The sequence below is a fragment of the Nerophis lumbriciformis genome, linkage group LG15 (genome assembly GCF_033978685.3).
Source record: "Nerophis lumbriciformis linkage group LG15, RoL_Nlum_v2.1, whole genome shotgun sequence".
NCBI classification, from domain to species: Eukaryota; Metazoa; Chordata; class Actinopteri; order Syngnathiformes; family Syngnathidae; genus Nerophis; species Nerophis lumbriciformis.
This window is the reverse complement of record NC_084562.2, coordinates 32851265-33139622: the sequence shown is the minus strand read 5'-3', so window position 1 is coordinate 33139622 and position 288358 is coordinate 32851265. Positions and strand designations below refer to the sequence as shown.

General features: G+C 42.0%; 2 protein-coding genes across 7 annotated transcripts in view; one reads left to right on the top strand and one right to left on the bottom strand.

The window, feature by feature from the left end:
* The window catches only part of adamtsl5 (ADAMTS like 5), a 201009-nt gene extending 128649 nt beyond the window's left edge, over window positions 1-72360 (top strand). For 3 of the 4 annotated variants that reach the window (XM_061975081.2, XM_061975077.2, XM_061975082.2), the window contains 7 exons: window positions 8462-8585; window positions 33749-33835; window positions 34368-34531; window positions 41997-42204; window positions 58227-58337; window positions 71585-71656; window positions 71748-72360. In XM_061975081.2, coding sequence (XP_061831065.1) covers window positions 8462-8585; window positions 33749-33835; window positions 34368-34531; window positions 41997-42204; window positions 58227-58337; window positions 71585-71656; window positions 71748-72085 — 1104 coding nt within the window. In that variant the 3' untranslated portion in view covers window positions 72086-72360. The remainder of the gene's footprint in view (window positions 1-8461; window positions 8586-33748; window positions 33836-34367; window positions 34532-41996; window positions 42205-58226; window positions 58338-71584; window positions 71657-71747) is intronic. The other variant, XM_061975078.2, reaches the window with a different exon arrangement.
* Window positions 72361-106770: 34410 nt separating this feature from the next.
* serinc4 (serine incorporator 4) lies at window positions 106771-274500 on the bottom strand. Of its 3 annotated transcripts, none has more exons than XM_061975084.1 (11): window positions 274326-274500; window positions 208126-208293; window positions 196626-196804; window positions 172819-172898; window positions 172526-172619; window positions 158799-159010; window positions 145182-145277; window positions 119734-119860; window positions 118611-118723; window positions 115582-115738; window positions 106771-107508 (listed from the first exon to the last, which is right to left on the bottom strand). In XM_061975084.1, the coding sequence occupies exons 1-11, from the start codon at window positions 274350-274352 to the stop codon at window positions 107301-107303; spliced, it is 1461 nt and encodes a 486-aa protein (XP_061831068.1). In that variant the 5' UTR covers window positions 274353-274500; the 3' UTR covers window positions 106771-107300. The 3 variants fall into 3 exon arrangements, with proteins under 3 accessions (XP_061831068.1, XP_061831067.1, XP_061831069.1); XM_061975083.1 differs by lacking the exon at window positions 274326-274500 and adding an exon at window positions 240803-241365; XM_061975085.1 differs by lacking the exons at window positions 145182-145277; window positions 274326-274500 and adding an exon at window positions 240803-241366.
* Window positions 274501-288358: the final 13858 nt, after the last annotated feature.

Genomic DNA, 288358 nt, shown 5'->3' with positions numbered 1-288358 from the left:
TCAGTTGGCCAACATTTCTAAAAATCCCTTTTTGTATTAGCCTTAAGTAATATTCTAATTTTGTGACACACGGAATTTTGGATTTTCATTTGTTGCCACTTCAAATCATCAAAATTAAATGAAATAAACATTTGAATGCATCAGTCTGTGTGCAATGAATAAATATAATGTACAAGTTACACCTTTTGAATGCAATTACTGAAATAAATCAAGTTTTTCAAAATATTCTAATTTACTGGCTTTTACCTGTAATTGTACAATCTGCAGGGGCAAAAACAGTGTTTGCAGCTAGGAATCCAGCAAAGGGTGCCCTCTCATAAAAATCACTCAACATTTTCCAGCATGAAGATGTTTTCAAAAGATGGAATGTTGTGTAATTATGTCAGTACTAGGGTTGTAACAATGAATGGTCTTAATGATAACTGTTTGCCTTTGAGACACTTGTGATTAAGGGCTATATAAATAAACCTTGATTGATTGATTGTTTTCAATTTTAGTTATCGAAAATATGTTTTCAAAAGATGGCATGTTGTGTAACTGCACATTACGTCAGTATTGGGGTTGTAACGATGAACGGTATAAATGGTAACTGTTTTCAATTTTAATTATCGAAAAACCGTGATAAACTCAAGGCTTGACTGTCGCCAGCTAGTTAGCTTAAATGTAAACACTAAAACAAGAGAAATTAACGTATTTCTCTTAGAGACAACATAACCCAATATAACTTATATAAACACATTAATATTCGATTGTACCTACCATCTGTGCTCTTTTAAACCAGGATGATTGTTCTCTAGGAATACAAGACGGAGGTATTGTTATGGTGTGTTCAAGGACGGCTGAACAGAGTAGGACGCCACAATGCCTGCCAGAAATAATACATTATTATAATATATTTTGTTTGTTAAGCACTTTTTATTTCAACAAGTCTTAAAGTGCTACAGTACAAACCAGTATTTACAGGGCAACTGCACTTTTTTGGAATTTTGCCTATTGTTCACAATCATTATGAAAGACATGACGGCGGATATATATTTTTTGATGCATTCATAATGCATCGTAAATAAAAGTACGCTTACACTGCAGCCAATAAGAGGTCCTCTATTCCGCCCATAAAAACCCAGTAAATAACAATCCAAAAACTCAATTTACATTTTGTGACTTGAATATGAACCTAGTATTAGTGATATTGGTATTATAAGCGCAAACGCAGACAATCTATTTATAGCGGTGCCATGATCATAAGCTTGTGTGCCCGTGTTGCAGATATTGACTGGTCCGCTATTTTCTCACTTCTCTTGAAAGTTAATTCTAGATTATATATCATGCCTGCGATGAGGTGGCAACTTGTCCAGGGTGTACACCGCCTTCTGCCCGATTGTAGCTAAGATAGGCTCCAGCGCCCCCGCGACCCCAAAGGGAATAAGCGGTAGAAAATGGATGGATGGATATATATCATGCCTCTCATCTAGATTAATAGAAGGATGAGGATGTATTACACTTAGTTTGTCAACTTTGGCATCCAATTTTTTTATTTGATTTATTTATCTATTTGTCCTGTCCAGCCACTCAGGCAAATCATATTGTTGATATAGATGACCATATCTGCTGTACAGATGTACTTTACAAAAGGGAAGCGTGGGATGTTTCTCTTTGACTTTATTAAATGGATTTATGGAGCAGTAGGGGATAGAAAGAAGAAGAAAAAAGGAAGACAGAGAGGGAAATTGCGGGGACAAGAAGAGGATAAGACAAAGAGAAAAACAACAACAACAACAAAAAACAGAACAACAGCTTCCAATTCATTGCAGACCTGCTTTTTGGTGGTTCTCGGTTGACTCTTGATCATCCTGATCAATTTTCTCTCAGCAGCAGGTGATAGCTTGCGTTTTCTTCCTGATTGTGGCAGTGACAAAACTGTGACATGCACTTTATACTTACGAACAAATGTCTGCACTAGAGATGCGCGGATAGGCAATTTATTTCATCCGCAACCGCGTCAGAAAGTCGTCAACCATCCGCCATCCACCCGATGTAACGTTTGATCAGAACTGCACCCGCCCGCCATCCGCCCGTTGTTATATATCTAATATTAATTAAAAAAAAAAAAAAAAGGGTGAAAACTACGCGAATTGCACCTTGTGCAGACAAGATTTTTCGATCGGACACGGAGGAATTAGCGATGTAAAAGACCACGTTGGGACAAAAAAACACAAGTCTAATGCCGTTGCTAGCGATACAAGTGGAAAACTTTCAACGTTTTTCGTCGCCCAAACAGATTCTTTGGATGTGATAAATGCCGAAGTTTTATTTACGGAGGCAATAATTGAGCATGGACTTCCAATCGCACTGGCTGATCACATGGGACAGTTACATGTTTGTAATGCAACCTTTAAAAATCATTACGCGGTGATCGCGATCCCAAAAATAAACTTTTCTTGCATGATAATGTCCAGAAAAATTTGCTTTATATTACTATAGAGTCCTTTTAACGAATGAGTTTGATGGTTTATCACAAACCTTAAATGAAATTCCATGGCCACCGTCCTGCTCTCTATATCAACCAGGGTGAGCCCCACCCCTTTCGTGAGTGCACTGCGAAAGCGGACGAGGCGGGGTGTCGGTGCGGTGGGCGCGGTAGTGACCCTGGATGTGCGTCGGGCCCTTCTCGCGGATCGCCTCAGCTACGGCTCCCGGTGGGGCCCTCTCGGGGGAAGGGGCCTCGGTCCCGGACCCCGGCGAGGCGTCCCTTCTCCGCTCCGTAAAAGTGTCCATCTCTTTTCTTTTTTTTTCTTCTGTTATGGCATATGCAGCAGGTGCCTGCTCGTTTTTCGTATGTGGGTAACAACATTTAACTATGTATATATATTTCCCAATTGGTTTAACTGCCACCCGCAAAAAAAATAAAAAAATAAAAAAAATATCTAATTAATCCGCCCGACCCGACCCGCGAGCGGATAAAATCTTATTGTTTTTAATTTCATCCGCCCGATCCGCGGATAATCCGCGGACTCCGCGGTTGTGTCCGCAAACCGCGCATCTCTAGTCTGCACAGTTGCTTTTGGGACCTTAAGCTGCTTTGAAATGGCTCCAAGTGACTTTCCTGATTTATTCAAGTCAATGATTAGTTTTTTCAGATGTGTGCTGAGTTCCTTTGACTTTCCCATTGTCGCGTTTGTAACAAAGTCTAATGACTGCATCACACGAGCCCTATTTAAACGGGCTCAGAGAAGTCAACGGGTGTCGTCAATCATAATCACTCACATGAAGATAAGAGACCATGCCATGAAGCTAATTTGATTTGATTGTAACTTTTCTACATCACCAAACTTGATAATGTATGTTGCTGTATGTATACGTTTGACCCAGCAGATTTGGTCACATGTTCAGTAGACCCATAATAAATTCATAAAAGAAAATAATGTTTTTTGTGACAAACAAGTATGTGCTCCAATCACTCTATCACAAAAAATAAGAGTTGTAGAAATGATTGGAAACTCAAGACAGCCATGACATTATGTCCTTCACAAGTGTATGTAAACTTTTGACCACGACTGTACATATGCACATATACATATACATATACACACACATGCATACATACTCATATACAGTACATACATGGTACATACATACACATGTATATTTATGTATGGATACAGCCCTCGACAAGGCCGCACCTAAACGATGACACAACATTGGGCGCGAAGGACAGCGCGGCAGAGCGCGAGGGCTTGCCCGGGTAGACATCTGACAAACCAACTAACAGGACAACAAACGAGAATGAAGCCAGCATGTCCGTATGCTGCTAAAACCCCCAAAATTGCCCCCCCCATCGGACCCAGCAGCCACGGGCGCACACACCACAAACAAACGGCAGCAGAAACAACGGCTGCAATACCCAGTTTAGACCCATTCAGAGCGAGAACAACATGAAAAGACCTTGGTTTGCGCTTGGTTTCACCCCTCTTTTCTTCGCGGTGATTATGAGTTATTCTTCATCTAAATAGGAAGATATGAACATCCTAGTAGTCGGCATCCTAACGACAGCAGACATTGTACAGTAAGTGATGTTTTGTTATGTTTGTTGGCTCTTATGAATAAAAAACTATCAATAACTTAGTTGGAAAAAAAAGCGACCGTTGTGATACTTTTTTTAAATTAATGCTTAAAATTATCAAAATATGTAAATATTAAATGTAATTTTAAATGCGCCATTGACTACATTACATATATATTCTTATATAACTTCTTGCAACTCAACGCCAAGAAAACGGAAATGCTGATTATTGGTCCTGCTAAACACCGACATTTATTTAATAATACCACCTTAACATTTGACAACCAAACAATTACACAAGGCGAATCAGTAAAGAATCTGGGTATTATCTTCCACCCAACTCTCTCGTTTGAATCACACATTAAGAGTGTTACTAAAACGGCCTTCTTTCATCTCCGTAATATCGCTAAAATTCGTTCTATTTTATCCACTAGCGACGCTGAGATCATTATTCATGCGTTCGTTACGTCTCGTCTCGACTACTGTAACGTATTATTTTCGGGTCTCCCTATGTCTAGCATTAAAAAATTACAGTTGGTACAAAATGCGGCTGCTAGACTTTTGACAAGAACAAGAAAGTTTGATCATATTACGCCTATACTGGCTCACCTGCACTGGCTTCCTGTGCACTTAAGATGTGACTTTAAGGTTTTACTACTTACGTATAAAATACTACACGGTCTAGCTCCGTCCTATCTTGTCGATTGCATTGTACCATATGTCCCGGCAAGAAATCTGCGTTCAAAGAACTCCGGCTTATTAGTGATTCCCAGAGCCCAAAAAAAGTCTGCGGGCTATAGAGCGTTTTCTATTCGGGCTCCAGTACTATGGAATGCCCTCCCGGTAACAATTAGAGATGCTACCTCAGTAGAAGCATTTAAGTCCCATCTTAAAACTCATTTGTATACTCTAGCCTTTAAATAGCCCCCCTGTTGGACCAGTTGATCTGCCGTTTCTTTTCTTTTCTCCTCTGCTCCCCTTTTCCTTGAGGGGGGGGGGGGCACAGGTCCGGTGGCCATGGATGAAGTGCTGGCTGTCCAGAGTCGGGACCCGGGGTGGACCGCTCGCCTGTGCATCGGCTGGGAACATCTCTGCGCTGCTGACCCGTCTCCGCTCGGGATGGTGTCCTGCTGGCCCCACTATGGACTGGACTCTTACTATTATGTTGGATCCACTATGGACTGGACTCTCACAATATTATGTCAGACCCACTCGACATCCATTGCTTTCGGTCTCCCCTAGAGGGGGGGGGGGTTACCCACATATGCGGTCCTCTCCAAGGTTTCTCATAGTCATTCACATCGACGTCCCACTGGGGTGAGTTTTTCCTTGCCCGTATGTGGGCTTTGTACCGAGGATGTCGTTGTGGCTTGTGCAGCCCTTTGAGACACTTGTGATTTAGGGCTATATAAATAAAGATTGATTGATTGATTGATTGATTGAAAGAGACTAACAACTGTATAACAGATTCCTAAAACTACTTGAGCACTGTCATACAGAGACTCCTTTGACTTGCTTTTTGGCAGTAGGTCCTTAAAACAGTAGAATGCTTGTGTTGTATAGAGAGGGATATTTATTTCCCAAATTTAGTAACACTGACAAAATAAGTAGACAAAAATTACATGTCCACTGCAGAGCAGGCTGGTTCTCAAGAATACACCAAAAAAAGAATACTAGTGAAGTCTGACCCCCTGGTTGTTAGCTTTCTGGACATTTGGCCCTAGGGATGGGAATGGAAAACCAATTATTGTTCAGAACCGGTTCCCAGTATATCAATTCCTTTGACTTTGAGTCGGTTGCCATTTTTTCAAACGATTCCATTAACGATTCTTGCGGATGGGGATGTTGTCATTACGCAACGTGCGTAGTGACGTCAGACAGCAACGTAGCGGCGCCCGGGGAGAAAAATTGCTCCAAAGTTTGCGGACATTTTACAGGAAAGGATTGCAACATTACTACTTGTAATAATTCCAAGGTTGCCCTGTCATCAAGAAGACGACATATGCTGAAACATTTGAACACGCAGCATGTAATAACTATAAATTAATGTCACATTTTCCCAGAATACAGATACAAGGTACTAATACCGCCTATTGCTTGTATTCCGTCATGTGACTTCTTCCCTAAAGTGAAAAACAGTGGTAGTCAACCAAGCCAATGCGATGGAATCTATCACTACATGTTATCAAAAAATGATGTGTTGAGTGATCTGAAAGACTATCCGGCGATGGAATTCCTAGACATATCGAACTATCTGGTGCTCTAGACGTAATTCTACAAGACAAAACAGAAGCATGGAGGTCTACAATTTCTTTGTGTGTGGCTGGGTCAAGGAAATTGCTGTCAAAACTCTCCCGGATAAATATGCATTGTTTTAGCTCTTGTAAGGATGCATTTCACGATTCAACTTTGCATCTACTGCCATGTTTGTTGCCTTGTTATTATGCCGAGTATGCGTGTTTTTCTCCATCGTTATCAAAATATAACTATAGATGTCAACATGGTGTATGTGCCGAAAACCTCATGCATGATTGTTGCCTTTGGTAAAAGCTTAACTCTTTTAGGTTTTGCTGACATTTGCTTTCTTTTATATTTAGACTCGCCAAGTTGGTGTGCACTTGTAGAAAAAATGTGTTCTAAGAAATACAAACAATATATTAAGATAATACTTAAATCAATCAATCAATCAATCAATCTTTATTTTTATAGCCCTAAATCACAAGTGTCTCAAAGGGCTGCACAAGCCACAACGACATCCTCGGTACAAAGCCCACATACGGGCAAGGAAAAACTCACCCCAGTGGGACGTCGATGTGAATGACTATGAGAAACCTTGGAAAGGACCGCATATGTGGGTAACCCCCCCCCCCCCCCTCTAGGGGAGACCGAAAGCAATGGATGTCGAGTGGGTCTGACATAATATTGTGAGAGTCCAGTCCATAGTGGATCCAACATAATAGTAAGAGTCCAGTCCATAGTGGATCCAACATAATAGTAAGAGTCCAGTCCATAGTGGGGCCAGCAGGACACCATCCCGAGCGGAGACGGGTCAGCAGCGTAGAGATGTTCCCAGCCGATGCACAGGCGAGCGGTCCACCCCGGGTCCCGACTCTGGACAGCCAGCACTTCATCCATGGCCACCGGACCTGTGCCCCCCCCCCCCCCCCCCCCCCCCTCAAGGAAAAGGGGAGCAGAGGAGAAAAGAAAAGAAACGGCAGATCAACTGGTCTAACAGGGGGGCTATTTAAAGGCTAGAGTATACAAATGAGTTTTAAGATGGGACTTAAATGCTTCTACTGAGGTAGCATCTCTAATTGTTACCGGGAGGGCATTCCATAGTACTGGAGCCCGAATAGAAAACGCTCTATAGCCCGCAGACTTTTTTTGGGCTCTGGGAATCACTAATAAGCCGGAGTTCTTTGAACGCAGATTTCTTGCCGGGACATATGGTACAATGCAATCGACAAGATAGGACGGAGCTAGACCGTGTAGTATTTTATACGTAAGTAGTAAAACCTTAAAGTCACATCTTAAGTGCACAGGAAGCCAGTGCAGGTGAGCCAGTATAGGCGTAATATGATCAAACTTTCTTGTTCTTGTCAAAAGTCTAGCAGCCGCATTTTGTACCAACTGTAATTTTTTAATGCTAGACATAGGGAGACCCGAAAATAATACGTTACAGTAGTCGAGACGAGACGTAACGAACGCATGAATAATGATCTCAGCGTCGCTAGTGGATAAAATAGAACGAATTTTAGCGATATAACGGAGATGAAAGAAGGCCGTTTTAGTAACACTCTTAATGTGTGACTCAAAGGAGAGAGTTGGGTGGAAGATAATACCCAGATTCTTTACTGATTCGCCTTGTGTAATTGTTTGGTTGTCAAATGTTAAGGTGGTATTATTAAATAAATGTCGGTGTTTAGCAGGACCGATAATGAGCATTTCCGTTTTCTTGGCGTTGAGTTGCAAGAAGTTAGCGGACATCCATTGTTTAATTTCATTAAAATGGGAAACAATAAACGTTAAACGTATATCACCAACTTTTAACGAAGTGATCACTGCAAACTTGTGCAGTCTTTCCTTCCTTGCATTGGAGCGCGTGCCACTTTTTTCGTCATCGTTTCGTAAAATAGCCATAGGTCTTTTAATGAGTAAGTCCATTATTTGTGGTTTTAGGCCTTTGTGGGGGGTCTGGGAATGTAACGTTGAGCAAATAAAAAGCATTCATTTAAGGGTGTTTAGATTATTTAATATGTTAAGAATATCAAAGGTGCCCCCCCCCCCACAACCTTTCATTTTTCTATATGCGGCCCTCAATGGAAAAGTTTGGACACCTCTGATTTAAGCACCACTATTGTAAAGTACAATAAACAGTTGTTTGAATTATGCATCACTCAGAAGCCTGGCTGTGACTCCATCTTGGGTTCCAAGCAGCAGGAAGACGCCTGCATGGTCTGTGGAGGGAAAAACACCACCTGCCTTCATCACAGGAGTGTTTACCAGAGCAACGGCCTGGAGGCAGGTAGGATACACACACACACACACACACAATAATCAGCGTATAATCACCATGAGGAATCACTTTCAGACCTACTTGATTTCAGGATAATTCCAGGCTATCCACTCGTTTTTTGATAATGAATGTTCTTTCATGAGGGTTTTGTTGCCAAACAAAAGCAGTCGTCCTCCCCCACTCCCGATACATAAATTAAAGTAACAACATGGGGTTGAAAATTACAGTTGTTATACACTCAGAGAGAATGTGAGTGTATGTAGAGTTCAAAGTCGAGGTACTTTAACAGAACCCCATACTTTGAAACACATATTTTTCCATGTGCCTTTCATCCAAGTCTAAAAAAATGCATTTTTTTAAAACTTTGGCCAGAGTGAACATTTACAGTGTTTGTGTACAGACGGGTAAAACTGAGCTGTTTGGTTTGTGTCAAAAGAAATATATGACAGTATATGTATCAACGGTTTGGTGGCTGCAGGATTAGGTCTCTGCTTTTTGCACATGATGTGGTCCTGATGGCTTCATCTGGCCGGGATCTTCAGCTCTCACTGGATCGTTTCGCAGCTGAGTGTGAAGCGACTGGGATGAGAATCAGCACCTCCAAGTCCGAGTCCATGGTTCTCGCCCGGAAAAGGGTGGAGTGCCATCTCCGGGTTGGGGAGGAGACCCTGCCCCAAGTGGAGAAGTTCAAGTACCTAGGAGTCTTGTTCACGAGTGAGGGAAGAGTGGATCGTGAGATCGACAGGCGGATCGGTGCGGCGTCTTCAGTAATGCGGACGCTGTATCGATCCGTTGTGGTGAAGAAGGAGCTGAGCCGGAAGGCAAAGCTCTCAATTTACCGGTCGATCTACGTTCCCATCCTCACCTATGGTCATGAGCTTTGGGTTATGACCGAAAGGACAAGATCACGGGTACAAGCGTCCGAAATGAATTTCCTCCGCCGGGTGGCGGGGCTCTCCCTTAGAGATAGGGTGAGAAGCTCTGTCATCCGGGGGGAGCTCAAAGTAAAGCCGCTGCTCCTCCACATCGAGAGGAGCCAGATGAGGTGTTTCGGGCATCTGGTCAGGATGCCACCCTAACGCCTCCCTCGGGAGGTGTTTAGGGCACGTCCGACCGGTAGGAGGTCACAGGGAAGACCCAGGACACGTTGGGAAGACTATGTCTCCCGGCTGGCCTGGGAACGCCTCAGGATCCCCCGGGAAGAGCTGGACGAAGTGGCTGGGGAGAGGGAAGTCTGGGCTTCCCTACTTAGGCTGCTGCTCCTGCGACCCAAACTCAGATAAGCGGAAGAAGATGGATGGATGGATGGATATATGTATTAACAACAGATCACAAATTATAACAAGCATGGGCGTTTAAAAAATTGGGCGATTAAAAAAGCATTCAGTAGAGGCAGAGGTGGTACGACGCGTAACCAAGTCAGCTGTGGCTAAAAAATGCGCGGGTGTTGGACGTATATTTGTTTTCAACTCCACACTGGTGTGAGCGCAGATTTTTGCTAACACCTTAGTTGGGAAAATGTGTGTTTGCTTCAGATTTCGAAAAAAACGTTTCCAATAGGAAATAATGGGGATACAATGTTAATATTGTTGACTAATAATTGTTATCTACTAGAGATGCGCGGTTTGCGGACACAACCGCGGAGTCCGCCGATTATCCGCGGTTCGGGCGGTTGAAATAAAAAAAAATTAGATTTTATCCGCGGGTCGGGTCGGGCGGTTGAAATAAAAAAAAAATTAGATTTTAAATAGATTCAGGCGGGTGGCAGTTAAACCAATTGGGAAATATATATACATAGTTAAATGTTGTTACCCACATACGAAAAACGAGCAGGCACCTGCTGCATATGCCACAACAGAAGAAAAAAAAAGAAAAAGAGATGGACACTTTTACGGAGCGGAGAAGGGACGCCTCGCCGGGGTCCGGGACCGAGGCCCCTTCCCCCGAGAGGGCCCCACCGGGAGCCGTAGCTGAGGTGATCCGCGAGAAGGGCCCGACGCACGTCCAGGGTCACCACCGCGCCCACCGCACGACACCCCGCCTCGTCCGCCTTCGCCGCAGCCGGCGTCACGCGCAGCAGGTAAGCAGCTTACCTGCCCGCCACCCCCGTGGCCGTGGGATCGTAACAGGGGTCAATCCGCGCGCTCCGCCCGCGCAGCTTACCTGCCCGCCACCCCCGTGGCCGGGGGCTCGTAACAGGGGTCACTCCGCGCGCTCCGCCGGCGCAGCTTACCTGCCCGCCACCCCCGTTGCCGGGGGCTCGTAACAGGGGTCACTCCGCGCGCAGTGCGCTCACGAAAGGGGTGGGGCAAGCAGAACTGGCGCTGCGGGATGAACCGAACGCCGGGTTAAGGCGCCCGATGCCGACGCTCATCAGACCCCAGAAAAGGTGTTGGTTGATATAGACAGCAGGACGGTGGCCATGGAAGTTGGAACCCGCTAAGGAGTGTGTAACAACCCACCTGCCGAATCAACTAGCCCTGAAAATGGATGACGCTGGAGCGTCGGGCCCATACCCGGCCGTCGCCGGCAGCGAGAGCCGCGAGGGCGAGGCCGCGACGAGTAGGATGGGCGCCGCGGTGCGCACCTCCACGCGGCTCCCAGATGATTGCTGCATTGGATCAGTCGCCTTTCTTTAACAGGCAAAAGCTTTATAACCTCACTAATGCCTTGCATCGTCTATATTAGATATATAACAACGGGCGGGTGCGGTGTTGATTAAATGTTAATTCGGGTGGATGCGGATGGTTGACAACTTTTGTCATGCGGTTGCGGATGAAATAATTGCCTATCCGCGCATCTCTATTATCTACCTATTTTCCCCTGATGAAAATAAGACAATAACAAATCAAAACAAAATGCATACATACTAAGACAAATAACAAACTTAACTGATATTTTTGTCGACGAATAAAAACGAGACAAAAATGTTGACAGACACAAAATCTCATCATATTTAGTTTTGTCTTGTCCATGGGTGGGACAAGTTGTGAGTATGTCCAACCACAGCTATTTAAAAGTGCCCATATGAAAGTTAGTTACAATGGAGAGCCAGTCAGATGCTTTTCCTTGTGAGATGAGGAAGTTGAATTTCTTCCCACCAAAACAATAATGTAAGAATTGAACATATTCCACATAGTAATATGTGTACACCTGGGAGAAAGAGGAGAGGACGCATTTTATTTTTGACGCTATATGAGGCCATCAGCAGGCGAGTCAACGAGACATCTACACAACTGTAAGTTAAAGCAATGTGTCGTTGCTGCTTCCGGCCTGGTCTCCTGCGTTCAGAAACAAATTATAATGAAGGCATGCATCATAACTGTTTGTTAACACACATACAGGTAAAAGCCAGTAAATTAGAATATTTTGAAAAACTTGATTTATTTCAGTAATTGCATTCAAAAGGTGTAACTTGTACATTATATTTATTCATTGCACACAGACTGATGCATTCAAATGTTTATTTCATTTAATTTTGATGATTTGAAGTGGCAACAAATGAAAATCCAAAATTCCGTGTGTCACAAAAGTAGAATATTACTTAAGGCTAATACAAAAAAGGGATTTTTAGAAATGTTGGCCAACTGAAAAGTATGAAAATGAAAAATATGAGCATGTACAATACTCAATACTTGGTTGGAGCTCCTTTTGCCTCAATTACTGCGTTAATGCGGCGTGGCATGGAGTCGATGAGTTTCTGGCACTGCTCAGGTGTTATGAGAGCCCAGGTTGCTCTGATAGTGGCCTTCAACTCTTCTGCGTTTTTGGGTCTGGCATTCTGCATCTTCCTTTTCACAATACCCCACAGATTTTCTATGGGGCTAAGGTCAGGGGAGTTGGCGGGCCAATTTAGAACAGAAATACCATGGTCCGTAAACCAGGCACGGGTAGATTTTGCGCTGTGTGCAGGCGCCAAGTCCTGTTGGAACTTGAAATCTCCATCTCCATAGAGCAGGTCAGCAGCAGGAAGCATGAAGTGCTCTAAAACTTGCTGGTAGACGGCTGCGTTGACCCTTGATCTCAGGAAACAGAGTGGACCGACACCAGCAGATGACATGGCACCCCAAACCATCACCCAACCATGCAAATTTTGCATTTCCTTTGGAAATAGAGGTCCCAGAGTCTGGAGGAAGACAGGAGAGGCACAGGATCCACGTTGCCTGAAGTCTAGTGTAAAGTTTCCACCATCAGTGATGGTTTGGGGTGCCATGTCATCTGCTGGTGTCGGTCCACTCTGTTTCCTGAGATCCAGGGTCAACGTAGCCGTCTACCAGCAAGTTTTAGAGCACTTCATGCTTCCTGCTGCTGACCTGCTTTATGGAGATGGAGATTTCAAGTTCCAACAGGACTTGGCGCCTGCACACAGCGCAAAATCTACCCGTGCCTGGTTTACAGACCATGGTATTTCTGTTCTAAATTGGCCCACCAACTCCCCTGACCTTAGCCCCATAGAAAATCTGTGGGGTATTGTGAAAAGGAAGATGCAGAATGCCAGACCCAAAAACGCAGAAGAGTTGAAGGCCACTATCAGAGCAACCTGGGCTCTCATAACACCTGAGCAGTGCCAGAAACTCATCGACTCCATGCCACGCCGCATTAACGCAGTAATTGAGGCAAAAGGAGCTCCAACCAAGTATTGAGTATTGTACATGCTCATATTTTTCATTTTCATACTTTTCAGTTGGCCAACATTTCTAAAAATCCCTTTTTTGTATTAGCCTTAAGTAATATTCTAATTTTGTGACACACGGAATTTTGGATTTTCATTTGTTGCCACTTCAAATCATCAAAATTAAATGAAATAAACATTTGAATGCATCAGTCTGTGTGCAATGAATAAATATAATGTACAAGTTACACCTTTTGAATGCAATTACTGAAATAAATCAAGTTTTTCAAAATATTCTAATTTACTGGCTTTTACCTGTACATAGCACCTTTGTCAGCGACGTTGCATAAAAACCAAAAAAAGAGCCTAAAAGAAAAATTAGTCCGTTTGCCTGCGTATCGTTCTGAGGAAGCAAGCGTCCAAACAAAGAACCCCACATGTTGGTGTTATTAAAACCGCACTTGTGTTAGTCTGCTCTTTTCTTGTGTAAGTGTGTTATTAATTTGTTAGCCTGTTGTCCCCGACAAGTCACTGCGGTGATGGTAAAAGTGATGAAATGCTCAATTATACATTACATTCATAATTTATATGTATTTTACATTGTTTTATGCATGTAAAACTACAATTATTCGCTATAAAATGTGTTTTGTGTTAATATTTTTTGGTGTCTGGAACGGATTAATTGCATTCACATAAAAAAAAAATTTTATGCTTTTTTTCATTTTTTGTCAGAGCTTTTGGAACAGATTAATAATGACAACCAAGGTACGGCTCTAACTAACTAACTAACTAACTAACACAGAAAAGAACCAGCTATCTGTATCAGTGATTTTTAACCCAAGATACGTTCGTGATTTTAGCCAAGATTGACTAATACATTGTTGTTTTTGTACAGAGTTGCTGTTTAACATTGCATCCGAAAAGTATTCCCAGCACTTCACTTTTTCCACATTTTTCCACTTTCCACAAATGTGCCGAAAAGACTCTCAGACCGTGAGAAACAAAATTCTCTGGGCTGATAAGACACAGATTGAACTCTTTGGTGTGAATGCCAGGCGTCATGTTTGGAGGAAACCAGCCACCGCTCATCAGCAGGCCAATACCATCCCTGCAGTGAAGCATGGTGGTGGCAGCATCATGCTGTGGGAATGTTTTTAAGCAACAGGAACTGGTAGACGAGTCAGGATAGAGGGAAATATGAATGCAGCAATGCACAGAGGCACCCTGGATGAAACCCAATACTTCTCATCCAACCTGATAGAGCTTTAGAAAGAGGAATGGACAAAACTTACCAAAGATAGGTGTGCCAAGCATGTGACATTGTATTCAAAAAGACTTGAGGCTGTAATTGCTGCCAAAGGTGCATCAATAGAGAATTAGGCAAAGGCTGTGAGTGTGAATACTTACAGGTAAAAGCCAGTAAATTAGAATATTTTGAAAAACTTGATTTATTTCAGTAATTGTATTCAAAAGGTGTAACTTGTACATTATATTTATTCATTGCACACAGACTGATGCATTCAAATGTTTATTTCATTTAATTTTGATGATTTGAAGTGGCAACAAATGAAAATCCAAAATTCCGTGTGTCACAAAATTAGAATATTACTTAAGGCTAATACAAAAAAGGGATTTTTAGAAATGTTGGCCAACTGAAAAGTATGAAAATGAAAAATATGAGCATGTACAATACTCAATACTTGTTTGGAGCTCCTTTTGCCTCAATTACTGCGTTAATGCGGCGTGGCATGGAGTCGATGAGTTTCTGGCACTGCTCAGGTGTTATGAGAGCCCAGGTTGCTCTGATAGTGGCCTTCAACTCTTCTGCGTTTTTGGGTCTGGCATTCTGCATCTTCCTTTTCACAATACCCCACAGATTTTCTATGGGGCTAAGGTCAGGGGAGTTGGCGGGCCAATTTAGAACAGAAATACCCTGGTCCGTAAACCAGGCACGGGTAGATTTTGCGCTGTGTGCAGGCGCCAAGTCCTGTTGGAACTTGAAATCTCCATCTCCATAGAGCAGGTCAGCAGCAGGAAGCATGAAGTGCTCTAAAACTTGCTGGTAGACGGCTGCGTTGACCCTGGATCTCAGGAAACAGAGTGGACCGACACCAGCAGATGACATGGCACCCCAAACCATCACCCAACCATGCAAATTTTGCATTTCCTTTGGAAATCGAGGTCCCAGAGTCTGGAGGAAGACAGGAGAGGCACAGGATCCACGTTGCCTGAAGTCTAGTGTAAAGTTTCCACCATCAGTGATGGTTTGGGGTGCCATGTCATCTGCTGGTGTCGGTCCACTCTGTTTCCTGAGATCCAGGGTCAACGCAGCCGTCTACCAGCAAGTTTTAGAGCACTTCATGCTTCCTGCTGCTGACCTGCTCTATGGAGATGGAGATTTCAAGTTCCAACAGGACTTGGCGCCTGCACACAGCGCAAAATCTACCCGTGCCTGGTTTACGGACCATGGTATTTCTGTTCTAAATTGGCCCGCCAACTCCCCTGACCTTAGCCCCATAGAAAATCTGTGGGGTATTGTGAAAAGGAAGATGCAGAATGCCAGAGCCAAAAACGCAGAAGAGTTGAAGGCCACTATCAGAGCAACCTGGGCTCTCATAACACCTGAGCAGTGCCAGAAACTCATCGACTCCATGCCACGCCGCATTAACGCAGTAATTGAGGCAAAAGGAGCTCCAACCAAGTATTGAGTATTGTACATGCTCATATTTTTCATTTTCATACTTTTCAGTTGGCCAACATTTCTAAAAATCCCTTTTTTGTATTAGCCTTAAGTAATATTCTAATTTTGTGACACACGGAATTTTGGATTTTCATTTGTTGCCACTTCAAATCATCAAAATTAAATGAAATAAACATTTGAATGCATCAGTCTGTGTGCAATGAATAAATATAATGTACAAGTTACACCTTTTGAATACAATTACTGAAATAAATCAAGTTTTTCAAAATATTCTAATTTACTGGCTTTTACCTGTATGTACATGTGATGTTTTAGTTTTTTATTTGTAATACATTTGCAAAAAAAACAACAACTTTACATTGTCATTATGGGGTATTGTCTGTAGAATTTTGAGGACAAAAATTTATTTATTCCATTTTTCAATAAGGCTGTATTACAACAAAATGTGGAAAAAGTGACACGCTGTGAACACTTTTTGGATGCACTGTACTTCACAGCAACTTCACAAGTGTGGCGTGCAACATGGTGCAAGCAGCCAGCACTGGGATGCTGGCCATAATGGGCCAATGTGAGCAAGGACAACACAAGCTGATAATGTCTGCTTTGTTTGGAGGACTCCAAAGTTCAGTGAGGTGTTCTCTCCTCTTACAAACGGATAGAGAATTGATGGAGACCGATCGTTCCTACAAGGTCGAACGATTTAGAGTTCATCGGCGCATGTCTGTAGTTCGGACATTGAGCATATTGTCTCCCAAAAATTGGTAAGTAGGAGCAACCAAAGCAAAAGGCTTTTCACAGTATGTCATGGATGTGACTCAAAAGGCAGAGCTTTTCACTCCGGAACAGCAGGGGAACCATAGACCTACCCCTGCCTTTTTGTTGGGACTCGGCAGTGAAACTTTGCCCTGGAATCAAATAATTTATAAGGAGTTCCTTAAGTCCTCTTAGTTGCGCATCATTGTGTGTCATAAAACCAGAATGTCAGAAAGTAGGTTTGTGTATTTATGAATGTTGTAAATAAGGTTCCCAACAGCGGAAAACACTCCAAACATATATATGATCCAAAACCAAAAAAACACAAACACAATAAAACACATGCAACTGAAACGTTCTGCAAGCACATACAGGTAAAAGCCAGTAAATTAGAATATTTTGAAAAACTTGATTTATTTCAGTAATTGCATTCAAAAGGTGTAACTTGTACATTATATTTATTCATTGCACACAGACTGATGCATTCAAATGTTTATTTCATTTAATTTTGATGATTTGAAGTGGCAACAAATGAAAATCCAAAATTCCGTGTGTCACAAAATTAGAATATTACTTAAGGCTAATACAAAAAAGGGATTTTTAGAAATGTTGGCCAACTGAAAAGTATGAAAATGAAAAATATGAGCATGTACAATACTCAATACTTGGTTGGAGCTCCTTTTGTCTCAATTACTGCGTTAATGCGGCGTGGCATGGAGTCGATCAGTTTCTGGCACTGCTCAGGTGTTATGAGAGCCCAGGTTGCTCTGATAGTGGCCTTCAACTCTTCTGCGTTTTTGGGTCTGGCATTCTGCATCTTCCTTTTCACAATACCCCACAGATTTTCTATGGGGCTAAGGTCAGGGGAGTTGGCGGGCCAATTTAGAACAGAAATACCATGGTCCGTAAACCAGGCACCCCAAACCATCACCCAACCATGCAAATTTTGCATTTCCTTTGGAAATCGAGGTCCCAGAGTCTGGAGGAAGACAGGAGAGGCACAGGATCCACGTTGCCTGAAGTCTAGTGTAAAGTTTCCACCATCAGTGATGGTTTGGGGTGCCATGTCATCTGCTGGTGTCGGTCCACTCTGTTTCCTGAGATCCAGGGTCAACGCAGCCGTCTACCAGCAAGTTTTAGAGCACTTCATGCTTCCTGCTGCTGACCTGCTCTATGGAGATGGAGATTTCAAGTTCCAACAGGACTTGGCGCCTGCACACAGCGCAAAATCTACCCGTGCCTGGTTTACAGACCAGGGTATTTCTGTTCTAAATTGGCCCGCCAACTCCCCTGACCTTAGCCCCATAGAAAATCTGTGGGGTATTGTGAAAAGGAAGATGCAGAATGCCAGACCCAAAAACGCAGAAGAGTTGAAGGCCACTATCAGAGCAACCTGGGCTCTCATAACACCTGAGCAGTGCCAGAAACTCATCGACTCCATGCCACGCCGCATTAACGCAGTAATTGTGGCAAAAGGAGCTCCAACCAAGTATTGAGTATTGTACATGCTCATATTTTTCATTTTCATACTTTTCAGTTGGCCAACATTTCTAAAAATCCCTTTTTTGTATTAGCCTTAAGTAATATTCTAATTTTGTGACACACGGAATTTTGGATTTTCATTTGCTGCCACTTCAAATCATCAAAATTAAATGAAATAAACATTTGAATGCATCAGTCTGTGTGCAATGAATAAATATAATGTACAAGTTACACCTTTTGAATGCAATTACTGAAATAAATCTAGTTTTTCAAAATATTCTAATTTACTGGCTTTTACCTGTAAACGCAGGAGAATCAAAAACAAATGCAGAAGAAATATGCTGCAAATATCGACAATACCCAAAAGTGCTGCAAGTTATAATAATAATTCACCCCTATACAATATCCTACCCTAATACCCTACTGTGCAATATTACCCTTCGAGTGCAATACGTTCGACACTGATTGTTATTTATTACTCCGGTACTCTTGTCTTGTTCTGTATATTGTACAGTATTTTGTATTTCTATAGTGTTTTGTATATTGTACATGATTGCTTATTATTTTTATTGGATAGTAGTCTGTTTATTTCAATTGTTAGTTTTTTCTTTATTACCTGTTGTGTAATTTAATTTATTTTTACCCCATATTTGTTCCCACTACCGCACCTTAAGTTGGAGTCGTTAAAGGCCTACTGAAATGCGATTTTCTTATTTAAACGGGGATAGCAGGTCCATTCTATGTGTCATACTTGATCATTTCGCGATATTGCAATATTTTTGCTGAAAGGATTTAGTAGAGAACATCGACGATAAAGTTCACAACTTTTGGTCGCTGATAAAAAAGCCTTGCCTGTACCGGAAGTAGCAGACGATATGCGCGTGACGTCACAGGTTGTGGAGCTCCTTACATCTGCACATTGTTTACAATCATGGCCACCAGCAGCGAGAGCGATTCGGACCGAGAAAGCGACGATTTCCCCATTAATTTGAGCGAGGATGAAAGATTTGTGGATGAGGAAAGTGAGAGTGAAGGACTAGAGGGCAGTGGGAGCGATTCAGATAGGGAAGATGCTGTGAGAGGCGGGTGGGACCTGATATTCAGCTGGGAATGACTAAAACAGTAAATAAACACAAGACATATATATACTCTATTAGCCGCAACACAACCAGGCTTATATTTAATATGCCACAAATTAATCCCGCATAACAAACACCTCGCCCCTCCCGTCCATATAACCCGCCAATACAACTCAAACACCTGCACAACACACTCAATCCCACAGCCCAAAGTACCGTTCACCTCCCCAAAGTTCATACAGCACATATATTTCCACAAAGTCCCCAAAGTTACGTATGTGACATGCACATAGCGGCACGCACGTACGGGCAAGCGATGAAATGTTTGGAAGCCGCAGCTGCATGCGTACTCACGGTACCGCGTCTGTGTATCCAACTCAAAGTCCTCCTGGTAAGAGTCTCTGTTGTCCCAGTTCTCCACAGGCCAATGGTAAAGCTTGACTGTCATCTTTCGGGAATGTAAACAATGAAACACCGGCTGTGTTATCCGGCACACCAGTCAGGGGGTGCATTCTACGGCGGGGGTGCGTTGTCCGGCACAACACCTGCTGCAATACACCGCTTCCCACCTACAGCTTTCTTCTTTGCTGTCTCCATTGTTCATTGAACAAATTGCAAAAGATTCACCAACACAGATGTCCAGAATACTGTAGAATTTTGCGATGAAAACAGACGACTTAATAGCTGGCCACCATGCTGTCCCAAAATGTCCTCTACAATCCGTGACGTCATGCGCAGGCGTCATCATACCGAGACGTTTTCAGCAGGATATTTCGCGCAAAATTTAAAATTGCACTTTAGTATTGCCATGTGTTGCAATGTTAAGATTTCATCATTGATATATAAACTATCAGACTGCGTGGTCGGTAGTAGTGGGTTTCAGTAGGCCTTTAATCTCGTTATATGCAAATATAATGACAATAAAGTCCATTCTATTCTATTCTAAGTTCAAGGAAGAAAGCCAACCTACCAGACCTTAGGGATATCCATCATACCTGTCAACCTTCTTGTTTATGAGAGCAGCTCCTCTATCGCAAATACTGCAGATCTCAAACAAAGTGGATGTGTGACACAAAATTTAGTTTCCATGTCAGATCGACACGCTGCTTCAGAGTGGGGCTGAATTTTCCCCCAGGGATCAATATGGTATCTATCTATTTATCTAAAGGGGTCATATTGTATGGCCTTGTGGTTAGAATGTCCGCCCTGAAACTGGGAGGTCATGAGTTCAAACCCCGGCTGAATCATACCAAAGACCACAAAAAATGGGACCCATTGCCTCCCTGCTGGGCACTCAGCATCAAGGGTTGGAATTGGGCGTTAAATCACCAAATGATTCCCGAGTGCGGTGCACGGTGCTGCTCACTGCTCCCCTCACCTTCCAGGGGGTGAACATGGGGATGGGTCAAATGCAGAAGACACATTTCACCACACCTAGTGTGTGGGTGACAATCATTGGAACTTTAACTTTATTATGATTTTTTTTTGTTCTACATTTAAAACATCTTCTTGTGGTCTACATAACATTTATTGTTATGTTTTACAGACCAGACCATCTTCACACCGCTTTCTGACCTTCAGTACGCGCCGTTTTGTGGGCGGGTCTTATTAACATGCCTCCACTTCAAATGCGTCTTCCCCACCTCTACTTGGTTGTAGTTTGAGAACTTTATGCTACTACCGTATTTTCCGCACCATTAGCCGCACCTAAAAACCACAAATTTACTCAAAAGCTGACAGTGCGGCTTTTAACCCGGTGCGCTTTATATATGGATAAATATTAAGATTCATTTTCATAAAGTTTCGGTCTCGTAACTACGGTAAACAGCCGCCATCTTTTTTCCCGGTAGAACAGGAAGCGCTTCTTCTTCTACGCAAGCAACCGCCAAGGTAAGCACCCGCCCCCATAGAACAGGAAGCGCTTCTTCTTCTACTGTAAGCAACCACCCGCCCGCGTAGAAGAAGAAAAAGAGCGCGGATATTACCGTACGTTTCATTTCCTGTTTACATCTGTAAAGACCACAAAATGGCTCCTACTAAGCGACAAGGATCCGGTTCATGAAAAGACGCAATCTCTCCATCCTCACACGGATTACTATTTCACAGCAACTGATATTCCTGTGAACCGCACTGTGGATACAACGGGAGCACGTACGGTGAATATTCGCACCACAGGGAATGAGAATTCGTCCTTCACTGTGGTTCTAGCTTGCCATGCTAATGGCCTGAAACTTCCACCCATGGTGATATTCAAAAGGAAGACCTTGCCAAAAGAGACCTTTCCAGCCGGCGTCATCATAAAAGCTAACTCGAAGGGATGGATGGATGAAGAAAAGATGAGCGAGTGGTTAAGGGAAGTTTACGCGAAGAGGCCGGGTGGCTTTTTTCACGCAGCTCCGTCCATGTTGATATACGACTCCATGCGCGCCCACATCCCAGATGGTGTCAAAAAACAAGTGAAGCACACAAATACAACACTCGCCGTCATTCCGGGTGGATTAACCAAAGAACTCCAACCGCTGGATATTGGTGTCAACAGGGCATTCAAATCACGACTGCGAACGGCGTGGGAACAATGGATGACCGAAGGCGAACACACCTTCACTAAGACAGGCAGACAGCGCCGGACGACATACGCCAACATTTGCCAGTGGATCGTAAATGCCTGGGCAGATATTTCGGTCACAACTGTGGTCCGAGCTTTCCGGAAGGCAGGATTCACGGAACTGCTGAACAGTGACACTGACTCCGATGACTTCGACGAGACGGAACCGGCCATTTTGGATCCCACATTTGCCCAACTTTTCAATTCGGACACCGAAGACGAAGAATTCGAAGGATTTACGAATGAAGAATAACTTCAGAAGGTGAGCGCTATGTTTATTTTGTGTGTTGTGACATTAACGTTCGAGCAACATTATGTTGCTATTGCTCTGCACTATTTTGAATTTTACTATGTTTGTGATTGCACATTTGCGTACATTTTGGGACAGAGTTGTTAGAACGCTGGTTTTTAATATATTATTAAAGTTTGACTGACCTATCTGACTGTTTTTTTGACATTCCCTTTAGCGCAGCGTAGGCGCGGCTTATAGTCCGGGGCGGCTTATAGGTGGACAAAGTTTTGAAATATGCCATTCATTGAAGGTGCGGCTAATAATCCGGTGCGCCTTATAGTGCGGAAAATACGGTATGTTTTAGAAATGGCAGCAGCAGAGGATGCTTGTGCATGTACGAGCCAGTCTGCGCCACAACAAGAGAATAGCAAAAAAATAATGGTTTATTGGCTACAGCGCGGACTACAACGGCAGATGCGCGCAAGGCGCTCTGATTACAGTTCTACCATATTTGGATAATCCGCTGACATCACACACGGCAAAAACGTCACAAAAGGAGCAAATTCCAAACAGCCCATTGAGCGGAAGTTGGAAGAAAGGCAAGTTTATTTTATAAATATCTTTGCAATGGCTCCCCGGTTTGATTTATGCAGATCCCAAATACACTCTAGCAGGCACCAATAGGTAAGAAACATTGTTTTTGCATAATAGGGCCCCTTTAAACAAAGAGGAGATGCGCTCACCAACAAAAACACTCAAGCCTCCATCTGCAGCTGCAAGCAGAAAGCTAGTAATCCTTGCATTCAGGAATTACGTCAGCTTTCCGGTTAGATGCTCAAATAGATGTTATAATACGTTTATATAAAATACCTATACACAAGTTTTGAAACCACCATGCACTGAGACCGCAGAAAGTCAACCGCAAAGTGGCGAGCGAACACTGTACAAAGGGTCCTCGTTAAGCTTGCTGAACGCCATTTACGTGGGTTAGATTAGATAGTTCAGTGGATTGTGATGCTGCCTCGTGTTGCAAGGCACATGAGATTAAGTCCTGGTTAGGGATTCTACTACATTTTTAAAAATTAGTGGTGATAAAAAATCCCGTATTTTTCGCTATTTTCCGTATTTTGAACTGTCTATATTGAATCAGAATCAAAATCAGAATTGTTTTTATTGCCATTGTTTTAAAACGGCAATGTTCCCTCTAATTTTCCATATGCGTGAGCAAACGCAAAAACTCCTTGAGCATTCAGTGGAGCACATGTGAGCGACGTCACACTGTGGCCACACCAGCAGCACACCTGTCCCAAACCTGACTAAATAACAAGTTAAATGTTTGATTATTATAATCAAATGACAGCAGTCATTTCCATGGGATTATTTTGTAATACAAGTGTTTTGGCCCTCTTACAATGACAGTAACACAACATATTGTTTTTCATGAGCTGTGTACTAGTATTGTATGTCTAGGTGGGGGTCCTGCTTTGGAAATAATTTGTACCCCTTTCCGATATTGCATTTAGTTCCCACTAAAACATTCACATGTTGCACAATGAGATGTAAACATGGGATCATGTGTACATTCATGTCACTGTCTGTTTATAAAATATATCTTTATTAGTGTTTCTTTAAGATAATATTATTTCATGGTTAATATTTATAAATTAAGAAAAAAAACATTTTATTTTTCACTAAAGAAGGGTTCGGTGAATGCGCATATGAAACTGGTGGGGTTCGGTACGTCCAACAAGGTTAAGAACCAGAGGTGTGGACTCGAGTCACATGACTTGGACTCGAGTCAGACTCGAGTCATGAATTTGATGACTTTAGACTCGACTTGACAAAATGTAAAAAGACTTGCAACTCGACTTAGACTTTAACATCAATGACTTGTGACTTCACTTGGACTTGAGCCTTTTGAATTGACATGACTTGACATGACTTGCTACTTTCCCCAAAACCCAAAGATGAAAAAGTTATTCGGGAGCGCTCCGTATTTTTCATTGTGTACTTGTCTATCAGCGTTGCGTGTGTCAGCTGGTGTGGTCTCAGTACAACAGCCAATCAAATTAGATCTACTTTGTTTTCATCACACAGCATTCATCCAATCAAATTGCAGGACAACCAACGAAGAAGACATGTCCAAACCACACGCCAGTGAACAAAAAATGATACCTAAAATAATTTTGTTTGGGTATAAAAATTACGAGGTGGTCAACACAAAACGGTTTGCAGTATGCAACACATGCGGTTCCAAAATTACTGATGGAAAGGCAACAACTTCCAACTTCGTCCGGCATTTGAAGTTGCACAAAGAACGGTAAGTTTTGAATGTAAGATAACGTTTATTGGCTAAGTAACGTGACTTTTATTTGCTGTGTAGTTAAATCAGTGAGGCTGTAAACTCACTGCTAACGTTATAACGTTATTGCAAACACGGGAATCTGTTGCAGTTCACTACCTTATTCATACTTTTTGTTCAGTGATTAATTTAAGCAGGGTTACGTTAGTCAATATATCACACGTAACGTTAGACGGCGGTCAGCAGCACCGCGTATTTTAGCCACCTAAAAAAAGACAAAAATAGTCAAATAAAGGTCAGTTAAAATGTATACTATATTATGAATATGTGTACCGTTTTAGCTAGCTTTCTGACATACTGTTGGTTGTTTACCTCAGTGGTCCCCAACCACCGGGCCGCGGCCCGGTACTGGTCCGTGGATCGATTGGTATCGGGCCGCACAAGAAAAAAATTTTTTAATCTTTTTTTAATTAAATCAACATAAAAAACACAAGATACACTTACAAGTAGTGCACCAACCCAAAACAACTCTCTCCCCCCTTTTGTTCTGGGCATTGAACATGAAGACTCTTCCTTCACTGTTCCGAGTGGCCATGAGAGTCTTGGCAGTGCCTGCCTCCAGTGCTCCAGTGGAGCGAGTTTTCAGCCATGGTGGCATCATACTACGCCCCCATCGTGCACAAATGACTGACAGACTCTTGGCTAATTTGGTCTTTTGCAAATGCAATGCAGCATAGGGCCCTGACATATAAAAAGTACAACTTTTTTGTTATGTTCACGTATATGTCATGTTTTTTCAATGTTAACACTTTTGTACAAATAAGTACATTTGCACTTTGTTTGTTCTGTAAAGGAATGAGTTAATGTTTAAAATGACTGGTTAATAGTGCTATTATAAAGTGCAATGTCAGCACAATTTTCTTTCCTGCAATTTAAAATGCACTTGTTTTAATAAATAAATACAGCGTTTGAAAAGCATACACAATCTGTGTTAATATATTAGTCTGTGGTTAAAAGGACTTGAAAGGACTCGAAACTCAAAATGCAGGACTTAGGACTTGACTTCAGACTTTCCAGTCTTGACTTTGGACTTGACTCGGGGCTTGCCTGTCTTGACTCGGGACTTGACTCGGACTTGAGGGCAAAGACTTGAGACTTACTTGTGACTTGCAAAACAATGACTTGGTCCCACCTCTGTTAAGAACCACTGGTTTAATAACTTACCTGAATTTGGCGTTTTTCCTACTGGGGGCGTCAGGGTCGGTCAGGGCCAAAGTGTAAAGCTTACTGGGGTCGCATGATGCTCGTTCCTTTTCTCTCTGTCTTTTGCGTTTTCCCGCAATAATGTGCCAATCCCCTGTCCCATCTTCAGTCTTCGTACAATTCCAACAGCTTTCAAATGACTTTTCTGCTGAATGTGACGCTTGAGGTACCGGTAACTTCCATTCAGTCCACATTTTTCCCTCGGAAAACTAATTTGCTACTTTAGCTTCGCGGCATGTTTTGCAGAGTAGACCCTTCTCACTCGAAAAAGAAAAAATCTCACCCAGTTTCACCGCTTGTTCTTCTATTTGAACATACTCCGACAGCCATTCCATCTTAAAAGAACCGCATTTCTTTTTTACAATGGCTTGGTCGCTGCCCGTTCGTTTCGCCATGATAAGGGGTTAGCATTTGCGTCTCGTAACTCGGCTGCACTGTTGTTAGCTAGCTAACCTGCACGGCGCGAATGGGCGGGGTTCATATGCAAGCACTGTCAAATTGTTAATGCTATTGTCAATTTCAATAGTGTCAATGCTATGATTGGCTGTGTAGCGTAAGTGAACCGAATCGTATCATTGGCTGGACACCTGTCACTCACTGAGTTACGTTGCAAAATGGTACAGAAAACCAAAATTATTATTATTATTAGGGCCCGCAATGGCCCATTGCAAAAGGACTCCCGAAGGGACATAAGGACCTATTGTTTTTCTAAGGTTTTATTATTAGGGACCGCAATGTCCCTTTGGGACAGAGGACCCTATTGTATTTCGTGCGTTTTATTATTATTATTATTCCGCCGCCTCTTTGAGCTGTAATTTGACCCCCTTAACATGCTTCAAAACTCACCATATTTGACACACACATCAGGACTGGCAAAAATTGCGATCCAATAAAAAAAAAACCAAACCCCAAAACTCAAAATTGCGCTCTAGCGCCCCCTAGGAAAAAACACAGACAAAACTGCTCCTAGGAAGAAAACTCACACAAAACTGCCTGTAACTTCCAGTAGAATGCCTTAGAGACATGAAACAAAACCCTCTATGTAGGTCTCACTTAGACCTACATTTCATATATTGACAACCCCCCTCAAAAATCAAAAAGAAGTTTGCAATTCCCCCTTCAAAACAAAGGTTTTGTAAAAACTGGTCACCTTTTTTCAAACATTATCTCCTCTGAGCGCGTTTGTCGTGTCGGCTTCAAACTAGCACAGGAGAGAGACTGAACCCTTCTGATTAAAAGTTGACCAAAGAGTTTTAATTACTGCTCCGGTTTGGATTTTATGTGCCGTCAAAGTCGGTCCCGTCCATCGCTGCTTGCAGCTTTAATTATTATTATTCTTTATTCTTTCTTTATTCTTCCGCCGCCTCTTTGAGCACTAATTTGACCCACTTAACATGCTTCAAAACTCACCATATTTGACCCACACATCAGGACCTGCGAAAATTGCCTTTTAATAAAAAAACCAAACCCCAAAACTCAAAATTGCGCTCTAGCGCCCCCTAGGAAGAAAACAAAACTAGACTGCCTGTAACTCCCACTACAAAGGTCGGAGAGACATGAAACAAAAACCTGTATGTAGGTCTGACTTACATCTACCTTTCATAATCGTACATTGTCGGGCTAAAACCTACAGGAAGTTGGCAATTCCCCCTTCAAGACAAAAAAGTACTAAAAAAAGTCACTTTTGCCTCTTTGAGCTGTAATTTGACCCCCTTAACATGCTTCAAAACTCACCGAACTGAACACACACATCAGGACTGGCTAAAACTGTGATCTAATAAAAAAAACCTAACCTCAAATCTAAAAATTGTGCTCTACAGCAATTTTTGAATAAAACTGATAAAAAAAAATTACAAAACTGCCTGTTACTCCCACTGGGAAGGAAACAAATACCTCTATGTAGGTCTCACTTAGACCTACATTTCATAAATTGACAACCCCCAACAAAAATCAACAGGAAGTTTGCTATTCCCCCTTCAACACAACATTTTTGTAAAAACCCGTCCCCTTTCTTCAAACATTATCTCCTCTGAGCGCGTTTGTTGTTTCGCCTTCAAACTAACACAGGAGAGAGATTGAACCCTTCTGATTAAAAGTTGGTGAAAGAGTTGTGATACCTGCTCCGGTTTTGATTTTATGACCCTTCAAAGACCCGCTGCACTGATGCTCCTGCGGTGCTGTTTTTTTAAGATGGCTGCTCAAAAGCAGGAAGCACCAACGTGCCCACACAATGCAGACAAGGTAGGTACACTAGACAAAAGTCTTGGGACACTTCAGACTACAAGTAGACAAAAGTATTGGGACACTTAGGACTAGTTATTATTATTCTTCCGCAGCTTTGCGCACTACTTTGACCCCCTTAACATGCTTCAAAACTCACCAAATTTGACGCACACATAAAAAAACTCGAACAAAACTCTTTGGTAAAAATACCAAACCCCAAAACTCAAAATTGCGCTCTAGCGCCCCCTACCAAGTAAACTTGTTCTAACTCCCCGTACGAATGTCGCAGAGACATGAAACAAAAACCTCTATGTAGGTCTCACTTAGACTTAAATTGTATTAATTTATTTTCTCGGCCAAAAATCTACAGGAAGTTTGCTATTCCCCCTTCAACACTAAATTTTAGTAAAATCAGTCACTTTTGTCTCTTTCAGCTGTAATTTGACCCCCTTAACATGCTTCAAAACTCACCAAACTGAACGCACACATCAGGACTGGCAAAAACTGTGATCTAATGAAAAAACCTAACCCCAAATTCAACAATTGCGCTCTACAGAATTTTTTGAATAAAACGGAGAAAAAACTGCTCCTCGGAAGAAAACAATTACAAAACTGCCTGTAACTCCCACTGGGAAGGTCGGAGAGACATGAAACAAAAACCTCTCCGTAGGTCTCACTTAGACCTACATTTCATAAATTGACAACCCCCAGCAAAAATCAACAGGAAGTTTGCTATTCCCCCTTCAAAACAACATTTTTGTAAAAAACCGTCACCTTTCTTCAAACATTATCTCCTCTGAGCGCGTTTGTTGTTTCGGCTTCAAACTAACACAGGAGAGAGATTGAACCCTTCTGATTAAAAGAGGTGAAAGAGTTGTGATACCTGCTCCGGTTTTGATTTTATGACCCTTCAAAGACCCGCTGCACTGATGCTCCTGCGGTGCTGTTTTTTTAAGATGGCTGCTCAAAAGCAGGAAGCACCAACGTGCCCACACAATGCAGACAAGGTAGGTACACTAGACAAAAGTCTTGGGACACTTCAGACTACAAGTAGACAAAAGTATTGGGACACTTAGGACTAGCACCTGCCAAATACGCGGGCCCGACCAACGCTGCTTGCAGCTTTAATTATTATTGGTTTAATTGATTAGATAAGATTAGGACTAATATTAGATATTAATGAATATGTTTATGTTGAATTTTATTTTATGCGCTGCATGGATTTTCTTTTGCGCTGAGAATGTGCGAGCAGTGCGCGATTGCTCAAGCGCGCAGCTTAGAGGGAACATTGGAGAACGGGTTCACAAACTAGGAATGTTACTTGGTGCAATCGTGCAACATAAAACTCATATAACACAGAATAGAATAACATGTACTGTGTCTGTAAAGAAATTAGTGGAAGGATTCCCAGAAGAAAGTTGATGGAATAAAAATTAATGTTTTTCTTTATGTCTTTCTAAACACTTGTTTATATAATCTTTTAAAATATTATGTCTTTAAAGCAGGTATCCCTGCTAGCCTGGTTAACATTCTGGTAGCCAGGAAAGCTTCTGTTTTGTTCCACATATGAAAATATTTGCATTTGAAAATAGAGGAGATTTTTCAGAAAAAATAAAATAATGAAAAGAAATATTTTCCAGTCCAGGGGGAAAACCTGACCGCAAACTGCAGTGCAACTGTGTTAATTTACCTGTGTGTTTTTTTTTTTTTTAAACATGACTTTAATGGGTAGAGGTTTCCCGAGTGTTCCTGAGCATTTGTTTGATGGTTGTGTGCAGAGAAAAGTTATGTCTTTTCAGAATAAAAATAAAAATAATTAAGCAAAAACTTTCTACAATGACATTGATTACCTACATGTATGAGATAAAGAAGTTTGTGGTTAAAAGCTTAGACAGGTAGACTGCTCTCTTTGCTCAGACATTGAAAAATCCTCAAGGAAGTGATAAGCAGTGTTGGGTTAGTTACTGAAAAGCAGTAACTAGTTACAGTTACTAGTTACTTCATTTCAAAAGTAACTCAGTTACTAACTCAGTTACTTACACCAAAAAGTAATGCGTTACTGTGAAAAGTAACTATTTAGTTACTTCTTTTTTCCTTCTTTTTTAAAGCTCCAATTAATGCCCTTTTAGCCTTCATTTCAGTACTGTTATTGCACTGGAGAATAATACAATCTGTTGATCAACTTGACATGCATTTGCATCACTCAACTCTGCTAAGCCATGTGGTCTACATACAACACACAAAGGCCAATGTGTTTCTGGCCAGAACAAATTGACAAAACTATTTTAAATAGCTGCAACATAACATACATAAGTAACAAACAGCATAATAACAGCATAGATGTAAACCAAGAAAGGCACACACTACATACACAAAGTCTAACCAGGCATTTTCTTCCTCAAGTAATTCTTATACAAAATCATGTCTGAAACCCAGAACACTCTACACATTTCCCCAGTTTTAGTTTAGAGATAAGGAAAGATTGGCCTGGCCCACTAGGATCCCTCTTTATGTTTGTGAACTTTATAGTCTATACATTTAGAGTGATGTGATAATCAAACACTCTAGAAGTCTAGAATGAAAGAGTATATAAGAGAATTGACAGCAACGTTCCCTCTCAGGAGCGCGCATGTGCAATTGCGCACTGCTCAAGCGTCCTCTGCGCACGGCAAATCTATGCCATGCACAAAATCAAATAAAAAAATAAGCGCATAACAATTTTCGACACGACACGGACACGACAGAGAAAACCGTTTTCGTCATCATTGTTCAAATATTGTAACGTCTGTCGAGACGCTTTGAGGACATGAATTCCATCCAACACTTTACTGAGCAAAACTCTTTACTGTCGGCCATAAACACATCACCAAAACATTAGTAAAAAAAATGATATCTAGCAAAACTGGTCATTTTCTGCAGTACAAACCAGACCAAAAGCAACTTTGTTATATCAACAGCAGCCGCTCGCTCTCTCACGTGCGCCAACACTTGCACATATGGCACTTAGCCAGTGATGCGTTTACAGCCACACAAAAAGTCGGACAACTCCAACACCACACATAAAGTGTCATTCCAGGTTGTTACACTATGATTTACCAATCAAATGTGTGCTTATTCTAGTGTCATTTATTAGGAATCTTAATTTATAAATATTAATCATTAAATGCTGTTAGTATATTAAATAAATACTAATAAAAATATATTTTTTACAAACAGGAAGTTGCAGGAATGTACACATGATCCCCTGCTTACATCTCATTGTGCAACATGTGAATGTTTTAATGGGAACTAAATGCAATGTCTGAAAGGGGTACAAATTATTTCCAAAGCAGGACCTCCACCCAGACAAACAATACAAGTACACAGTTCATGAAAAACAATATTTTTTGTTATTGTCATTATAAGTGGGCCTAAACACTTATATTAGAAATGGAAATGACTGCTGTCATTTGATTATAATAATAAGAGAATGTTGTCTGTCTATCTGTGTTGGCCCTGTGATGAGGTGGGGACTTGTCCAGGGTGTACCCTGCCTTCCGCCCGAATGCAGCTGAGATAGGCTCCAGCGACCCCGAAAGGGACAAGCGGTAGAAAATGGATGGATGGATGGAGATGTAAGTTGTTATTTAGTGAGGTTTGGGACAAGTGTGCTGCTGGTGTAGCCACAGTGTGCACGTCTAAAGTTGCTCACATGGACTCCACTCAATGCTCAGGGACTTTTTGCGTTTGCTCACACATGAACAATTAGAGGGAACATTGATTGACAGAGTGTGTACCTTCAGCGGTGAATGGTGGTGGTGGTGGAGGTGAAGTGGCATCAGAGTCTCTGTCTCTCTTTACTAGCTTCGTCGAAGCATGTTGCTATGTAGCTTGTTTCAGCAGATTTGAATTGCTGTTTTAGGCAGTAGATGGCATCTTTGATCCAAAGCACAATTTACATTTAACTAAAATGTTATTTTCTTTGTGCTCGACAAAAGAAAAGTAGTGAAAATATCTCCATGTTAGCAAACTCGACTTCTGGCTCCGCCATGATCAGACACGCCCCCCCCCCCCCCCCCTCGCTCCCCACACTCACACTCCGACACACCCACACAGAGCGCATGTCTCTCTCTCTTCTCCGGCTTGTGACACAAGAAGAATCAGAATGACACAGCAGCCCTCCGATAAAACACACTTTATACTACATAAAAAGTAACGTAAAATAACGCAGTAACGCATCATGTAGTAACGGTAACGGAGTTACTGAATATAAAAAAATAACGCGTTAGATTACTAGTTACCGCCGAAACTAACGGCGTTACAGTAACGCGTTACTTTGTAACGCGTTAGTCCCAACACTGGTGATAAGTAAGTTGGATGCTCTGGTCTTGTTATTTCTGTTCATTACACGTTAATAACTTAAAAACCATAAAACGTTAATAACTTAAAAAACGTTAAAAACTTCAAAAACGTTAATAACTTAAAACGTTAATAACTTAAAAACCGTAACAGTACAAACAAATTGAACAAGTCCGGGGCTATTTTGACGTAGTTGGGGACTAAGTATGGTTAATAACACCTTCATTACACGTTAATAACTTCAAAACCATAAAACATTAATAACTTAAAACCATAAAATGGTAATAACTTAAAAAACGTTAACTTAAAAAACGTTAACTTAAAAACCGTAACAACACACACAAATGGAACACGTCCGGGGCTATTTTGACATAGTTGGGGACTAAGTATGGTTAATAACACCTTCATTACACGTTAATAACTTAAAAACCATAAAACGTTAACTTAAAAACCATAAAACGTTAATAACTTAAAAATCGTTAATAACTTAAAAACCATAACAGCACAAACGAATGGAACAAGTCCGGGGCTATTTTGACATAGTTGGGGACTAAGTATGGTTAATAACACCTTCATTACACGTTAATAACTTAAAAACCATAAAACGTTAACTTAAAAACCATAAAACGTTAATAACTTAAAAATCGTTAATAACTTAAAAACCATAACAGCACAAACGAATGGAACAAGTCCGGGGCTATTTTGACATAGTTGGGGACTAAGTATGGTTAATAACACCTTCATTACACGTTAATAACTTCAAAACCATAAAACATTAATAACTTAAAACCATAAAATGGTAATAACTTAAAAAACGTTAACTTAAAAAACGTTAATAACTTAAAAACCGTAACAACACAAACGAATGGAACAAGTCCGGGGCTATTTTGACATAGTTGGGGACTAAGTATGGTTAATAACACCTTCATTACACGTTAATAACTTAAAAACCATAAAACGTTAACTTAAAAACCATAAAACGTTAATAACTTAAAAATCGTTAATAACTTAAAAACCATAACAGCACAAACGAATGGAACAAGTCCGGGGCTATTTTGACATAGTTGGGGACTAAGTATGGTTAATAACACCTTCATTACACGTTAATAACTTCAAAACCATAAAACATTAATAACTTAAAACCATAAAATGGTAATAACTTAAAAAACGTTAACTTAAAAAACGTTAATAACTTAAAAACCGCAACAACACAAACGAATGGAACAAGTCCGGGGCTATTTTGACATAGTTGGGGACTAAGTATGGTTAATAACACCTTCATTACACGTTAATAACTTAAAAACCATAAAACGTTAACTTAAAAACCATAAAACGTTAATAACTTAAAAATCGTTAATAACTTAAAAACCATAACAGCACAAACGAATGGAACAAGTCCGGGGCTATTTTGACATAGTTGGGGACTAAGTATGGTTTATAACACCTTCATTACACATTTTATGGTTTTTAAGTTATTAACGTTTTTTAAGTTAACATTTATGGTTTTTAAGTTAACGTTTTTTACTTTGCACTGAAAGGTGATTCAAGCCTTTAACGAGTATGTGTGTGGTTCTGTTGGCAGGTGGACCTTTTGGATACAATGAAGTAGCCAAGATACCAGCTGGAGCCACTCACATCCGAGTCACGGAAAACAGCAGGAATTATCTCGGTAGGATCACGGACACACACACACACGGGCCACCTGGTCTTTTTGTGCGTATCAATTTCGTGTTACCGGCTCAATGGCTACAATTGGAAGTCCAACATGTCACATCAGTTTTTCCTAGCCTTGCTTTTACTTCCTCTCCCCAGAGACAAAAAGGGCTCAACAGTCCTGTCTGGTTGCTGGATGTTGTGTGTGTTTTCCAGGCAACATACCCATCGACCTCTATTTTTATCTTGTTTATGAGACCAAAATAAAACCGATTGAGTAATAGTGGACACTGTGGTCTTGAGGCGGACACATGTTAAAAGCTCTATCAAAGCAGGTGAAGTCCTTGTTTCCATTATAAGTCATGGAAAATCCCTTTGAGCACTGAGTTGAGACCACTGCCTTTTATGGTCATTTGGCTTATTTCGTTCTTGAAAGTGCCCCCAAATCCCTTCTCTTTCCTACTTTGTTGTGAACCACTGATACAGAACATTTGATGAAGTTGACATGATCAACTCACACGCAATAAAACCTTTTTCTATGAATGTAGCTCTCCAGAATGGTCGTGCCCAGTTTGTCATCAACGGTAACTGGAAAATCAGCATCCCGGGGGAATACAGTGTGGCTGGCACCAAACTTCTGTATCGGCGGTCAGCTGACACCTGGGAGAGCTTTGAAGTCCCAGGTCCAACCCAGGAAGATTTACGTCTAATGGTAAGACCTCCTAAAGCCCAGGTGTCAAACTTAAGGCCCCCTGCAGACCCCTGTTGAAGACCTCTGGTTTAGATATTATTTTAACATTCTTGCTGGTGATAGACTCATCTGCTTCAGTATGGTGCAGACTAGCAGTGCTACGCTCAATTGCTTCACCAAGTTGGCGACACACTCGATCGTGTTTTACATGATTTCTTTTTTTAATCAATGAATATGATCTGCTTCTTTTTCTCAACACTGTCATCCACTCTAACTGTATTATTATCCATGGTTGGAAAACAAAATTAGACACATCTCTAGCTGTAAACCAGTGGTGTCCAAATTACGGCCCACGGGCCAAGTGCGGCCCATCGACATTTACAATTTGGCCCGTGAGACGGCACGAGTTCAATGAGCGCTTTCATACAATATACAAATAGACAGGGGTCTAATAGCTGCCATTTTGTTGCCCTCTGGTGGCCAATAAAAGTAACTAATTGACATCTATGTGTGTATGCTTGTGTGTGTGCATTTACTTGTATGACCTAATCCAAACAACCTTCCCTAGTCATGGTGCAGATAAAACTAATTCAACCAGCACAACATGGTCACACAAAACAACATGCTCATTGAACTATTATTAAAAATATACAATCAGCATAAAAAAAAAAATCTAAACTACACAGATTTAAATCGATTAAAAGGGATGATGGGAAAATGCAAAAACACTCTCGCTGTTACGGTGGGGTTGCATGTTAATGCGCGGATCGTTTCCCCAAGATGCAGACGGAACTGCAGTGTGCAGGTAGGAAAATTATTTATTCTTCATAAATCAGACAGGAACTACAAATAAACAAAACAAGCGCGCCGATAGCACGGGAAGCTATGGAAAAGCTTAGCATAGAAACAGGAATCAAGAGGTATACCATTGTAACTTGTTGTATAACGCAAACAAAACAGCCAGACTGAGTGTGTCGAAAAGCAGGAATAAATAGCTCTCTGATTAGTGCCCGGGAGCAGGTGAGCGTCCCGAACACTAATCAGAGGCAGGTGAAAACAATCAGCACCCATGGCAACCAAGAGACACAAACCCAGGGGTGCTGAAACTGAACTAAGGGAGTCTTACACTAACAAAACATGATCCGGGCAACGAATCATCACACTCTCCACACTTAACCATGTTTGGCACATTTAAGCTGCTTGATGTTTCTGATTAATTAAAAAACTTTAAAGCATACTTGCCAACCCTCCCAAATTTTCCGGGAGCGACCCCAAAGGGAATAAGCGGTAGAAAATGGATGGATGGATGGACTCCCAAATTTCAGTGCCTCTCCCGAAAATCTCCCGGGACAACCATTCTCCCGAATTTCTCCCGATTTCCAACCGGACTTAAGACACGCCCCCTCCAGGTCTGTGCAGAGTGAGGACAGCCTGTCGTCACGTCCGCTTTTCCTCCATATAAACAGCGTGCCGGCCCAGTCACGTTATAACATCTACGGCTTTTGGAGAGTGCACAACTACACAACAAGAAGGAGACGAAGACGAGTGACAGAGTAGAACGAGGATGGACAATTCAACCCTAAACTCACTCCTCTCCTGCAAATTAAATTTCACAGATGCTGCCTGTAATTGAGTGATCTAAGTTGTTTGTTGCCATCTCCTGGTGAATGTTGGGTATAGTGTTCTGTGGTTACTTTTTGGTTGGCCAACGGTTTACGTTGTATTGCACACCCTGACTGCAGGTGTGGGAGTCGGTTCTGAAGTATGAAGTAAAGAGACGTAACTTCATCACCTCGCCTGGTTATTGACTCCAACCCAGAATATTGCACTGCCCATACCTATGCTCCTTCAAAGGCTGTGCTACTGGCTGCAAAGCATTGCACTTTCAAATACAACAATGAATATGTGTGTGTATATGTGTAAATAAATGAACACTGAAATTCAAGTATTTATTTTATTTATATGTATATATATATATATATATATATATATATGTGTAGCTAGAATTCACTGAAAGTCAAGTATTTATTTTATTTATATATATAAAAAATACTTGAATTTCACTGAATTCTAGCTATAAATATACTTCTCCTCCCTTAACCCCGCCAACCTCGACCCCCTCCCAATCTCCTGAATTCGGAGGTCTCAAGGTTGGCAAGTATGCTTTAAAGAGGTTGTCACGGAAGTAAAGAAACATCGGTCTATTTTCACAGTCTTAATAACAAATTATAATATTTATTAATTATGTATATTATATTATATATATATATATATATATATATATATATACATATTTATATATATATACTGTCATGATCCGTTACCCGGATCATGGCATGATTTATGTTGGTTATGTTTCTGGTTTTAGTCGGTTTCCTGGGTGCACCCTCTTTCCCTGTTTATTGTTGGTTTCCATGGGCACTGATTCTCCTCACCTGTCTTAGTTTTGCAATTAGTGTTTCCACCAGGTGTTTTGGCTAATCACTCCCCTTTATAGTTTCTTGTCACCCAGCAGTAAGGGCTGGGTCAATATTTGCAATAGGTAACATTTACGTCCTCCTGTTTTTGCTCCTCGCTCTTTATATTATTCTGCCGACCAGAATCCCGTTTTTTTCACCCTTGGTGACATTTTGGTTTTTGTTTAGCTCCACGCTTGCTACGTCCTCAGTTTTGTATTTTTGTCCTGCCTTTTATTTATTAAATATACTTAAATCTTACCTGCACGCCGCTCCTGCTTGTCTTCTGCCTTGGAAGGAACACACCAGCGCAGCTACGCGTCCCCGCAGACGTAACAATATACACTATATATACACTCATATAGTGTATATATACAGGTTATAGGTTATAGGTTATAGCTGCATCGCTCGCGGCTCGTCATATATTTAACGTTAATCCGTGATTTCACCGAGCATTTCACTGACGGTGAGCAGCCTGACGCTGCTTCATTAACACCGCCGCTGTTTGACTCGTGGCCCGGGGCAGACGCACGTAGTAACAGTCACGTGTTTTCATACCGACGAGCTAACGTGTCCAGGTTATAACCATGTTGTCAATAAACACACATGGACTGAAGCTAAATTGTCCACTGTCCACTGCAGCATTTGAATGCAATGAAAATAATAAAATCTGAGCCAACCAGCTGTTAAAATGTTGTCCAGGTTAATGTTTTGGCCATTAAAGGCCCTTCATTTCAAGATTTCAACTGTGATCGGGCTTTAAACAGGTGGCTGACCTGTTCAGATGAGTGTAACTGCTACTGGTCAAATAATGTGAAATAGCATTTGATTTTACATGTATGCAATGCCATTTAAATGTAATTATAGATAATAATAATAATAAATACTGTGTAGTGTTGTAAATAGTCAACGGGAAGGATTTTAGTAAGATATAAGCCATGAGCACTACACAGCCAGAAAAAAACCTAGGCAGGACAAGTAAAAATATTGGGGCAAGTAGATTTGAGAAGTCGGGCAAGTAGAAAAAACCTTAACGTTGAACCCTGCATGTGTTGAGCTGCTGCCACTTAAGGTTAGACGGCACTGTACATAGAGCGGTTCTGCTCGTTAGTAATACATTCTAATGTTGGATGTTCACTCCTTCACACAGATGAGTATAGAAAAATATTTTCAACGGCCGAAAAGGGCTCGACTTGGAGAGGAGGTAGGCCTATAGTCCGGACCACAGGTGCGACCTGTTCAGCAGCAGCAGGAGGAGGAGGAGGAGGAGGAGGAGGTTGACTGACTGTGGCAGGACACCTCTGCCTCTGTTTCACTTCATGTTGCTGGTAAATAATATGGTTGTAGTAGTAGGCTAAAGTTAAATTATTTAGTATTCACTAATTAAAGGGGCAGAGCTTTAAGAGACATTTTAGCGTTTATATTTTATAAGATATATTTTTTGTAAGAACCACAATTAATAAATATATTTTAGTGAATCACTAATTGTTCAAATCTGTATATAAATATGTACATAAAATGTTGTAATTATATTCCAACTCCGCGTTCTTCTCGGTCATCGCCGCTGCCGCCACCAGCCCCTGACCACACCACCACAAATAGATGCCTGTCCTGTGGGAAACACTGTACATACATACATACATACATACATACATACATATATATATATATATATATATATATATATATACTGTATATACATACATATAGTTACTTTGCATGCAGTCAGCTTTCGGCCCCCGGACGAAAGGTTTGGACACCACTGCAGCTAACGCTAGCGAGTAAGCCCAGATGTTTTGGTCAGATCTTACGAGTTTCACTGTTGCATTTTCTACACTAACTAACGGCAAGGATTTTTGGAACTCCAGTTTTTGCTTGCAACTTAAAGCATAACAATTAGGTTGGAAACAGCTCCAATTCAAAATACTTCTAAGTTGGGGCACTCTTAAGTTGAGGTACGACTCTACATAAAATATAGACTCTTGGCATTTATGCTGCTAACATGCTCATGCTAAGAATGTGATTCAACAAAAAAAATTGTAATTCAAGAATAAACAAATAGCATACAAAATATTTGTGTGTGGGTTCGAGCCTGGGTTCATGCATTGCTGGCAAGCGTGAGATGACCACTGTTACACACCACGGCAACACCGCTCTATAAAAGTATATTTTAGAATTTTTTTGCGCAATCTGAGTTGAGTTATTAATAATAACAAGATATAAAAAACAACAACAAAGTATTCAACCCAGCCGATAGTGTCTTGTTTTGGAGTATTTATGTTTTTTCACATAATATGTCCGAAAAAGTTCCCAACCAATCATGTTCTAACTAAATGCAACTGGACTAGCGTAATGAACCAGGAAGTGTGAATGCAGCCTTGGCAAACAACAATTTTAAAAACAAGATCAGTGATCAATGAAGTGGAAACATCAACAAACGGTCAACTATATGATTATTTAAGTACTGAATGATAAATGACAAATGTTTCAACTCAGTGTTTCTTAACCCTAGAAGGCTGCCAAAAAATATCGGTTTCATAGCTAGGGTCCGTAAGGGCCGCAGCAGTACTCAGTTGTAATACATTTGTCCACCATTCATGGCAGTAATGACCATTTCAGACAGTAAAAGTCTCGAGCTAAAGTCAACGAAAAGTTTCTTACATAATTGTGTGTAAATTTATTTTTCTTCAGTTATTTGTGAGTCCCTTCTTAAGCAGTATATTTGGTTTGTACTTCTTTTTATAATCAGCCTGACCTAAGCCTAAGGATTATGTCCATCCATCCATCCATCTTCTTCCGCTTATCCGAGGTCGGGTCGCGGGGGCAGCAGCCTAAGCAGGGAAGCCCAGACTTCCCTCTCCTCAGCCACTTTGTCCAGCTCTTCCTGTGGGACCCCGAGGCGTTCCCAGGCCAGCCGGGAGACATAGTCTTCCCAACGTGTCCTGGGTCTTCCCCGCGGCCTCCTACCGGTCGGACGTGCCCTAAACACCTCCCTAGGGAGGCGTTCGGGTGGCATCCTGACCAGATGCCCGAACCACCTCATCTGGCTCCTCTCGATGTGGAGGAGCAGCGGCTTTACTTTCAGCTCCCCCCAGATGGCAGAGCTTCTCACCCTATCTCTAAGGGAGAGCCCCGCCACCCGGCGGAGGAAACTCATTTCGGCCGCTTGTACCCGTGATCTTGTTCTTTCGGTCATAACCCAAAGCTCATGATCTAGCTCGGTCTAGCTCCAGCCTATCTTACCGATTGTATTGTACCATATGTCCCGGCAAGAAATCTGCGTTCAAAGAACTCCGGCTTATTAGTGATTCCCAGAGCCCAAAAAAAGTCTGCGGGCTATAGAGCGTTTTCTATTCGGGCTCCAGCACTATGGAATGCCCTCCCGGTAACAATTAGAGATGCTACCTCAGTAGAAACATTTAAGTCCCATCTCAAAACTCATTTGTATACTCTAGCCTTTGAATAGCCCCCCTTTTTTAGACCAGTTGATCTGCCGTTTCTTTTCTTTTCTCCTCTGCTCCCCCCTATCCCTTGTGGAGGGGAAGACACACAGATCCGTTGGCCATGGATGGGGTGCTGGCTGTCCGGGGTCGGGACCCGGGGTGGACCGCTCGCCTGTATATTGGTTGGGAACATCTCTGCGCTGCTGACCCGTCTCCGCTCGGGATGGTTTCCTGCTGACCCCACTGTGGACTGGACTCTTACTGTTATGCTGGATCCACTATGGACTGGACTCTCACAATATTATGTTAGACCCACTCGACATCCATTGCATTCGGTCTCCCTAGAGGGGGGGGGTTACCCACATATGCGGTCCTCTCCAAGGTTTTTCATAGTCATTCACATCGACGTCCCACTGGGGTGAGTTTTTCCTTGCCCTTATGTGGGCTATACCGAGGATGTCGTTGTGGCTTGTGCAGCCCTTTGAGACACTTGTGATTTAGGGCTATATAAATAAACATTGATTGATTGATTGATTGATTGATGACCATAGGTGAGGATGGGAACGTAGATCGACCGGTAAATTGAGAGCTTTGCCTTCCGGCTCAGCTCCTTCTTCACCACAACGGATCGATACAGCGTCCGCATTACTGAAGACGCCGCACCGATCCGCCTGTCGATCTCACGATCCACTCTTCCCTCACTCGTGAACAAGACTCCGAGGTACTTGAACTCCTCCACTTGGGGCAAGATCTCCTCCCCAACCCGGAGATGGCACTCCACCCTTTTCCGGGCGAGAACCATGGACTCGGACTTGGAGGTGCTGATTCTCATCCCAGTCGCTTCACACTCGGCTGCGAACCGATCCAGCGAGAGCTGAAGATCCTGGCCAGATGAAGCCATCAGGACCACATCATCTGCAAAAAGCAGAGACCTAATCCTGCAGCCACCAAACCAGATCCCCTCAACGCCTTGACTGCGCCTAGAAATTCTGTCCATAAAAGTTATGAACAGAATCGGTGACAAAGGGCAGCCTTGGCGGAGTCCAACCCTCACTGGAAACGTGTCCGACTTACTGCCGGCAATGCGGACCAAGCTCTGGCACTGAGCATACAGGGAGCGGACTGCCACAATCAGACAGTCCGATACCCCGTACTCCCTGAGCACTCCCCACAGGACTTCCCGAGGGACACGGTCGAATGCCTTCTCCAAGTCCACAAAACACGTGTAGACTGGTTGGGCAAACTCCCATGCACCCTCAAGGACCCTGCCGAGAGTATAAAGCTGGTCCACAGTTCCACGTCCTGATCGTGGAAAGGATTATGTATTAAATAAATAATAGTCTTTGTGATTAACACATGAGTTCATAACATTTGACGTACAATTATTGAATACGATTAAAATGAAGAGTAAGGTTAATAATTTAGGGCCTCTCTGCAGTGGAAAAGTTATAAAACGTTTTTCTGGTCATTTATAAATAAAGTTGATTTGATTACAGTAAAGCACACAACATGTGATGTCTATTGCAGTCTATAAAAGGAAAACCTTGCCTTGTTTCATCTTACTGACTATACAAACTTTGTGTGCAGGTTTTGGCCACAGACAAAAACCCAGGGATTGAGTACGAGTACTGGTTACCGCCAGACCAGTACGACCTCCACCATGGGAGGAGAAGCCCACTACGTCAGACTCACCTCTCTGCCAGCTACCTACCCCGGGAACAACTAACCACCACGACAACAACTACCACGACTATCACTACTCGGCCTCCCCAAGTCACCACACGTCCCAACTGGTGTAAGCTTTTTTTATTCTTCACTCAAGTAAGAAAAGGAAAGTAACTAATAACTTTACTCAATTACAGTGGAACCTGTTTAATTGGTACTGTTTATGTCAACAACCCGTGTCGACCAACTCATCAAGTCCTGGGTCACTGCGTTCTACTTCTTACTAAAATGTGTCTGCTTGAAGGAGAACTGCACTTTTTGGGGAATTTTGCCTATTGTTCACAACCCTTATGAGATACAAGACGACAAAAGGTTTTGCTTTTTTTTTGGCAATCTGACCTGTAAAAATTGCCTCTAACTTGGCCTATCAAATGGATTTGAATTCTGTAACAATAATGCATTTTGATGATGCAACCTAGTCATGTTCCACAAAATGTACCAGACTTTATTGTGTAACTATTTTTTTTAATATTACTTGCACTACAACTGTAGTTGGAGTTTGTTTGTGTGTGCGTGTGAGAGACAGACACTAGAGATGCGCGGTTTGCGGACACAACCGCGGAGTCCGCGGATTATCCGTGGATCGGGCGGATGAAATTAAAAAAAATAAGATTTTATCCGCGCGCGGGTCGGGTCGGGTGGATTAATTAGATATATATATATATATATATATATATATTTTTTTTTTTTTTTTTTTTGCGGGTGGCAGTTAAACCAATTGGGAAATATATATACATAGTTAAATGTTGTTACCCACATACGAAAAACGAGCAGGCACCTGCTGCATATGCCACAACAGAAGAAAAAAAAAGAAAAGAGATGGACACTTTTACGGAGCGGAGAAGGGACGCCTCGCCGGGGTCCGGGACCGAGGCCCCTTCCCCCGAGAGGGCCCCACCGGGAGCCGTAGCTGAGGCGATCCGCGAGAAGGGCCCGACGCACGTCCAGGGTCACTACCGCGCCCACCGCACCGACACCCCGCCTCGTCCGCCTTCGCCGCGGCCGGCGTCACGCGCAGCAGGTAAGCAGCTTACCTGCCCGCCACCCCCGTGGCCGGGGGCTCGTAACAGGGGTCACTCCGCGCGCTCCGCCCGCGCAGCTTACCTGCCCGCCACCCCTGTTGCCGGGGGCGCGTAACAGGGGTCACTCCGCGCGCAGTGCGCTCACGAAAGGGGTGGGGCTCACCCTGGTTGATATAGAGAGCAGGACGGTGGCCATGGAAGTCGGAACCCGCTAAGGAGTGTGTAACAACCCACCTGCCGAATCAACTAGCCCTGAAAATGGATGGCGCTGGAGCGTCGGGCCCATATACCCGTCCGTCGCCGGCAGCGAGACGCGCTTGGAGGTGCGCTTAGCGCGGCTCCCATATGATTGCGCACTGGTGTGCGTCTGGGTCGTGACAGCGTGGCACGCGAAAGTCTGTGCTGCGTTGGATCAGTCTCCTTTCTTTAACAGGCAAAAGCTTTATAACCTCAGTGAGGTTATAAAGCGTGCGCACCAAACACGAAGCAAGGCCATGGTGCAGGAGAACAAAGGACTTCTTTCATTTAAGGTTTGTAATAAACCATCAAACTCATTCGTTAAAAGGACTCTATAGTAATATAAAGCGAATTTTTCTGGACATTATCATGCAAGAAAAGTTTATTTTTGGGACCGCGATCACCGCGTAATGATTTTTAAAGGTTGCATGACAAACATTTAACTGTCCCATGTGATCAGCCAGTGCGATTGGAAATCCATGCTCAATTATTGCCTCCGTAAATAAAACTTCGGCATTTATCACATCCAAAGAATCTGTTTGGGCGACGAAAAACGTTGAAAGTTTTCCACTTGTATCGCTAGCAACGGCATTAGACTTGTGTTTTTTTGTCCCAACGTGGTCTTTTGCATCCCTAATTCCTCCGTGTCCGATCGAAAAATCTTGTCTGCACAAGGTGCAATTCGCGTAGTTTTCACCCTTTTTTTTTTTTTTAATTAATGAAAAACCCGGAATAGGTTGATGAAAACCGTACGAATTACGGGAAAACCGGAGTAGTTGGCAGGCTCACTAATGCCTTGCATCATCTATATTAGATCGGGCGGATGGCGGGCGGGTGCAGTTCTGATCAAACGTTACATCGGGTGGATGGCGGATGGTTGACGACTTTCTGACGCGGTTGCGGATGAAATAAATTGCCTATCCGCGCATCTCTAACAGACACAGACACACTACTACAGCATGTACTTCAAAAGATGCACATTTTACTGTATCTTATGACATTATAATAATTTAATGTTAGCATATCCACAGCTAAAACATAAGAAAACATCAACTTACCGCAAAATGTTTTCTCTTGTTAGAAATGGAACTATTATAGGCTGAAATGTGAACATTTCTACTGACACAAATGACATAGCTGTTATTTTTCTTCGTTTTTAAGTAAACATTGACTCGTCTGTCGCCATGCCACTTTTTACAGTGTGTAATTTGAGTGCCACCATGTGACTGCCAGGCTCCGTTTAATTGGTGAAGTCAATTCAAACGTCCCCAGTGCTTATGTTAGATCAAATCAAATCAAATCAACTTTATTTATAGAGCACATTTAAAATTTACCACAGGGGTAGCCAAAGTGCTGTACAATGAACAGGTTAAAAGATAAAACGAGTACCGAGCAAACACAACACAACACAAACAGAACACGATAAAAAAATAAATAATTAAAATAGAATTAATAAAAACATAAAAACAGGATCACAGCAGGTGTATTATGGGGCGCCATTGCAGGATGGATATCACTCAGTGTTAAAAGCCATGGAATAAAAGTATGTTTTTAAGAGAGATTTAAAAACAGGAAGAGAGGAGGCTTGTCTAACACTCAGGGGTAGGTCGTTCCAGAGCTTGGGAGCAGCAACGGCGAAAGCTCTGTCACCTCTAAGCTTCAGCCTTGTGTCAGGGACCGTCAACAGCAGCTGATCGGCTGATCTTAAGGATCGGGTGGGGCAGTAAGGCTGAAGGAGGTCGGAGAGATAGGTTGGCGCGAGGTTGTTTAGACATTTAAAAACAAATAAAAGGAGTTTAAAATGTATTCGGTAACGCACAGGGAGCCAGTGAAGGGACGCTAAAATAGGGGTGATGTGCTCACGTCTGCGGGTCTGTGTTAGCAGACGAGCAGCAGAGTTCTGCACGAGCTGCAGGCGGGCGAGGGAGGCCTGGCTAATGCCAACATACAGGGCATTACAATAATCAAGACGAGTCGAGATAAAAGCGTGGATTAATTTCTCAAGATCATGTCTTGATAGAAGCGGTTTCACTTTCGCTATTTGGCGTAATTGATAAAAGCTTTTTTGAACGACGCTGCTGATTTGTTTTTCGAATTTAAAATCTGAGTCAAACTTTACCCCCAGGTTTGTGACAGAGTCGCTGAGATACGGGGTCAGAGTGCCGAGGTCAACGTTGGGGGAGGGAGAGCGACTTGGACCGAACAACATAACTTCTGTTTTATCTTCATTTAGGCTCAGGAAGTTAGCTGAAAGCCAGACTTTGATGTCGTGCAGGCAGTCAATAAGACGTTGAACCGTGTTATTTTGTGCCATGGGAAAATAAATCTGGCAATCATCGGCATAAAAATGAAATGCAATACTGTACTTCCTAAAAATAGAACCAAGGGGGAGAAGGTAAAGCGCAAATAAAATTGGGGCAAGGATTGAGCCCTGGGGGACCCCATGTGGTAAAGGAGCTGTGGACGACATAAAACTGTCTACTTTTACACAAAAACTCCTGTCGGTTAGGTACGACCGGAACCAGTTGAGGGCGGCGCCCTTAATGCCCACACAGTTCTCAAGACGAGTGATTAAGGTGGCGTGGTCGACGGTGTGGAACGCAGCAGACAGATCTAAAAGCACCAGGACAACATATTTACCAGAATCAGTGGACAGGAGGATATCGTTAAAAACTTTTAGAAGCGCTGACTCTGTGCTGTGGAGGGCTTTAAAACCGGACTGGAACAGCTCAGTGATACCATTATCCTCTAAGAAGGGCAACAACTGACTGTAGACAACCTTCTCTAATATTTTGGAAATGTATGGAAGATTAGAGATAGGTCTGAAGTTAGAGAGGAGAGAGGGGTCGAGGCTGGGTTTTTTAAGTAGAGGTCGTACCACTGCATGTTTAAACTCTACTGGAACTATTCCAGAAGAGAGGCTACTATTGACAATGTTAAGGACACTTGGTCCAATAGTAGCAAGTACCTCCTTAAACAGGCGAGGTGGGAGGGCATCTGCAGGAGAACCAGAGGGCTTCATATGACTAACTGTGTCACTTAAAAAAGAAAAGGACACCGGCTCAAACTGATGGAAAACAGAAGAGAAATGCAGAGGAACAGAAGGGTCATATGAAGGCTGAGATAGACTGGCTCTAGTTGACACAATTTTGTCAGTGAAAAAATGGAGACAATTTTCACAGAATTCAAAAGAAGCATCAAAACCAGCAGATTTGGGAGCATCAATGACAGTGTTAATAGTTTTAAACAGAACTCTGGGGTTGTTACAGTTAGAAGATATCATCTGAGATAGATATATGTTCATTTCTGCTTTTACAGTCATCTGAAAGGAAAACAGGCTTTCTTTAAAAATGGCAAAGGACACAGATGTCATGTTACAGTTCCCGCTTTAAGTCTCTCTCCAACGAGAGACTTCTTACATGAATGTCTTTGGAAGCAGTAATCAATAGATTGTAAATACATATAATGTAAATAAATGAAACTCACTATAATTGCATAAAAGTACCCTTTCTTTTTCACAAAAATACTCAAAAGTAAAAAGTATGTTGCATTAAAAGTACAAGTTTTCCAAGAAATTACTTGTAAATGTAACTGAGTCAATGTAGTGCTTTATTACCCACCTCTGCATAGTGCCCATCCCTAGATAAGAGTATAAAAAATACTATGAAAAGAAAATAATTTCAATGAAAATACGGTGCATCTGCAAAGTATTCACATTGCTTCACTTTTTCTGTATGTTACATCCCATAATGACAATGTGAAAAGTTTTTAGTTTTTTTAATTTAGCAAATGTATTAAAAATGAAAAATAAATAAAAATCACATGTATTTCAATATTCACAGCCTTTGGGTTGTAAATGGGTGGGTTGTACTTGTATAGCGCTTTTCTACCTTCAAGGTACTCAAAGCGCTTTGACACTACTTCCACATTTACCCATTCACACACACATTCACACACTGATGGCGGGAGCTGCCATGCAAGGCGCTAACCAGCAGCCATCAGGAGCAAGGGTGAAGTGTCTTGCTCAGGACAAAACGGACATGACGAGGTTGGTATTAGGTGGGGATTGAACCAGGGACCCGAGGGTCCCTTTGGTACGACTTACCTTTGGAGCAATTACAGCCTCAAGACTCTTTGAATACGATGCTACCAGCTTGGCACACCTATCTTTGGGCAGTTTCGCCCATGTCTCTTTGCCCATTCCTCTTTGCAGCACCATCAGGTTAAATGGGAAGCGTTGGTTTTCATCCATGATGTCTCTGTACATTAAAAATACTTTTCATATTGTCATTATGAAGTATTGTGGGTAGAATTTTGTGGACAAAAATTGTATTTATTATTGGAATAAGGCTGTAACTAGGGCTGTGAATCTTTGGGTGTCCCACGATTCGATTCAATATCGATTCTTGGGGTCACGATTCGATTTTTTTTTTCATTTCAACACAATTCTCGATTCAAAAACGATTTTTTCCGATTCAAAAGGATTCTCTATTCATTCAATACATAGGATTTCAGCAGGATCTACCCCAGTCTGCTGACATGCAAGCAGAGTAGTAGATTTTTGTAAAAAGCTTTTATAATTGTAAAGGACAATGTTTTATCAACTGATTGCAATAATGTAAATTTGTTTTAAGTATTAAATGAACCAAAAATATGACTTATTTTATCTTTGTGAAAATATTGGACACAGTGTGTTGTCAAGCTTATGAGATGCGATGCAAGTGTAAGCCACTGTGACATTATTGTTCATTTTTTTAATTTTTTTATAAATGTCTCTTCTATTTCTGGGGCTGAGGTTGCTGAGGTAGTTAAAAAGCTCCTCGGTGGCAAGGCCCCGGGGGTGGATGAGATCCGCCCGGAGTTCCTTAAGGCTCTGGATGCTGTGGGGCTGTCTTGGTTGACAAGACTCTGCAGCATCGCGTGGACATCGGGGGCGGTACCTTTGGATTGGCAGACCGGGGTGGTGGTTCCTCTCTTTAAAAAGGGGAACCGGAGGGTGTGTTCTAACTATCATGGGATCACACTCCTCAGCCTTCCCGGTAAGGTCTATTCAGGTGTACTGGAGAGGAGGCTACGCCGGATAGTCGAACCTCGGATTCAGGAGGAACAGTGTGGTTTTCGTCCTGGTCGTGTAACTGTGGACCAGCTCTATACTCTCGGCAGGGTCCTTGAGGGTGCATGGGAGTTTGCCCAACCAGTCTACATGTGTTTTGTGGACTTGGAGAAGGCATTCGACCGTGTCCCTCGGGAAGTCCTGTGGGGAGTGCTCAGAGAGTATGGGGTATCGGACTGTCTGATTTTGGCGGTCCGCTCCCTGTATGATCAGTGTCAGAGCTTGGTCCGCATTGCCGGCAGTAAGTCGGACACGTTTCCAGTGAGGGTTGGACTCCACCAAGGCTGCCCTTTGTCACCGATTCTGTTCATAACTTTTATGGACAGAATTTCTAGGCGCAGTCAAGGCGTTGAGGGGATCCGGTTTGGTGGCTGCAGGATTAGGTCTCTGCTTTTTGCAGATGATGTGGTCCTGATGGCTTCATCTGGCCAGGATCTTCAGCTCTCGCTGGATCGGTTCGCAGCCGAGTGTGAAGCGACTGGGATGAGAATCAGCACCTCCAAGTCCGAGTCCATGGTTCTCGCCCGGAAAAGGGTGGAATGCCATCTTCGGGTTGGGGAGGAGACCCTGCCCCAAGTGGAGGAGTTCAAGTACCTCGGAGTCTTGTTCACGAGTGAGGGAAGAGTGGATCGTGAGATCGACAGGCGGATCGGTGCGGCATCTTCAGTAATGCGGACGCTGTATCGATCCGTTGTGGTGAAGAAGGAGCTGAGCCGGAAGGCAAAGCTCTCAATTTACCGGTCGATCTACGTTCCCATCCTCACCTATGGTCATGAGCTTTGGGTTATGACCGAAAGGACAAGATCACGGGTACAAGCGGCCGAAATGAGTTTCCTCCGCCGGGTGGCGGGGCTCTCCCTTAGAGATAGGGTGAGAAGCTCTGTCATCCGGGGGGAGCTCAAAGTAAAGCCGCTGCTCCTCCACATCGAGAGGAGCCAGATGAGGTGGTTCGGGCATCTGGTCAGGATGCCACCCGATCGCCTCCCTCGGGAGGTGTTTAGGGCACGTCCGACCGGTAGGAGGCCACTGGGAAGACCCAGGACACGCTGGGAAGACTATGTCTCCCGGCTGGCCTGGGAACGCCTCGGGATCCCCCGGGAGGAGCTGGACGAAGTGGCTGGGGAGAGGGAAGTCTGGGCTTCCCTGCTTAGGCTGCTGCCCCCGCGACCCGACCTCGGATAAGCGGAAGAAGATGGATGGATGGATGGATGGATAAATGTCTAATGATGATGTCAATGAGGGATTTTTAATCACTGCTATGTTGAAATTGTAACTAATATTGATACTGTTGTTGATAATATTCATTTTTGTTTCACTACTTTTGGTTTGTTCTGTGTCGTGTTTGTGTCTCCTCTCAATTGCTCTGTTTATTGCAGTTCTGAGTGTTGCTGGGTCGGGTTTGGTTTTGGAATTGGATTGCATTGTTATGGTTTTGCTGTGTATTGTTTTGTTGGATTGATTAATTAAAAATAAAACAATTTAAATAAATAAATGAAAAAATAAAAAATCGATTTTTTAAAAATGAGAATCGATTCTGAATCGCACAACGTGAGAATCGCGATTCGAATTCGAATCGATTTCTTCCCACACCCCTAGCTGTAACATAACAAAATGTGGAAAAAGTGAAGCACAATACATGCCAATAGAGAAAAACCATGAAAAGTATTTATTGTCACCAATTATTGTCTCTGGACAAAGTCACAAGTAAATATGCAAGAAGTGGCTAGTTTTTGGTTGTGTCGGCAACAACTTAAGCAGCCAATCTGAAGGCAGTTGACTTAAACTGCTTCCTAATTGACACATGTTTTGGACTATTTAGTCTTCCAAGCAACAACTCGACTTTTTGAATGTTGTACTTGTGTTTTTAGTCCCCCTAAATCATTTTAAATTAAGTTCTAGATTACTGATTGGACCCTTAAATATTTAACCTTTTGTAGGATCACTGACACTCCTATGAACCATTCGGGGCAAAGGTCACAGGTCATCATATCATCATATTAGTCTTCAGTGTCACTTACTGCACTGGTCTTCGAAGGTTGTTGTCATAGCAACATTTGTGCGGGCGTAAAATACAACCTCAGGTGAGAGGTTCAAATTAACGCACTGATACTTCTTTTACGAATTACAGGTAAAAGCCAGTAAATTAGAATATTTTGAAAAACTTGATTTATTTCAGTAATTGCATTCAAAAGGTGTAACTTGTACATTATATTTATTCATTGCACACAGACTGATGCATTCAAATGTTTATTTCATTTAATTTTGATGATTTGAAGTGGCAACAAATGAAAATCCAAAATTCCGTGTGTCACAAAATTAGAATATTACTTAAGGCTAATACAAAAAAGGGATTTTTAGAAATGTTGGCCAACTGAAAAGTATGAAAATGAAAAATATGAGCATGTACAATACTCAATACTTGGTTGGAGCTCCTTTTGCCTCAATTACTGCGTTAATGCGGCGTGGCATGGAGTCGATGAGTTTCTGGCACTGCTCAGGTGTTATGAGAGCCCAGGTTGCTCTGATAGTGGCCTTCAACTCTTCTGCGTTTTTGGGTCTGGCATTCTGCATCTTCCTTTTCACAATACCCCACAGATTTTCTATGGGGCTAAGGTCAGGGGAGTTGGCGGGCCAATTTAGAACAGAAATACCATGGTCCGTAAACCAGGCACGGGTAGATTTTGCGCTGTGTGCAGGTGCCAAGTCCTGTTGGAACTTGAAATCTCCATCTCCATAGAGCAGGTCAGCAGCAGGAAGCATGAAGTGCTCTAAAACTTGCTGGTAGACGGCTGCGTTGACCCTGGATCTCAGGAAACAGAGTGGACCGACACCAGCAGATGACATGGCACCCCAAACCATCACTGATGGTGGAAACTTTACACTAGACTTCAGGCAACGTGGATCCTGTGCCTCTCCTGTCTTCCTCCAGACTCTGGGACCTCGATTTCCAAAGGAAATGCAAAATTTGCATGGTTGGGTGATGGTTTGGGGTGCCATGTCATCTGCTGGTGTCGGTCCACTCTGTTTCCTGAGATCCAGGGTCAACGCAGCCGTCTACCAGCAAGTTTTAGAGCACTTCATTAACGCAGTAATTGAGGCAAAAGGAGCTCCAACCAAGTATTGAGTATTGTACATGCTCATATTTTTCATTTTCATACTTTTCAGTTGGCCAACATTTCTAAAAATCCCTTTTTTGTATTAGCCTTAAGTAATATTCTAATTTTGTGACACACGGAATTTTGGATTTTCATTTGTTGCCACTTCAAATCATCAAAATTAAATGAAATAAACATTTGAATGCATCAGTCTGTGTGCAATGAATAAATATAATGTACAAGTTACACCTTTTGAATGCAATTACTGAAATAAATCAAGTTTTTCAAAATATTCTAATTTACTGGCTTTTACCTGTATATATACAAGGTGAACCCAGACATCATAATCAGAAAAAAAAACAATAACATTGTTTCTGCATTTCCTTTACATTACACACTTTTTGGTTTGTATTATGGCAACACTAAATTGGCCCTAGTGTGTGAATGTGAGTGTGTATGGTTGTCCTTCTGTCTGTGTTGGCCTTGCGAGGAATTGGTGACTTGTCTAGTGTGTACCCTGCCTTCCGCCCGAGTGCAGCTGGATAGGCTCCAGCCCCCTTGAGACCGCGAAAGGGACAATCGGTTGGAAATGGATGGATGGATAGTTTGTAGTAACATTTTGATTTGTGCCTCGTCTGTATCGTCGGTTAGTAAAAAGGGCCAAAGAAAAAAATCTCATTAAAATGCAAAATGTTAATCTGACGGCTGTTTGCTACCGCTGAAGAATGCATCTGTTTTGTTTCTTGTGAAGCCTGCAGTGCACGTGTGCTCCTCTCTATGTTCTTACAACCGCATGGAAATGTGAACATAGCCTGAGGAATTGTGCTCCCTGTCACAATTGATCTAACAGTTTGCACATGTAGGCCGACGCTTGCATTTAATATAATCATCCCATAAATATCCCAAAAAACAGTTAAACTTCTCCAAACACAGTAATGATCCAAAACCAAAAACACCATAAAACACATGCAAAGGGAAAAGTCAGCACATTAAAAAGGCTGCCATCACAAAAACACTGCAAGATTTAAACAACAAAATCTGTAAATGCCAAAATTACATGACATATTAAAAAAAAAAAAAAAAAGATTATAGCAAGTCTTTAACAATGACATAAAGGAAAATTTACCTTTTTAATTTCACAATTATATTCTGGGCTTCCACTCGTTCATTTAACCACACTCATCCCTTGGGTCTGCCGCCTCTGGTTGCCATCCATCCCTCCATTTTCTACCGCTTCAATCAATCTTTATCAATCAATCTTTATTTATATAGCCCTAAATCACAAGTGTCTCAAAGGGCTGCACAAGCCACAACGACATCCTCGGTACAAAGCCCACATACGGGCAAGGAAAAACTCACCCCAGTGGGACGTCGATGTGAATGACTATGAGAAACCTTGGAGAGGACCGCATATGTGGGTAACCCCCCCCCCCCCTCTAGGGGAGACCGAAAGCAATGGATGTCGAGTGGGTCTGACATAATATTGTGAGAGTCCAGTCCATAGTGGATCCAACATAATAGTAAGAGTCCAGTCCATAGTGGGGCCAGCAGGACACCATCCCGAGCGGAGACGGGTCAGCAGCGTAGAGATGTTCCCAGCCGATGCACAGGCGAGCGGTCCACCCCGGGTCCCGACTCTGGACAGCCAGCACTTCATCCATGGCCACCGGACCTGTGCCCCCCCCCTCAAGGAAAAGGGGAGCAGAGGAGAAAAGAAAAGAAACGGCAGATCAACTGGTCTAACAGGGGGGCTATTTAAAGGCTAGAGTATACAAATGAGTTTTAAGATGGGACTTAAATGCTTCTACTGAGGTAGCATCTCTAATTGTTACCGGGAGGGCATTCCATAGTACTGGAGCCCGAATAGAAAACGCTCTATAGCCCGCAGACTTTTTTTGGGCTCTGGGAATCACTAATAAGCCGGAGTTCTTTGAACGCAGATTTCTTGCCGGGACATATGGTACAATGCAATCGACAAGATAGGACGGAGCTAGACCGTGTAGTATTTTATACGTAAGTAGTAAAACCTTAAAGTCACATCTTAAGTGCACAGGAAGCCAGTGCAGGTGAGCCAGTATAGGCGTAATATGATCAAACTTTCTTGTTCTTGTCAAAAGTCTAGCAGCCGCATTTTGTACCAACTGTAATTTTTTAATGCTAGACATAGGGAGACCCGAAAATAATACGTTACAGTAGTCGAGACGAGACGTAACGAACGCATGAATAATGATCTCAGCGTCACTAGTGGATAAAATAGAACGAATTTTAGCGATATTACGGAGATGAAAGAAGGCCGTTTTAGTAACACTCTTAATGTGTGACTCAAACGAGAGAGTTGGGTGGAAGATAATACCCAGATTCTTTACTGATTCGCCTTGTGTAATTGTTTGGTTGTCAAATGTTAAGGTGGTATTATTAAATAAATGTCGGTGTTTAGCAGGACCGATAATCAGCATTTCCGTTTTCTTGGCGTTGAGTTGCAAGAAGTTAGCGGACATCCATTGTTTAGTTTCATTAAGACACGCCTCCAGCTGACTACAATCCGGCGTGTTGGTCAGCTTTAGGGGCATGTAGAGTTGGGTGTCATCAGCATAACAATGAAAGCTAACACCGTATTTGCGTATGATGTCGCCTAGCGGCAGCATGTAAATACTAAAGAGTGCAGGGCCAAGAACCGAACCCTGAGGAACTCCGCACGTTACCTTAACATAGTCCGAGGTCACATTATTATGGGAGACGCATTGCATCCTGTCAGTAAGATAAGAGTTAAACCACGACAAAGCTAAGTCTGACATACCAATACGTGTTTTGATACGCTCTAATAAAATATTATGATCGACGGTATCGAAAGCAGCGCTAAGATCAAGAAGCAGCAACATAGATGACGCATCAGAATCCATCGTTAGCAGTAGATCATTAGTCATTTTTGCGAGGGCTGTCTCCGTAGAGTGATTTGCCCTGAAACCGGATTGAAAAGGTTCACAGAGATTGTTAGACACTAAGTGTTCATTTAGCTGCTGTGCGACAATTTTTTCGAGGATTTTCGAAATAAAGGGAAGGTGGGACACCGGTCGGTAGTTTACCATGAGGTCAGGATCAAGGTTAGGTCTTTTGAGCAGAGGATGAATAACCGCTTTCTTGAATGCTAGGGGAACAGTGCCAGAGGAAAGTGATAAGTTTATAATATTTAGCACTTGTGCCTCTCTGGGTCGTGGGGAGTGCTGGAGTCTATCCTAGCTGCACTCGGGCGGAAGGCGGGGTACACCTTGGTTGCCAACAAAACAAAATGAATATTGGACACATTTGGCCTGATCTACCAATGAAAATACTTAAGGCTGTCATAGGCAGGGGTACCAAAGCAGTTAGGACTCTTGCTCCCCCAAAAGCTGGACACACATTAAAACACCCAAAGCTGATCCACTAAACGTGTGTGCATAGGATTCCGTCTCTTAAGTGAGCAGAATAAGGAGTGCAATCCATTTAGTGTGTCTGTCATAGATGAATATGCAGAATATATGCTGATCATCATCACAATACTTGGAGGAAAAGATGCAAATGTAATTATTTATCAAGCGCAAAATTTAGTTTGAAATTTTTCTGCAGCCGCTGTTTTACGTTTGTATTTAGTACGTCTAGAAAGTTTGTGCACACTGGCAGTTGTGCAGAAATAGCTTTGAGAAAGAAGTTGATTGCGCTGCAGCTGCGTCCTACAGTACATACAGGTAAAAGCCAGTAAATTAGAATATTTTGAAAAACTTGATTTATTTCAGTAATTGCATTCAAAAGGTGTAACTTGTACATTATATTTATTCATTGCACACAGACTGATGCATTCAAATGTTTATTTCATTTAATGTTGATGATTTGAAGTGGCAACAAATGAAAATCCAAAATTCCGTGTGTCACAAAATTAGAATATTACTTAAGGCTAATACAAAAAAGGGATTTTTAGAAATGTTGGCCAACTGAAAAGTATGAAAATGAAAAATATAAGCATGTACAATACTCAATACTTGGTTGGAGCTCCTTTTGCCTCAATTACTGCGTTAATGCGGCGTGGCATGGAGTCGATGAGTTTCTGGCACTGCTCAGGTGTTATGAGAGCCCAGGTTGCTCTGATAGTGGCCTTCAACTCTTCTGCGTTTTTGGGTCTGGCATTCTGCATCTTCCTTTTCACAATACCCCACAGATTTTCTATGGGGCTAAGGTCAAGGGAGTTGGCGGGCCAATTTAGAACAGAAATACCATGGTCCGTAAACCAGGCACGGGTAGATTTTGCGCTGTGTGCAGGCGCCAAGTCCTGTTGGAACTTGAAATCTCCATCTCCATAGAGCAGGTCAGCAGCAGGAAGCATGAAGTGCTCTAAAACTTGCTGGTAGACGGCTGCGTTGACCCTGGATCTCAGGAAACAGAGTGGACCGACACCAGCAGATGACATGGCACCCCAAACCATCACCCAACCATGCAAATTTTGCATTTCCTTTGGAAATCGAGGTCCCAGAGTCTGGAGGAAGACAGGAGAGGCACAGGATCCACGTTGCCTGAAGTCTAGTGTAAAGTTTCCACCATCAGTGATGGTTTGGGGTGCCATGTCATCTGCTGGTGTCGGTCCACTCTGTTTCCTGAGATCCAGGGTCAACGCAGCCGTCTACCAGCAAGTTTTAGAGCACTTCATGCTTCCTGCTGCTGACCTGCTCTATGGAGATGGAGATTTCAAGTTCCAACAGGACTTGGCGCCTGCACACAGCGCAGAATCTACCCGTGCCTGGTTTACGGACCATGGTATTTCTGTTCTAAATTGGCCCGCCAACTCCCCTGACCTTAGCCCCATAGAAAATCTGTGGGGTATTGTGAAAAGGAAGATGCAGAATGCCAGACCCAAAAACGCAGAAGAGTTGAAGGCCACTATCAGAGCAACCTGGGCTCTCATAACACCTGAGCAGTGCCAGAAACTCATGGACTCCATGCCACGCCGCATTAACGCAGTAATTGAGGCAAAAGGAGCTCCAACCAAGTATTGAGTATTGTACATGCTCATATTTTTCATTTTCATACTTTTCAGTTGGCCAACATTTCTAAAAATCCCTTTTTTGTATTAGCCTTAAGTAATATTCTAATTTTGTGACACACGGAATTTTGGATTTTCATTTGTTGCCACTTCAAATCATCAAAATTAAATGAAATAAACATTTGAATGCATCAGTCTGTGTGCAATGAATAAATATAATGTACAAGTTACACCTTTTGAATGCAATTACTGAAATAAATCAAGTTTTTCAAAATATTCTAATTTACTGGCTTTTACCTGTATATTAATGTTGACATATTAGACATATTGTCTATATTCAGCAATACCATTTTATAGCTGCTGGATAATAAAGCCCCTTATTGTCAGTGCCTGTCCACCTACTGTCTTTTTTTTTTTTTTGCCTTTTTTTGTGCGAAACGATTGAAGATAGGTTGATTGACAACACTAAATGGTCCCTAGTGTGTGAATGTGAGTGTGAATGTTGTCCGTCTATCTGTGTTGGCCCTGTCATGAGGCGGTGACTTGTCCAGGGTGTACCCCGCCCTCCACCCGAATGCAGCTGGGATAGGCTCCAGCACCCCCGCCACCCCAAAAGGGACAAGCTGTAGAAAATGGATGGATTTTTATTACTATTTGATTTAAACCTGAATTGAATTGGGCGCATGTTTAGAAGAAACAAATTGTTCAATATAGCATGTATCTATATTTTTTGTACAATTTTGTACAACTTTTTTCCAGAATACATTTTTGGATTAAAAACATTAACAACTATTATTTATATTGTTAATATGATTGATATAGTTGTTGGTTTTTTTTTCTTTTTTGAGTATTGTATTTGTATGTCTTCTCAATTGCTTTGTAAATTTCTATCCCAAGTATTGCAACTTGGGACTGGGTTGGACCTTTTTTAGATTGGTTAACATTCTGTGATTTTTTGTAAATACTATTTTTTTAAATACATTTAAAAAAATACTTTTTGTAGACCAACACTGCGCATATAAGTCGTACGTCGGCAGCCGAGACAAGTTTTTGTAATCTGTGGTATTGTCATTTATACACCAAGTGATATATTACGAGAATTGTGTTGAATCGAGCATCGATTCTGAATCAAATCGCCACTCCAAGAATCTGAATCGAATCAAATCGTGAGTTGTCCAAAGATTCCCACTTTTAGTGAGTAGTAGAAAAATCAGTACATGTGATGTTTAAATAAATTGTATTAGTTACCTTAATAATAATTAATAACATGATTGAATGCAGTTTGCATGACTCTATGGTATGTGCACAATATGTATTATTTTATGTTTTTTCATTTGTTTCTTTGTAGCTGTATGTAGAAATGAGGCCGCTGAAGTAGCAGCTGGTTGCATCAGCTCTGTGCTCTTTTAATATATTTGATGTCCTTTTTGTTCTTTAATGTTTTCCTCTGGATTTTATGTGTTTTACCTTATTTTTGTGGACTTTTTGAATCTTCACTGCAACCACATCATTTCCCTATTGTGGGATGAATAACGTCTATTCTATCCTATCCTTTACTACGAAATTACAATGTAAAATGTTTAATTATACCAAATGGAATGTGATTTATTTTTTAAGCAGCATTCAGAAGGCCTGTGAAGGCACCACGCCAACCTTCCCACGCCATCCTGCCTCGCCTGGAACGAGAGGAGAGCCACAGGAACCTCCTACCTCAGCCCTCGCCTGGAAGTAAGTTGATCAGCTCCATTTACCCAACCTGAGGTACAAAATTAAAATATGACATCATTGTCATAAGTGACAGCGCAACATGTCTACCTGTTTGCAAAAGTATTGAGACACCTGACCATGATTACTAGTACAGGAAATAATCAGGGAGATAATCCCTGATCTCTGCAGCATCGCGTGGACATCGGGGGCAGTACCTCTGGATTGGCAGACCGGGGTGGTGGTTCCTCTCTTTAAAAAGGGGAACCGGAGGGTGTGTTCTAACTATCGTGGGATCACACTCCTCAGCCTTCCCGGTAAGGTCTATTCAGGTGTACTGGAGAGGAGGCTACGCCGGATAGTCGAACCTCGGATTCAGGAGGAACAGTGTGGTTTTCGTCCTGGTCGTGGAACTGTGGACCAGCTCTATACTCTCGGCAGGGTCCTTGAGGGTGCATGGGAGTTTGCCCAACCAGTCTACATGTGCTTTGTGGACTTAGAGAAGGCATTCGACCGTGTCCCTCGGGAAGTCCTGTGGGGAGTGCTCAGAGAGTATGGGGTTTCGGACTGTCTGATTGTGGCGGTCCGCTCCCTGTATGATCAGTGTCAGAGCTTGGTTCGCATTGCCGGCAGTAAGTCGGACACGTTTCCGGTGAGGGTTGGACTCCGCCAAGGCTGCCCTTTGTCACCGATTGTGTTCATAACTTTTATGGACGGAATTTCTAGGCGCAGTCAAGGCGTTGAGGGGATCCGGTTTGGTGGCTGCAGGATTAGGTCTCTGCTTTTTGCAGATGATTTGGTCCTGATGGCTTCATCTGGCCAGGATCTTCAGCTCTCACTGGATCGGTTCGCAGCCGAGTGTGAAGCGACTGGGATGAGAATCAGCACCTCCAAGTCCGAGTCCATGGTTCTCGCCCGGAAAAGGGTGGAGTGCCATCTCCGGGTTGGGGAGGAGATCTTGCCCCAAGTGGAGGAGTTCAAGTACCTCGGAGTCTTGTTCACGAGTGAGGGAAGAGTGGATCGTGAGATCGACAGGCGGATCGGTGCGGCGTCTTCAGTAATGCGGACGCTGTATCGATCCGTTGTGGTGAAGAAGGAGCTGAGCCGGAAGGCAAAGCTCTCAATTTACCGGTCGATCTACGTTCCCATCCTCACCTATGGTCATGAGCTTTGGGTTATGACCGAAAGGACAAGATCACGGGTACAAGCGGCCGAAATGAGTTTCCTCCGCCGGGTGGCGGGTCTCTCCCTTAGAGATAGGGTGAGAAGCTCTGCCATCCGGGGGGAGCTCAAAGTAAAGCCGCTGCTCCTCCACATGGAGAGGAGCCAGATGAGGTGGTTCGGGCATCTGGTCAGGATGCCACCCGAGCGCCTCCCTAGGAAGGTGTTTAGGGCATGTCCGACCGGTAGGAGGCCACGGGGAAGACCCAGGACACGTTGGGAAGACTATGTCTCCCGGCTGGCCTGGGAACGCCTCGGGATCCCCCGGGAGGAGCTGGACGAAGTGGCTGGGGAGAGGGAAGTCTGGGCTTCCCTGCTTAGGCTGCTGCCCCCGCGACCCGACCTCGGATAAGCGGAAGAAGATGGATGGATGGATGGATGGATGGATGGATGGATAATCCCTGATTTTCTGGCTCACAATCTTCTCGTTAGTATGTTCTAATTTACTCCAAAGCTAAGGGGTAAATATGACTCCAAGGGGTCATGTTATGATTTTTTTTTTAAATATTTACATTTAAAATGCTTCCTTGTGTTCTACGTAACATGTAATGGTGATTCTTTGGTCAACATTTAGCATTGATTATGTTTTACAGACTATTTTCAAGCCGTTTTCTAACCGTCTCTTCAGGATGCGCCGTCTTATTCATGTTCCTCTACTTTGTCAGCCATGTTGTAGTTTTTAGCGCTTCCAAATCGAGTCTACTAACTGATATATGTTTGAACTATACGCGACTTTGTATTAGAAATGGCAATAGCGGAGGGTTTTAGCATGAATGTTCATGTAGGAGCCAGTCAGCCCCACAACAACAGGACAGAAAAAAAACAAGGAACTTGTTGATGAGCTGGATAGAAATGGCAGACTCGTGCAGAGCTCTTCGGGGAAACATCTACCATATATGGAGATATCTGCTGTCGTAACTAAAACAAAATACGTCACTAAAGTCTCAATTTCCAAATGGCTCGTTTGAAAATAAGCAAGATTGTTTTATAAATATCACCGCCATGCCGCTATGGTTAAATGTAACATTCTCGGTACTTATGCAGATCCTAAATACACAACAACAGATAAGAAGAGTTGGTTTTGTGTAATAGAACCCCTTTAAAAGGTTGAGGACTCGTTACAAGTTATTTCACACCAAACTCATCTCGCCTGTCTTATGGACCTTTCTCAAGACTGATTTATTTTAAGAGTATATATATATGTACATATATATATATATATATCAGTGACGTGCAGTCACTAGAGGCAGGTGAGGCGGGGCCTCACCTGCCATCATGGAAAGAAAAAAAATGTAAAAAGAAAAAAAAAAAATTAAATTGTTATATTTATCCAGTGATTATACTATAAAGTTATTTCCCATTTAACTTCACCAGTTTTAGATTTTTAGTTCAACCCGGTGGACGAGAGGGTAGCTTCCCTCCGCCTTCGGGTGGGGGAACGGGTCCTGACTGTGGTTTGCGCTTACGCGCCAAACCGCAGCTCAGAGTACCCACCCTTTTTGGATTCACTCGAGGGAGTACTTGAGAGTGCTCCCCCGGGTGATTCCCTCGTTCTACTGGGGGACTTCAATGCTCATGTTGGCAGCGACAGTGAAACCTGGAGAGGCGTGATTGGGGAGAATGGCTGCGGTGTTTTGTTATTGGACTTTTGTGCCCGTCACAGATTGTCCATAACGAACACCATGTTCAAACATAAGGGTGTCCATATGTGCACTTGGCACCAGGACACCCTAGGCCGCAGTTCCATGATCGACTTTGTAGTTGTGTCATCGGATTTGCGGCCTCATGTTTTGGACACTCGGGTGAAGAGAGGGGCGGAGCTTTCTACCGATCACCACCTGGTGGTGAGTTGGCTGCGATGGTGGGGGAGGATGCCGGACAGACCTGGCAGGCCCAAACGCATTGTGAGGGTTTGCTGGGAACGTCTGGCAGAGTCTCCTGTCAGAGAGAGTTTCAATTCACACCTCCGGAAGAACTTTGAACATGTCACGAGGGAGGTGCTGGACATTGAGTCCGAATGGACCATGTTCCGCGCCTCTATTGTCGAGGCGGCTGATTGGAGCTGTGGCCGCAAGGTAGTTGGTGCTTGTCGTGGCGGTAATCCTAGAACCCGTTGGTGGACACCGGCGGTGAGGGATGCCGTCAAGCTGAAGAAGGAGTCCTATCGGGTTCTTTTGGCTCATAGGACTCCTGAGGCAGCGGACAGGTACCGACAGGCCAAGCGGTGTGCGGCTTCAGCGGTCGCAGAGGCAAAAACTCGGACATGGGAGGAGTTCGGGGAAGCCATGGAAAATGACTTCCGGACGGCTTCGAAGCAATTCTGGACCACCATCCGCCGCCTCAGGAAGGGGAAGCAGTGCACTATCAACACCGTGTATGGCGGGGATGGTGTTCTGCTGACCTCGACTGCGGATGTTGTGGATCGGTGGAGGGAATACTTCGAAGACCTCCTCAATCCCACCAACACGTCTTCCTATGAGGAAGCAGTGCCTGGGGAGTCTGTGGTGGGCTCTCCTATTTCTGGGGATGAGGTTGCTGAGGTAGTTAAAAAGCTCCTCGGTGGCAAGGCCCCGGGGGTAGATGAGATCCGCCCGGAGTTCCTTAAGGCTCTGGATGCTGTGGGGCTGTCTTGGTTGACAAGACTCTGCAGCATCGCGTGGACATCGGGGGCGGTACCTCTGGATTGGCAGACCGGGGTGGTGGTTCCTCTCTTTAAGAAGGGGAACCGGAGGGTGTGTTCTAACTATCGTGGGATCACACTCCTCAGCCTTCCCGGTAAGGTCTATTCAGGTGTACTGGAGAGGAGGCTACGCCGGATAGTCGAACCTCGGATTCAGGAGGAACAGTGTGGTTTTCGTCCTGGTCGTGGAACTGTGGACCAGCTCTATACTCTCGGCAGGGTCCTTGAGGGTGCATGGGAGTTTGCCCAACCAGTCTACATGTGTTTTGTGGACTTGGAGAAGGCATTCGACCGTGTCCCTCGGGAAGTCCTGTGGGGAGTGCTCAGAGAGTATGGGGTGACGGACTGTCTGATTGTGGCGGTCCGCTCCCTGTATGCTCGGTGCCAGAGCTTGGTCCGCATTGCCGGCAGTAAGTCGGACACTTTTCCAGTGAGGGTTGGACTCCGCCAAGGCTGCCCTTTGTCACCGATTCTGTTCATAACTTTTATGGACAGAATTTCTAGGCGCAGTCAAGGCGTTGAGGGGATCTGGTTTGGTGGCTGCAGGATTAGGTCTCTGCTTTTTGCAGATGATGTGGTCCTGATGGCTTCATCTGGCCAGGATCTTCAGCTCTCACTGGATCGGTTCGCAGCCGAGTGTGAAGCGACTGGGATGAGAATCAGCACCTCCAAGTCCGAGTCCATGGTTCTCGCCCGGAAAAGGGTGGAGTGCCATCTCCGGGTTGGGGAGGAGATCTTGCCCCAAGTGGAGGAGTTCAAGTACCTCGGAGTCTTGTTCACGAGTGAGGGAAGAGTGGATCGTGAGATCGACAGGCGGATCGGTGCGGCGTCTTCAGTAATGCGGACGCTGTATCGATCCGTTGTGGTGAAGAAGGAGCTGAGCCGGAAGGCAAAGCTCTCAATTTACCGGTCGATCTACGTTACCATCCTCACCTATGGTCATGAGCTTTGGGTTATGACCGAAAGGACAAGATCACGGGTACAAGCGGCCGAAATGAGTTTCCTCCGCCGGGTGGCGGGGCTCTCCTTTAGAGATAGGGTGAGAAGCTCTGCCATCCGGGGGGAGCTCAAAGTAAAGCCGCTGCTCCTCCACATCGAGAGGAGCCAGATGAGGTGGTTCGGGCATCTGGTCAGGATGCCACCCGAACGCTTCCCTAGGGAGGTGTTTAGGGCACGTCCGACCGGTAGGAGGCCGCGGGGAAGACCCAGGACACGTTGGGAAGACTATGTCTCCCGGCTGGCCTGGGAACGCCTCAGGGTTCCACAGGAAGAGCTGGACGAAGTGGCTGGGGAGAGGGAAGTCTGGGCTTCCCTGCTTAGGTTGCTGCCCCCGCGACCCGACCTCGGATAAGCGGAAGAAGATGGATGGATGGAACTTCACTAGTTTTAGATGTTTATTCAAAATCGCTGAATTTACACATTTGCCGTTCAAATACTGAGAAGATCAGCAGCCAGTTGAGGCACGTCACTCAGTGCTTCAACATGGATTCCGAACTCGGCTAACTGCTGGCCTGCTGTGCAGTGAGACTGTATTGCTATATGAACTATATTACACATTTCCATAGTTTAGTTAGCTGAGGTATATAATGTACAGTGTATTTTGTCAACAACTGTATGTGTGTAGCGTATTTTTTGTGCTGAGCGATCATAAAACGGCTGCAAAAGACGCACTGGCTGAGGCTCGCCTCCTGCACCCCCACCGTAGAATTGTTATATCAACTAAAGCCCACACTTAAACTTTCCACGTGCAAGATTTAATCTATTTTAAAAAATTATTTCATAAGAAGCCAAAAAGTGCAAAAACAATAATGTTCGTGTTGGAGGAGTTGTGAATGCAGGGACACAACATTAGGTACACCTGCAGACTGCAGGTGTATCTAATTCACAACTCCTCCAACACGAACATTATTGTTTTTGCACTTTTTGGCTTCTTATTAAATAACTTTTGTAACCTATTTTCATGGGCTTTCCTCTTTGTGATGTTAAGTTCCTGTTATGTGCTGTTATACAGTATATGCCTTGAGCTCTTATTTTGAAGGCGCTAAGAGCGGAAGTGATGTCACGTTGCGGAGGTTTTTGAAAGAAGGTAAATAAAGTGGTCCTCCGTGTTTGTTATTTTGTAGTTTCATACAGTATAGGCGACATTTATAAACCCTCGGTTACACTTTTTTAAATAGATTCAATCTTGCACGTGGAAAGTTTAAGTGAGGGCTTTAGTTGCGGCGCATGGACTTAATTTATAAGTAAAGGTAAGACCATAATAACGTTTTTTTTAATTAAATGTGCTTTTTTGTGTGCTACAGTTTGTATGTGTAAAGTTAAACTTAAGTTAAAGTACCAATGATTGTCACACACACACTAGGTGTAATGACATTTGTCGTCTACATTTGACCCATCCCCTTGATCACCCCCTGGGAGGTGAGGGGAGCAGTGGGCAGCAGCGGCGCCGCGCCCGGGAATCATTTTTGGTGATTTAACCCCCAATTCCAACCCTTGATGCTGAGTGCCAAGCAGGGAAGAATGCTGGTATGAGCTTTTAAACATAACCCGTTAACTGCTGCCAATCAAATGGTGAATAAGATACTCTTTAGGGTTCATATGTTTGTAAATCTGACTGTGATGAAGTCAGTGCCTCACCAGCCATCAACCTCACCGCACGTCACTTATATATATATATATATATATATATATATATATATATATATATATATATATATATATTTATATATATATATATATATATATATATATATCAATCAATCAATCAATCAATGTTTATTTATATAGCCCTAAATCACAAGTGTCTCAAAGGGCTGCACAAGCCACAACGACATCCTCGGTATAGCCCACATAAGGGCAAGGAAAAACTCACCCCAGTGGGACGTCGATGTGAATGACTATGAGAAACCTTGGAGAGGACCGCATATGTGGGTAACCCCCCCCCTCTAGGGAGACCGAATGCAATGGATGTCGAGTGGGTCTAACATAATATTGTGAGAGTCCAGTCCATAGTGGATCCAGCATAACAGTAAGAGTCCAGTCCACAGTGGGGTCAGCAGGAAACCATCCCGAGCGGAGACGGGTCAGCAGCGCAGAGATGTTCCCAACCAATATACAGGCGAGCGGTCCACCCCGGGTCCCGACCCCGGACAGCCAGCACCCCATCCATGGCCACCGGATCTGTGTGTCTTCCCCTCCACAAGGGATAGGGGGGAGCAGAGGAGAAAAGAAAAGAAACGGCAGATCAACTGGTCTAAAAAAGGGGGGCTATTCAAAGGCTAGAGTATACAAATGAGTTTTGAGATGGGACTTAAATGTTTCTACTGAGGTAGCATCTCTAACTGTTACCGGGAGGGCATTCCATAGTGCTGGAGCCCGAATAGAAAACGCTCTACAGCCCGCAGACTTTTTTTGGGCTCTGGGAATCACTAATAAGCCGGAGTTCTTTGAACGCAGATTTCTTGCCGGGACATATGGTACAATACAATCGGCAAGATAGGCTGGAGCTAGACCGTGTAGTATTTTATACGTAAGTAGTAAAACCTTAAAGTCGCATCTTAAGTGCACAGGAAGCCAGTGCAGGTGAGCCAGTATAGGCGTAATATGATCAAACTTTCTTGTTCTTGTCAAACGTCTAGCAGCCGCATTTTGTACCAACTGTAATCTTTTAATGCTAGACATAGGGAGACCCGAAAATAATACGTTACAGTAGTCGAGACGAGACGTAACGAACGCATGAATAATGATCTCAGCGTCGCTAGTGGACAAAATGGAACGAATTTTAGCGATATTACGGAGATGAAAGAAGGCCGTTTTAGTAACACTCTTAATGTGTGACTCAAAGGAGAGAGTTGGGTCGAAGATAATACCCAGATTCTTTACTGAGTCGCTTTGTGTAATTGTTTGGTTGTCAAATGTTTAGGTGGTATTATCAAATAAATGTCGGTGTTTAGCAGGACCGATAATCAGCATTTCCGTTTTCTTAGTGTTGAGTTGCAAGAAGTTAGCGGACATCCATTGTTTAATTTCATTAAGACACGCCTCCAGCTGACTACAATCCGGCGTGTTGGTCAGCTTTAGGGGCATGTAGAGTTGGGTGTCATCAGCATAGCAATGAAAGCTAACACCGTATTTGCGTATGATGTCGCCTAGCGGCAGCATGTATATACTAAAGAGTGCAGGGCCAAGAACCGAACCTTGGGGGACTCCGCACGTTACCTTAACATAGTCCGAGGTCACATTATTATGGGAGACGCACTGCATCCTGTCAGTAAGATAAGAGTTAAACCACGACAAGGCTAAGTCTGACATACCAATACGTGTTTTGATACGCTCTAATAAAATATTATGATCGACGGTATCGAAAGCAGCGCTAAGATCAAGAAGCAGCAACATAGATGACGCATCAGAATCCATCGTTAGCAGTAGATCGTTAGTCATTTTTGCGAGGGCTGTCTCCGTAGAGTGATTTGCCCTGAAACCGGATTGAAAAGGTTCACAGAGATTGTTAGACACCAAGTGTTCATTTAGCTGCTGTGCGACAATTTTTTCGAGGATTTTCGAGATAAACGGAAGGTGGGACACCGGCCGGTAGTTTACCATGAGGTCAGGATCGAGGTTAGGTCTTTTGAGCAAAGGATGAATAACCGCTTTTTTGAATGCTAGTGGAACAGTGCCAGAGGAAAGTGATAAGTTTATAATATTTAGCACTGATGGACCTAATAATACAAAAAGCTCCTTAATAAGTTTCCCAGGAAATGGGTCAAGTAAACATGTTGTTTGTTTTGTCCCATTTACACATCTTAACAATTCCTCTAATGTTATTTCATCAAAGAGAGAGAAACTATTTTGGAGGGCGGTATCCTTCGTAGATACAGTTGTATCTGTGTTAATAGAACCCAGTTGTAGCTGCGATGCATTGTCTTTAATCTCCTTTCTAATGAGTTCAATTTTCTTATTAAAGAAATTCATAAAATCATCTGCTGAGTGGGTGGAGCTACTGGGAGGAGTCCCTTGTTGGGTTAGCGATGCTACTGTACTAAACAAAAATTTCGGATCATTTTTGTTGAGGTGGATGAGATTTGAGTAATATTTAGCTTTAGCTAGGGTAAGCATGTGTTTATAAGTTGTTAAACTATCACTCCATGCTTGATGAAAATATATATACTATATTGCCAAAAGTATTTGGCCACCTGCCTTTACTCACATATGAACTTGAAGTGCCATCCCATGGAATTGTCCAAAATGTTTTGGTATCCTGGAGCATTCAAAGTTCCTTTCCCTGGAACTAAGGGGCCAAGCCCAACTCCTGAAAAACAACCCCACATCATAACTCCTCCTCCACCAAATATCACACTCGGCACAATGCAGTTCGAAATGTAGTGTTTTCCTGGCAACCTCCAAACCCAGACTGGTCCATCAGATTGCCAGATGGAAAAGCGTGATTCATCAGTCCAGAGAGGGCGTCTCCACTGCTCTAGAGTCCAGTGGTGACGTGCTTTACACCACTGCATCCCACGCTTTGCATTGGACTTGGTGATGTATGGCTTAGATGCAGCTGCTCGGCCATGGAAACCCGTTCCATGAAGCTCTCTGCGTACTGTACGTGGGCTAATTGGAAGGTCACATGAAGTTTGGAGCTCTGTAGCAGCTGACTGTGCAGAAAGTCTTTGCACTATGCGCTTCAGCATCCGCTGACCCCTCTCTGTCAGTTTATGTGGCCTACCACTTGGTGGCTGAGTTGCTGTTGTTCCCAAACTCTTCACTTTTCTTATAATAAAGTCGACTTTGGAATATTTAGGAGCGAGGAAATTTCACGACTGGATTTGTTGCACATGTGGCATCCTATGACAGTTCCACGCTGGAAATCACTGAGAGCATCCCATTCTTTCACAAATGTTTGTAGAAACAGTCTTCATGCCTAAGTGCTTGATTTTATACACATATATTTTCCAACATAAGGCTTTAATAGGTATTGCTTTATAGCAGGGGTAGGGAACCTATGGCTCTAGAGCCAGATGTGGCTCTTTTGATGACTGCATCTGGCTCTCAGATAAATCTTAACTGACATAGCTTAACACGATAAGTAATGACGAGAAGTCTAGCAAAACTCCTAGCCATTATGGACAACACCTCCCACCCACTACCCTCGGACCTTGCGGGGAGAATGACTCCCAAAATGCAACACGGAACGACACAGGAGGTCATTCATACCGACAGCCATCAGACTGTATAATGCATATGTTCCTTTTTGACTGCACTTAAATGTAGAGTATATGTAGAATATATTTATATTATTTATATATTATATATATATATATATATAATATATATTATATATATATATTATATTATTTATTATTATTACTGTCTATTGTGAGCGAACTGTGGTGCTGAATTTCCCCCAGGGATCAATAAAGTACTTTCTATTCTAATGAATAATTCAGCTGGTAATCACAGTGTTAAAAATAACGTTCAAAATATAAAACATTCTCATGCATTTTAATCCATCCATCCGTTTTTCTCGCACCTGTTCAAGAAGTCGCATTAATGGTAAGAACCATTTTATTTATTATTGGTTAGCTTCAGAATAACAATGTTATTAAAAAGAATAAGAGACTTATTATACTCTAAAAATGTTGGTCTTACTTAAAAATGCACGCATCTAGTTGTATTCAGTGTTAAAAAATATTATATGACTCTCACGGAAATACATTTTAAAATATTTGGCTTTCATGGCTCTCTCAGCCAAAAAGGTTCCCGACCCCTGCTTTATGTCAGAGTATGTTGGTGACGAACCCCAAGATGCAGAGATGGCAGGCTTTGTCCAGGAAAACATGATTTAATTTAACACTATAGCAAAAAAACAAACAAAAGGGTACAAACAAAAGGCGCGCACAAGGCGGAGAACAAACTAGGCTGTGAACTAAAATAGCACAAAGGCTAGACAAGAAACAAAAACACTTACTGTGACACGAAGGAACTATGACATGAGCAGAGTGAACAAAAGTAGACAGAGCTACAACGACAAGTATTATGACACGTAGTAGTGACAATAATCCAGCACTGACTGGAGAGGAAGGCAGGTTCAAATAGCAGCTGGCTGATTGACACCAGGTGTGGCCAGGTGCCAATCAGCCACAGCTGAGGGGACAAAGCACTCAGGGAGATAATCAGGAAATAACCAAAATAAGAGCGCTGACAGGAATCAAAGACAGGAAAAACCAAAACCTAACTGAACTGTCAGTGACCAACCTGACACTTTATAGTGTATTAATACTATAGGGGCTGCACAGAGAAGTGCAGTGAATATATATGAATTTCATGATATTAGTGCACAATTGCATTTAATCATTTATTTTTTTTAATGTACAAAGTGATGGATAACTTGCTTTGAAATCATAAGCAGATTTTTAGGTATTAATTTTACACTTAATTTGAAATGTATGTTAATGCTTTTTGCATGATCAGATGATAATAAAGTTTAAAATACTTCAAATTGTATGCAGTATATACAAATGTTCTGTCAAATGCATTTAGTGTTATTTTTTTTTGGGGGGGGGGGGCAGTTTGCACATTATTTCCAGGCTTTTGCGGGCCAAATAAAACAATATGGCGGGCCATGTGCCATGATCCGTTACCCAGGTCATGGCATGATTTATGTTTGGTAGTTTTATTATCAATAGTAGCCTCTCTTCTGGAATAGTTCCAGTAGAGTTTAAACATGCAGTGGTACGACCTCTACTTAAAAAACCCAGCCTCGACCCCTCTCTCCTCTCTAACTTCAGACCTATCTCTAATCTTCCATACATTTCCAAAATATTAGAGAAGGTTGTCTACAGTCAGTTGTTTCCCTTCTTAGAGGATAATGGTATCACTGAGCTGTTCCAGTCCGGTTTTAAAGCCCTCCACAGCACAGAGTCAGCGCTTCTAAAAGTTTTGAACGATATCCTCCTGTCCACTGATTCTGGTAAATATGTTGTCCTGGTGCTTTTAGATCTGTCTGCTGCGTTCGACACCGTCGACCACGCCACCTTAATCACTCGTCTTGAGAACTGTGTGGGCATTAAGGGCGCCGCCCTCAACTGGTTCCGGTCGTACCTAACCGACAGGAGTTTTTGTGTAAAAGTAGACAGTTTTATGTCGTCCACAGCTCCTTTACCACATGGGGTCCCCCAGGGCTCAATCCTTGCCCCAATTTTATTTGCGCTTTACCTTCTCCCCCTTGGTTCTATTTTTACGAAGTACAGTATTGCATTTCATTTTTATGCCGATGATTGCCAGATTTACTTTCCCATGGCACAAAATAACACGGTTCAACGTCTTATTGACTGCATGCACGACATCAAAGTCTGGCTTTCAGCTAACTTCCTGAGCCTAAATGAAGATAAAACAGAAGTTATGTTGTTCGGTCCAAGTCGCTCTCCCTCCCCCAACGTTGACCTCGGCACTCTGACCCCGTATCTCAGCGACTGTGTCACAAACCTGGGGGTAAAGTTTGACTCAGATTTTAAATTCGAAAAACAAATCAGCAGCGTCGTTCAAAAAAGCTTTTATCAATTACGCCAAATAGCGAAAGTGAAACCGCTTCTATCAAGACATGATCTTGAGAAATTAATCCACGCTTTTATCTCGACTCGTCTTGATTATTGTAATGCCCTGTATGTTGGCATTAGCCAGGCCTCCCTCGCCCGCCTGCAGCTCGTGCAGAACTCTGCTGCTCGTCTGCTAACACAGACCCGCAGACGTGAGCACATCACCCCTATTTTAGCGTCCCTTCACTGGCTCCCTGTGCGTTACTGAATACATTTTAAACTCCTTTTATTTGTTTTTAAATGTCTAAACAACCTCGCGCCAACCTATCTCTCCGACCTCCTTCAGCCTTACTGCCCCACCCGATCCTCAAGATCAGCCGATCAGCTGCTGTTGACGGTCCCTGACACAAGGCTGAAGCTTAGAGGTGACAGAGCTTTCGCCGTTGCTGCTCCCAAGCTCTGGAACGACCTACCCCTGAGTGTTAGACAAGCCTCCTCTCTTCCTGTTTTTAAATCTCTCTTAAAAACATACTTTTATTCCATGGCTTTTAACACTGAGTGATATCCATCCTGCAATGGCGCCCCATAATACACCTGCTGTGATCCTGTTTTTATGTTTTTATGTCTTTATTAATTCTATTTTAATTATTTATTTTTTATCGTGTTCTGTTTGTGTTGTGTTGTGTTTGCTCGGTACTCGTTTTATCTTTTAACCTGCTCATTGTACAGCACTTTGGCTACCCCTGTGGTAAATTTTAAATGTGCTCTATAAATAAAGTTGATTTGATTTGATTTGATTCCTGTTTTCGATTGTTTATGCTCACTGTGTCCTGCAGAGAATTGTGGGAAATGTCGACGAGTTAAAGGTCGAAGAGAGCGCCAGAAGCAGTATTGCCAGAAAGATTTTGGTAAGTCTGGAGTTTCTTTGTTTCGTCAACAATTAGCGATAGAAACTCAAAGAAAACCATGCATACTAAAATGTATTCCACACCAAATCAGTTTTCCGTGCCAGAGTCCTGGGGAAGCTCTACAGAGGAGTGGAGACGCGTTACGACGTCCAGATCCTTCACACATACCGTAACAGCTTCCGCCTGGAGCACCGGGAGTTCCTGTGGGCCCCCAGCGTGTGCGACTGCCCCCACCTGGAGCTAGGCAAGCAGTACATACTGATGGTGCGCCGACACGTCAACTACGAGCGTACGCTGAACCGCATCCTGCTGGAGGAGGACAGCTACGTGGTGCCGTACAGACCCCGGGAGGACCAACTGCTGCGGCCCCTGGAGACACTGTGCAGCAACGCGGGACGTACACGTCCTGGGACTTCACACCCGGCTTAGAGGGCTTCGGCCTTTGCCGAGCAGGACCTTCATTATCTGCTGCCGCTGAAGGGAAACCACACGTGGACGAAGTTCTCCACCCACAGAAACCAAAGAGACTCCATGTTTATTTAAAGGCCTGCATGGCTGACTGTGTAACATTAAGAGCACTTTAGGTGAGGCCTGCTCTGCTGCCACCTGCAAACCTTTGCCAAAGAGCATTGATTCAAAAATGCTGGTTTGATAAATACAGGTAAAAGCCAGTAAATTAGAATATTTTGAAAAACTTGATTTATTTCAGTAATTGCATTCAAAAGGTGTAACTTGTACATTATATTTATTCATTGCACACAGACTGATGCATTCAAATGTTTATTTCATTTAATTTTGATGATTTGAAGTGGCAACAAATGAAAATCCAAAATTCCGTGTGTCACAAAATTAGAATATTACTTAAGGCTAATACAAAAAAGGGATTTTTAGAAATGTTGGCCAACTGAAAAGTATGAAAATGAAAAATATGAGCATGTACAATACTCAATACTTGGTTGGAGCTCCTTTTGCCTCAATTACTGCGTTAATGCGGCGTGGCATGGAGTCGATGAGTTTCTGGCACTGCTCAGGTGTTATGAGAGCCCAGGTTGCTCTGATAGTGGCCTTCAACTCTTCTGCGTTTTTGGGTCTGGCATTCTGCATCTTCCTTTTCACAATACCCCACAGATTTTCTATGGGGCTAAGGTCAGGGGAGTTGGCGGGCCAATTTAGAACAGAAATACCATGGTCCGTAAACCAGGCACGGGTAGATTTTGCGCTGTGTGCAGGCGCCAAGTCCTGTTGGAACTTGAAATCTCCATCTCCATAGAGCAGGTCAGCAGCAGGAAGCATGAAGTGCTCTAAAACTTGCTGGTAGACGGCTGCGTTGACCCTGGATCTCAGGAAACAGAGTGGACCGACACCAGCAGATGACATGGCACCCCAAACCATCACCCAACCATGCAAATTTTGAATTTCCTTTGGAAATCGAGGTCCCAGAGTCTGGAGGAAGACAGGAGAGGCACAGGATCCACGTTGCCTGAAGTCTAGTGTAAAGTTTCCACCATCAGTGATGGTTTGGGGTGCCATGTCATCTGCTGGTGTCGGTCCACTCTGTTTCCTGAGATCCAGGGTCAACGCAGCCGTCTACCAGCAAGTTTTAGAGCACTTCATGCTTCCTGCTGCTGACCTGCTCTATGGAGATGGAGATTTCAAGTTCCAACAGGACTTGGCGCCTGCACACAGCGCAAAATCTACCCGTGCCTGGTTTACGGACCATGGTATTTCTGTTCTAAATTGGCCCGCCAACTCCCCTGACCTTAGCCCCATAGAAAATCTGTGGGGTATTGTGAAAAGGAAGATGCAGAATGCCAGACCCAAAAACGCAGAAGAGTTGAAGGCCACTATCAGAGCAACCTGGGCTCTCATAACACCTGAGCAGTGCCAGAAACTCATCGACTCCATGCCACGCTGCATTAACGCAGTAATTGAGGCAAAAGGAGCTCCAACCAAGTATTGAGTATTGTACATGCTCATATTTTTCATTTTCATACTTTTCAGTTGGCCAACATTTCTAAAAATCCCTTTTTTGTATTAGCCTTAAGTAATATTCTAATTTTGTGACACACGGAATTTTGGATTTTCATTTGTTGCCACTTCAAATCATCAAAATTAAATGAAATAAACATTTGAATGCATCAGTCTGTGTGCAATGAATAAATATAATGTACAAGTTACACCTTTTGAATGCAATTACTGAAATAAATCAAGTTTTTCAAAATATTCTAATTTACTGGCTTTTACCTGTATATTTCATTTTATACTATATTATTTCTTTGCGCAAGCCAGCTAGAGGAAAATCCACCTCAGCACTATTACTGTACACCTAAAGTACCATTTAAAAATGGTTCATAACATTTTGCATCAAATTATTTATTATGTAATGTCTGATCGTGTAGTCTAGTGATTCTCAAACTGTGGTGTGCTCCATATAGACTCACTTAATTCAGGGGTGGGCAAACTACGGCCCACGGGCCACAGCCCCTTGATCCCTTTTTAATACGGCCCGCCAAATATTGTAACAGAATTGAGCGAATATCTATTTTGAGAATTGCCACAACAAAACTGATACTAGACTTAGAGGCACTGGCAAAAAAGGGTGATCAACAACACTGCGCCCACTAAATGAGAATTTGTATGTTTCTTTGGTGTTCTGATATGATATTGTTGAAAATAGATGTATGATAATTAAAATAGCCCATGTTTGAGAAGCTTACTCTTAGTTCCAACAGATATGATATGCTTTGTAATGTGCTGACCGGCCCGTCTGTCAAATTTCAAAAGCAAATTTGGCCCCTGAGCCAAAAGGTTTGCCCACCCCAGACTTAATGAAATATTCAAACACAGTGTTACTGTTTAAACTTTGTGTTACGTTAAAGTGAGCAAAAATGTTAAATATACATTTTAAATAAAACCTCTGCCGTGTTTTTAATGAATACTTAGGCCTGCTACGCTACTGTGTGTTTAATGTTGGTCATTATGGTGGTACTTGGTGAAACCAGTTTGAGAACCACTGGTGTAGTCATTGTGAGCTTCGACCATAATAACAAGGAGCTCCATTTGAAAGTTCAATGATATTAATGTGGTGCATTCATAATAAGACGGCACACTATTTGGCAAGCAGGAGGTGGTTCTTGGACCAGTATTATTAATGCCTTGCAAGTGTTGATGTTCTAAATAACAAACTGTTTATTGACACTTTATAAAGTGATATTATTAGGGCCCGCAGTGGCCCATTGCAAAAGGACTTATGCAATGGGACATAAGGACCTATTGAATTTCTAAGGTTTTATTAGGGCCCGCAATGGCCCATTGCAAAAGGACTCCCGAAGGGAGTCCTTATGCAATGGGACATAAGGACCTATTGTTATTCGTTCGTTTTATTAGGGCCCGCACGGCCCATTGCAAAAGGACTCCCACAGGGAGTCCTTATGCAATGGGACATAAGGACCTATTGTATTTGTAAGGTTTTATTCTTTATTAGGGCCTGCAATGGGACATAAGGACCTATTGTTATTCGTTCGTTTTATTCTTTATTAGGGCCCGCCATGGCCCATTGCAAAAGGACTCCCACAGGGAGTCCTTATGCAATGGGACATAAGGACCTATTGAATTTCTAAGGTTTTATTATTCTTTATTATTAGGGCCCGCAATGGCCCATTGCAAAAGGACTCCCACAGGGAGTCCTTATGCAATGGGACATAAGGACCTATTGTTATTGTAAGGTTTTATTATTCTTTCTTTCTTTCTTTCTTTCTTTCTTCTTCCGCCGCCTCTTTGAGCACTAATTTGACCCACTTAACATGCTTCAAAACTCACCAAATTTGACCCACACATCAGGACCTGCGAAAATTGCCTTTTTAATAAAAAACGAACCTCAAAATTTAAAATTGCGCTCTAGCGCCCCCTATACAAACAAAAAAAGTACACTGCCTGTAACTCCCACTAGGAAGGTTGGAAAAACATGAAACAAAATCCTCTATGTAGGTCTGACTCAGACCTAACTTTCATAATGGTATATTCTCGGGCTAAAATCAACAGGAAGTTGGCAATTCCCCCTTCAAGACAAAAAAGTACTAAAAACAGTCACTTTTGCCTCTTTGAGCTGTAATTTTACCCCCTTAACATGCTTCAAAACTCACCAAACTGAACACACACATCAGGACTGGCTAAAACTGTGATCTAATGAAAAAACCTAACCCCAAATCTTAAAATTGTGCTCTACAGCAATTTTTTTGTTAATCGCACAAAAAACTGCTCCTCGGAAGAAAAACATTACAAAACTGCCTGTAACTCCCACTGGGAAGGTTGGAGAGACATGAAACAAAAACCTCTCCGTAGGTCTCACTTAGACCTACATTTCATAAATTGACAACCCCCAGCAAAAATATACAGGAAGTTTGCTATTCCCCCTTCAACACAACATTTTTGTAAAAACCTGTCACCTTTCTTCAAACATTATCTCCTCTGAGCGCGTTTGTTGTTTCGGCTTCAAACTAACACAGGAGAGAGATTGAACCCTTCTGATTAAAAGTTGGTGAAAGAGTTGTGATACCTGCTCCGGTTTTGATTTTATGACCCTTCAAAGACCCGCTGCACTGATGCTCCTGCGGTGCTGTTTTTTTAAGATGGCTGCTCAAAAGCAGGAAGCACCAACGTGCCCACACAATGCAGACAAGGTAGGTACACTAGACAAAAGTCTTGGGACACTTCAGACTACAAGTAGACAAAAGTATTGGGACACTTAGGACTAGCACCTGCCAAATACGCGGGCCCGAACAACGCTGCTTGCAGCTTTAATTATTATTATTACAGTGTAACACGTTTATGGGGACAACCGTGGTCGCCTTGTTAATAAAAAGTGCCTGTTAGTCCACATCAACAACCACTTTTGTTGACATGAATTTTGGGCCCGTTTATCTCGACATGTGTTTGTCTTTAACATCATGATTGTAAAAAAAAGATTTGTAGTAGGCGTATAACGATAAACGCTATTAATGATAACCACGATAAAACTCTCAACACTTAGTATTGCGGTTTGAAATAAAAAGCGTGATTGACAACTGCACTTCGATAAACTCACGGACTGATTGGCGCCAACTCGCTAGATTGAATGCTAACATGAAAACAAGAGGCGTTAACATTTTTCCCCATTAAAAAAATCACATACCAAAATATAAACTTGTATAAATGCATTGCTGTCTGAGCAACTCTAATATTGAATTGTACACATGGAACCTTCAAGCTATACTGCCTTAGTAGGGAGTGAGTGATACTCTGAGGAATATGGCACAAAGGTTTTTGTACGGTGCATTCAAGGACCGCTGACCAGAGTGGGATGCCACAACACCCACCAAAAAACACTTATCAGTGAAGCATGAGAAACACAAAACATGCAAAATAGTGGGCTTTCTAAAAATGGGTCTATTTATTTAAAACAATCTAAAGATTTCAGTGTGCCTATAAATACTTTTTAAGCACATTCAACAATATCAATCTCAATCAATCAATCTTTATTTATATAGCCCTAAATCACAAGTGTCTCAAAGGGCTGCACAAGCCACAACGACATCCTCGGTACAAAGCCCACATACGGGCAAGGAAAAACTCACCCCAGTGGGACGTCGATGTGAATGACTATGAGAAACCTTGGAGAGGACCGCATATGTGGGTAACCCCCCCCCCTCTAGGGGAGACCGAAAGCAATGGATGTCGAGTGGGTCTGACATAATATTGTGAGAGTCCAGTCCATAGTGGATCCAACATAATAGTAAGAGTCCAGTCCATAGTGGGGCCAGCAGGACACCATCCCGAGCGGAGACGGGTCAGCAGCGCAGAGATGTTCCCAGCCGATGCACAGGCGAGCGGTCCACCCCGGGTCCCGACTCTGGACAGCCAGCACTTCATCCATGGCCACCGGACCTGTGCCCCCCCCCCCCTCCCCCTCAAGGAAAAGGGGAGCAGAGGAGAAAAGAAAAGAAACGGCAGATCAACTGGTCTAACAGGGGGGCTATTTAAAGGCTAGAGTATACAAATGAGTTTTAAGATGGGACTTAAATGCTTCTACTGAGGTAGCATCTCTAATTGTTACCGGGAGGGCATTCCATAGTATTGGAGCCCCAATAGAAAACGCTCTATAGCCCGCAGACTTTTTTTGGGCTCTGGGAATCACTAATAAGCCGGAGTTCTTTGAACGCAGATTTCTTGCCGGGACATATGGTACAATGCAATCGACAAGATAGGACGGAGCTAGACCGTGTAGTATTTTATACGTAAGTAGTAAAACCTTAAAGTCACATCTTAAGTGCACAGGAAGCCAGTGCAGGTGAGCCTCCAATACTGCAATAATATCGATAACCGTGATAATTTTGGTGACAATAACTGGGATATTACATTTTCATATTGTAACACCCTCCCTAATTTGAATTTATGTAAAAATTGTTTTTTGTTTTTGTTTTTTTATATTTGTACGATAATGTCACCCCATGTAACAATCCGTTATTCTAAGAATCCCATAATATACAAATGTGAGCCCATCAATACATGTTATTATCCAACACAAACAGGATACTTCCTGCACTCTATTTGATGTTGTCCACTGTGGGCGTGCTCTTCTGCACAGTGGCAGTGCTTTTAGTTTATTCTGCTCAGTGGCCTTGTGGTTAGAGTGTCCGCCCTGAGACTGGAAGGTCGTGAGTTCAAACCCCGGCCGAGTCATACCACTGACTATAAAAATGGGAGCCATTACCTCCCTGCTTGACACTCAGCATCAAGGGTTGGAATTGGGGGTTAAATCAGTAAAATGATTCCCGAGCACAGCCACCGCTGCTGCTCACTGCTCCCCTCACCTCCCAGGGGGTGAATATGGGTAAAATGCAGAGGTTAATTTCACCACATCTAGTGTGTGTGTGACTATGATTGGTACTTTAACTTTAACTTTATTCAAGTAAAAATGCATTATGAACTATACTGTAAACAACATCTGGTCATTTTTACTGACATTTCTCAAATAGTTAGTTGGACCTTCTTATTATTTGAGGTTGTTATCTCAGCTCATTTTTCATCATTCAGCAACACATGGTTTGTACCAGAGGTGGGACCAAGTCATTGTTTTGCAAGTCACAAGTAAGTCTCAAGTCTTTGCCCTCAAGTCCGAGTCAAGTCCCGAGTCAAGACAGGCAAGCCCCGAGTCAAGTCCAAAGTCAAGACTGGAAAGTCTCAAGTCAAGTCCTAAGTCCTGCATTTTGAGTTTCGAGTCCTTTCAAGTCCTTTTAACCACAGACTAATATATTAACACAGATTGTGTATGCTTTTCAAACGCTGTATTTATTTATTAAAACAAGTGCATTTTAAATTGCAGGAAAGAAAATTGTGCTGACATTGCACTTCATAATAGCACTATTAACCAGTCATTTTAAACATTAACTCATTCCTTTACAGAACAAACATATTGAAAAATAAAGTGCAAATGTACTTATTTGTACAAAAGTGTTAACATTGAAAAAACATGACATATACGTGAACATAACAAAAAAGTTGTACTTTTTATATGTCAGGGCCCTATGCTGCATTGCATCTGCAAAAGACCAAATTAGCCAAGAGTCTGTCAGTCATTTGTGCACGATGGGGGCGTAGTATGATGCCACCATGGCTGAAAACTCGCTCCACTGGAGCACTGGAGGCAGGCACTGCCAAGACTCTCATGGCCACTCGGAACAGTGAAGGAAGAGTCTTCATGTTCAATGCCCAGAACAAAAGGGGGGAGAGAGTTGTTTTGGGTTGGTGCACTACTTGTAAGTGTATCTTGTGTTTTTTATGTTGATTTAATTAAAAAAAGAAAAAAAAATTATTTCTTGTGCGGCCCGATACCAATCGATCCACGGACCAGTACCGGGCCATGGCCCGGTGGTTGGGGACCACTGAGGTAAACAACCAACAGTATGTCAGAAAGCTAGCTAAAACGGTACACATATTCATAATATAGTATACATTTTAACTGACCTTTATTTGACTATTTTTGTCTTTTTTTAGGTGGCTAAAATACGCGGTGCTGCTGACCGCCGTCTAACGTTACGTGTGATATATTGACTAACGTAACCCTGCTTGAAAAAAATCACTGAACAAAAAGTATGAATAAGGTAGTGAACTGCAACAGATTCCCGTGTTTGCAATAACGTTATAACGTTAGCAGTGAGTTTACAGCCTCACTGATTTAACTACACAGCAAATAAAAGTCACGTTACTTAGCCAATAAACGTTATCTTACATTCAAAACTTACCGTTCTTTGTGCAACTTCAAATGCCGGACGAAGTTGGAAGTTGTTGCCTCTCCATCAGTCATTTTCGAACCGCATGTGTTGCATACTGCAAACCGTTTTGTGTTGACCACCTCGTAATTTTTATACCCAAACAAAATTATTTTAGGTATCATTTTTTGTTCACTGGCGTGTGGTTTGGACATGTCTTCTTCCTTGGTTGTCCTGCAATTTGATTGGATGAATGCTGTGTGATGAAAACAAAGTATATCTAATTTGATTGGCTGTTGTACTGAGACCACACCAGCTGACACACGCAACGCTGATAGACAAGTACACAATGAAAAATACGGAGCGCTCCCGAATAACTTTTTCATCTTTGGGTTTTGGGGAAAGTAGCAAGTCATGTCAAGTCATGTCAATTCAAAAGGCTCAAGTCCAAGTGAAGTCACAAGTCATTGATGTTAAAGTCTAAGTCGAGTTGCAAGTCTTTTTACATTTTGTCAAGTCGAGTCTAAAGTCATCAAATTCATGACTCGAGTCTGACTCGAGTCCAAGTCATGTGACTCGAGTCCACACCTCTGGTTTGTACAAATAAATGCAACATTCTTATTGGAAAATCATTGAGCAACTGATATGTTTGATAAGTTTCCTCAATTAACGAGTATTTTAAAGGCCTACTGAAATGCGATTTTCTTATTTAAACGGGGATAGCAGGTCCATTCTATGTGTCATACTTAATCATTTCACGATATTGCCATATTTTTGCTGAAAGGATTTAGTAGAGAACATCGACGATAAAGTTCGCAACTTTTGGTCGCTGATAAAAAAGCCTTGCCTGTACCGGAAGTAGCAGACGAGTAGCGTGACGTTACAGGCTGTGGAGCTCCTCACATATGCACATTGTTTACAATCATGGCCACCAGCAGCGAGAGCGTTTCGGACCGAGAAAGTGACGATTTCCCCATTAATTTGAGCGAGGATGAAAGATTCGTGGATGAGGAAAGTGAGAGTGAAGGACTAGAGGGCAGTGGGAGCGATTCAGATAGGGAAGATGCTGTGAGAGGCGGGTGGGACCTGATATTCAGCTGGGAATGACTAAAACAGTAAATAAACACAAGACATATATATACTCTATTAGCCACAACACAACCAGGCTTATATTTAATATGCCACAAATTAATCCCGCATAACAAACACCTCCCCCATCCTGTCCATATACTCAACTCAAACACCTGCACAACACACTCAATCCCACAGCCCAAAGTACCGTTCACCTCCCCAAAGTTCATACAGCACATATATTTCCCCAAAGTTATGTACGTGACATGCACATAGCGGCACGCACGTACGGGCAAGCGATCAAATGTTTGGAAGCCGCAGCTGCATGCGTACTCACGGTACCGTGTCTGCGTATCCAACTCAAAGTCCTCCTGGTAAGAGTCTCTGTTGTCCCAGTTTTCCACAGGCCAATGGTAAAGCTTGACTGCCATCTTTCAGGAATGTAAACAATGAAACACCGGCCGTGTTTGTGTTGCCAAAGTCGGCCGCAATACACCGCTTCCCACCTACAGCTTTCTTCTTTGCTGTCTCCATTGTTCATTGAACAAATTGCAAAAGATTCACCAACACAGATGTCCAGAATACTGTGGAATTTTGCGATGAAAACAGACGACTTAATAGCTGGCCACCATGCTGTCCCAAAATGTCCTCTACAATCCGTGACGTCACGCGCAGACGTCATCATACCGAGACGTTTTCAGCAGGATATTTCACGCGAAATTTAAAATTGCACTTTAGTAAGCTAACCCGGCCGTATTGGCATGTGTTGCAATGTTAAGATTTCATCATTGATGTATAAACTATCAGACTGCGTGGTTGGTAGTAGTGGGTTTCAGTAGGCCTTTAAGTTTCTGTTACCATAACTTGTCATTTCCCATCCGGCAAAAGTGATGACGTTCCTTCATCCGCCTTTGTTGCAACTAACAAACTACATCCATACTCCTTTAGTATCACCCATTCTCTGACCGTGTCTGCAGGCCAAAGTCCCAAGTAAACGTGCAGGCCATGGCGGTTTTGTCTACAACCGCTTATGTCGGCCAATCGTGACAGATGTCGACCTAAATGGGTTCCATTGTAGACTATAAAGTCAACTATTTCTCACTTAACGCCAAATAAGGCTTTGGTTTGAAGCTTTAGTGAAGTCAGGATGTAAACATCACAATATATGTTGTCATTATTTCTATGAAATTGTGTTCATTGTTGTATGAAAACAATGGCTGCCAACGTTAACACATCTGATGAATAAGAAAAAAAAATACCATAAATGAATGAAGATTAATCACAGTGTTGGTTTTGCATTGCACAAGCAGTGATGACGTCACAGGGCAGTGTGATGATAGTTAGAGTGATGTGCTCTGCGCCCTTCAAAACAAACCCTGATAGAACTTTAGATGAAACTGAGGTTATTAGTTAGTATTGCAGCGACAAACTTTCGTATCATCGAGCCCACATCCAAGTTTAAAATAGCATCTTAATGCGAAACATGAACGTAAGGATGGTGTCGCGAGCATGAATGGACAGCAGTCAAAGGACAACAAAACTATGCTGGCTGAGGTTATCTGCGTTTGTAAACAGATCAATTAAACAATGCCTTTTCCAAATGGACACATCTGTCAAGTGCTGCAAGATGTTGTTCATGTCGCCAACTAACGTTGTACGAACCAGAGGTAGCTTGTACAAAAAAGACATCTGAAAAGGTAAATAAGCTTGTTTGTGTAACCGAGGTTTTGTAATTGGAGTATACAGGTAAAAGCCAGTAAATTAGAATATTTTGAAAAACTTGATTTATTTCAGTAATTGCATTCAAAAGGTGTAACTTGTACATTATATTTATTCATTGCACACAGACTGATGCATTCAAATGTTTATTTCATTTAATTTTGATGATTTGAAGTGGCAACAAATGAAAATCCAAAATTCCGTGTGTCACAAAATTAGAATATTACTTAAGGCTAATACAAAAAAGGGATTTTTAGAAATGTTGGCCAACTGAAAAGTATGAAAATGAAAAATATGAGCATGTACAATACTCAATACTTGGTTGGAGCTCCTTTTGCCTCAATTACTGCGTTAATGCGGCGTGGCATGGAGTCGATGAGTTTCTGGCACTGCTCAGGTGTTATGAGAGCCCAGGTTGCTTTGATAGTGGCCTTCAACTCTTCTGCGTTTTTGGGTCTGGCATTCTGCATCTTCCTTTTCACAATACCCCACAGATTTTCTATGGGGCTAAGGTCAGGGGAGTTGGCGGGCCAATTTAGAACAGAAATACCATGGTCCGTAAACCAGGCACGGGTAGATTTTGCGCTGTGTGCAGGCGCCAAGTCCTGTTGGAACTTGAAATCTCCATCTCCATAGAGCAGGTCAGCAGCAGGAAGCATGAAGTGCTCTAAAACTTGCTGGTAGACGGCTGCGTTGACCCTGGATCTCAGGAAACAGAGTGGACCGACACCAGCAGATGACATGGCACCCCAAACCATCACCCAACCATGCAAATTTTGCATTTCCTTTGGAAATCGAGGTCCCAGAGTCTGGAGGAAGACAGGAGAGGCACAGGATCCACGTTGCCTGAAGTCTAGTGTAAAGTTTCCACCATCAGTGATGGTTTGGGGTGCCATGTCATCTGCTGGTGTCGGTCCACTCTGTTTCCTGAGATCCAGGGTCAACGCAGCCGTCTACCAGCAAGTTTTAGAGCACTTCATGCTTCCTGCTGCTGACCTGCTCTATGGAGATGGAGATTTCAAGTTCCAACAGGACTTGGCGCCTGCACACAGCGCAAAATCTACCCGTGCCTGGTTTACGGACCATGGTATTTCTGTTCTAAATTGGCCCGCCAACTCCCCTGACCTTAGCCCCATAGAAAATCTGTGGGGTATTGTGAAAAGGAAGATGCAGAATGCCAGACCCAAAAACGCAGAAGAGTTGAAGGCCACTATCAAAGCAACCTGGGCTCTCATAACACCTGAGCAGTGCCAGAAAGTCATCGACTCCATGCCACGCCGCATTAACGCAGTAATTGAGGCAAAAGGAGGTCCAACCAAGTATTGAGTATTGTACATGCTCATATTTTTCATTTTCATACTTTTCAGTTGGCCAACATTTCTAAAAATCCCTTTTTTGTATTAGCCTTAAGTAATATTCTAATTTTGTGACACACGGAATTTTGGATTTTCATTTGTTGCCACTTCAAATCATCAAAATTAAATGAAATAAACATTTGAATGCATCAGTCTGTGTGCAATGAATAAATATAATGTACAAGTTACACCTTTTGAATGCAATTACTGAAATAAATCAAGTTTTTCAAAATATTCTAAATTACTGGCTTTTACCTGTAAGTCGCACCGGAGTATAAGTCGCACCTGCCGAAAATGCATAATAAAGAAGGGAAAAAACATATATAAGTCGCATTTTTGGGGGAAATTTATTTGATAAAAGCCAACACCAAGAATAGACATTTGAAAGGCAATTTAAAATTAAAGCTGCAAGCAGCGTTGTTCGGGCCCGCGTATTTGGCAGGTGCTAGTCCTAAGTGTCCCAATACTTTTGTCTACTTTTAGTCTGAAGTGTCCCAAGACTTTTGTCTAGTGTACCTACCTTGTCTGCATTGTGTGGGCACGTTGGTGCTTCCTGCTTTTAAGCAGCCATCTTAAAAAAACAGCACCGCAGGAGCATGAGTGCAGCGGGTCTTTGAAGGGTCATAAAATCAAAACCGGAGCAGTTGTTAAAAATCCCATCTATACTTTTAATCACAAGGGTTTAATCTCTGTCCTGTGTTAGTTTGAAGCCGAAACGACCAACGCGCTCAGAGGAGATAGATTTTGAAGAAAGGTGAGCGGTTTTTACAAAAAAATTGTTTTGAAGGGGGAATAGCAAACTCCCTGATGATTTTTGCTGAGGGTAGTCAATTTATGAAATGTAAGTCTAAGTGAGACCTACATAGAGGTTTTTGTTTCATGTCTATCCGACCTTCCCAGTGGGAGTTACAGGCAGTTTTGTAATTTTTTTCTTCCGAGGAGCAGTTTTTTATCAGTTTTATTCAAAAATTGCTGTAGAGCGCAATTTTTGAATTTGGGGTTGGGTTTTTTTTATTATATCACAGTTTTTGCCAGTCCTGATGGGGGTCAAATTACAGCGCAAAGAGGCAAAAGTGACTGTTTTTAGTACTTTTTTGTCTTGAAGGGGGAATTGCCAACTTCCTGTAGATTTTAGCCCGAGGATGTACAATTATGAGAACTAGGTCTAAGTCAGACCTATATAGAGGTTTTTGTTTCATGTTTTTCCGACCTTCCTAGTGGGAGTTACAGGCAGTGTACCTTTTTTGTTTTTATAGGGGGCGCTAGAGCGCAATTTTAATATTTGAGGTTCGTTTTTTATAAAAAAAAAAAGGCAATTTTCGCAGGTCCTGATGTGTGGGTCAAATTTGGTGAGTTTTGAAGCATGTTAAGTGGGTCAAATTAGTGCTCAAAGAGGCGGCGGAAGAAGAAAGAAAGAAAGAAAGAAAGAAAGAAAGAATAATTAAAGCTGCAAGCAGCGTTGTTCGGGCCCGCGTATTTGGCAGGTGCTAGTCCTAAGTGTCCCAATACTTTTGTCTACTTGTAGTCTGAAGTGTCCCAAGACTTTTGTCTAGTGTACCTACCTTGTCTGCATTGTGTGGGCACGTTGGTGCTTCCTGCTTTTGAGCAGCCATCTTAAAAAAACAGCACCGCAGGAGCATCAGTGCAGCGGGTCTTTGAAGGGTCATAAAATCAAAACCGGAGCAGGTATCACAACTCTTTCACCAACTTTTAATCAGAAGGGTTCAATCTCTCTCCTGTGTTAGTTTGAAGCCGAAACAACAAACGCGCTCAGAGGAGATAATGTTTGAAGAAAGGTGACGTTTTTTTTACAAAAATGTTGTTTTGAAGGGGGAATAGCAAACTTCCTGTTGATTTTTGCTGGGGGTTGTCAATTTATGAAATGTAGGTCTAAGTGAGACCTACGGAGAGGTTTTTGTTTCATGTCTCTCCGACCTGTGGGAGTTACAGGCAGTTTTGTAATTTTTTTCTTCCGAGGAGCAGTTTTTTCTCCGTTTTATTCAAAAAATTATGTAGAGCGCAATTTTTGAATTTGGGGTTAGGTTTTTTTATTAGATCACAGTTTTTGCCAGTCCTGATGTGTGCGTTCAGTTTGGTGAGTTTTGAAGCATGTTAAGGGGGTCAAATTACAGCTCAAAGAGGCAAAAGTGACTGTTTTTAGTACTTTTTTGTCTTGAAGGGGGAATTGCCAACTTCCTGTAGATTTTAGCCCGAGGATGTACAATTATGAGAACTAGGTCTAAGTCAGACCTACATAGAGGTTTTTGTTTCATGTTTTTTCGACCTTCCTAGTGGGAGTTACAGGCAGTGTACTTTTTTTGTTTTTATAGGGGGCGCTAGAGCGCAATTTTAATATTTGAGGTTCGTTTTTTATTAAAAAAAAAGGCAATTTTCGCAGGTCCTGATGTGTGGGTCAAATTTGGTGAGTTTTGAAGCATGTTAAGTGGGTCAAATTAGTGCTCAAAGAGGCGGCGGAAGAAGAAAGAAAGAAAGAAAGAAAGAAAGAAAGAATAATAAAACCTTAGAAATTCAATAGGTCCTTATGTCCCATTGCATAAGGACTCCCTGTGGGAGTCCTTTTGCAATGGGCCGTGCGGGCCCTAATAAATAAAGAATAGTGAACAACAGGCTGAATAAGTGTACGTTATATGAGGCATAAATAACCAACTGGTATGTTAACGTAACATATTATGGTAAGAGTCATTCAAATAACTAACATATAACATATAGAACATGCTATACGTTTACCAAACAATCTGTCACTCCTAATCGCTAAATCCCATGAAATCTTATACGTCTAGTCTCTTACGTGAATGAGCTAAATAATATTATTTGATATTTTACAGTAACGTGTTAATAATTTCACACATAAGTCGCTCCTGAGTATAAGTCGCACCCCCGGCCAAACTATGAAAAAAACTGCGACTTATAGTCCGAAAAATACGGTAGATGAAGCCCAGTAAAAAAGACAGATCATAGCGAGGAAATGGAGAGGCACGTTCTTTACTGTCAACCATCACGTCTCACATCAACACACTGCCTTCTCGTCAAGGCGCCTTCTCTCTCTCTCTCACACTTCTGGTTTCAAAATAAGAGCACGACACGTCACATCCGGTCCAACTGCGCCAACAAAATGAAAACTGTTTAAAGAACTGGTTAAAGTAAGAAAGAGTAAATGCAGATGTTGCAATGGTGCACAATGTAAAGTTGTTTATGGGTGTCTTTATTGCATTATCTATTAATATACTGTACATACAGTATGTGCCTAGTTTGCTGTATTATTGCAGAAACTTTCAACATGTTCACTTATTTTTGACTCTACTTATTGCCACCAAGTTTGGAGCAAATCAATGACTTGTACTTCAGTAAAACATTTAAAAAAATGTTCCTGTATGACATTCTGACTACCCAAACTGCATTCGTATCCAAGTATTGGGATATTTCCTTAAGCAATGTGTTTTATGCAAGCAAATAATAATAATTAATTGTGATTACCGTATTTTTCGGACTATAAGTCGCAGTTTTTTTCATAGTTTGGCCGGGGGTGCGACTTATACTCAGGAGCGACTTATGTGTGAAATTATTAACACATTACCGTAAAATATCAAATAATATTATTTAGCTCATTCACGTAAGAGACTAGACGTATAAGATTTCATGGGATTTAGCGATTAGGAGTGACAGATTGTTTGGTAAAGGTATAGCATGTTCTATATGTTATAGTTATTTGAATGACTCTTACCATAATATCAATCAATCAATCAATCAATCAATCTTTATTTATATAGCCCTAAATCACAAGTGTCTCAAAGGGCTGCACAAGCCACAACGACATCCTCGGTACAAAGCCCACATACGGGCAAGGAAAAACTCACCCCAGTGGGACGTCGATGTGAATGACTATGAGAAACCTTGGAGAGGACCGCATATGTGGGTAATCCCCCACCTCTAGGGGAGACCGAAAGCAATGGATGTCGAGTGGGTCTGACATAATATTGTGAGAGTCCAGTCCATAGTGGATCCAACATAATAGTAAGAGTCCAGTCCATAGTGGGGCCAGCAGGACACCATCCCGAGCGGAGACGGGTCAGCAGCGTAGAGATGTTCCCAGCCGATGCACAGGCGAGCGGTCCACCCCGGGTCCCGACTCTGGACAGCCAGCACTTCATCCATGGCCACCGGACCTGTGCCCCCCCCCCCCTCAAGGAAAAGGGGAGCAGAGGAGAAAAGAAAAGAAACGGCAGATCAACTGGTCTAACAGGGGGGCTATTTAAAGGCTAGAGTATACAAATGAGTTTTAAGATGGGACTTAAATGCTTCTACTGAGGTAGCATCTCTAATTGTTACCGGGAGGGCATTCCATAGTACTGGAGCCCCAATAGAAAACGCTCTATAGCCCGCAGACTTTTTTTGGGCTCTGGGAATCACTAATAAGCCGGAGTTCTTTGAACGCAGATTTCTTGCCAGGACATATGGTACAATGCAATCGACAAGATAGGACGGAGCTAGACCGTGTAGTATTTTATACGTAAGTAGTAAAACCTTAAAGTCACTTCTTAAGTGCACAGGAAGCCAGTGCAGGTGAGCCAGTATAGGCGTAATATGATCAAACTTTCTTGTTCTTGTCAAAAGTCTAGCAGCCGCATTTTGTACCAACTGTAATTTTTTAATGCTAGACATAGGGAGACCCGAAAATAATACGTTACAGTAGTCGAGACGAGACGTAACGAACGCATGAATAATGATCTCAGCGTCGCTAGTGGATAAAATAGAACGAATTTTAGCGATATTACGGAGATGAAAGAAGGCCGTTTTAGTAACACTCTTAATGTGTGATTCAAACGAGAGAGTTGGGTGGAAGATAATACCCAGATTCTTTACTGATTCGCCTTGTGTAATTGTTTGGTTGTCAAATGTTAAGGTGGTATTATTAAATAAATGTCGGTGTTTAGCAGGACCGATAATCAGCATTTCCGTTTTCTTGGCGTTGAGTTGCAAGAAGTTAGCGGACATCCATTGTTTAATTTCATTAAGACACGCCTCCAGCTGACTACAATCCGGCGTGTTGGTCAGCTTTAGGGGCATGTAGAGTTGGGTGTCATCAGCATAACAATGAAAGCTAACACCGTATTTGCGTATGATGTCGCCTAGCGGCAGCATGTAAATACTAAAGAGTGCAGGGCCAAGAACCGAACCCTGAGGAACTCCGCACGTTACCTTAACATAGTCCGAGGTCACATTATTATGGGAGACGCATTGCATCCTGTCAGTAATATGTTACGTTAACATACCAGTTGGTTATTTATGCCTCATATAACATACACTTATTCAGCCTGTTGTTCACTATTCTTTATTTATTTTAAATTGCCTTTCAAATGTCTATTCTTGGTGTTGTTGGCTTTTATCAAATACATTTCCCCCAAAAATGCGACTTATACTCCAGTGCGACTTTTATATGTTTTTTTCCTTCTTTATTATGCATTTTTGGCCGGTGAGACTTATACTCCGGAGCAACTTGTAGTCCGAAAAATACGGTAATCACATTTCAAGAGTGTGATTAATCAGATTTAATAATTCATCACTTGACAGCCCTAAAGAAAACACAAATATGCAAATAACATGCGGAATAAACATCAAATGTATTGCTAGTTATTTTTGTCGATGTGTGTTGTCACACACTAGCAGGCTGTTTTATTGTCCTATTTGGGTTTTATTTTGTTTTCGAGAGTGAACCAAGATATCAAACTAACCGGTTCCAGGCTCAACATGGTTCCAAAGAACATGGAAAAACGTCAATATCATTTTCGAAAATTGTCACCGAAGGAAGATTTTTCTGAACACATCGTGGAAGTGAAGAGAGGTTTGACACTGATTAGTTAGCTTGGATGTTGAGCTGAGACAAGTGAAGGTGTGAAAGCACCAGAGGTGTGGACTCGAGTCACATGACTTGGACTCGAGTCAGACTCGAGTCATGAATTTGATGACTTTAGACTCGACTTGACAAAATGTAAAAAGACTTGCAACTCGACTTAGACTTTAACATCAATGACTTGTGACTTCACTTGGACTTGAGCCTTTTGAATTGACATGACTTGACATGACTTGCTACTTTCCCCAAAACCCAAAGATGAAAAAGTTATTCGGGAGCGCTCCGTATTTTTCATTGTGTACTTGTCTATCAGCGTTGCGTGTGTCAGCTGGTGTGGTCTCAGTACAACAGCCAATCAAATTAGATCTACTTTGTTTTCATCACACAGCATTCATCCAATCAAATTGCAGGACAACCAACGAAGAAGACATGTCCAAACCACACGCCAGTGAACAAAAAATGATACCTAAAATAATTTTGTTTGGGTATAAAAATTACGAGGTGATCAACACAAAACGGTTTGCAATATGCAACACATGCGGTTCGAAAATTACTGATGGAGAGGCAACAACTTCCAACTTCGTCCGGCATTTGAAGTTGCACAAAGAACGGTAAGTTTTGAATGTAAGATAACGTTTATTGGCTAAGTAACGTGACTTTTATTTGCTGTGTAGTTAAATCAGTGAGGCTGTAAACTCACTGCTAACGTTATAACGTTATTGCAAACACGGGAATCTGTTGCAGTTCACTACCTTATTCATACTTTTTGTTCAGTGATTTTTTAAGCAGGGTTACGTTAGTCAATATATCACACGTAACGTTAGACGGCGGTCAGCAGCACCGCGTATTTTAGCCACCTAAAAAAAGACAAAAATAGTCAAATAAAGGTCAGTTAAAATGTATACTATATTATGAATATGTGTACCGTTTTAGCTAGCTTTCTGACATACTGTTGGTTGTTTACCTCAGTGGTCCCCAACCACCGGGCCGCGGCCCGGTACTGGTCCGTGGATCGATTGGTATCGGGCCGCACAAGAAATAATTTTTTTTTCTTTTCTTTTTTTAATTAAATCAACATAAAAAACACAAGATACACTTACAAGTAGTGCACCAACCCAAAACAACTCTCTCCCCCCTTTTGTTCTGGGCATTGAACATGAAGACTCTTCCTTCACTGTTCCGAGTGGCCATGAGAGTCTTGGCAGTGCCTGCCTCCAGTGCTCCAGTGGAGCGAGTTTTCAGCCATGGTGGCATCATACTACGCCCCCATCGTGCACAAATGACTGACAGACTCTTGGCTAATTTGGTCTTTTGCAAATGCAATGCAGCATAGGGCCCTGACATATAAAAAGTACAACTTTTTTGTTATGTTCACGTATATGTCATGTTTTTTCAATGTTAACACTTTTGTACAAATAAGTACATTTGCACTTTATTTTTCAATGTGTTTGTTCTGTAAAGGAATGAGTTAATGTTTAAAATGACTGGTTAATAGTGCTATTATAAAGTGCAATGTCAGCACAATTTTCTTTCCTGCAATTTAAAATGCACTTGTTTTAATAAATAAATACAGCGTTTGAAAAGCATACACAATCTGTGTTAATATATTAGTCTGTGGTTAAAAGGACTTGAAAGGACTCGAAGCTCAAAATGCAGGACTTAGGACTTGACTTGAGACTTTCCAGTCTTGACTTTGGACTTGACTCGGGGCTTGCCTGTCTTGACTCGGGACTTGACTCGGACTTGAGGGCAAAGACTTGAGACTTACTTGTGTCTTGCAAAACAATGACTTGGTCCCACCTCTGGAAAGCACCTGATTAAATGTTCACATCGGTAACGTGCCCCTTTTGTCACTGCCACTAGAGGGCAGTGATACTGCAAATTGGTATCGATCGAGAATGATCGGTTTTCGTACACCTCACTTTTCGTGTGATTCATTTTTAACACGAATTTTGCCTAATTTTATCCATCGACTTAGCACAGACATAATAGTCCATTTTCTCACGAAATATAATGCCCAAGCATAGAATCTCACGTGTTTGTGCTTTTTCTATTGACTACAATTGTAAAATAGGCCACTGTGGGGCCAAAAAAAGTTGCAAGTGTGAGCACTTTGATAAAGAAGGTGACAACCACTATTGAAGTCAAGAAAGAAGTGAAAATGTGTTTTATGATCATATTTTTTTGGGTGTCGAGAAAATAATTATGGATTTACATTATTACTTATGGGAAGGCAAGCTTCGGTTTTCATACGATTCAGTTTACAGGAACTTTGAAAGAGATTATTAAAAAAGCTGTAACTGTTATTATACATGGACAGTATTCATGATAATAGCTTTAAAATGTTTTATTTTGTATGTGAACAAGCTAAAAAGTCTTCATAGACATCACAAGACTTCTTTGAAATGATGTTTTCTGCGATATTTTTTTTAATTATTTATTATCTACCTCAGTAGAAGCATTTAAGTCCCATCTTAAAACTCATTTGTATACTCTAGCCTTTAAATAGCCCCCCTGTTAGACCAGTTGATCTGCCGTTTCTTTTCTTTTCTCCTCTGCTCCCCTTTTCCTTGAGGGGCGGGGGGGGGGGGGGGGGGGGGGGGGGGGGCACAGGTCCGGTGGCCATGGATGAAGTGCTGGCTGTCCAGAGTCGACCCGGGGTGGACCGCTCGCCTGTGCATCGGCTGGGAACATCTCTACGCTGCTGACCCGTCTCCGCTCAGGATGGTGTCCTGCTGGCCCCACTATGGACTGGACTCTTACTATTATGTTGGATCCACTATGGACTGGACTCTCACAATATTATGTCAGACCCACTCGACATCCATTGCTTTCGGTCTCCCCTAGAGGGGGGGGGTTACCCACATATGCGGTCCTCTCCAAGGTTTCTCATAGTCATTCACATCGACGTCCCACTGGGGTGAGTTTTTCCTTGCCCGTATGTGGGCTTTGTACCGAGGATGTCGTTGTGGCTTGTGCAGCCCTTTGAGACACTTGTGATTTAGGGCTATATAAATAAAGATTGATTGATTGATTGATTGATTGATTGATATTATTATTGTTTTTTGTTCAGTTTCAGTTCAAATGTAGTCCCTTACTTTTTAAGCCTTATTGAGAGCTGAAAATGTCATCCATGAAATATTGATTGATGGATTGCCAATCCATCCTGCTCGTTTCAAGCATCTCGAAAGAAAAATGTCACAGAATGATGATGTTTTTTGTCATAAGCCATATTCTGTTCTCGACCGTCCAGTTCTCTCAAACTAATCAAGAATTGCTAACCTTTTTCGCAATGAATGAACTGTCAGTATATTTGGCATTTTTGGTGCATAGTAGAAAATACAAATAACTAAATTGAGAGGTGGATTTTTCTTGTAACCATTGCTCAATATTTTTGTTGCATTTTGACAATATATGTGTGCATGTTCATGAGCTTGGAGCAAAATGTGGAACTTGCTGTGTTAAATGTGTGTTACACACTTTGCAATACAAAAAAGAAGTATGCAGTACTTTATTAACGTCAATGAACTATAACTGTTTGGAAAGCAACTGAGTGTCTTTTGTGTTTCCCATTCAAATGTAAGAAATGTGCTTATAGAGCTCCATTAAGGCAGTTGTTGTGGTTATGATACACTCGCATTCATTATTTATACTGAAGAAAAGAAACATGTGTGCACAGAATACATAGATGTATGTCTATATATACAGTGGGGCAAAAAAGTATTTAGTCAGCCACCGATTGTGCAAGTTCTCCCACTTAAAATGATGACAGAGGTCTGTAATTTTCGTCAAATGTACACTTCAACTGTGAGAGACAGAATGTGAAAAAAAAATCCAGGAATTCACATTGTAGGAATTTTAAAGAATTTATTTGTAAATCATGGTGGAAAATAAGTATTTGGTCACTTCAAACAAGGAAGATCTCTGGCTCTCACAGACCTGTAATTTCTTATTTAAGAAGCTCTTCTGTCCTCCACTTGTTACCTGTATTAATGGCACCTGTTTGAACTTGTTATGTGTATAAAAGACACCTGTCCACAGCCTCAAACAGTCAGACTCCAAACTCCACTATGGCCAAGACCAAAGAGCTGTCGAAGGACACCAGGAAAATAATTGTAGACCTGCACCAGACTGTGAAGAGTGAATCTACAATAGGCAAGCAGCTTGGTGTGAAAAAATCAACTGTGGGAGCAATTATCAGAAAATGGAAGACATACAAGACCACTGATAATCTCCCTCGATCTGGGGCTCCACGCAAGATCTCATCCCGTGGGTTCAAAATGATCATGAGAACGGTGAGCAAAAATCCCAGAACCACACGGGGGGACCTGGTGAATGACCTGCAGAGAGCTGGGACCAAAGTAACAAAGGTTACCATCAGTAACACACTACGCCGACAGGGAATCAAATCCTGCAGTGGCAGACGTGTCCCCCTGCTTAAGCCAGTGTATGTCCAGGCCCCTCTGAAGTTTGCCAGAGAGCACATGGATGATACAGCAGAGGATTGGGAGAATGTCATGTGGTCAGATGGAACCAAAATAGAACTTTTTGGTATAAACTCAACTCGTCGTGTTTGGAGGAAGAAGAATACTGAGTTGCATCCCAAGAACACCATACCTACTGTGAAGCATGGGTGTGGAAACATTATGCTTTGGGGCTGTTTTTCTGCTAAGGGGACAGGCCGACTGATCCGTGTTAAGGAAAGAATGAATGGGGCCATGTATCGTGAGATTTTGAGCCAAAACCTCCTTCCATCAGTGAGAGCTTTGAAGATGAAAGGTGGCTGGGTCTTCCAGCATGACAATGATCCCAAACACACCGCCCGGGCAACGAAGGAGTGGCTCCGTAAAAAGCATTTGAAAGTCCTGGAGTGGCCTAGCCAGTCTCCAGACCTCAACCCCATAGAAAATCTGGGGAGGGAGTTGAAAGTCCGTGTTGCTCGGCGACAGCCCCAAAACATCACTGCTCTCGAGAAGATCTGCATGGAGGAATGGGCCAAAATACCAGCTACTGTGTGTGCAAACCTGGTAAAGACCTATAGTAATCGTTTGACCTCTGTTATTGCCAACAAAGGTTATATTACAAAGTATTGAGTTGAATTTTTGTTATTGACCAAATACTTATTTTCCACCATAATTTACAAATAAATTCTTTAAAAATCCTACAATGTGAATTCCTGGATTTTTTTTTCCACATTCTGTCTCTCACAGTTGAAGTGTACCAATGATGAAAATTACAGACTTCTGTCATCATTTTAAGTGGGAGAACTTGCACAATTGGTGGCTGGCTAAATACTTTTTTGCCCCACTGTATATATATATATATATATATATATATATATATATATATATATATATATATATATATATATATATATAACTTTATTTTTTTTTTACAGACGTCACTTTCCTCCCTGTTTGGCACTCAGCATCAAGGGTTGAGATTGGGGGTTGAATCACCAAAATGATTCCCGAATTACTGCTCACTGCTCCCCTCACCTCCCACACCTAGTGTATGTGTGACTATCAGTGGTACTTTAACTCCTGTTCTTTATAGTTCACTTTTTCCTGCCATTATGTCTCCCAAGCGTTAATGCTCTTCTGATGACAGTGTGTCAAAGAAAAAAGTGAAATTTGACTTATAAAATGCTCGGTAAGAAAATAAATCTGATTAACATTGGCTTCATGTAGGTGTGTTCTGATCCGATATTGATATGTGATATCGGTCTGATATCAGCAAAAAAAAAACAAATATCAAATTAGATCAGCATTCATGTAAAATCTCCAATACAATCAGCCCTGCAGAGAGTTTACTTGTGCAGCCAGTTGACATTTAAATGTCCTCCAATAAACACACAAAACTGGAATTTTCTTGTAGCACACAAAGCTCAACATACGTGTCCTTAATTAAACCATATTGCAGTCTAAAACAGCTCATTTGTCAATACATACACGTATTGAATAATTATAGTTGCATATTACTTACACACTTACACAAAGTCTCCAAAGCAGAAGAATATCAGAAAATATCCAGTAACAAACGTTTCCGTATCATTCGACTACCTGTGTCAAGAGCTTAGCTTAATGAATTATCCTGGCCAATAAACAATTACCACTCCACTTCAACTTAGATACAGCCTTAATCCTTATTAAGTTTTTCATAGCTACCATTGTTGTCTGAGTCATTTCACGCTAGCAAGCCTCTTCTAACAATACTCACTAAAAATAGTAAAAGTATGCTAATATCATATGGGGTTAATATCACTATCGGTCAACACTCAAGGCTTCAATATTGGTATCGTATCAGAAGTGAAAAAGTTGATAGTTGTCACCACTATCATCAAGGATAAAAGTTAATGTGGGTTTAGGTTTCAACAGCACTGAGATGATTAAACTTTCAACACAGATCGAGCTGATGACATTTGATATTATTGATTATCAATAGTAGCCTCTCTTCTGGAATAGTTCCAGTAGAGTTTAAACATGCAGTGGTACGACCTCTACTTAAAAAACCCAGCCTCGACCCCTCTCTCCTCTCTAACTTCAGACCTATCTCTAATCTTCCATACATTTCCAAAATATTAGAGAAGGTTGTCTACAGTCAGTTGTTGCCCTTCTTAGAGGATAATGGTATCACTGAGCTGTTCCAGTCCGGTTTTAAAGCCCTCCACAGCACAGAGTCAGCGCTTCTAAAAGTTTTTAACGATATCCTCCTGTCCACTGATTCTGGTAAATATGTTGTCCTGGTGCTTTTAGATCTGTCTGCTGCGTTCCACACCGTCGACCACGCCACCTTAATCACTCGTCTTGAGAACTGTGTGGGCATTAAGGGCGCCGCCCTCAACTGGTTCCGGTCGTACCTAACCGACAGGAGTTTTTGTGTAAAAGTAGACAGTTTTATGTCGTCCACAGCTCCTTTACCACATGGGGTCCCCCAGGGCTCAATCCTTGCCCCAATTTTATTTGCGCTTTACCTTCTCCCCCTTGGTTCTATTTTTAGGAAGTACAGTATTGCATTTCATTTTTATGCCGATGATTGCCAGATTTATTTTCCCATGGCACAAAATAACACGGTTCAACGTCTTATTGACTGCCTGCACGACATCAAAGTCTGGCTTTCAGCTAACTTCCTGAGCCTAAATGAAGATAAAACAGAAGTTATGTTGTTCGGTCCAAGTCGCTCTCCCTCCCCCAACGTTGACCTCGGCACTCTGACCCCGTATCTCAGCGACTGTGTCACAAACCTGGGGGTAAAGTTTGACTCAGATTTTAAATTCGAAAAACAAATCAGCAGCGTCGTTCAAAAAAGCTTTTATCAATTACGCCAAATAGCGAAAGTGAAACCGCTTCTATCAAGACATGATCTTGAGAAATTAATCCACGCTTTTATCTCGACTCGTCTTGATTACTGTAATGCCCTGTATGTTGGCATTAGCCAGGCCTCCCTCGCCCGCCTGCAGCTCGTGCAGAACTCTGCTGCTCGTCTGCTAACACAGACCCGCAGACGTGAGCACATCACCCCTATTTTAGCGTCCCTTCACTGACTCCCTGTGCGTTACCGAATACATTTTAAACTCCTTTTATTTGTTTTTAAATGTCTAAACAACCTCGCGCCAACCTATCTCTCCGACCTCCTTCAGCCTTACTGCCCCACCCGATCCTTAAGATCAGCCGATCAGCTGCTGTTGACGGTCCCTGACACAAGGCTGAAGCTTAGAGGTGACAGAGCTTTCGCCGTTGCTGCTCCCAAGCTCTGGAACGACCTACCCCTGAGTATTAGACAAGCCTCCTCTCTTCCTGTTTTTAAATCTCTCTTAAAAACATACTTTTATTCCATGGCTTTTAACACTGAGTGATATCCATCCTGCAATGGCGCCCCATAATACACCTGCTGTGATCCTGTTTTTATGTTTTTATGTTTTTATTAATTCTATTTTAATTATTTATTTTTTATCGTGTTCTGTTTGTGTTGTGTTGTGTTTGCTCGGTACTCGTTTTATCTTTTAACCTGCTCATTGTACAGCACTTTGGCTACCCCTGTGGTAAATTTTAAATGTGCTCTATAAATAAAGTTGATTTGATTTGATTGCTATTTCTGTCTTTCTCAGCATTTTCTGTTGACTAATCAAACTTCACGTTTCTTTCTTTGACGCACTGCCACCAGAAGGTTAAAAAAGTCAACAAAGAGGAACAGAAGTGAGGTTCTCTCTCTAGTCTAGTCACAAATGATAAGAGTACGTATTCTACCTTGGCACACATAACCGCTTACGGGAGTGCATCAGACAGGAAAAAAAAAAAAACTGGAAAAAAAAAGGTTTCTTCTGTGTTAGAAAAATATATCTGTAAGAACATAAAAGCTTTATTTTCAAGTCTTACTGGACAAAAAAAAAAGAAAAGAAAGACAATTTAAATATTCTTAGCAAATCTTTCCTCTCCCCAGTCACTTCGTCACGCTCTTTCAATCAATCAATCTTTATTTATATAGCCCTAAATCACAAGTGTCTCAAAGGGCTGCACAAGCCACAACGACATCCTCGGTACAAAGCCCACATACGGGCAAGGAAAAACTCACCCCAGTGGGACGTCGATGTGAATGACTATGAGAAACCTTGGAGAGGACCGCATATGTGGGTAACCCCCCCCCCTCTAGGGGAGACCGAAAGCAATGGATGTCGAGTGGGTCTGACATAATATTGTGAGAGTCCAGTCCATAGTGGATCCAACATAATAGTAAGAGTCCAGTCTATAGTGGGGCCAGCAGGACACCATCCCGAGTGGAGACGGGTCAGCAGCGCAGAGATGTTCCCAGCCGATGCACAGGCGAGCGGTCCACCCCGGGTCCCGACTCTGGACAGCCAGCACTTCATCCATGGCCACCGGACCTGTGCCCCCCCCCCCCTCAAGGAAAAGGGGAGCAGAGGAGAAAAGAAAAGAAACGGCAGATCAACTGGTCTAACAGGGGGGCTATTTAAAGGCTAGAGTATACAAATGAGTTTTAAGATGGGACTTAAATGCTTCTACTGAGGTAGCATCTCTAATTGTTACCGGGAGGGCATTCCATAGTGCTGGAGCCCGAATAGAAAACGCTCTATAGCCCGCAGACTTTTTTTGGGCTCTGGGAATCACTAATAAGCCGGAGTTCTTTGAACGCAGATTTCTTGCCGGGACATATGGTACAATGCAATCGACAAGATAGGACGGAGCTAGACCGTGTAGTATTTTATACGTAAGTAGTAAAACCTTAAAGTCGCATCTTAAGTGCACAGGAAGCCAGTGCAGGTGAGCCAGTATAGGCGTAATATGATCAAACTTTCTTGTTCTTGTCAAAAGTCTAGCAGCCGCATTTTGTACCAACTGTAATTTTTTAATGCTAGACATAGGGAGACCCGAAAATAATACGTTACAGTAGTCGAGACGAGACGTAACGAACGCATGAATAATGATCTCAGCGTCGCTAGTGGATAAAATAGAACGAATTTTAGCGATATTACGGAGATGAAAGAAGGCCGTTTTAGTAACACTCTTAATGTGTGATTCAAACGAGAGAGTTGGGTGGAAGATAATACCCAGATTCTTTACTGATTCGCCTTGTGTAATTGTTTGGTTGTCAAATGTTAAGGTGGTATTATTAAATAAATGTCGGTGTTTAGCAGGACCGATAATCAGCATTTCCGTTTTCTTGGCGTTGAGTTGCAAGAAGTTAGCGGACATCCATTGTTTAATTTCATTAAGACACGCCTCCAGCTGACTACAATCCGGCGTGTTGGTCAGCTTTAGGGGCATGTAGAGTTGGGTGTCATCAGCATAACAATGAAAGCTAACACCGTATTTGCGTATGATGTCGCCTAGCGGCAGCATGTAAATACCAAAGAGTGCAGGGCCAAGAACCGAACCCTGAGGAACTCCGCACGTTACCTTAACATAGTCCGAGGTCACATTATTATGGGAGACGCATTGCATCCTGTCAGTAAGATAAGAGTTAAACCACGACAAAGCTAAGTCTGACATACCAATACGTGTTTTGATACGCTCTAATAAAATATTATGATCGACGGTATCGAAAGCAGCGCTAAGATCAAGAAGCAGCAACATAGATCCCCCTCTTTCTGGGGGATCTGAGGTGTTCCCAGGCCAGCTGGGAGACATAGTCCCTCCAATGTGTCCTGGGTCTTCCCCGTGGTCTCCTACCGGCCCGACGAGTCCTAAACACCTCCCCAGAGTTGTGTACTATCTAAGACAGACTTGTCTTTAAATCGTCACAAACTACCCTGTAAATTACATGTGTGCAAGAGCATAACAACTTCCTCTTCAGCGACTTAAGCCTTCAAAATAAAGCTCCGGTGTCAAAATAAATTGTTTCCTTTAACAGGGAGTAACAATATAGAAGGTCATTAACACTTCTATTTGCGATTAATCGGGATGGATCATGTACAAAATGTCAGAAAATGTGATTAATCATGACTATGTATTGTATTTGTTTGACAGCCCTAATTTAAATATGTGTCTGTGATGAGGTGGCGACTTGTCCAAGGTGTTCCCCGCCTTCCGCCCAAATGTGTAGCTGGGATAGGCTCCAGCACCCCCCGCGACCCCGAGAGGGACAAGCGGTAGAAAATGGATGGATGGAAGGTTGTGTTTCAAAACATGAAAGATTTCACCGAAAGACATATCTACAGTTCAAAGTTTAATAAACAAAGGAAACACATTTTGAAAGACAATAATGCGTATTTAAAAAAAAAAAGACAATTGTGGATATTTGCTGCTGAACTTCTTTTTGACTGAAGCCAACTGCTGCTCATCAACTGGGACAAGTCTCCACAGACACTCGGCTCGGTTTTCCCTCAGTAGCAGTTGTGACAGTCAACCGCATCGGAGGAAGTGATCTAATGTTTACTATTTACTTACATTCACTACACACCAACTGTGGAAACATGCAAAGTCTTCTCACAAAAACTGAGTAAGAAATGATCTGTCAATCAAGCACACTACTGCAGTAGGAAGGGGATTCATATGACCCCATTCGTCACGGTTTACCTGACACATGAAACGTGACAAATAGGGTAGGGTGCACTATCAAACTTTAGCTGCCAGATGACAGTAGTGTTGAATATCCTAAAATATATTTCGTGGCAAATCAAACTTTGACTACAGCGTCAGTTGCTATGTAGAGTGGCACTTTCCATTATTTCCAGCAGACTGCATTGCAAAATGAATGATGATTAGATATTTCCATAAACTTCATAAGAATAAAACGTGCTCAAGTCGGTCCACTGTGTAATCATTATTTCTTTTAACAAGGCTCGCTTAAGCTGACATATATATATATATATACAGGTAAAAGCCAGTAAATTAGAATATTTTGAAAAACTTGATTTATTTCAGTAATTGCATTCAAAAGGTGTAACTTGTACATTATATTTATTCATTGCACACAGACTGATGCATTCAAATGTTTATTTCATTTAATTTTGATGATTTGAAGTGGCAACAAATGAAAATCCAAAATTCCGTGTGTCACAAAATTAGAATATTACTTAAGGCTAATACAAAAAAGGTATTTTTAGAAATGTTGGCCAACTGAAAAGTATGAAAATGAAAAATATGAGCATGTACAATACTCAATACTTGGTTGGAGCTCCTTTTGCCTCAATTACTGCGTTAATGCGGCGTGGCACGGAGTCGATGAGTTTCTGGCACTGCTCAGGTGTTATGAGAGCCCAGGTTGCTCTGATAGTGGCCTTCAACTCTTCTGCGTTTTTGGGTCTGGCATTCTGCATCTTCCTTTTCACAATACCCCACAGATTTTCTATGGGGCTAAGGTCAGGGGAGTTGGCGGGCCAATTTAGAACAGAAATACCATGGTCCGTAAACCAGGCACGGGTAGATTTTGCGCTGTGTGCAGGCGCCAAGTCCTGTTGGAACTTGAAATCTCCATCTCCATAGAGCAAGTCAGCAGCAGGAAGCATGAAGTGCTCTAAAACTTGCTGGTAGACGGCTGCGTTGACCCTGGATCTCAGGAAACAGAGTGGACCGACACCAGCAGATGACATGGCACCCCAAACCATCACTGATGGTGGAAACTTTACACTAGACTTCAGGCAACGTGGATCCTGTGCCTCTCCTGTCTTCCTCCAGACTCTGGGACCTCGATTTCCAAAGGAAATGCAAAATTTGCATGGTTGGGTGATGGTTTGGGGTGCCATGTCATCTGCTGGTGTCGGTCCACTCTGTTTCCTGAGATCCAGGGTCAACGCAGCCGTCTACCAGCAAGTTTTAGAGCACTTCATGCTTCCTGCTGCTGACCTGCTCTATGGAGATGGAGATTTCAAGTTCCAACAGGACTTGGCGCCTGCACACAGCGCAAAATCTACCCGTGCCTGGTTTACGGACCATGGTATTTCTGTTCTAAATTGGCCCGCCAACTCCCCTGACCTTAGCCCCATAGAAAATCTGTGGGGTATTGTGAAAAGGAAGATGCAGAATGCCAGACCCAAAAACGCAGAAGAGTTGAAGGCCACTATCAGAGCAACCTGGGCTCTCATAACACCTGAGCAGTGCCAGAAACTCATCGACTCCATGCCACGCCGCATTAACGCAGTAATTGAGGCAAAAGGAGCTCCAACCAAGTATTGAGTATTGTACATGCTCATATTTTTCATTTTCATACTTTTCAGTTGGCCAACATTTCTAAAAATCCCTTTTTTGTATTAGCCTTAAGTAATATTCTAATTTTGTGACACACGGAATTTTGGATTTTCATTTGTTGCCACTTCAAATCATCAAAATTAAATGAAATAAACATTTGAATGCATCAGTCTGTGTGCAATGAATAAATATAATGTACAAGTTACACCTTTTGAATGCAATTACTGAAATAAATCAAGTTTTTCAAAATATTCTAATTTACTGGCTTTTACCTGTAAGCATGAGACTACTGCAGCACCACAACTAGTATGCAGTTACACAGCATCAAAACTGTTCAGTGCAAAGTAAGCTTCAAAATAAAAGCACGGTATTATTAACCTGCAGCTAACAAAATCCATTTATGTTATTGATTGTTTCTAGATTGTTCAAAAGCTGTACTGTCATTGCAGCCAAGATTTGCCATCAAATTAGCGCAGCAGCTACGTAAAAAAAAATAATAATCAAAAAAATAGAAAAATCGAAATAAAAATATGTTGAATCGGAAGAAAAAACAAAAAAATCCTAAATTTTCGCCCATTCTCTTCTTGACTAGCAAATAACATGTAAACAAGACAGATTTATGTCATTTTTATACCACTTCTTCTGTTCCGGGTCCCACATGAGTTGGAATCTATCACAATTTCATCAGTTTACATTTGAGTATTTATCTTCTGAATGGAATGTACGAATAAAAATATATACTGTGAATGTGTATATAACAATTCTGCTTAGCGCCCCAAATTAGCCAAGAGCGGTCCCACACCCACCAGACATAAACAGGGAGACTACACACCTACAAATCACAACTGAAGAATCCTTTTGAATGAAAGGTGAAATGGTCTTCAACAAACAAGAAGAGTTTAGTTGCCTTCATTGCAAACCTTTGCAGGTGACCACAACCTGACGACTGACACACACACATTGAGCCTTCTTTCAGGTACAATTACTGTATGTAAAACAACAGGAATTAAACATGTGCGTGATTACATCAGCATGTGCGGTGCACAAGAGGGAATATCATATCACATGTGACACAGCTTTGACCTTTTAGGTGGTCTTTTTTTAAAGAAAAAAAATGTAAACATGTAAAGTGTAAAAATAATATTCTTAGTCGTCTTAAAATACTTTCTACAGTAGAAAGAGAATTTATATGGCCCCATTTTTCGCGGTTAAACCTGACACATGAAACGTGACAAATTTGGGGGATGCACTAACCACTTTAGCCGCCAGACGGCAGTAAAATGTTGAATAGCTCAAAATGTGTTTTGTGGCGATTCCAACTTGGACCACACCACCAGTTGGTTGTCGCGGTTTACCTGACACATGGCACGTAACAAATTGGGGGGGTTGCACCATCCACTTTAGTGGACAGATGGCATGAGTGAGTGTTGACTCACTAATTAGTGTTGTGGAAAAATGTGTTTGGTGCCAATTCCAACTTTTACCAGAGCGTCAGTTGCTATGTAGAGTGGTGCTTTCCATCATTTTCAGCAGACTGCGTTGCAAAATTATTAACCCCCCCTCTTCCTCTACCACGAGATCCACCCAGGAACAGGGCCATATGAAGCCCTTCCCTAATGTATGTTCCATTTAAAGTAAAAAAAAAAAAAAAAAATCTAATTTGATATTTTCATAAACTTTATAAAAGTAAAACCCGCTCAAGTCGGTCCGCCACGTTATTATTATTTTCTTTTAATAAGGCTCGCTTACAAAGACATAGAATCAAAATATCTTATTTGAATAGTTATTTTCTCAATTTTAACATTGTTAAACTAGATTAGACAAAATATAATTATTCATGCTCAAATTAATATTATGATGCAGAATCAATGACTAAAAATAAGTAAGTACAATATTTTTCGGACTATAAGGTGCACTTAAAATCCTTTCTTTTTTTTTTTTAAATTGACAATGCGCCTTATAACTTGCTACGCCTAATGTAGGTATTCATTCTGTTTGTGCTTACTGACCTCGAAGCAATTTCATGTGATACATGGTGTAATGATAAGTGTGACCAGTAGATGGCAGTCACACATAAGAGCTACGTGTGGACTGCAGGTTGATGCCAGTTCAACAAATGACGCTAGCAAGTAGCTGTAAGCAAGCAACACCAAAACTTTGATGTTTCATTGGGAATATAGAACATTACACACCTCGCTCAAAAATCTGTCAAAATGTTTTAGTACGACTTTGGTAAGCTGTGAAGCGGCACCGCTTGATGGATTGTCAGAGCATTACCGCTACCATAGTCAAACGTACTGTGCTTCAACATAGGGATATTATATTGGTGTGCGTATAACGACCCCAAAATGGCACCTATTAGGTGTTTTGTTTTGCAATATTATACAAAAATAGAGCTGAAATAGACCTGCTCATCTGCAGTGCGCCTTATAACCCTGTGCGCCCAATGGTCCGAAAAATACTGTAGCTCCTAAAATTAGTGACATTTCCAAAAATAAATGGTTAAATCTTGGCGAGTGGCAAATAACTTGCAGTGTGGGGCTGTATGAATCCCTTCCCTACTGTAGGTCAGGGGTGTCCAAACGTCCATAAAAACTGAAGGAAACGGCGTCACTTTGATACTTTTTGTGCATTAAAGATGCCAAGTATGACAATACAGGTAAAAGCCAGTAAATTAGAATATTTTGAAAAACTTGATTTATTTCAGTAATTGCATTCAAAAGGTGTAACTTGTACATTATATTTATTCATTGCACACAGACTGATGCATTCAAATGTTTATTTCATTTAATTTTGATGATTTGAAGTGGCAACAAATGAAAATCTAAAATTCCATGTGTCACAAAATTAGAATATTACTTAAGGCTAATACAAAAAAGGGATTTTTAGAAATGTTGGCCAACTGAAAAGTATGAAAATGAAAAATATGAGCATGTACAATACTCAATACTTGGTTGGAGCTCCTTTTGCCTCAATTACTGCGTTAATGCGGCGTGGCATGGAGTCGATGAGTTTCTGGCACTGCTCAGGTGTTATGAGAGCCCAGGTTGCTCTGATAGTGGCCTTCAACTCTTCTGCGTTTTTGGGTCTGGGATTCTGCATCTTCCTTTTCACAATACCCCACAGATTTTCTATGGGGCTAAGGTCAGGGGAGTTGGCGGGCCAATTTAGAACAGAAATACCATGGTCCGTAAACCAGGCACGGGTAGATTTTGCGCTGTGTGCAGGCGCCAAGTCCTGTTGGAACTTGAAATCTCCATCTCCATAGAGCAGGTCAGCAGCAGGAAGCATGAAGTGCTCTAAAACTTGCTGGTAGACGGCTGCGTTGACCCTGGATCTCAGGAAACAGAGTGGACCGACACCAGCAGATGACATGCCACCCCAAACCATGCAAATGTTGCATTTCCTTTGGAAATCGAGGTCCCAGAGTCTGGAGGAAGACAGGAGAGGCACAGGATCCACGTTGCCTGAAGTCTAGTGTAAAGTTTCCACCATCAGTGATGGTTTGGGGTGCCATGTCATCTGCTGGTGTCGGTCCACTCTGTTTCCTGAGATCCAGGGTCAACGCAGCCGTCTACCAGCAAGTTTTAGAGCACTTCATGCTTCCTGCTGCTGACCTGCTCTATGGAGATGGAGATTTCAAGTTCCAACAGGACTTGGCGCCTGCACACAGCGCAAAATCTACCCGTGCCTGGTTTACGGACAATGGTATTTCTGTTCTAAATTGGCCCGCCAACTCCCCTGACCTTAGCCCCATAGAAAATCTGTGGGGTATTGTGAAAAGGAAGATGCAGAATGCCAGACCCAAAAACGCAGAAGAGTTGAAGGCCACTATCAGAGCAACCTGGGCTCTCATAACACCTGAGCAGTGCCAGAAACTCATCGACTCCATGCCACGCCGCATTAACGCAGTAATTGAGGCAAAAGGAGCTCCAACCAAGTATTGAGTATTGTACATGCTCATATTTTTCATTTTCATACTTTTCAGTTGGCCAACATTTCTAAAAATCCCTTTTTTGTATTAGCCTTAAGTAATATTCTAATTTTGTGACACACGGAATTTTGGATTTTCATTTGTTGCCACTTCAAATCATCAAAATTAAATGAAATAAACATTTGAATGCATCAGTCTGTGTGCAATGAATAAATATAATGTACAAGTTACACCTTTTGAATGCAATTACTGAAATAAATCAAGTTTTTCAAAATATTCTAATTTACTGGCTTTTACCTGTATATGCTCAACTATCCATGTTTTATGTAAAAATAACATTATTGTAAAATCTAACAATGTATCTAATTAAAAATTAATGTTATTTATTATCTTTCATTTATTGAGTGCCAATCAAATAGTAGCTACAGGCCAGAAATGCACTTTGGACACCCTTGGTCTAAGTAAACATCACAATTATGGTTAATAACATGTTATCACTAACAACAAGCAGGACATGACTTCTTGACACATCCAAAAAGTATATTTTTTAAGTTCACTTCTAACAGCTAGATGTTTTTTTTTAGTTATTATAAGAAAGTAAAAAAAAGTGTCCACTGATTTGCTGTATTTCTATCACCGTACAGTTCATCTCATCACTTTGGCAAGTCATACAGTCTTCAAGAAAACATCAGAGCATCTCACTGCGATGTGAGTCTTTCACCATCACCCACGTGGCTTCTTCCATCCATGGAAAAAATGTCCCCTGTAGGGTAAAGAAAGACTTGTGAACTTCCTCCCTTCTCTGGTCAGACGCTGACATTGACGTGACGGGAGGACGGTGAGCGGCGTTTAATGCGTGAGCGTCGAGGTCTGGACTGGTTTTGACAGCTGCACAAGGGGCCCAGCAGCAGCCAAAGGTAGAGGATCACACAAGCCCAGCACGACGACATCTTCACCCAGAAAGTAGACCAGCTGCCGTGGGTGAAGGTGGTCTCCAGCACCGCTGACTCGTAGCTGGAAAAAGAAAACACTTGTAAAACCATTGATAGTATAGCACCGCTAAAACAAAAAAGGGCCCCTAAAAGGCGCACCCCATGGTTTACAGAGGAAACCAGAGCTCATAAATTATCATGTAGAAAGTTGGAACGCAAATGGCGCGCGACCAAGCTTGAGGTTTTCCATCAAGCATGGAGTGATAGTTTAATATCGTATAAACGCATGCTTACCTTAGCTAAAGCTAAATATTACTCAAATCTCATCCGCCTCAACAAAAACGACCCAAAATTTTTGTTTAGTACAGTAGCATCGCTAACCCAACAAGGGACTCCTCCCAATAGCTCCACCCACTCGGCAGATGACTTTATGAATTTCTTTAATAAGAAAATTGAACTCATTAGAAAGGAGATTAAAGACAACGCATCCCAGCTACAACTGGGTTCTATGAACACAGATACAACTGTATCTACGACGGATACTGCAATACAAAATAGTCTCTCTCTTTTTGATGAAATAACATTAGAGGAACTATTACAGCGTGTAAGTGGGATAAAACAAACAACATGTTTACTTGACCCACTTCCTGGGAAACTTATCAAGGAGCTTTTTGTATTATTAGGTCCATCAGTGCTAAATATTATAAACTTATCACTTTCCTCTGGCACTGTTCCCCTAGCATTCAAGAAAGCGGTTATTCATCCTCTGCTCAAAAGACCTAACCTTGATCCTGACCTCATGGTAAACTACCGACCGGTGTCCCACCTTCCCTTTATTTCGAAAATCCTCGAAAAAATTGTCGCACAGCAGCTAAATGAACACTTAGTGTCTAACAATCTCTGTGAACCTTTTCAATCCGGTTTCAGGGCAAATCACTCTACGGAGACAGCCCTCGCAAAAATGACTAATGATCTACTGCTAACGATGGATTCTGATGCGTCATCTATGTTGCTGCTTCTTGATCTTAGCGCTGCTTTCGATACCGTCGATCATAATATTTTATTAGAGCGTATCAAAACACGTATTGGTATGTCAGACTTAGCTTTGTCGTGGTTTAACTCTTATCTTACTGACAGGATGCAATGCGTCTCCCATAATAATGTGACCTCGGACTATGTTAAGGTAACGTGCGGAGTTCCTCAGGGTTCGGTTCTTGGCCCTGCACTCTTTAGTATTTACATGCTGCCGCTAGGCGACATCATACGCAAATACGGTGTTAGCTTTCATTGCTATGCTGATGACACCCAACTCTACATGCCCCTAAAGCTGACCAACACGCCGGATTGTAGTCAGCTGGAGGCGTGTCTTAATGAAATTAAACAATGGATGTCCGCTAACTTCTTGCAACTCAACGCCAAGAAAACGGAAATGCTGATTATCGGTCCTGCTAAACACCGACATTTATTTAATAATACCACCTTAACATTTGACAACCAAACAATTACACAAGGCGAATCAGTAAAGAATCTGGGTATTATCTTCCACCCAACTCTCTCGTTTGAATCACACATTAAGAGTGTTACTAAAACGGCCTTCTTTCATCTCCGTAATATCGCTAAAATTCGTTCTATTTTATCCACTAGCGACGCTGAGATCATTATTCATGCGTTCGTTACGTCTCGTCTCGACTACTGTAACGTATTATTTTCGGGTCTCCCTATGTCTAGCATTAAAAAATTACAGTTGGTACAAAATGCGGCTGCTAGACTTTTGACAAGAACAAGAAAGTTTGATCATATTACGCCTATACTGGCTCACCTGCACTGGCTTCCTGTGCACTTAAGATGTGACTTTAAGGTTTTACTACTTACGTATAAAATACTACACGGCCTAGCTCCGTCCTATCTTGTCGATTGTATTGTACCATATGTCCCGGCAAGAAATCTGCGTTCAAAGAACTCCGGCTTATTAGTGATTCCCAGAGCCCAAAAAAAGTCTGCGGGCTATAGAGCGTTTTCTATTCGGGCTCCAGTACTATGGAATGCCCTCCTGGTAACAATTAGAGATGCTACCTCAGTAGAAGCATTTAAGTCCCATCTTAAAACTCATTTGTATACTCTAGCCTTTAAATAGCCCCCCTGTTAGACCAGTTGATCTGCCGTTTCTTTTCTTTTCTCCTCTGCTCCCCTTTTCCTTGAGGGGGGGGGGGGGGGGGGGGGCACAGGTCCGGTGGCCATGGATGAAGTGCTGGCTGTCCAGAGTCGGGACCCGGGGTGGACCGCTCGCCTGTGCATCGGCTGGGAACATCTCTACGCTGCTGACCCGTCTCCGCTCGGGATGGTGTCCTGCTGGCCCCACTATGGACTGGACTCTTACTATTATGTTGGATCCACTATGGACTGGACTCTCACAATATTATGTCAGACCCACTCGACATCCATTGCTTTCGGTCTCCCCTAGAGGGGGGGGGGGGTTACCCACATATGCGGTCCTCTCCAAGGTTTCTCATAGTCATTCACATCGACGTCCCACTGGGGTGAGTTTTTCCTTGCCCTTATGTGGGCTTTGTACCGAGGATGTCGTTGTGGCTTGTGCAGCCCTTTGAGACACTTGTGATTTAGGGCTATATAAATAAAGATTGATTGATTGATTGATTGATCTTAGCTCGAAGAGAAAATAGTAGTTTTTTTCGTCGGTCATTAGGAATTCATGTGTGAAATGAAAAGCAGCAATGGAGACACTTCCAGCCACGCACGCTGTGCTCCTATCTACTTTACTTTATGAGACACATTTATTGATCTATGTCAGGGGTGTCAAACTGATCCGGTTGTATCCGGCCCGCGGGATGAGTTTGCTAAGTATAAAAATGAGCCGAAATTTTGGAATGAAAGAAACAGCTGTTCTAAATGTGTCCACTAGATGTCGTAATAGCAATTATTTGTATCTTTGTAGATTATGTAAAAAAAATCAACCACACGATGTTAGTGCACCAGTTGAGGAAAACGATCAAACTGCATAAATAACATGCTGTAGTTAGATTTTTATATTATTTTTGTATCTTGATAGATTGAAAATTAACACCAATGAGTTGACTAATGAACGTTATCACATAATTTATTCAGAAAGCATAAACAATGACAATTAAAGTTAGAATACTTTAAACATGTAAACATGTAAGTGTAAAAAAACAACAACATTATGATTTGAACATTTTCAGAATCAATCAATCAATCTTTATTTATATAGCCCTAAATCACAAGTGTCTCAAAGGGCTGCACAAGCCACAACGACATCCTCGGTACAAAGCCCACATACGGGCAAGGAAAAACTCACCCCAGTGGGACGTCGATGTGAATGACTATGAGAAACCTTGGAGAGGACCGCATATGTGGGTAACCCCCCCCCTCTAGGGGAGACCGAAAGCAATGGATGTCGAGTGGGTCTGACATAATATTGTGAGAGTCCAGTCCATAGTGGATCCAACATAATAGTAAGAGTCCAGTCCATAGTGGGGCCAGCAGGACACCATCCCGAGCGGAGACGGGTCAGCAGCGCAGAGATGTTCCCAGCCGATGCACAGGCGAGCGGTCCACCCCGGGTCCCGACTCTGGACAGCCAGCACTTCATCCATGGCTACCGGACCTGTGCCCCCCGCCCCCTCAAGGAAAAGGGGAGCAGAGGAGAAAAGAAAAGAAACGGCAGATCAACTGGTCAAACAGGGGGGCTATTTAAAGGCTAGAGTATACAAATGAGTTTTAAGATGGGACTTAAATGCTTCTACTGAGGTAGCATCTCTAATTGTTACCGGGAGGGCATTCCATAGTACTGGAGCCCGAATAGAAAACGCTCTATAGCCCGCAGACTTTTTTTGGGCTCTGGGAATCACTAATAAGCCAAAGTTCTTTGAACGCAGATTTCTTGCCGGGACATATGGTACAATGCAATCGACAAGATAGGACGGAGCTAGACCGTGTAGTATTTTATACGTAAGTAGTAAAACCTTAAAGTCGCATCTTAAGTGCACAGGAAGCCAGTGCAGGTGAGCCAGTATAGGCGTAATATGATCAAACTTTCTTGTTCTTGTCAAAAGTCTAGCAGCCGCATTTTGTACCAACTGTAATTTTTTAATGCTAGACATAGGGAGACCCGAAAATAATACGTTACAGTAGTCGAGACGAGACGTAACGAACGCATGAAAAATGATCTCAGCGTCGCTAGTGGATAAAATAGAACGAATTTTAGCGATATTACGGAGATGAAAGAAGGCCGTTTTAGTAACACTCTTAATGTGTGATTCAAACGAGAGAGTTGGGTCGAAGATAATACCCAGATTCAGAATGTGCTTGTTCTATTTTTAAACATAGAAAACAATCTGAAGTTGTCGTCATTTTTGTCAATACGTGGACTTTGGGTTGTGTTTTCCCGGAATGCAAAGGAAGGTTGGCGCGGGCAAGGCGTGAATGTGAGTACATTTTTATTTTAAACACTAGGAAGCAAACAAAAGGCGCGCACAATGGCGGAGAACAAACTTGACTAATGAAAACAAAAGACTAGCACAAAGGCAATTAACTATGAACACGAAACAAAAACACTTACTGTGGCATGGCATGAAGCAAGAACTATGGTAAACAGGAATATCATGGGTAGCATGATAATGTCACCAGGACGAACAACAGAAACAGACCGGCTTAAATAGCAGTGACATGGTCAGTGAAAACAGGTGCGTGACTCAAAACGTGAAACAGGTGCGTGACATGACAAGTGAAAACTAATGGGTTGCTATGGTGACAAAAACAAACAAAAGTGCACAAAGAGTCCAAAAACAAAACCGAACATGACTAAAACAAAACATGATCACACAGACATGACAATTTTTAAGTTATCGTGCCGTGATTTTACCAGTCCGGCCCACTTGGGAGTAGATTTTTCTCCATGTGGCCCGCCATCTAAAATGAGTTTGACACCCCTGATCTATGTCAATTATAAATGTCAGACATGCACCTGGGGATAGGTTGATTGGCAACACTAAATTGGCCCTAGTGTGTGAATGTTGTCTGTCTATCTGTGTTGGCCCTGTGACGAGGTGGCGACTTGTCCAGGGTGCACCCTGCCTTCCGCCCGAATGCAGCTGAGATAGGCTCCAGCACCCCCCGCGACTCCGAAAGGGACAAGCGGTAGAAAATGGATGGATGGATGTTAGAAAGAAGAGGATGAGAAAAACTGAACACAGAAACAGATCTGTAAAGACAGTGGAAACCGTTGCCAAAGTGACTGAACGTAAACATAAAATATACTCATATTTACTGGTGACTTTAGCCAAATACATAATAAGAATGGCTGATAATAAAGAATTCTTAAAAATATGCCATGGTTTTGCTCCAATTGTTTTGGTTTCTTGTGTTTTTATCTGATATTTACTACCCTTATCTAAGAGGGCTGCTGCATTAATTCATTTGCATGTATTGACTCTGGCTTGGCAATATAGCAAAAAGAAATATCACGATCCAATCTTGATTAATATCACCAATTTTCATATTTTTTTAAACCTGCCAGTTTTAAAGCATTTTACTAAAAAAACAAATTGAAATCGGTTCCATTTTTCATTAACATACTGCGTAAACAACAAAGAAAATTCAGTACGATGAACATAGAAACATATTTAAAACAAAGGTAGAAAAATATAAAGTAACACAATGAACAATTTTACGACACCCAAAATAAACAAATTGCCCCATCAGGGATAATGAAGACCTATTAAAACGCAAACATTATCATTTTCAACTTATAACATCATTTTTCTGTATGCCGAATATTGTGGAAAAAATTTGGATACCCTCATTTTATACCGTGTTCGTGCTGATATCATATGGATGTATACAGGTAAAAGCCAGTAAATTAGAATATTTTGAAAAACTTGATTTATTTCAGTAATTGCATTCAAAAGGTGTAACTTGTACATTATATTTATTCATCCCACACAGACTGATGCATTCAAATGTTTATTTCATTTAATTTTGATGATTTGAAGTGGCAACAAATAAAAATCCAAAATTCCGTGTGTCACAAAATTAGAATATTACTTAAGGCTAATACAAAAAAGGGATTTTTTAGAAATGTTGGCCAACTGAAAAGTATGAAAATGAAAAATATGAGCATGTACAATACTCAATACTTGGTTGGAGCTCCTTTTGCCTCAATTACTGCGTTAATGCGGCGTGGCATGGAGTCGATGAGTTTCTGGCACTGCTCAGGTGTTATGAGAGCCCAGGTTGCTCTGATAGTGGCCTTCAACTCTTCTGCGTTTTTGGGTCTGGCATTCTGCATCTTCCTTTTCACAATACCCCACAGATTTTCTATGGGGCTAAGGTCAGGGGAGTTGGCGGGCCAATTTAGAACAGAAATACCATGGTCCGTAAACCAGGCACGGGTAGATTTTGCGCTGTGTGCAAGCGCCAAGTCCTGTTGGAACTTGAAATCTCCATCTCCATAGAGCAGGTCAGCAGCAGGAAGCATGAAGTGCTCTAAAACTTGCTGGTAGACGGCTGCGTTGACCCTGGATCTCAGGAAACAGAGTGGACCGACACCAGCAGATGACATGGCACCCCAAACCATCACCCAACCATGCAAATTTTGCATTTCCTTTGGAAATCGAGGTCCCAGAGTCTGGAGGAAGACAGGAGAGGCACAGGATCCACGTTGCCTGAAGTCTAGTGTAAAGTTTCCACCATCAGTGATGGTTTGGGGTGGCATGTCATCTGCTGGTGTCGGTCCACTCTGTTTCCTGAGATCCAGGGTCAACGCAGCCGTCTACCAGCAAGTTTTAGAGCACTTCATGCTTCCTGCTGCTGACCTGCTCTATGGAGATGGAGATTTCAAGTTCCAACAGGACTTGGCGCCTGCACACAGCGCAAAATCTACCCGTGCCTGGTTTACGGACCATGGTATTTCTGTTCTAAATTGGCCCGCCAACTCCCCTGACCTTAGCCCCATAGAAAATCTGTGGGGTATTGTGAAAAGGAAGATGCAGAATGCCAGACCCAAAAACGCAGAAGAGTTGAAGGCCACTATCAGAGCAACCTGGGCTCTCATAACACCTGAGCAGTGCCAGAAAGTCATCGACTCCATGCCACGCCGCATTAACGCAGTAATTGAGGCAAAAGGAGCTCCAACCAAGTATTGAGTATTGTACATGCTCATATTTTTCATTTTCATACTTTTCAGTTGGCCAACATTTCTAAAAATCCCTTTTTTGTATTAGCCTTAAGTAATATTCTAATTTTGTGACACACGGAATTTTGGATTTTCATTTGTTGCCACTTCAAATCATCAAAATTAAATGAAATAAACATTTGAATGCATCAGTCTGTGTGCAATGAATAAATATAATGTACAAGTTACACCTTTTGAATGCAATTACTGAAATAAATCAAGTTTTTCAAAATATTCTAATTTACTGGCTTTTACCCGTATACATACAAGGCGGTAAGGTAATACAAAATATATATTTTGGTGCTTTTTGTTAGTTGTCGTGCTTTTATTTTGAAGATTGTTTTTTCCACTGACCTGGAAGTTAGTGTGATGCTGTGTAATAGACTGTTGTTATCCTTCACCCTGCTTAGTGATAATGATCCATCCATCCATTTTCTACCGCTTATTCCCTCTGGGGTCGCGGGGGGCGCTGGAGCCCATCTCAGTTACAATCGGGCGGAAGGCGGGGTACACCCCGGACAAGTCGCCACCTCATCGCAGGGCCAACACAGATAGACAGACAACATTCACACTCACATCCACACACTAGGGCCAATTTAGTGTTGCCAATCAACTTATCCCCAGGTGCATGTCTTTGGAGGTGGGAGGAAGCCGGAGTACCCGGAGGGAACCCACGCAGTCACGGGGAGAACATGCAAACTCCACACAGAAAGATCCCGAGCCCGGGATTGAACCCAAGACTACTCAGGACCTTCGTATTGTGAGGCAGATGCACTAACCCCTCTGCCACCGTGAAGCCCGTGATAATGATGATGTAACAATATTACAACACAATAACGGACACATTTTTCATAGATTATAACTCTTTTGTTGGGTCTCAAATTTGACGTCGACGTGCTCGGTCGATTTAAGCAGACTTAAGCGGCATCGTTGCTGTTGACTAACCTGAACCAGTTGGTGAGGGTCATCATGACGTAGAGTGAGGCCAGGAAGAAGACAAAATGGAAGAAGAAGTAGCTGTAAGCGACCCTCTGGGTCTCGTTGTGAATGACCTTCTGACACCCTTTGTTGTTGTCGTCGTCAACCACAAACTCTTCCTCAACTGAAAAGAAGATGAAAATAAGCCAAAAGGAAAGACACAAAGCAGAGAAAGAGAGACCTGTAAGAAACATTGGGCTGTACAATTCCTTATGTAACACGTAACTTCTCCAGCGCATTCACACTAAGACCTACCACAACATGCAGTAACCGCCATTACCTGCGCCTTGCGTTACTGTGATGGACACTTACCACCCTCAATCGTCACCTTTTTGGCTAGGTAGCGAAATAGGGAGGGACTAACTTGAGTGGTTGCAATTCACCATTAAAAAGGAGAAAAGAAGAAGAAGCGGATGAGGATTGTGATGTGGGTGAGTGACCTCAGCAATCGCTTTAAGACAACACTGCACTGTCAACAACTAACTGAGTATGCAGTATACAAAATATACTCTCATGGTCTGTCATGACAATTATTAGTTTAATGTATATTGTTTTATTTCCTGTCCAGCGCTCTTATTTTTGTTGGCATTTCCTGTTTGCATCCTTTTGCCACTACCTTTCGTGTCTAGGTGCTGGCTTCTTCACCTGTCCTTGATTGACAATCAGGACATACTTGTTCCTGGTTGCTTCTGGTTGTGGCCGGGTCATTGCTTGACTTTATTTTTTATTTTTTGCTTTGTACCTAAACAGTCACAGTTTTCCCTATGCTTCCCGTGCACTTCCTTGCTGCACTGTTTCTTTATATCCATCCATCCATCCATCCATCTTCTTCCGCTTATCCGAGGTCGGGTCGCGGGGGCAGCAGCCTAAGCAGGGAAGCCCAGACTTTCCTCTCCCCAGCCACTTCGTCCAGCTCCTCCCGGGGGATCCCGAGGCGTTCCCAGGCCAGCCGGGAGACATAGTCTTCCCAACGTGTCCTGGGTCTTCCCCGTGGCCTCCTACCGGTCGGACGTGCCCGAAACACCTCCCGAGGGAGGCGTTCGGGTGGCATCCTGACCAGATGCCCGAACCACCTCATCTGGCTCCTCTCGATATGGAGGAGCAGCGGCTTTACTTTGAGCTCCCCCCGGATGACAGAGCTTCTCACCCTATCTCTAAGGGAGAGCCCCGCCACCCGGCGGAGGAAACTCATTTCGGCCGCTTGTACCCGTGATCTTGTCCTTTCGGTCATGACCCAAAGCTCATGACCATAGGTGAGGATGGGAACGTAGATCGACCGGTAAATCGAGAGCTTTGCCTTCTGGCTCAGCTCCTTCTTCACCACAACGGATCGATATAGCGTCCGCATTACTGAAGATGCCGCACCGATCCGCCTGTCGATCTCACGATCCACTCTTCCCTCACTCGTGAACAAGACTCCGAGGTACTTGAACTCCTCCACTTGGGGCAAGATCTCCTCCCCAAGCCGGAGATGGCACTCCACCCTTTTCCGGGCGAGAACCATGGACTCGGATTTGGAGGTGCTGATTCTCATCCCAGTCGCTTCACACTCGGCTGCGAACCGATCCAGTGAGAGCTGAAGATCTTGGCCAGATGAAGCCATCAGGACCACATCATCTGCAAAAAGCAGAGACCTAATCCTGCAGCCACCAAACCAGATACCCTCAACGCCCTGACTGCGCCTAGAAATTCTGTCCATAAAGGTTATGAACAGAATCGGTGACAAAGGGCAGCCCTGGCGGAGTCCAACCCTCACTGGAAACGTGTCTGACTTACTGCCGGCAATGCGGACCAAGCTCTGACACCGATTATACAGGGAGCGAACCGCCACAATAAGACAGTCCGTTACCCCATACTCTCTGAGCACTCCCCACAGGACTTCCCGGGGTACACGGTCGAATGCCTTCTCCAAGTCCACAAAGCACATGTAGACTGGTTGGGCAAACTCCCATGCACCCTCAAGGACCCTGCCGAGAGTATAGAGCTGGTCCACAGTTCCACGACCAGGACGAAAACCACACTGTTCCTCCTGAATTCGAGGTTCGACTATCCGGCGTAGCCTCCTCTCCAGTACACCTGAATAGACCTTACCGGGAAGGCTGAGGAGTGTGATCCCACGATAGTTGGAACACACCCTCCGGTTCCCCTTCTTAAAGAGAGGAACCACCACCCCGGTCTGCCAATCCAGAGGTACCGCCCCCGATGTCCACGCGATGTTGCAGAGTCTTGTCAACCAAGACAGCCCCACAACTGGATGTTCTTTATAGTTGTTAATAAATGCATTACACTTGCACTTTGCCTGCTGTCTCTGCATCCTGTGGTCAGAACTCACGACATCCACATCATATTTATCGTATAAAAGCATGCTGTACATATTGAAGTGTAGTGATGGAAGTATTTGATTTGTGACACAGCCCATGGCTTAGTTGTTGTGTATCTTGACCTTTCACATGGTCCCACTTGAGTGATACATTTATATACGTTTACATACATTTGCAAATACACATTTAAGGGTTATAGACACAGATGCAGATTCTGGTTCACACATGTAGTTATTTATAAAGTTCAAGCTCAAAGACAAATAAAACTATCATCATGGAAGTCTTCACCAGTAAGAAGAGTGGCCACCTTGCATGGTCCAGACCTGCACCACTGATTAAAACACAGGCTGTGAACTTATTGTCCAGCACTGCACTTGAGGTGTTCGACAGTGCGGTTTACACAGTGTGCTATCGCACATTCGCACTGGCTACATTACAGAAGGTTATGTCGGACATTGGACAAGATTCACACCAATACTTGCAAAAGCTCTATTATTCCAATGGAATATTTACAACGTGTGCACTACTTCATAATAATGAGTTTAAGCAAACAATATTGCACATTAGGATTACTACTATCTTCTGATGTGAGCAAAACATCAACTTTTCCTACGAACCGGCTGCACAGAGATCTGTCTTCACCGTGTGGAAAGTAGTCCTAATTAAAGAACAAACCTTCTTCCTCCTCAGGGCAGCAGAAACAGCAGGTGGCTTTCTGGAACTCATAGCGGTAAACCTTGATCATCCAAAAGGGACCAAATACCTCAGCAAGGTAGGAGGCTTCATTGCTGTGAAAACATAATGTGGAAACATGAGTTTCCTCTTTCTGAAATAGGGTTCTCTAATGTACAGAATAATTGTACATTGTATTTATTGGGCTTTATATACTAATATTCCAAACAACAAGTGCAAACTATAAAATTGCCCATATTATTAGTGGGTGTGTTGCGGGTGATCTCCAGTACAAAGACTGCGGGCCTGATTTACTAAGATCCAAACCCCATGCGCTAAACAGCATGTGCATCTGCAGTCCCCAGCAGGTTGAGGGTGTATAAGGTCCATAAAAAGTTCAGTTAGACAGCACCAACATAAACAGTATAATACAGACTCAGATATAATAATAACAATGAAATAAAATGGAGACCAAAACAAAGAAGTAGGTTGCTGCCTGACCTCAGCTCAGGCCAGATCAGGAACAATGTCCCCATAGTAGTTAAGGTACATGGAGAAGTGTGCTAAATTGTTGCATATAATAAGAGTGCTGAAGGTAGAAAATACACATCTCCTTTGGCCTAGTAAGTTCAAGTGCTGCTATTACTGCACATTGCCTTATAGCACAAGTTATTACCAATAACAGATGTCTTTCTGCATGTAGAATTGCACCCAAAAAGCATACATAAGTGTATGAAATATAGCACAAAGTATGAACTATTAGAAAATAAATTCAAATCCATAGAAATAGAAATCCATTGGAACTAACTGCAAGTATATCAAGTTTTATTCTGTTCTATGGCTCTAAGCTCGTACGACGCATCAGAAACATTAGCCAAAGAATAAGCCCACGAGCTCGTAAAAATTAGTAAGAAAGAAAAATGTTTTTGGAGAGCTATTTTGCAAAGGCAAAAACGCCAGGGCTGCCAGTAATTCAGTGTTATGGTGAGTTATATTTGTATTTACCTGCCACATGCAAGAATAATGCCTACATTAAACTGGTGCCAGGTGCAAAAGAGGTGCACCCGTGATGTACTGTAGTATGATTTGATAGTAATGGTTTGTAGCAGGTGTACAGATCACTTACCATGCAAAGAGAACACAGCAGTACATGATTGCAGCTCCAATGATGGCCACGGCATTGCCCTCATTCTGAATGCCATCTTGTCCCACGCTGGGGTAGCAGACAGTCATGTTCATGCCCTGATACACAACTAACAACAGATGCACACTTTTAAATATGGCGTCTCACAAAGGCAGCAGTTAGTCATTTTGTCAGTTTAACCTTCTTCCCTGAAAGGACTGTAATTTAAGCAAAAGTAGCAACCCGTGTTTAAGTCGACATCCCTCAGGTGGACACAAGCGGTTGTCGACATAACCGAAACTAACCATTGGACTTTGCCTGGACCCATACAGAGAATGAGCGATAAAGATAGTTCAACTAACTGCAGTTTGAGACATTATTTTCCTGTAATAATGCATACATTTGTGAAAAATCGAATGAAGAAAGGAGCTTTGAAGTTGACCGCCATGCTCCAAAATGGACTGTTACCATCTTTGCAGTCATCATGGTACTATTACTGTTGTTGCGCCTATTGCCTCTCATCCCTCCCGAAGCTGCTAAAAGCAGAGGTGTGGACTCGAGTCACATGACTTGGACTCGAGTCAGACTCGAGTCATGAATTTGATGACTTTAGACTCGACTTGACAAAATGTAAAAAGACTTGCAACTCGACTTAGACTTTAACATCAATGACTTGTGACTTCACTTGGACTTGAGCCTTTTGAATTGACATGACTTGACATGACTTGCTACTTTCCCCAAAACCCAAAGATGAAAAAGTTATTCGGGAGCGCTCCGTATTTTTCATTGTGTACTTGTCTATCAGCGTTGCGTGTGTCAGCTGGTGTGGTCTCAGTACAACAGCCAATCAAATTAGATCTACTTTGTTTTCATCACACAGCATTCATCCAATCAAATTGCAGGACAACCAACGAAGAAGACATGTCCAAACCACACGCCAGTGAACAAAAAATGATACCTAAAATAATTTTGTTTGGGTATAAAAATTACGAGGTGGTCAACACAAAACGGTTTGCAGTATGCAACACATGCGGTTCGAAAATGACTGATGGAGAGGCAACAACTTCCAACTTCGTCCGGCATTTGAAGTTGCACAAAGAACGGTAAGTTTTGAATGTAAGATAACGTTTATTGGCTAAGTAACGTGACTTTTATTTGCTGTGTAGTTAAATCAGTGAGGCTGTAAACTCACTGCTAACGTTATAACGTTATTGCAAACACGGGAATCTGTTGCAGTTCACTACCTTATTCATACTTTTTGTTCAGTGATTTTTTTCAAGCAGGGTTACGTTAGTCAATATATCACACGTAACGTTAGACGGCGGTTAGCAGCACCAAGTATTTTAGCCACCTAAAAAAAGACAAAAATAGTCAAATAAAGGTCAGTTAAAATGTATACTATATTATGAATATGTGTACCGTTTTAGCTAGCTTTCTGACATACTGTTGGTTGTTTACCTCAGTGGTCCCCAACCACCGGGCCGCGGCCCGGTACTGGTCCGTGGATCGATTGGTATCGGGCCGCACAAGAATTTTTTCTTTTTTTTTTCTTTTTTTAATTAAATCAACATAAAAAACACAAGATACACTTACAAGTAGTGCACCAACCCAAAAAAAACTCTCTCCCCCCTTTTGTTCTGGGCATTGAACATGAAGACTCTTCCTTCACTGTTCCGAGTGGCCATGAGAGTCTTGGCAGTGCCTGCCTCCAGTGCTCCAGTGGAGCGAGTTTTCAACCATGGTGGCATCATACTACGCCCCCATCGTGCACAAATGACTGACAGACTCTTGGCTAATTTGGTCTTTTGCAAATGCAATGCAGCATAGGGCCCTGACATATAAAAAGTACAACTTTTTTGTTATGTTCACGTATATGTCATGTTTTTTCAATGTTAACACTTTTGTACAAATAAGTACATTTGCACTTTATTTTTCAATGTGTTTGTTCTGTAAAGGAATGAGTTAATGTTTAAAATGACTGGTTAATAGTGCTATTATAAAGTGCAATGTCAGCACAATTTTCTTTCCTGCAATTTAAAATGCACTTGTTTTAGTAAATAAATACAGCGTTTGAAAAGCATACACAATCTGTGTTAATATATTAGTCTGTGGTTAAAAGGACAGGACTTAGGACTTGACTTGAGACTTTCCAGTCTTGACTTTGGACTTGACTCGGGGCTTGCCTGTCTTGACTCGGGACTTGACTCGGACTTGAGGGCAAAGACTTGAGACTTACTTGTGACTTGCAAAACAATGACTTGGTCCCACCTCTGGCTAAAAGTACAAAAAAAAGTTAAAGTATCACTGATTGTCACATGCACACTAGGTGTGGTGAAATTACCCTCTGCATTTGACCCATCCCCTTGGTCCACAACCTGGGAGGTAAGGGGAACAGTGAGCAGCAGCGGTGGCCGCGCTCGGAAATCATTTTGGTGATTTAACCCCCAATTCCAAACCTTGATGCTGAGTGCCAAGTAGGAAGGTAATGGGTCCCAAGGGCGGACACAACCACAAGGCCACTGAGCAGGCCTTGTGGTTGGAGTTAAACCCCTCTAACCTACTTTATGTATCTACTCTCTGTTCTGCTACGCTGTTTGTCAAGCTCAACCCGACTGGTCGAAACAGATGTGGCCGGTTTCCTGGTTTTCCTTGCCTCCGTCGCCAAGTGCTTGCTTATTGACATTCAGCTGGTTGTCTTTATTGTCAAAGGAGAATATTTCTCGACCTGCTCAAAGTGTAAATACAGTAGTGCCTTGAGATAACTTGTGAATTGTCGTTATATCCTGCTGGGAACGTCCTCTCCAGTGGACTTTTGTTTTTGGTTTTAATGAGAATCTATATCAAGTTGACTTGACTTGTTGACCTGTTGTCCCTTTTGTAGTTGTTATTGATGGTGATATAACCACAAATATGCTTTTACAAAAGCAGGCCTACGATAATGATGAAATAAACAATACGACGTGTCAACCTAAAAAGTGTATTAGTTGCATTCTTCTTGAACTGCACTATTTTGGGGAATTTTGCTTATCATTCACAATCCTTATGTTAGACAGGAACACATATATTTTATACTTTTTTAATACATTTTAAGTCGTAAAATACGGAAAAATATGAGGTGGGTAACAAAGGGATTACACTATTGCGTCCATAAAGCACAAAAAACATCCAAAAACCGCCATCAATACTCCATTTGCATCTCGGGATCTGAATATTAAGAAAGTATTAGTGACACTTAATGCTAATGCAGACAAACTATTTTTAGCAGTGCCGTGATCACAGAGGGCTAACTAACTTGTGCAACTATTGAGATACTGACCTGGTTAGCTGCTGCATCGCCTCTGAGTTGGTAAAAAGTTAACTAGAGATTATAAATCATGTCTCACACCTGTATAGTACAAGGTTGTGGATATAAATCAAAAAGTTGGTCAACATTGACATTCAACTTAGAGAAAGACACGAAAAGATGCTTGTTTGCCCAACCTTTTTTTCTTTTTTTTTTTTACCTGCGAGAGGATTATGAATAATTCTTCATCTAAATGGGAAGATATAAACATCCCATCAGTCGGCATCCCACTGAGAGCAGACATTGTACAGTTACACATTTTTTTTAATTAAGTTTGCAGTTTGTATTTTTTAGCACTTATCAAATACTCCTACTTGCTGGTTCTGCTTATCACTCAGATTCTAAAACTTGAAGTTCATCCTCCTTATATTCAGGCTCAAAAATATAATGTTCTGGATCATCATTTGTCCCAAAGTTGTTTTTGTTGTATGTGATGAAGTCTGTCATGATTACGTTTGTAGTAGTTGTTGTTGAAGGCAAAAGTGAACATTGTGATGCATCTGTGAAATTAATACGCCGTCGTATGCTTCAAATGAGCAAAATATTGTAATTATACTGTGCCTGTTACTACATTACAGTGTGTATATAAAACATTGATGGAGGCTTTTCGATGGTTTTATTAGCTGACTTTTACTAGCGTATATTCATGAGTTAGAATGAATAAAAGAAAAGAGAAAAGAAAAGTTATTGTCTTACATAGAGATTGTGAATGAGAGAAACAATTCCAAACCCAGTGCAGTTCCCCTTTAAAGGGGTCATATTATGATTTTTAAACTACATCTGAAACACTTTCTTGTGGTCTACATAACTTGTAATGGTGGTGCTTTGGTCAAAATGTTGCAGAAATGTTGCATTAAAGACCCATCTTGAAACAGGAAGATGAGCTTAAATGTTTAAATGTTTTGATTTTTGTATAAATGGCTGTAATGATAATGTCAATGAGGGATTGCTAATCACTGCTATGTTGGAATTTTTATTAATATTGATACTGTTGTTGATAATATACATTTTTGTTTGACTGCTTTTGGATTGTTTTGTGTCATGTTTGTGTGTCCTCTCAATTGCTCTGTTTATTGCTATTCTGAATGTTGCTGGGTCGGGTTTGGTTTTAGAATTGGAATTGCATTATTATGGTATTGTTGTGTATTGTTTTGTTGGATTGATTAATAAAAACTAAAATAAATAAATAAAAATAAATAAAAAAATTTAAAAAATTAAAATAATACAAATTTTTTTTAAATTTAAAAAGGAAGAAGAGCTGAGAATGATCTCATAGGTGAGTTTATTAGTTTTTTCTTTAAAACTATCAGCCCATTAGGCTGCAAGTATACAGGCTATGTTTTATTATAATATTGTTATTACTATATGTATGGAGCTATCAATCAATCAATCAATCAATCTTTATTTATATAGCCCTAAATCACAAGTGTCTCAAAGGGCTGCACAAGCCACAACGACATCCTCGGTACAAAGCCCACATACGGGCAAGGAAAATCTCACCCCAGTGGGACGTCGATGTGAATGACTATGAGAAACCTTGGAGAGGACCGCATATGTGGGTAACCCCCCCCCCTCTAGGGGAGACCGAAAGCAATGGATGTCGAGTGGGTCTGACATAATATTGTGAGAGTCCGGTCCATAGTGGATCCAACATAATAGTAAGAGTCCAGTCCATAGTGGGGCCAGCAGGACACCATCCCGAGCGGAGACGGGTCAGCAGCGCAGAGATGTTCCCAGCCGATGCACAGGCGAGCGGTCCACCCCAGGTCCCGACTCTGGACAGCCAGCACTTCATCCATGGCCACCGGACCTGTGCCCCCCCCCCCCTCAAGGAAAAGGGGAGCAGAGGAGAAAAGAAAAGAAACGGCAGATCAACTGGTCCAACAGGGGGGCTATTTAAAGGCTAGAGTATACAAATGAGTTTTAAGATGGGACTTAAATGCTTCTACTGAGGTAGCATCTCTAATTGTTACCGGGAGGGCATTCCATAGTACTGGAGCCCGAATAGAAAACGCTCTATAGCCCGCAGACTTTTTTTGGGCTCTGGGAATCACTAATAAGCCGGAGTTCTTTGAACGCAGATTTCTTGCCGGGACATATGGTACAATGCAATCGACAAGATAGGACGGAGCTAGACCGTGTAGTATTTTATACGTAAGTAGTAAAACCTTAAAGTCGCATCTTAAGTGCACAGGAAGCCAGTGCAGGTGAGCCAGTATAGGCGTAATATGATCAAACTTTCTTGTTCTTGTCAAAAGTCTAGCAGCCGCATTTTGTACCAACTGTAATTTTTTAATGCTAGACATAGGGAGACCCGAAAATAATACGTTACAGTAGTCGAGACGAGACGTAACGAACGCATGAATAATGATCTCAGCGTCGCGAGTTGATAAAATAGAACGAATTTTAGCGATATTACGGAGATGAAAGAAGGCCGTTTTAGTAACACTCTTAATGTGTGATTCAAAGGAGAGAGTTGGGTCGAAGATAATACCCAGATTCTTTACTGATTCGCCTTGTGTAATTGTTTGGTTGTCAAATGTTAAGGTGGTATTATTAAATAAATGTCGGTGTTTAGCAGGACCGATAATCAGCATTTCCGTTTTCTTGGCGTTGAGTTGCAAGAAGTTAGCGGACATCCATTGTTTAATTTCATTAAGACACGCCTCCAGCTGACTACAATCCGGCATGTTGGTCAGCTTTAGGGGCATGTAGTGTTGGGTGTCATCAGCATAACAATGAAAGCTAACACCGTATTTGCGTATGATGTCGCCTAGCGGCAGCATGTAAATACTAAAGAGTGCAGGGCCAAGAACCGAACCCTGAGGAACTCCGCACGTTACCTTAACATAGTCCGAGGTCACATTATTATGGGAGACGCATTGCATCCTGTCAGTAAGATAAGAGTTAAACCACGACAAAGCTAAGTCTGACATACCAATACGTGTTTTGATACGCTCTAATAAAATATTATGATCGACGGTATCGAAAGCAGCGCTAAGATCAAGAAGCATCAGCTATCCGCTGATGTAACAAATTGGTACACATTCATAAACTGGGGCAAAGCTCAAATAAATATCACCTCAATCAATCCCTCCATGGTTTGAAGTCAAATTTCCGGCTTCCATGGGGATCCCAAACACACAAAAACAGGCGCCAACAGGCAAGAAAAGTGTGTTTTGCATAATATGACATGTTTGAAGAGCAGTTTGTGAATGAGGCCTATTCTTCTTTGAAACATGAGACGACGGTTCCACATGCGTGTATGTCAGGTATTCACTTGCCAATAAAGACTTTTGAACATTTTGGCCACCCCTTTTTGTAAATGGACCAAAAACAAGCCCATATATGGTCAATATGTTAAGGTTTGGGTTTGGCAATAGGGTCATTTGAAAGGAAATACATTTCTTCCGGTCCTCTTTGTGTGTGTGTGTGTGTGTGTGTGTGTGTGTGTGTGTGTGTGTGTGTGTGTGTGTGTGTGTGTGTGTGTGTGTGTGTGTGTGTGTGTGTGTGTGTGTGTGTTTTTAGCATGTGTGTGTAAGTGTTATGGCGAGGTCACAAAGCAGAAAAAGCCCTGCAGAGACAGGCAAGTTGACAATGACCTGTGACAGTAACACTGATTATGTGGACTATTTTAGTTTAATTATATAGCCCACCCCCCTTATACAACCACCCACTCACCCACACACACACACCGACATGGGCACACATGAAAAATATTGTCTGTGTGTGGTTCACATATTGTGTTAAAAATGTTGGCTTATCTCCTGCATGCGCATAGTTTTCCAACAAGTTGCTACAATGTCTCTCGCTGCCCCAGGACTCACAGACACACACTTTGTTGACACCAAGAGTGTAGTAGTAGAAAATACAACTACAGTGGAACTCCTTCATGTCCACGCCCTTTCATGCTGACTGACTGACGTTGGCATTACAGGTTGTCGACATAACCAACACTTAAACGCTTGTGAAAATGATGATCAAATATTTTTGAACCTGTGGCAGTTTGTTGACATGGTTTTCTTTCATTTGTGTGAATACAGGTAAAAGCCAGTAAATTAGAATATTTTGAAAAACTTGATTTATTTCAGTAATTGCATTCAAAAGGTGTAACTTGTACATTATATTTATTCATTGCACACAGACTGATGCATTCAAATGTTTATTTCATTTAATTTTGATGATTTGAAGTGGCAACAAATGAAAATCCAAAATTCCGTGTGTCACAAAATTAGAATATTACTTAAGGCTAATACAAAAAAGGGATTTTTAGAAATGTTGGCCAACTGAAAAGTATGAAAATGAAAAATATGAGCATGTACAATACTCAATACTTGGTTGGAGCTCCTTTTGCCTCAATTACTGCGTTAATGCGGCATGGCATGGAGTCGATGAGTTTCTGGCACTGCTCAGGTGTTATGAGAGCCCAGGTTGCTCTAATAGTGGCCTTCAACTCTTCTGCGTTTTTGGGTCTGGCATTCTGCATCTTCCTTTTCACAATAACCCACAGATTTTCTATGGGGCTAAGGTCAGGGGAGTTGGCGGGCCAATTTAGAACAGAAATACCATGGTCCGTAAACCAGGCACGGGTAGATTTTGCGCTGTGTGCAGGCGCCAAGTCCTGTTGGAACTTGAAATCTCCATCTCCATAGAGCAGGTCAGCAGCAGGAAGCATGAAGTGCTCTAAAACTTGCTGGTAGACGGCTGCGTTGACCCTGGATCTCAGGAAACAGAGTGGACCGACACCAGCAGATGACATGGCACCCCAAACCATCACTGATGGTGGAAACTTTACACTAGACTTCAGGCAACGTGGATCCTGTGCCTCTCCTGTCTTCCTCCAGACTCTGGGACCTCGATTTCCAAAGGAAATGCAAAATTTGCATGGTTGGGTGATGGTTTGGGGTGCCATGTCATCTGCTGGTGTCGGTCCACTCTGTTTCCTGAGATCCAGGGTCAACGCAGCCGTCTACCAGCAAGTTTTAGAGCACTTCATGCTTCCTGCTGCTGACCTGCTCTATGGAGATGGAGATTTCAAGTTCCAACAGGACTTGGCGCCTGCACACAACGCAAAATCTACCCGTGCATGGTTTACGGACCATGGTATTTCTGTTCTAAATTGGCCCGCCAACTCCCCTGACCTTAGCCCCATAGAAAATCTGTGGGGTATTGTGAAAAGGAAGATGCAGAATGCCAGACCCAAAAACGCAGAAGAGTTGAAGGCCACTATCAGAGCAACCTGGGCTCTCATAACACCTGAGCAGTGCCAGAAACTCATCGACTCCATGCCACGCCGCATTAACGCAGTAATTGAGGCAAAAGGAGCTCCAACCAAGTATTGAGTATTGTACATGCTCATATTTTTCATTTTCATACTTTTCAGTTGGCCAACATTTCTAAAAATCCCTTTTTTGTATTAGCCTTAAGTAATATTCTAATTTTGTGACACACGGAATTTTGGATTTTCATTTGTTGCCACTTCAAATCATCAAAATTAAATGAAATAAACATTTGAATGCATCAGTCTGTGTGCAATGAATAAATATAATGTACAAGTTACACCTTTTGAATGCAATTACTGAAATAAATCAAGTTTTTCAAAATATTCTAATTTACTGGCTTTTACCTGTATGTCTTAAAAACAAGATTTTATTCTATAAATACAAACGTTTGCGGAGGAAAGTATTGTTTGCACATTTCACCCCTGATTGCAACTTTTTTGTAAGCAGCAACCTTTATAAATAAGGCCCCAGGTGCCTATAATGTGTCATATTACTATTTTTGTTCTACATTTAAAACATTTAATAATGGTTCTTTGGTCAAAATGTTGCATGGATTGTGTTTTACAGACCATATTCAAGCTGCTTTCTGACCTTCTCTTCAGGATGCGCCATTTCTTATTTACGTGCCTCCACTTCGACTGCGTCTTCTGTCCGTCAGCCATGTTGTAGTTTTTAGAGATTCCGAGATATAATTTAGAACTATACGCTACTTTGTATCAGAAATGGCAACAGCAGAGAATGCATGTGCATGTACGAGCCAATCTGCCCCTTGACATGAGGATAAAAAAATTTAAAAAAAGAACTTTTTGACTTATCCGACTACAATGGCGGACTTGCGCAAAGCACTTTGGGTAAAACTTTACCATATATGAATATAGCGGCTGACATCAACAATGGGAAGAAAGTGGCAAACTCCAAACGTTCATGGGAAGCATGGAGGAAGGCAAATATGTTTTATAAATATCTGCGCCATGCCGCCGTGGTTTGATTTAAAATTTTTGGGATTGCAAATACACAAAAAACGGTACCAATAGTTAAGAAAAGTGGCTTTTGCATAATAGGTCCCTTTTAAAGGGAACTGGTCTTTTTGGGGGATTTTGCCTATCTTTGACAATCCTTATGAGAGACAAGAAGATACAATTTTTGTTTTTGTTGTATTCTAATTTGTAATAATCAGCTTGTCCTAGGTGGCAAGCAATGCAACTAATGGGAGCTATCAGAGGTGGGACCAAGTCATTGTTTTGCAAGTCACAAGTAAGTCTCAAGTCTTTGCCCTCAAGTCCGAGTCAAGTCCCGAGTCAAGACAGGCAAGCCCCGAGTCAAGTCCAAAGTCAAGACTGGAAAGTCTCAAGTCAAGTCCTAAGTCCTGCATTTTGAGTTTCGAGTCCTTTCAAGTCCTTTTAACCACAGACTAATATATTAACACAGATTGTGTATGCTTTTCAAACGCTGTATTTATTTATTAAAACAAGTGCATTTTAAATTGCAGGAAAGAAAATTGTGCTGACATTGCACTTTATAATAGCACTATTAACCAGTCATTTTAAACATTAACTCATTCCTTTACAGAACAAACACATTGAAAAATAAAGTGCAAATGTACTTATTTGTACAAAAGTGTTAACATTGAAAAAACATGACATATACGTGAACATAACAAAAAAGTTGTACTTTTTATATGTCAGGGCCCTATGCTGCATTGCATTTGCAAAAGACCAAATTAGCCAAGAGTCTGTCAGTCATTTGTGCACGATGGGGGCGTAGTATGATGCCACCATGGCTGAAAACTCGCTCCACTGGAGCACTGGAGGCAGGCATTGCCAAGACTCTCATGGCCACTCGGAACAGTGAAGGAAGAGTCTTCATGTTCAATGCCCAGAACAAAAGGGGGAGATAGTTTTTTTGGGTTGGTGCACTACTTGTAAGTGTATCTTGTGTTTTTTATGTTGATTTAATTAAAAAAAGAAAAAAAATATATATATATTTCTTGTGCGGCCCGATACCAATCAATCCATGGACCAGTACCGGGCCGCGGCCCGGTGGTTAGGGACCACTGAGGTAAACAACCAACAGTATGTCAGAAAGCTAGCTAAAACGGTACACATATTCATAATATAGTATACATTTTAACTGACCTTTATTTTACTATTTTTGTCTTTTTTTAGGTGGCTAAAATACGCGGTGCTGCTGACCGCCGTCTAACGTTACGTGTGATATATTGACTAACGTAACCCTGCTTAAAAAATCACTGAACAAAAAGTATGAATAAGGTAGTGAACTGCAACAGATTCCCGTGTTTGCAATAACGTTATAACGTTAGCAGTGAGTTTACAGCCTCACTGATTTAACTACACAGCAAATAAAAGTCACGTTACTTAGCCAATAAACGTTATCTTACATTCAAAACTTACCGTTCTTTGTGCAACTTCAAATGCCGGACGAAGTTGGAAGTTGTTGCCTCTCCATCAGTAATTTTCGAACCGCATGTGTTGCATACTGCAAACCGTTTTGTGTTGACCACCTCGTAATTTTTATACCCAAACGAAATTATTTTAGGTATCATTTTTTGTTCACTGGCGTGTGGTTTGGACATGTCTTCTTCGTTGGTTGTACTGCAATTTGATTGGATGAATGCTGTGTGATGAAAACAAAGTAGATCTAATTTGATTGGCTGTTGTACTGAGAGCACACCAGCTGACACACGCAACGCTGATAGACAAGTACACAATGAAAAATACGGAGCGCTCCCGAATAACTTTTTCATCTTTGGGTTTTGGGGAAAGTAGCAAGTCATGTCAAGTCATGTCAATTCAAAAGGCTCAAGTCCAAGTGAAGTCACAAGTCATTGATGTTAAAGTCTAAGTCGAGTTGCAAGTCTTTTTACATTTTGTCAAGTCGAGTCTAAAGTCATCAAATTCATGACTCGAGTCTGACTCGAGTCCAAGTCATGTGACTCGAGTCCACACCTCTGGGAGCTATCCATTCTGCCTCTAAATAACTTTAAAAACGCATTCCAAAACCGCCAACAGTACTTCATTTATCTTCCGTAACCTGTATAATAACCAAGCTGTAGCGACATTGTTATTGTAAGAGCGAACACTGAGGAACTATTTTCCTAGCGTACTAACACATCTCCTTGCGACGGCATGTTACGGTGTTACACGTAAGCTAGTTTCTTACGTAAGCAGCTAAGTGGCTTTTGAGTTTATAACGCACAACACAATGCGATAGGACACCAATCTGTACTGACTGAAAAATATTTACAATCATATTACAGTATCTGTAAAGTATTAGCCCCAATTTCATGTTTTGGTTTTACACAGCCAGTTCGACAGTGTATGTTGTTGTAATAACAAGCATTACGTGTTGCATGTATCATGATCAATATTATAGTGACTCACTCCATGGACAGTTGTCCTCTTGGTCAAGCTGGCCAGGGAAGTTTTTTCCAGTTAATTTTGGGATAAACACGCCACTTATGTCGGCATATCCAAATTCCACATTTGCAGCGTAACTCTCTCGGCTTCCTTTTGCTCCAATGTTACACCCTCTGTCCGTGCTCGCTTCTATAAGCAGTTGTTCATCCTCTGTATATTCAGGTTAAAAAAGATAAGGTTGTGAATCCTCATTTGTCCAAAAATATCGTCTTTGTTGTCCGTAACAAGTCTACCATGATTAGAACACACTTGCGTTTGTTTCCGAAAGTTGGAAACAAACGTGTTTGTTGCTGTTAGTTGGGAAAGGAAATAAATGCGCCGAGAAAATAAGTTCCGGTCATGCATATAATGACCAAACCACGGTACATATTGTACATATTACATATTGTTATGAATATGTCTGTTACTACATTATATATTTATACTTGCAGAAAGTTTACAACGTTGATGGCGGGTTTTGAAGTTGTTTTAGAGAGCTTTGAAGGCGACAGTGGTGACTCCAATTAGCCACATCAGGCAAAAGACGTATGTTCTCATAAGATTGTGAACGATAGGCAAAATTCCAAAAATAAGTGCCGTTCCCCTTCAATAAGCAAAGTTACAGTGCTATCCACTGTACGGAGTTGTAACGACACGCTGCATTCACAGACAGTCACTTGGTAATGTGTTTATGAGCAAGGACGCACCAAATATATTTGTGCAGGCTGCCACAAATAAAAGATGTATAGGAAACTAAATATCAAAGTTAAATCCAGGACTGAACTTTGTACCGTATTTTTCGGATTATAAGTCGCTCTGGAGTATAAATCGCATCGGCCGAAAATGCATAATAAAGGAGGAAAAAAACATATAAGTCGCACTGGAGTATAAGTCGCATTTTTGGGGGAAATTTTTCGCCAGTCCCTTACAAATTTCTCGCTTACTCCAAACTTTTTTTTTCTGCTGCTCGATTGCCGTTTTCTGCTGCATATTTGACTACTTCCAGCTTGTTACCTGCAGTACAGGTAAAAGCCAGTAAATTAGAATATTTTGAAAAACTTGATTTATTTCAGTAATTGCATTCAAAAGGTGTAACTTGTACATTATATTTATTCATTGCACACAGACTGATGCATTCAAATGTTTCTTTCATTTAATTTTCATGATTTGAAGTGGCAACAAATGAAAATCCAAAATTCCGTGTGTCACAAAATTAGAATATTACTTAAGGCTAATACAAAAAAGGGATTTTTAGAAATGTTGGCCAACTGAAAAGTATGAAAATGAAAAATATGAGCATGTCCAATACTCAATACTTGGTTGGAGCTCCTTTTGCCTCAATTACTGCGTTAATGCGGCGTGGCATGGAGTCGATGAGTTTCTGGCACTGCTCAGGTGTTATGAGAGCCCAGGTTGCTCTGATAGTGGCCTTCAACTCTTCTGCGTTTTTGGGTCTGGCATTCTGCATCTTCCTTTTCACAATACCCCACAGATTTTCTATGGGGCTAAGGTCAGGGTAGTTGGCGGGCCAATTTAGAACCGAAATATCATGGTCCGTAAACCAGGCACGGGTAGATTTTGCGCTGTGTGCAGGCGCCAAGTCCTGTTGGAACTTGAAATCTCCATCTCCATAGAGCAGGTCAGCAGCAGGAAGCATGAAGTGCTCTAAAACTTGCTGGTAGACGGCTGCGTTGACCCTGGATCTCAGGAAACAGAGTGGACCGACACCAGCAGATGACATGGCACCCCAAACCATCACCCAACCATGCAAATTTTGCATTTCCTTTGGAAATCGAGGTCCCAGAGTCTGGAGGAAGACAGGAGAGGCACAGGATCCACGTTGCCTGAAGTCTAGTGTAAAGTTTCCACCATCAGTAATGGTTTGGGGTGCCATGTCATCTGCTGGTGTCGGTCCACTCTGTTTCCTGAGATCCAGGGTCAACGCAGCCGTCTACCAGCAAGTTTTAGAGCACTTCATGCTTCCTGCTGCTGACCTGCTCTATGGAGATGGAGATTTCAAGTTCCAACAGGACTTGGCGCCTGCACACAGCGCAAAATCTACCCGTGCCTGGTTTACGGACCATGGTATTTCTGTTCTAAATTGGCCCGCCAACTCCCCTGACCTTAGCCCCATAGAAAATCTGTGGGGTATTGTGAAAAGGAAGATGCAGAATGCCAGACCCAAAAACGCAGAAGAGTTGAAGGCCACTATCAGAGCAACCTGGGCTCTCATAACACCTGAGCAGTGCCAGAAACTCATCGACTCCATGCCACGCCGCATTAACGCAGTAATTGAGGCAAAAGGAGCTCCAACTAAGTATTGAGTATTGTACATGCTCATATTTTTCATTTTCATACTTTTCAGTTGGCCAACATTTCTAAAAATCCCTTTTTTGTATTAGCCTTACACAATATTCTAATTTTGTGACACACGGAATTTTGGATTTTCATTTGTTGCCACTTCAAATCATGAAAATTAAATGAAATAAACATTTGAATGCATCAGTCTGTGTGCAATGAATAAATATAATGTACAAGTTACACCTTTTGAATGCAATTACTGAAATAAATCAAGTTTTTCAAAATATTCTAATTTACTGGCTTTTACCTGTATATGATTTCCTTTTCGGTGCCATTTTTGTTCAGCCTTTCTCAGTTTTTATAAGTTACCGCCAATGTTGAAATGATCAATTATCATAGGTGCGGAAGTAGTAGCAGGTAGCATCTTTTTTTTCACAATGCACTTCCGCCCCCGCCAAATTTTTATTGGTTGACGTGTGTGTGTGTGACGATTGCTAAAATACGCCTAGTCTCTTACGTGAATGAGATAAATAACATCATTTGATATTTTACGGTAATGTGTTAATAATTTCACACATAAATCGCCAGAGGTGTGGACTCGAGTCACATGACTTGGACTCGAGTCAGACTCGAGTCATGAATTTGATGACTTTAGACTCGACTTGACAAAATGTAAAAAGACTTGCAACTCGACTTAGACTTTAACATCAATGACTTGTGACTTCACTTGGACTTGAGCCTTTTGAATTGACATGACTTGACATGACTTGCTACTTTCCCCAAAACCCAAAGATGAAAAAGTTATTCGGGAGCGCTCCGTATTTTTCATTGTGTACTTGTCTATCAGCGTTGCGTGTGTCAGCTGGTGTGCTCTCAGTACAACAGCCAATCAAATTAGATCTACTTTGTTTTCATCACACAGCATTCATCCAATCAAATTGCAGGACAACCAACGAAGAAGACATGTCCAAACCACACGCCAGTGAACAAAAAATGATACCTAAAATAATTTTGTTTGGGTATAAAAATTACGAGGTGGTCAACACAAAACGGTTTGCAGTATGCAACACATGCGGTTCCAAAATTACTGATGGAGAGGCAACAACTTCCAACTTCGTCCGGCATTTGAAGTTGCACAAAGAACGGTAAGTTTTGAATGTAAGATAACGTTTATTGGCTAAGTAATGTGACTTTTATTTGCTGTGTAGTTAAATCAGTGAGGCTGTAAACTCACTGCTAACGTTATAACGTTATTGCAAACACCGGAATCTGTTGCAGTTCACTACCTTATTCATACTTTTTGTTCAGTGATTTTTTTCAAGCAGGGTTACGTTAGTCAATATATCACACGTAACGTTAGACGGCGGTCAGCAGCACCGCGTATTTTAGCCACCTAAAAAAAGACAAAAATAGTAAAATAAAGGTCAGTTAAAATGTATACTATATTATGAATATGTGTACCGTTTTAGCTAGCTTTCTGACATACTGTTGGTTGTTTACCTCAGTGGTCCCCAACCACCGGGCCGCGGCCCGGTACTGGTCGGTGGATCGATTGGTATCGGGCCACACAAGAAATAATTTTTTTTTCTTTCTTTTTTTAATTAAATCAACATAAAAAACACAAGATACACTTACAAGTAGTGCACCAACCCAAAACAACTCTCTCCCCCCTTTTGTTCTGGGCATTGAACATGAAGACTCTTCCTTCACTGTTCCGAGTGGCCATGAGAGTCTTGGCAGTGCCTGCCTCCAGTGCTCCAGTGGAGCGAGTTTTCAGCCATGGTGGCATCATACTACGCCCCCATCGTGCACAAATGACTGACAGGCTCTTGGCTAATTTGGTCTTTTGCAAATGCAATGCAGCATAGGGCCCTGACATATAAAAAGTACAACTTTTTTGTTATGTTCACGTATATGTCATATTTTTTCAATGTTAACACTTTTGTACAAATAAGTACATTTGCACTTTATTTTTCAATGTGTTTGTTCTGTAAAGGAATGAGTTAATGTTTAAAATGACTGGTTAATAGTGCTATTATAAAGTGCAATGTCAGCACAATTTTCTTTCCTGCAATTTAAAATGCACTTGTTTTAATAAATAAATACAGCGTTTGAAAAGCATACACAATCTGTGTTAATATATTAGTCTGTGGTTAAAAGGACTTGAAAGGACTCGAAACTCAAAATGCAGGACTTAGGACTTGACTTGAGACTTTCCAGTCTTGACTTTGGACTTGACTCGGGGCTTGCCTGTCTTGACTCGGGACTTGACTCGGACTTGAGGGCAAAGACTTGAGACTTACTTGTGACTTGCAAAACAATGACTTGGTCCCACCTCTGTAAATCGCTACAGAGTATTACTCGCACCCTTGGCCAAACTATGAAGAAACTGCGACTTATAATCCGAAAAATACGGTACAGGGGATTCTGACCCTGAAAGAAACATTTTCACATTATTTGTTATCAAAAAGTGTTTAAGCTAAAAAGAAGTATTAAGAAAATGTTTATTCTAGTTTTATTATGAATCTTCAGTCTGGAGCATGCAAACCATCATCCCAGGCATATTTCTTTTTTTCTTTTTTAAATGAGGATTTTAGAACACTTTCAATGACGATAATTCGAGTTCGAAACAAAATCTTTTTCTGGCTTATACGCTTTCCTCGATTGTGTGAAACCAACTAATTGCAGCTTTTATTCAACATGTAATGGCTTTTATGTCTCTGTTATTACGTTGTCAATGGATCCAAGTGGAATGCGAAACAAATACACGTCAGTCTAGCCTCGCCGCAGGCCACCAGACTCAGCATGCATGTCAGAGCACATTTCATCCCAGATGATCTGTGTGTGTGTGTGTGTGTGTGTGTGTGTGTGTGTGTGTGTGTGTGTGTGTGTGTGTGTGTGTGTGTGTGTGTGTGTGTACATCTATGTACATGCCAGTTATAGTTTGGGAAAAAAGGCCTCTGAAAAGACTGACCAGGAGCCACCAGGTGAGCTAATCCATGAAAATGCCAGTTTTGCATGTGAATATGCTGTACATTAGATATCCAGCACAAATGAGCTGATCGTGTATCCACATGCTGGCTGAGCTGGTTGCTGGTGCAACGTAGTGTGACGTCCACCCAGATGTTGTAAGGGTGACAAGGAGGTAGTCCAGCATCAATCTCTTTATAGCAAAAACAAACAAAGGCTCCAGTAAACACGTCAAAATAACACACATCAGAACTCAGCCTGTCACGTTCACGCCCTCACAGACAGTCGAAAATGATTTCTAACACTACACATACAGGTAAAAGCCAGTAAATTAGAATATTTTGAAAAACTTGATTTATTTCAGTAATTGCATTTAAAAGGTGTAACTTGTACATTATATTTATTCATTGCACACAGACTGATGCATTCAAATGTTTATTTCATTTAATTTTGATGATTTGAAGTGGCAACAAATGAAAATCCAAAATTCCGTGTGTCACAAAATTAGAATATTACTTAAGGCTAATACAAAAAAGGGATTTTTAGAAATGTTGGCCAACTGAAAAGTATGAAAATGAAAAATATGAGCATGTACAATACTCAATACTTGGTTGGAGCTCCTTTTGCCTCAATTACTGCGTTAATGCGGCGTGGCATGGAGTCGATGAGTTTCTGGCACTGCTCAGGTGTTATGAGAGCCCAGGTTGCTCTGATAGTGGCCTTCAACTCTTCTGCGTTTTTGGGTCTGGCATTCTGCATCTTCCTTTTCACAATACCCCACAGATTTTCTATGGGGCTAAGGTCAGGGGAGTTGGCGGGCCAATTTAGAACAGAAATACCATGGTCCGTTAACCAGGCACGGGTTGATTTTGCGCTGTGTGCAGGCGCCAAGTCCTGTTGGAACTTGAAATCTCCATCTCCATAGAGCAGGTCAGCAGCAGGAAGCATGAAGTGCTCTAAAACTTGCTGGTAGACGGCTGCGTGGACCCTGGATCTCAGGAAACAGAGTGGACCGACACCAGCAGATGACATGGCACCCCAAACCATCACTGATGGTGGAAACTTTACACTAGACTTCAGGCAACGTGGATCCTGTGCCTCTCCTGTCTTCCTCCAGACTCTGGGACCTCGATTTCCAAAGGAAATGCAAAATTTGCATGGTTGGGTGATGGTTTGGGGTGTCATGTCATCTGCTGGTGTCGGTCCACTCTGTTTCCTGAGATCCAGGGTCAACGCAGCCGTCTACCAGCAAGTTTTAGAGCACTTCATGCTTCCTGCTGCTGACCTGCTCTATGGAGATGGAGATTTCAAGTTCCAACAGGACTTGGCGCCTGCACACAGCGCAAAATCTACCCGTGCCTGGTTTACGGACCATGGTATTTCTGTTCTAAATTGGCCCGCCAACTCCCCTGACCTTAGCCCCATAGAAAATCTGTGGGGTATTGTGAAAAGGAAGATGCAGAATGCCAGACCCAAAAACGCAGAAGAGTTGAAGGCCACTATCAGAGCAACCTGGGCTCTCATAACACCTGAGCAGTGCCAGAAACTCATCGACTCCATGCCACGCCGCATTAACGCAGTAATTGAGGCAAAAGGAGCTCCAACCAAGTATTGAGTATTGTACATGCTCATATTTTTCATTTTCATACTTTTCAGTTGGCCAACATTTCTAAAAATCCCTTTTTTGTATTAGCCTTAAGTAATATTCTAATTTTGTGACACACGGAATTTTGGATTTTCATTTGTTGCCACTTCAAATCATCAAAATTAAATGAAATAAACATTTGAATGCATCAGTCTGTGTGCAATGAATAAATATAATGTACAAGTTACACCTTTTGAATGCAATTACTGAAATAAATCAAGTTTTTCAAAATATTCTAATTTACTGGCTTTTACCTGTACATGCCAGGTTGCCAAGTATGTCGACAACAAGTTGTCAGAGTCTGTTGTCAAAGTGTTTGCTCATTGTACTCACAAAATGAATAAAAGAACAATGAAGTGTAAGCTAGACGGGGGGCGTCTCGATCCAATTTATCGATAATATTGATTTGATATTGATTTCCTCTATGTTTATTGTCACAAATAATTGTATTTTTGTTGGGTTTATATCGTTGTTGATGTGGTTGTATTGTTTACAGACTCGGAGAATAAGTTATTGGGTAGAGGAGGGTTTTAGGCGCAAAAAGCCAAATTATGTGAAAGACAACCTATATTTTTGTTTTGTTTTTGTTTACTTATTGTGAACCATTGACTCTTTTTACTCAAACAACTGTAGCAATGTGAATAACTATTATTTTGTTGGTTTTGACACATTGTCTTAAATTGCTGTGTGTACATATATATATATATATATATATATATATATATATATATATATATATATATATATATATATATATATATATATATATATATATATATATATATATGTATGTGTGGGAAAGAAATCACAAGACTACTTCATCTCTACAGGCCTGTTTCATGAGGGGGGGGTACCCTCAATCGTCAGGAGATTTTAATGGGAGCATTCGCATACCATGGTTTATATAGGGCACAGAGTGGGTGGGTACAGGCTGGCCTAGGGGCGTGGTGATTGGCTCATGTGTTACCTAGGAGGTGTTTCCGTCTATGGCGGCATGTTGTTACAATTTCGCTGCGCTTGTTGAGGGATGACAGGTCTGGACGGTAAATAATAAACAGTTTCTCTTTCAAGCATAGGTTGCATCTTTTATTACCACTATTGTAAGGTGTGCTGGATGCAAGAATTTGCCATGTTATTGAATATTCAACATTATTGTCTTTGAGGTCCCAAATGTGTTTGCTGAGTTCTGTGGTATTTCGCAGGTTTTTGTTCCTGAAAGAAGCCTTGTGATTGTTCCATCTGGTTTTGAATTCACCCTCGGTTAATCCTACATATGTGTCGGATGTGTTAATGTCCTTGCGTATTACCTTAGATTGGTAGACAACTGATGTTTGTAAACACCCCCCGTTGAGGGGGCAATCAGGTTTCTTTCGACAGTTACATGCTTTGTTGGTTTTGGAGTCGCTCTGACTGGGGGTCGACGGCTCATTTGCAATTGTTTTGTTGTGGTTTGAGATGATTTGTCGTATATTGTTCATGCAGCTGTAGCTCAATTTAATGTTGTTCTTGTTGAATACTTTTCTTAGGTTGTTGTCTTTGGGAAAGTGTTTGTCAATCAGATTGAGGAATTTGTGTCCAATGTTCGTTGAGACGTTTTTGCTGTATGGGGGGTTGTACCAGATGATGTCGTTTCGTTTTCTGTTCTTTTTTGGCTGGTTTCCTGGCGTGGGTTCATAGGTGAGGGTGAAATTGTATCCGCTTTCATCAAGGGCTTTTTGGTACGGGGGGGTTGCTTGGTCAAATTCAGCTTTGCTAGATGACAGCATCGATAGCCTTTTATTGATTCCGGTAGGTATTCTTTTCGTGGTGGTGGGTGGGTGGTTGCTGTCATGGTGCACGTATTGGAGTGTTGTGTTGGGTTTCGTGAATGGTTGGTAGCTGTTATTTCTCAGGTTGAAAGTGACATCAAGGAAGTTGACGGTTTGCTTGTTGGCTTCAATCGTGATCCGTAGGCCGTTCTCTTTGAAAATTTGGCATATGCGCTTCTTGGTATTCTCGCTGCTCCTTGGCGAGGCGCGACACACTGCCAGTCCGTCATCACGGTAAATACCAAGGTTCAGATTGAGGCTAACGAGCTGGGAGAGGAGGAAACTCCCAACGAGTTCACACGTTTCTGCTCCGTCAAAACTTCCCATAGTGACGTCAAATGTTGCATCGTTCTTTTTTCGCCATGGTGTACTGTTGTGGATGAGAATGGAGTTTTTTGCGTGGATGATGATGTTTCTTTCGTTGCCTGTGATTGAGTCGTAGTCTGAGGCGAAGTCTAGTGCTTGAGTCAGTAGATATATATATATATATATATATATATATATATATATATATATATATAAATATATATATATATACATATATTAGTAAAGTGTTCACAAATAAGTTTGTGGTTAAAATATTTTTCTGCATTTTAGTCCGATTATAATCATGATCAACGAATTAAAGGAGAAATCACAAAATCATTCAGTGATATTGAAAAATGCCAACTTACATTTATTGCCCGTTGGTACCTGTTTTTGTATATTTGGGATCCCCATAAATCCTTCCATCCATCCATCCATCCATCTTCTTCCGCTTATCCGTGGTCGGGTCGCGGGGGCAGCAGCCTAAGCAGGGAAGCCCAGACTTCCCTCTCCCCAGCCACTTCGTCCAGCTCCTCCCGGGGGATTCCGAGGCGTTCCCAGGCCAGCCGGGAGACATAGTCTTCCCAACGTGTCCTGGGTCTTCCTCGTGGCCTCCTACCGGTCGGACATGCCCTAAACACCTCCTTAGGGAGGCGCTCGGGTGGCATCCTGACCAGATGCCCGAACCACCTCATCTGGCTCCTCTCCATGTGGAGGAGCAGCGGCTTTACTTTAAGCTCCCCCCGGATGACAGAGCTTCTCACCCTATCTCTAAGGGAGAGCCCCGCCACCCGGCGGAGGAAATTCATTTCGGCCGCTTGTACCCGTGATCTTGTCCTTTCGGTCATAACCCAAAGCTCATGACCATAGGTGAGGATGGGAACGTAGATCGACCGGTAAATTGAGAGCTTTGCCTTCCGGCTCAGCTCCTTCTTCACCACAACGGATCGATACAGCGTCCGCATTACTGAAGACGCCGCACCGATCCGCCTGTCGATCTCACGATCCACTCTTCCCTCACTCGTGAACAAGACTCCGAGGTACTTGAACTCCTCCACTTGGGGCAAGATCTCCTCCCCAACCCGGAGATGGCACTTCACCCTTTTCCGGGCGAGAACCATGGACTCGGACTTGGAGGTGCTGATTCTCATCCCAGTCGCTTCACACTCAGCTGCGAACCGATCCAGTGAGAGCTGAAGATCCTGGCCAGATGAAGCCATCAGGACCAAATCATCTGCAAAAAGCAGAGACCTAATCCTGCAGCCACCAAACCGGATCCCCTCAACGCCTTGACTGCGCCTAGAAATTCTGTCCATAAAAGTTATGAACAGAATCGGTGACAAAGGGCAGCCTTGGCGGAGTCCAACCCTCACCGGAAACGTGTCCGACTTACTGCCGGCAATGCGAACCAAGCTCTGACACTGATCATACAGGGAGCGGACCGCCACAATCAGACAGTCCGAAACCCCATACTCTCTGAGCACTCCCCACAGGACTTCCCGAGGGACACGGTCGAATGCCTTCTCCAAGTCCACAAAGCACATGTAGACTGGTTGGGCAAACTCCCATGCACCCTCAAGGACCCTGCCGAGAGTATAGAGCTGGTCCACAGTTCCACGACCAGGACGAAATAAATCATAAATCCTGATGAAGTGAAATCCAACCATGGAGGCATGGCGGAGATATTTATAAAACAATCTTGACTTCCTTCATGATTCCTCCAAACGAGCCATTTTGAATTTGAGACTTAAGTGACGTATTTTGTCTTAGTTACGTTATATACTGTACATCTCCATATATGGTCGAGGTTTACCTAAAGAGCTTTATCCAGTTGTAGTCCAAAGTAGTAGAACTTGTAGTCAGTAAGTTCCTTCTTTTTCTCTATCCTCTTGTTGTGGGGCAGACTGACTCGTACATGCACATGCATGAGAATATATACAGGTAAAAGCCAGTAAATTAGAATATTTTGAAAAACTTGATTTATTTCAGTAATTGCATTCAAAAGGTGTAACTTGTACATTATATTTATTCATTGCACACAGACTGATGCATTCAAATGTTTATTTCATTTAATTTTGATGATTTGAAGTGGCAACAAATGAAAATCCAAAATTCCGTGTGTCACAAAATTAGAATATTACTTAAGGCTAATACAAAAAAGGGATTTTTAGAAATGTTGGCCAACTGAAAAGTATGAAAATGAAAAATATGAGCATGTACAATACTCAATACTTGGTTGGAGCTCCTTTTGCCTCAATTACTGCGTTAATGCGGCGTGGCATGGAGTCGATGACTTTCTGGCACTGCTCAGGTGTTATGAGAGCCCAGGTTGCTCTGATAGTGGCCTTCAACTCTTTTCGTTTTTGGGTCTGGCATTCTGCATCTTCCTTTTCACAATACCCCACAGATTTTCTATGGGGCTAAGGTCAGGGGAGTTGGCGGGCCAATTTAGAACAGAAATACCATGGTCCGTAAACCAGGCACGGGTAGATTTTGCGCTGTGTGCAGGCGCCAAGTCCTGTTGGAACTTGAAATCTCCATCTCCATAGAGCAGGTCAGCAGCAGGAAGCATGAAGTGCTCTAAAACTTGCTGGTAGACGGCTGCGTTGACCCTGGATCTCAGGAAACAGAGTGGACCGACACCAGCAGATGACATGGCACCCCAAACCATTACTGATGGTGGAAACTTTACACTAGACTTCAGGCAACGTGGATCCTGTGCCTCTCCTGTCTTCCTCCAGACTCTGGGACCTCGATTTCCAAAGGAAATGCAAAATTTGCATGGTTGGGTGATGGTTTGGGGTGCCATGTCATCTGCTGGTGTCGGTCCACTCTGTTTCCTGAGATCCAGGGTCAACGCAGCCGTCTACCAGCAAGTTTTAGAGCACTTCATGCTTCCTGCTGCTGACCTGCTCTATGGAGATGGAGATTTCAAGTTCCAACAGGACTTGGCGCCTGCACACAGCGCAAAATCTACCCGTGCCTGGTTTACGGACCATGGTATTTCTGTTCTAAATTGGCCCGCCAACTCCCCTGACCTTAGCCCCATAGAAAATCTGTGGGGTATTGTGAAAAGGAAGATGCAGAATGCCAGACCCAAAAACGCAGAAGAGTTGAAGGCCACTATCAGAGCAACCTGGGCTCTCATAACACCTGAGCAGTGCCAGAAACTCATCGACTCCATGCCACGCCGCATTAACGCAGTAATTGAGGCAAAAGGAGCTCCAACCAAGTATTGAGTATTGTACATGCTCATATTTTTCATTTTCATACTTTTCAGTTGGCCAACATTTCTAAAAATCCCTTTTTTGTATTAGCCTTACACAATATTCTAATTTTGTGACACACGGAATTTTGGATTTTCATTTGTTGCCACTTCAAATCATCAAAATTAAATGAAATAAACATTTGAATGCATCAGTCTGTGTGCAATGAATAAATATAATGTACAAGTTACACCTTTTGAATGCAATTACTGAAATAAATCAAGTTTTTCAAAATATTCTAATTTACTGGCTTTTACCTGTATAGTAGCGTACAGTTGACTCGATATGAAGTGTTAAAAACTACAACATGGCTGACAGGGTGGAGACGCAGTCAAAGGGGGCTTGGCTTGGAGGGGTGCTTCAGCACGTAAATAAGACTGCCCACAAAACTTTGCATTCTGAAGAGACAGTCAGAAAGTGGCCTGAAACAAAATCGCAACATTTTCACCAAAGCATGTTACGTAGACCACAAGGAAATGTTGAATAAAAAATCATAATATGACCCCTTTTAAAGCATAGTTATCATATCGGCAATACTGGCCCCATGTTTACTTGGTATCGCATCGATACCAAAATGTGCAGTGTCTTCCGCCCCTAAGTGACCAAAACGGTTTCTTAGGGGCAGACAGCTCGCTGGCTCCCAAACTACATAATGAGCTAGGGGTCCCCAGGAGAAATCCTGTTTAGAGCCCCCAGATGTCCAGAACTGCTGCTACTCCTAATACGGGTTTTGTCCTGGTACTTCCCAAAATCATACAAAGGATAATTGGAGAATCTAAATTGTACTTTTTTAAAAGTTGTGTATGTGAGTGTGGGAGCTGGGTGCATCAGCTGGGATAGGCTCCAGCTCACCAGTCACCCTATGAGGATAAGTGATACAGAAAATGACTTGAATACTTCCTTTTATGCCCTGCCTCTGTGCCCGCTTTAATATCTTTGTTAGTTGTTAACTTGTCTTAGCACATGCATGAAAGATAATGACACTTACATTATGTAATGCGAAACATTGTTTTAGAATTGCACAAATCTATTGACAGAAGAAAAAAAAAAAGAAATTTGATAGCAACAATGAAAAATAAAGAGATGTTGGAGTGACTCTTACAGCTGAGCTTACCTTTCTCAGGAGGGCGACTGGACAGTGCAGAAAAAGTCAGGTACATAACATAACAGCTGATAATGGAGGCCTGGAGGAGCCCTGATCGAGGCTGCTCTGCAAAAGACAAACAGAGAGTTGGCTCAGGATTCTTGCATTAGAAATCACAATCATTGAGTACATGAACTGATCCCACACTAGCTGCATGAAAGCACAGTGAACCACTATGCTATTAGTGACTATCAGTAAAAAAAACCTCTTAATTACGATTTAAATATTTACTTTACAAAAGTGATCATTATGTATGGTTGTTAATGCGATTTTCTTCGGGATTTGTATTCATTTAGATTTTTTTCAAATGCATTTTTTGCATGCATTGTCTTGTGACTTGTTCATGGGCACCTTCAAACAGTTGATCAGCACCAGGGTTGTCCAATTTTCTTTCAATGTGGACCACATATAGTTGTCGCGGTTTACCTGACACATGGCAAGTGACGAATTGGGGGTCGCACTATCCACTTTAGTGGACAGATGGCATTGGTGAGTGTTGACTCACTAATTAGTGCTGTGGTAAAATGTGTTTGGTGCCAATTCCAACTTTGACCAGATAGATAGATAGATAGATAGATAGATAGATAGATAGATAGATAGTACTTTATTGATTCCTTCAGGAGAGTTCCCTCAGGAAAATTAAAACAAGAGTGTCAGTTGCTATGTAGAGTGGCGCTTTCCATCATTTTCAGCAGACTGCATTGTAAAATGATTAATTCCCCCGCCCCCATATGAATTTCTTCCCTACTGTATATAAAAAATTGGATGCAGGGCCATTTTAATACATTTTGTACATTCACAATGCTAAAACCAATACAATGTATGTCAATGTGTGCTAAACTGTCTGAACAAAAAAATTACATCTTAAAATGGTGTTATAGATGACAAAGCAAATTAAAGCTGCAAGCAGCATTGGTCGGGCCCGCGTATTTGGCAGGTGCTAGTCCTAAGTGTCCCAATACTTTTGTCTACTTTTAGTCTGAAGTGTCCCAAGACTTTTGTCTAGTGTACCTACCTTGTCTGCATTGTGTGGGCACGTTGGTGCTTCCTGCTTTTAAGCAGCCATCTTAAAAAAACAGCAGCGCAGCGGGTCTTTGAAGGGTCATAAAATCAAAACCGGAGCAGGTATTTAAACGCTGTTCTGTTATTTTATACACAAGGGTTTAATCTCTCTCCTGTGTTAGTTTGAAGCCGAAACGACAAACGCGCTCAGAGGAGATAGTTTTTGAAGGAAGGTGACCGGTTTTTACAAAAAAATTGTTTTGAAGGGGGAATAGCAAACTTCCTGTTGATTTTTGCTGGGGGTTGTCAATTTATGAAATGTAGGTCTAAGTGAGACCTACATAGAGGTTTTTGTTTCATGTCTCAGTTACAGGCAGTTTTGTCAGTTTTTTCATCCGAGGAGCAGTTTTTTGCGCGTTTCATTAAAAAATTGCGCTAGAGCACAATTTTGAGATTTGGGGTTAGGTTTTTTTTATTAGATCACAATTTTTGCCAGTCCTGATGTTTGTGTTCAGTTCGGTGAGTTTTGAAGCATGTCAAGGGGGTCAAATTACAGCTCAAAGAGGCAAAAGTGACTGTTTTTAGTACTTTTTTGTCTTGAAGGGAGAATTGCCAACTTCCTGTTGATTTTTGCCCGAGAATATACTATTATGAAATCTAGGTCTAAGTCACACCTACATGAAGGTTTTTGTTTCATGTCTCTCCGACCTTCCTAGTGGGAGTTACAGGCAGTCTAGTTTTTTTTTTTCGTAGGGGGCGCTAGAGCGCAATTTTGAGTTTTGTGGTTTGTTTTTTTTTAAAAGGCAATTTTCGCAGGTCCTGATGTGTGGGTCAAATATGGTGAGTTTTGAAGCATGTTAAGTGGGTCAAATTACAGTTTAAAGTGGCGGCGGAAGAATAAAGAATAAAGAATAATAAAACCTTACAAATTCAATAGGTCCTTATGTCCCATTGTATAAGGACTCCCTTTGGGAGTCCTTATACAATGGGCCATGCGGGCCCTAATTAGCATGATATCTAATAATATACTGTATCTCAGTAATAATGAATTCATCATATTATTCCAATAATAGAATTGCTGGGTTGCATATGATGTCACATTCGGCTCACGTCCGGATCATTAAATATGCGTGGTGGTCAAGCCAGCATCTGTTATCAATGGGTACTAGGCGCCATTTAGCCTTTCTCGAAGAAAAATGCTCTATGATGGAGTTATTTTCGGCTGTACGAACTGTTTGAATCGCGAAAAGGATAACACTTTCTTCAGATTTCCTCGAGAGGTAATCAAGACGGGCCCAAGAGTGCAAGATTATAAGAAACGACAATGAGAAAAGTTGCACGCACTCCGGTCCAAAAGAGCAGAGTTGAAGAATGCATGTGTTTGCAGTGATCGCTTCGTTAAAAGTTTGTTTGATATTTAATAAAGTCAAATACAAATAAGGCAACAAGAGAAGTACCCTACACTTCTCTTTTGTAAAGTAAATCTGAACAGCCGACATGGGCATCTACATCAACTATATGATTTGCCTGAGAAGCTGGACAGGACACACAAAAAAAAAAAAAAAAAAAAAAAAAAAAAGCACAAATAGTACTTGTTTATGACCATAGTAACGGAGACAATTAGCAACAAGCTCAATTTAATTTTCTGCAATACAACCTGCATTTTCAACAGCTGAGGCTCCGACGACTACTTCGGGAACATCTACGAAGAGCAACCCTTGACGAAAAAATACATTAAAAAATAATAATTATTGTACATTGTCAAGTCTCTGCAATAATTTCAGACGTACAATGTTTCCTATTGGTTAACAATACAAGACTGTTAGGTAAAGATAATATTTTCTTATTTTTATGAATATATGTACATCACAGTGTTTCGCCAACTGCACCACAGGTAGATGATCACGAATCATTGTGCTCGACAAAAGAAAAGTAGTGAGAATATCTCCATGTTAAGAAACTCTAAGTCCAATTTAGAAATAATAATATTTTTGGGATTTTCAAGAAATATTTAAAATGTTTAATTTTTATCAGCTTTGTGAATAAACAATATATCTTCTCAAAAAGCACATGAATTATAGATGGTGTTTAGTTGAACATACTACAAGTCTTATTTTGGGGAAAATGTATTTTACTAATTTTTGAAGAGTATTGAAAGTGTTTAATTTCCAATAACTTAAACACTATACAACATATCTCAAAAATTACATGACTTACAGATAGTGTCTCGTTCTTTCTATTACAAGTCTTATTTTGAAGAAAAAACATTTCAATTATTTCTTAGGAATATTTTAAATTTTCTATTTTCAATAGCTTTGAGACTGTACAATATATCTTCCCAAAAATCACATGACTTATAGATAGTGTCTAGTTGAACAAATTACAAGTCTTATTTTAAAGAGAAGAAAAAGAAGAAAAAAAAGAAGAAAAGAAAAAAAAAAAGTTTGTTTGATATACTTTTAACGTTTAGTGTTTCCCATTGAAGTATTTTCTTGATATTATATGTATTTCTTAAAACGCCTTTTTGGTACAAGTGTTTTGTAAAGCACCAACTCGGCGAGCAATTAATAAAATAAATCAAATGTGAGCAAAACCTTAAAGAGTTAATTAAGTTTTTACTCAAGGCAACAATCATAAATTCAACTTTCAGCACATACACAATGTTGACATCTATTGTTGTATTTTGATGAAGATGGGAAAATGCACGCATACTCATATGCATACAACAGCGCATGCAACAAACATGGCTGTAGATGCGACGTTAAATCAAGAAATGCAATCTTACCAGAGCATAAACAATGCAGAGTCTTGATACCAACTTTTTGACCCAGCCACACACAAAAAAGTTGTAGACCTCCATGCTTTTCCAAGTTGGAGGTCTACAAGTTTTCATCTGTTTTGTTGTGTAAAATGGCGTCTGTAGCACATGACAGTTTGACATGTCTGGGAACGCGACCGACAGATTATCTGAGATATCACTGGACAAATATTAATTAAGTATAGGGGTTCATTCCAATTGCATGGTTAGATTTTTTTTGAAAGATCTAGTCCAACAGTCACAAGACATTGATACAACGTTGATTACATGTATATGTTTTTTAAAACTGACTTCTAAACAACGTTGCAAAATAGTTGTATTTGTAAATTTAGACAACGTTGGATCCACGGTACTGGTTGGGAAATGACCAAATTTCAATGGTCAAATTAACGTCACTCTCACTGGATCGGTTCGCAGCTGAGTGTGAAGCGACTGGGATGAGAATCAGCACCTCCAAGTCCGAGTCCATGGTTCTCGCCCGGAAAAGGGTGGAGTGCCATCTCCGGGTTGGGGAGGAGATCTTGCCCCAAGTGGAGGAGTTCAAGTACCTCGGAGTCTTGTTCACGAGTGAGGGAAGAGTGGATCGTGAGATCGACAGGCGGATCGGTGCGGCGTCTTCAGTAATGCGGACGCTGTATCGATCCGTTGTGGTGAAGAAGGAGCTGAGCCGGAAGGCAAAGCTCTCAATTTACCGGTCGATCTACGTTCCCATCCTCACCTATGGTCATGAGCTTTGGGTTATGACCGAAAGGACTAGATCACGGGTACAAGCGGCCGAAATGAGTTTCCTCCGCCGGGTGCCGGGCCCCTCCTTTAGAGATAGGGTGAGAAGCTCTGCCATCCGGGGGGAGCTCAAAGTAAAGCCGCTGCTCCTCCACATGGAGAGGAGCCAGATGAGGTGGTTCGGGCATCTGGTCAGGATGCCACCCGAGCGCCTCCCTAGGGAGTTGTTTAGGGCACGTCCGACCGGTAGGAGGCCACGAGGAAGACCCAGGACACGTTGGGAAGACTATGTCTCCCGGCTGGCCTGGGAACGCCTCGGGATCCCCCGGGAGGAGCTGGACGAAGTGGCTGGGGAGAGGGAAGTCTGGGCTTCCCTGCTTAGGCTGCTGCCCCCGCGACCCGACCTCGGATAAGCGGAAGAAGATGGATGGATGGATGGATGGATGGATGGATGAAAATTAACGTCAGCACCCAACATTGATTAAACATTGTCAAAAATCCTGTTGTTCCAACATTAGGTTTGAGTTGCTCATCGTCATGACCTAATTCAACAAGTTCTCAACGTTGTTTTAATGTCTTGTGCTTTGCGTACTCCAATAGTTTGTGCACTGCTTGCTGCATAACAGTCATCTTGGCTTGGTTGACCACCACTGGTCGCGTATCTAAATACAAACCCTGTTTCCATATGAGTTGGGAAATTGTGTTGGATGTAAATATAAACGGAATACAATGATTTGCAAATCCTTTTCAACCCATATTCAATTGAATGCACTACAAAGACAAGATATTTGATGTTCAAACTCATAAACTTTATTTTTTTTTTGCAAATAATAATGAACTTAGAATTTCATGGCTGCAACACGTGCCAAAGTAGTTGGGAAAGGGCATGTTCACCACTGTGTTACATGGCCTTTCCTTTTAACAACACTCAGTAAACGTTTTGGAACTGAGGAGACACATTTTTTAAGCTTCTCAGGTGGAATTCTTTCCCATTCTTGCTTGATGTACAGCTTAAGTTGTTCAACAGTCCGGGGGTATCCGTTGTGGTATTTTAGACTTTGTAATGCACCACACATTTTTAATGGGAGACAGGTCTGTACTACAGGCAGGCCAGTCTAGTACCCGCACTCTTTTACTATGAAGCCACATTGGTGTAACACGTGGCTTGGCATTGTCTTGCTGAAATAAGCAGGGGCGTCCATGGTAACGTTGCTTGGATGGCAACATATGTTGCTCCAAAACCTGTATGTACCTTTCAGCATTAATGGTGCCTTCACAGATGTGTAAGTTACCCATGTCTTGGACACTACTACACCCCCATACCATCAAAGATGCTGGCTTTTCAACTTTGCGCCTATAACAATCCGGATGGTTCTTTTCCTCTTTGGTCCTGAGGACACGACGTCCACAGTTTCCAAAAACAATTTGAAATGTGGACTCGTCAGACCACAGAACACTTTTCCACTTTGTATCAGTCCATCTTAGATGAGCTCAGGCCCAGCGAAGCCGACGGCGTTTCTGGGTGTTGTTGATAAACGGTTTTCCCCTTGCATAGGAGAGTTTTAACTTGCACTTACAGATGTAGCGACCAACTGTAGTTACTGACAGTGGGTTTCTGAAGTGTTCCTGAGCCCATGTGGTGATATCCTTTACACACTGATGTCGCTTGTTGATGCAGTACAGCCTGAGGGATCGAAGGTCACACAGGCTTAGCTGCTTACGTGCAGTGATTTCTCCAGATTCTCTAAACCCTTTGATGATTTTACGGACTGTAGATGGTGAAATCCCTAAATTCCTTGCAATAGCTGGTTGAGAAAGGTTTTTCTTAAACTGTTCAACAATTTGCTCACGCATTTGTTGACAAAGTGGTGACCCTCGCCCCATCCTTGTTTGTGAATGACTGAGCATTTCATGGAATCTACTTTTATACCCAATCATGGCACCCACCTGTTCCCAATTAGCCTGTTCACCTGTGGGATGTTCCAAATAAGTGTTTGATGAGCATTCCTCAACTTTATCAGTATTTATTGCCACCTTTACCAACTTCTTTGTCACGTGTTGCAGGCATCAAATTCTAAAGTTAATGATTATTTGCAAAAAAATATTTTTTTTTAATCAGTTTGAACATCAAATATGTTGTCTTTGTAGCATGTTCAATTGAATATGGGTTGAAAAGGATTTGCAAATCATTGTATTCCGTTTATATTTACATCTAACACAATTTCCCAACTCATATGGAAACGGGGTTTGTACAAGCAATACAATGCAACAGGCTGAGTGTATAAAAAAACAATACATTTTCTCCTTTGGAAATAGATTTGGCACTACTTGATTGCCCTCTCTCATAAACACATTATAATGGAACGGTTCACGAATGTAACTTGTCGTTACGACTTCGTACAGTAGGTGGTGGAGTGCAGCATAACTCTGCTTATTTACACACCTCATATGCACCTGCCAGAGAATCAAAAGACATGGCAGGAAGAGTCAGTGTTGCCAAGTTAAGGATGTTGTTGTTTAGCAGTGTAATGATATTCTAAATCCTAGATAACTGCGGTTTCAAAATCGTGTCAATAATGCCGTGCCAGGTGACGATATTAAACAAAAACTTGGTGAGTGTAGTTTTTTTCTGGCACTTTTGCTGATAATAAACTATAATCTCCCAGAATCCTCTATGTTGTAAAGGGGAGAGAAAGATGAAGCAGGAAGAGAAGTGTGTACCACTTAGTAGTAGATTTTTCAAAATCCGTTCTTAACTGTTTGAGTTATGTTGCTAACAAACAGACAAACACACCCTGGTGAAAACACAACCTCTGTCGCGAGCGTTCCAGGCCGAAAAAGACCCGGTCGAGGCCCACTGTACCAAGAGAAAGTACCTGCTGCACACCAAAGCTACTTAATACCAGAGGTGGGACCAAGTCATTGTTTTGCAAGTCACAAGTAAGTCTCAAGTCTTTGCCCTCAAGTCCGAGTCAAGTCCCGAGTCAAGACAGGCAAGCCCCGAGTCAAGTCCAAAGTCAAGACTGGAAAGTCTCAAGTCAAGTCCTAAGTCCTGCATTTTGAGTTTCGAGTCCTTTCAAGTCCTTTTAACCACAGACTAATATATTAACACAGATTGTGTATGCTTTTCAAACGCTGTATTTATTTATTAAAACAAGTGCATTTTAAATTGCAGGAAAGAAAATTGTGCTGACATTGCACTTTATAATAGCACTATTAACCAGTCATTTTAAACATTAACTCATTCCTTTACAGAACAAACACATTGAAAAATAAAGTGCAAATGTACTTATTTGTACAAATGTATTAACATTGAAAAAACATGACATATACGTGAACATAACAAAAAAGTTGTACTTTTTATATGTCAGGGCCCTATGCTGCATTGCATTTGCAAAAGACCAAATTAGCCAAGAGTCTGTCAGTCATTTGTGCACGATGGGGGCGTAGTATGATGCCACCATGGCTGAAAACTCGCTCCACTGGAGCACTGGAGGCAGGCACTGCCAAGACTCTCATGGCCACTCGGAACAGTGAAGGAAGAGTCTTCATGTTCAATGCCCAGAACAAAAGGGGGGAGAGAGTTGTTTTGGGTTGGTGCACTACTTGTAAGTGTATCTTGTGTTTTTTATGTTGATTTAATTAAAAAAAGAAAGAAAAAAAAAAATATTTCTTGTGCGGCCCGATACCAATCGATCCACGGACCAGTACCGGGCCGCGGCCCGGTGGTTGGGGACCACTGAGGTAAACAACCAACAGTATGTCAGAAAGCTAGCTAAAACGGTACACATATTCATAATATAGTATACATTTTAACTGACCTTTATTTGACTATTTTTGTCTTTTTTTAGGTGGCTAAAATACGCGGTGCTGCTGACCGCCGTCTAACGTTACGTGTGATATATTGACTAACGTAACCCTGCTTAAAAAAAATCACTGAACAAAAAGTATGAATAAGGTAGTGAACTGCAACAGATTCCCGTGTTTGCAATAACGTTATAACGTTAGCAGTGAGTTTACAGCCTCACTGATTTAACTACACAGCAAATAAAAGTCACGTTACTTAGCCAATAAACGTTATCTTGCATTCAAAACTTACCGTTCTTTGTGCAACTTCAAATGCCGGACGAAGTTGGAAGTTGTTGCCTCTCCATCAGTAATTTTCGAACCGCATGTGTTGCATACTGCAAACCGTTTTGTGTTGACCACCTCGCAATTTTTATACCCAAACAAAATTATTTTAGGTATCATTTTTTGTTCACTGGCGTGTGGTTTGGACATGTCTTCTTCGTTGGTTGTCCTGCAATTTGATTGGATGAATGCTGTGTGATGAAAACAAAGTAGATCTAATTTGATTGGCTGTTGTACTGAGAGCACACCAGCTGACACACGCAACGCTGATAGACAAGTACACAATGAAAAATACGGAGCGCTCCCGAATAACTTTTTCATCTTTGGGTTTTGGGGAAAGTAGCAAGTCATGTCAAGTCATGTCAATTCAAAAGGCTCAAGTCCAAGTGAAGTCACAAGTCATTGATGTTAAAGTCTAAGTCGAGTTGCAAGTCTTTTTACATTTTGTCAAGTCGAGTCTAAAGTCATCAAATTCATGACTCGAGTCTGACTCGAGTCCAAGTCATGTGACTCGAGTCCACACCTCTGCTTAATACGCTACCATCACCAAGCTAAACATCAATTTGTGAGGTATTTACGTTATTAAAAGTACAAATTTGTGTTAACTTTTCTGAGAAACTGCATTTTCCAAACTGATATAAAAAAAAATGTCCACTGTAGAGGACACTGCTTCTCAGAAAGTAAAAGTTGAGAGACATAGTGGACAATTGTTTGCACTTAAAAATACTTCATTTCAGTAATAAATATGGTTTGAATATTTTAGCATTAAGTTTGTGTTCAATTACAGTAAGTGAGTCTTAACATTCTTGCCACTTCATTTTACACACTATGGCATTTTGAAGTCTTTTTTTCTTTTTGGACATATACCACAATAATATCGTACCGTGGCCTTAATACTGTGATACATTTCTTACTGTGAGATTTTGATAGCGTTAAATTCCTATTGTTATATTTAGCGACTTAAAAAAAAGTGGTACCAAAAACATCAAGCTACTTTTTCTGGTGTTATTGAGACTTCTCCTCTCAAATAGCAAGTGAGAAAAAAAAACAATTACATTTTGCATTTCTAAACATGTTAGTTTTGCTTTTTAGGTTTTGTGTGCCTCCCAAAGAGTCCATAAAAATATGTGTACATGCATCATGGTCAATAATGCAAATGAGATGATGTTGTCCCTCCGGAAACCCACTGTGAAAAAGTCCAAATACCGTATTTTCCGGACCATAGGGTACACCGGATTACAAGGCACACTGCCAATGAATGGTCTATTTTTTAATCTTTTTTTCATATATAAGGCGCACCGGATTATTGGGCGCATTAAAGATGCCATATTATCATAATTTTTTTCTAAATTGAAAACACTTCCTTGTGGTCTACATAACATATAATCAGGCCCGGCCCTAACCAATCTGGCACCCTAGGCAAGATTTTAGGTGGCGCCCCCCCACATCGGCAGTGAAGTGTATATACTCACAAGAACCCGAATAGCTTTGTCTTTGACCTTTTTTTTAACTTACAACTATACCTAATATATAAAGGGGTGGAAAAGTGACTATTACCTGCAGGGCAAACATTAGCTAACCAGAAGGCAATAACAATGTAAACAAAAAACACCTGCTTAAAAGATCTAATACAAATGTCCCTGAGGAATGTAAGGTGGGAGTACTGTAATTACCTAACGTTACATTATTATTTTCCATAACAATTTAGCCCCCTCCACAATATCAACCCGACGTTAAAACAGAACTAGCTATTTATTGATTAGCAATTGCCAAATCATGTAACATTAGCTTAATGCTAAAAAGCCAGGTTACTATCACATTCTGTAACAGACAAATAATTTCATGTAGGCTAACGCATACTTGCCAACCTTGAGACCTCCGATTTCGGGAGGTGGGGGTTGGGGGCGCGGTCGGGGGTGGGGTGGGGCGTGGTTGGGGGCGTGGTTAAGAGGGGAGGAGTATATTGACAGCCAGAATTCTCCAAGTCAAGTATTTCATACATATATATATATGTATATATCCTGAAAATATGCAAACAAAACTGTGTTTAGATAATTGATACTTCAAACTTGCATAAATAAATATTAAGGAATACAACATAACTTGGCTTCAAAATGTAATGAATAAAATGCTAAAGGTGTTGATAAACAAGCAATTATTTTAATAATTAAATATGGTCATTTTAAATGAATTATTATGATAATTTAAAATTATTTATTTCAAATATGTTTATTTTAATGTATAATTATATGACTGGATGTAATAAGGAGTCAGAAAAAATACAAATAAAAATACAATTAATTTTTAGCAAAATATAGTAAAAATGTATTTAGTTATTTTTTTTTTTTTAATTAAATAAATATATTTATTTTTAGGTATGATAAACATAATAATACAATTTATCTCTACTCTGGATGATTTAGTTCTTGTCACCCTGTTGTCCTCCCATCAATAGGGAGATTTTCGGGAGAATATTTGTCCCGGGAGGTTTTCGGGAGAAGCGCTTAATTTCGGGAGTCTCCCGTAAAATTCGGGAGGGTTGGCAAGTATGGGCTAACGTTACCTACCTGCTACCTCTGTCTTTTCTCGTTTCTCCTCCTCTTTTCTCTTTTTTCTTCCCTGGGCACCTGACAGTTTTGGCCCTTTTGACATCTTGTGTTGATTTTTTGATGTGGTGACGTCCAAAAAGAGTCATGATACGGGAAGGGAGGGGGCGCATCGTGCAGGGAGATGGAGGGGCGGGGGGGGGGGGGGGGGGGGTCGTAATGTTGTAACAAATAATATTTCTATTAAATAAGCATTACTTTGCATTTTAATTAACGTGGGATTATTTTTTGTATTTAGAAGTAATAGTACCAACTTTTATTTTTTATTTTTTTTCTCCAACATTTGTGGCACTGGCGTGGCGCCCCCTGATGGACGGCGCCCTTAGCATTTGCCTATACGGCCTATGCCACGGGCCGGCCCTGCATATAATGGTGGTTCTTTGCTCAAAATGTTGCATAGATGATGTTTTACAGATCATCTTCAAGCCACTTTCTGACAGTCGCGTCCGGATGCGCTTTTTTGTGGGCGGTCTTATTTACGTGGCTCACCTTTGGCAGCATCTTCTCCCCGTCATCTTTGTTGTAGCGGTGTAGCGTGCAAGGACGGGTGTGGAAGAAGATGGAGATGGAAGATGGAGCTAAGTGTTTTAATGACATTCAGACTTTACTTTAATCAATAAGGGAGCATCTCCTCACCCGGAAAAAACCACACCGGAAATGTGACTCGTGAAAAACCGTCCGACCGGAACTCTCTAATAACTAAAGTTCCTTGGGTGAATAATGTAAACTCACTACACCAGTATGATTTAGCGCTTTCATGGCGAGTTTACTGACAGATATAAGTAAGAACTACAGATAAATGCGTTAAAATGTAATATCGGAAATTATCGGTATCAGTTTTTTTATTATCGGTATCGATTTTTGTTTTTAGTTTTTTAATTTTAATTTTTTTTTTTTTTTTATTAAATCAACATAAAAAACACAAGATACACTTACAATTAGTGCACCAACCCAAAAAACCTGCCTCCCCCATTCACACAAAAGGGTTGTTTCTTTCTGTTATTAATATTCTGGTTCCTACATTATATATCAATATATATCAATACAGTCTGCAAGGGATACAGTCCGTAAGCACACATGATTGTGCGTGCTGCTGCTCCACTAATAGTACTAACCTTTAACAGTTAACTTCACTAATTTTCATTAATACTAGTTTCTATGTAACTGTTTTTATATTGTTTTACTTTCTTTTTTATTCAAGAAAATGTTTTTAATTTATTTATCTCATTTTATTTTGTTAATTTTTTTTAAAAGTATCTTATCTTCACCATACCTGGTTTTCCAAATTAGGCATAATAATGTGGCTGATATCGGTATCGGTTGATATCGGTATCGGTAATTAAAGAGTTGGACAATATCGGAATATCGGATATCGGCAAAAAAACATTATCGGACATCCCTAGTAAGAACTTTACACTACTTTATATTAGAAATGGCAACAGCGAAGGATGAATGTCACATAACAAGAAGATAGAGAAAAAGAAGAAGCTTATCGACTACGAAGGCGGACCTGCGCAATTTTTCAGGACTCATGCAGATCCCAAATACAGAACAGCAGGTACCAGAAGATAAGAAAAGATGCTTTTGCATAATATTGCGAAACAAAACGCCAGATAATATGTCTTACCTTATACACACACCATAATAATACTCGTATATTGAAGTGCATCAAGCGGTGTGGCTTCATAGCTAACCAAAGTCGCACTAAAACATTTTGATAGATTTTTGAGCACCGTGTATAATATTCTATATTTTCACATATAAAATGTTGGTGTTGTTTTCTTGAGTCATATTGCCATCATAGTGCAGCCTACTTATCTCTTTTATGTTTGACTGCCATCTACTGGTCACACTTATCATTACACCATGTACCAAATAATATTGCTTTGAGGTCGGTAAGCAAAACCAGAATTATTCTGTACATTAGGCACACCGGGTTATAAGGCGCACTGTCGAGTTTTGAGGGGAAAAAAGGATTTTAAGTGTGCCTTACAGTCCGGAAAATACGGTAGATCGTAGTAAACGTTTCCATTAAAAACAAGCTGGAGGCCAAACCCCTGATCAAAGTCTCTTTCAAAGTGTAAAAATTGCTGAAGTTTTTTGGCAGCCGGATGTTTTCAATCCTAAAAGACCGACATGTTCAGGCACAGCAGGCCTGCTGTGTTTTTAGAGGGAGAAAGACATAATATTAGCCTACATCGAATTGTCATTATCTGCAGCAGCAGTAGTTTCAGCAGGGGGTATGTTTGCATAGCCGCAGATGGGCAAAATGTTATTTCAGAATGTCGGAGTGTTTCCGTAACTCACTTTGCTTCACACACGGCGTGACAGCAATGAAGGACATGAGGCTGCAGAGTCCCAGGTTGATCCACAGCAGGGCCTTGTTGAACTGGCAGGCAATGGGGTGCGTGTAGTACTTATACATGAAGGTGAAGGCCATGGTGGCGATGGTGTAGAAGAAAAGGGTGGCGCACGTCACTGCCAAGTACCAACGTTTATTTTCTGCTGCTCCGGTAAGCCTGAAAGACGCACAGACTGTTTACTTACATCTTATATAAAAAATAAAAAAATAAAAAATGTTGTACATAAGAAACAAGTCACATTTGAGTGTAAAAAAACATGATGGGGAATGCTACAAATAGTACACATTTCTGACAACTAATGCATGACAAAGATCTGGGATACTTATTAGCATTTATGCCAGGCCAGGGGTATCCAAAGTGTGGCCCGGGGGCCATTTGCTGCCAGCAACTAATGTTTTAACAGCCTGCAGCACATTACAAAAAAATACATAAAAAGGTGGAATAAAAGAGCAAATATGTGAAATGTAACGAGAAAAAGTTGTAATGCTGACTCTGATACACAAAGCTCCCATGCAGGCTGGTTTTTTTTCTTTGAAACGGTCATTAAAGTACTACCGTATTTTCCGCACTATAAGGCGCACCGGATTATTAGCCGCACCTTCAATGAATGGCATATTTCATAACTTTGTCCACCAATAAGCCGCCCCGGACTATAAGCCGCGCCTACGCTGCGCTAAAGGGAATGTCAAAAAAACAGTCAGATAGGTCAGTCAAACTTTAATAATATATTAAAAACCAGCGTTCTAACAACTCTGTCCCAAAATGTACGCAAATGTGCAATCACAAACATAGTAAAATTCAAAATAGTGTAGAGCAATAGCAACATAATGTTGCTCGAACGTTAATGTCACAACACACAAAATAAACATAGCGCTCACTTTCTGAAGTTATTCTTCATTCATAAATCCCTCGAATTTTTCTCCTTCGGTGTCCGAATTGAAAAGTTGGGCGAATGTCGTCCGGCGCTGCCTCTGTCTTAGTGAAGGTGTGTTCGCCTTCGGTCATCCATTGTTCCCACGCAGTTAGCAGTCTAGCTTCGAATGCCCTGTTGACACCAATATCTAGCGGCTGGAGGTCTTTTGTCAATCCACCCGGAATGACGGCGAGTATTGAATTAAGCGCGTAAGCGTGTCTCTCAATGTGATGTTATGAGCTAGCAAATATAACAACTACACTACCCAGCATGCAACGATAGTGACGAGCATGCGCGGTAGCCCTGAGAAGCGTTGTTGTATGCTGGCAGTTAGAATGTGGTTATGAGCACGCTGTGAGTAAACGTTGAGAACTCAGTTAACACGCCTCGTCTGCATTATTTATAATTAGACAGACAACACACTTAATAGGAGCCATTTTGGGGTCTTTACATAAACACACAAATGGAAATGAAACGTCACATATCCCAGCATGCACCGCGTGCTTCTTCTTCTTCCGGGGCGGGTGGTTGCTTACAGTAGAAGAAGAAGCGCTTCCTGTTCTACCGGGAAAAAAGATGGCGGCTGTTTACCGAAGTTGCGAGATCGAAACTTTATGAAAATGAATCGTAATATTAATCCATATATAAAGCGCACCGGGTTAAAAGCAGCACTGTCAGCTTTTGAGTAAATTTGTGGTTTTTAGGTGCGGCTAATGGTGCGGAAAATACGGTATCTATCTATCTATTGCTCAAAATATAATAATTAATCAAAATTAATGTTTTTTTTTAATGAATTATTGACCTATTCAAAGCTCCAAATAATTCACATCAAATATTCCACTTTGAAATATTTTTTTGAAAAATATTGCATATTTCGTGTTTGCCATAAAACAAGTTTTCTGTGACAAAAAAGGCATAAAACAAACAAACAAGGATAAAAATGATAACAACTTACAATCGATGGATAGCTCGAAAGTTGTTCAGGAGACTTTACCGTTGAAAATAGAATAAAATAAAAATTATACTTTTAACACTTTTGGATCCCCAAAATATTTTGTGGGATTTTTTTTTTTAACTGTCATTGCTCAAAAATAATAATGAATCAAAATGACTATTGTCTGGAATTATTGACCTATTCAAGGCTCAAATTAATTCACATCAAATATTCCACTTAACTATATTTTGGGTTTTTGCCATAAAAAAGCTGGGGTTTTTGTTTTTTTAATAAAAAGGACTTAAAACATAAAAAATATATATAAAAATGTATATCGACAGATTGATCTGAAGTTGATCTATTCTACATCAACAATATGATCATCTACATCAACAATATGATCATCTACATCAGTGGTTCTCAACCTTTTTTCAGTGATGTGCCCCCTGTGAACATTTTTTTAATTTAAGTACCCCCTAATCAGAGCAAAGCATTTTTGGTTGAAAAAAAGAGATTAAGAAGTAAAATACAGCACTATGTCATCAGTTTCTGATTTATTAAATTGTATAACAGTGCAAAATATTGCTCATGTGTAGTGGTCTTTCTTGAACTATTTGGAAAAAAAGATAAAAATAACTAAAAACTTGTTGAAAAATAAACAAGTGATTCAATTATAAATAAAGATTTCTACACATAGAAGTAGTCATCAACTTAAAGTGCCCTCTTTGGGGATTGTAATAGAGATCCATCTGGATTCATGAACTTAATTCTAAACATTTCTTCACAAAAAAAGAAATCTTTAACATCAATATTTATGGAACATGTCCACAAAGAAATCTAGCTGTCAACACTGAATATTGCATTGTAATGAATGGAATAGCCTACTTGATTTGATGTTCATTTTATGAACTTGCATTCATATTTTGTTGAAGTATTATTAAATAAATATATTTATGAAAGATTTTTGAATTGTTGCTATTTTTAGAATATTTTAAGTACCCCCATGGGTACGCGTACCCCCATTTGAAAACCACTGATCTACATCAACAATAGCTTCATCTACATCAACAATATGATCGTAGAGATTTAAGCATTTTATATATATATATATACATATACATATATATATATATATATATATATATATATATATATATATACATATACATACATGCATATATACATACATATATACATACATATATACATACACGCACACACACATATATATATATATATATATATATATATATATATATATATATATATATATATATATATATATATATATATATATATATATATATATATATATATATATATATATACATATACATACTTATTTTACAACCTTTTAATGACTGAAACCCTTCCAGGTCCCCGGGACCAAGCCTAAGGGAAGATCTAAACGTTAGACTAAATATATATATATTGTATTGGTTTTGAAAATTAAAAATATAAAAATGGCCCCAGCATGCTTTGATATTTCGGTGTGTGGTCCTCGGTGAAAAAAGTTAGAACACCCCTGTGCCATAAGCTTTTCCAAAGCATTTTAGAGCTAAACTTGGCAACATTTTCCCAGCTTGTTTTGTATGAATCATTTCAAGAAATAAAGTCAAACAGTGTAACTGCAATATTTGACAGCATTTACACGCATTAGAATTCTTAAATACAGGTAAAAGCCAGTAAATTAGAATATTTTGAAAAACTTGATTTATTTCAGTAATTGCATTCAAAAGGTGTAACTTGTACATTATATTTATTCATTGCACACAGACTGATGCATTCAAATGTTTATTTCATTTAATTTTGATGATTTGAAGTGGCAACAAATGAAAATCCAAAATTCCGTGTGTCACAAAATTAGAATATTACTTAAGGCTAATACAAAAAAGGGATTTTTAGAAATGTTGGCCAACTGAAAAGTATGAAAATGAAAAATATGAGCATGTACAATACTCAATACTTGGTTGGAGCTCCTTTTGCCTCAATTACTGCGTTAATGCGGCGTGGCATGGAGTGGATGAGTTTCTGGCACTGCTCAGGTGTTATGAGAGCCCAGGTTGCTCTGAGAGTGGCCTTCAACTCTTCTGCGTTTTTGGGTCTGGCATTCTGCATCTTCCTTTTCACAATACCCCACAGATTTTCTATGGGGCTAAGGTCAGGGGAGTTGGCGGGCCAATTTAGAACAGAAATACCATGGTCCGTAAACCAGGCACGGGTTGATTTTGCGCTGTGTGCAGGCGCCAAGTCCTGTTGGAACTTGAAATCTCCATCTCCATAGAGCAGGTCAGCAGCAGGAAGCATGAAGTGCTCTAAAACTTGCTGGTAGACGGCTGCGTTGACCCTGGATCTCAGGAAACAGAGTGGACCGACACCAGCAGATGGCATGGCACCCCAAACCATCACCCAACCATGCAAATTTTGCATTTCCTTTGGAAATCGAGGTCCCAGAGTCTGGAGGAAGACAGGAGAGGCACAGGATCCACGTTGCCTGAAGTCTAGTGTAAAGTTTCCACCATCAGTGATGGTTTGGGGTGCCATGTCATCTGCTGGTGTCGGTCCACTCTGTTTCCTGAGATCCAGGGTCAACGCAGCCGTCTACCAGCAAGTTTTAGAGCACTTCATGCTTCCTGCTGCTGACCTGCTCTATGGAGATGGAGTTTTCAAGTTCCAACAGGACTTGGCGCCTGCACACAGCGCAAAATCTACCCGTGCCTGGTTTACGGACCATGGTATTTCTGTTCTAAATTGGCCCGCCAACTCCCCTGACCTTAGCCCCATAGAAAATCTGTGGGGTATTGTGAAAAGGAAGATGCAGAATGCCAGACCCAAAAACGCAGAAGAGTTGAAGGCCACTATCAGAGCAACCTGGGCTCTCATAACACCTGAGCAGTGCCAGAAACTCATCGACTCCATGCCACGCCGCATTAACGCAGTAATTGAGGCAAAAGGAGCTCCAACCAAGTATTGAGTATTGTACATGCTCATATTTTTCATTTTCATACTTTTCAGTTGGCCAACATTTCTAAAAATCCCTTTTTTGTATTAGCCTTAAGTAATATTCTAATTTTGTGACACACGGAATTTTGGATTTTCATTTGTTGCCACTTCAAATCATCAAAATTAAATGAAATAAACATTTGAATGCATCAGTCTGTGTGCAATGAATAAATATAATGTACAAGTTACACCTTTTGAATGCAATTACTGAAATAAATCAAGTTTTTCAAAATATTCTAATTTACTGGCTTTTACCTGTAGGTTCAAAATGACTTTCACTCGCAAAAAATAAGCTTTTGAAAATTGAGCTAGCTTACCTGACAAATTGCCATTTTGGGGAAGCAACATCCCAGTGTGATAGTCACATGACTGTCACATGACACATGTCATGATGTTTCCTCTTCTTAATGAGTTTGAGACAAGCACAACGCTACAGGGCACATTTTAAAAGAGTCTTGGTATGGATGTTAAAGAGGATAACAGCTTGAATGGGAAACGTGTGAACACCATTTGAGGATTTGCCTTGAAAAAATGAATGACTATATCCTCTTAACAGCTTTAGCTACAACTCAGCCATGTTACAGCAGATGGGTTTCGTAAAGGTCTGTACATACAACAACAGAAACATTTCTTAATTTTCTTGAGGTGGCAAAAACAAGAACAAACTTCTGGCTAGGACATGTATTCACTGGAATGCAGAAGTCCTGTGATGGGAATTTCTGGTCTTATAAGGGAGCTGGATCTTTTGGCTCATTAAAAAAAGTCGGCTCTTCCGGCTCCCAAATTGTCACTTCTGTTAAACCCTGGGACCCTCACATTTTCTGTGCTTTTACCTTTCATGAAGAAAAAAAAAATCATATTCACAGCAGCACAGCCTCTGCAAGTGAGTATACCATCTGGCGGCTAAAGACATCCAATTTGTCACGTTTCATGTATCAGGTAAACCATGACGAATGGGGCCATATGAATCCTCTTCCTACTGTAAATATGTAAATTATAAAAAAAAAATAGAAAAATCAATATAGCTGTAAAAGTTCAATTATAAGCTTGTTTCAATCAAATCTAAGATTATCACAATTGTGGTCAAAAATTCAAAAATGTTTGTTCCACCCGGATACGGCAGACCTAACTTTGAACACTTCACTCAACACAGACGTCATAATGGGCATTCACACACAGCACCGACATTTTGAAAGAAAGGTAAAAATATAATAAATCTATCTGTGGCAGGAAAAGAGAAAGTTATGTATTAGTTTCCCTTTTGCATCTTATTGCACATACAGTAACTGTGGTGCGTTCAAAGACCCTCGATTAAAGTAAGAAATAGATACGAGGAGACTTAACTCCCAAGAGATGCACTGATATACAACCATAATAATAATAATAATAATGATAATGTATCATTATCATATTAATGTATCAATAACATATTATCATGATTCGTGTTATCCATTGATCTCTTCTTTACACTCTGGAGTAAATGAAAATTTGACAGATTTCTAATCATATCTAAGTATAAAATGACAGGTTCTATCATTTTTTTAAATTCATATTCAGGCAAAAAAAAATTTTTTTAATTTGATGGCACTTTTTGTAAAAAACAAAAAAGAAAAAAAAACAACTTTTGTTATATTATTATTTAGAGGGGTTTACCTAGATATATTCTCGATATGTTAATCCCCTTCGTATTAGGGACAAGCAGTAGTAAATGGATGGATGGATGGATGTTAATCCCCATCTTTAAAAAGTCAAGTTAAGTTAAAATTAAAGTACCAATGATTGTCACACACACACAAGGTGTGAAATTTGTCCTCTGCATTTGACCCATCCCCTTGTTCACCCCCTGGAAGGTGAGGAGAGCAGTGAGCAGCAGTGGTGCCGCGCCCGGGAATCATTTTTAGTGATTTAACCCCCAATTCCAACCCTTGATGCTGAGTGACAAGCAGGGAGGTAATGGGTCCCATTTTTGTTTTCATTTTTTTCATTTTATTTTTATTGACATCCAGCATCAGACATTCCTATCCATTACATCATATTCACATACATCATATATCTGTTGTCTGCCCTAAATGTCAAAATATTTTTTGTTTATATCCCAACCATACCACCCCCCCCCCCCCCCCCAAAAAAAAGGAACAGCAAACAAAACTAAGTAGTATCTACAAATACATCAATTAAATAAACAAAAGAAGAAATAATAATACTAATCAGAAATAAAATAAAAAAATATATAAACAGATACATACAGGTAAAAGCCAGTAAATTAGAATATTTTGAAAAACTTGATTTATTTCAGTAATTGCATTCAAAAGGTGTAACTTGTACATTATATTTATTCATTGCACACAGACTGATGCATTCAAATGTTTATTTCATTTAATTTTGATGATTTGAAGTGGCAACAAATGAAAATCCAAAATTCCGTGTGTCACAAAATTAGAATATTACTTAAGGCTAATACAAAAAAGGGATTTTTAGAAATGTTGGCCAACTGAAAAGTATGAAAATGAAAAATATGAGCATGTACAATACTCAATATTTGGTTGGAGCTCCTTTTGCCTCAATTACTGCGTTAATGCGGCGTGGCATGGAGTCGATGAGTTTCTGGCACTGCTCAGGTGTTATGAGAGCCCAGGTTGATCTGATAGTGGCCTTCAACTCTTCTGCGTTTTTGGGTCTGGCATTCTGCATCTTCCTTTTCACAATACCCCACAGATTTTCTATGGGGCTAAGGTCAGGGGAGTTGGCGGGCCAATTTAGAACAGAAATACCATGGTCCGTAAACCAGGCACGGGTAGATTTTGCGCTGTGTGCAGGCGCCAAGTCCTGTTGGAACTTGAAATCTCCATCTCCATAGAGCAGGTCAGCAGCAGGAAGCATGAAGTGCTCTAAAACTTGCTGGTAGACGGCTGCGTTGACCCTGGATCTCAGGAAACAGAGTGGACCGACACCAGCAGATGACATGGCACCCCAAACCATCACTGATGGTGGAAACTTTACACTAGACTTCAGGCAACGTGGATCCTGTGCCTCTCCTGTCTTCCTCCAGACTCTGGGACCTCGATTTCCAAAGGAAATGCAAAATTTGCTTGGTTGGGTGATGGTTTGGGGTGCCATGTCATCTGCTGGTGTCGGTCCACTCTGTTTCCTGAGATCCAGGGTCAACGCAGCCGTCTACCAGCAAGTTTTAGAGCACTTCATGCTTCCTGCTGCTGACCTGCTCTATGGAGATGGAGATTTCAAGTTCCAACAGGACTTGGCGCCTGCACACAGCGCACTATCTACCCGTGCCTGGTTTACGGACCATGGTATTTCTGTTCTAAATTGGCCCGCCAACTCCCCTGACCTTAGCCCCATAGAAAATCTGTGGGGTATTGTGAAAAGGAAGATGCAGAATGCCAGACCCAAAAACGCAGAAGAGTTGAAGGCCACTATCAGAGCAACCTGGGCTCTCATAACACCTGAGCAGTGCCAGAAACTCATCGACTCCATGCCACGCCGCATTAACGCAGTAATTGAGGCAAAAGGAGCTCCAACCAAGTATTGAGTATTGTACATGCTCATATTTTTCATTTTCATACTTTTTAGTTGGCCAACATTTCTAAAAATCCCTTTTTTGTATTAGCCTTAAGTAATATTCTAATTTTGTGACACACGGAATTTTGGATTTTCATTTGTTGCCACTTCAAATCATCAAAATTAAATGAAATAAACATTTGAATGCATCAGTCTGTGTGCAATGAATAAATATAATGTACAAGTTACACCTTTTGAATGCAATTACTGAAATAAATCAAGTTTTTCAAAATATTCTAATTTACTGGCTTTTACCTGTATATACATACATACACACACACACACACACACACACACACACACACACACACACACACACACACACACACACACACACACACACATACATACATATATATATATATATATATATATATATATATATATATATATATATATATATATATATATATATATATATATATATGTCTTAATAAGGTTATCCAAAAAATAGTGCTCGATACCGTAGTAGAGCGCAATATATGTATGTGTGGGAAAAAAATCACAAGACTATTTCATCTCTACAGGCCTGTTTCATGAGGGGGGGTTCCCTCAATCATCAGGAGATTTTAATGGGAGCATTCGCATACCATGGTTTATATAGGGCACAGAGTGGGTGGGTACAGGCTGGCCTAGGGGCGTGGTGATTGGCTCATGTGTTACCTAGGAGGTGTTTCCGTCTGTGGCGGCATGCTCTTACAATTTCCCTGCGCTTGTTGAGGGATGACAGGTCTGGACGGTAAATAATAAACAGTTTCTCTTTCAAGCATAGGTTGCATCTTTTATTACCACTATTGTAAGGTGTGCTGGATGCAAGAATTTGCCATGTTATTGAATATTCAACATTATTGTCTTTGAGGTCCCAAATGTGTTTGCTGAGTTCTGTGGTATTTCGCAGGTTTTGGTTCCTGAAAGAAGCCTTGTGATTGTTCCATCTGGTTTTGAATTCTCCCTCGGTTAATCCTACATATGTGTCGGATGTGTTAATGTCCTTGCGTGTTACCTTAGATTGGTAGACAACTGATGTTTGTAAGCACCCCCCGTTGAGAGGGCAATCAGGTTTCTTTCGACAGTTACAGCCTTTATTGGTTTTGGAGTCGCTCTGTCCGGGGACCGTGATGACGGACTGGCAGTGTGTCGCGTCTCGCCAAGGAGCAGCGAGAATACCAAGAAGCGCATATGCCAAATTTTCAAAGAGAACGGCCTACGGATCACGATTGAAGCCAACAAGCAAACCGTCAACTTCCTTGACGTCACTTTCAACCTGAGAAATAACAGCTACCAACCATTCACGAAACCCAACACAACACTCCAATACGTGCACCATGACAGCAACCACCCACCCACCACCACGAAAAGAATACCTACCGGAATTAATAAAAAGCTATCGATGCTGTCATCTAGCAAAGCTGAATTTGACCAAGCAACCCCCCCGTACCAAAAAGCCCTTGATGAAAGCGGATACAATTTCACCCTCACCTATGAACCCACGCCAGGAAACCAGCCAAAAAAGAACAGAAAACGAAACAACATCATCTGGTACAACCCCCCATACAGCAAAAACGTCTCAACTAACATTGGACACAAATTCCTCAATCTGATTGACAAACACTTTCCCAAAGACAACACCCTAAGAAAAGTATTCAACAAGAACAACATTAAATTGAGCTACAGCTGCATGAACAATATACGACAAATTATCTCAAACCACAACAAAACAATTGCAAATGAGCCGTCGGCCCCCGGACAGAGCGACTCCAAAACCAACAAAGGCTGTAACTGTCGAAAGAAACCTGATTGCCCTCTCAACGGGGGGTGCTTACAAACATCAGTTGTCTACCAATCTAAGGTAACACGCAAGGACATTAACACATCCGACACATATGTAGGATTAACCGAGGGAGAATTCAAAACCAGATGGAACAATCACAAGGCTTCTTTCAGGAACCAAAACCTGCGGAATACCACAGAACTCAGCAAACACATTTGGGACCTCAAAGACAATAATGTTGAATATTCAATAACATGGCAAATTCTTGCATCCAGCACACCTTACAATAGTGGTAATAAAAGATGCAACCTATGCTTGAAAGAGAAACTGTTTATTATTTACCGTCCAGACCTGTCATCCCTCAACAAGCGCAGGGAAATTGTAACAGCATGCCGCCACAGACGGAAACACCTCCTAGGTAACACATGAGCCAATCACCACGCCCCTACGCCAGCCTGTACCCACCCACTCTGTGCCCTATATAAACCATGGTATGCGAATGCTCCCATTAAAATCTCCTGATGATTGAGGGAACCCCCCCTCATGAAACAGGCCTGTAGAGATGAAATAGTCTTGTGATTTTTTCCCCACACATACATATATATATATATATATATATATATATATATATATATATATATATATATATATATATATATATATATATATATATATATATATATATATATATATATATACACATATTTAATGAGTAATCTTTTTTTTCTTTTCATTTTTATAGTCTTTGGTATGAACTCCCAACCTACCGATCTTAGGGCGGACACTCTAACCCAGGGGTCGGGAACCTTTTTGGCTGAGAGAGCCATGAAAGCCAAATATTTAAAAATGTATTTCCGTGAGAGCCATATCATATTGTCTAACACTGAATACAACTTAATGCATGCATTTTTAAGTAAGACCAACATTTTTAGAGTATAATAAGTCTCTTATTCTTTTTAATAATATTGTTGAGCGTGGCTACCACTGCTGCTCACTGCTCCCCTCACCTCCCAGGGGATGGAACAAGGGGATGGGTCAAATGCAGAGGACAATTTCACCACACCTAGTGTGTGTGTGACTATCAGTGGTACTTTAACCTTTAACTTTAACATAATTCTGAAGCTAACCAATAATAAATAAAATACTTCTTACCATTAATGCGACTTCTTGAACAGGTGCGGTAGGAAACGGATGGATGAATTAAAATGCATGAGAATATTTTCTCTTTTCAAAATTTATTTTTAACACTGTGATTACCAGCGGAATTATTCATTATTCATCGTGTTAAGCAATGTCAGCTAAGATTTATCTGAGAGCCAGATGCAGTCATCGAAAGAGCCACAGGCTCCCTACCCCTGCTCGAACCACTAGGGCACTGAATAGGTGGCCTAGTGGTTAGAGTGTTCGCCCTGACATCTGGTGCGGTAAAAACCTGATCAAAGTTTTTACATGTGTTTTGAAAAGCTGGTTTCAACCAAATCTATGACATAATTAGTATTTTAGTGCATGTGTGTGTCTATGGGGCGGCGACTTTGGGTTTAGGGTGGGAATGGACAACAACAAACAAAAACTAAAAAAAGGAAAACTTGAAAAGTAAACATAAAAATTACCACGAATTAAAAGAGTGAAAATAAGTATTTTCAGACCTGTTGAATTGGGCATATGTGATCTACTGCTAACGATGGATTCTGATGCGTCATCTATGTTGCTGCTTCTTGATCTTAGCGCTGCTTTCGATACCGTCGATCATAATATTTTATTAGAGCGTATCAAAACACGTATTGGTATGTCAGACTTAGCTTTGTCGTGGTTTAACTCTTATCTTACTGACAGGATGCAATGCGTCTCCCATAATAATGTGACCTCGGACTATGTTAAGGTAACGTGCGGAGTTCCTCAGGGTTCGGTTCTTGGCCCTGCACTCTTTAGTATTTACATGCTGCCGCTAGGCGACATCATACGCAAATACGGTGTTAGCTTTCATTGCTATGCTGATGACACCCAACTCTACATGCCCCTAAAGCTGACCAACACGCCGGATTGTAGTCAGCTGGAGGCGTGTCTTAATGAAATTAAACAATGGATGTCCGCTAACTTCTTGCAACTCAACGCCAAGAAAACGGAAATGCTGATTATCGGTCCTGCTAAACACCGACATTTATTTGATAATACCACCTTAACATTTGACAACCAAACAATTACACAAGGCGAATCAGTAAAGAATCTGGGTATTATCTTCCACCCAACTCTCTCGTTTGAATCACACATTAAGAGTGTTACTAAAACGGCCTTCTTTCATCTCCGTAATATCGCTAAAATTCGTTCTATTTTATCCACTAGCGACGCTGAGATCATTATTCATGCGTTCGTTACGTCTCGTCTCGACTACTGTAACGTATTATTTTCGGGTCTCCCTATGTCTAGCATTAAAAAATTACAGTTGGTACAAAATGCGGCTGCTAGACTTTTGACAAGAACAAGAAAGTTTGATCATATTACGCCTATACTGGCTCACCTGCACTGGCTTCCTGTGCACTTAAGAAGTGACTTTAAGGTTTTACTACTTACGTATAAAATACTACACGGTCTAGCTCCGTCCTATCTTGTCGATTGCATTGTACCATATGTCCCGGCAAGAAATCTGCGTTCAAAGAACTCCGGTTTATTAGTGATTCCCAGAGCCCAAAAAAAGTCTGCGGGCTATAGAGCGTTTTCTATTCGGGCTCCAGTACTATGGAATGCCCTCCCGGTAACAATTAGAGATGCTACCTCAGTAGAAGCATTTAAGTCCCATCTTAAAACTCATTTGTATACTCTAGCCTTTAAATAGCCCCCCTGTTAGACCAGTTGATCTGCCGTTTCTTTTCTTTTCTCCTCTGCTCCCCTTTTCCTTGAGGGGGGGGGGGCACAGGTCCGGTGGCAATGGATGAAGTGCTGGCTGTCCAGAGTCGGGACCCGGGGTGGACCGCTCGCCTGTGCATCGGCTGGGAACATCTCTACGCTGCTGACCCGTCTCCGCTCGGGATGGTGTCCTGCTGGCCCCACTATGGACTGGACTCTTACTATTATGTTGGATCCACTATGGACTGGACTCTCACAATATTATGTCAGACCCACTCGACATCCATTGCTTTCGGTCTCCCCTAGAGGGGGGGGGGTTACCCACATATGCGGTCCTCTCCAAGGTTTCTCATAGTCATTCACATCGACGTCCCACTGGGGTGAGTTTTTCCTTGCCCGTATGTGGGCTTTGTACCGAGGATGTCGTTGTGGCTTGTGCAGCCCTTTGAGACACTTGTGATTTAGGGCTATATAAATAAAGATTGATTGATTGATTGATTGATTGATTGTGATGTGACTTGTAACATGCATGTTTACAACAAATACACCATGACTATGCCCTGTCAAAGCATTCTTACTTGCTGGAAGCACTTTGTTTCTTTATCTACAGTGTGGTGCGCCTCCCACACTCACCAGTTTTTGTTCCAGGTGTGTGCAAAAGCCGTGATAAGGATAAGTTGGATGAGGATGAAGGCAAATCCTCCCACCACGCCAACATAATGCCAAGCTGAAAAGACATCAAAACAAAAACATATCTGGGTTGTAGGTGTTTTTGAGGGAAGTGATGAAGGTTGTTCAGAAGAGGGTTTTTCTTTTTCTTTTTTTTTAAAGTACAGTTACTTTTTGACTTCAGTACAATAAATCCCTCCACTTATCTCTGCTGCCCCCTAGCAGGATTGCAAGAGTAACACACTAAAGGGTCTCACCGTGCAGGAAGGATTCAGTTGGGATGAAGAAGGCAGCAGCACACATCCCCAGCAGTGTGATCAATTTCAGGAACCAGAAACTGAGTGATAAGACAAAGAAAAAAGTGTGAGTTACACAGCAAACATTTAAATTCTTAATGGTTTAACCTCAGTTTTAGCGTCAATGGCGCCTTGTGCGAGACCCCTTTTCGACTTTGTCCGTTCGTGCCTTATGCTTCTTAGGGCAGGGATGTCAAACATGCGGCCCTGGGGCCGGATCAGGCCCGTGGACCGCTTCAATCCGGCCCGCGGGATGAGTTTGCTAAGTGTACAGTTGAGCTGCATTTATAAGTTAAAGAAACTGCTGTTCTAAATGTGTCCACTGGATGTCGCATTAGCAATTCTGTTAGGCAAGCAAATAGTTTATACCGAACAATAGGTACACAGTAAAGCAGGGCTGCGTCTCGACGTAAAACAAACAGGTGTAAAATAAACAATCGTTAACTCCACTTATGATATACGTCTGTAAAAAAATATAGTCTTTTGTGCAAATCTACAGAAAGTGAAGAGTGGAAATGACAAATGAGATATTTGATACAAAGAACAGTTTTTATCTATGCTTTATTTTGTTTTTTGTTCATTCCGAGATGGGCTGTGACTCAGTTTAATTGCTTTGTAGATACACTGAGATTAAGTCTAAATTCATGGCGTTTTTAAAACGGCACCAATTTTTTTCCTCAGAATGTTCAACTAACTTGTCACGAGGATTATTTGTGATTTGTACATTTTCACAATGTGCTTGTTCTATTTTGGGCCGAAGCAAAACAAAGAAAACAATCTGAAGTTGCTGTAGTTGTATTTTTAAGTTATCATGCCATGATTTTACTCAACCGGCCGGAATAGATTTTCCTCCATGCGGCCCCTAAGCTAAAATGACTTTGACACCCCTTTCTTAGGGGATTGTCACATTCTTAAACCACCACGTGAAATAACTGATACAATTACAATAGTTGCTCGGTTGCTGTATTCATTGTAGTTGAGTGCCAACAATTTTATGCTGTCTTTGTATTTTTTTTAATCAAAAGGTTAGAAATAAATCACTTCAGCTGTATAAGGAACATAGGGATGTAACGATATGAACATTTCATATCACGGTTATTGTGACCAAAATTATCACGGTTAACGTTATTATCGTGGTACTGTACATACACGTCGGCCTTTTTTATAATATATGAATATTTATTTTATTTTAAGGCACACTGCCGATGAGCGGGTCTATTCAGATCTATTTTCATACAAAAGACACACCGGATTATAAGGCACATTAAATTTAGACTTAGACTTAGACAAACTTTATTGATCCACAAGGGAACTTGTTCCACACAGTAGCTCAGTTACAAAAAAGGGGTCATATTATGATTTTTTTTCTACATTTAAAACACTTCTTTGTGGTCTGCATAACATGTAATGGTGGCTCTTAGGTCAAAATATTGCATAGATTATGTTTTACAGACCATATTTAAGTCTTTTTCTTCAGGAATGGCAGTTCTGTGGGTGGGTCTTATTCACGTGACTCCACTTCGACAGCGTCTTCTCCCCTTCATTACCGGTAGTTTTTAGCGCTTCATTAGCGAGTCTACTGACAGCTATAAGTCACGCACACACATATACATATATATATATATATATATATATATATATATATATATATATGTATGTGTGGGGAAAAAAATCACAAGACTATTTCATCTCTACAGGCCTGTTTCATGAGGGGGGGTACCCTCAATCGTCAGGAGATTTTAATGGGAGCATTCGCATACCATGGTTTATATAGGGCACAGAGTGGGTGGGTACAGGCTGGCCTAGGGGCGTGGTGATTGGCTCATGTGTTACCTAGGAGGTGTTTCCGTCTATGGCGGCATGTTGTTACAATTTCGCTGCGCTTGTTGAGGGATGACAGGTCTGGACGGTAAATAATGAACAGTTTCTCTTTCAAGCATAGGTTGCATCTTTTATTACCACTATTGTAAGGTGTGCTGGATGCAAGAATTTGCCATGTTATTGAATATTCAACATTATTGTCTTTGAGGTCCCAAATGTGTTTGCTGAGTTCTGTGGTATTTCGCAGGTTTTTGTTCCTGAAAGAAGCCTTGTGGTTGTTCCATCTGGTTTTGAATTCACCCTCGGTTAATCCTACATATGTGTCGGATGTGTTAATGTCCTTGCGTATTACCTTAGATTGGTAGACAACTGATGTTTGTAAGCATCCCCCGTTGAGGGGGCAATCAGGTTTCTTTCGACAGTTACATGCTTTGTTGGTTTTGGAGTCGTTCTGACTGGGGGTCGACGGCTCATTTGCAATTGTTTTGTTGTGGTTTGAGATGATTTGTCGTATATTGTTCATGCAGCTGTAGCTCAATTTGATGTTGTTCTTGTTGAATACTTTTCTTAGGTTGTTGTCTTTGGGAAAGTGTTTGTCAATCAGATTGAGGAATTTGTGTCCAATGTTCGTTGAGACGTTTTTGCTGTATGGGGGGTTGTACCAGATGATGCCGTTTCGTTTTCTGTTCTTTTTTGGCTGGTTTCCTGGCGTGGGTTCATAGGTGAGGGTGACATTTTATCCACTTTCATCAAGGGCTTTTTGGTACGGGGGGGTTGCTTGGTCAAATTCAGCTTTGCTAGATGACAGCATCGATAGCCTTTTATTGATTCCGGTAGGTATTCTTTTCGTGGTGGTGGGTGGATGGTTGCTGTCATGGTGCACGTATTGGAGTGTTGTGTTGGGTTTCGTGAATGGTTGGTAGCTGTTATTTCTCAGGTTGAAAGTGACGTCAAGGAAGTTGATGGTTTGCTTGTTGGCTTCAATCGTGATCCGTAGGCCGTTCTCTTTGAAAATTTGGCATATGCGCTTCTTGGTATTCTCGCTGCTCCTTGGTGGGTCTTATTCACGTGACTCCACTTCGACAGCGTCTTCTCCCCTTCATTACCGGTAGTTTTTAGCGCTTCAATAGCGAGTCTACTGACAGCTATAAGTCATAACTGTACACTGCTTTGCATTAGAAGTTGCAACAGTGGAGGATGAACGCCCCACAACAGGAGGCGTGGGCTACAAAGGCGAGTGTGCACATATTTTCGGGATTCATGCAGATCCCAAATCACATCAGCAGGTCCCAGAAAAGAAAAAAATGTGGTTTTGCATAATAGTGCGGAACAAAACACCGGATGATATGACTCTAATAGGAGACAATTTGGGTTCCATCCAGCGGTGCAGCTTTGTAGCTTACCAAAGTCGTACTAAAACATTTTAACTGATTTTTGAGCGCCGTGTGTATATGTTCTATATTCCCAATGAACCATCAAAGTTTTGGGCTTGCTTGCTAGCGTCATCTTGCAGTCCGCACATATCTCCTCTTATGTGTGACTGCCATCTACCAGTCAGTGGGGTCACACATGTCATTACATCATGTACCGAATAAAACTGCTTTGTGGTCGGTAAGCACCATCAGAATTTATCCGCATTTTAGGCGCACTGGGTTATAAGGAGCACTGTGGATTTTTGCTCAAATTAAAAGATTATAAGTGCGCCTTATAGTCTGAAAAATACGGTAATATGTCCTTATTGTTTTAAATGTTGGCTTGTACTGTAGCACTTTATTTTTAATAATATTTGACAAAAAGTGCGTAACAATTAAAATCTATATCAGGGGTGTCAAACTAATTTAAGATCACGCCACGATAACTTAAAAATAAAGACAACTTCAGATTGTTTTCTCTGCTTCAAAATAGAACAAGCACATTCTAAAAATGTACAAATCATAATGTTGTTGTTGTTTTTTTACACTTACATGTTGCTGTTAATAGTATTTTATCTTTATTATGATATGGTCGTAATTATTTAAATTGCACTACACTTAATAAACACAACATTATTAATATTGCTACTACGGATAATTTCAACAAAAACTCCTCAAAACAGCCCACTACCTATAATATGGGCTTCTTAAACATAAGATCATTATTTCCAAAACGTTATTAGTTAATGAAGTCATTAGAGACAATAATCTTGACGTTATTGGTCTCGCCGAGACCTGGCTCAAACCAGACGATTTCTTTGCGCTGGGTGAGGCGTCTCCTCCTGGCTATGCGAGAGCGCATATTGCCCGTCCCATTAAAAGGGGTGGGGGAGTTGCACTCATCCACAATAAAAACTTTAATCTTACCCCGAACCTAAATAATAAATATAACTCGTTTGAGATGCTTACTATGAGGTTTGTCACACCGCTGCCTCTCCACCTGGCTGTTATCTACCGCCCCCCAGGACCCAATTCGGACTTCATCAGTGAATTTTCAGAGTTCGTTGCTGATTTAGTGACGCACGCCGACAATATAATCATAATGGGGGACTCTAATATCCATATGAATACCCCATCGGACCCTCAGTGCATGGCGCTCCAGACTATAATTGATAGCTGTGGTCTTACACAAATAATAAATGAACCTACGCATCGCAACGGAAATACGATAGATCTAGTGCTGGTCAGGGGTGTCACCACCTCCAAAGTTACGATACTCCCGTATACTAAAGTAATGTCCGATCATTACCTTATAAAATTCGAAGTTCTGACTCATTGTCAACAAACTAATAATAATAACTACTATAGCAGCCGCAACATTAATGCCGCCACAACGATGACTCTTGCTGGCCTACTGCCTTCGGTAATGGCACCATTCCCAAACTATGTCGGCTCTATTGATAACCTCACTAACAACTTTAACGACGCCCTGCGCGACACCATTGATAGTATAGCACCGCTAAAGCTTAAAAGAGCCCCTAAAAGGCGCACCCCATGGTTTACAGAAGAAACTAGAGCCCATAAATGATCATGTAGAAAGCTGGAACGCAAATGGCGCGCTACTAAACTTGAGGTTTTCCATCAAGCATGGAGTGATAGTTTAACAACTTATAAACACATGCTTACCCTAGCTAAAGCTAAATATTACTCAAATCTCATCCACCTCAACAAAAATGATCCAAAATTTTTGTTTAGTACAGTAGCATCGCTAACCCAACAAGGGACTCCTCCCAGTAGCTCCACCCACTCAGCAGATGATTTTATGAATTTCTTTAATAAGAAAATTGAACTCATTAGAAAGGAGATTAAAGACAATGCATCGCAGCTACAACTGGGTTCTATTAACACAGATACGACTGTATCTACGAAGGATACCGCCCTCCAAAATAGTTTCTCTCTCTTTGATGAAATAACATTAGAGGAATTGTTAAGATGTGTCAATGGGACAAAACAAACAACATGTTTACTTGACCCATTTCCTGGGAAACTTATTAAGGAGCTTTTTGTATTATTAGGTCCATCAGTGCTAAATATTATAAACTTATCACTCTCCTCTGGCACTGTTCCACTAGCATTCAAAAAAGCGGTTATTCATCCTTTGCTCAAAAGACCTAACCTTGATCCTGACCTCATGGTAAACTACCGGCCGGTGTCCCACCTTCCGTTTATCTCGAAAATCCTCGAAAAAATTGTCGCACAGCAGCTAAATGAACACTTGGTGTCTAACAATCTCTGTGAACCTTTTCAATCCGGTTTCAGGGCAAATCACTCTACGGAGACAGCCCTCGCAAAAATGACTAATGATCTACTGCTAACGATGGATTCTGATGCGTCATCTATGTTGCTGCTTCTTGATCTTAGCGCTGCTTTCGATACCGTCGATCATAATATTTTATTAGAGCGTATCAAAACACGTATTGGTATGTCAGACTTAGCTTTGTCGTGGTTTAACTCCTATCTTACTGACAGGATGCAATGCGTCTCCCATAACAATGTGACCTCGGACTATGTTAAGGTAACGTGCGGAGTCCCCCAAGGTTCGGTTCTTGGCCCTGCACACTTTAGTATTTACATGCTGCCGCTAGGCGACATCATACGCAAATACGGTGTTAGCTTTCATTGTTATGCTGATGACAGCCAACTCTACATGCCCCTAAAGCTGACCAACACGCCGGATTGTAGTCAGCTGGAGGCGTGTCTTAATGAAATTAAACAATGGATGTCCGCTAACTTCTTGCAACTCAACACTAAGAAAACGGAAATGCTGATTATCGGTCCTGCTAAACACCGACATTTATTTGATAATACCACCTTAACATTTGACAACCAAACAATTACACAAAGCGACTCAGTAAAGAATCTGGGTATTATCTTCCACCCAACTCTCTCGTTTGAGTCACACATTAAGAGTGTTACTAAAACGGCCTTCTTTCATCTCCGTAATATCGCTAAAATTCGTTCCATTTTGTCCACTAGCGACGCTGAGATCATTATTCATGCGTTCGTTACGTCTCGTCTCGATTACTGTAACGTATTATTTTCGGGTCTCCCTATGTCTAGCATTAAAAGATTACAGTTGGTACAAAATGCGGCTGCTAGACTTTTGACAAGAACAAGAAAGTTTGATCATATTACGCCTATACTGGCTCACCTGCACTGGCTTCCTGTGCACTTAAGATGCGACTTTAAGGTTTTACTACTTACGTATAAAATACTACACGGTCTAGCTCCAGCCTATCTTACCGATTGTATTGTACCATATGTCCCGGCAAGAAATCTGCGTTCAAAGAACTCCGGCTTATTAGTGATTCCCAGAGCCCAAAAAAAGTCTGCGGGCTATAGAGCGTTTTCTATTCGGGCTCCAGTACTATGGAATGCCTTCCCGGTAACAATTAGAGATGCTACCTCAGTAGAAACATTTAAGTCCCATCTCAAAACTCATTTGTATACTCTAGCCTTTGAATAGCCCCCCTTTTTTTAGACCAGTTGATCTGCCGTTTCTTTTCTTTTCTCCTCTGCTCCCCCCTATCCCTTGTGGAGGGGAAGACACACAGATCCGGTGGCCATGGATGGGGTGCTGGCTGTCCGGGGTCGGGACCCGGGGTGGACCGCTCGCCTGTATATTGGTTGGGAACATCTCTGCGCTGCTGACCCGTCTCCGCTCGGGATGGTTTCCTGCTGACCCCACTGTGGACTGGACTCTTACTGTTATGCTGGATCCACTATGGACTGGACTCTCACAATATTATGTTAGACCCACTCGACATCCATTGCATTCGGTCTCCCTAGAGGGGGGGGGTTACCCACATATGCGGTCCTCTCCAAGGTTTCTCATAGTCATTCACATCGACGTCCCACTGAGGTGAGTTTTTCCTTGCCCTTATGTGGGCTTTGTACCGAGGATGTCGTTGTGGCTTGTGCAGCCCTTTGAGACACTTGTGATTTAGGGCTATATAAATAAACATTGATTGATTGATTGATTGATTATTTGTCGTTATTTATACGTTCTGAATAAATTATGTGATAATGTTCATCAGTCAACTTATTAGTGTTAATTTTCAATCTATCAAGATAAAAAAAAAAATATCAAAATCAAATTACAGGTTGTTATTTATGTAGTTTAATCGTTTTCCTCGACTGATGTACTAACATCATGTGTTTTTTTTTTTTTTTTTACATATGTAGCATAATCTACATAGATACAAAGAATTGCTATTGCGACATCTAGTGGACACATTTAGAATAGCAGTTTCTTTTGTTCAAAAATTTCGGCTCATTCTTATACTTAGCAAACTCATCCCGCGGGCTGGAAAAAACCTGTTCACGGGCGTGATTCGGCCCAAGGGCCGTACGTCTGACAACCCTGATCTATGTCCTAATTTGTTCAGCAGTCCTTGAACGCACCATAAAAACACCTTGGTCTCTTTTCCAACAGAACAATCACTCTGAGAAACACTAAGAGAGCACATGTAGCGTGTAAATTCAACGTGCACAATTGAATACCTTAGGTGCTCCAATGTGCTTGTTTATGTTTAGATTGGGGTATGACGTTCCTTAATGGGTAAATATGTTAATGTCTCTTGTTAAAGATTAAAGATAGCAAGCTGGCGCCAGTTCGTCCGTGAGTTTATCCAAGTGCAGTTATCAGTCTTGGAGTTTCGATTTTTTTAACCTAAAACGGTAATAACAACCGTCGAGAGTTTTATCGCGGTTATCATTATTACCGTTCATGTTACATCCCTAAAGGAACATAAAGACAATTTCACCTAAATGAACACAAAAAGGCAGGGGTATACAAAGGGCAACATAAAATACACTACAAAAAACAATAAAAGGAATTGAAAGAAGGCAGAATCTATTTTTTTTAAATTAATTAATCTTTTTATTACCTATAATATACAGGTAAAAGCCAGTAAATTAGAATATTTTGAAAAACTTGATTTATTTCAGTAATTGCATTCAAAAGGTGTAACTTGTACATTATATTTATTCATTGCACACAGACTGATGCATTCAAATGTTTATTTCATTTAATTTTGATGATTTGAAGTGGCAACAAATGTAAATCCAAAATTCCGTGTGTCACAAAATTAGAATATTATGTATGGCTAATACAAAAAAGGGATTTTTAGAAATGTTGGCCAACTGAAAAGTATGAAAATGAAAAATATGAGCATGTACAATACTCAATACTTGGTTGGAGCTCCTTTTGCCTCAATTACTGCGTTAATGCGGCGTGGCATGGAGTCGATGAGTTTCTGGCACTGCTCAGGTGTTATGAGAGCCCAGGTTGCTCTGATAGTGGCCTTCAACTCTTCTGCGTTTTTGGGTCTGGCATTCTGCATCTTCCTTTTCACAATACCCCACAGATTTTCTATGGGGCTAAGGTCAGGGGAGTTGGCGGGCCAATTTAGAACAGAAATACCATGGTCCGTAAACCAGGCACGGGTAGATTTTGCGCTGTGTGCAGGCGCCAAGTCCTGTTGGAACTTGAAATCTCCATCTCCATAGAGCAGGTCAGCAGCAGGAAGCATGAAGTGCTCTAAAACTTGCTGGTAGACGGCTGCGTTGACCCTGGATCTCAGGAAACAGAGTGGACCGACACCAGCAGATGACATGGCACCCCAAACCATCACCCAACCATGCACATTTTGCATTTCCTTTGGAAATCGAGGTCCCAGAGTCTGGAGGAAGACAGGAGAGGCACAGGATCCACGTTGCCTGAAGTCTAGTGTAAAGTTTCCACCATCAGTGATGGTTTGGGGTGCCATGTCATCTGCTGGTGTCGGTCCACTCTGTTTCCTGAGATCCAGGGTCAACGCAGCCGTCTACCAGCAAGTTTTAGAGCACTTCATGCTTCCTGCTGCTGACCTGCTCTATGGAGATGGAGATTTCAAGTTCCAACAGGACTTGGCGCCTGCACACAGCGCAAAATCTACCCGTGCCTGGTTTACGGACCATGGTATTTCTGTTCTAAATTGGCCCGCCAACTCCCCTGACCTTAGCCCCATAGAAAATCTGTGGGGTATTGTGAAAAGGAAGATGCAGAATGCCAGACCCAAAAACGCAGAAGAGTTGAAGGCCACTATCAGAGCAACCTGGGCTCTCATAACACCTGAGCAGTGCCAGAAACTCATCGACTCCATGCCACGCCGCATTAACGCAGTAATTGAGGCAAAAGGAGCTCCAACCAAGTATTGAGTATTGTACATGCTCATATTTTTCATTTTCATACTTTTCAGTTGGCCAACATTTCTAAAAATCCCTTTTTTGTATTAGCCTTAAGTAATATTCTAATTTTGTGACACACGGAATTTTGGATTTTCATTTGTTGCCACTTCAAATCATCAAAATTAAATGAAATAAACATTTGAATGCATCAGTCTGTGTGCAATGAATAAATATAATGTACAAGTTACACCTTTTGAATGCAATTACTGAAATAAATCAAGTTTTTCAAAATATTCTAATTTACTGGCTTTTACCTGTATACTGGAAAGTAAAAAAAAAAAACGCACCATTTTGTTTGGAGACATAGTTAAACTTAATGTTTTATGTTACATGTAATTTATTTAGTTCAACATCAACATCTTTGAAAGGGTCATGTCATTAGGGATGCCACTATTGTCTGCATGACACATTCACTCTTGTAAAGTTACCGCCAGGGCACTGGGTAATCTCTCCCTGCACCACTTAAAGCTCCATAACCGTTGTCAAACACCCTGAAATCTTTCATCACCGCCCAGTTAAGACTACTCTCAGCGGATTTAATCCACACACCGCCTGCAATCCAGCATGTCAAAGCCTAATCCCTAGCGCGTCACCGCTCTAATCGACCAGGCGGGAGCGGAAAGTGTGACAACAAAGTGCTTGAAATAGACTTGCTGGAGGTTAGGTGAGCAGACGGGAGAAACTCTTTTCTCTCCTCGGCTGCATTTAAGAATTTCAATTGTGCATTGTCAATCTCGTCAAATCTAGGTCAAATAGTAGATTAGGCCATCGCAAAAAGAATAAATTGGTTGAAATATTGATGAGGTAATAAAACAATAACCATAAACGACTGTTTGAATTTACCATATTTTGTGACTATAAACCGCAATTTTTTCCCAACGCTTTGAACCTTGCAGTTTATAAAATGGTGCGGCAAATGTATGGATTTTTCTTCATTAACAGCCATATTGTTTTGTATTCAACAAATTGTTTTTATATTGCACTGACATAGACACTGAAAATGTGTGCTATTGTTTGTGATAGGACGCCATCTTTTGGACGAGTTCGCTGCAGGTGTTGCATGTTGAAAATGTACTTTCTGTTTGGTGCCTTGAACCGGAAGTATATCCCATTTCGTCTAATATTCATTTGTAGCATTTCTACTTGAAAATATTATTCATTCATCATTCCAAGCAAGGTTTGTAAGTTTTACAGTACAACTAAAACTATTCATACTTGCTGAACTGTCCCCTGTGTGATGTATGTTTATGTAACTTTAACCTTACCCCTAACCTAAATAATAAATACAAATCGTTTGAGGTGCTTACTATGAGGTCTGTCGCACCGCTGCCTCTCGACCTGGCTGTTATCTACCGCCCCCCAGGGCCCTACTCGGACTTTATCAATGAATTCTCAGAGTTCTTTGCTGATCTAGTGACGCACGCCGACAATATAATCATAATGGGGGACTTTAATATCCATATGAATACCCCATCGGACCCTCAGTGCGTGGCGCTCCAGACTATAATTGATAGCTGTGGTCTTACACAAATAATAAATGAACCTACGCATCGCAACGGTAATGCGATAGATCTAATGCTGGTCAGGGGTGTCACCACCTCCAAAGTTATGGTACTCCTGTATACTAAAGTAATATCCGATCATTACCTTATAAAATTCAAAGTTCTGACTCATTGTCAACAAGCTAATAATAATAATAACTGCTATAGCAGCCGCAACATTAATGCTGCCACAACGATGACTCTTGCTGACCTACTGCCTTCGGTAATGGCACCATTCCCAAATTGTGTCGGCTCTATTGATAACCTCACTAACAACTTTGACAATGCCCTGCGCGAAACCATTGATAGTATAGCACCGCTAAAACAAAAAAGGGCCTCTAAAAGGCGCACCCCATGGTTTACAGAAGAAACTAGAGCTCATAAATTATCATGTAGAAAGTTGGAACACAAATGGCGCGCGACTAAGCTTGAGGTTTTCCATCAAGCATGGAGTGATAGTTTAATATCGTATAAAGGCATGCTTACCTTAGCTAAAGCTAAATATTGCTCAAATCTCATCCGCCTCAACAAAAACAACCCTAAATTTTTGTTTAGTACAGTAGCATCGCTAACCCAACAAGGGACTCCTCCCAATAGCTCCACCCACTCGGCAGATGACTTTATGAATTTCTTTAATAAGAAAATTTAACTCATTAGAAAGGAGATTAAAGACAACGCATCCCAGCTACAACTGGGTTCTATTAACACAGATATGACTGTATATACGACGGATACTGCAATACAAAATAGTCTCTCTCTTTTTGATGAAATAACATTAAAGGAACTATTACGGCGTGTAAGTGGGATAAAACAAACAACATGTTTACTTGACCCACTTCCTGGGAAACTTATGAAAGGAGCTTTTTGTATTCTTAGGTCCATCAGTGCTAAATATTATAAACTTATCACTTTCCTCTGTCACTGTTCCCCTAGCATTCAAGAAAGCGGTTATTCATCCTCTGCTCAAAAGACCTAACCTCGATCCTGACCTCATGGTAAACTACCGACCGGTGTCCCACCTTCCCTTTATTTCGAAAATCCTCGAAAAAATTGTCGCACAGCAGCTAAATGAACACTGAGTGTCTAACAATCTCTGTGAACCTTTTCAATTCGGTTTCAGGGCAAATCACTCTACGGAGACAGCCCTCGCAAAAATGACTAATGATCTACTGCTAACGATGGATTCTGATGCGTCATCTATGTTACTGCTTCTTGATCTTAGCGCTGCTTTCGATACCGTCGATCATAATATTTTATTAGAGCGTATCAAAACACGTATTGGTATGTCAGACTTAGCCTTGTCTTGGTTTAACTCTTATCTTACTGACAGGATGCAGTGCGTCTCCCATAATAATGTGACCTCGGACTATGTTAAGGTAACGTGCGGAGTTCCTCAGGGTTCGGTTCTTGGCCCTGCACTCTTTAGTATTTACATGCTGCCGCTAGGCGACATCATACGCAAATACGGTGTTAGCTTTCACTGTTATGCTGATGACACCCAACTCTACATGCCCCTAAAGCTGACCAACACGCCCGATTGTAGTCAGCTGGAGGCGTGTCTTAATGTAACTAAACAATGGATGTCTGCTAACTTCTTGCAACTCAACGCCAAGAAAACAGAAATGCTGATTATCGGTCCTGCTAAACACCGACATTTATTTAATAATACCACCTTAACATTTGACAACCAAACAATTACACAAGGCGACTCGGTAAAGAATCTGGGTATTATCTTCCACCCAACTCTCTCCTTTGAGTCACACATTAAGAGTGTTACTAAAACGGCCTTCTTTTGCGTGACAGGCAGTGTTGGGAAACAATTAAGGTAGGTAAATAAACATTTACAACATTTTTCATACCGATATACTGTATATCTGTGGCTTATAGTCCGGTGTGGCTAATATATAAACATACTTATGTCTTGTAAAATTTGGTGAGTGTGGCTTGAATACCAGTGTGCTCTATACCCTGGAAAGTACGTCCATCCATCCATCTTTTTCCGCTTATCCGAGGTCGGGTCGCGGGGGCAGCAGCCTAAGCAGGGAAGCCCAGACTTCCCTCTCCCCAGCCACTTCGTCCAGCTCCTCCCGGGGGATCCCGAGGCGTTCCCAGGCCAGCCGGGAGACATAGTCTTCCCAACGTGTCCTGGGTCTTCCTCGTGGCCTCCTACCGGTCGGACATGCCCTAAACACCTCCTTAGGGAGGCGCTCGGGTGGCATCCTGACCAGATGCCCGAACCACCTCATCTGGCTCCTCTCGATGTGGAGGAGCAGCGGCTTTACTTTGAGCTCCCCCCGGATGACAGAGCTTCTCACCCTATCTCTAAGGGAGAGCCCCGCCACCCGGCGGAGGAAACTCATTTCGGCCGCTTGTACCCGTGATCTTGTCCTTTCGGTCATAACCCAAAGCTCATGACCATAGGTGAGGATGGGAACGTAGATCGACCGGTAAATTGAGAGCTTTGCCTTCTGGCTCAGCTCCTTCTTCACCACAACGGATCGATACAGCGTCCGCATTACTGAAGACGCCGCACCGATCCGCCTGTCGATCTCACGATCCACTCTTCCCTCACTCGTGAACAAGACTCCGAGGTACTTGAACTCCTCCACTTGGGGCAAGATCTCCTCCCCAACCCGGAGATGGCACTCCACCCTTTTCCGGGCGAGAACCATGGACTCGGACTTGGAGGTGCTGATTCTCATCCCAGTCGCTTCACACTCAGCTGCGAACCGATCCAGTGAGAGCTGAAGATCCTGGCCAGATGAAGCCATCAGGACCAAATCATCTGCAAAAAGCAGAGACCTAATCCTGCAGCCACCAAACCGGATCCCCTCAACGCCTTGACTGCGCCTAGAAATTCTGTCCATAAAAGTTATGAACAGAATCGGTGACAAAGGGCAGCCTTGGCGGAGTGGAAAGTACGGTAAATTGAAAGTTATAAAAATTGAGAAAGAAAACTAAGGATTTTCAGGATTCTGATTGTTTTAAGTTGCATCTATCACTGATAATACAGGTTGCTCATTAAGATGGTAACAAGAAAAAGAAGGAAGTAATTCACCTCCATGAAAATTGTATTTGCTTTGATAAAACAAAACAAAACGTTTGGAGTCTTTCTTACTTTCTACTGTATTTGTATGTGAAGCAGCATTAATTAGCTGTCCATCCACCATGAAAACGTAGTTTGTATGATCACATCAATTTTGTCTAAAAGTCCAGTATTTGATCTTAGATATACAGTATAATCCTACAGTAGGCTCTGGCATTAAAACAACTTCTTGCTTCTGACGATGGCATCATCGCCGATAAAACATGGTAGCAACATGCATCTGCTAGCTCACTACCGCCCCTGCCTCTACCATTGTGGTGAGTCAGAGTACTACAAGTGGCTCTGGATTACAGAGCCTACAACGCCTCTTTTCTCTATTTACAGATCGATTAGCAAGAATAATGAAGTTACAGTAAAACTATTAAACAGGCTGTAAATTCTACAGTGTACAAACTAGAAATTCATGTACCCGGAGGGAACCCACGCAGTCACGGGCAGAACATGCAAACTCCATACAGAAAGATCCCCAGCCCGGGATTGAACTCAGGACTACTCAGGACCTTTGTATTGTGAGGCACATGCACTAACCCCTGTGCTACCATATTAATATTAATTTATGTTTTTTTGTTTGTTTGTTTTTTTCATTGAAGTGTATTTCCAGTCTTGTCATCCTCGTCCGGACAGAAGGGTGACACGGCAGTGCGGCTGGATCAAAAGAGACGTCGGCGACGCTTTACTGAACCAAAAGTTGCTTTACTCCAAACGAGTGTCATTATTCAGGGCTGCAGCGCCTGGAGGAGTAGGTCAAAAAGATATGTCTCTCCTAACTTGGAGAAGCCAAAACATCAGTTTTATATTCCTCCTTCCTGTCTCTGTGTGTGTGTGTGCTAAGTCAGGAAAGCACATCCTGACCATAAAAGGAGATGTTTCGTGTGTAAGTGTCTTGGAAACAACTGCTTTAAGTCATAACTTAAACGTTGGCATTGAGCTAGACAGGTAGTCTCTCCACAAGGATATGGTTATCACTTTTGCATTTTAAAGTCCCAATTAGAGCCTCTTTTCCTATGAGAAGTGATCCAATCCACCTGCGAATATCAAACTATGGGCCTTATCTTATTATGTGCTCAAACTAAAATACCACTATAAATAATGAATAAAAATACATTCAAAACGCACAATTTTTTGCTTTTCTTAAGCTATAGAAATGAAGTGAAGAGGGAAAACTCAGTTATTCACACATGTTGTGGTGAATGACAAGTTGTTTCTTCAAGCAAGATGAAATTTGGTGTTTAAATTCAATTAAGCTGCTTATATTAGGGGTTTTGTGAAGACGGGTCATTTTGACCTGGAAGACACGGGGTGTATACAGGAAATGAGGACACCACAAGGATTAATTAAACTTGGTGGTTTGCCTTCTCCAAGTTGGATGTAAATATTTACCATTAGCAAAACATGCTATGAGTTAATTAATTCACTTCATCATCATGACAAGTGAGGCGCCGCTTCACCTGCTTTGACCCTGACAGCACATCCCTGGTACAGTGTACCCTGCCAGCGTTAGTTTTTGATCTTGCTGCGTTCATGTATTGCAGAATTGATAATTTGTCACATTTTCTCATAGTGTGTTTGATGATATTTTTGGTTTTGGATTATATCAGTGTTTGGAGCATTTTCGATGTTGCTGTGCATGTGCCCCCGGCGACCACCATATTTCAATTGTTTAAAACAATTAACTATATATTAGATTAACCATTCAATTCATTTTAAGCGTAGAAACTCTTTAATTTAACCACTAAACGGTCAGTGCTCAGATCAATGCACCCGTCAGTACAAAAATGACTTAAGTCTTAAGAGACGTCTGCTGTGCTCGCTGGCAAAAGTTTCAGATAAAACTGCTACCAAGTTTTGTTTAAATAAATGACATACACTCAGTAAAATGCTTAAAAATGTTCCTGTATGACACTCTGACAATAACATTTAATTTGTGTACAAGTATTGGGGTCTTTTCTCAAGCAAATTTTAAGTACCGTATTTTCCGCACTATTAGCCGCACCTAAAAACCACAAATTTACTCAAAAGCTGACAGTGCGGCTTTTAACCCGGTGCGCTTTATATATGGATTAATATTATGATTCATTTTCATAAAGTTTCGATCTCGCAACTTCGGTAAACAGCCGCCATCTTTTTTCCCGGTAGAACAGGAAGCGCTTCTTCTTCTACGCAAGCAACCGCCAAGGTAAGCACCCGCCCCCATAGAACAGGAAGCGCTTCTTCTACTGTAAGCAACCACCCGCCCCGGAAGAAGAGGCACGCGGTGCATGCTGGGATATGTGACGTTTCATTTCCATTTGTGTGTTTATGTAAAGACCCCAAAATGGCTCCTATTAAGTGTGTTGTCTGTCTAATTATAAATAATGCAGACGAGGCGTGTTAACTGAGTTCTCAACGTTTACTCACAGCGTGCTCATAACCACATTCTAACTGCCAGCATACAACGCTTCTCAGGGCTACCGCGCATGCTCGTCACTATCGTTGCATGCTGGGTAGTGTAGTTGTTATATTTGCTAGCTCATAACATCACATTAAGAGACACGCTTACGCGCTTAATTCAATACTCGCCGTCATTCCGGGTGGATTGACAAAAGACCTCCAGCCGCTAGATATTGGTGTCAACAGGGCATTCGAAGCTAGACTGCTAACTGCGTGGGAACAGTGGATGACAGAAGGCGAACACACCTTCACTAAGACAGGGAGGCAGCGCCGGACGACATTCGCCCAACTTTTCAATTCGGACAACGAAGGAGAATAATTCGAGGGATTTATGAATGAAGAATAACTTCAGAAAGTGAGCGTTATGTTTATTTTGTGTGTTGTGACATTAACGTTCGAGCAACATTATGTTGCTATTGCTCTGCACTATTTTGAATTTTACTATGTTTGTGATTGCACATTTGCGTACATTTTGGGAGTGAACAGAGTTGTTAGAACGCTGGTTTTTAATATATTATTAAAGTTTGACTGACCTATCTGACTGTTTTTTTGACATTCCTTTAGCGCAGTTAGATGCGGCTTACAACACCGGGCGGCTTATAGGTGGACAAAGTTTTGAAATATGCCGTTCAGTGAAGGCGCGGCTTTTAACCCAGGGCGCCTTATGGTGCGGAAAATACGGTATGTAAGCGAGGAATCACGTGTGAGTAATCATGATTAATCCAAATTCCAAAATGTGATTAATCTAAATAAAACAATTGTAAAACATACAGTCATATAAAAGTAGAAAATGCAATTTATCTTTAAAGAGACTTACATATTAGAACTAGGGTTGTGCCTATACCAAATACCTGATAACAGACTTGCATTTAAAATCTCCCATACACGCAATCTTGTAATGCGTTTACTTGTGCAAAGTTGGACAGCCAGTCAACACTGAAATATCCTCCAGTAAGCACACAAAGTTGGTATTTTGTTGTATTTTAGTGAAGTCATTTTCAAAAGGTAAACCTGGTAGGCTATATGTTGCTAAAAGCTAGCAGCTACACAACAGCTAAGCACCCAAATAGCACACAAGCTGAACATACGTAAGAATAGTAAGTGTCCTTAATTGAATAATATTGCAGTCTAAAACGTGCATGCATGGCTGTAACTCGGAGTTGACAAATACCGAGATCAAAAATTGGTTTTCCAAGAGATGCTTTGAAAGGCTGAAATCTTGGCTATTCCAGCACCATATAAATAATGTCCTGTGGTGTCCCTCAGGGCTCAATCCTTGGACCAATCCTGTTTTCAGTGCACATCCTGCCTATGCAACACATTTGAAAAATATATATCGTATCATCTTTATGCTGATGATACACAAATTTATGTCCCTCTAAAAAAGGAAAAGTGACACATGCTTAAAATCACTTTTAAATTGTTTTGAGGACATAAAAGCAGTGTTGGCAGTAAACTTCTTAAATTTAAATGAGAACAAGACAGAAGTTATTTTATTTTATTTAAAAATAAACCAGAATACAGCCCTGTGATGAGGTGGCGACTTGTCCAGGGTGTAAACCGCCTTCTGCCCGAATGCAGCTGAGATAGGCTCCAGCAGCCCCCGCTACCTCGAAAGGGACAAGCGGTAGAAAATGGATGGATGGATGAACCAGAATGCTTACCCCAGTGACCTGGTACCCCTGATGCCTTATTCTAAACCCATGCAGTCACAAATTTTGGTTTTAAGTTTGACAGTCATTTTAAATTGGAACAGCAGATTAACTCGGTTGTACGCTACAGTTTTTATCAACTAAGTCTTTTAGCAAACATTTAATCAGTTTTATCTTTTAACGACTTTGAGCAGGTAATCCATTCTTTTTATTTCATCACGTTTGGACCACTGCAACTCCCTCTATGCTGGTATGAACCAGGCCTCAATCTCTCGATTGCAGTTAGTCCAAAATGCTGCTGCTCGCCTTTTGACCGCCACTAAAAAACATGAACACATTACCCCCATTTTAGCATCCTTTCACTGACTCCCAGTTAATTTTAGAATTCATTTTAAAATTGTATTGTTTGTTTTTAAATCTCTTAATGGATTAGCGCCACAATATATGTCAGACCTTTTAATAATCTACACCCCCACAAGGTCTCTGGGGTCAGCTGATCAATGTCTTCTAGTCGTCCTAAAGGCACGATTAAAATCCCGAGGGGATTGTGAATTTTCTGCTGTGGCTCCAAAACTTTGGATCGATAACCCTCTTGGTATTCGGACAGCTCCCTCTTTAATGACTTTTAAATCACGTCTTCAAACATATACAGGTAAAAGCCAGTAAATTAGAATATTTTGAAAAACTTGATTTATTTCAGTAATTGCATTCAAAAGGTGTAACTTGTACATTATATTTATTCATTGCACACAGACTGATGCATTCAAATGTTTATTTCATTTAATTTTGATGATTTGAAGTGGCAACAAATGAAAATCCAAAATTCCGTGTGTCACAAAATTAGAATATTACTTAAGGCTAATACAAAAAAGGGATTTTTAGAAATGTTGGCCAACTGAAAAGTATGAAAATGAAAAATATGAGCATGTACAATACTCAATACTTGGTTAGAGCTCCTTTTGCCTCAATTACTGCGTTAATGCGGCGTGGCATGGAGTCGATGAGTTTCTGGCACTGCTCAGGTGTTATGAGAGCCCAGGTTGCTCTGATAGTGGCCTTCAACTCTTCTGCGTTTTTGGGTCTGGCATTCTGCATCTTCCTTTTCACAATACCCCACAGATTTTCTATGGGGCTAAGGTCAGGGGAGTTGGCGGGCCAATTTAGAACAGAAATACCATGGTCCGTAAACCAGGCACGGGTAGATTTTGCGCTGTGTGCAGGCGCCAAGTCCTGTTGGAACTTGAAATCTCCATCTCCATAGAGCAGGTCAGCAGCAGGAAGCATGAAGTGCTCTAAAACTTGCTGGTAGACGGCTGCGTTGACCCTGGATCTCAGGAAACAGAGTGGACCGACACCAGCAGATGACATGGCACCCCAAACCATCACTGATGGTGGAAACTTTACACTAGACTTCAGGCAACGTGGATCCTGTGCCTCTCCTGTCTTCCTCCAGACTCTGGGACCTCGATTTCCAAAGGAAATGCAAAATTTGCATGGTTGGGTGATGGTTTGGGGTGCCATGTCATCTGCTGGTGTCGGTCCACTCTGTTTCCTGAGATCCAGGGTCAACGCAGCCGTCTACCAGCAAGTTTTAGAGCACTTCATGCTTCCTGCTGCTGACCTGCTCTATGGAGATGGAGATTTCAAGTTCCAACAGGACTTGGCGCCTGCACACAGCGCAAAATCTACCCGTGCCTGGTTTACGGACCATGGTATTTCTGTTCTAAATTGGCCCGCCAACTCCCCTGACCTTAGCCCCATAGAAAATCTGTGGGGTATTGTGAAAAGGAAGATGCAGAATGCCAGACCCAAAAACGCAGAAGAGTTGAAGGCCACTATCAGAGCAACCTGGGCTCTCATAACACCTGAGCAGTGCCAGAAACTCATCGACTCCATGCCACGCCGCATTAACGCAGTAATTGAGGCAAAAGGAGCTCCAACCAAGTATTGAGTATTGTACATGCTCATATTTTTCATTTTCATACTTTTCAGTTGGCCAACATTTCTAAAAATCCCTTTTTTGTATTAGCCTTAAGTAATATTCTAATTTTGTGACACACGGAATTTTGGATTTTCATTTGTTGCCACTTCAAATCATCAAAATTTAATGAAATAAACATTTGAATGCATCAGTCTGTGTGCAATGAATAAATATAATGTACAAGTTACACCTTTTGAATGCAATTACTGAAATAAATCAAGTTTTTCAAAATATTCTAATTTACTGGCTTTTACCTGTATTTCCTCCTTGGCTTTTAAACAAGCATGAGAGTTGTGTGGTTTCAGGCTATTTTATTTTATTTTGTGTATATTATGTATTCAATGTCTTTTAATTAAATTTTCTCAAGGGTTGCAGGGGGTGCTGGAGCCTACTCCAGCCGTATTTGGGCAGAAGGCGGGGTACACCCTGTACGTATCTTTGACAATCTGCAGGATTTTGTAACAGTCCACTTTTTTTATCAATATGCCCAAGTTTAGCATATGAAACAATTTTGACATCACTAAATCATAAATTTAAAAACCGTACCAAAATATCAATCATGGCCGGGATGCCAACCCAAGTCCTTCGGCTTTGAAAACCAAGTACTACTGACGCTCGCCATGGAGCCACCTGTAAGATGCACAAAAGATTTGGGTTTATATTCTAATCAGTGACAGAGCATGACGTGGCTAAGGATACGTTTTGGGGTTGTCATGCAATAATTTACATTTTAATGTGCTTCTTCATGCAAAACGTGAAGAAGTGTTATATGTACGTTATTTTTTCGGGGGTCCCAGACACGAAATTTAAAAATTGACACTTTGGCATCCCCTTGAAAATTAGAAAAAAATAGGCACTGCCACGTGTTGTCATGAAAATTGCTGGAGACGTCTATCATTACAGGACACAGGTAAAAGTCTCAAAAACCCATATTTGAAAAGAAACACAAACAGGGGTCGTACTTTAACGAACTCCACCGAGGGACTTTGACCAAATGAGCTGTGTTTAAAATGACGGATACTAAACAAATGGGGGATGATACATTGCGAAGGAATTTAGTCTATACCAAGGATGTGGGCGTGGCATGGCACCAAACTTTGATCTGATTATTTACCACAAAACTTTCAACATTTGTAACTCGGCTTGACAAATTTGGACCTTGCTAAGAATTGGCTCAAATGAACTTCTGGGTGGGTCAGAACCTATTTGTACCCGTTCGGGGTTGGGCAAAACTTTCTGAATTGTTGACGGTGGATCAGGGCAGGCCCTGTGATGAGGTGGCGACTTGTCCAGGGTGTACCTTGCCTTCCGCCCGATTGTAGCTGAGATAGGCTCCAGCGCCCCCCGCGACCCCGAAGGGAATAAGCGGTAGAAAATGGATGGATGGATGGATGGATCAGGGCATTGTCAAGGATGTGACTGCATGTGTCATGCGTTCCTGCCAACTCGCGTAAAGGACAAGTTGAACAGGGGTGCGAGGCCCCGTTCAATGATGCTTGCAGCTTTTAATCAACTTACATTCATAAGCTTAACTTAATGAATGATTGTGGTCAATTACAACTCAACTTCAAATTTAAGGCAGCATTAGTCTATTCCAAACAGTGAATAATAGGGTATCGTTTGTAGGGTTGTACGGTATACCGGTATTAGTATAGTACCGCGATAATAATGAATCATATTCGGTACTATACCGCCTCTGTAAAGTAGGTCCAAAACTGTGGTATCATCCAAAACTAATGTAAAGTATCAAACAACAGAAGAATAGTTTATTATTACATTTTAACAGAAGTGTAGATATAACATGTTAAAAGAAAAAGTCAGCAGATATTAACAGTAAATGAACAGGTAGATTAATAATTCAGTTTCTACCACTTGTGCTTAATAATTTTGACAAAATAATAGAATGATAAATGACACAATATGTTAATGCATATGTCAGCAGCCATTTTATGAGTCTTTGTGTGTTTACTTACTAATAAAAGACAAGTTGTCGTCTATGTTCACTATTTTATTCAGGACAAACTTGCAATAAGAAATATATGTACCCTAAGATTTTTTGTTAAAATAAAGCCGATAATAAAACATTTTGTGGTCTCTTTTATTTAGAAAAGTATCGAAAAGAACCGAAAAGTATCGAAAAAATGTTGGTACCGGTACCAAATGATTGGTATCGGGACAACACTAATTGTTTGTCATACCTACCTTTGATCTCTGTTTGAATAATTGGCTTGATCAAGCCTTTTCTAGCATTCCACACCACAAACTAACAACAGCATGTAAGATTCATGCTGATGTGGTATCAGATTAAATGGTAAATGGTCTGTATAGAGCGCTTTACTATACCTGGGATGATACCCAAAGCGCTTTACAATATACCGTATTTTCCGCACCATAAGCCGCCCTGGGTTATAAGCCGCGCCTTCAATGAACGGCATATTTCAAAACTTTGTCCACCTATAAGCCGCCCCGGGTTATAAGCCGCATCTAACTGCGCTAAAGGAATGTCAAAAAAACAGTCAGATAGGTCAGTCAAACTTTAATAATATATTAAAAACCAGCGTGATGTGGGCGCGCATGGAGTCGTATATCAACATGGACGGAGCTGCGTGAAAAAAGCCACCCGGCCTCTTCGCGTAAACTTACCTTAACCACTCGCTCATCTTTTCTTCATCCATCCATTCCTTCGAGTTAGCTTTTATGATGACGCCGGCTGGAAAGGTCTCTTTTGGCAAGGTCTTCCTTTTGAATATCACCATGGGTGGAATTTTCTGGCCATTAGCATGGCAAGCTAGAACCACAGTGAAGGATGACTTCTCATTCCCTGTGGTGCGAATATTCACCGTACGTGCTCCCGTTGTATCCACAGTGCGGTTCACAGGAATATCAAAAGTCAGTGGAACCTCGTCCATGTTGATAATGTTCTCTGGCCGGATCTTTTTTTCAGCTATCTTGTTTTTACAATATGCACGGAAAGTAGCCAGCTTTTCTTGAAAGTCTTTAGGCAGTTGCTGTGAAATAGTAGTCCGTGTGCGGATGGAGAGATTGCGTCTTTTCATGAACCGGATCCCTGTCGCTTAGTAGGAGCCATTTTGTGGTCTTTACAGATGTAAACACACAAAGGAAATGAAACGTAATATCCGCGCGCTTCTTCTTCTTCTTCTACGCGGGCGGGTGGTTGCTTACAGTAGAAGAAGAAGCGCTTCCTGTTCTATGGGGGCGGGTGCTTACCTTGGCGGTTGCTTGCGTAGAAGAAGAAGCACTTCCTCTTCTACGGGGAAAAAAGATGGCGGCTGTTTACCGTAGTTGCGAGACCGAAACTTTATGAAAATGAATCTTAATATTAATCCATATATAAAGCGCACCGGGTTATAAGCCGCACTGTCAGCTTTTGAGTAAATTTGTGGTTTTTAGGTGCGGCTAATAGTGCGGAAAATACGGTACGTCACATTCACCCATTCACACACACATTCACACACTCATGGTGAATTAATGTCGGTATCAACCAATAATCGGCACACCCCTATTAGTACTGACCCGTTGTGTATGAGCGCCCTGAAGTCCTGACTGGACTTCACATCAATGAGGAAGATGGCCATCATCAGGTAGAAACAGGAAGTGCCAAAGCAGACTCTGTAGACTGCCGAGTAGCCCACGAGCATCTCACAGTGACCTCCGCCGTGTGCTTGGTCACACATCACGTTGAAGAAAGGCACCTGAAACAAACACATGTACATCACAAGTTTGTAGGCATTTACAGTACTGTACAGTCGGCATACCTATCATCATTCGCATTTGAAAATATGGCAGTATTGTCACAAAGTAAGGGACATTTTCTGGGCCAGGAGTCGGGGCGTGTGGGTGAAATAAGAATGTTTTATGAAAGTTCAAATATGGGAAGTGTAACGGAAACTAAACAGGTGGCCAAGGAGCAGGCAAGGCATAAAAAGATAGTTTTCTAGGGGTAAACAGGAGGGTTGACATTGGAAACGTGCTTAATTATGTCGACAACTAGAGATGTCCGATAATGGCTTTTTTGCCGATATCCGATATTCCGATATTGTCCAACTCTTAATCACCGATTCCGATATCAACCGATGCCGATATATACAGTCGTGGAATTAACACATTATTATGCCTAATTTTGTTGTGATGCCCCACTGGATGCATTAAACAATGTAACAAGTTTTTCCAAAATAAGAGAACAACTTCAACTCAAGTTATGGAAAAAAGTGCCAACATGGCACTGCCATATTTATTATTGAAGTCACAAAGTGCATTTTTTAACATGCCTCAAAACAGCAGCTTGGAATTTGGGACATGTTCTCCCTGAGATAATCCTGATACCCACTACAACTATGGGAAATACTATACTTTGACTTTCACAAAGTGCATTATTTTTAATTTTTTTTAAACATGCCTCAAAACAACAGCTACAAAAACAATGAAGGCACACAGCTTCAGTCCAGAGTATACGAGAGCATTGGTCCCCAACCACCGGGCCGCGGCCCGGTACGGGTCCGTGGATCGATTGGTACCGGGCCGCACAAGAAAAAAAATAAAAAATACAAATACAAATTTTTTTTTTCTTTTTTCTTTTTGGTGGGCGGCGTTGGGGAGGTGTATATTGTAGCGTCCCGGAAGAGTTAGTGCTGCAAGGGGTTCTGGGTATTTGTTCTGTTGCGTTTATGTTGTGTTACGGTGCAGATGTTCTCCCGAAATGTGTTTGTCATTCTTGTTTGGTGTGGGTTCACAGTGTGGCGCATATTTGTAACAGTGTTAAAGTTGTTTATATGGCCACCCTCAGTGGGACCTGTATGGCTGTTGATCAAGTATGTCTTGCATTCACTTGTGTGTGTGTAAAAGCCGCATATATTATGTGACTGGGCCGGCACGCTGTTTGAATGGAGGAAAAGCGGACGTGACGACAGGTTGTAGAGGACGCTAAAGGCAGTGCCTTTAAGGCACGCCCCCAATAATGTTGTAAGGGTGGAAATCGGGAGAATGGTTGCCCCGGGAGATTTTCGGGAGGGGTACTGAAATTCGAGAGTCTCCCGGGAAAATCAGGAGGTTGAAACCGATACCGATAATTTCCGATATTACATTTTAAAGCATTTATCGGCCGATAATATCGGCATGTCGATATTATCGGACATCTCTATCGACAACCTGTCTATGACGGTCCCCGTCCACCATGTACTTATAACTCAAATGTGCAGGCTGAAGCTGATGTTAACATACACCAGGGGTCGGCAACCCAAAACATTGAAAGAGCCATATTGGACCAAAAATACCCCCCAAAAATCTGTCTGGAGCCGCAAAAAATGTAAAGCCTTATTTAAGTGTTAAAATGAAGGCAACACATTATGTAAGTGTCTATATTAGCTATATTAGACTACCATCAAAATGACTACCGGTATGTGTCGCAGGCTGATGCAAATCTTTGTTGACAGAAATGTTGAAATGTAATATTTATTCTACACATTTTTAAGCATTAGTAAAACGGAGGCTTTTCAGAGGGTGTGATAACTCCTGGAAATTACTGACTTAGAATGGCCAAAGGTAAAGATGTGTGTGTTCAAGTTGAAGGAAACGGAAACTCAACTTTCAACTTTATTTTTATTTATAGAGCACATTTAAAATTTACCACAGGGGTAGCCAAAGTGCTGTACAATGAGCAGGTTAAAAGATAAAACGAGTACCGAGCAAACACAACACAACACAAACAGAACACGATAAAAAATAAATAATTAAAATAGAATTAATAAAAACATAAAAACATAAAAACAGGATCACAGCAGGTGTATTATGGGGCGCCATTGCAGGATGGATATCACTCAGTGTTAAAAGCCATGGAATAAAAGTATGTTTTTAAGAGAGATTTAAAAACAGGAAGAGAGGAGGTTTGTCTAACACTCAGAGGTAGGTCGTTCCAGAGCTTGGGAGCAGCAACGGCGAAAGCTCTGTCACCTCTAAGCTTCAGCCTTGTGTCAGGGACCGTCAACAGCAGCTGATCGGCTGATCTTAAGGATCGGGTGGGGCAGTAAGGCTGAAGGAGGTCGGAGAGATAGGTTGGCGCCAGGTTGTTTAGACATTTAAAAACAAATAAAAGGAGTTTAAAATGTATTCGGTAACGCACAGGGAGCCAGTGAAGGGACGCTAAAATAGGGGTGATGTGCTCACGTCTGCGGGTCTGTGTTAGCAGACGAGCAGCAGAGTTCTGCACGAGCTGCAGGCGGGCGAGGGAGGCCTGGCTAATGCCAACATACAGGGCATTACAATAATCAAGACGAGTCGAGATAAAAGCGTGGATTAATTTCTCAAGATCATGTCTGGATAGAAGCGGTTTCACTTTCGCTATTTGGCGTAATTGATAAAAGCTTTTTTGAACGACGCTGCTGATTTGTTTTTCGAATTTAAAATCTGAGTCAAACTTTACCCCCAGGTTTGTGACAGAGTCGCTGAGATACGGGGTCAGAGTGCCGAGGTCAAAGTTGGGGGAGGGAGAGCGACTTGGACCGAACAACATAACTTCTGTTTTATCTTCATTTAGGCTCAGGAAGTTAGCTGAAAGCCAGACTTTGATGTCGTGCAGGCAGTCAATAAGACGTTGAACCGTGTTATTTTGTGCCATGGGAAAATAAATCTGGCAATCATCGGCATAAAAATGAAATGCAATACTGTACTTCCTAAAAATAGAACCAAGGGGGAGAAGGTAAAGCACAAATAAAATTGGGGCAAGGATTGAGCCCTGGGGGACCCCATGTGGTAAAGGAGCTGTGGACGACATAAAACTGTCTACTTTTACACAAAAACTCCTGTCGGTTAGGTACGACCGGAACCAGTTGAGGGCGGCGCCCTTAATGCCCACACAGTTCTCAAGACGAGTGATTAAGGTGGCGTGGTCGACGGTGTCGAACGCAGAAACTACAAATAAAATGAGCTCAAATATACCTAAAATGCGAGGCAGAATGATGCATTATGTACATACAGCTAGCATAAATAGCATGTTAGCATCGATTAGCTTGCAGTCATGCAGTGACCAAATATGTCTGATTAGCACTCCACATAAGTCAATAACATCAACAAAGCTCACCTTTGTGGATTCACGCACAGCATAAAACGTTTGATGGACAAATAGAGACAAAGAAGGAGTGGCATAAAACACGTCTTTCTGTGGCAGCATCAAGTAAAGTTGGACATTTAAACAAACTACGGTGCGTTCAAGGACTTCCGAAATCAGGACAAAATGGCGCGCGCCAAATACTCTCATCAGTAAAGAACAGAGGTGTGGACTCGAGTCACATGACTTGGACTCGAGTCAGACTCGAGTCATGAATTTGATGACTTTAGACTCGACTTGACAAAATGTAAAAAGACTTGCAACTCGACTTAGACTTTAACATCAATGACTTGTGACTTCACTTGGACTTGAGCCTTTTGAATTGACATGACTTGACATGACTTGCTACTTTCCCCAAAACCCAAAGATGAAAAAGTTATTCGGGAGCGCTCCGTATTTTTCATTGTGTACTTGTCTATCAGCGTTGCGTGTGTCAGCTGGTGTGGTCTCAGTACAACAGCCAATCAAATTAGATCTACTTTGTTTTCATCACACAGCATTCATCCAATCAAATTGCAGGACAACCAACGAAGAAGACATGTCCAAACCACACGCCAGTGAACAAAAAATGATACCTAAAATAATTTTGTTTGGGTATAAAAATTACGAGGTGGTCAACACAAAACGGTTTGCAGTATGCAACACATGCGGTTCGAAAAATACTGATGGAGAGGCAACAACTTCCAACTTCGTCCGGCATTTGAAGTTGCACAAAGAACGGTAAGTTTTGAATGTAAGATAACGTTTATTGGCTAAGTAACGTGACTTTTATTTGCTGTGTAGTTAAATCAGTGAGGCTGTAAACTCACTGCTAACGTTATAACGTTATTGCAAACACGGGAATCTGTTGCAGTTCACTACCTTATTCATACTTTTTGTTCAGTGATTTTTTTTAAGCAGGGTTACGTTAGTCAATATATCACACGTAACGTTAGACAGCGGTCAGCAGCACCAAGTATTTTAGCCACCTAAAAAAAGACAAAAATAGTAAAATAAAGGTCAGTTAAAATGTATACTATATTATGAATATGTGTACCGTTTTAGCTAGCTTTCTGACATACTGTTGGTTGTTTACCTCAGTGGTCTCCAACCACCGGGCCGCGGCCCGGTACTGGTCCGTGGATCGATTGGTATCGGGCCGCACAAGAAATATATATATTTTCTTTTCTTTTTTTAATTAAATCAACATAAAAAACACAAGATACACTTACAAGTAGTGCACCAACCCAAAACAACTCTCTCCCCCCTTTTGTTCTGGGCATTGAACATGAAGACTCTTCCTTCACTGTTCCGAGTGGCCATGAGAGTCTTGGCAGTGCCTGCCTCCAGTGCTCCAGTGGAGCGAGTTTTCAGCCATGGTGGCATCATACTACGCCCCCATCGTGCACAAATGACTGACAGACTCTTGGCTAATTTGGTCTTTTGCAGATGCAATGCAGCATAGGGCCCTGACATATAAAAAGTACAACTTTTTTGTTATGTTCACGTATATGTCATGTTTTTTCAATGTTAACACTTTTGTACAAATAAGCACATTTGCACTTTAGTTTTCAATGTGTTTGTTCTGTAAAGGAATGAGTTAATGTTTAAAATGACTGGTTAATAGTGCTATTATAAAGTGCAATGTCAGCACAATTTTCTTTCCTGCAATTTAAAATGCACTTGTTTTAATAAATAAATACAGCGTTTGAAAAGCATACACAATCTGTGTTAATATATTAGTCTGTGGTTAAAAGGACTTGAAAGGACTCGAAACTCAAAATGCAGGACTTAGGACTTGACTTGAGACTTTCCAGTCTTGACTTTGGACTTGACTCGGGGCTTGCCTGTCTTGACTCGGGACTTGACTCGGACTTGAGGGCAAAGACTTGAGACTTACTTGTGACTTGCAAAACAATGACTTGGTCCCACCTCTGGTATAGAATGTTTCATGTAAACAGTGGGATTTCTAACAATTAGGAGGGTTTGTGTCATTTTTGTCCTTCTACAGAAACCATATTAAAACAAAATATATATATTTTTTCCTCATCTTTTTTCATTTTCATACATTTTTTAAAAAGCTCCAGGGAGCCACTAAAGAGCTGCACGTTGCCGACCCCCGACATACACGGTTGACCGCTTTTGTTAACATTAAACTAGTGACCCACAAGGGTTATTTCTATGAGTTGTTTATGTCGACATGTGTTGTAGTATTGTTAACTGTATCATTATTGCCACAGCAACACAATTACTGTCTAGTTACACAGCATTAAATATCTGTATGCACGGACAACACTCAAGACCTTCAGCATATCAGCATATGTGAAGTTAAATGATGGACTGGATTAAGCAAAGAAGTCAGACAAAGGACTAATATGATCTAGTTCAAGAAATTGTTCAAACTCAAAGTGCTTACAAAGTACAAGGAAGAGGAATACTGATAAAAAAATATTGCACCTGATTGATGATAACACAATATCTATCACATATTCAGTAAATGATGTGACGCATACAGTAAATTCACTCCCTATCCATGTGATATGTATTGATATGAATTATTTATCCATTCATTGTTGTTACGTTTAAAATCGAAAGAGGAAGTGAACAATTGTGTTAAAAATGATTTCCAGACAGGAAAAGAGTCTGTTTCTTCCTACTTGTTTTCAGACATGTTAGAAAGTGAAACTGCAAACATGTTCAAAACATCACTTGTTGTTTTACTTATTATTGAAGTGAATTATATTTATACAGCCCATTCCTCTAGTGACTCAAAGCGCTTTATAAATAGTGGAAAAACCAGCATCTAAGTTACATTTAAACCAGTGTGGGTGGTACTGAGAGCAGGTGGGTAAAGTATCTTGCCCGAGGACACAACGGCAGTGACTAGAATGGCATCGAACCTAGAACCCTCAAGTTGCTGGCACGGCCACTCTACCAACTGAGCTACGCCACCCCATCGTCGTTTTGCTTTGGGTTTCTTTTTCTTCTTCCTCTTTTTCAACATGTCCGAAATAAATACAAATATACAATACAATACAATAAAAGTGACTTCCTGTTCAGTGCGAAGTAAGCTCTAAAATTAAAGCTTGGCATTATTAAACCGGATTCTACCACAACAACACAATTCCTTTATTATTTATATTTTTGTATTGTTAACCAGAGGTGGGACCAAGTCATTGTTTTGCAAGTCACAAGTAAGTCTCAAGTCTTTGCCCTCAAGTCCGAGTCAAGTCCCGAGTCAAGACAGGCAAGCCCCGAGTCAAGTCCAAAGTCAAGACTGGAAAGTCTCAAGTCAAGTCCTAAGTCCTGCATTTTGAGTTTCGAGTCCTTTCAAGTCCTTTTAACCACAGACTAATATATTAACACAGATTGTGTATGCTTTTCAAACGCTGTATTTATTTATTAAAACAAGTGCATTTTAAATTGCAGGAAAGAAAATTGTGCTGACATTGCACTTTATAATAGCACTATTAACCAGTCATTTTAAACATTAACTCATTCCTTTACAGAACAAACACATTGAAAAATAAAGTGCAAATGTACTTCTTTGTACAAAAGTGTTAACATTAAAAAAACATGACATATACGTGAACATAACAAAAAAGTTGTACTTTTTATATGTCAGGGCCCTATGCTGCATTGCATTTGCAAAAGACCAAATTAGCCAAGAGTCTGTCAGTCATTTGTGCACGATGGGGGCGTAGTATGATGCCACCATGGCTGAAAACTCGCTCCACTGGAGCACTGGAGGCAGGCACTGCCAAGACTCTCATGGCCACTCGGAACAGTGAAGGAAGAGTCTTCATGTTCAATGCCCAGAACAAAAGGGGGGAGAGAGTTGTTTTGGGTTGGTGCACTACTTGTAAGTGTATCTTGTGTTTTTTATGTTGATTTAATTAAAAAAAGAAAAAAATATATATATATTTCTTGTGCGGCCCTATACCAATCGATCCACGGACCAGTACCGGGCCGCGGCCTGGTGGTTGGGGACCACTGAGGTAAACAACCAACAGTATGTCAGAAAGCTAGCTAAAACGGTACACATATTCATAATATAGTATACATTTTAACTGACCTTTATTTGACTATTTTTGTCTTTTTTTAGGTGGCTAAAATACGCGGTGCTGCTGACCGCCGTCTAACGTTACGTGTGATATATTGACTAACGTAACCCTGCTTGAAAAAAATCACTGAACAAAAAGTATGAATAAGGTAGTGAACTGCAACAGATTCCCGTGTTTGCAATAACGTTATAACGTTAGCAGTGAGTTTACAGCCTCACTGATTTAACTACACAGCAAATAAAAGTCACGTTACTTAGCCAATAAACGTTATCTCACATTCAAAACTTACCGTTCTTTGTGCAACTTCAAATGCCGGACGAAGTTGGAAGTTGTTGCCTCTCCATCAGTAATTTTCGAACCGCATGTGTTGCATACTGCAAACCGTTTTGTGTTGACCACCTCGTAATTTTTATACCCAAACAAAATTATTTTAGGTATCATTTTTTGTTCACTGGCGTGTGGTTTGGACATGTCTTCTTCGTTGGTTGTCCTGCAATTTGATTGGATGAATGCTGTGTGATGAAAACAAAGTAGATCTAATTTGATTGGCTGTTGTACTGAGACCACACCAGCTGACACACGCAACGCTGATAGACAAGTACACAATGAAAAATACGGAGCGCTCCATAAATAACTTTTTCATCTTTGGGTTTTGGGGAAAGTAGCAAGTCATGTCAAGTCATGTCAATTCAAAAGGCTCAAGTCCAAGTGAAGTCACAAGTCATTGATGTTAAAGTCTAAGTCGAGTTGCAAGTCTTTTTACATTTTGTCAAGTCGAGTCTAAAGTCATCAAATTCATGACTCGAGTCTGACTCGAGTCCAAGTCATGTGACTCGAGTCCACACCTCTGTTGTTAACCACGACTAATATTTGTTGTCAAATTGCCATTGTAGTCAAGACATACACCAAAAGGACCGCAAAACATAGCATAAGAAAAAATAAAAATCTACCGTATTTTTCGGACTATAAGGCGCACTTAAAATCCTTTCATTTTCTCAAAACTCGACAATACGCTTTATAACCTGGTGCGCCTAATGTACGCAATTATTCTGGTTGTGCTTACCGACTTCGAAGCAATTTTATTTGGTACATGATGTAATGATAAGTGTGACCAGTAGATGGTAGTCACACATAAGAGATACGTGTAGACTGCAATATGACGCCAGTAAACAACACCAAAACTTTAAATGTTCCATTGAAAATAAAGAACATTACACACGGCACTCATAATTCTGTCAAAATGTTTTAGTATGACTTTGAAGCCGCACCGCTTGATGGATTGTCGGCCCATTACGGCTACCTTAGTCAGAGATACAAGTATTACTATGGTGTGTGTATAAGGACCGCAAAATGGCACCCATTAGCAGACAAATAGTATCTGCCGTTTTGTTTCGCAATACCCAAAACTAACTTTTCTTACCTTCTGTGTATTTGAGATCTGCATAAGTTCTGAAAATGTGCGCAAGTCCGCCACTGTAGTCCGTGCCGACACCGTAGTCGGTGAGCTTCTTCTTTTTCTCTATCTTCTTATGGGCCATTCACCCTCTGCTGTAACCATTTCTAATATAAAGTAGTGTAGTGTTCTAACTTATATCTCGCTATGGAAGCGCTAAAACCTACCTGTGTAGTGGGTTTACATTATTCACCCACGGAACTTTAGTTATTAGAGAGTTCCGGTCGGACAGTTTTTCACAGAACACATTTTTATGTTGTTACACTACACTGCAAAAAGTCAGTGTTCAAAAACAAGAAAAAAAATTATCTGCCAATAGAACAAGAAAATTCGGCTTGTCAAGACTTTCCAAAACAAGTAAAATGAGCTAACCTCAATGAACCCAAAAATACCTTAAAATACGTATATTCTCACTAATAACAAGTGCACTTTTCTTGGTAGAAAAAAAAAGAGACCTTTTTGCTCAATAAGTTGAAAAATATTCTTAAATTAAGTAAATGCTAGTGCCATTATCTTGACATAATGATATGCGCTCGGCATTACATTTCTTGAAACCAGCTAACTTAAACTAAAAACTAATTTATTGTTCTTAATGGAAAGGCAACAAGGCAACCGCTTGTTACTCTCAGGGTCTCCTAGCCGCTCAGGCAAATCTTATTGTCTAAAGATGCATTTTTCCATCAATAACATGACATCATCGCGCCAAGTACGTGCTCTTTCAGTCAATTAGTGCAATATACAGGTAAAAGCCAGTAAATTAGAATATTTTGAAAAACTTGATTTATTTCAGTAATTGCATTCAAAAGGTGTAACTTGTACATTATATTTATTCATTGCACACAGACTGATGCATTCAAATGTTTATTTCATTTAATTTTGATGATTTGAAGTGGCAACAAATGAAAATCCAAAATTCCGTGTGTCACAAAATTAGAATATTACTTAAGGCTAATACAAAAAAGGGATTTTTAGAAATGTTGGCCAACTGAAAAGTATGAAAATGAAAAATATGAGCATGTACAATACTCAATACTTGGTTGGAGCTCCTTTTGCCTCAATTACTGCGTTAATGCGGCGTGGCATGGAGTCGATGAGTTTCTGGCACTGCTCAGGTGTTATGAGAGCCCAGGTTGCTCTGATAGTGGCCATCAACTCTCCTGCGTTTTTGGGTCTGGCATTCTGCATCTTCCTTTTCACAATACCCCACAGATTTTCTATGGGGCTAAGGTCAGGGGAGTTGGCGGGCCAATTTAGAACAGAAATACCATGGTCCGTAAACCAGGAACGGGTAGATTTTGCGCTGTGTGCAGGCGCCAAGTCCTGTTGGAACTTGAAATCTCCATCTCCATAGAGCAGGTCAGCAGCAGGAAGCATGAAGTGCTCTAAAACTTGCTGGTAGACGGCTGCGTTGACCCTGGATCTCAGGAAACAGAGTGGACCGACACCAGCAGATGACATGGCACCCCAAACCATCACCCAACCATGCAAATTTTGCATTTCCTTTGGAAATCGAGGTCCCAGAGTCTGGAGGAAGACAGGAGAGGCACAGGATCCACGTTGCCTGAAGTCTAGTGTAAAGTTTCCACCATCAGTGATGGTTTGGGGTGCCATGTCATCTGCTGGTGTCGGTCCACTCTGTTTCCTGAGAGCCAGGGTCAACGCAGCCGTCTACCAGCAAGTTTTAGAGCACTTCATGCTTCCTGCTGCTGACCTGCTCTATGGAGATGGAGATTTCAAGTTCCAACAGGACTTGGCGCCTGCACACAGCGCAAAATCTACCCGTGCCTGGTTTACGGACCATGGTATTTCTGTTCTAAATTGGCCCGCCAACTCCCCTGACCTTAGCCCCATAGAAAATCTGTGGGGTATTGTGAAAAGGAAGATGCAGAATGCCAGACCCAAAAACGCAGAAGAGTTGAAGGCCACTATCAGAGCAACCTGGGCTCTCATAACACCTGAGCAGTGCCAGAAACTCATCGACTCCATGCCACGCCGCATTAACGCAGTAATTGAGGCAAAAGGAGCTCCAACCAAGTATTGAGTATTGTACATGCTCATATTTTTCATTTTCATACTTTTCAGTTGGCCAACATTTCTAAAAATCCCTTTTTTGTATTAGCCTTAAGTAATATTCTAATTTTGTGACACACGGAATTTTGGATTTTCATTTGTTGCCACTTCAAATCATCAAAATTAAATGAAATAAACATTTGAATGCATCAGTCTGTGTGCAATGAATAAATATAATGTACAAGTTACACCTTTTGAATGCAATTACTGAAATAAATCAAGTTTTTCAAAATATTCTAATTTACTGGCTTTTACCTGTATGTTTGCGTGCGTGTGTGCGTGTGTGTGTGTGTGTGTGTGTGTGTGTGGAGGCCATGCTGAGGGAAAACACACACTTCTGGTACTCACATTTTCCCTGACCAGCTCGGAGACGGTGCGTGACAACATGAGGCAGGAGACGGCGCAGCTCATGATGTGGAAGAGGGTGTACATGATTCGCGTGCTGGTGGACGACTTGACGGGAGGACAGAAGGCACAGCAGAGCGAGCAAGGAGCCGGTCCACAGCAGCAGCAGATCTTGGCAGCAGAGAACATACAGTAAGTACAGTAAAACATCTAGCCAGTGTCGGGACTAATAGGTACACAAGTCATGTGATCATGGGAAATATCTGCTCGCTGCAAGGTCACCCAACTCATACAAGTCATGTAACATTTTACCCGTCACAAGCTCATTAATGCGAGATACACGATGCACTTTATTGATGGCTTTCAAAGGTCAATTTTAAGCACTACAAGATAACAGATGAATCCAGTAATGCCAACCAGACAGGCTATTCTATAAGGAGGCGTGTCTTAATGAAATTAAACAATGGATGTCCGCTAACTTCTTGCAACTCAACGCCAAGAAAACGGAAATGCTGATTATCGGTCCTGCTAAACACCGACATTTATTTAATAATACCACCTTAACATTTGACAACCAAACAATTACACAAGGCGAATCAGTAAAGAATCTGGGTATTATCTTCCACCCAACTCTCTCCTTTGAGTCACACATTAAGAGTGTTACTAAAACGGCCTTCTTTCATCTCCGTAATATCGCTAAAATTCGTTCTATTTTATCCACTAGCGACGCTGAGATCATTATTCATGCGTTCGTTACGTCTCGTCTCGACTATTGTAACGTATTATTTTCGGGGCTCCCTATGTCTAGCATTAAAAAATTACAGTTGGTACAAAATGCGGCTGCTAGACTTTTGACAAGAACAAGAAAGTTTGATCATATTACGCCTATACTGGCTCACCTGCACTGGCTTCCTGTGCACTTAAGATGTGACTTTAAGGTTTTACTACTTACGTATAAAATACTACACGGTCTAGCTCCGTCCTATCTTGTCGATTGCATTGTACCATATGTCCCGGCAAGAAATCTGCGTTCAAAGAACTCCGGCTTATTAGTGATTCCCAGAACCCAAAAAAAGTCTGCGGGCTATAGAGCGTTTTCTATTGGGGCTCCAGTACTATGGAATGCCCTCCCGGTAACAATTAGAGATGCTACCTCAGTAGAAGCATTTAAGTCCCATCTTAAAACTCATTTGTATACTCTAGCCTTTAAATAGCCCCCCTGTTAGACCAGTTGATCTGCCGTTTCTTTTCTTTTCTCCTCTGCTCCCCTTTTCCTTGAGGGGGGGGGGGGGCACAGGTCCGGTGGCCATGGATGAAGTGCTGGCTGTCCAGAGTCGGGACCCGGGGTGGACCGCTCGCCTGTGCATCGGCAGGGAACATCTCTGCGCTGCTGACCCGTCTCCGCTCGGGATGGTGTCCTGCTGGCCCCACTATGGACTGGACTCTTACTATTATGTTGGATCCACTATGGACTGGACTCTCACAATATTATGTCAGACCCACTCGACATCCATTGCTTTCGGTCTCCCCTAGAGGGGGGGGGTTACCCACATATGCGGTCCTCTCCAAGGTTTCTCATAGTCATTCACATCGACGTCCCACTGGGGTGAGTTTTTCCTTGCCCGTATGTGGGCTTTGTACCGAGGATGTCGTTGTGGCTTGTGCAGCCCTTTGAGACACTTGTGATTTAGGGCTATATAAATAAAGATTGATTGATTGATTGATTGATATTCCAGGTAGGAGATTCAACAAACTCAGTCTCATCCTGAAGTTGACGTATACCAAGAATAGAAATTTAGGGCCTGATTTACCAAAATTGAAAACAATACAAAAGTGGTGCACATATCCCTATTTCAATGAGGATGTTGTGGTTTCTACCCACCCTCAAGGTTTTTTTTTTAATACTGGAGACACTCATTTCCAACCTGAGGTGTTTTGCTATGTTGTTGAATATACAGCACTTAACTAAAATCTGCAAAACCTTTTCTGGAAACTATAGAAGCCGGATTTAGACAACAGAAGTTATTTTTGGCACGCCAAAAGTGCGCTGTGGTAGACCGCACAAGCAATGTTGTGTCAATAAAAACAAACCACGGTGGTGGTCTGAAATAATGCGTGTATCCTTTTTTTTAGTTTTGGTTTTATTTTGAAAAAATAAAATGTACTTGCAGCCCGCAGATCATTTTTAATGTCTGATACAAAACAAAACGAAAATTGGAATAAAAGAGCCAACAGGTGTAATGATTAAAAAAAAGTTGAAATGTTCAAACTAATAACACAAAGCAGACATGCAGGCTGTTTTTTTTTTTTTGAATAGACATATCAGTTTTCAAAGTGGAAACATGGCAAAATGGCCCCCGCATCTTTTGAGATTTCAGTCTACAGCCCTAAGTGGAAAACGAAACGACACCCGTGCCTGAAGTCATTTATCAGGTCAATGATGGAATTGATGGACATGCAATATGTCCATCAGCATGAAAACATTTTCTCTCTCCATCATCTGTCTTATTTCAGCATTTTTTTCCCCCAGCAATCAACCGTGCCAGCTAGCACGCACATTCCAAATGTACTAAATAAAGACACAAAGCAGCAGCCGCAAAACAGTTTAGGTTTGACCAATCACATTGCAAGTGCTAAATGATTATATTTGGGTCTCTTTCTCCTTCTGATAATCAGCATGTATTCTGTATTTACATGAATGGATTGCGTTCACTATTTTAACCATTTCGGACAGGGGTGTCAAACTCAAATACAGAGTGGGCCAAAATTTTAAACTGAACCAAGCCGCGGGCCAAGGTTGAACAAATTAACCTTTTAATAGGGACCCAAACAAGTTTTGCATTAAATATTGAACAAGCAAGGCTTATATAACTTTATAGTGACATGCAAAATCGAGTTTCAAATAATAATAATAATAATTAAAAAATATCAATGGCATATCAAATACAATTTAAATAAAAATTGAATGCCTCTTTCCCATTTGCAGCCTTCTGAGGTAAATATCAACATTAACTTTTTCTACAGGCTAATAAATTTGAAAATAAAATAATGAATAAACCAACCATTCTGGACTTTAAACTGCTCAGTTTGCAACACACTGATCTAATCTGATGTGCCCAAGCCAGATACCTGCCATCTTTTCTTGGATGCTAGTTCATTAATGTCGGGGCTCAGGCTTTGAGCTGAGGCAACCTTCATTATCGAACGAAGGTGTTCATCAGTCATTATATCTCGTATTCCACAGTCTTGGGGGTGTGCCTTAAAGGCACTGCTTTTAAGGTCCTCTACGAGCTGTCGTCACGTCCGCTTTTCATCCCTTCTAACAACGTGCCGGCCCAGTCACAAGATATGAGCAGCTTCTGTACGCACGCATACGCGAATGCAACGCATACTTGATCAACAGCGATACAGTTTACACTGAGGATGGCCGTATAAGCAACTTTAACATTGTTAGAAATATACGCCACACTATGAACCACACCAAACAAGAATGACAAACACATTTTGAGAGAACATCCGCACAGTAACACAACATAAACACAACAGAACAAATACCCAGAACCCTTTGCAGCACTAACTCTTCCGGGACGCTACAAAATACACCCCCCCGCTACCATCAAACCCCCCCCCCCCCACACACACACACACACACGCACACACACACCTTGTAGCGTCCCGGAAGAGTTAGTGCTGCAAAGGGTTCTGGGTATTTGTTCTGTTGTGTTTATGTTGTGTTACGGTGCGGATGTTCTCCCGAAATGTGTTTGTCAATCTTGTTTGGTGTGGTTTCACAGTGTGGCGTATATTTCTAACAGGGTTAAAGTTTTTTATACCGGCACCCTCAGTGTAAACTGTATCGCTGAAGATCAAGTATGCGTTGCATTCATTTGTGTGTGCGTGCCAAAGCCGCACATATTATATGACTGGGCCAGCACTCGTTGGACTGGACGAAAAAGGGACGTGACGATTTTCGGGAGGGGCACTGAAATTTGGGAGTCCCCCGGTAGGGTTGGCAAGTATGAGAATTAGCGGTGAATGCGGTGTACCGCGGCACCGCCGCTGTATATAATCGGCGGGCCAGCTCTAGTGTTAATTTGATATCGCCTCAAGGGCCAAGTGAAATTACACGGCGGGCCAAATTTGGCCCGCGGGCCAGAGTTTGACACCCATGATTTAGGAGATGCGCTTCTCTCTGCACACAAGCTTAGTAGATCAGCTTTGTGTGCACTCAAGTTTGTTTTTTGGATGTATTTTAGTACACGCAAAGCTTTAGTAGATCCAACCCTTAGGCCTGTGTGTTCCAGAAGAGTTTATCTGTATTAGCTCAATCAAAACTGGGTATTTTGAAAACTGATATCTTTCTTTGCGCAACCGTAACCGAGAGCGTACAATGCATGGCTCGGATTCAGATCGGGGGGCATTCCTCACGTTCACATCTCTCCAGGCCTCTCTGTCATTGGCAACGTGAGCAATAAAGTCCACCAACAGAACAAAGTAATTCATAAGTGCAAACAATAATGTTATCAGCATATCGTGTTAAACTCCAACATACAGGCTCTGAGTCAGTGGGCAGTAAATATTGCCATCCCTGTCTGGCGCTTCTTACTGCTTGCAACGTCAGAGTGGAAGAGAGTCCAACACCTTTTCAGAGGACTGGTTCCAGAGCTCTTGCTTGTGCGTTGAGGCTGGAACTTCTCAAACTCGCGAACCAGCTCAGGCTCCATCGCCCCAAAAGAGGTGACGTACAACACAAGAGCTAACTTCAACAGCCAAGGATCAGACCGACTGCCAAGGTCCATGTTTTCGGCTGCCACCCAACTCACAATGCACCTGACCCCTTTGAAGTGGGCAATAGCCTCAAATCATATATTTTCAATACTATGTACAGTAGGAAGGGGATTGATATGGCACTATTTGTCGCGCTTAACCTGACACATGAAACGTGACAAATCTACTCTACATGCCCCTAAAGCTGACCAACACGCCGGATTGTAGTCAGCTGGAGGCGTGTCTTAATGAAATTAAACAATGGATGTCCGCTAACTTCTTGCAACTCAACGCCAAGAAAACGGAAATGCTGATTATCGGTCCTGCTAAACACCGACATTTATTTAATAATACCACCTTAACGTTTGACAACCAAACAATTACACAAGGCGAATCAGTAAAGAATCTGGGTATTATCTTCCACCCAACTCTCTCCTTTGAATCACACATTAAGAGTGTTACTAAAACGGCCTTCTTTCATCTCCGTAATATCGCTAAAATTCGTTCTATTTTATCCACTAGCGACGCTGAGATCATTATTCATGCGTTCGTTACGTCTCGTCTCGACTACTGTAACGTATTATTTTCGGGTCTCCCTATGTCTAGCATTAAAAAAATTACAGTTGGTACAAAATGCGGCTGCTAGACTTTTGACAAGAACAAGAAAGTTTGATAATATTACGCCTATACTGGCTCACCTGCACTGGCTTCCTGTGCACTTAAGAAGTGACTTTAAGGTTTTACTACTTACGTATAAAATACTACACGGTCTAGCTCCGTCCTATCTTGTCGATTGCATTGTACCATATGTCCCGGCAAGAAATCTGCGTTCAAAGAACTCCGGCTTATTAGTGATTCCCAGAGCCCAAAAAAAGTCTGCGGGCTATAGAGCGTTTTCTATTGGGGCTCCAGTACTATGGAATGCCCTCCCGGTAACAATTAGAGATGCTACCTCAGTAGAAGCATTTAAGTCCCATCTTAAAACTCATTTGTATACTCTAGCCTTTAAATAGCCCCCCTGTTAGACCAGTTGATCTGCCATTTCTTTTCTTTTCTCCTCTGCTCCCCTTTTCCTTGAGGGGGGGGGGGGGGGGGGGCACAGGTCCGGTGGCCATGGATGAAGTGCTGGCTGTCCAGAGTCGGGACCCGGGGTGGACCGCTCGCCTGTGCATCGGCTGGGAACATCTCTGCGCTGCTGACCCGTCTCCGCTCGGGATGGTGTCCTGCTGGCCCCACTATGGACTGGACTCTTACTATTATGTTGGATCCACTATGGACTGGACTCTCACAATATTATGTCAGACCCACTCGACATCCATTGCTTTCGGTCTCCCCTAGAGGGGGCGGGGTTACCCACATATGCGGTCCTCTCCAAGGTTTCTCATAGTCAGTCACATCGACGTCCCACTGGGGTGAGTTTTTCCTTGCCCGTATGTGGGCTTTGTACCGAGGATGTCGTTGTGGCTTGTGCAGCCCTTTGAGACACTTGTGATTTAGGGCTATATAAATAAAGATTGATTGATTGATTGATTGAAATTAGGGGATGCACTATCACCTTTAGCCGACAGCCAGCAATAGTGTGTTGAATACCTTAAAATGTGTCTTATGGCAATTCCAACTTTGACCACAGCATCAGTTGCTATGTAGAGGGGCGCTTTCTGTCATTTTCAGCAGACTGCATTGCAAAATGATTAACCCCCCGACCTTCATCACACGCGAGATGCACCTAAGATTGGGGGCATATGAATCCCCTCCCTACTCTACACTGTGTACTTAGTTCCTGAAGGTGCTCATTCTGACAGTGTAAGTGTATTACTATCTCAAATCAGTTACTATCGTTGCACACTTACTGGAAATGACAATCACGATATTTACAAACTTCTTCTTCTTCTTCTTCTTCTCTTCTTTTAATTTGTGAATTTCAACCGCTTGAGTTAGTGCCTCCCGTTCCGCTTTGACATTAAGGGTGGCCATGATCCATCCCTGTGCTCTCACCCTTTGACTGGGTTTCAATTTGGGCATTTTAAGACTTACACTTAGTATGAGTCCATTAGGAGGAACTTTACTGTCATCGCATGAGTCCAACAAAATTGTTACGTCTGGGTTGCATGGTTGTGGTGGTCGTGTCCCCAAGATGCAGAAAAGACGTCAGGAAAGCAGCATGCAGGTAAGAAAGATACTTATTTATTCTCAATAAGGGAGGGGAAAAAAATACAAAAAAATGCTGGCGTGCTGATGGCACGGGAAACTGCGGCAAAGCTTAACACAGGAACAAGCAAGGGCTAGTGACAAGTAGGAGAAAACGCAAACTGTTGCATGAAGCGAGCGAGACTGCCAGGCTGAGTGTAATAAATAAACAACAACTAAGGAATAAACAACAACTAAGGAAATACCAAATTAAACAAATCATGACCCGGGCAACGGCCCGTGACAGAAATTTCACCTACGGCTCTTCGTAAAAGGTGGAAAAAAGGTGGACGGGCATACTTGCCAACCCTCACCAATTTTCCGGGAGACTCCCGAATTTCAGTGCCTCTCCCGAAAATCTCCCGGGACGACCATTCTCCCGAATTTCTCCCGATTTCCAGCCGGACTTAAGGCACGCCCCCTCCAAGTCCGTGCGGACCTGAGTGAGGACGGCCTGTCGTCACGTCCGCTTTTCCTTCATATAAACAGCGTGCCGGCCCACTCACGTTATAACTTTTGGAGAGTGCACAACTGCACACACAACAAGAAGGAGAAAAAGCAGAAGAACGAAGAAGAGGCAGTCATGGCGACGACGAGTGACAGAGAATAGAACAAGGATGGACAATTCAACCCTAAACTCACTCCTTTCCTGCAAATTAAATTTCACAGATGCTGCCCATATCTATGCTCCTTCAAATGCTGAACTGCTGTATTTATTTTATTGATTATATATATATATATATATATATATATATATATATATATATATATATATATATATATATATATATATATATATATATATATATATATATATATATATATATATATATAATAAAATACATATATATATATATATATACAGTATATCGCTAGAATTCACTGAAAGTCAAGTATTTATTTTATTTATATATATATATATATATATATATATATATATATATATATATATATATATATATATATATATATATATATATATATATATATATATATATACAGGTAAAAGCCAGTAAATTAGAATATTTTGAAAAACTTGATTTATTTCAGTAATTGCATTCAAAAGGTGTAACTTGTACATTATATTTATTCATTGCACTCAGACTGATGCATTCAAATGTTTATTTCATTTAATTTTGATGATTTGAAGTGGTAGACGGCTGCGTTGACCCTGGATCTCAGGAAACAGAGTGGACCGACACCAGCTGGACTGCTGCTGAGTGGTCCAAAGTCATGTTTTCTGACGAAAGCAAATTTTGCATTTCCTTTGGAAATCGAGGTCCCAGAGTCTGGAGGAAGACAGGAGAGGCACAGGATCCACGTTGCCTGAAGTCTAGTGTAAAGTTTCCACCATCAGTGATGGTTTGGGGTGCCATGTCATCTGCCGGTGTCGGTCCACTCTGTTTCCTGAGATCCAGGGTCAACGCAGCCGTCTACCAGCAAGTTTTAGAGCACTTCATGCTTCCTGCTGCTGACCTGCTCTATGGAGATGGAGATTTCAAGTTCCAACAGGACTTGGCGCCTGCACACAGCGCAAAATCTACCCGTGCCTGGTTTACGGACCATGGTATTTCTGTTCTAAATTGGCCCGCCAACTCCCCTGACCTTAGCCCCATAGAAAATCTGTGGGGTATTGTGAAAAGGAAGATGCAGAATGCCAGACCCAAAAACGCAGAAGAGTTGAAGGCCACTATCAGAGCAACCTGGGCTCTCATAACACCTGAGCAGTGCCAGAAACTCATCGACTCCATGCCACGCCGCATTAACGCAGTAATTGAGGCAAAAGGAGCTCCAACCAAGTATTGAGTATTGTACATGCTCATATTTTTCATTTTCATACTTTTCAGTTGGCCAACATTTCTAAAAATCCCTTTTTTGTATTAGCCTTAAGTAATATTCTAATTTTGTGACACACGGAATTTTGGATTTTCATTTGTTGCCACTTCACATCATCAAAATTAAATGAAATAAACATTTGAATGCATCAGTCTGTGTGCAATGAATAAATATAATGTACAAGTTACACCTTTTGAATGCAATTACTGAAATAAATCAAGTTTTTCAAAATATTCTAATTTACTGGCTTTTACCTGTATATATAAGAAATACTTGAATTTCAGTGAATTCTAGCTATAAATAAACTCCTCCTCCGTAACCCCCCCCCCGAATTCGGAGGTCTCAAGGTTGGCAAGTATGTGGACGGGTGGGGAGCTTGAGTTAAAAAAAAAGTTGATCATAGACTGGGCTTCTATGAGGGTGGGGGGCCCCAGTCTGAAGCCAGGAAAAAAACTTGATAGCCACACACATTCGTACACCTACAGATACAATTGTTACGACACAGAAACCACGAGACTTGCAACAGGATGGGAGGGGAAGGCCCTCCGTTGCCAAAAGTATGGCCTTTCTGGAGCTGCTCGAGCCGTCCTTTGCCCCTAGGAGTTAAGTGGTGTCAAATGTCTGGGGAGTTAGTGCGTACACACTGAAGAAGTATGCTAAAATGCTGAGTGTGGACCAGGGGCGTCACTAGCTTTTAAGGACAGGGGGGGGCTTAGCCCCCAGGTGATGCACAGGATGCGAGCGAACATTACGCACAAGCACAAAACTTCACAAACGGCTAACAAAGACTTAGAAAATATCCATTGTTATTATTATTATTTTTTTTTTAAATGCACGGGACGAAATGAAATGCTCCCCGGGACGATGGCTTTTAACCATTTTTTTTCTTTTTCTTTTTATGTATTTATTCATTTTAAATAAATAAATGATAAATGGGTTGTACTTGTATAGCGCTTTTCTACCTTCAAGGTACTCAAAGCGCTTTGACACTACTTCCACATTTACCCATTCACACACACATTCACACACTGATGGAGGGAGCTGCCATGCAAGGCGCTAACCAGCACCCATCAGGAGCAAGGGTGAAGTGTCTTGCTCAGGACACAACGGACATGACGAGGTTGGTACTAGGTGGGGATTGAACCAGGGACCCTCGGGTCGCGCACGGCCACTCTTCCACTGTGCCTTTACATTTTATATTAAATGTCTTGGTTTTTCCTCCCTCTGAAAATCCTATGAAATGTTTAACAAGCCATCCTATAATAATACAACAGCTATTAATGTAACAATACAATAAAACAAATATGTTTAATGATGTTTTTTTCATTATTTTAACAATAGGCTAATGTACATTACTTTATATAGATTCTACAAGAAACACAAAACTTAAAAACTAAATTATTTACAATTGCAGACACAAGGTTTCGTGCAGTTTCATTCATTGTAAAGGAAGATAATGTGCTTCGTACACCTGCAGGACCGCAAGCAAGGTCGCAGAGAAAATGCGGACTGGAATTTGAGTGATGTGGGCATTTTCTATATGAACAAGTGGAATGGATTGGATACCGACGCACTAAAGGGGCTCTCGACCTTACGCTACGAAGTGAGGGGAAACTGAGTGAATAATAACAGGTTATATGATTATTTATTTAAACTCATATTCGGGCCACTTTATAATGAATACAGGTAAAAGCCAGTAAATTAGAATATTTTGAAAAACTTGATTTATTTCAGTAATTGCATTCAAAAGGTGTAACTTGTACATTATATTTATTCATTGCACACAGACTGATGCATTCAAATGTTTATTTCATTTAATTAATTAAGCAGGTCAGCAACAGGAAGCATGAAGTGCTCTAAAACTTGCTGGTAGACGGCTGCGTTGACCCTGGATCTCAGGAAACAGAGTGGACCGACACCAGCAGATGACATGGCACCCCAAACCATCACCCAACCATGCAAATTTTGCATTTCCTTTGGAAATCGAGGTCCCAGAGTCTGGAGGAAGACAGGAGAGGCACAGGATCCACGTTGCCTGAAGTCTAGTGTAAAGTTTCCACCATCAGTGATGGTTTGGGGTGCCATGTCATCTGCTGGTGTCGGTCCACTCTGTTTCCTGAGATCCAGGGTCAACGCAGCCGTCTACCAGCAAGTTTTAGAGCACTTCATGCTTCCTGCTGCTGACCTGCTCTATGGAGAAGGAGATTTCAAGTTCCAACAGGACTTGGCGCCTGCACACAGCGCAAAATCTACCCGTGCCTGGTTTACGGACCATGGTATTTCTGTTCTAAATTGGCCCGCCAACTCCCCTGACCTTAGCCCCATAGAAAATCTGTGGGGTATTGTGAAAAGGAAGATGCAGAATGCCAGACCCAAAAACGCAGAAGAGTTGAAGGCCACTATCAGAGCAACCTGGGCTCTCATAACACCTGAGCAGTGCCAGAAACTCATCGACTCCATGCCACGCCGCATTAACGCAGTAATTGAGGCAAAAGGAGCTCCAACCAAGTATTGAGTATTGTACATGCTCATATTTTTCATTTTCATACTTTTCAGTTGGCCAACATTTCTAAAAATCCCTTTTTTGTATTAGCCTTACACAATATTCTAATTTTGTGACACACGGAATTTTGGATTTTCATTTGTTGCCACTTCAAATCATCAAAATTAAATGAAATAAACATTTGAATGCATCAGTCTGTGTGCAATGAATAAATATAATGTACAAGTTACACCTTTTGAATGCAATTACTGAAATAAATCAAGTTTTTCAAAATATTCTAATTTACTGGCTTTTACCTGTATGTCGGCATGTATTTGTAAAAAAAACAAAAAAAACACCAAATTATTTAAGGGGGCTTAAGAATATTTTAGGGGGGCTTGAGCCCCCCTAAAATAGGCCTAACAACGCCAATGGTGTGGACCCCGATACCCGTAATCATCACCTTGTTAGTTGTTTAGCAAAAGGGAGTGACTGACTGGAAAAAAATGGTGGCTGAGGAGAACATTTTCAAACTAACGCAGCCGGTAAATATTGTGACTGCTGGTAATGCTAGAAATCAAATTAGACAGTCAAAACGTGCACCGTTATGAACTAAGTACACACTGTGCATTCTACACAATGAAGTACCGAAGGAAGTGTTTGTTTTCAGACACAGCGTACACATATTAAGATAAGCTGTCAACCCAAACTAATGCTATTTAATGCATTGGATGCTGGACTAGCAACTGATTATGGTAAAGTGGAAGGTGTCCAGATGTCCCAAAGTGTGTGTACATGTTAATTAAATGTACCCGTTGTCTTTTCTCCAGAGTACTTGACATGATGCTTGGCTTAGTTTTTACGCGGCATGCCTTTCCTGGCGTACTCGTTTATCCGGGATTGGCAGAGACACCGGAGCGCTCCAGTGGCTGATTGCTGACCAGAATTGAACCCATACCAACTATATGAAATATATACATATATACAATATACCAACCATTACACCCCCAGTCTTGTGCATGTTAAGTATTCTATAAACCATCTGTTTGTTTTTTAGTGTATTTATCTGCTATTTATTCGAGTTGATGTTAGAGACAGAATTAAGATCATTTGGACAAAATACAGCTTGTGGAAGTAGGCCAAAGCTAAACATCATTTTCTAGCGCTTATAGGGCTTAAAAAAACAAATAAGTATTTGTTTGATTTAGTTCAATGGAAAGTAGGCCATCATTATTAAACTTAATACTTTATGGTTTTTGGTAGCTGTTTTCGTGATCCTACATCCAAATTGAAGTAGTGCAATGCATTACAATTACAATTACAATTACATACTGTAATGTGCAGTAACTAATCACTTTCAGATGACAATGTATTAATTTATCAATTTATAAGCTTGTTCACATTAGCGAGTACATTTTATTTATAAAGCGCTTTTCACAGATAAAATCCCAAACCGCTGTACAAAACATAGGTGAAGTAAAACAACAATTCAATGAAAACAACATCATAACAAGGATACAAAGTGGATTAAAAATGATACTTAAAAAATGCATTAACTAAAAGCTTCACTAAAAAGAGAAGTTTTCAAACGTTTCTTAAAAGTTTCAACACAGTCAAGATCACAGAGGGACTGGTGCAAATTGTTCCAGAGTCTGTGAGCTATAGCCTGGAATGCCAGGTCTCCACGGGTTTTAAAATTTGTTTTTGGGATCTTTAGAAGACCCTGGCCTGAATACTCCGGTATTCAGGCCAGGGTCTTCTAAAGCTGCACCCAGAAGAGTAGGGGCATAACAAGTCAGTGATGTACTGAGGGGCCCGCATGAAAAGTCAGGACTAAAATCTTAAACTCAATGCAGAATTGAACTGGAAGCCAATGAAGACTGGATAAAACGGGGGTGATATGGGCTGTTCTGGGTGCAACGGTCAAGCCGCATTTTGTACAGTCTGAAGTCTCTTTAGCGTAGACTTGTTTAAAAGAGTGAAGAGAGAATTGCAATAGTCAATATGAGATGAAATGAACGCGTGAATGATCATTTGGCCAGATCGAGTCAGTCTGCCCCACAACAAGAGGATAGAAACTAATAAGAACCTTTTTGACTACAACTTTGGCCGACAATTGGATAAATGATGCCGGACTTACACAATGCTCTGTATGTAAATGTAAATGTAAACCTCTACATTATATAAAGATATGCGTTGGCGTAACAAAGGCAAAATATGTCACTAAAGTCTGAAATTGCAAACGGCTCGTTTGGAGGAGGTTTGTAAGAAGACAAAAGTGTGTTATAAATAGCTATGACATGCCTCCAATGTTTGGATTCACATTGACAAGAGTTATGAGGATCCCAAATACACAAAACAGGTGCCAACAGGTAAGAACATGTTTTGTATAATATGACACCTTTAAGTCCCCCAGCAAGTTTAACATCATAAAATTGCATTGCTGAGTAGATGATATGTTGAATATTTCAGTCCAAATATGTTGACACATCCAGCAACTAAAGAACAGCAAGTTGGAACAATTTTGCCTTTTAAGAACACGCCATGAATTTGAATGGACTCCCCCTAGGAAATCACTTAGGAAGAAAGATAAGAGGAAAACTTATGAACTTATTTCTGAATGGAGCCCAATGACCAAGCATTTGTGCGTAACTGTGCCAGTTTGCACGTACATTCATAACGTGCTAAACCGGGGATGCCAAACGTACGGCCGGCGGGATGAGTTTGCTAAGTATAAAAATTAGCTGACATTTTTGAATGAAAGAAACTGCTGTCCTAAATGTCTCCACTAGATGTCGCAATAGCAATTATTTGTATCTTTGTAGATGATGCTACTTATGTAAAAAAATAAAATAAACCACATGAGTTAGTGCACCAGTCAAGGAAAATTAGCAAATTACATAAACAACATAATGTAAGTTCCATCCATCCATCCATCTTCTTCCGCTTATCCGAGGTCGGGTCGCGGGGGCAGCAGCCTAAGCAGGGAAGCCCAGACTTCCCTCTCCCCAGCCACTTCGTCCAGCTCCTCCCGGGGGATCCCGAGGCGTTCCCAGGCCAGCCGGGAGACATAGTCTTCCCAACGTGTCCTGGGTCTTCCTCGTGGCCTCCTACCGGTCGGACATGCCCTAAACACCTCCTTAGGGAGGCGCTCGGGTGGCATCCTGACCAGATGCCCGAACCACCTCATCTGGCTCCTCTCGATGTGGAGGAGCAGCGGCTTTACTTTGAGCTCCCCCCGGATGACAGAGCTTCTCACCCTATCTCTAAGGGAGAGACCCACCACCCGGCGGAGGAAACTCATTTCAGCCGCTTGTACCCGTGATCTTGTCCTTTCGGTCATAACCCAAAGCTCATGACCATAGGTGAGGATGGGAACGTAGATCGACCGGTAAATTGAGAGCTTTGCCTTCCGGCTCAGCTCCTTCTTCACCACAACGGATCGATACAGCGTCCGCATTACTGAAGACGCCGCACCGATCCGCCTGTCGATCTCACGATCCACTCTTCCCTCACTCGTGAACAAGACTCCGAGGTACTTGAACTCCTCCACTTGGGGCAAGATCTCCTCCCCAACCCGGAGATGGCACTCCACCCTTTTCCGGGCGAGAACCATGGACTCGGACTTGGAGGTGCTGATTCTCATCCCAGTCGCTTCACACTCAGCTGCGAACCGATCCAGTGAGAGCTGAAGATCCTGGCCAGATGAAGCCATCAGGACCAAATCATCTGCAAAAAGCAGAGACCTAATCCTGCAGCCACCAAACCGGATCCCCTCAACGCCTTGACTGCGCCTAGAAATTCTGTCCATAAAAGTTATGAACAGAATCGGTGACAAAGGGCAGCCTTGGCGGAGTCCAACCCTCACCGGAAACGTGTCCGACTTACTGCCGGCAATGCGAACCAAGCTCTGACACTGATCATACAGGGAGCGGACCGCCACAATCAGACAGTCCGAAACCCCATACTCTCTGAGCACTCCCCACAGGACTTCCCGAGGGACACGGTCGAATGCCTTCTCCAAGTCCACAAAGCACATGTAGACTGGTTGGGCAAACTCCCATGCACCCTCAAGGACCCTGCCGAGAGTATAGAGCTGGTCCACAGTTCCACGACCAGGACGAAAACCACACTGTTCCTCCTGAATCCGAGGTTCGACTATCCGGCGTAGCCTCCTCTCCAGTACACCTGAATAGACCTTACCGGGAAGGCTGAGGAGTGTGATCCCACGATAGTTAGAACACACCCTCCGGTTCCCCTTTTTAAAGAGAGGAACCACCACCCCGGTCTGCCAATCCAGAGGTACTGCCCCCGATGTCCATTTTCAGAATATGCTTGTTCTATTTTTAAACAAGGAAAACAATCTGAAGTTGTCTTTATTTTTAAGTTATCGTGCCGTGATTTTACCAGTCCGGAGTAGATTTTTCTCCTTGTGGCCCCCGATCTAAAATGAGTTTGACACCCCTGTGCGAAACAAAGACAGTTTCAAGCAAAATCACATTGCAACATTTGCATCAGTTTATATTTATACCAGGTTAGTTGTACCAGAACATCAAGCAAGTCACAGCGGATTTCATTTCAACAATCAAATATAAAAACATGATAGTAAATAAACCTACGTCTTTGCCACTCGATGCTGTGCTCATTCGTGTCGATGGTGTTTTAACGTTTAGGGGGCGCGCTGTAATGACATTTTAAAAAACATACTCTGATGACAAATGCTTTGAATGGTCGCCTTTTGTTATACTCAGACGATGTCTGCGCAAAACAGCCACAACTTAATGCTGGTTAGTAGACTATTGCTGTTATATTTTCTGCTTCTATGACAACTGATCAGACTAGCTAGCGATAGTATCTCAACATTGTCTATTCTCACTTCTGTCTCTACTGCGTCTGATGCAAAATATAATAATTATAATTTATTCTATTCTATCTATTAAGGTTGAGAAAAAAAACATGCTTTAACCTGTTAAAATTAGCACTTTTATTGATTATTTATTTTGGTACTAGAGACAGTGTTTCATTTTTTATTTGAATTTTAGTAATTATTTTGGTGCTATATATTTTGCTGTAAAAATGCTATTTCATGTAAATGTTTTATGTCAATCCACAGTGGCAGTTGTTTTGTAATAACCTTTTTAGATTTGGAATTGTATTTACTAGAGATGTCCAATAATGGCTTTTTTGCCGATATCCGATATTCCGATATTGTCCAACTCTTAATTACCGATTCCGATATCAACCGATACCGATATACATAGTCGTGGAATTAACACATTATTATGCCTAATTTTGTTGTGATGCCCCGCTGGATGCATTAAACAATGTAACAAGGTTTTCCAAAATAAATAAACTCAAGTTATGGAAAAAAATGCCAACATGGCACTGCCATATTTATTATTGAAGTTTAACATGTCTCAAAACAGCAGCTTGGAATTTGGGACATACTCTCCCTGAGAGAGCATGAGGAGGTTGAGGGGGGCAGGGTTGGGGGGGTGGCGTGGTTGAGTTGTGGGCGGGGGGGGTACCGGGGGATGTATATTGTAGCGTCCCGGAAGAGTTAGTGCTGCAAGGGGTTCTGGGTATTTGTTCTGTTGTGTTTATGTTGTGTTACGGTGCGGACGTTCTCCCGAAATGTGTTTGTCATTCTAGTTTGGTGTGTGTTCACAGTGTGGCGCATATTTGTAACAGTGTTAAAGTTGTTTATACGGCCACCCTCAGTGTGACCTGTATGGCTGTTGACCAAGTTTGCGTTGCATTCACTTGTGTGTGTGTGAAAAGACGTAGATGTTATGTGACTGGGCCGGCACGCAAAGGAAATGTCTTTAAGGTTCATTGGCGCTCTGTACTTCTCCCTACGTCCGTGTACACAGCGGCGTTTAAAAAAGTCATACATTTTACTTTTTGAAACCGATGCCAATAATTTCCGAGATTACATTTTAAAGCATTTATCGGTTGATAATATCAGCAGTCCGGTATTATCGGACATCCCTAGTATTTACTTTTTTTGAGATACATTTTAAACATAAATGAACATATCCATTAAATATAACCATACATTGTCATATCACCGTCTAATGAGTTTAACACTACATCCATCCATCCATCCATCTTCCTCCGCTTATCCGAGGTCGAGTCGCGGGGGCAGCAGCCTAAGCAGGGAAGCCCAGACTTCCCTCTCCCCAGCCACTTCGTCCAGCTCCTCCCGGGGGATCCCGAGGCGTTCCCAGGCCAGCCGGGAGAGATAGTCTTCCCAACGTGTCCTGGGTCTTCCTCGTGGCCTCCTACCGGTCGGACATGCCCTAAACACCTCCTTAGGGAGGCGCTCGGGTGGCATCCTGACCAGATGCCCGAACCACCTCATCTGGCTCCTCTCCATGTGGAGGAGCAGCGGCTTTACTTTGAGCTCCCCCCGGATGACAGAGCTTCTCACCCTATCTCTAAGGGAGAGCCCCGCCACCCGGCGGAGAAAACTCATTTCGGCCGCTTGTACCCGTGATCTTGTCCTTTCGGTCATAACCCAAAGCTCATGACCATAGGTGAGGATGGGAACGTAGATCGACCGGTAAATTGAGAGCTTTGCCTTCCGGCTCAGCTCCTTCTTCACCACAACGGATCGATACAGCGTCCGCATTACTGAAGACGCCGCACCGATCCGCCTGTCGATCTCACGATCCACTCTTCCCTCACTCGTGAACAAGACTCCGAGGTACTTGAACTCCTCCACTTGGGGCAAGATCTCCTCCCCAACCCGGAGATGGCACTCCACCCTTTTCCGGGCGAGAACCATGGACTCGGACTTGGAGGTGCTGATTCTCATCCCAGTCGCTTCACACTCAGCTGCGAACCGATCCAGTGAGAGCTGAAGATCCTGGCCAGATGAAGCCATCAGGACCAAATCATCTGCAAAAAGCAGAGACCTAATCCTGCAGCCACCAAACCGGATCCCCTCAACGCCTTGACTGCGCCTAGAAATTCTGTCCATAAAAGTTATGAACAGAATCGGTGACAAAGGGCAGCCTTGGCGGAGTCCAACCCTCACCGGAAACGTGTCCGACTTACTGCCGGCAATGCGAACCAAGCTCTGACACTGATCATACAGGGAGCGGACCGCCACAATCAGACAGTCCGAAACCCCATACTCTCTGAGCACTCCCCACAGGACTTCCCGAGGGACACGGTCGAATGCCTTCTCCAAGTCCACAAAGCACATGTAGACTGGTTGGGCAAACTCCCATGCACCCTCAAGGACCCTGCCGAGAGTATAGAGCTGGTCCACAGTTCCACGACCAGGACGAAAACCACACTGTTCCTCCTGAATCCGAGGTTCGACTATCCGGCGTAGCCTCCTCTCCAGTACACCTGAATAGACCTTACCGGGAAGGCTGAGGAGTGTGATCCCACGATAGTTAGAACACACCCTCCGGTTCCCCTTTTTAAAGAGAGGAACCACCACCCCGGTCTGCCAATCCAGAGGTACTGCCCCCGATGTCTTTTTTAACACTACAATTTGAGGGAAAAAAATTTAAAAAAAAGAAATATAATTGAATACAATTTAATTGGGGCCCCTTTGAATTGTCCAGGGACCCACTCAAATCACCACCTGTTGGTCCAACGAAGTCACTACATTGAAAACCTAACAACAACACTAATCTCAAACTTCTCAGTACCGAATGAATGTGATTAATCACAACAAAAGCTACAGTATGTCAATGCAGGATACAAGTGGGCAGTGACGCTTTTCGTCACAAATGTATGAAGTATTAAATCGTTAATTATTATAACCAAGGTTCTGGTAAGATGTAGTGCAAGAACTCATGAGGCACTTTTCTAAAGTCAACAGCCGTGTCTCGTTCAAGCAAGGCCACAGGCAAGAGCTTTCACAGAGCCTTCACAATAAGACTGCCACGCAGGACAGTGACCGGGATCTGACAAATACCGAGGTCAAATTTGACGGTTCAAGAACATTTTTAAAAGGCTGAAATCGTGGCGATCACAGTAGCATATGAAAAATAGTAACTTGAGCAATTTACAGAACAGGAAAAGCATTTATTGAGGTACAACTGTCACGTGTTATTTTACCAAACATCTTTAACAATCACCACTATTTGATTTATTTGTTATCTGTCCTGTCCAGGCACTCAGGCAAATAATATTATTGATGAAGATGCCCAAATCTGCTCTACAGATTTACTTTACAAAAGAGAAGTGTGGTATACACGGTCACACTTTTCTAGCAGATATATATCTCAGATTTAACTCACTTTTCTCAAATTTAGCTCATTTTCATCACATTTAAGTTTAAATTAAATGTTGACTCTAAATACTATATCTAAATCTTAAATCTTAAATATAAATCTATATGTTAAACATAAACCTATATTTTAAATCTAACCCTATATGTTAATTATAAACCTAAATGCTAAATCTAAACCTAAATGTTATAATAAATATAAATGTGAGCGCTAAATGTTAAATCTAAACCTAAATGTTAAATCTAACCTTATATGTTAAATCTAAACCTAAATGTTAAATCTAAACCTAAATCTTAATCTAAATCTAAATGTGAGCGCTTAATGTTAAATCGAAACCCACATGTTAAGTCTAAACTTAAATGTTGAATATAAACCTAAACTTAAATCTTAAATCTATATCTAAATGTGAGCGGGAAATGTTTAATCCAAACCTAAAAGTCTTTAAAAAATCAAAATAAATCGCTAAAATCTGACTTTCAACACACATTTCCATACAAGCAGCAACAAGGGTAGAAATCCACACGTGTAAGCGTCATCACAAAACTTGTTTAAATCTTTCTCTGTAAGTAGATATTGTGCATAAAGATATTTAGTAGTAGTTTTTGCTGAGTGTTTGATGTCTTTTGTATTCGTGTTCATGTGGTTTTTGCCTCAGTAAAACTATGACGATAAAAGCAACAAAATGCATGTAGCGCTAAATTTTACCAGTAGAGGGCGACTGCCGCTACACATTAAGTTTAATTGTGTTAAACCACATTCATTGTGTGCAATGTTTGCTGTGGATGTTCTTTAATTACTATATGTGTAAACATCTGTAAAGTATTGTGTAAATACATTAATACTAAACCTTCTATTGTCCATCCATCCATCCATTTCCTACAGCTTATTCCCTTTGGGGTGGCGGGGGGCGCTGGAGCCTATCTCAGCTACAATCGGGCGGAAGGCGGGGTACACCCTGGACAAGTCGCCACCTCATCGCAGGGCCAACACAGATAGACAGACAACATTCACACTCACATCCACACACTAAGGCCAATTTAGTGTTGCCAATCAACTTATCCCCAGGTGCATGTCTTTGGAGGTGGGAGGAAGCCGGAGAACCCGGAGGGAACCCACGCAGTCACGGGGAGAACATGCAAACTCCACACAGAAAGATCCCGAGCCCGGGATTGAACCCAAGACTACTCAAGACCTTCGTATTGTGAGGCAGATGCACTAACCCCTCTGCCACCGTGAAGCCCCACCCTTCTATTGTATTCATTAAAATCTACAATGAATGTTAAATTTGTTGTAATGTTCATTTTATGTTACATTAAATGTAAAGAAATTTTAAAAATGTAAAAGAAAGAACATTAATCCTCCACAAAACTTCTGGAGCTTCTGTTTTGTCATGCTGTTAACTATCTGTCTCTCTGCACATGCTGGAAACGAGTACCGAGGGCTAAATAATTAATTTATTTAGAGTGCAGTGTGACATTCCAATCTGTTTGATTTGCAATTTTCAGTCTTAAAGGAATATATCCTGCGGAGGCACTTTCTGAAGAAACTTTGATGCCTGGCCCCTGAGCCCTTGGGCTCTTGAAACTGCGGCCCTCTTCATTATGTAGTTGAACAGCCCTGTTGTATTGTATGGTACAGTATGATTGAGAGGATGAGCTACTGGACAGTGATGTACAGAGCACACAGTGTTTCACACAAAGTATATTTGTAGAGTTCAGACGCAAAAACAGATTTCTTCATTTTTCTTGTTTTGAGTAAATCAATCCACATTCTGCTGATGTGGGTTGCATTGCATTGAGTCAACCAACAACAACAACTAACAACCAAAATGATAGTCTCAGTTTGAAAAAATGCAAATGTCTTACAAAAATGGGATTTTTGGGGTGATCCCTGCTCAGGGAGTGCAGGGTTTACACTGACTGCTGCATTATGACATCATTACATTGACGGCTGCATCACAAGACAACGACAGCAGAGCAAACAATTCAGTTCGTCATTCGATAGAGTATTGGCTGCACACGTATCCTGTACATTATGTAAAATTGCAATAGACAGCATTTTTCCTACCCCAATGTGTCCAACTTTCTTGGTCACTTATCGCTCAGATTCATCAGGACAGAATCTCTATTTGAATTGTTGTTTGGGCAATTGTTGTTTTGATCCAAAACTTACATTTAACTAAAATGTTATTTTCTTTGTGCTCGACAAAAAAAAGAAGTGAGAATATCTCCATGTCGAGTCGAGTGTCGAGAGCTGCGTCTCCGTTGTTAGTAAACACAGACACGCCCTCCCCTCCTCTCCCCTCCCCACACCCACACCCACACCCAGACACACACAGAGCGCGCCTCCGGCTTGTGACACAAGAACATTCAGAAGCGACGACACTGCAGCGCTCCAATAAAACACTCAGATCTTCTGTTTCTAGCCGATACTACATAAAAAATAACGTAAAATAACACAGTAACGCATCATGTGGTAACGGTAACTGAGATACTGAATATAAAAAATAACGTGTTAGATTACTAGTTACCGCCGAAACTAGCGGCGTTACAGTAACGCGCTACTTTGTAACGCATTAGTCCCAACACTGTTCATTATTGATGCTTTAATTTAGTTACAATCACAACAAAACAGAGACAAAGCGAGTAAACTGTAGCGCTGATGTTGCATGATAACATCAAATGTTGATGCGCTGATTGGTCGTGATGTATTTGTCTGTTTGTGCTGCAAAAACACCAGGTCGTTTGTCTCGTTCTGAAGTAAAACGGAATTTCCATCCATCCCAGCTGCACCCAGGCAGAAGGCAGGCTACACCTTAGACTTAAGTCGCCACCTCATTGCAGAAAACAAATATTCAACAGTGAAATGCGAAAGATAAATTGGTATTGCGGAAAATTTTATTTTATTTGACTAGAGAAGGCAGCACGGTGGAACAGGGGTGCATGTGCCTCACAATACGAAGGTCCTGAGTAGTCCTGAGTTCAATCCTGGGCTCGGGATCTTTCTGTGTGGAGTTTAAAGTTAAAGTTAAAGTTAAAGTACCAATGATTGTCACACACACACTAGGTGTGGCGAGATTATTCTCTGCATTTGACCCATCACCCTTGATCACCCCCTGGGAGGTGAGGGGAGCAGTGGGCAGCAGCGGTGGCCGCGCCCAGGAATCATTTTGGTGATTTAACCCCCAATTCCAACCCTTAATGCTGAGTGCCAAGCAGGGAGGTAATGGGTCCCATTTTTTTTATAGTCTTTGGTATGACTCGGCCGGGGTTTGAACTCACAACCTACCGATCTCAGGGCGGACACTCTAACCACTAGGCCACATGTCCTCCCCATGACTGCGTGGGTTCCCTCCGGGTACTCCGGCTTCCTCCCACCTCCAAAAACATGCACCTGGGGATAGGTTGATTGGCAACACTAAATTGGCCCTAGTGTGTGAATGTGAGTGTGAATGTTGTCTATCTGTGTTGGCCCTGCGATGAGGTGGCGACTTGTCCAGGGTGTACCCCGCCTTCCGCTCGAATGCAGCTGAGATAGGCTCCAGCACCCCCCGCAACCCCAAAAGGGACAAGCGGTAGAAAATGGATGGATGGATGCCTGGTAGAGAATGGTTTACTGTAAACTATTGAGTGGTACTCACAGCTCAAAATCGGCGGAATGGCGTTTATCGGTATTTGCGCCAGAACACTTCATTTGCAGTCAGTCATTTCATTTTCTTCTAACTTCTAACTACCTCAGTGGTAGTTATGGCTATCAGTAGTACTCATTGTGCAGCTTGGTATTTTCTCAAATGTATGGCATTTAGTCCTGAGCGCATTTTGTTATATACAGGGCAGAAACCTGAGAAGCTGCAGCAAGTCTTTCTTCTCTGCTTTAGTGTGCAGGCAAGCCTAGACTTTCAGTGCACTGCATTCAGTACACTCACTCTGTGTACGGCACCAGTCTGTTTCGGTTTGTCAGCCTCACCCGGCCTGAACCTCAGTGCACGACACTGTTATGTAGCATGACCTGGACTGCACATGCATGTTACACGCTCATAATCTAATGGATAAGGCCGAGAAGATAATCCAGTACCTTATCACTGAAGGGAGGGACGAACAGAAGCGGAGTTCTGATCATTGTTGATTGATTCTTTTGACATTCAAAGAAATTAAATTGGGTCAAATACAAAAAAAATGTTTACGGTTGAATTCAGCATACGTTTATCTAACTGTATCTTGCACCTGACTATATCACACCTCAGCAGTGCATCATCTGTATACATTTATAGTGGACAGAAAGACGGACGGACAGATAGACAGACAGACGGATAGAAAAAACTGAAAACTGAATTGTACAAAAACCAAAGTACTTTTACCCTAAGGAAAAAATAAAATCCATTGAAGGCATTCCAGACACCTAAAAACATTTTAAGGAGATTAAAGGAGCCCATCCATCCATCCATCCATCTTCCTCCGCTTATCCGAGGTCGGGTCGCGGGGGCAGCAGCCTAAGCAGGGAAGCCCAGACTTCCCTCTCCCCAGCCACTTCGTCCAGCTCCTCCCGGGGGATCCCGAGGCGTTCCCAGGCCAGCCGGGAGAGATAGTCTTCCCAACGTGTCCTGGGTCTTCCTCGTGGCCTCCTACCGGTCGGACATGCCCTAAACACCTCCTTAGGGAGGCGCTCGGGTGGCATCCTGACCAGATGCCCGAACCACCTCATCTGGCTCCTCTCGATGTGGAGGAGCAGCGGCTTTACTTTGAGCTCCCCCCAGATGACAGAGCTTCTCACCCTATCTCTAAGGGAGAGCCCCACCACCCGGCGGAGGAAACTAATTTCGGCCGCTTGTACCCGTGATCTTGTCCTTTCGGTCATAACCCAAAGCTCATGACCATAGGTGAGGATGGGAACGTAGATCGACCGGTAAATTGAGAGCTTTGCCTTCCGGCTCAGCTCCTTCTTCACCACAACGGATCGATACAGCGTCCGCATTACTGAAGACGCCGCACCGATCCGCCTGTCGATCTCACGATCCACTCTTCCCTCACTCGTGAACAAGACTCCGAGGTACTTGAACTCCTCCACTTGGGGCAAGATCTCCTCCCCAACCCGGAGATGGCACTCCACCCTTTTCCGGGCGAGAACCATGGACTCGGACTTGGAGGTGCTGATTCTCATCCCAGTCGCTTCACACTCAGCTGCGAACCGATCCAGTGAGAGCTGAAGATCCTGGCCAGATGAAGCCATCAGGACCAAATCATCTGCAAAAAGCAGAGACCTAATCCTGCAGCCACCAAACCGGATCCCCTCAACGCCTTGACTGCGCCTAGAAATTCTGTCCATAAAAGTTATGAACAGAATCGGTGACAAAGGGCAGCCTTGGCGGAGTCCAACCCTCACCGGAAACGTGTCCGACTTACTGCCGGCAATGCGAACCAAGCTCTGACACTGATCATACAGGGAGCGGACCGCCACAATCAGACAGTCCGAAACCCCATACTCTCTGAGCACTCCCCACAGGACTTCCCGAGGGACACGGTCGAATGCCTTCTCCAAGTCCACAAAGCACATGTAGACTGGTTGGGCAAACTCCCATGCACCCTCAAGGACCCTGCCGAGAGTATAGAGCTGGTCCACAGTTCCACGACCAGGACGAAAACCACACTGTTCCTCCTGAATCCGAGGTTCGACTATCCGGCGAAGGAGCCATATGTAATAATTTCATGTCAAGTCATCATTAAATGGCCCTGATATGTCAAAAGGCATTAATAAACCATGTTCTTTTCAAATACCTCTATAACTGATAACAGTAGTTCAGCCGGGATAAGCTCATTTCAAAATTAGATTTACAGCCCCGAAATATTGTTAAAGTTTTTATTTCGGTGTCCCGCCCTCCACCGTTTGCCCAATTACAAACGGACCGCCATCTTTGCCTGACTACTGCCACTGGTAAAGTTACTAAACATGTCAGCCCTTAGTAAATCTAAAAGGCGTCGCTACGATTCTCAACTTATTCATGAGAAAGCCAGGAACAAAACGAGGATTTGTATCAGGGGGTGCCTTTGAAAGATGGAGACGATTGAAGGCGGAGAAGATTATTTAATCTGACGCCAAATTTGCTAATTTCCTCCTTGATAGGTAAGTAAGGCATTAACGTTTTCTTATTACTTGTAATAAATGGAAATGGACATTTCATATGTAAACTACATTGTCCAATACAGTCTATGATATTGTCTAACAAAGTTAGTATGTTCGTGCAACAAATGCTTAGCATGCTAGTCCGGGCAATGGGAGCATACGTACGGGGAAATATATGCCCGCTAGCCTGTATGTGGATGTGTAATCGAACTGACAGGGCAAAATATATTTTCAACAAATAAAACCGACATGGATATGGGGAGTGTCAGTACCTACATCGTTCTCAATATGCTGATACGCTGAGAAAAATGGGTTCGAACATTAGCACGGCTGTCGTGGCAATGTGAAACGTATGGAGACAGCCAAATCACATGATAGAAGAATTCCTCATTCGTGTTTGCAAATTGTGGACTACATGTACCAAGTTATATGGCAATGTGAAACATTTGAAACAGTAGCCTATAGGCATACCTTGGTAAAATGTCTCATTTTTAATTTTAGGCATGCTCTACTTATTTTCACCAGTACAACCATTGCTAGCGTTGGTTGTAGTTCATTTTAGTCCTTGTTTTCTGATAGTACTGACAATAACCATATGATTGCCATTTGTTGTGATGTACTTCTTCCTGAAAATAGCCCAATTTCTGTGTAAAATGTTCTGGTTATATCGAGCTGCGTATCTGGCAACCTCAGTCAGGGAGAGGGGAAGGGGACTACAGAATTTTGACCGTGATTGCAGTACCATGTCTGGCCACATTCTTACACATGGCTCCTTTAAGTATAGTTTTACATGCATGTGAAATGCATGTTAATCATGAATAAAATAGAAAAAGATTTAACATCACTTTTTCTTTTTTTTAGACTCTTGTGTTGAAGACCGCCATGAACGGAGAGGGAGGAGGGAATCAGAGAACCCTCCTCATACTTTGCAGTGAATGCATTCTTTGTCAAAGTGCTGGCACTTGCAACTTTTTTTGGCCCCACGCGGGCAAATTTACTCACCAACTTGTGGGACTGTTTGCGACACTGGACTCCTTCAAATCCTGACTATTTTGTTACGCGCAATGTTTGGACGTACGATAACCGAGAACAGGGCAAACTTTTGAAAAGTAACCCATTCGAAAAGTGGGGTTTTGCAAAAATCCGACTTACCACTCTATCAACATTTTCACTTTTTATTTGAGTATTGTAATTTTTGAAAAAGGAAAAAGGGTGGAGTGCCATCTCCGGGTTGGGGAGGAGATCTTGCCCCAAGTGGAGGAGTTCAAGTACCTCGGAGTCTTGTTCACGAGTGAGGGAAGAGTGGATCGTGAGATCGACAGGCGGATCGGTGCGGCGTCTTCAGTAATGCGGACGCTGTATCGATCCGTTGTGGTGAAGAAGGAGCTGAGCCGGAAGGCAAAGCTCTCAATTTACCGGTCGATCTACGTTCCCATCCTCACCTATGGTCATGAGCTTTGGGTTATGACCGAAAGAACAAGATCACGGGTACAAGCGGCCGAAATGAGTTTCCTCCGCCGGGTGGCGGGGCTCTCCCTTAGAGATAGGGTGAGAAGCTCTGTCATCCGGGGGGAGCTCAAAGTAAAGCCGCTGCTCCTCCACATCGAGAGGAGCCAGATGAGGTGGTTCGGGCATCTGGTCAGGATGCCACCCGAGCGCCTCCCTAAGGAGGTGTTTAGGGCATGTCCGACCGGTAGGAGGCCACGAGGAAGACCCAGGACACGTTGGGAAGACTATGTCTCCCGGCTGGCCTGGGAACGCCTCGGGATCCCCCGGGAGGAGCTGGACGAAGTGGCTGGGGAGAGGGAAGTCTGGGCTTCCCTGCTTAGTCTGCTGCCCCCGCGACCCGACCTCGGATAAGCGGAAGAAGATGGATGGATGGATGTAATTTTTGAGTAGTGTAGGAGACAGAATTAGGGATTTTAGGAGTAACGTGTGTATGAGGGTGTGTCTGCTGGCGCGAGGGTGTTACTGGTCAAATGGGCAGGGGTGTGGCCGTGTTATTCACCAGACAGGAAGTATTTAAGGACCGGTGTCAAATGGAGGAAATAGGAAAAAGGAGAGAGGCCAGGTTTGATGCCGTATTTTTATTTACCGCTTTTCATATGCGATACATGGGTTAGTGCTGGTGCCTCATAATAAGAAGGTCCTGGGTTTGATCCCCAGGCTCAAGATCTTTATGTGTGGAGTTTGCATCTTCCCCCCGTGACTGCGTGGGTTCCCTCCGGGCACTCCGGCTTCCTCCCACCTCCAAAAACATGCACCTGGGGATAGGTTGATTGGCAGCACTAAATTGGCCCTATTGTTTGAATGTTGTCTGTCTATCTGTGTTGGCCCAGCAACGAGGTGACGACTTGTCCAGGGTGAACCCCGCCTTACGCCCAAATGCAGCTGGGATAGGCTCCGGCCACACTCGTGACCCCTAAAGGGACAAGCGGTGAAAAATGGATGGATGAATGGCTTTTCATATGCCATATACACGATTCATTTTCTACCATAACACTGTATTATGTACCATTCATAACATATTGAATGCACTTCAAATGTACTCCAGAGTAAGTGTGTAATTAAATTTTGGATCCCACCTCCGCCTCTCAGCCATCACCAGGAAATGTGGCTGCAACAAGTAGTTTGACATTTTTCATATGTAATTAAAAAAATATCTTTTCACACATGGGCTAAAGGATACAATGTTTTGCATTTTGTTTTTTTCTTACGTACCAAACACTGATTGTGACACACTGTTACACCCAGTGGTGTGCCGTCAGGGCCAGCAAGGCCTTCTCTGGTGGCCTAACATAACCAGAAATCATGATCATAATTAAAGATAAAAGTCATTTTTAATTTACTTTCCCTAAATATCTAAAAGTATTCATTTTCTCTTCATGTCATATTATGCTCCTTCCAGCGCTGTTGTTTTTAGGTTATAGAGTTTTTATCCATTCAGAATTCAGCTAGCTTATGTTGCCATGCTGTACCAAATCTGCCCGAAGTCTTCAGAATCAACAATGTAGGCGTTAGAGATGCGCGGATAGGTAATTTATTTCATCCGCAACCGCGTCAGAAAGTCGTCAACCATCCGCCATCCAGCCGATGTAACGTTTGATCAGAACTGCACCCGCCCGCCATCCGCCCGTTGTTATATATCTAATATTAATAAAAAAAAAAAAAAAAGGGTGAAAACTACGCGAATTGCACCTTGTGCAGACAAGATTTTTCGATCGGACACGGAGGAATTAGCGATGTAAAAGACCACGTTGGGACAAAAAAACACAAGTCTAATGCCGTTGCTAGCGATACAAGTGGAAAACTTTCAACGTTTTTCGTCGCCCAAACAGATTCTTTGGATGTGATAAATGCCGAAGTTTTATTTACGGAGGCAATAATTGAGCATGGACTTCCAATCGCACTGGCTGATCACATGGGACAGTTAATAATGTAATGCAACCTTTAAAAATCATTACGCGGTGATCGCGATCCCAAAAATAAACTTTTCTTGCACGATAATGTCCAGAAAAATTCGCTTTATATTACTATAGAGTCCTTTTAACGAATGAGTTTGATGGTTTATCACAAACCTTAAATGAAATTCCATGGCCACCGTCCTGCTCTCTATATCAACCAGGATGAGCCCCACCCCTTTCGTGAGCGCACTGCGCGCGGAGTGACCCCTGTTACGCGCCCCCGGCAACAGGGGTGGCAAGCAGGTAAGCTGCACGGGCGGAGCGCGCGGAGTGACCCATGTTACGAGCCCCCGGCCACGGGGGTGGCGGGCAGGTAAGCTGCTTACCTGCTGCGCGTGACGCCGGCCGCGGCGAAAGCGGACGAGGCGGGGTGTCGGTGCGGTGGGCGCGGTAGTGACCCTGGACGTGCGTCGGGCCCTTCTCGCGGATCGCCTCAGCTACGGCTCCCGGTGGGGCCCTCTCGGGGGAAGGGGCCTCGGTCCCGGACCCCGGCGAGGCGTCCCTTCTCCGCTCCGTAAAAGTGTCCATCTCTTTTTTTTTTTTCTTCTGTTGTGGCATATGCTGCAGGTGCCTGCTCGTTTTTCGTATGTGGGTAACAACATTTAACTATGTATATATATTTCCCAATTGGTTTAACTGCCACCCGCAAAAAAAAAAAAATAAAAAAAAATCTAATTAATCCGCCTGACCCGACCCGCGAGCGGATAAAATCTTCTTTTTTTTTAATTTCATCCGCCCGATCCGCGGATAATCCGCGGACTCCGCGGTTGTGTCCGCAAACCGCGCATCTCTAGTAGGCGTCTATGCGCTGTAAGTGAACGGACACAAACATTTGACAGACAGTTGCGATAGCCAATCAGTAAGGCCTTCTTGATGGTCTAAGGCAGATATATATTGTAATGTTATGAGCTAGGTAACTTAAGAACTCCAGTACCCAGCATGCCACAGTCGTGAAGAGCATGCGCAGTAGGTTGTTGAATGTAGACATGCAGCGGGAAGTTTTTAAAGAGCGCGCTGTGGAGTAAACTTTAAGAAGTCAGCCAACATGCCTCGTCTGCATCTTTTATGATTAGACAAGACAACATATATATTAACAAGGCCATTTTCAAGAAGGATATTTAAAGAGAAACTACATGTTGTGAGACCATGTCGACCAACCCCGGAATCTCGAATGGGTGCTACAAATTGTGAGTTCAGATATTTTAATTTCTTTATTTTTTCACGTTTAATATGTTTTTTGCAATTTAAATGTTGACAGTACCGCATAAGATATGTTTTAATTGCTGATGCGGGTTGTTTTTTAAATTGTCTCCTGATGGCCCACTATGGACTGGACTCTCACTATTATGTTAGATCCACTATGGACTGGACTCTCACAATATTATGCTAGACCCACTCGACGTCCATTACATCCGGTCTCCCCTAGAGGTGGGGGGGGGGGGGGGGGGGTCACCCACATCTGCGGTCCTCTCCAAGGTTTCTCATAGTCATTCTCATTGACATCCCACTGGGTTGTGAGTTTTTCCTTGCCCTTATGTGGGATCTGAACAGAGGATTTCGTTGTGGCTTGTGCAGCCCTTTGAGACACTTGTGATTTAGGGCTATATAAATAAACATTGATTGATTGATTAAATGCGCCAGCAAATAGCCCGTTTTGTACACTGTTGGTGGTGATTCAATGCCCAGTAAATGTGTTTCTGTATAGTATTTCTCTGGCAATGGTCATGTGGTGACATAAATTATGGTATTTTGAGAGGTACCGTATTTTCCGCACTATTAGCCGCACCTAAAAACCACAAATTTACTCAAAAGCTGACAGTGCGGCTTATAACCCGGTGCGCTTTATATATGGATTAATATTAAGATTCATTTTCATAAAGTTTCGGTCTCGCAACTACGGTAAACAGCCGCCATCTTTTTTCCCCGTAGAAGAGGAAGTGCTTCTTCTTCTACGCAAGCAACCGCCAAGGTAAGCACCCGCCCCCATAGAAGAGGAAGCGCTTCTTCTTCTACTGTAAGCAACCACCCGCCCCCGTAGAAGAAGAAGAAGCGCGCGGATATTACGTTTCATTTCCTTTGTGTGTTTACATCTGTAAAGACCACAAAATGGCTCCTACTAAGCGACAGGTTTCCGGTTCATGAAAAGACGCAATCTATCCATCCGCACACGGACTACTATTTCACAGCAACTGCCTAAAGACTTTCAAGAAAAGCTGGCTACTTTCCGTGCATATTGTAAAAACAAGATAGCTGAAAAAAAGATCCGGCCAGAGAACATTATCAACATGGACGAGGTTCCACTGACTTTTGATATTCCTGTGAACCGCACTGTGGATACAACGGGAGCACGTACGGTGAATATTCGCACCACAGGGAATGAGAAGTCATCCTTCACTGTGGTTCTAGCTTGCCATGCTAATGGCCAGAAACTTCCACCCATGGTGATATTCAAAAGGAAGACCTTGCCAAAAGAGACCTTTCCAGCCGGCGTCATCATAAAAGCTAACTCGAAGGGATGGATGGATGAAGAAACGATGAGCGAGTGGTTAAGGTAAGTTTACGCGAAGAGGCCGGGTGGCTTTTTTCACGCAGCTCCGTCCATGTTGATATACGACTCCATGCGCGCCCACATCACGCTGGTTTTTAATATATTATTAAAGTTTGACTGACCTATCTGACTGTTTTTTTGACATTCCTTTAGCGCAGTTCGATGCGGCTTATAACACGGGGCGGCTTATAGGTGGACAAAGTTTTGAAATATGCCGTTCATTGAAGGCGCGGCTTATAACCCAGGGCGGCTTATGGTGCGGAAAATACGGTAATTATTGGACAAAGGGCATCACAGAAGGCCTAGGTGGGAAACGCACGGCCCGCCACTGGTTACACCCCTCATCTTTTCTTCATCCATCCATCCCTTCGAGTTAGCTTTTATGATGACGCCGGCTGGAAAGGTCTCTTTTGGCAAGGTCTTCCTTTTGAATATCACCATGGGTGGAAGTTTCTGGCCATTAGCATGGCAAGCTAGAACAAATTACGTTCTTAATTGGGGGACACTTGAATGTTTTCAAGTGTCCCCCAATTAAGAACGTAATTTGTGTCAAACAACAACAGCATCCATCCATTTTCTACCGCTTGTACCTATCGGGGTCGCGGGGGATGCTGGAGCCTGTCTCAGCTGCATTCGGGCGGAAGGGGGGGTACACCCTGGACAAGTCGCCAGCTCGTCGCAGGGCCAACACAGATAGACAGACAACATTCACACACTAGGGCCAATTTAGCGTTGCCAATCAGGTGCATGTCTTTGGAGGTGGGAGGAAGCCGGAGTACCTGGAGGGAACCCACGCAGTCACGGGGAGAACATGCAAACTCCACACAGAAAGATCCCGAGCCCGGGATTGAACTCAGGACCTTTATTATGAGGCACATTCACTGACCCCTGTTTCACCGTGCTGCCCTTTTTGCTCAATCTAATATAGCAAATCTAATATAGATGCTGACTTTCTCAACCAGTCACATTCTAGAACTTGTTGAAACTTAAAAAGCTACATTTGCTGCCTTTCGCCAGCTCTTACCTGATAGGCCACCATGTTGAGGAAGTAGTTGTAGACGCCACGGCGGTTCATGCCCTGGTTGGCCGACATTGTGCCTGTGAGCTGCTTCTGGTCGGCCACTGCAACTCTACATTTGGCCATGAATTTCCAGCCTCAAACAATGTGTCTCAGAATGCCTCCAAAGGTGGCGCTGTCACATCCTGAAAGAGGCCTGCGGTAGTACCAGGCCTGAGTCTCTTGATGGCAAAACAAAACAAAAAAACAAGCGCATGCCGCTCAGTCCGGCAGCAATTTGTGCCTACGCTCTTCTTATGCTGGATTAGCAATGAATCTAGTTGGGCTAGAATCCCTGCGAGTGAAAACCTCAGCATGAGCGCTACTTCAACTCACTCAGGAAAGAAGTCCTCCTTTTTTTCCCACATCCAGCATGCATTGGATCTGTGGCTCTGGTGGGTGCTGCCAAAAAAGAGGGAGAGGTGCTGGCGGATGCCCGGTGCCCTCCCCCATCCTTTCACCCTGTTCTACCCGCTCAGATTAGGCAGAGTCTGCGAGGGGAGGGGGTGAGGAGAGGAGGCCGACCAGCGCCATGTGTCCGTCCCATCTGTCCCTTGCTTCCCTTCCCCCAGGCTCCACCTCCCCACCAACACAACAAGTGGACCGGGAAGACTTCGCTTTTTGTCCAAATCAAATTTCGGTAATCAACAACCTGACTAAGAGTGAATGCACACAATGCCGTTCGTACAATACTGCATTTAGGTGTGATTTCCTTCCCCCTTCCCCACATGCTTCGGCCTGTTCGCATGTCTTCTATTCTGATGTAATCTTGCAGGTCCACTAACTTGGTGGAATATTTACAGTCTTACTTTTAGAGTCATAGTTTGTTGAAATTATTTATGTGCTGTTTTTCTTTCATTGATGTTAAACATCTCTTGGTTAAGTGTGCTTTTATTTTCTTTCTTAGAGTGTTTCTCTTAAGGCACAGGTGTCAAACTCAAGGCCTGGGGGGGCCCAGATCTGGCCCAACGCATCGTTTTATGTGGCCCGCGAAATCCTGAAAATAATATGTCAATAAAGTACTTCATCTTTTCTTATTAAATGTATTCATTCATTTCATATTTACAGAAGAAATACATGTACTGCATGCAATTGCATATATTTTAAACTTTAAAGGCCTACTGAAACCCACGACTACCGACCACGCAGTCTGATAGTTTACAGGTAAAAGCCAGTAAATTAGAATATTTTGAAAAACTTGATTTATTTCAGTAATTGCATTCAAAAGGTGTAACTTGTACATTATATTTATTCATTGCACACAGACTGATGCATTCAAATGTTTATTTCATTTAATTTTGATGATTTGAAGTGGCAACAAATGAAAATCCAAAATTCCGTGTGTCACAAAATTAGAATATTACTTAAGGCTAATACAAAAAAGGGATTTTTAGAAATGTTGGCCAACTGAAAAGTATGAAAATGAAAAATATGAGCATGTACAATACTCAATACTTGGTTGGAGCTCCTTTTGCCTCAATTACTGCGTTAATGCGGCGTGGCATGGAGTCGATGAGTTTCTGGCACTGCTCAGGTGTTATGAGAGCCCAGGTTGCTCTGATAGTGGCCTTCAACTCTTCTGCGTTTTTGGGTCTGGCATTCTGCATCTTCCTTTCCACAATACCCCACAGATTTTCTATGGGGCTAAGGTCAGGGGAGTTGGCGGGCCAATTTAGAACAGAAATACCATGGTCCGTAAACCAGGCACGGGTAGATTTTGCGCTGTGTGCAGGCGCCAAGTCCTGTTGGAACTTGAAATCTCCATCTCCATAGAGCAGGTCAGCAGCAGGAAGCATGAAGTGCTCTAAAACTTGCTGGTAGACGGCTGCGTTGACCCTGGATCTCAGGAAACAGAGTGGACCGACACCAGCAGATGACATGGCACCCCAAACCATCACCCAACCATGCAAATTTTGCATTTCCTTTGGAAATCGAGGTCCCAGAGTCTGGAGGAAGACAGGAGAGGCACAGGATCCACGTTGCCTGAAGTCTAGTGTAAAGTTTCCACCATCAGTGATGGTTTGGGGTGCCATGTCATCTGCTGGTGTCGGTCCACTCTGTTTCCTGAGATCCAGGGTCAACGCAGCCGTCTACCAGCAAGTTTTAGAGCACTTCATGCTTCCTGCTGCTGACCTGCTCTATGGAGATGGAGATTTCAAGTTCCAACAGGACTTGGCGCCTGCACACAGCGCAAAATCTACCCGTGCCTGGTTTACGGACCATGGTATTTCTGTTCTAAATTGGCCCGCCAACTCCCCTGACCTTAGCCCCATAGAAAATCTGTGGGGTATTGTGAAAAGGAAGATGCAGAATGCCAGACCCAAAAACGCAGAAGAGTTGAAGGCCACTATCAGAGCAACCTGGGCTCTCATAACACCTGAGCAGTGCCAGAAACTCATCGACTCCATGCCACGCCGCATTAACGCAGTAATTGAGGCAAAAGGAGCTCCAACCAAGTATTGAGTATTGTACATGCTCATACTTTTCATTTTCATACTTTTCAGTTGGCCAACATTTCTAAAAATCCCTTTTTTGTATTAGCCTTAAGTAATATTCTAATTTTGTGACACACGGAATTTTGGATTTTCATTTGTTGCCACTTCAAATCATCAAAATTAAATGAAATAAACATTTGAATGCATCAGTCTGTGTGCAATGAATAAATATAATGTACAAGTTACACCTTTTGAATGCAATTACTGAAATAAATCAAGTTTTTCAAAATATTCTAATTTACTGGCTTTTACCTGTATATATCAATGATGAAATCTTAACATTGCAACACATGCCAATACGGCCGGGTTAGCTTACTAAAGTGCAATTTTAAATTTCGCGCCGAAGTATCCTGCTGAAAACGTCTCGGTATGATGACGCCTGCGCGTGACGTCACGGATTGCAGAGGACATTTCGGGACAGCATGGTGGCCAGCTATTAAGTCGTCTGTTTTCATCGCAAAATTCCACAGTATTCTGGACATCTGTGTTGGTGAATCTTTTGCAATTTGTTCAATGAACAATGAAGACAGCAAATAAGAAAGCTGTAGGTGGGAAGCAGTGTATTGCGGCCGGCTGCAGCAACACAAACACAGCCGGTGTTTCATTGTTTACATTCCTGAAAGATGACAGTCAAGCTTTACCATTGGCCTGTGGAGAACTGGGACAACAGAGACTCTTACCAGGAGGACTTTGAGTTGGATGCGTGGTACCGTGAGTACGCATGCAGCTGCGGCTTCCAAACATTTGATCGCTTGCCCGTACGTGCGTGCCGCTATGTGCATGTCACATACGTAACTTTGGGGGCTTTGGGGAAATATATGTGCTGTATGAACTTTGGGGAGGTGAACGGTACTTTGGGCTGTGGGATTGAGTGTGTTGTGCAGGTGTTTGAGTTGTATTGGCGGGTTATATGGACAGGAGGGGGGTTGGTGTTTGTTATGCGGGATTAATTTGTGGCATATTAAATATAAGCCTGGTTGTGTTGCGGCTAATAGAGTATATATATGTCTTGTGTTTATTTACTGTTTTAGTCATTCCCAGCTGAATATCAGGTCCCACCCGCCTCTCACAGCATCTTCCCTATCTGAATCGCTCCCACTGCCCTCTAGTCCTTCACTCTCACTTTCCTCATCCACGAATCTTTCATCCTCGCTCAAATTAATGGGGAAATCGTCACTTTCTCGGTCCGAAACGCTCTCGCTGCTGGTGGCCATGATTGTTAACAATGTGCAGATGTGAGGAGCTCCACAACCTGTGACGTCACGCTACTCGTCTGCTACTTCCGGTACAGGCAAGGCTTTTTTATCAGCGACCAAAAGTTGCAAATTTATCGTCGATGTTCTCTACTAAATCCTTTCAGCAAAAATATGGCAATATCGCAAAATGATCAAGTATGACACATAGAATGGACCTGCTATCCCCGTTTAAATAAGAAAATCGCATTTCAGTAGGCCTTTAATGCCTAACAATACAACAAATATTAAATTATCATACATTGCGAGAAAAAAAATTATAAAATAAAATTAACATGTAAATACCTGCTTCATTTGAAGTTCCATCAAATTGTACACTGTGAAAATGACTTTTTCATTGTATGGTAAAAAAAACTGTCTCGTCAGTCGCCAAAATAAAATGTTTCCTTTCATAATAATATGTTGTACAAGGGGCCACGCTTCCGTCAATCTACCCCAGAGGCAGGTGCGGCTACAAATGTAGTTTACCACCACCAGGTGTGACTGTGGAGTGAATGAATGATGGGTTCTCGCTTCTCTGTGAGCGCTTTCAGTATCTAATAGAAAGGCGCTATATAAATCGAATCCATTATTATTTCATTAGTATTACAAACCACCAGACGTCGTGTGGAAAGTCCTGGCCACTGAGCTGACTTTCCATAAAGTATACATATTTATGTTTACACTGTACATAAAAAATATATATACAAGTAATACTAAAATGCACAGGCAACAAATTATACATTTATATTCATATATATCTATGAGTATATATGAATATATATATATATGTATATATATATATAACAAGTGGCCCCCCAAGTGCAGCCATAACTGCAATGTGGCCCTCTATGAAATGGAGTATGACACCGCTGGAACCAGAACATGTGCTAGCTCGATGCTAATACAAATAAAAATCCCCTATACGCCCTAGCATTTAGCATCAGCAATTTTACACGGCGATATCGCACACGTCCAAATATGACAATTAGACGCGTTAGAGCATGATTTACTAACAGTTTGCGGGTACTAAAACACGTGGAAACTTGACATACTAAATGTGTGCAAAGTGGATTGCCTCTGTTAAGTGAGCCATTTTGTGTCTCTGTCTTCATTAATACTAAGAATATATGCTGATCATCAAATACTTGAAGGAGAAAATGCAATCATATTATACTGCACGCGCAATGGGATTCATCAACACTCATCACCGTTTTGGGAGCACTATTTTGTGTTTTATTTTGCACGTTCGAAAAGGATGCTTAAAGGGCTGTGAGAGAGGAGTGCTCGCGCTGCAAAGACACACAATGGACATATAATCCTCCATCCTACGTGTGTATCTCAACATATTTGGACAATCAGAAATAAAAAATAATAGACATATCGTCTATTCAGCAACATCCTTTTATAGTTTAATAGCTGCTGGATGACACAAGAGGCTGATTAAAACAAATTCAAACTATGTATTTTTTTTGTCATTTAATATTAATAAAAATATGTTTCCACATAGAATATACAGGTAAAAGCCAGTAAATTAGAATATTTTGAAAAACTTGATTTATTTCAGTAATTGCATTCAAAAGGTGTAACTTGTACATTATATTTATTCATTGCACACAGACTGATGCATTCAAATGTTTATTTCATTTAATTTTGATGATTTGAAGTGGCAACAAATGAAAATCCAAAATTCCGTGTGTCACAAAATTAGAATATTACTTAAGGCTAATACAAAAAAGGGATTTTTAGAAATGTTGGCCAACTGAAAAGTATGAAAATGAAAAATATGAGCATGTACAATACTCAATACTTGGTTGGAGCTCCTTTTGCCTCAATTACTGCGTTAATGCGGCGTGGCATGGAGTCGATAAGTTTCTGGCACTGCTCAGGTGTTATGAGAGCCCAGGTTGCTCTGATAGTGGCCTTCAACTCTTCTGCGTTTTTGGGTCTGGCATTCTGCATCTTCCTTTTCACAATACCCCACAGATTTTCTATGGGGCTAAGATCAGGGGAGTTGGCGGGCCAATTTAGAACAGAAATACCATGGTCCGTAAACCAGGCACGGGTAGATTTTGCGCTGTGTGCAGGCGCCAAGTCCTGTTGGAACTTGAAATCTCCATCTCCATAGAGCAGGTCAGCAGCAGGAAGCATGAAGTGCTCTAAAACTTGCTGGTAGACGGCTGCGTTGACCCTGGATCTCAGGAAACAGAGTGGACCGACACCAGCAGATGACATGGCACCCCAAACCATCACCCAACCATGCAAATTTTGCATTTCCTTTGGAAATCGAGGTCCCCGAGTCTGGAGGAAGACAGGAGAGGCACAGGATCCACGTTGCCTGAAGTCTAGTGTAAAGTTTCCACCATCAGTGATGGTTTGGGGTGCCATGTCATCTGCTGGTGTCGGTCCACTCTGTTTCCTGAGATCCAGGGTCAACGCAGCCGTCTACCAGCAAGTTTTAGAGCACTTCATGCTTCCTGCTGCTGACCTGCTCTATGGAGATGGAGATTTCAAGTTCCAACAGGACTTGGCGCCTGCACACAGCGCAAAATCTACCCGTGCCTGGTTTACGGACCATGGCATTTCTGTTCTAAATTGGCCCGCCAACTCCCCTGACCTTAGCCCCATAGAAAATCTGTGGGGTATTGTGAAAAGGAAGATGCAGAATGCCAGACCCAAAAACGCAGAAGAGTTGAAGGCCACTATCAGAGCAACCTGGGCTCTCATAACACCTGAGCAGTGCCAGAAACTCATCGACTCCATGCCACGCCGCATTAACGCAGTAATTGAGGCAAAAGGAGCTCCAACCAAGTATTGAGTATTGTACATGCTCATATTTTTCATTTTCATACTTTTCAGTTGGCCAACATTTCTAAAAATCCCTTTTTTGTATTAGCCTTACACAATATTCTAATTTTGTGACACACGGAATTTTGGATTTTCATTTGTTGCCACTTCAAATCATCAAAATTAAATGAAATAAACATTTGAATGCATCAGTCTGTGTGCAATGAATAAATATAATGTACAAGTTACACCTTTTGAATGCAATTACTGAAATAAATCAAGTTTTTCAAAATATTCTAATTTACTGGCTTTTACCTGTATATCACTAACATACGTATATCCTATGTAATGAAAAACTTCTTGGAGAATGCATTATTTTGTGTATTGAGCACAGTAGTGCAGCGTCCCTCATATGCACCTTCAGCAGTGGTGTCAATTATGCACTGCAGGACTGCTTCTGAAATGCCCATAAAAAGTGGTAGAACTCTCCTGCTTGCTTGAAAACATATCAAAATGCCACACATAGGAGCCTGATAACATGAATGTGCAGTAAATGAGAGTGTCTCTGTGGTGATGCCCTGCATAGTACACACACAGTCCACATTTAGATAAGGCATTCTGCGCCACTTTTGAATTGCAAACGCAGTCTTACACGCAACACGCCCACTAATAGTACACTAGTACACACTATTTTATAGATTGCACACGCTGTTTAGCGGGAGGTATTTGGAGCTCAGTAAACCAGGCCCTAAGATGTGCATTCCAATTAAACAGCTGACATACATTAAGAATAAATACTTATAGGCAAAAACTTTCTAAAAGACAAGACAGGCACATTCAATATCTACTTCCATCCATCCATTTTCTACCGCTTGTCCCTTTTGGGGTCGCGGGGGGAGCTGGAGCCTATCTCAGCTGCATTCGGGCGGAAGGCAGGGTACACCCTGGACAAGTCGCTACCTACAAACTTTATTGGTTTTCTTCCTTCTTCTTGCAGTGCCTGGTTTCTGGGTCACGGGGCGTGGCCACCTGCACGCACACCTGATGCTCATTACCTCCTGACTACTTCAGCTCTCCAGTTCCTTTACTCTGTGTCATTAAATTCCTGATGATTCACTCTTCCAGTCGTGTACATCTCTTCTACTTTGGCTCCACTTACGCTTCTCGTTCCCTGTGGCTCAGTCCCAATGTTGCGGTGTAGTGTTTACTGTTACCTCTACACACCCCATGTGTGATATTTCTCTTACTCATACATTAAGTGTGCATCTCCAGGTTTTTTTTTCTCACTACTTTACTTTTTTTGCTCTGCATTGTAGTCCTACTCCGGCCAAGCCGATCGTGACATTGATTTCACTAAACATCTTATCTTCATGTATTTTTAGCTCAAGAAGAGGAAACTGGCAGCCATTTCCCATAATATCAATCAATTTTTGGGCAACTATTTGTACTTGGAACGCTCGCTTTTCATCGTTAGAATCGATATGCCGCACCCTCTTGGTGTGACGTCATCACCCGAACTGGAGACCAATTCGCCACATACCCGCGTAAAGGCCTGTAAAACTATTATTTTGATAACTTCATTTAAGAGCATTTAAGTCCCATCTTAAAACTCATTTGTATACTTTAGCCTTTAAATAGACCCCCCTTTTAGACCAGTTGATCTGCCGTTTCTTTTATTTTCTGCTCTGCCTCCCTCTCCCTTGTGGAGGGGTGGGGCACAGGTCCGGTGGCCATGGATGAAGTGCTGGCTGTCCAGAGTCGGGACCCGGGGTGGACCACTCGCCTGTACATCGGTTGGGGACATCTCTGCGCTGCTGCCCTGTCTCCGCTCGGGATGGTCCCCTGCTGGCCCCACTATGGACTGGACTCTCACTATTATGGACTCTCACTATTATGTTAGACCCACTATGGACTGGACTTTCACAATATTATGCTAGATCCACTCGACGTCCATTGCACCGGTCACCCTAGAGGGGTGGGGGTCACCCACATCTGCGGTCCTCTCCAAGGTTTCTCATTGTCATCCCACTGGGTTGAGTTTTTCCTAACCCTGATGTGGAATCTGAACCGATGATGTCGTTGTGGCTTGTGCAGCCCTTTGAGACACTATATAAATAAACATTGATTGATTGATTGATTCAATGTTTGTGTCACCCTGGTCCATGATTATGAGCCAACATAAATAAATAACATAAATAAATCAATCAATCAATCAATCAATCTTTATTTATATAGCCCTAAATCACAAGTGTCTCAAAGGGCTGCACAAGCCACAACGACATCCTCGGTACAAAGCCCACATACGGGCAAGGAAAAACTCACCCCAGTGGGACGTCGATGTGAATGACTATGAGAAACCTTGGAGAGGACCGCATATGTGGGTAACCCCCCCCTCTAGGGAGACCGAAAGCAATGGATGTCGAGTGGGTCTGACATAATATTGTGAGAGTCCAGTCCATAGTGGATCCAACATAATAGTAAGAGTCCAGTCCATAGTGGGGCCAGCAGGACACCATCCCGAGCGGAGACGGGTCAGCAGCGTAGAGATGTTCCCAGCCGATGCACAGGCGAGCGGTCCACCCCGGGTCCCGACTCTGGACAGCCAGCACTTCATCCATGGCCACCGGACCTGTGCCCCCCCCCCCCCCCCCCCTCAAGGAAAAGGGGAGCAGAGGAGAAAAGAAAAGAAACGGCAGATCAACTGGTCTAACAGGGGGGCTATTTAAAGGCTAGAGTATACAAATGAGTTTTAAGATGGGACTTAAATGCTTCTACAGAGGTAGCATCTCTAATTGTTACCGGGAGGGCATTCCATAGTACTGGAGCCCCAATAGAAAACGCTCTATAGCCCGCAGACTTTTTTTGGGCTCTGGGAATCACTAATAAGCCGGAGTTCTTTGAACGCAGATTTCTTGCCGGGACATATGGTACAATGCAATCGACAAGATAGGACGGAGCTAGACCGTGTAGTATTTTATACGTAAGTAGTAAAACCTTAAAGTCACATCTTAAGTGCACAGGAAGCCAGTGCAGGTGAGCCAGTATAGGCGTAATATGATCAAACTTTCTTGTTCTTGTCAAAAGTCTAGCAGCCGCATTTTGTACCAACTGTAATTTTTTAATGCTAGACATAGGGAGACCCGAAAATAATACGTTACAGTAGTCGAGACGAGACGTAACGAACGCATGAATAATGATCTCAGCGTCGCTAGTGGATAAAATAGAACGAATTTTAGCGATATTACGGAGATGAAAGAAGGCCGTTTTAGTAACACTCTTAATGTGTGATTCAAACGAGAGAGTTGGGTGGAAGATAATACCCAGATTCTTTACTGATTCGCCTTGTGTAATTGTTTGGTTGTCAAATGTTAAGGTGGTATTATTAAATAAATGTCGGTGTTTAGCAGGACCGATAATCAGCATTTCCGTTTTCTTGGCGTTGAGTTGCAAGAAGTTAGCGGACATCCATTGTTTAATTTCATTAAGACACGCCTCCAGCTGACTACAATCCGGCGTGTTGGTCAGCTTTAGGGGCATGTAGAGTTGGGTGTCATCAGCATAGCAATGAAAGCTAACACCGTATTTGCGTATGATGTCGCCTAGCGGCAGCATGTAAATACTAAAGAATGCAGGGCCAAGAACCGAACCCTGAGGAACTCCGCACGTTACCTTAACATAGTCCGAGGTCACATTATTATGGGAGACGCATTGCATCCTGTCAGTAAGATAAGAGTTAAACCACGACAAAGCTAAGTCTGACATACCAATACGTGTTTTGATACGCTCTAATAAAATATTATGATCGACGGTATCGAAAGCAGCGCTAAGATCAAGAAGCAGCAATAAAATATATCAGTAGAAGAGGACGCAAAATAGAATACTAATGACCATCCTTGTTTTTCTCCCTCAAAAAGTGGGGAAAAAGCTCCATTATGTCACTGTTGAGTGTGCTTTAAACCGAGGAGGAAGCGAGCAAAGCCACATCCAACAACAGCAGCAAAAAGTGCCAAAAACTAGGACAACACGTAATTTACAAAATTTCAGTTTTTCTCCCCTTTGGGGTATTTTGCTAATTTCTTTCAATTCTGTCAGAAAATAACATAATTAGGGAAGAATATGCAACCATAAAACGTGACAAATCGGGGGAGGGGGATTCAGGAAAATGTTGAAAACTCCTAAAATGTGTTTTGTGGCACTTCCAACTCTGACCACAGCTTCAGTTACTATGTAGAGTGACGCTTTTTTTTCATATTCTTTGTGACTTTTGGATTATTTTGAGTCTATCATGAACAACACCCACCCAGCCACTGGAGATGTCCGTGCTTTTTCGCGTAACGTTGCCAGATGTACAATAATTACAGCATTACTGCACTCCATGTACTGTTGTGTACGTGCCTCTGTTTGGTTTTACTGTTCTATTTTGCCCTCTGTCAGCCCAAAATAGGCAGGCTGTGTGAAAGCAATCACTTTGTCAGCCTTAAAGGGGATTGTAATGCGTTGAAACAGTGTGAAAGCAACACTAGAAGTGAATGAAAGCAGTGTGTCGACTGGCCGTTTAAAAGCGCTGAGTGCACGGAGAGAGTCAGATTAGATTTGGGTTAGTGTGCACGGCGCGTACCGGGATAATCCTATCGTTGTTCAGGCCTCCTTGCAATGAGGATGACCTTCATCAGCCCAGGCAACACACTAACTGTAACGTATTACTGTTCTTTCACCTTCGTCATTATCTTGCTCTTTATGCTCTACTCACACTATATAAAACTCTCTTTGAACCACATCTAAACTACTGTAATGTCATCTGGTGTAACACCTTCCCTACCTACCTCCACAAATTAGAATCTATGCAAAAGAAAATTATACGGGCCCTGTCATGGTCCAAGTTTAATGCCCCCACTCGACATCTATTCCATAATTATCATCTCTTAAGACTGACAGAGTTCAATATTTATCAAAATGCTTGTTTAACCTATCAAGTCATTTACAGGCTGAATTTAAGGCTCTGTAGCTTGGTTCCTATCTACCATCCCCAGCATGCCCACAACACTCGTAACTTAGATTTGATATCAGGGAAACATCGTTTACTGGATTGTACCGCTCGAAGTGTTGTATGCAGGGGACCAAAGATTTGGAACCGGCTTAATGAGAACCTCAAGATGCTGTATCCATTCTCCAACTTCAAAAATAAACTAAAAACTTATCTATTAACCACCTATATTTAATGCCTCATGTAGGGTAGACTACTGTTGGGTTTTGTATGGTTGAATGAATGTATGTATGTATGTGTATGCTTGCTTTAGTACTATTATCTTGTGTTAATCATATAGCGTTGTTTATTGTTGTTGTACTTGCTACCATGTTCCATCATTCCATGTATATTCCATCATTTCATGTATATTCTATCCTCTGGACCCCCTGTCAAAAGCTTCTTCTAGCTTATTTGGGGGACCCTTTCACGTACCAACATCTTTAAATGATGATATTTTACTACTATTGTATTTGTTATATGGTATTGTGAATAAACTTGAAACTATTATGTAACTATTACACTCACTGAAACACTGTACACGTCAATGTACAGACCAATAACAGAACTAAACTTTTTTGTAATATTTAGCTTTGGTTCAGGCTTGAAAGGAGAAATGTTCAACTTTCCACGCTCCATACAGTCTCACCCACTTTGTTTTAGCAGTGCAAAATAATTGAAAGTACAAACCTTGCAACTTGCTCACAGTAACATTTTTCAAAGCAGAAAATATAACAGGAACACCACCGGCTAGCTAATGTTACTATTATCGGTTTAACAGAACACATTTTTCAAAATTAAAAAGTTTATGTAATAAAAATTCTTACCAGCCCGAATAAAATGATGCAGGGATAATATGGTGCAGGGAGCGCGTGCACACATACAAAAGCAGTCCAAGAGAAGCAACAAGCTATTTGTAGTCATGTTGTTGTTATGATAGAATATACATTTGATGACAGATAACACTTGCTATCCAAATTGATATTATTAGCTAACAAGACCTAAAGCTAATAATAATAATTAGCTTTATTGTCTCCGAGGAGAAATTTGTCTTGGACATCAAGACACAGCGTTTTACATACATACATACATACATACATACACACAGTTCACCCGACAATACAGTGACGACAGTGAACAGTGCGCAGGTATATCAGTTAGTTATGAGATCACATATTACACTCCACCCGTGTTGCACACCTCCCGTATTGCACTATCCCAATATTGCACTCATTATTGCATCCGGTTATTACAGTAGTTTTCTGTTGTTAAGTGCTTTGATTGCCGGTGGGACAAAGGAAAATCTATACCTGTTGAGTTTCTATGTTGCTGTTCTGTACCATTTACCATTTGGCATCAACACAATTTCACTACAAAGTACCGTATTTTCCGCACCATTAGCCGCACCTAAAAACCACAAATTTACTCAAAAGCTGACAGTGCGGCTTTTAACCCGGTGCGCTTTATATATGGATAAATATTAAGATTCATTTTCATAAAGTTTCGTTCTCGCAACTTCGGTAAACAGCCGCCATCTTTTTTCCCGGTAGAGCAGGAAGGGCTTCTTCTTCTACGCAAGCAACCGCCAAGGTAAGCACCCGCCCCCATAGAACAGGAAGCGCTTCTTCTTGTACTGTAAGCAACCACCCGCCCCCGGAAGAAGAAGAAGCGCGCGGTGCATGCTGGGATATGTGACGTTTCATTTCCATTTGTGTGTTTATGTAAAGACCCCAAAATGGCTCCTATTAAGTGTGTTGTCTGTCTAATTATAAATAATGCAGACGAGGCGTGTTAACTGAGTTCTCAACGTTTACTCACAGCGTGCTCATAACCACATTCTAACTCCCAGCATACAACAACGCTTCTCAGGGCTACCGCGCATGCTCGTAACTATCGTTGCATGCTGGGTAGTGTAGTTGTTATATTTGCTAGCTCATAACATCACATTAAAAGACACGCTTACGCGCTTAATTCAATACTCGCCGTCATTCCGGGTGGATTGACAAAAGACCTCCAGCCGCTAGATATTGGTGTCAACAGGGCATTCGAAGCTAGACTGCTAACTGCGTGGGAACAATGGATGACAGAAGGCGAACACACCTTCACTAAGACAGGGAGGCAGCGCCAGACGACGCCAACATCTGCCAGTGGATCGTAAATGCCTGGGCAGATATTTCGGTCACAACTGTGGTCCGAGCTTTCCGGAAGGCAGGATTCACAGAACTGCTGGATAACAGTGACACTGACTCCGATGACTTCGACGAGACGGAACCGGCCATTTTGGATCTCACATTTGCCCAACTTTTCACTTCGGACACCGAAGACGAAGGATTTACGAATGAAGAATAACTTCAGAAAGTGAGCGCTATGTTTATTTTGTGTGTTGTGACATTAACGTTCGAGCAACATTATGTTGCTATTGCTCTGCACTATTTTGAATTTTACTATGTTTGTGATTGCACATTTGCGTACATTTTGGGACAGAGTTGTTAGAACGCTGGTTTTCAATATATTATTAAAGTTTGACTGACCTATCTGACTGTTTTTTTGACATTCCCTTTAGCGCAGCGTAGGCGCGGCTTATAGTCCGGGGCGGCTTATTGGTGGACAAAGTTATGAAATATGCCATTCATTGAAGGTGCGGCTAATAATCCGGTGCGCCTTATAGTGCGGAAAATACGGTATGTGGTGTGGGTCACGGGTGATTTTAAAGGCCTACTGAAACCCACTACTACCGACCACGCAGTTTGATAGTTTATATATCAATGATGAAATCTTAACATTGCAACACATGCCAATACGGCCGGGTTAACTTATAAAGTGCAATTTTAAATTTCCGGTTGAAAACGTCTAAGTATGATGACGTATGCGCGTGACGTTGATGGTTGAAACGAAAGTATTGGGACGCCATTGTATCCAATACAAAAAGCTCAGTTTTCATCGCAAAATTCCACACTATTCTGGACATCTGTGTTGGTGAATCTTTTGCAATTTGTTTAATGAACAATGGAGACTGCAAAGAAGAAAGCTGTAGATGCGATCGGTGTATTAGCGTCTGGCTACAGCAACACAACCAGGAGGACTTTGACTTGGATAGCAGACGCGCTATCCGACACTAGCCGCCGACCGCATCGATGATCGGGTGAAGTCCTTCGTCGCTCCGTCGATCGCTGGAACGCAGGTGAGCTTCGGTGTTGATGAGCAGATGAGGGTTGGCTAATGTTTTTAGCATAACTCTGTGGAGGTCCGTAGCTAAGTTAGATTCAATGGCGTCGTTAGCAACAGCATTGTTAAGCTTCGCCAGGCTGGAAAGCATTAACCGTGTAGTTACAGGTCCGTGGTTTAATAGTATTGTTGATTTTCTGTCTATCCTTCCAGTCAGGGGTTTAGTTCTTTTGTTTCTATCTGCAGTTAAGCCCGATGCTATCACGTTAGCTCCGTAGCTAAAGTGCTTCACCGAGATAAAAGTCACTGTGAATGTCCATTTCGTGTTCTCGACTCTCTTTTCAAGAGGATATAGTATCCGAGGTGGTTTAAAATACAAATCCGTGATCCACAATAGAAAAAGGAGAGAGTGTGGAATCCAATGAGCCCTTGTACCTAAGTTACGGTCAGAGCGAAAAAAGATGCGTCCTGCACTGCACTCTAGTCCTTCACTCTCACGTTCCTCATCCACGAATCTTTCATCCTGGCTCAAATTAATGGGGTAATCGTTCGCTTTCTCGGTCCCAATCGCTCTCGCTGCTGGTGTAAACAATGGGGAAATGTGAGGAGACTTTCAACTTGTGACGTCACGCTACGTCCGGTACAGGGAAGGCTTTTTTTTATCAGCGACCAAAAGTTGCGAACTTTATCGTCGTTGTTCTATACTAAATCTTTTCAGCAAAAATATGGCAATATCGCGAAATGATCAAGTATGACACAGAATGGATCTGCTATCCCCGTTTAAATAAAAAAAATTCATTTCAGTAGGCCTTCAAGACCCTGCTTCCTCACGGTCTTGTCGAATATTTCTTGAATCCGGATGGAGGGCTGCCAATTAGTTTACCAGCCCTCTTGATAAGGTTTTGAAGTTGGGTTTTGAGCTTGATAGACAGATTTCCAAACCATGCGGAGTGTTATGATCCGTTGCCCGGATCATATATTTTGTTTACGTTTTCAAGATACTTGTGTTTTTGGTTAGTTTTGGACGCTTCGAGTGCCTGTTTTGTACACCTGAGTTTGTTGCCATGGCTGCTTATTATTTTCACCTGCCGCGTTTGTTCCCGACACGCACCTGTTTGTCATCACTGACATTATTATTTAAGCCTGTCCTCCCTGTCATTCGTTCTGGCTTCGTAGTTTGTTTTCGTGCAACAGTTGACAACTTTTGTTCCGGCTCTGTACCTGTTAGCTTCCATGCTAAATTCCTTTGTTTTTTACCTTCTAGCTCCCATGCTAGCTCTTTTAGTTTTTGCCTTATGTGCTATGAGCACCCTTTTTCTTTGTTCCAGTATAATTTAGTCCTTTTAAATAAATCATTTATTTTACCTTCACGCTGTGTCCGAAGTCCGTTGCATCCTGGGAGAACGAAACCCCGCATCACCATGCGCCCCGGTCGTCACAGTACGAAGCCAGCAAAAAGTTCTTTCACATCGGACCTGACGGAGGTGGATGAAGAAGGTGCGTGGATGGTCCTCCGAGCGATGGAGGCAGAGACGCTCCGCTGCAATCCAGATGAGGAGATGATATGGGGACCTGGAGGTGTTCTGGTCCCGATCGACTCCATCTGGCCCGGGGAGGTCCGCTCTCAGCCCGCTCGCACGCGTCAGCGAAGGCGGAAGTCGCACAAGACGGCTTCAGCTCGCGACAGAGACGCGCCACCCCCGCAATTCTTCCCTCCGGAGCACAGCCAAGCAGCCCGGGATTCCCCTCCGCCGATGTTTGGTAATCCCATCACTCACTTTGCCAAACAGTTCACTGATTGGGCTGTCAGTCAGCAGGAGACCCGCGCGGATGACGTCATCCCGTCCACTGGTGATGACGTCATAGACGAAGACATTTTTTTAAATTCAGTCACCTCTTTCTGTCAGCCGCCTCCAAATGACTTTAATTCAACAATTAAATACTATCAGGACATTTTTGTTAATTATAAGTCTAGTCAGTACCAGTCACATTCTGGTTTTCAAGCCCCACCCCCTATGGCTCAAGCTCCGCCCACTCCTCTGTTTTCTCCCTCTTGGTCATCCCTACAGTCCACTATTGAAGAGCAGAATAGACAATTAGGACAATCAAAAGGGGAGGAGCCTACCCACCTCCTCACCTCCTCCCTCCCACCCCTAAAGACTGTTCCAGACTGCTCAAGACGCGTCTGGGATCCGCTTCTTGAGGGGGGGGCTAGTACTGGGTGCTTTGCTAGTGGGCGGGCACAGCTGCGCCCAGCCAAGCCCAAACCTCCATGCCGACCTCCGCCACCAGATCTTCGGCGTGCTAAGCCACAACCTCCAAGGCTGGTTCCCACACCAGCGCCGACTCAAAGGCTGGTTCCCACACCAGCGCCGGCTCCAAGGCTGGTTCCCACACCAGCGCCGGCTCCAAGGCTGGTTCCCACACCAGCGCCGGCTCCAAGGCTGGTTCCCACACCAGCGCCGGCTCCAAGGCTGGTTCCCACACCAGCGCCGGCTCCAAGGCTGGTTCCCGCACCAGCGCCGGCTCCAAGTCTGGTTCCCGCACCAGCGCCGGCTCCAAGGCTGGTTCCCGCACCAGCGCCGGCTCCAAGGCTGGTTCCCGCACCAGCGCCGGCTCCAAGGCTGGTTCCCGCACCAGCGCCGACTCCAAGGCTGGTTTCCGCACCAGCACCGACTCCAAGTCTGGTTTCCGCACCAGCACCGACTCCAAGTCTGGTTTCCGTACCAGCACCTGTTTCCACGGCAACGACAACGACAGCCCGGACGCCCGCCACTCTGACGCCACTATCAACCCTGGTGGTCCTGCAAACACCCTCCTCTCCACCTCCTGCTCCATCGCTGCAAAGCACACGAAACCCCGCAGTGACCGACCAAGTAAAAAGGGCATTGCACCAACAGGCCAAACAACTTGGACAACAGGAGGAACAGTTTGGCGTTCTTGGGGCTTGCGTCAATGCCATGGCGGAACGCCAAGACGCCCGCCTTGATGTTTTGGAGAGACAGCTGGGCAGTATACTCTCCGCGCTGCAGGTGATGATTCCACCTACGGCCAACGCAGCAGTCCAGCTGAGAAATTCACCACCCGCAGATACTCCGTTGCCTGCTCCGCCCACGCCGACAGACGAGCGGCCTGCTCCGCCCACGCCGACAGACGAGCCGCCTGCTCCGCCTCTGGCTCCGCCCACGCCGACAGACGAGCCGCCTCTGGCTCCGCCCACGCCGACAGACGAGCCGCCTGCTCCGCCTCTGGCTCCACCCACGCCGACGGCGCCTCCTACTTCCATGGCGACCGCGCCTCCTGCTTCCATGGCGACGGCGCCTCCTGCTTCCATGGCGACGGCGCCTCCTGCTTCCACGGCGACGGCGCCTCCTGCTTCCACGGCGACGGCGCCTCCTGCTTCCACGGCGACGGCGCCTCCTGCTTCCACGGCGACGGCGCCTCCTGCTTCCACGGCGACGGCGCCTCCTGCTTCCACGGCGACGACGACGCCTCCTGCTTCCACGGCGACGACGACGCCTCCTGTTTCCACGGCGACGACGACGACGCCTCCTGTTTCCACGGCGACGACGACGACGCCTCCTGTTTCCACGGCGACGACGACGCTTCCTCCTGCTTCCACGGCGACGACGACGCTTCCTCCTGCTTCCACGACGACGTCTGCTCTCTCCTCGTCTCAGCGACCTCGGGTGGTCTGGCGGCGCAAGCGGCGCTCTCGGAGGTTAGAGTATGGACGCCAGTGGCGCAAACAGCAGCGACACCCGAGACGTAGTCGCAGAACTCTCCGGCTGCTGAACTTCTGGCGCCACTCACGTCCACCTTCTCGGCAGCCACAAATGTGGCCTTTCCGTGGTCGCCCGCCTCGCCTCCGGCAGCGGCGTTCCATTCGCCGCCGCTACCTGACTCGTCCCCGGTGGATTCGGGGACATGTGACCTGGCGACCCTCCGCCAAATCCTCCCTCCACCCTCCCTTGACTCTTGAACTTTGTTATAGTTGGGGGGGTTTTAGTTTTTCCAGGGGACATCTGGAATCTGTCCCTTAAGGGGGGGGTACTGTTATGATCCGCTGCCCGGATCATATATTTTGTTTACGTTTTCAAGATACTTGTGTTTTTGGTTAGTTTTGGACTCCTTGAGTGCCTGTTTTGTACACCTGAGTTTGTTGCCATGGCTGCTTATTATTTTCACCTGCCGCGTTTGTTCCCGACACGCACCTGTTTGTCATCACTGACATTATTATTTAAGCCTGTCCTCCCTGTCATTCGTTCTGGCTTCGTAGTTTGTTTTCGTGCAACAGTTGACGACTTTTGTTCCGGCTCTGTACCTGTTAGCTTCCATGCTAAATTCCTTTGTTTTTTACCTTCTAGCTCCCATGCTAGCTCTTTTAGTTTTTGCCTTATGTGCTATGAGCACCCTTTTTCTTTGTTCCAGTATAATTTAGTCCGGTAAATAAATCATTTATTTTACCTTCACGCTGTGTCCGAAGTCCGTTGCATCCTGGGAGAACGAAACCCCGCATCACCATGCGCCCCGGTCGTCACACGGAGATGTCATAACGGATGATGGATTCAATGTTTGCCTTACAAAACGACATCATGATATTGCTTGCCACACCGTGGACCCTGAGCCTCCTTAGAAAGTGCATGCGCTGGTTAATACGGGAGCAAACAGAGTCAACGTTGTTGGCCCAAGTTAACTGGGAATCAAAACAAATACCCAAGTAGCAATAGGAGGACGCCTGCTCCACTCTCTCCCCATGGATAATGATCGGGATGTGATCCCCCACAGATTTGGGACCAAAAACCATCTCCTTCGTTTTTTTTACATTTAAAATCAGATTTTTCTCCTCACACCACCTCACAGCCCCTTCTATCTCTTGTTTGTGTGAGTCGATGTTGGAGGATAGTTTAGGCTTTGTTAATCGTTTGGGCGTTGTCAATAGTGTGGGCTTTGGTTGGGGCTTTGTCAGTAAACTAAGGATGACTGTGTCGTCTGAAAATTTGATTATATAGTTGTTTGGTTGATGATTCTGTAGATCGTTGGTATATGCAATGAACAGGAAGGGGGAACTTAATTACCACAATGTGTTACTTACGTACGTACATAGTTACGTCATTACGTACATAGTTACATCATTACGTACATAGTTACGTCATTACGTACAAGAAGCCGTAAGAGGACGAGATATACTGTTTAAATTTTTTTATTTATCATTGGTTAATTGACTTTTCGAATATCGGCTCAGGCTTACTTCTCAGCGCAACAAACAACACCGGAAATGTGTCCTGTGAAAACCCATCCGACCAGAACTCTAACAATAACAAAAGTTCAGTGGGTGAAATATGAAAAATACCCACTACAATATCAAAAAAATACAAACGCCCGTTTCCATATGAGTTGGGAAATTGTGTTAGATGTAAATATAAACGGAATACAATGATTTGCGAATCCTTTTCAACCCATATTTAATTGAATGCACTACAAAGACAAGATATTTGATGTTCAAACTCATAAACTTTATTTTTTTTTTGCAAATAATAATTAACTTGGAATTTCATGGCTGCAACACGTGCCAAAGTAGTTGGGAAAGGGCATGTTCACCACTGTGTTACTTGGCCTTTCCTTTTAACAACACTCAGTAAACGTTTGGGAACTGAGGAGACACATTTTTTAAGCTTCTCAGGTAGAATTATTTCCCATTCTTGTTTGATGTACAGCTTAAGTTGTTCAACAGTCCGGGGGTCTCCGTTGTGGTATTTTAGGCTTCATAATGCGCCACTCATTTTCAATGGCAGACAGGTCTGGACTACAGGCAGGCCAGTCTAGTACCCGCACTCTTTTACTATGAAGCCACGTTGATGTAACGTCCTGGCTTGGCATTGTCTTGCTGAAATAAGCAGGGGTGTCCATGGTAACGTTGCTTGGATGGCAGCATATGTTGCTCCAAAACCTGTTTGTACCTTTCAGCATTAATGGCACCTTCACAGATGTGTAAGTTACCCATGTCTTGGGCACTAATACACCCCCATACCATCACAGATGCTGGCTTTTCAACTTTGCGCCTATAACAATCCGGATGGTTCTTTTCCTCTTTGGTCTGGAGGACACGACGTCCACAGTTAACAAAAACAATTTGAAATGTGGACTCGTCAGACCACAGAACACTTTTCCACTTTGTATCAGTCCATGTTAGATGAGCTCAGGCCCAGCGAAGCCGACGGCGTTTCTGGGTGTTGTTGATAAACGGTTTTCGCCTTGCATAGGAGAGTTGTAACTTGCACTTACAGATGTAGCGACCAACTGTAGTTACTGACAGTGGGTTTCTGAAGTGTTCCTGAGCCCATGTGATGATATCCTTTACACACTGATGTCGCTTGTTGATGCAGTACAGCCTGAGGGATCGAAGGTCACGGGTTTAGCTGCTTACGTGCAGTGATTTCTCCAGATTCTCTGAACCCTTTGATGATATTACGGACCGTAGATGGTGAAATCCCTGAATTCCTTGCAATAGCTGGTTGAGAAAGGTTTTTCTTAAACTGTTCAACAATTTGCTCACGCATTTGTTGACAAAGGGGTGACCCTCGCCCCATCCTTGTTTGTGAATGACTGAGCATTTCATGGAATCTACTTTTATACCCAATCATGGCACCCACCTGTTCCCAATTTGCCTGTTCACCTGTGGGATGTTCCAAATAAGTGTTTGATGAGCATTCCTCAACTTTATCAGTATTTATTGTCACCTTTCCCAACTTCTTTGTCACGTGTTGCTGGCATCAAATTCCAAAGTTAATGATTATTTGCAAAAAAAAAAAAAGTTTATCAGTTTGAACATCAAATATGTTGTCTTTGGAGCATATTCAATTGAATATGGGTTGAAAAGGATTCGCAAATCATTGTATTCCGTTTATATTGACATCTAACACAATTTCCCAACTCATATGGAAACGGGGTTTGTAGGATCCAAACAAAATTTGTTGAACGCTTGCCTCAGGCGCAGGTACTCACTGTTCCTTTTGCCTAAACCCTGCACTCAACTGCAGGACAGGGAGAAGACAGGGGCGCCGAAAGTAGCCCGCTAGTTAGCATCATCTAGCTAGCTTACTTGTTGTCGTCTGCGTTCGCTCTCCGAACGACAACATTGACGGTCTCCTACTTTGCTGCTAACCATATTTATTACAATATTAACACTGCTAGTTCCAAACTAGTTGTAGTTCCAGAGCATTTTTTAGTATCCAGCGAAAAGGTAAATTGTTCACGTGACAAATCTAGACTGAGGTCACAACACAGGAAGTATGTTACTCGAGGGGGCGTGGCTACAAGATAGAGTGCCAAAAAGGAAAAAAATTCTGAGTTTTTTTGCATGCATGTTATGGATTTTTACATTACATTTCCAGTGATAATAATGATAGTAAAATATATTCTAAAGAAAACGAAACATTCTGTGGTACATTAAGGGGGCCATGTAAGTGTAAAAAAGACAGCCAAAAGAGGTTGGGGGATGAGAATAAATCAAAGGTCAAATTTAGTGTAGTAATGCAGCCAATTGCAGGAAATATACAGGTAAAAGCCAGTAAATTAGAATATTTTGAAAAACTTGATTTATTTCAGTAATTGCATTCAAAAGGTGTAACTTGTACATTATATTTATTCATTGCACACAGACTGATGCATTCAAATGTTTATTTCATTTAATTTTGATGATTTGAAGTGGCAACAAATGAAAATCCAAAATTCCGTGTGTCACAAAATTAGAATATTACTTAAGGCTAATACAAAAAAGGGATTTTTAGAAATGTTGGCCAACTGAAAAGTATGAAAATGAAAAATATGAGCATGTACAATACTCAATACTTGGTTGGAGCTCCTTTTGCCTCAATTACTGCGTTAATGCGGCGTGGCATGGAGTCGATGAGTTTCTGGCACTGCTCAGGTGTTATGAGAGCCCAGGTTGCTCTGATAGTGGCCTTCAACTCTTCTGCGTTTTTGGCTCTGGCATTCTGCATCTTCCTTTTCACAATACCCCACAGATTTTCTATGGGGCTAAGGTCAGGGGAGTTGGCGGGCCAATTTAGAACAGAAATACCATGGTCCGTAAACCAGGCACGGGTAGATTTTGCGCTGTGTGCAGGCGCCAAGTCCTGTTGGAACTTGAAATCTCCATCTCCATAGAGCAGGTCAGCAGCAGGAAGCATGAAGTGCTCTAAAACTTGCTGGTAGACGGCTGCGTTGACCCTGGATCTCAGGAAACAGAGTGGACCGACACCAGCAGATGACATGGCACCCCAAACCATCACCCAACCATGCAAATTTTGCATTTCCTTTGGAAATCGAGGTCCCAGAGTCTGGAGGAAGACAGGAGAGGCACAGGATCCACGTTGCCTGAGATCTAGTGTAAAGTTTCCACCATCAGTGATGGTTTGGGGTGCCATGTCATCTGCTGGTGTCGGTCCACTCTGTTTCCTGAGATCCAGGGTCAACGCAGCCGTCTACCAGCAAGTTTTAGAGCACTTCATGCTTCCTGCTGCTGACCTGCTCTATGGAGATGGAGATTTCAAGTTCCAACAGGACTTGGCGCCTGCACACAGCGCAAAATCTACCCGTGCCTGGTTTACGGACCATGGTATTTCTGTTCTAAATTGGCCCGCCAACTCCCCTGACCTTAGCCCCATAGAAAATCTGTGGGGTATTGTGAAAAGGAAGATGCAGAATGCCAGACCCAAAAACGCAGAAGAGTTGAAGGCCACTATCAGAGCAACCTGGGCTCTCATAACACCTGAGCAGTGCCAGAAACTCATCGACTCCATGCCACACCGCATTAACGCAGTAATTGAGGCAAAAGGAGCTCCAACCAAGTATTGAGTATTGTACATGCTCATATTTTTCATTTTCATACTTTTCAGTTGGCCAACATTTCTAAAAATCCCTTTTTTGTATTAGCCTTAAGTAATATTCTAATTTTGTGACACACGGAATTTTGGATTTTCATTTGTTGCCACTTCAAATCATCAAAATTAAATGAAATAAACATTTGAATGCATCAGTCTGTGTGCAATGAATAAATATAATGTACAAGTTACACCTTTTGAATGCAATTACTGAAATTAATCAAGTTTTTCAAAATATTCTAATTTACTGGCTTTTACCTGTAGTCTTGATTTTCAAAATTTCCTTTCGGGGCTTGCGTAGTTTCTATCGTGATTACTATCAGGACTTTGTGTCGATAAAAACTTTCCTAATTTTTTCATCACTTTTCCTATTTTTCTTTTTTTTTTTCTCAAAAAGTGCTCACATGCCTGAATACACCGGTGTGGGCGGCACTGGGAGCAAGGCGGGTGAAGCTTCTTGCCCAAGGACACAACGGCAGTGACTAGTTTGACGGAAGCAGGAATTGAACCATTATCAATAGTAGCCTCTCTTCTGGAATAGTTCCAGTAGAGTTTAAACATGCAGTGGTACGACCTCTACTTAAAAAACCCAGCCTCGACCCCTCTCTCCTCTCTAACTTCAGACCTATCTCTAATCTTCCATACATTTCCAAAATATTAGAGAAGGTTGTCTACAGTCAGTTGTTGCCCTTCTTAGAGGATAATGGTATCACTGAGCTGTTCCAGTCCGGTTTTAAAGCCCTCCACAGCACAGAGTCAGCGCTTCTAAAAGTTTTTAACGATATCCTCCTGTCCACTGATTCTGGTAAATATGTTGTCCTGGTGCTTTTAGATCTGTCTGCTGCGTTCGACACCGTCGACCACGCCACCTTAATCACTCGTCTTGAGAACTGTGTGGGCATTAAGGGCGCCGCCCTCAACTGGTTCCGGTCGTACCTAACCGACAGGAGTTTTTGTGTAAAAGTAGACAGTTTTATGTCGTCCACAGCTCCTTTACCACATGGGGTCCCCCAGGGCTCAATCCTTGCCCCAATTTTATTTGCGCTTTACCTTCTCCCCCTTGGTTCTATTTTTAGGAAGTACAGTATTGCATTTCATTTTTATGCCGATGATTGCCAGATTTATTTTCCCATGGCACAAAATAACACGGTTCAACGTCTTATTGACTGCCTGCACGACATCAAAGTCTGGCTTTCAGCTAACTTCCTGAGCCTAAATGAAGATAAAACAGAAGTTATGTTGTTCGGTCCAAGTCGCTCTCCCTCCCCCAACGTTGACCTCGGCACTCTGACCCCGTATCTCAGCGACTCTGTCACAAACCTGGGGGTAAAGTTTGACTCAGATTTTAAATTCGAAAAACAAATCAGCAGCGTAAAAAAAGCGGAAAACATCGAATGCATTTGGACTGACAAAGCGGACTATCAGTTATTGTCCGCCATGTATGCAGCGGACTCAGCGTCTAGGTCCAGAGTATATAAAGTCACCAAAAACGAGTGGACAAAGAAGGTGAAGGCAAAAAAGTGAGGAGTGTCCTGACCAGATGTCTAGATCACTAGTTTGATTGATGCTAAATGTTCTTTATCACATTGTATACTTTCACGTGTTTATCAAAGATTTGATTAATTTAATTTACAATAGGGCCCCACAGCACACTGGATTCAAGTTAATTAAAATACCACAACACTGGATATTGCTCAGATAAGTTACATTTAAGAACTTGCACACAAAGCAACACTGGAGGTGACTATGACGTGCGCATTTTCTGCGCATGCGTTCTAGGTCGTGTTGCGCCGGCGTACAGAGGGGCGGAGGGGGTCTTAAACGACCATTGTGTGTGTGTGTGTGGACAAGGATAAGGTTAGGTGAGATTTACCCTGGATTACCTTAGAGGTAGCTAAATGCTATGTAGATGTCGAGAACACGGTTTGTCGTGATCACAATATGCAGACGACAGCAGGAGGCAATGTGCAGGTAAAAAGGTATCTAATGCTTAAACCAAAAATAACCAAAAGGCGAGTGCCGCTAAGCTTGTACCCGTGATCTTGTCCTTTCGGTCATAACCCAAAGCTCATGACCATAGGTGAGGATGGGAACGTAGATCGACCGGTAAATCGAGAGCTTTGCCTTCCGGCTCAGCTCCTTCTTCACCACAATGGATCGATACAGCGTCCGCATTACTGAAGACGCCGCACCGATCCGCCTGTCGATCTCACGATGTAGAATTTTGAATAATTAAATATGTTCTTACCTTCACGCCTTGTCCGAAATAGTCCGATTGCTACCCGGGAGAACAATCCTCGCAGTAAGCTGCGAACCCTCCCCCCGTTATGACAGCGCTCAAAGGAAGACATGAAACTGCAACAGGAAAATACCAACAAAACAGGAAAAGCCACCAAAATAGGAGCACAAGACAAGAACTAAAACACTACATACAGGAAATCAGCAAAAAACTCAAAAGAAGTCACGGCGTGGTGTGACAGGTGGTGACAGTACACCTACTTTGAGACAAGAGCTATAGTGATGCATGCTTGGTTATGGTTTAAAGTCATATCCAACAATTGCAACAACGACTTTTTATTGTCTACTTAGTTTCATTTTTTTAATGATTTCTGCTGGTGGTGTGCCTCCGGATTTCTTCAATGAAAAAAATGTGCCTTGGCTCAAAAAAGGTTGAAAACACTGTGGTATTGGATCGATACCAAAATATGGATTATGGCCCACCCCTCGTATATGTACAGGTAAAAGCCAGTAAATTAGAATATTTTGAAAAACTTGATTTATTTCAGTAATTGCATTCAAAAGGTGTAACTTGTACATTATATTTATTCATTGCACACAGACTGATGCATTCAAATGTTTATTTCATTTAATTTTGATGATTTGAAGTGGCAACAAATGAAAATCCAAAATTCCGTGTGTCACAAAATTAGAATATTACTTAAGGCTAATACAAAAAAGGGATTTTTAGAAATGTTGGCCAACTGAAAAGTATGAAAATGAAAAATATGAGCATGTACAATACTCAATACTTGGTTGGAGCTCCTTTTGCCTCAATTACTGCGTTAATGCGGCGTGGCATGGAGTCGATGAGTTTCTGGCACTGCTCAGGTGTTATGAGAGCCCAGGTTGCTCTGATAGTGGCCTTCAACTCTTCTGCGTTTTTGGCTCTGGCATTCTGCATCTTCCTTTTCACAATACCCCACAGATTTTCTATGGGGCTAAGGTCAGGGGAGTTGGCGGGCCAATTTAGAACAGAAATACCATGGTCCGTAAACCAGGCACGGGTAGATTTTGTGCTGTGTGCAGGCGCCAAGTCCTGTTGGAACTTGAAATCTCCATCTCCATAGAGCAGGTCAGCAGCAGGAAGCATGAAGTGCTCTAAAACTTGCTGGTAGACGGCTGCGTTGACCCTGGATCTCAGGAAACAGAGTGGACCGACACCAGCAGATGACATGGCACCCCAAACCATCACCCAACCATGCAAATTTTGCATTTCCTTTGGAAATCGAGGTCCCAGAGTCCGGAGGAAGACAGGAGAGGCACAGGATCCACGTTGCCTGAAGTCTAGTGTAAAGTTTCCACCATCAGTGATGGTTTGGGGTGCCATGTCATCTGCTGGTGTCGGTCCACTCTGTTTCCTGAGATCCAGGGTCAACGCAGCCGTCTACCAGCAAGTTTTAGAGCACTTCATGCTTCCTGCTGCTGACCTGCTCTATGGAGATGGAGATTTCAAGTTCCAACAGGACTTGGCCCCTGCACACAGCGCAAAATCTACCCGTGCCTGGTTTACGGACCATGGTATTTCTGTTCTAAATTGGCCCGCCAACTCCCCTGACCTTAGCCCCATAGAAAATCTGTGGGGTATTGTGAAAAGGAAGATGCAGAATGCCAGACCCAAAAACGCAGAAGAGTTGAAGGCCACTATCAGAGCAACCTGGGCTCTCATAACACCTGAGCAGTGCCAGAAACTCATCGACTCCATGCCACGCCGCATTAACGCAGTAATTGAGGCAAAAGGAGCTCCAACCAAGTATTGAGTATTGTACATGCTCATATTTTTCATTTTCATACTTTTCAGTTGGCCAACATTTCTAAAAATCCCTTTTTTGTATTAGCCTTAAGTAATATTCTAATTTTGTGACACACGGAATTTTGGATTTTCATTTGTTGCCACTTCAAATCATCAAAATTAAATGAAATAAACATTTGAATGCATCAGTCTGTGTGCAATGAATAAATATAATGTACAAGTTACACCTTTTGAATGCAATTACTGAAATACATCAAGTTTTTCAAAATATTCTAATTTACTGGCTTTTACCTGTATGTCGAATATGTGCTGTATCTATCCAGGTATTGTACTCGTTTAATCTCATTTTAAGAATAAGAATGACTAAGTTGTGACAATGCCACCTAATTCACCAAAACGTGTCCATCTCACAGCCCGATTTCCTTTCACCAGGAGCGAGCGTAAACTAGTTTGACCAACACATGTTGCTCATGGGCCAGCATTCCTGGGGGCCCCTTTCACTGTCGGATAATTGCTGCAGCTTTGTGGGAGAGGAGGAAGTTCCAGCGAGGACAAACAAAAGCAAATTAGAGGATGCAAATTGTGGCTTCGGAGAATGTGTTCAATCTATGCTTTCAATATTCATGTGCAATAACTGCTGGCTCTAATCCAAGCTTTGACAACTCGGTCACCAGAGTAGAACTACGACAACACTTGAACAGTCTTCACAGCTTCACAGCATGCGATAAACACGTGATTTGCAAAGTTGCAAAGAACTTATCTACAGATCGAATACCAAATCATTTGCAAAGTAAGGTGCTAACACGGTTGCCAGAGCATTAGTCTTTATTAGCCTATAGTGCCGTTCAGCTGGGTGAAAAAGAGTGTAGCCAAATGCAAATTATGCAGCAAAGGGCGTCAGCAGCGTTCAAAATATATTTTAATACCTTAATTTAGTAAAGCATTCACAAAATCATCACAGTAAAGAGTATGCAAGTATTTTACCATCAAGTTGTGCTAAGAAGAAAGGTGAACATGACAACAGTCATTAAATCCACTGGTGTATTGGAAGATCTACTCTTGTCACTCAGATTAAAATGTCACTTTATTTGATTGTATTTTGACTCTTTTATTATGTTCGTAGTTTGTATATCTTGTTCAGCACGTAGCAATACTGCTACATGAAGCTTAGTGGTTCACTAACGCTGGATCTGTTTACCAGACAGCTTCCCATTTTTTTTCGCTCACACTGCTTATATTCAAATGTACAAACCCCAAAACCAGTGAAGTTGGCACGTTGTGTAAATCGTAAATAAAAAAAGAATACACTGATTTGCAAATCCTTTTCAACTTATATTCAATTGAATAGACTGCAAAGACAAGATATTTAATGTTCGAACTGAGAAACTAATTATTTTTTTTGCAAATAATCCTTTAACCTAGAATTTAATGGCACCAACACATTGCAAAAAAGTTGGCACAGGGGCATTTTTACCACTGTGTTACATGGCCTTTCCTTTTAACAACACTCAGTAAGCGTTTGAGAACTGAAGAAACCAATTTTTGAAGCTTTACAGGTGGAATTATTTCCCATTCTTGCTTGATGTACAGCTTAAGTTGTTCAACGGTTTAGGCTTCATATTGCGCCACACATTTTCAATGAGGGACAGGTCTGGACTACAGGAAGGCCAGTCTAGAACCCGCACTCTTTTACTATGAAGCATGCTGTTGTAACACGTGGCTTGGCATTGTCTTGCTGAAATAAGCAGAAGCGTCCATGATAACGTTGCTTGGATGGCAACATATGTTGCTCCAAAACCTGTACATACCTTTCAGTTTGAATATAGGTTGATTGAATATAGGTTGAAAAGGATTTGCAAATCATTGTATTCTGTTTTTATTTACGATTTACACAACGTGCCAACTTCACTTGTTTTGGGTTTTGTAAGTATCGGGATAATCAGCTATCAGTGATCATTTATAGTTAGGGAGAGTGGGGTAAGAAGAGTCAGTGGGTAAGTTGACCCACCCCTTGTATCTAGGTAACTGTGCACAATATTTGTCATAGGACCATAAATTCAGGAAGCACTTATCATTTCCATCTGGCAGAAAAGATAAGTATCTTTTTACACAAAAATATATTTTTGCTTGTCAAAGTAAGTTATCTATACAGGTAAAAGCCAGTAAATTAGAATATTTTGAAAAACTTGATTTATTTCAGTAATTGCATTCAAAAAGTGTAACTTGTACATTATATTTATTCATTGCACACAGACTGATGCATTCAAATGTTTATTTCATTTAATTTTGATGATTTGAAGTGGCAACAAATGAAAATCCAAAATTCCGTGTGTCACAAAATTAGAATATTACTTAAGGCTAATACAAAAAAGGGATTTTTAGAAATGTTGGCCAACTGAAAAGTATGAAAATGAAAAATATGAGCATGTACAATACTCAATACTTGGTTGGAGCTCCTTTTGCCTCAATTACTGCGTTAATGCGGCGTGGCATGGAGTCGATGAGTTTCTGGCACTGCTCAGGTGTTATGAGAGCCCAGGTTGCTCTGATAGTGGCCTTCAACTCTTCTGCGTTTTTGGGTCTGGCATTCTGCATCTTCCTTTTCACAATACCCCACAGATTTTCTATGGGGCTAAGGTCAGGGGAGTTGGCGGGCCAATTTAGAACAGAAATACCATGGTCCGTAAACCAGGCACGGGTAGATTTTGCGCTGTGTGCAGGCGCCAAGTCCTGTTGGAACTTGAAATCTCCATCTCCATAGAGCAGGTCAGCAGCAGGAAGCATGAAGTGCTCTAAAACTTGCTGGTAGACGGCTGCGTTGACCCTGGATCTCAGGAAACAGAGTGGACCGACACCAGCTGGACTGCCGCTGAGTGGTCCAAAGTCATGTTTTCTGACGAAAGCAAATTTTGCATTTCCTTTGGAAATCGAGGTCCCAGAGTCTGGAGGAAGACAGGAGAGGCACAGGATCCACGTTGCCTGAAGTCTAGTGTAAAGTTTCCACCATCAGTGATGGTTTGGGGTGCCATGTCATCTGCTGGTGTCGGTCCACTCTGTTTCCTGAGATCCAGGGTCAACGCAGCCGTCTACTGTCTATTTCTTGAATCTCCGGCACTTTGCTTTGTATGGACTCATTGATCTTTTACAACAGGAAGTGACGTCAGAAAGAACGCGCCACAGCCAGCTTCATAACAAAGATGGAGGCGGATCATCCAGACATGCTCGTGTTTCTCCTTCTTGTACATGTACAGGCGCTTTAGGAAATCACACATCAATATCTTAAGAGAAGGCAACGGGCGATTGCAGCTATTTGGGATACAACACTTCTCAGACAGCAAGAGAACTTTCAAATGTCCGGGTCAGCTGTGATTCTACTTAACGAAAAACTTTGTCCATTCCTCTCGTGGATGTGATACAGGCAGTGCGTGACTACAAATATTTTTCAGCCTTCAAGCACAGGCTGGATTGCAAAAATGGAAAATGAAGGTGAAGGCAAAAGAGTGAGGAGTGTCCTGACCAGATATTAAGATCCCTAGATCTTAATATCCGAAATCGGAGGTCTCAAGGTTGGCAAGTATGGTTTTGCACACAAATACATGAAAAATAGCCACATAGCATTTTTGTTTAGTATGTTGACAATATGCACATTACAGCAATTCAACAATAACAAATAATAATGTGGACTGTGCTGGGATTTAATCACAAGTGTACCTACTTTTGGCCTTTCAATGGCCTGCAAAGGATCTAAATGATGCAACTTCATGCACTTATTGGCCGGCGACATATTCGACAGACAAAATATAAACATCCGGGAGAAGAACAAGACAGACGCACACACACATATCAAAAAATGTTTACCACATACAGTCTCGCTGTATGTGGTCGCTGACGATATACGTGTATCCTGTCATGAACAACGTGTGCACACATTTCTTGCAGGATATGTACGTTTCTTTTAAGTGTACTCAAAAAGGTTTTAGTTGCTGGAATAATAATAATATCAGTCAAGAATATTTTAAGGGGTTTAGATTAAATATTACACTCATTTTCTTTGCTTCCTGTAACACAAAGCTAAGATGTGGCTGTTTTGTTTCAAATATCCATCCATTTTGTACCGCTTATTCCCTTTGGGGTCGCGGGGGGCGCTGGAGCCTATCTCAGCTACAATCGGGCGGAAGGCGGGGTACACCCTGGACAAGTCGCCACCTCATCGCAGGGCCGTTGTTCAAATATTTTAGCATATATTGACTGCCCTTCATTGTGTTGGTTTGGTATCTTTGATGTACAAACTGTAATAAAGTGGCACTATTTTGTATGCAGCCCTAGGTGGAAAAGGTTTGGACACAAGGGTAACACCACTGAGTTCAAAACCTACTGACACAAATAAAGTGTGATTAAAAAATAAATAAATGAATAAAGAAATTAAAATATAGTTCAAATCAAATCAAATCAACTTTATTTATAAAGCACATTTAAAATTTACCACAGGGGTAGCCAAAGTGCTGTACAATGAGCAGGTTAAAAGATAAAACGAGTACCGAGCAAACACAACACAACACAAACAGAACACGATAAAAAATAAATAATTAAAATAGAATTAATAAAAACAGAAAAACAGGATCACAGCAGGTGTATTATGGGGCGCCATTGCAGGATGGATATCACTCAGTGTTAAAAGCCATGGAATAAAAGTATGTTTTTAAGAGAGATTTAAAAACAGGAAGAGAGGAGGCTTGTCTAACACTCAGGGGTAGGTCGTTCCAGAGCTTGGGAGCAGCAACGGCGAAAGCTCTGTCACCTCTAAGCTTCAGCCTTGTGTCAGGGACCGTCAACAGCAGCTGATCGGCTGATCTTAAGGATCGGGTGGGGCAGTAAGGCTGAAGGAGGTCGGAGAGATAGGTTGGCGCGAGGTTGTTTAGACATTTAAAAACAAATAAAAGGAGTTTAAAATGTATTCGGTAACGCACAGGGAGCCAGTGAAGGGACGCTAAAATAGGGGTGATGTGCTCACGTCTGCGGGTCTGTGTTAGCAGACGAGCAGCAGAGTTCTGCACGAGCTGCAGGCGGGCGAGGGAGGCCTGGCTAATGCCAACATACAGGGCATTACAATAATCAAGACGAGTCGAGATAAAAGCGTGGATTAATTTCTCAAGATCATGTCTTGATAGAAGCGGTTTCACTTTCGCTATTTGGCGTAATTGATAAAAGCTTTTTTGAGCGACGCTGCTGATTTGTTTTTCGAATTTAAAATCTGAGTCAAACTTTACCCCCAGGTTTGTGACACAGTCGCTGAGATACGGGGTCAGAGTGCCGAGGTCAACGTTGGGGGAGGGAGAGCGACTTGGACCGAACAACATAACTTCTGTTTTATCTTCATTTAGGCTCAGGAAGTTAGCTGAAAGCCAGACTTTGATGTCGTGCAGGCAGTCAATAAGACGTTGAACCGTGTTATTTTGTGCCATGGGAAAATAAATCTGGCAATCATCGGCATAAAAATGAAATGCAATACTGTACTTCCTAAAAATAGAATATAGAAATAAAAATAGTTGGTATAAGGAGTTTTTTTTTTACACAGATGTGTAAAACTATAACATTCATGATTATATTCCAATGTAAAGTGTATATTTAGTAAGCTGGGACATGCAACAAATGATATGTTTGTGTTTCTAAGGGTTAAGGGTACTCTAAATTCATCTTTTAAATTGTATCTAATAAATATGCAAGACACTGCTTGACATAGAAATGTATTTTATATTTCTACATTGGCCCACATACTACATCTATCGCCCCATGTTTCATTACAATAAACTATTTGTTTTAGGTCCTCTGCCCCAGCCCTACATTTTGTAGGATGACCACCAAGCAGGTCTTACCTGAGCTAGAACAACATGTCCTGACATCACGTCCCTGAGACTCGAAGTGGGGAAAAAAAAAACTTTAAAAATTCTCAAGTTGACAGCCGTCAGTCATAAAGAAGTATGAAAGGGTTGGCGTGATGAAAGCAGCGTTTTATTAGCCACTGTGCCATTCCCTCAATAATAAACACACATTTCCTGGAGGACCCAGAACTGCATACTGAAAGCACTCTTGTGATTTTCGGTCCTCCTGAGAAGCAGTTTTCTCTTTTCTTAATCTGATTATGTCAGGCGGATTAAAAAGGCGTACACACAGGAAATGTGTGGAGAAATCTTATTTGTTGCAGAGGTTGAAAAGGTGATTTCTAACCCAAAGACAATTAAAGCTCTAAATATAGAAAAAGAACAAGAAGCAAATGAAGTAATCTGGACTACGGGGAGTCTGCATAATCCAATTATTGTTTTACAAAACAACTTTCAGTCAATAACAAGGTCACACAGACGTTGATCTTTAACCGCAGGATTAAAAAACATCATGTATTCATTGATCTGTGTGAATACTGTGGAGCAGTGATGCCACGTGCAGGAACTTTTAGTTTGGTTTCTTTGTGAATATCTCAACCTTTCAGTCTTTTGATCAACTTTGGTACTCTAACATTCAACAATGTAGAACAAATAAAAATACAACAAAACTAAGAATCAACATAAGAAAATGAATTGACAGTTCTAATCATTATTTGTATTTTTTTTAACTCACACCTTATTTTCTGTAAGTGTATGATTGCAGTGCCTTGAAGTTGATAGTTCTGTTTGTCATACATATACATATACATGTATATAATATATATATATATATTATATACATATACATGTATATAATACATATATATATATATATATATATATATATATATATATATATATATATATATATATATATATATATATATATATATATATATGTATGTGTGGGGAAAAAAATCACAAGACTACTTCATCTCTACAGGCCTGTTTCATGAGGGGGTTCCCTCAATCATCAGGAGATTTATATTAATCTCCTGATGATTGAGGGAACCCCCTCATGAAACAGGCCTGTAGAGATGAAGTAGTCTTGTGATTTTTTTTCCCACACATACATATATTGCGCTCTACTACGGTATCGAGCACTATTTTTTGGATAACCTTATTAAGACATGTGCCATGTCATCTGCTGGTGTCGGTCCACTCTGTTTCCTGAGATCCAGGGTCAACGCAGCCGTCTACCAGCAAGTTTTAGAGCACTTCATGCTTCCTGCTGCTGACCTGCTCTATGGAGATGGAGATTTCAAGTTCCAACAGGACTTGGCGCCTGCACACAGCGCAAAATCTACCCGTGCCTGGTTTACGGACCATGGTATTTCTGTTCTAAATTGGCCCGCCAACTCCCCTGACCTTAGCCCCATAGAAAATCTGTGGGGTATTGTGAAAAGGAAGATGCAGAATGCCAGACCCAAAAACGCAGAAGAGTTGAAGGCCACTATCAGAGCAACCTGGGCTCTCATAACACCTGAGCAGTGCCAGAAACTCATCGACTCCATGCCACGCCGCATTAACGCAGTAATTGAGGCAAAAGGAGCTCCAACCAAGTATTGAGTATTGTACATGCTCATATTTTTCATTTTCATACTTTTCAGTTGGCCAACATTTCTAAAAATCCCTTTTTTGTATTAGCCTTAAGTAATATTCTAATTTTGTGACACACGGAATTTTGGATTTTCATTTGTTGCCACTTCAAATCATCAAAATTAAATGAAATAAACATTTGAATGCATCAGTCTGTGTGCAATGAATAAATATAATGTACAAGTTACACCTTTTGAATGCAATTACTGAAATAAATCACGTTTTTCAAAATATTCTAATTTACTGGCTTTTACCTGTATATTGCGATATATATATACAGTCGTGGTCAAAAGTTTACATACACTTGTAAAGAACATAATGTCATGGCTGTCTTGAGTTTCCAATCATTTCTCCAACTCTTATTTTTTTGTGATAGAGTGATTGGAGCACATATTTGTTTAGTTCTTGTATGAAATTATTATGGGTCAACTGAAAATGTGAAAAAAATAAGAGTTGTAGAAATGATTGGAATCTCAAGACAGCCATGACATTATGTCCTTCACAAGTGTATGTAAACTTTTGACCACGACTGTATATGGGCGATATGGACGAAAAAGTATATCTCGATAAATTTTTCTTAAACTCGATATTCAATATATATGTCGATATATTTTCATATGAAAATATACATAAAGATATGACAAGCTGTAGAAAATGGATGGATGGATATTTGTTAGGTCAGGAAAAAACACGGAGGATATTTCATCCCTTCAAGCCTGTTTCGCAGGTTTCCCTGCTCTTCAGGGGAGTAGGGATGAGAAAGCCTCCGTGTTTTTTTCCTGACCTAACGAATATTCCGCTCTAATGTCTAACGGATACACCACAGTAAATATATTCATTTTTGAGCGATATTCACTGAAATTGAAGTGAATGACAAGTGTACTGTAAATAGTCAGTGGCACTTTTATTAACCCACTTAGTCAAGATGGGTATTAACAGCAGAGAAAATAAACTGTCTGAGTAGCACATAATTACATAACATTAAGTAAAATAGAAAAATCATGTACATTTACATATCATGTATACATAAAACAGAAACCCGTCGCACTCGACGGTGGAAATGGAAACTAGATCTTCAGCAATGTGTTATGCGATCGCTCCACCTTTTGCTGGTTTTCTCATAAGGCACTACGCGTGATACTGAAGCTTGCAGTGTGCATTGTTTATGTTTTGTGCTGGGGAAGTGGATTACACTGGCACTGTTGTGCCAAAAAGTTGTATGTACTCTTCGTACTATATTGGGTGTAACTGTAGAAGGTGGTGGAATAGCTTTGTTGTGCTCAAACTTTTTGTAGCCACGGGTTTCTGACACTCCCTACAAAACACATTCTCCTGCCTTTCGTCCAGTGGCTTAAATCCAAACCACAGCCACACAACAAAGTCCTGATGGACGGTTCAACCCCCCGACACAAAATGCATTTCAGCATTCAGACTAGATCAGTGGGCCCCAAACTACGGCCCGCAGGCCAGATATGGCCCGCCAGCGTCCAAAATCCGGCCTGCAGGAAGTCCCAAGTTTAAATGTTTTATTTTATTTTTTATTAAAATATGTTTTTAAAATCTGTCCTTTCTAATCCATTTTCTACCGCTTGTTACCAGAGGTGTGGACTCGAGTCACATGACTTGGACTCGAGTCAGACTCAAGTCATGAATTTGATGACTTTAGACTCGACTTGACAAAATGTAAAAAGACTTGCAACTCGACTTAGACTTTAACATCAATGACTTGTGACTTCACTTGGACTTGAGCCTTTTGAATTGACATGACTTGACATGACTTGCTACTTTCCCCAAAACCCAAAAATGAAAAAGTTATTCGGGAGGGCTCCGTATTTTTCATTGTGTACTTGTCTATCAGCGTTGCGTGTGTCAGCTGGTGTGCTCTCAGTACAACAGCCAATCAAATTAGATCTACTTTGTTTTCATCACACAGCATTCATCCAATCAAATTGCAGGACAACCAACGAAGAAGACATGTCCAAACCACACGCCAGTGAACAAAAAATGATACCTAAAATAATTTTGTTTGGGTATAAAAATTACAAGGTGGTCAACACAAAACGGTTTGCAGTATGCAACACATGCGGTTCGAAAATTACTGATGGAGAGGCAACAACTTCCAACTTCGTCCGGCATTTGAAGTTGCACAAAGAACGGTAAGTTTTGAATGTAAGATAACGTTTATTGGCTAAGTAACGTGACTTTTATTTGCTGTGTAGTTAAATCAGTGAGGCTGTAAACTCACTGCTAACGTTATAACGTTATTGCAAACACGGGAATCTGTTGCAGTTCACTACCTTATTCATACTTTTTGTTCAGTGATTTTTTTTAAGCAGGGTTACGTTAGTCAATATATCACACGTAACGTTAGACGGCGGTCAGCAGCACCGCGTATTTTAGCCACCTAAAAAAAGACAAAAATAGTCAAATAAAGGTCAGTTCAAATGTATACTATATTATGAATATGTGTACTGTTCTAGCTAGCTTTCTGACATACTGTTGGTTGTTTACCTCATTGGTCCCCAACCACCGGGCCGCGGCCCGGTACTGGTCCGTGGATCGATTGGTATCGGGCCGCACAAGAAATCTTTTTGTTTTTGTTTTCTTTTTTTAATTAAATCAACATAAAAAACACAAGATACACTTACAAGTAGTGCACCAACCCAAAACAACTCTCTCCCCCCTTTTGTTCTGGGCATTGAACATGAAGACTCTTCCTTCACTGTTCCGAGTGGCCATGAGAGTCTTGGCAGTGCCTGCCTCCAGTGCTCCAGTGGATCGGGTTTTCAGCCATGGTGGCATCATACTACGCCCCCATCGTGCACAAATGACTGACAGACTCTTGGCTAATTTGGTCTTTTGCAAATGCAATGCAGCATAGGGCCCTGACATATAAAAAGTACAACTTTTTTGTTATGTTCACGTATATGTCATGTTTTTTCAATGTTAACACTTTTGTACAAATAAGTACATTTGCACTTTATTTTTCAATGTGTTTGTTCTGTAAAGGAATGAGTTAATGTTTAAAATGACTGGTTAATAGTGCTATTATAAAGTGCAATGTCAGCACAATGTTCTTTCCTGCAATTTAAAATGCACTTGTTTTAATAAATAAATACAGCGTTTGAAAAGCATACACAATCTGTGTTAATATATTAGTCTGTGGTTAAAAGGACTTGAAAGGACTCGAAACTCAAAATGCAGGACTTAGGACTTGACTTGAGACTTTCCAGTCTTGACTTTGGACTTGACTCGGGGCTTGTCTGTCTTGACTCGGGACTTGATTCGGACTTGAGGGCAAAGACTTGAGACTTACTTGTGACTTGCAAAACAATGACTTGGTCCCACCTCTGCTTGTTACTCTCGGTGTCTCCTAGTCGCTCAGGCAAACCATATTGTCTAAAAATGCATTTTCCCATCGATAACGTGACATCATCGGCAAAGTGTGCGCTCTTTCAGTTAATTAGTGCGCGGGGAATATATATATATATATATATATATATATATATATATATATATATATATATATATATATATATATTGTTTGAACCCAATGCGGCGCCTGAGTCAAAAAGTTTGGAGGCCCCTGGGTTAGATTTTGGTTAAAACCTTCACATTTGTCATAAACAGAAGCAACTTTTGACACCCCAGAAAACTGCAAAGATTATAAAGTTACAAAATTGTTTTATTTTATTAGCTATTATCTGTCCAGTGTGTACCCCGCCTACAGCCCGAATGCAGCTGAGATAGGCTCTAGCACCTCCCGCAACCGCGAAAGGGACAAGCGGTAGAAAATTGATGGATGGATGGATGAATAGCCATTTGTGATTTATAGCATGAAATAACAAAAATCTTGTAGTCATGTTTATGTTTCAAAATGAATCAACAATTCAATGGCGAATTATAAACAGTAGAAATAATTAGTTAAAGTTCAAGTTCAAGTACCAATGATTGTCACACACACACTAAGTGTGGTGAAATGTGTCCTCTGCATTTGACCCATCCCCTTGTTCACCCCCTGGGAGGTGAGGGGAGCAGTAGGCAGCAGCGGTTCCGCGCCCGGGAATCATTTTTTGGTGATTTAACCCCCAATTCCAACCCTTGATGCTGAGTGCCAAGCAGGGAGGTAATGGGTCCTGTTAAGATTGTATATATCTGCGCTCTTACTCTGTGTAGCTTTGTTGTATAGGTTGGATGTTGTAGCGCATGTTCTCCACTTGGGGCGCTCTGGTGCTGTGTAGTGTTTAACACCGCAGCAGTTGTGTGTTCAACAGGAGAAGAAGAATAAAGTATCCTCGGTGAGAGGACGTTGATGATCGGACTCGATGAAAGTGTCGTTCATGTGCACGCATAAAGAACTCCATTAAGCTCAAACACCTTAACAGGTTATGGTGCCCAGGAACCCCAGAGATTCCAGCCAACTCAAGCAAACAAGGCCAGGTAGCGTTGAGTCGACGCACGGACAGAGAAGCCAAGAAAGTTTGCAGGTGTGGACTTGAGCTAACAGAGGAGAACTGCTTGACCAAGGATAAAGGTATTGCAAATGTGAAGTATTACACGGAGCATAAAAGTGACTTCAGCCAATAAAGTAGCGTGTACCCTCGAAGAAGAAGTAACCGCGGTAAAGTTTGAGCTAATTAGCATAGCATAGCGCTAAAGTGCGGAGCTTAAACAAATATGGCGGCTCGTACTACTGGAGCAGTATCCCCGCAACTGTACTTTGATGGATCCGAAAGCAAGTATGACCTTTGGGAAGCAAGAGTTTTGGGACACTTACATATTTTAAAGTTGAAAGACACTGTTCTAAATGAACCAGTAGGAGAAGAGCAAGCAGCAGCGGAGAGAATAAAGAATCTAGTGTTACGGTTGCGTGGCATTGTGATGCCGGAGGTCGTCTTTTCAAGATGCAGAGGGATGTCAGGAAGCGGCTTGCAGGTGAGAATAAATGATTTATTCTGATTGCAGAACAAAATGCTGCGCGGTGCACCACGGCACGGAAAACAAGACGGTAGCCAAAAGATGCTAATATCAAAACTGTAGACTATGAGAGAAACCAAAAGCGTAACTTGTTGCGTAGGAGCAAACAAAACCAACAGACCGAGTGAGGCCAGCGCGTAAACTAAATAGCCCTCTGATTAGTGCCCGGGCAACAGGTGCGCGTCCGGGACACTAACCAGAGGCAGGTGACTAATATCTGCCGTCATGGCAACAGAAACAAACTCAAGAGGTGCTGAAAACACAAGTGACTTGAAAACAAAAACAAAAATATGATCCGGGCAGCGGATCATAACATCCAGACTGCTATGCAGAGCTCATCAGGTTGATCGATGATAAAAGCTTGTCTTTAATAAGACATGATGCTGCATACGATGGCAGGAAAGCACTGAAAATACTGAGGGACCATTACTCAGGAAAAAGCAAGCCACGAATAATCAACCTGTACACGTCCTTGACAAAACTACGGAACGCAGACAGAGAGTCAACTACGGACTACATCATCAGAGCAGAAAACCTGATTACAGCACTTCGTGATGCCGGTGAGACTCTCAGTGATAGTCTGATCATAGCCATGATTCTTGGAGGCCTACCTGACTCTTACAAGCCATTAGCTGTACATGTAACGCAAAATGAAGACAATGTGACATTTTCAGATTTCAAAAGAAGATTACGTATTTACGAAGAGTCAGAGAAAATTAGTACTGCTGAGCCAACAGACAATGTGATGAAAACGTTCACAAAACAAGATAGAAATATCCAGAAGAAGTACACCAGCAGCACTCAAAGTAGAAGTGAAGATGGAGATCTGACATGTTTCAAATGTGGATTAAAAGGACACAGAGCAAGAATGTGTATCCGAAAAGTGTGGTGCAACTTTTGTAAGAGCAACACACACCAAGAAACCATATGCAAAAAGAAAGATAAACGAGACAATGTCAGAAAGGTTACGGATGAACAATCCAATGATTACCTCTTCAAAGCGGCACAAGAAGAAAGTGAGTCAGCACCCAAAATAAAGATGAAAGGCATTATGGTGGATGCAGGAGCGACATCCCACATTGTAAATGATGTAAATAACTTTACAAGCTTTGACAACACTTTTCAACCAGAGACTCATTCAGTGGAACTAGCTGATGGGACAAGATGCAGTGGAATGGCCCAAGGAAGAGGAACAGCAACGATACATCTAGTGGACAGCGATGGACGACAGCACAGGGCACAACTACGAAATGCTCTGTACATGCCCTCATATCCCCACAACATCTTTTCAGTGGCGAGAGCAGCCGACGAAGGAGCAACCATAACTTTCAAGAAAGGAGAGAGCCACATGATCACTAAAGATGGTAACAGATTTAACATAAACGAAAATGAGAAGCTATATTATCTACCAACTGTTGATGCAAATGAAGATCAGTGTAAAGTTTGTCATGACGTACAAACATGGCACGAGATTCTAGGGCACTGCAACTATGATGATGTAATCAAACTCCAAACTGTGGTCAAAGGTATGGTAATTAAGGGAAATGTTGTTAAGCCAGATCAGATGTGTGAAATATGTACAAAAGGCAAGTTTACCCAAACGAGAAATAGGGAGCTAGATGCTAAAGCAAATAAACCCCTGGAGTTAATCCATACAGACCTAGCAGGGCCAATGAAAACTGAAAGCATAGAAGGACACAAATACGCACAATGTTTCACAGATGACTATTCAGGTGCTGTATTAGTATATTTCCTTAAGTCAAAAAGTGATGCAGTAGCTGCAACAGAAAAGTTCTTAGCAGATGTAGGACCCTATGGAGATGTGAAGTGTATACGTTCAGACAACGGCACTGAGTTTACAAACAGAGTTCCAAATGTTACTAACAAAGAACAAAATAAGACATGAGACGTCAGCGCCTTATTCGCCACACCAAAATGGCACAGCAGAGAGAGAATGGCGAACACTGTTTGACATGGCTAGATGCTTACTGATAGAAAGCAAACTACCAAACTATTTGTGGAACTATGCCATTCAAACAGCAGCTCATGTTAGAAACAGGTGTTACAATAGACGGACAAAGAAAACAGCATATGAGTTACTTACAGGAAAAGTACCAAATGTGTCACAAATGCAAAAGTTTGGGTCTACATGTTTTAGTTACAAACAAGAAAAAGGAAAACTAGACTCCAAAAGTGAGCAGGGCATTTTCATAGGATATGATAAAAACAGCCCAGCCTTCCTTGTATATTATCCAGAAATGGAAAAGGTCCAAAAGATCAGATTGGTGAGATTCGCAACCAAAACAAGTGTAGAGAGAGAGACACAAACTTTGGAGCCATACGCAGGACATGACATTGGAAACAGAGACAATGTAGTCTGTGACAGTGACCAGAAGGATGAGGACAGAGTTCAACCTGAAAACAGAACTGAGGATTTAAATGAGCAGGAAGATGTGGAACAGTCAGCGGTAAATGCCGAAACAGAAATCAGAAAGAATCCATTCAGGATAAAACAAAAGCCAGTTTATTTACAAGATTTTGAGACTGATGATTCATTGGACAGATTACAAACATGCGTTGATTTCTGTTATCGAGCAGTTTGTGACATTCCAGAAACTTATCAGGAAGCCGTGTTATCATCCAAGTCAATGCACTGGAAAAACGCCATGGATGAGGAGATGAACTCACTAGTGGAAAATGACACATTCCAGTTGACTGACTTACCACCAGGTAAGCGAGCTTTAAAAGCGAAGTGGGTTTATGCACTCAAAACAGACACAGATGGATCTAATAAATATAAGGCGAGATTTGTTGCCAAAGGATACGACCAGAAAGTAGGAACTGATTACGAAGAGACGTTTTCACCGACAGCTGACATGTTAAGTGTAAGAATTCTCATGCAGAAGGCGGCACAGGAGGACCTAATCTTACATCAGATGGACGTGAAGACCGCGTATCTGCACGCACCCATAGACTGTGAAATCTATTTAGAACAACCACAAGGATACGAGAAAAACTCTAACACTGGTGAAAAACTGGTATGTAAACTGAACAAATCATTGTATGGACTCAAACAGTCGGGCAGAAACTGGAATACAGTGTTACACACCCATTTATGTGAAAATGACTTTGTGCAAAATGAAGCAGATCATTGTGTGTACACAAGAGAAAAATATGGTCAAAAGGTAATACCGTATTTTCCACACTATTAGCCGCACCTAAAAACCACAAATTTACTCAAAAGCTGACAGTGCGGCTTATAACCCGGTGCGCTTTATATATGGATTAATATTAAGATTCATTTTCATAAAGTTTAGGTCTCGCAACTACGGTAAACAGCCGCCATCTTTTTTCCCCGTAGAAGAGGAAGTGCTTCTTCTTCTACGGTAAGCAACCGCCAAGGTAAGCACCCGCCCCCATAGAAGAAGAAGCGCGCGGGTATTACGTTTCATTTCCTTTGTGTGTTTACATCTGTAAAGACCACAAAATGGCTCCTACTAAGCGACACACTGTGGTTCTAGCTTGCCATGCTAATGGCCAGAAACTTCCACCCATGGTGATATTCAAAAGGAAGACCTTGCCAAAAGAGAACTTTCCAGCCGGCGTCATCATAAAAGCTAACTCGAAGGGATGGATGGATGAAGAAAAGATGAGCGAGTGGTTAAGGGAAGTTTACGCGAAGAGGCCGGGTGGCTTTTTTCACGCAGCTCCGTCCATGTTGATATACGACTCCATGCGCGCCCACATCCCAGATGGTGTCAAAAAACAAGTGAAGCACACAAATACAACACTCGCCGTCATTCCGGGTGGACTAACCAAAGAACTCCAACCGCTCGATATTGGTGTCAACAGGGCATTTAAAGCATGACTGCGAACGGCATGGGAACAATGGATGACCGAAGGCGAACACACATTCACTAAGACAGGGAGACAGCGCCGGACGACATACGCCAACATCTGCCAGTGGATCGTAAATGCCTGGGCGGATATTTCGGTCTCAACTGTGGTCCGAGCTTTCCGGAAGGCAGGATTCACGGAACTGCTGGAAAAACAACAGCGACACTGACTCTGATGACTTCGACGAGACGGAGCCGGCCATTTTGGATCCCGTATTCGCCCAACTTTTTAATTCGGACACCGTAGGAGAAGAATTCGAGGGATTTATGAATGAAGAATAACTTCAGAAAGTGAGTGTTATGTTTATTTTGTGTGTTGTGACATTAACGTTCGAGCAACATTAAGTTATTGCTATTGCTCTGCACTATTTTGAATTTTACTATGTTTGTGATTGCACATTTGCACATTACCGTACATTTTGGGAGTGAACAGAGTTGTTAGAACGCTGGTTTTTAATATATTATTAAAGTTTAACTGACCTATCTGACTGTTTTTTTGACATTCCCTGTAGCGCAGTTAGATGCGGCTTATAACACGGGGCGGCTTATAGGTGGACAAAGTTTTGAAATATGCCGTTCATTGAAGGCGCGGCTTATAACACGGGGCGGCTTATGGTGCGGAAAATACGGTACTTATTATTTGGGTAGATGACCTTATTTTAGCTGCTTCAAGTGAAAAATCAATGCAGGATGTAAAAAGAATGTTAACTCAGAGATTCAAAATGAAGGATTTGGGAATCCTAAAACATTTCTTAGGAATAGACTTTGCACAAACAAATGGACTAGTCAAAAAGTCACAAGAGAGATATGTGAAAAAGGTTTTACAAAGGTTTGATATGGAAAATTGTAAACCAAGAGAAACTCCTTGTGAACCAAAACTTGATTACGCAGAAAATGCTGAAAAGTTGAAACAACCAAGACAGTACAGAGAAGCAGTGGGAAGTTTAATTTACTTATCAACATGCACTCGACCTGACATAAGCTTTGTTGTGAGTAAACTATCTCAACACTTTAATGAACCTACTATGGAACATTGGAATACAGTGAAACATGTATTCAGATACCTAAAAGGTACATCAGAACAAGGACTTAACTTCAAGAAGAATGTAACTGAAAGACTCGGTCTGACAGTTTACTGTGATGCAAGTTGGGCATCAAATGAAACAGACAGACGTAGCACATCAGGCTATTGTGCAACTTTGTGTGAAGGCAGTTCATTCATTTCATGGAAGATGTTCTTGAAATATTGTTTACATATTGTTTTAACACAGTGAGCTAATAGCTAGTGGGGGTGTTAAGATTGATCTGCGCTCTTGCTCTGTGTGGCTTGTTGTGGAGGTTGGCTGTTATAGCGCATGTTCCCCACTTGGGGCGCTCTGGTGCAGTTGTGTGTTGTGTTCAAGAAGAAGAATTAAAAAAAGTCTCCTCGTGCAAGAGGACGTTGATGAACAGACTCGATGAAAGTGTCATTCATGTGCACGCATAAAGAACTCCACGAAGCTCAAACACCTTAACAGCGTTATTTTTTTATATTTAGTAACTCAGTTACCGTTACTACATGATGCGTTACTGCGTTATTTTACGTTACTTTTTATGTAGTATAAAGCAGAGGTGTGGACTCGAGTCACATGACTTGGACTCGAGTCAGACTCGAGTCATGAATTTGATGACTTTAGACTCGACTTGACAAAATGTAAAAAGACTTGCAACTCGACTTAGACTTTAACATCAATGACTTGTGACTTCACTTGGACTTGAGCCTTTTGACTTGACATGACTTGACATGACTTGCTACTTTCCCCAAAATCCAACGCTTAAAAAGTTATTTGGGAGCGCTCCGTATTTTTCATTTTCTTCGTCTGTCTATCAGCGTGTTGTTCCTGTCAGCTGGTGTGCTCTCAGTACAATAGCCAATCAAATTAGATCTATGTTGTTTTCATCACGCAGCATTCATCCAATCAAATTGCAGGACAACCACCGAACAAGTTGTCAAACAACGCAACAATTATGCCAAAGTTGGTTTCGTTCGGGTATAAAAGTTCGAATATTACAGACGGAGACGCAACAACGTTCAACATTTGAAGTTGCACAAAGAAGGGTAAGTTTTGAATGTAAGATAACGTTTATTGGCTAAGTAACGTGACTTTTATTTGCTGTGTAGTTGAATCAGTGAGGCTGCAAACTCACTGCTAACGTTATAACCATAGACATCTTATAAGTAGACGCAGCATGGAGCGCTACTGTCTACTGGCGCAGACGAGGCGCGGGGCCGCCATCTTGGAGTGGTGATCCGCTCCACTCAGTGCAATTCATTTGGCAGGAACAATGAACTGTCAGCGCATTTAATTCATTTTACCTCACTGAATACCACTGATTTTCACCCCCCTTTTTTGTCATACGTGTAGCTATGATAACAGACACATGTTTTGGCGTGTTTTAGTATTCATAGTTTGCTTAACAGTAATATAATATTCTTATATGCTATAAGTGACCAGACGTCCGAGATCAAAACTGGGATTATAATCCTAGAGAAGGGGAAAAAACGGTAAACTATTTTTAAGTTGAAGAAACAATATGATTAGGTTATATATACATGCGTATATCCTACATAAACAATGTATGAATACAATAGATATCTATATATCTTAGGGACCTATAGACTGTATCTCTGTTGCTGCAGCAGCAGAGAGTTTATTCTGTCTTGACACTTTGTATTGATATTTTCTATTACATTCTTCCCTTAAATGATAATATTTGCAGTGATTGTTTTATATGTATTATTTTATGTAAGTCGCTTTGGATAAAAGCGTCTGCCAAATACTTAAACATAAACACATATAAACACCTGAAAGTCTTCATATCAGCTAAAACCACGAATCTGTTTCACTGGATTCAGAATAAAACCAAATTCTGTTTTACCCAACAATGTTAGTATTTGAATATTGTTACTTGAAGACTTATTCCTGGTTACAATTATACTGTTAAGAAAGTATTGTCTTATACTTTGCCTAAAATGAGAATGCATCATAATCAGTGGCGGCTGATGAATTTTGTTTTAGGTGGGGCTGAAAGTTTGTAAACCAAACCCCTGTAGGGGCGTCATGTCTCCCCCAGAAGATTTCTTTGTGATTTTCACATACAAATATTGAAGATCTTTGATCCTTCTCAACTCTGTGGTAATATTATTTTCATAAGATACAACCAATAGTACGTTAATGTTAAATCTTACTTGTGAAAAGTAATCCCCCGATTCCTATTTTCAACAGTCCGCTCATTTGAGCAGGAAAACGCTGAACACCAGCATCTTTGTTTTCTACCTGTCAACTGTCAGTTTAGGCTGCTCGCCGGCTCCTCATCACCACTTCAAGATGGCGGCCAAATTGCTCACGTCACAGCAACCTGCGTCTACTTATAAGATGTCTATGGTTACAACGTCATTGCAAACACGGCAATCTGTTGCGTCCACTGCAGTTTGCTACCTTATTCATACTTTTTGTCAAGTGATTTTTTTTTAAG

Excerpts from the sequence above, each read along its gene's own strand:
- serinc4 (XM_061975083.1), bottom strand. The coding sequence starts at position 240,922 with ATGGCCAAATGTAGAGTTGCAGTGGCCGACCAGAAGCAGCTCACAGGC. Across the intron at positions 115,739-118,610 it reads CTGCCCTGAGGAGGAAGAAG|TTGAGGAAGAGTTTGTGGTT; the intron begins GTTTGTTCTTTA and ends TCTTCTTTTCAG. Across the intron at positions 107,509-115,581 it reads ACCCTCACCAACTGGTTCAG|CTACGAGTCAGCGGTGCTGG; the intron begins GTTAGTCAACAG and ends TTCTTTTTCCAG.